Here is a 288,358-nt window from a genome sequence, read left to right on the forward strand (position 1 = left end):
CTGAATGGTTGGCCCACATTTGGTCATTGCCAGTCCAGTGGTTTTTGAAGGCTGTGTAACAGGCCACGAGGGCAGGGTCTTTGTTTGGCAGATGACCCAGTTTTCTTTGTCTGTTTTAGTCTGAACTTTGTCCCTTTTCTTCCAGTTCTCCTGTGTCATCCCATGTCAATGTCTGTCAACTTGCTGGCCAGCTTCTGCCACATGGCTCCAGCTTTGACTCTATCCCTGTCTCGGGGACCATCACCATCATCACCAGCAGCTGCTGCTGCTCCTCCTCCTCCTCCTTCTTCTTCCTCCTCCTCCTTCTTCCTCTTCTTCTTCTGCTTCTGTGTCTCCTTTCTCCTTCTCTTCTCTTCTCCTTCCTCTTCTCATCTTCCTCCTTCCTTCTTCCTCCTCCTCCCCTTCCTCCTCTTCTTCCTTCTTCTCTTGGCTCACCAAAAGCTCATAACACTTATGAGCTGTGGAGTCAGCAGACCTGGGAGCAAATGCCCTCTCTGTTGCTGAAGGGATGAGCGGTTTGCAGCAATTGTTAAACATCCTAGTCTGCTTTCCGAGCTGAAGAAAGGGTCCATGCTTCTGCCTTGCTTGTTTGTATGAAAAGTACCGGCCACCCTGCATGATCTATAGTAAATAATGCATTAGCGCAAAAAAGTCACATCCCTTTGTGGTCAACTTTTCCTAAGACAATACATAACTTGGGGCCTGACATGATGGCTCAGGGGGCAAATATGCTTACTGCCAACCCTAACAGCCTGCGTTTGATCACATGGTAGGAGAGAACCCATTCCTGAGAACTGTACTCTGACATCCACACACACGCCATCTCACAGGTAAACACATAAAATGTGATAAAAATAGAAGAAAATATATAATTTGGGGGCTGGGAGCTCATTGAGTAGAGCACTAGCCAGGCAAGCCTGATGGCCTGAGTTTGGATCCCCGTGATACTGGTGCCTGGGGTCTTGTCTAAGTGTTTCTGATTCTTGCCTTCTTATGCAAAGAACTGAAAATAAGGGCTGGAATTACATGGATTTGCAAAGAAGCAAGATAGCTTTTTTCAGAGTGAAGCAAGAGATAGATTAGAGAGGGATGTACTGTCAAGATTGACAGCAGGCCATCTGAGTGAGAGTACTCAAGCCCTGTTACTGTTTGGGGCTTCAAGAGGAGGGGCTGGTTACTAGGGGGGATAATTTGGGTGGTTCTCTATTTTGATTGACAGATTATGCCGCATATTCATTTTTCCCATTACGCAGTCCCTTCTCATAATGCATCTGACTTTAATGTTATGTACCCCCGATTTGCATAGGCAGGAGATGGTAAGTAGGGGCTGCTCCCTAAATGGTTGCTAGAGGACACATTTCTGCTTTACTGCGCATATAAACCAAACCAGTTCAGGCCGGATCATCCCTTCTGTTCTTCATACATTGGGAATACACTTGACTAGAAACTGTCTAAATTTGATTGTTATTGGGAGTGGGGAAATCTATACTGTTGTTCAGGGTTGTGAGTACCTGTAGCCTGATGCAGGGGGTGCGGGAGGGGGTTCTGTGGTTGCTGGGTGCATTATTTGGAGAGGGGTCTGTGTGTACAGTATATGCACGTGAACTAGGTTGACAAGTGTGTTATTACAAGGTTTTGTGTGTGTGTGTGTGTGTGTGTGTGTATGTGTGTGTATGTGTGTGTGTGTGTGTGTGTGTTCATATCCCCAAACCAAATGAGACTCCAAGCTAAACTCTGTCCTCTGCTTGTTTATGTCACCAGAATCCACGAAAATGCTGGAGGAAAATCACAAAGACACTCACGAGCCTGGAATTCCTGCGGAGCTGTGGGAAGATGGCAGGCAGGACAGGAGACTCTGGAAGCACGTGTGGCAGCTGGCACGGATTGTGCCGCAGTCAGTGAGAGACCCTTTCTCAAACAAGGGTCATTGGAGGATGATGTCACAGGGGCAGTCCTCTGGCCTCTGCCTGTGTTCTGTGACGTATGTGTGCCCAAATCCACACATCCACACACACATCAGATACAAACACATGTGCTTCTGCCCTGTGATATGTGTCCCCAAATCCACACATCCACACACACCTCAGATACAAACACATGTGCTTCTGCCCTGTGATATGTGTCCCCAAATCCACACATCCACACACACATCAGATACAAACACATGTGCTTCTGCCCTGTGATATGTGTCCCCAAATCCACACATCCACACACACATCAGATACAAACACATGTGCTTCTGCCCTGTGATATGTGTCCCCAAATCCACACGTATACACACACCTCATATGCAAACACAACACAACACTCACAAGGAAATATGTAATTTGGAAAAAGCCGCATTGAAAGCAAACGTTCTAAGGCCCCTTAGGAGTTGGGACGGGGGCAGAAGAGGTCTGCAGGAGACGTCAGGTACGCGCCCAGAGCCCATTCTGGCTGCCAGCGCTTCGTTCTTCGTCTGCTTGGTTCCAGGCAGCGGCCATTTCTGACCTGGCCCTGTCTAGGCCAGGCTCATTCATAACACTGTGGGAGATTCCCAGTCCCTTGCTGCGTTTCCACACCAAGATGTATTATCATCTTAAAGAACACGGAAGAGGAGCTGAGGACGTGGCTCAGTCGGTGGAGTACTTGCCAACATGTATCTAGTCCCTGGGTTCGATTCTAAAGCTGGGCATGGGACGGCATGCCTGCGGTTCCAGAAACTGACCAGCAGAGGTAGAAAGATCAGGAGCTCAAGGTCATTCTTTGTTACATATCAAGTTCGAGGCCAGCCTGGGCTCCAGGAACAAGCAAATACAAATCGAAGAAGAAGCTCATTCATGCAGAGGCTCTTTCTCATCCCTGTGTTTTGAAAGAAGACCCCTTGTCTCCCTGGAAGACCATTCAAGAAATGAGTACATATTTGATTTCTGACTTGAATTTGGGTATAAGCTAATTCCTACTTTCTTTAAAGCATCTTTTTGTTTTATTTATGCGTGTGTCTATTATAAATGTTCTTTTATTTAAAAAAAAAAACATTGGAAAGTCACACCCCAGGCAAATAGACCTCTTTCCAACAGGGGGCATTTCGCCCCTTTGCCTAGTGACCTGGACCTGTCTTCTCTTGGGGGTGAGTAAAGACCTGGTGTGTGGTGATGGTGGGGATGGTAGTGATGGTTTTGGGGGCAAAGGGGGGGCTGCACCCACACAAGCCTTGGTCTCTGCACTACCTGCAGTGTCCGACAGAGGGCGCCCGTGACACTATCAGACTTTCTTACTGATTGGCTGGCTGTAGACAAGAAGCCATTCAGCCCCTTCCTGATGGAAGCAGGGGTGGCCAGGAAGTTCTTCGTTTGCTCTGTTTCCTGTGGGCCTGCACAATGTCCCGCAAGGACAGGGGTAGGTGCTGGCAAGCTTACATCTAGTCTGACTGACAGACGGTGCTTCCTACCCATTTGAGATGACTAAGCCCTGTGGTCTGGGCATTTCTCAACTGCAAGGGTAATAGTGACACCAGAAATGGGTGTCAGCTCTTTGGCTGGTGACAAAGACAGCTGGTGCGTGGACACATCAGGGCTCACACACAGTGTGGCTAAATACAGAACCGAGGGCTGGGTAGGACTCAGTGAGGTGCTTGCTACGCTGGCATGAGGGATGCAAGTTAGATCTTCAGAGCTCATGTGAGGAAAACAAAACAGATTGACATAGAAGTGCACATGTGTAATCCCAACACTGGGCCGGCTCACCAGCCAGCCTGGCTGAATTGGTGAGCGCCAGGCCAACAGAGACTCTGTCACAAAAATGGTGTCTGAGGAATAATACTGAAGGTTGACCTGTGGAACACACACACACACACACACACACACACACACACACACACACACACACACACACACACGAGTCACAGAATTTTGTTCAGGCTTACCTCAAGCTCAGGGCAATCCTCCTGCTTCAGTGAGTGCGGGGGGATTATGAGCTTGCTGCACACCGGGCTTACCCTCTTTTGTCTCACTGATACCTGCTCTGTGTGGCTGAGATTGGCTCCTAGAAGCAGCTTTCAAGTGGGATTTCTCCGTGGAAAAACATGGGGAAGTGATCTGGGCAGCAAAGCTAAAAGACGGATTCTGGAATCTGGGTAGCATTTGAGTGTGTACCTCAAGATTCGGATGAGGTGGTACTGAAGTCATGGGGGGGAGTCAGGAGTAGTCAAGCCTGGCTCCCTGGCCCCCTCTCCTGCCGGATCCCTCTGCAGGTTCTGTTCTCTTCCCATTTCTGTTGTGACGTACCCAGAGGGTCTCTTTTTGGCTAGGACATCTGCGTAATTCTATTTCTTGAACCATGAACTAAATAAACACACTCACCAAGTACCCACCTCGAGCATTTTGTTATAGCAACGGAAAACACACCGAGACTGTACCCAACTGTGATGTCTAATCTTGACTGTTGTGGTGGTTTGAAAGAAAGTGGCCCCCAAAGGGAGTGGCACTATTAGGAGGTGTGGCCTTGTTGGATAGGTGTGGCCTTGTTGGAGGAAGTGTGTCACTGTGGAGCTGGACTTTGAGGTCTCATACATGCTCAAGCCACGCCCGGTGTTTCAGTTTACTTCCTGTTGCCTGTTCATCAAGGTTGAGGACTCTCAGCTCCAGCAGCATGTCTGCCTGCATGCTCCCATGTCCCACCATGATGATAATGGGCTAAACCTCTGAAACTGTGAACCACACCATTAAACATTTTCCTTTATAAGAGTTGCTATGGTCATGGTGTCTCTTCACAGTAATGGAAATCCTAACTAAAACAATCGTCAACTCAGTGGGAGTCTAGAATCACCATGGGAACAACCCTCTAGGCATGCCTGTGAGGGATGCTTTAAGGTTGAGATGAGACCACTCCAAATGCGAGTGCCATCATGGCCTGGGCTGGGATTCTGAACTGAATAAAAAGGAGAATGGGAGCTGAGCGCCAGCAAGAAACTGAGCGGAGTCTGCAGAGTGGCTCTGTGGTTTCCCAGCTGTAGGAACGGGCAGTTGCCGGGGCTGGAGTGATGGCTCAGCAGTTAAGAGCACTAGCCATTCTTCCAAAGGACCGGGGTTCGATTCCCAGCACCCACATGGCAGTTCACAACTGTCTGTAAACTCCAGCTCCTGGGGGAATCTGGAATCCTCATGCAGGCAAAACCCCAATGTACATAAAAAATAAAAAATTTAGAAAGGAAGGAAGGAAGGAAGGATGGGCAGTTACTCAGAGACAGACACAGTCCAGTACCAGGGCATAGAGTGTGAGGACACATCAGACTACATTTGCACACTGTCCTTGTTTTTGACACAGTGGCAGGACCACACTAGCCAGCGGGCCTCCTAACAAGCACAGAGACTTCTAGAGAAAAGCATAATGAAGTAAAGCCTCATCCATCCAGTTAACACAAACGACCTGGTCACCGGAGGTGAGGGGCCTTCACCACCGCTGAGTCTCATGCCCACACTCATACACATGAGCAGGGCACCCACAGGCTGGAGGGTGCCCACAGGCTAGAGGGCACCCACAGGCTGGAGGGCACCCACAGGCTGGAGGGCACAGCCCACCCCACCCCACTCCACAGTCTCATCAGTGAGCCACGGACAGACCATACACAGAAAATAGCTTTTTTTTTCTTCAATTTAATTGAAGTTACTTAGAAAAATAATCAGGCTTGAATGGCTTTTCCTGGAGGAAGGTTCGGGAACATTTCACGCGTCTGTTGGCAACATGGAATTCAGCTTCTTTAACAGTATAGTAGGATACAGGGAGAGAATTCTACAACAGGCCCTTGACTGCATACAAATATGTAAAAAACACACACTCCACAAAGATGTTAAGTTCTATGTCCATATGCCTCACTGAGCATGCTCAGAAGAGAATACGGATACCGCCCTTTGTACCTGATGAGAGCAGACCAAAATTTGCCTGCTGCTGTCCAAGGGTCCAGCTGGTTCTAGAAGGTCCTGTTGCCTATTCAGAGGATCTGTTTAGCTGTGGTGGGGGAAAAGCTGGGGGATGCTGGTGGGCAGAACCTGGGGGGGGGGTGACAGAGTCAGACCTGCTGACGAAGAGGTGGGCCAGGATGGGAGTTGGGTGCCAGGAGCGCACAGGCTGGGGCGATTTGTGTATGGGTGTGTGTGCATGTGTATGTGTGCGTATCTACTGTGCAGTGTATGTGTGCATACCTACTGTGCAGTGTATGTGTGCATATCTACTATGCATGTGTATGTGTGCATATCTACTGTGCATGTATGTATGTGCACATCCATGTGTGCATGTGTATGTGTGCATACCTACTGTGCATGTGTATGTGTGCATATCTACTGTGCATGTATGTATGTGCACATCTATGTGTGCGTGTGTGTGTGTGTGTGTGTGTGTGTGTGTGTGTGTGTGTGTACAGAGGAGGCCTGGGCAGAGGAAGCAAGTAAGCAACGTCCTTGTGGTTTTGTCAGTTGAAGCAGGAGAGTAATGCAATTGTTATCATATGAGCTAAGTGTCCTCGGGCTTTGCCCAATGCCCGGGAGCTTTCTCTGAGCCTGGACTAGACTTGTGGGCTCCGGAGGGCTGGCCAGAGGGAAGCTTTTGGTTCCCACAGTTCTCCTTCTGGCTGAACAAGCAGGAGAGAGAGGCTTGCCCTTGGGACCGGGTGGCCCCTCTGAGACCTGGACAATGGGCTGCCCTGCTTCCCAGACCAGCTGAGAAGGGTAGTGAGGCAGGGGAGGCTGTAGCGGCTGGAGGCAGGGACCCCTGTGGCTGATAGTCTAGACATTTCCAACAAAGGGGCAGGCTGAGCAGGCACGTCCTTCTCACTCTACTTGACTGTACCTGGTCCTAAAAACACAGCTGCACCTTCTTAGGACAGTGGCTCCGAGCCGGGACCCCGGCAGCTCCTCTTCCTAGCTAAGCATGAGAGGCATGCAAGAGAAAGTCTTTTCAACATTTTCCTCTAGAGAACACTTGGGTTTCCAAGCACACTTCACCAATGGATGTCTTTAGCCAGGGACACAGAATACTTTCTACATCCTACAGAACAGTCGAACCAATACAGATTTTTAAATTGTCACTAGAAAACAAAATATGAACACAAAACAGGAGAGAGAGCCCCTCATCCCAGAGGCATGGTGATGATCCATGGTCCCCTGAAGGACCTCACTTTAGAGAGAGGAACGAAGGAACTGCCATCTGCACACAGCACTGTACCACAGACGAAAGACAAACAAAAACGCAAAACGTGAAAATGAACATGAATTTCCGTTTCAAACCCCCAAAGCACATGGTTCCAAACTGTGGGTGGAAGTGAGAAGTGTTTGTCATGAGGCCATTGTCCCCACTGAGTGGCCTTTCAGGCCAGGAAGGGGGCGCTATTTCTTTGTCCTTATGCCATGTTCGCCCTCCACGGCACCCAAGACTACCCTCCCCTGTGTGTGGAGGGACGGGATGGCTGTCTGGGGTAGCATCCAGATGGAGCCATCCCTCTTAGGTAAAGCGTAATTCATTTCAAAGTTGCCAGACAGATGCTGTGGTGCTGTTTCAGCTTGCTTGTTTGTGGAGGGATCTGGGAGGCAGCTGTCAATCTTTGCAGACCTCAGACAGGCTAGATCACCCTCACCAAAGGCTACTGTGTGAAATACCAGCTAAGACATCTCTGCCATACAGGGCACCCAGGCCATGCAGCCCAGAAATGCTGCATTCTCCCGGATTCACAAGGCAGACCATGTATTCAAGGCCCTGAAAAGTCCTGCAGAGAGGAACCTGGCTTAATTTTGTTTCCTAAGGATATGTGACCACAAAACCCTCCAAACTGATGTCCTACAGAGCCTGGGCTCTGTGGAACATGCATCAGCAACACCACACAGACTGTTGTATCAGCAGAAGGCCAGTTTCTGAGGAGAGGGTCCCCTCTCTATTCCAGGGACAGCCAAAGTCTGTCACTGTTTCTTGGTCAAACACATGGCATAAACCTATCTATCAGAGGTGAGGGGAGAAATTGGGGAAGGTACCTGCGTTTTATAAATAGCTGCAGTCAGCTGCTCTGGCTCACATTTCCCTCACATTAAATAAAATAATTTCCTCAGTGAGACGGAGCAGCAGCTACTGTTGCTCCCAGGCTCTCTGTGAGCCTAACAATACCATTTCAATAGTTTCTGTGAATAAATTATTCATTTTTTTGTTTTTCAGAATATTCTCACCTCTTCACTCCACACTGCATCAAAACAAAAACCGAACAAACAAAACCAACTAAAACACAAAAAGAAAAATTCACACCCCACCCCCTTCCCTATCATTAGAACTATTATATACAGCATCTGCTACCCACCCGGATACTGGCTGTAACAGGAGTGTGGCTCAAATGTCAACTGAGAGGCCTCAGAAATGACTGGAAATAAGGACTAGGTCTGGGTGTTGATCAGCAAGGAACCAGAAACACCAAGTTTCCAGCATTCTGGAGGAGAGGGAGCATGGGTTAAGATCCCGGTGGCTGTCCTGGATGCTCTGTCAATGCAGGACATGGGAGGGTATGCATGTGCCTATGGGTACCAACAGTCCACCTTTAACCTTCAGGCCAGATCTTTGCACATCTCCAGACATATGCAGTGCACTTAAAATGGCCGGCAGGAGAAGATATGGACTGGCGATCACAGTAGGAGGCACTTGAGAAATGTTCCCCTTCCCTTACCAAGGCAGACATCACTAATCAATCACAGCACTCCTCCATTTGTGCCTGGAGAATACTGAGGCTTACAGGCGTCTAACTGCAGTAGGCGTACATGATCAAAAAGGTTTCCTCTGTCTCTTGCGTTGGGCAATAAACTTCAGTCGCTCAGCTAGTCACGTGAACTGATCCTAATGTGGAGTTTTCAAGTTTGAGCTGTAGGAAAATGCAAATTTGCTGGGGTCATGGACTCTCTGGGCCATTTGAGAATAGTCAGCACCCTGCACGAGGACCACAAGGATGGGGGCTGGCTCACTGTTGAGCTCTATGCCCTGTGTTCACATAAAGCTTGTTGAGGGCCAAGCTACTAGGTTCACTCAATATTCTACCTGCAGTCAAGCCTGGAAAACAGTAGGTGCTCAATAAATATTTATCAAATATAAAGTGACAGTCATTCTGCCTTCACTAGACCCGGCACATGCCGGTTATAAATTTCCACAAAAAGCCTATTCTGATAGACTGCTAATTTTGGTGAACAGAAAATCGCTACTATCCACTCTCTCCTTGGGTTAAAAAAATTTGCATTTCTTTACTGCAAGGGACTTTGGGGTTGCTAGCAATCAGTGTGAAACATTCCCACCCCTGTTTCTTAGTGCAAGGACAATTTATTTATTTCTAGCAGGGTTTCTTGAATGGTGGCAGCCACACATCCCAGCCGCTGTCACCACGCGATTCTATGAGAGGTTACTAGGGACAGTCACAGCCCCTTAACAATCTGTAGCCAGCAAAGCACAGACCGTTGCTTCTTCTAGAAAGACATGAGCAGTCTGCTGCCAAAAAAGAAACCTATACAGAGACTACGCTTAAATAACTATAAATAAGAATCATTAGACTTTACGGAATGCACAGTTTGTGGAATTCACCAGAACACAAAGACACCTTGGAGACGGTGTTGCAGTTTCCGCTTCTAAAAAACAGGGACGATCCACCCCGCTCCTCTGTGAAGACAGCTGTCCTTTCCCATGGAGGATTTAAATAATTCTGACCATGCCGCTCGCAGCATCCCCCACAAAGACATATTAACTTACAAAATAACCCAGTATCCATAGAATTCTTTTGACAAATAAAAATCTTAAATTAAAAAGCAGGATTCTCTCCCTCTCCCCAACCACCCCCTCACCCCTTTATTCCAACTTCAGGTAGTTTGGCACTGAGTAATTGAACATTAAAAAGTCCAGTTTATAGACTTCGTACAGCTGTGTCTGGTGCTCGGCGCTGATGTTCTGGAAGAACTCCGTGGTCATCTCGTCCGTAGTTCTGGTGGACTTTGCATAGGTTGGGAACTTCAGGTAGCCGCTCACGCCAGCCAGCTGCAGCACGTAGTTGGAGTCCTCCTCCAGCGTCTCGTACTTGCCCACGAGGTCGTAGTGGATGTGGCAAGGGTGGCAGAGGGAGTGGACGGTCTGCCAGTGCTCATTGAAGGGCTCCTCCCGCTGTGTGTGGGGGTCGATGAGGTAGGCCACGAACTCCTCGAACTTCACGTCGTCCCCCTTGCGCAGGGCCTCCTGCGTGGCGTTCTTCCGCTGGCGACGGATGATCTTGGTGCCGTAGCGCTTGTGGAAGGAGGTGTTGTACTTCTGCGTGAACTTATTGCGGTAGGCGGACACCAACCTCTCGAAGGGCTCCCGCACGAACAGGAACTTCATGTAGCTTTTCAAGCGGTGGTTGATCTCTGGGATGCTGTACTGGTTGAGGGTCTTCAGGTTGGCCGACACGTGGGCCTCGTTGGCTGGGATCTCCATGGGGTCGCTGTACTTGCCCCGGCCGCTCAGGACCATCATGAGCCTCTTCCAGTTGGTACACGCCACCTTGGGCACATAGCAGTAGATCAGTTCGTGGTCCTCATCCACCACCAGGTGCTTCAGGTCGTTGGGGGTCAGCACCCTGCGCTTTCGGCTCATGGCACTGTTGGCCCGGCAGGTGTCTGTCACTTGGTCCCGTCTCATCTGGTGCAGGATGGCAGTATTGGACAACTCCAGCTGCAGAGGAGACAGAAGAGGAAGGAGAAATCAGTGCTGGTCCAGAACGCTCCTATGTGGGCGCTGATCCATTTGTTCAAACAGTTGTCTAGATAGACCCTGCGAGGCTGACAGGGTGAGATGAGACTTAGCCTGGAGGCTCTGTGGAGGTCAGAGGGGAATGTCTCAGAAGATGTCTGTGTTCTCTGAGAGCAAAAGCCCCTCCCCAAAGTAGATGTGTTAGTTAGTTAGTTAGTTTTAACTGTCAGCTTGACACAACCTTGGATCATCTGGTGAGGGAGTCTACATGAGGAATTATCTAGTTTAGAAGGGCCTGTGGTCTTATTTGTGGGGGATTGTCTCTATTGTTAACTGATGTAGGGAAACCCATCCCATTATGGGTATCACTATACCCTAGGCTGGGCTCAGTACTATCTAAGAGTGAAAAACACTAGCAAGTGAGCAAGATGTGTTTATGTTGCCTCTGCTCCTGACTGAGTGTGACTGCCTTCATCACCCCCCCCCCACACACACACACCCATCCTCGGTGATGGGCTATAGTCTAGAACTGTAAGCCAAATATATCCCTTTCTCCCCACCAAGTTGCCTTTGGTCAGGATATTTTGTCATAGCAACAGAAATGGAGCTAGAATGGCTGACCATTCCCAGTCAGAAGCAGTTTTCTCAGGCCACCCAGATAGGAAAACCTACTCTGGCCTGGTCTGCTACCATCTTGGTTCCCAGCACCCTGAGGGTCAGAGATCACGTGGAGTGGTGACACCCTACTAGTTAGCTTGGTGCACTCTGCCGCTTACCTAGCTGGCTTATGCAACATGGCTCCCCCCCCCTTTTTTTTAATATAAAAGGAAACTGTTGTCATCTTGACTTGAGGTTCTGGGGCTATGTAACAGCTGTTCTGGGGGGGGGTCCTGTCTTCCTCTCACCCCAAGAACAACATCCCCATCCGGACACTTGTCTTTTGACATCCACAGTCCACTACCAACCTGCCTTTCCAGCTTCATGCCTACACCTCACCCATTCTGAACAGAGGAACACTCCTGAGAAACCAACTGTTCACCCTTCACTTTTGCCCCAGAATGCTGAGGCTGGGCCCTGTTGGACTCTCCACTCACTATCTCTGTTGACAAAAGAACACATTCCATCCCTGAATACCCTGGACTCTGGGTGTCCTTCATAGCATAACCCAAGTCTGTGTCACACTTCCCCTGTGGCCACAGGTCACTACTGACTGTCTTAGGTCACTGGCTCTTTAGGCCAGATTATAAGTGGCCTCAAGACCTGAGAATGCATGAGGATCAAGAGAATGTCTAAGTCGCTGGATATGCAAGTCAGTGGAGCCCAGGGCTCAGGTGGGACCTACGAAGCCAGCCCCGAACCTCCAGAATTGAGCCATAATTTGTATGATTCATCCCAAAATGTGCACAGGCCCAAAGGACCCTGATTTCAGCGAGTCTTGCCTGCCTTGTCTGTAGAAAGAAGGCACTTAAAACAGCCAAGTGTAGGGTCTTGGCCACAGTTGAGCACAGTTCCTGTTCAGTCTAGGGGCTCAATACTGCAGACTCAGCCCCCAGTGACCTCACTTGATGGGTATATACTTTCTTTCTCTGCTTATTTCTAACTAGCTCAAGGTGATAAAATGGGATGTCATAGTACCCCTGAGGCTATCAATGAGTACCAGCACCTGATGCCCATGGTAGGAATGGCGAGATCTAGGGTGGGGCATGTTACCCAGCAATGCTTAATGGTTTCAAAAGATCACCAATGTCCCTGGAGAGATGGCTCAGCAGTTATGAGCACTGAGGGCTCACCCGAGTTCAATTCTCAGGGCCTGCACGGTGACTCACAACTACCTGTAACTCCAGGTCCAGGGCATCCAACACATTTGGTGGGCCCCACGCCTGCGCAGAGTACACAGACATTGCAGATAAAACACCCCCACACATTAAATAACTCCAATCACCAAGACAAAAACACAAAAGGGATGAGATTCTTACACAGAGCTCTAGGCTCCAGGGATTCCATCCGGCCTCTTTGAAGCCTGCCTGAAGAGACCTGGGTTTGGGGGAGTTTCCAACAGGTTGGAGGAGAAGACGAGTTCTTTGTTTGAATGCCCAGACGGAAATGGAGAGACCTCGGAGGGCAGCCTGAATGCCCACTCAGGACAGCAACTTAAAAACCCATTCCTGTCACTTCCACATCCCCCATCGGGATGGCATTCTTGTCTCCAACCAGGGCTCAAGGGGCTGTAGCAATGGCCACAACTTACAAACAACACGCTCCGTGCACATTCCCTGCGGAATTCAGGAGCTGTCTGAGGGGCTTAGATACCCGAGGGACAGCTCTTTGGGGACAGTGGGAGACAAAGGGGTGAAGAAGACACAGGAGTGGCCAACAGTTTGCTCCTTCTCATGGGAAGGAGACCCTGCTGCTTGCCAGCCAAGCTGCGTCAGTTCTACGAGGCGGGCGTTTGCTGTCGGCTCTGTCGGTGAGCAGCGCTGGGAGATGAATCTCTTCCTCCCCTCCTTCCATCTCCCCCTTCTTCCTTTTTTCCCCCCTTTCAAATGGGTTTGAGGAGATCACAGCAGAGGATCTGTGTGCAACTTTGAGGATCTTATGTGGTTGTGAGCTTCTGAGCAACAGGGACACAGTGGGAAATGAGACAGAATTTCCTTGCTCTTGTTATCAAAGAGAAAAGCATTTCGATTGTTTAGGGGCAGAAACTGTGCCAGATCTAAGGGATTCGGGAAATCCAGTCAGGGAGGGAGGTTTTTGGATTCAGTGTGCTCAGGATGGGGTCTTCAAAGGGCTCGGTCTTCAGCTGACTAAATGCCAATGCTGGATTGCCTACAGAATGCAGGGATGTGTACAGTCCCCTATTCAAGGCAGGAGCCCATTGGGACTCACAGAGATCGCAGAATCCGTGAAAAGAACATCTGCCCTGTGGGGCAGCCCTCACCCCTAGCCCCGGCACTCTTTCCTGGGCTGGCTCCCCTCAGCACCAGTGACAGCTCATGCCAGAGCTTCTCAAATGTGGGCACGTGCGGAGGTCACATTGTTCCAGCTACTCTCTGGCTTCCGGCCAGAGCTGGAGACGTTGGCAGGGTGGAAGGTCTGCCAATGTTCCTCTGCTGAGATTGTGCAAGATGCCACAGAGCGAGGCTTAACCCCAGCAGTGCATTCCCTGACGGTAACGGAGACTGGATTCCAAGATCAAGTCCTCCAGGGTGGTGTCCCCGTGGGGCCTCATTCCTTGGCCCAGGATGGCCTCTCCTGCTGGCTCTTCACATTGTCTTTTCCACGGACAGGCACCCCTGAACCAGCATACCATCCAAGCAGCTTTAGTTTTCCTTGATGGCATCTTTAAAACCCTGTCTCCAATTCCAGTCATATCCTAGGGTCCTCCAGGCTAAAGGAAGGGCTTAACATGAACTGGAGTGGGAAAGATAATTCAACCAAATGCCAAGTATGGCTGCTGTGCTGGACCATGCTTTGAGAGCTGCAGATCCACGCTATGTGGAAATGGTGAATTCTAACATCTTGGATCAATTCACAGCCATCCTTAATGACAGAACACAGAACACAGTTCACTATCACATGCCCAGAGACTCCACCCTCGCCTTGCCACCGACTCCTTTCATCTCCCTGTGATGTCCCCAAAGTATAGGCCGAGGAGGGCGGGGCCTAGGATGTCCTGAACACAGCTCCTGGCTCTGGGCTGCATCCGGCATGCTTGATTTGATGTCTATTTTTAATCTGGACGTTTTGAAAGGCAACTGTAATTAGTGTGAGGACCAAGCTTAGGGGGTGTTTTAAAGAAGTCTTTAAAGTTTACTGTGTTTTATCTTAAAAGGAAAAGCCAGGCTGCCCTGAAAGGTCTGCAGTCTCCTGGGATGCAAGACCCACACTGAAGCAAGCAGCACCCCCTCGCTTCCTGTGGTTGGGGAGACCCAGGGAAATGGAAGGCCAGATAAAGAGGTAAATCCAGAAGCTTCCAATGACTCTCCACCTGTTGCAACTGTTGGCTTGGGTCCTGGCTCGATTTCCCAATTAAAACATCTGAAGGCAAGGCTGTGAGGATGGTTCCGCTGGTGACATGCTTGCCTGTGAGTGTGAGGACCTGAGCTCATTCCCTGTCTTGAGTTGTAGGCATGGAAAGAGCACCGGACGGATGGATTTGCTGAAGAAACCACAGCCCTAGCCAACACAAGCTGTACTCACTACATGCGAGTCACCACTGAGCCTCCCACTCTCTGAAGCAGGCACTGTCAGTATTCCCGACTCACAGATAAAGAAACTGAGTCCCGGGGAGAAGTAGCTTGCTCAAGGTCATGGAACTTGGAACTGGGGCTGGAGTTCGAGTGCTGGAAGACAGTGCTGAGTCACTGATGCCTGTGGCTCCCGGGGTCTGAAGACGCACCTGGGAGTCACCATCTCCAGGGTAGCCACTTGGGGACTCAACTCTGGTGGGGGGCTGCTAACAGCCCTCTTAGGCTGGGTTCTACTCCTACCCCTGAGGTCTGTTGCCAGGCACCCCAGGGTCCTGGTACTGCCAGGGTAGGAACCACAGCTTCGGAGGGCCCAGAGTCGGCAGCTGGACTAAGCTGGGACCTGAGTGTGAGCCTTGTCAAGTTTCACGGGATCTGCTGGGGCTGTTGTTGCCTGTGAGTAACCAGCTGGTGTCCTCCCTGGCATGTGATAGCAAGGCACGAGAGGAGGTGCGCTCTCAGAGCCCTGCTGCATCTGGGCTAGCGGCTCAGCTTAAGGACCCTGGGACAAAGAAAAGCTAGGTGGGCATCCTGAGAAGCTCACTCCATCGGTTTACTAAGAGGAGGTTCTGAGGCCCAGCCCTGGCCCGGCTGAAGCACTCACCTCCTCGCATGCTTGCCACAGTTCACTCATTCTGTCCTCAACCCCCCCTAGAATGCTAACTCCCGGGGTGCAGGTGTCTCCCCCTTTTTGGTCCTCTGCTGTATTACAAATCGCTGACATATAGTAGAAAGTCAAAGGTTTGTTGAATGAATGTGTGAACGCACTCATGCACTTCAGTCAGTGCACAGATGCATGAATGAATAAGTACATATATTCATGACTGAATGTGATACATGCATGCACGAATGAATGAATGATGCAGGTATGAGTGAGTGAAATGGGATGCAGAGATTGGATAGGTTCATGGTGACGGCAGAGGCCGCACACTCCCCTGGTGCCTACATCTGCTGTTCGAGCTCATCTTCCCGCGGAGGCTTTGGGCCAGAGGCTGAAGGTGCACAAATGCGCAAAAGCGTTAGCAGATGGGCTGCGGGTCTTGGGAGAAATCGGCTCTGACGGCAACAGCTCTGATGAGGGAAGAGCCCTGTGCCGTCTACCTGCTGAGTGAGGCCAGGAAACGGGAGCAGCAGTCACGCCACGCCGGAGGGCTTTGCACAGGGCACGTGCGTGCGTGCGTGCCTGTGTTGGGGCTTCTTTCCAGGAAGCCAGGTGCAGCTGGAGGGGCCTTATTTACATCTCAGACCCGCTGTTTGGGCTTCCGGCGTCCTGGGCCTGGTGAAGAGGGGTTCAGGCCTAGGAATGGGGCCACTGCCAAGCTGGATTGGCTTCCCATGAATGGTGGCCCAGAAAAGGGACAATGGTGAGGAAGGGACAGGGCTCTGACACTGAGTAGGAGGCTGGGCCCTGAGAAATCTGAAGTCAGAGGGGCGGGCAGGCCTTGCACCTGCTAGCTGACACTCTGGGGACCTCAGAAGTCACTGCTGGCAGGAGGAAGGGAGCAAGCTGGAAGCTGGCAGCTCTCCCCAAGGCCTGGGCTGCCCGTGATATTTTGGGGAGGTAGGTAGGTAGGGGTGGCTTGGCCCTGCAGGTTCTCCTGGCCGCTGACTAGACACTCGGCTGTGTGGTTTCGATCCTGCCTCTCTCCAGAGACTTTAGCAACATGTTCTCCTGGACGCTTTTGTCTGAGCATCTTGGCTCCCCCAGGCCTTGGTTCCCCACTCTGCAGCATGGGGATAATAACTTGCAGTTCTTCTGGCTGTCTGGAGGATTGAGGGCTCAGAGGAAAGCGCACAGCACCATGCATGAGTCTTAGGGAACACCACGGAAGTAGAAATTCTCTGTTTCAAATCATTGTGGAGCACTGTCTGGGAAGGGGCGGGCAGCAGCCAGACGACTGGAAAGCCTTTATTGAACTTGAATGTTCAGCCCAGGCGAGAATCCCTGTCACCTGGTGACTGTTGCCTCTTGATTCCATCTTAGGAACCTGATGGTAGGGTCAGTGTGGGTGGCCCAGGCACCTGCTCCCGACCGCTACCCTGGGGGTATTTCCATCATATCAACTCTGGCGGCTTTGTTTCACCTGGACAACTGTGAATTGAGCGTCCTTCTCCAGGAGTGGGCGCTGCAGTGAACGCCAAACACATCTGTCATCCATACACAACTTCTGGCTCAAGGAGATCTGGTATCTCACTGACAGAGAAGACGGACGGATGTAACTGGCCGCACCCTGGAAGCTGCTCATCAGAAGAGCAAATGTCCAGCCGTATAGAGATTAGCTATCAACGTGGATTGACACACTGTAAAGCAGGAGCAGATTTCAGTGTCAGAACCGTGTGTGTGCGCGTGCGTGCGTGCGTGCGTGCGTGCGTGCGTGCATGCGTGCGTGTGCGTGTGCGTGTGCGTGTGTGTGTGTGTGTACTTGCTGAGGTTAACCTTGGCTATCATTCCTTAGATGCTGCCCACCTCCCCCCACCTTTTAAAGACTCACTAGGCTTGCTGGGTAATGAGCCCGGAGACTCCCCAGAGCTGGGATTATAAGCAGCTGCCACCATGCCCAACTTTTCACATGGGTTCTAGGGATGGAGCCTGTTTTCCTGCTTGTGTGGCAAGCGCATTGCTGGTTGACCTATCTCTGAAGCTCCCTGACCTTTCTCTTAATAGAGGAGCAGGTTTCAACAGCGCCCCATCTTCCTCCCTTCCGAAAGTCTGAATGCGCCATTCCTGGTGAGGAGGAGGCTGGGACTGGTCCTGCAGATATTCCTCCCTCTCCCACAAGTCACCCACAAACCTGGGCCCTGAGGAGCCACCTCCCAGCAGCAGGCTCCCCTGTCTCTAGCAGTTACAGCCCCATGAACAGACACAGTCAGTACCTTTCCTGTCTCCAGGGCTGCTGGGACTGGTCCACGCACCTTTGTGTCCCAAGAGCACTGGCGCCTGATACTGGCAGGATTCGTAAAGGAAGATTCGCTTTGTGTCAACACATGAGCATCTCTCTAGTGCTAAGACTTTCCGTCCTATCTCCTGGAAGATGGCCTATTTGTGGTCCTCACGGCAGTGCACCAGGAAGGCCACAGGGAGGCGCTATTGGGATCAGCATCTCTGCATTCACCAGCTGAGGAATGTAAGCGCCTGAGTTTTTAGGTCACAACTGAGGACACACAGCTGTGCCCAACAGCCACACAGATGACTGGAGCCCTGAAATGAGTAAGACACCCAAACTTGGGACAACAGAGGTGTCAAGACCACGCATATAATGTGCAGATTTTTGAGCTATTGCATATGTGTGGGGTGGGGTGGGGTGGGGTGGGAGATGGGCTCAGAACTCAGGGCTGGGACATTCCTTTGCTACCATCTATTCCCAACTGCAGGGTTTTTCAGACTCTGGGTAGAATTGAGGCACAGCCCTGGATGCTTGGCCATCCATTCCTAGGATGCAGCAGGGAGAAGAATCTTCTCACTCTATCCAACCAGCAGCCTCCCTGGCAGTACAGGGATAGGACCCAGACCTGAGCAAGGGACGAGCCAGTCAGGGGCTTGCTGCCATGTACGTGGTTCTAGCCCACCTCTGTGCACGGAGGAAAAGACCCTCTACTTCCTCTATGTAAGTGGAAGCCCCTCCCTTGTATGAGTTTATTTGTGTGCAGGTGCACAGGCGTGGACACCAGAGGTCAACATCTGGTCATTCTCCAGGTGCTGTTTCCTCCCCCTTTTTTGAGACAGGGTCTCTCATTGGTCAGAACTCTCTAGGCTGGCTGGCTAACAAGCCTCAGGGAGCTGCCTGTCTGTCTCCCCAAGGCTGAAGCTATAAGCGAGCACCATCATCACCACACCCAACTTTTTTTTCGGGTTCCAGGGGCTGAACTCAGGTCCTCAAGCACTGACTGACTGAGCCATCCCCCAGTTCTCAGGAGACATCTCTGTGAAACCTGTGGAGTAGGGTTGGCTGCAAGTTCTGAGCAGGTGCCCTACTTTCTTAACCATAACAGGGAACGTGGGCTAGGCACTCCTGGGCTGGCCTGATTTGGGAACTCATTAAAATGAGTGAAGAACGGGCAGACTTTCTTTTAAAGGACAGTGCTTCTGCTTGGGCTAACAGAAGAGACTAAAGGAATCCATTTCTGGATATACTATTTAATAGGGAATGTGTGCCTCCCATGAAAAACACTGAGCAAACCCTGAGGGATTGCTGGGCAATGGCTGTCCAGCTGGGGTGACGCTGGGTTTGCAGGACAGAATGTGAACTCTGACAACAGCTATGTAACTTGGGTCAGTCCTTTCCACCTCCTAGACTCAGTTTCCTTGCCAATAAAGTGGGTGTTCATAGCACCACACACCTGATGTGTTTAAAATTCTTTTTTAAATTCATTTGGGCTGAGTGTGGTTGCACACACTTAGGAGGCAGAGGCAGGTGGATCTCTGCAGCCAGCCTGCGCTACACAGTGAAACTCTTATCTCCAAAGGAGGGGGAAAAATCTTATTTTGTATATTGTTGGGTTTTGGTGTGTATGTTTGTACGCTGTGTGTGTGTGTGTGTGTGTGTGTGTGTGTGTGCGCGCGCGTGTGTATGAGTGTGGGTGTATGTGTGCTGTGGTGTGCACGTGGAGGTCAGAGGACATCACTTGGGAGTCCGTTCTCTTTTCCCTCCACATGATTTAAAGCTCAGGCTTTCCGTTTTGTGTGGCAAGCACATTACTTGCTGAGTGCAGTTCGAGATGAGACACATTTCAGGGAGAGAGTACCCGTGGCAGGGGGCAGGCTGAGGGAACAGGGAGACCGCAATGTGCTGGGAGGAGGAGAGACCTAGCACCTGCTGGCCGCCAGACCAGACACCCTCCTGGGCCTCTGTGTGCTCATCTGTAAAATGGGCTGTTGAATCAGACGCCAGCAGGAAGTCCTGCATGCCTGTGTGTGAGTGTTCCAAGTGCCGGTGCCACCTGGCAGGGAAGACGTGAAGGGGGACAGGGAGCTTGAGTGCTCGGGTGAGGGCGCTGCTTCAGCTCAGGAAGAAGCCACCGATTTCCCCACACAGGAGTGTTCAATGAAGTCCTGGAAAGGTCAGAAGTAGGGGGCCAGAGAGGCCAACTAAGGGAGGTGGGGGACAGAGGGTTGTGACATACGATTAACCCAAATAGGAAAAAAAACAATAGAACTAAAAACCAACCAATATGTGAAAACTCATCGTTGGGATTAAACTCAGTAACGAAAGTAATTCTAATTAACTTAATACATGATAGCTAAGATCCAAACTGGGATTAGATACCCCAGCACAAAACTATAACAACCTGGATAACCACTGTTAGTTAACAATCATAAGGTGATTACTCTACATATAAAATCCACCTACTATAACATGTTAATCCAACACAGGGCTGTTGGGCAGGATCCTGGCTGATTCAATCTGTGGTACACCTACCTATGGCCATGCGTGTGTGTTCCCAGGGCCTCAGGAGTAGATCGACCCATCTAGGCTGGACCAGTCCAGGGGCGGGGAGGCCCCGTGGAGAGGAAGCTTCTCAGACATAATTACACTGGTCATGGCGGGCAGGGGGAAGCTGGGAACCTTTTTTTTGTACTCTAAGTGGCATTCTCTGTGTCAAAGCAAGGAAGAGTGAGGCTCAGGAAAGCATCCGGGGCCAGGGCCTGGGGACGGGTCCTGTGGGGATGGCTGTCACAAATGATCTAACTGCTGCCCCCAGCTCTGGGGAATCAGGGCACCTGGGGACGGCCCTGCAGCCTCCCAGGGGAGAAGCCAGTGTCTGTCTGCTCCCCCGGGGCTCAGCTTTTACTTCCCCTGCCCAGTAGGCATTATAGGCCAGGCTTCTGTCTCTAAGCGCGCGCGTGTGTGTGTGTGTGTGTGTGTGTGTGTGTGTGTGTGTGTGTGTGTTTTCCCTAAAGTACCATCTACCATGTTTTTTTTTTGTTGTTGTTGTTGAGACTAGGTCTCTCTCTCCTGGTGTGCAACTGTCTAATTAGGCTGTGCTGACTAAGCTGGTGGCCCCAGGGATCTGCCTGCCTCGACTTCCCCAGTTGGGATTATATGTATGCCTAGCTTTTCACCTGGATTCTGAATATCAAAACTCAGGACAGCATGCTTTCCATGGCAAGTACCTCACGATCTCCACAGATCTCTTTTCTAACGGAAACAAACAAACAATCCCCATAGTCTATCAGGGAGAGGCCAGAACACCCCCACTCTGTGTCCACTCTGCTGCCCTGAGGAAGGCACTGGGAAGGCAGCCAGCAGGAGGTCTGGAGAGAAAAGGAAGGATCTAGAATATTCTGGACCACGTGATCATTCATAAACATGCCTATGGCTCCAGAGTGTCTGGGCAAAAGAGGACTACATATTCACCTGTGGGCATCTGTGCCAGGTGTCCGGTCAAGTACCAGCCATTGCCCACCATGAGGTGTTATTGTCAGTTTACAGACCAGCAAACTGAAGTTCAGAGTCTAGCATGGTTGTTAGATCCCCAGGCTCACAGCATCAGAGTGACAATGCTCAGGTTTACCCCTGCTATCCTGTGCTGGGGTACCTGTCTTCAGCTAGAAGCGGGCTTCAAGACTTTGACTTCTATCTGATCTACCCATGAGAACAGGCTGCCGCTGTGGAGCTTTTCCTCTGAATTGAAAACATTCCCTCCAGGTGCAAAGCCAGGAAAGGAAGCTTGCAGGACTTAGGAAGTAAAGAAAACTCACAAGTCTCAGGAAGTCCCTGAAACAGAGCAGACTTACAAGGCAAGGAAGATATGAGTCATAATGATTGCTGGGGAGAGGGGACTCTCTGGTGAAGCTGCCTGCAAGTTGTGCATAGAGCTCTAGGGATGCAGTTTTGTGAGTTGCCATCCATGCTCAGGTAGACTTTTTGGTGATATGGCTGCCTCTGAGTTGTTTACACTCCTGTACATAACCTCGCATCCATACTTACATAACTAACTCCGATAAACACACCCATTCACTCAGCTAGATTGGGTGGAGTTGTTTCTTCGGCCCTATCTGCAGCTTGCATCTGCACAGGAAAAGTCACACAGCCCAATTTAATGAAACCTTGCAGGAGATACTGAATTCATATCCTTTCCCGAAGTCAGTATAGTTAGAACCTGCTCAGAGGGATGCATACTGGAGTCAGAGGGAGGCATAATGGAGTCAAAGGGATGTCCAGTTTTTTTTTCCTCTAAGCTGCTTGCAGTTCCACAGTGTGTGTGGCTCTGCCTTCTAGTCTTCCAAAGGCATAGTTGCTCCCATCAAGACACACCATGAGGACCTTCAGGCAGCAGAGGGATGTGTTTCCCTCTGGCTGCCACAGGCCAGGGCTTCAGGGTGTAGGTATACAGTTCCTAGTACAACTACGGGTCAGAGTAAGGCCCCTGTCTTTCAGAGACCCCCGGGTGGGGTCCTGAAGTGCCTCTCAGAGGGCTGCTCCACAAGTCCCTCATTCACAGGCAAACCACATACTTGTCCTCCTGGGCTCCCCAGATGCATTCAGTAAGGGACACATGCAGCTTCTTAAGAACTGGGCTGTAGTCCAGTCGGCCTGGGGCACTCTCCAAACTGGGCCAGAACCCAGAAGGGCAAGACATTGTTTCTGGACTTTAGAGTCGTCTAACCAGAGACATCTGGAAATCCATGGCTATTACTGGTTGTCAACCTGGCTATATCTGGAATGAGCTAAAACCCACGTGGCTGGGGTTCACCTGTGAAGGGTTTTTCCTCTTAATTAAATCGTCATCGAGGTGGAAAGATATAACTTTAATCCGGATCTTTGAGGTGGAAGATCCACTTTTAATCTGGGCCACACCTTCTGCTGGCAGCTTATATAATGGACACAGAAGGAGGCCTGCTCTCTTTGCCTGCTTGCCCTCACTCTCACTAGCAAGACCATTCATTCCTTCACTGCCATCGGAGCCTACTTCTTCAGAATTCTGGTGTACACTGAAGACCAGCTGAGACATCCAGCCTCGTGGACTGAACAACCGCTGGAGTCTTGGACCTTCCATTGGCAGACAGCCATTGTTGGATTAGCTGGACCACAGCCTATAAGCCACTCTAACAAATCCCTTATATATATATTTAGTCTCTAAATTTTGCTCCTCTAGAGAACCCTGACTAATACACTATGGGACTGAACTGGATGCCTCTGAGTGAGTCTGCAGCTCATCTAGGCCAGGGCTTGGTTATGTAAGCTTGTGAGTCAGTGGCCTGTTTCCAGCCTCCTCCCCATCACAGTGGTCTCCCATCCCTCCTTCCCTCTCTCTGACTGAACTTGCTACGCTTGTGTCATTTTCATGACCACTGAACCTCCCATTCCTTCTCTACGGAATGTTCTTTCTCCATACCCTGTCGGGTACAAGGAGGACCACTTTGTGGGGAGCACTAGGAAGGTAGGATTCACAAGTCAGGGGTGGAGTATATTCTCACCTTCTTCTTAGTGATTCAGCCTAGAACCCTCCACAGGGACCCAAAACTCCAACTGATTAAAAGCAAGGTCCCTGGTACATCTGTGTCCCACTGGGATGACACTGCTGTCCATACAGGTGGCTCTCCAGAGCCAGAGTGCGCCTGCGGTGGCCTTCTCCTCACCGTGACAACCCCAATGCAGACACATCACCTCTAGATGGGACAGCCACTGACAGACCAGACTGTCACCCTGATCACAGTGTGGACTCCAGCCCTCCTTACTTTACGTCCTCCATGGGAAGAGCAGGCACCTGGACCTGGTGACAGCTCTGGCCTGGTCTGACGCTGCCTGCCTCTTGCATCTCTGTCTCAGAACCCCACGGTGACCAGATGTGGGTGTTTTCTCACACCTAAGGGACTTGCATGGGGTGGAGTCCTCTGCCTCGGAGTGTTCCCTCTTGAATGCCACTCTCTTAATACTTCCTGTTTCAAGACCTTGCTTTCTCCCACACTTCCTCCAAAACAGCGCCTCTGATGGTTCCAACCCCAGGGTCACATCAGTCAGCTAGCTGCCTCTTCCTTCCATGTCTGCCAGGGGTCCGGGCTTCCTCTCTCCCTGCCATCCTTAGCATCAACGCGCAGCGATCAGCCCCAACGAGGGCAGGTGCTGGCAGAGTGCTATGTGCCTGGTGACGCCCTTCCCCGGCAGCTTCCCATCTCTTCCGCTCTATCCAGCCTAGATGGTCAGAGCTCCAGGTGTGCTGCGGCCACGTGGCTGCCGCTTCCAGGGCTGCACAATGGACTATGCTGATGTGGGAATCCAGAGGTATGACTTGGGGAGAGGCAGATTTCCATGCCCTGCTTTCGGGATCCAACCCACACTCTGCCTGGGAATCTGCACTCCCAAACACTTTCTCCATGAATGACATTCTCATGCAGGGACACACCTGTGGAGTAACGGACAGCAACTCTATGTGTGTGATGTCTATGTGACGAATGTGTGTATGTGGTATGTGTGATGTGTGTGCATGTATGTGTACTTATGTGATGTGTGCATGTGATGTTTGTCTATATGTATGTGGTATATCTGCATGTGTATGTGTGTGATGTGTGTGTGTATGAGGCATGTGTGTGTATGTGAAGTGTGTGTATATGTGTGGGTATATGTGGTATGTGCATGGTCCCTTGCTAATTGCCAGGACCTGAATGGAACATCACAGCTACACACGAGCTGGCCCAAACAGGACCCCACAAATCCTCAGATGAGGGATAGAAGGCCCAGGAGAGGCTTGCTCTTGCTGACAGGGAACATGAAGTAGACATAGATTATCCTATTCTGGAGTGGGTCTGTCTTGGCAAATTTCAGCTTTTTTCCCCCTTTCCCTGTTTCTTCTTTTTCTTGCCTACTATAACTATTAAAATGAGTCTAGAAACTAAAGATCACCGGAGGCAAACTGTGAGGGAAATAAAAGTCCCCAGTTTCTCATTAACCAGAGCCACTGAGCAGGCTCTGCTGTGGCTGCCCAGCTTCTTTCTTATGCTTCTGTCGGTGTCGGTGATCCACAGGCCGGGTTTGATCTGTGTGTGTGTGTGTGTGTGTGTGTGTGTGTGTGTGTGTGTATGTACACCTGATTGTGTGTAGACACGCATGTGAGAAGCGAGAGGTTGACCTCAGTATCTTTCTTACTTGCTCTCTACTTTATTTTTCAAGACAAAGTCTCCCACTGAACCTGGGGCTCCCCGATTCTGTCTGGCTAGTGAGCCACAGAGATTCTCTTGTTTCCACGTCCCTGGCAAAAGGATTGCAGACAGGTGTTATCACCCCTGTCTTTTCACATGGATGCAGGGCATCCAAACTCAAGTCTTCAGGCTCACAGGCCAAGCACTTAACCAACGGAGCCATCCTCCCCCAGCCCTCGTAGGCTGCCCCACCCCCACATTCAACAGCAAAGCAGAAACAAGGAGACGTACAGCCTCAGCGGACCCCCGAGGCTGAAGCAAGGTGCTGGTGGCTGCCCCCCCACACCCACTGCCTCCTCTCCCGTCCCTGCAGCCTGTGAGTTGGTGGGGTCTCGGTGGGTGGGCAGGACCAGCCTTCTCAGGCAAGCGGGGCCTTGTGACAGTCAAGGTACTGGGCAGGACTTCCAAGTCCTTGCTATCTCTTGAGGCAGAAATGAGCCGAGAGGTCACTTGAGCCATGAAAAGCAGAAGGCGCACTCAGTGCAGGGCCCTGCAGACTGCAAAGCACTGTGGGGCACGGTCTTTAAATCAGAGCTCAGGTGGCTTGAGGTTGAGCACTCTCCAGCTCTGTGCTTCTGAAAAAGCACAAACAGCGGATACGGAACAGTCCCAGTGCTGAAGGGGGTCTGACCACCCTAGGAGCCTCTGAACTGAGGACAGTGAGGCAGAGCTGATGCACTTCTTCCTGTTTGTCTAGAACCCACTGCAGAAGCTAGCCTGGCAGTCCGCTTCACCATGCACACAGCTTTGGGGAAGTTTTCAGGCCAGCCTGGAGAGACTTGCAAATCAGTTTCTGTGGAAGCACCTGAATAGACACTGACTATACTCTAATTACTGCTTCAAGAGCCATTTACTCAATTAAGGCTGCACCCAGAGAGGGAGAAGATGTGATGGACAGTGATGATATAGTCATCATATCATCATCACCATCATCATCATTATTACCGTCATCATCATCACCATCATCACTATCACCAATCATTACCACCATTATCACCATCATCCCATCATCACCATCATCCCCATAATCATCATCACCATCACCACCATCATCCCCATTATCATCATCATCACCATCATCTCCATAATCATCCTCATCATCACCACCATCACCACCATCATCGCCATCATTACCATCATCACCATCATCATCCCCATAATCATCACCACCATCACCACCATCATCACCATCACCACCATCATCGCCATCACCACCACCATCATCATCGCCATTATCATCATCATCGTCACCATCATCATCATCTTATTCCTATTATATTTAAGGGTTTTTTTTTTTGTATGTGTGTGGTGGGGGAGAACACATCTATGTGGGTGCATGTGAAGGCCAGGGGTTGACATTGGGAGCCTTCCTCGGTCATTCTCCACCTAAATTTCTTTTGAAGCAGGGTTTCTCACTGAACCAAGATCTCACCGACTCAGGAAGTGTGCCTGGCCAAGGAACCCCAGAGATCCTCCTGTCTCTGCCTCCCTGAGCTGGGGTTACCAATGCACACAACCGTGCCTGGCTTTATTCAAAGGTGCTATAAGATCCAAACGAAGTTTTCATCCTTTACCCACAGAACCACTGCCCCAGCCCCTATCAGCAGCATCACCGTTGTTAAGTTTTGAAAACCCATGCCTTGTGTAGAAGCTATCATCTCTTTCTGTCCCCCTCTCCAGCCAATTATCTCCGTGTGTTCGAGGTGTGTGCCTGGAGCTCCCTGGACTAGGGTCACAGTAGATGCCATTGAATGGCTGACAGGCTGGAGAATGGGCTGTCTTGAGGAGTAGATTCCTATTTAAATGCAACAATAAAAGGACTCACTACTCATTAAACAAACACTGAGGGGCGTTTGGTGTGAAGAGTGGTGAGTGTGTTGTCCCTAGTCACCCCCACTCCACTACTGTCTAAGACAACACAGCAAAAGTGAGGTGGCCCTTGCCCTCTGAGTGCGGCTCACCTGGGGCCCTCACCATTACTCCCTATGGCCCTCTGCTTCTTGGATTTGTATAACTCCAGCCGGCTGGGCAGATGAACAGCTTCTACAGCTTGCCTGTCTGCTCTCAACTAGGATACACATCTAATGTTCCCCTAAAGGGCAGTTGGGGGTGATCGAAGAGCTCTGAAGGGCTTTCGGGGTCTCAAATGTAGGACCTCAAGGTGTACGATACAAAACTTGAGCAACCCAGACCCTTCACATGTCCAGGGATTGGCAAAGGACAGGCACAATTAATTCTAGGAGGTTCTGATAATGTCATTTGTTATTGCTATGACTACACTATCAAGAGGGTAGCCAAATGAAAGCCTATTTCCTTTCAGATCCCAGAGACCTATCTGCTTATCATTGCACTGGGGACCTCAGGAGCACAAGACAAAACCATCAAGTGAGCAGAACTGCCCTTCCCAATGACAACCACGTGACATGTCCTGGGCTTGCCCCTAAACACCTCCCCTATCCCATCTGCTAAAACTTATCTGTCTCAGACCCTGATCTTCCATGGAACTTAATTCTGCTTATCAGTTCAGACATACCAGACCTTAGCCAATGGACTCAGCAGGGGACACATTTGAATCACACACACCACATCCATACCCAGGTATGACACTGGTGTCCCTAGCATCCTGGAGGACTGAAGCTCCTAGACTAGGTCCAGATCACATAGCCATTGATGTCCCTCACCCTTGGCACACTGCAGCCAGTCTATGGCACCAGCATGCCAGGCCAGTCCCTTACAGACAACCTCCTTCTGGAGCAGGCTCGATGCAGTCCATTCTTTCAGGGGAATGGAGAGCGAGAAGCACACACCTATTGATGTCTTCCAACTGCAATGGCCACCCCCACAGGATTCTCCTGCTTGGTTTGTGGAAAGGGTCTATTTTTAGTCTGAGAACCAGGTACCAATTTCAGACAGCTGCTTTACACCACAGCCTTTTAATTACAGGCCCTTAGTTCTCTGTTTCCACTCAGCTGCCTTGGTTTGCTCTGAACATGCTGAGGGGCTACATGTGGGGGGGGGCAGGTGGGGTGTATGATCCGGTCTTACCCTAAACCCAATTCCTGAGTGAAATGTCAGCCAATGAAAAGGACAAAAATTCCCTTTGAACTCTGAGGCTGGACCTAGAGCCGAGGGTGGAAGCGCCTTTGATGGTGGCTTTTGTGCCACTTAGAGGCCCTGAGAAGGGAGCAGCTGCCCTCTGATGCTCAGGAAGCCTCGGATGATGCATCTGCTGTTGGTCCTGCCTTCCGCTGACAGGGGTCTGGCTCTGAATGCCATCACCGCAGGCGCCGTATCTGCCAGTCCGACTTCTCTGCCTTTGGGGCTGGGCAGAGAAGGACAATGCCAAACCCAAACGACACAAGAGCTCACCCGTTGTCCAACTACACTTTGACCATTCAGGTGACGCCTGCCGAGACGGCAGCTGTCAAGATGGTGGACATCAAGATGCTGATGGAGGCCCAGGAGCAAGGAAGATGTTCCGGAGGACATTCCTTACTTTTTGTCTTTTTGACACAGGGTCTCATGTAACCCAGGCTGCCCTTGAACTTGCCGTATAGTTAGGGAAACTCCTGATCCACACCTCACGTATGTGGTGCCGAGGGCTGAATTCAGGCCTCTGTGAAAGTCAGGCAAGCCAAATGAACCACACCCCTGGCTCTAGTTACTTTGAAGCACACAGTTTGGAGGCATTAAGCTGTTAGGCAGCCTCCACCATCTCCAAAAAACACTCATTTTTCCATCTGGAATTCTACACATTAAACAATCCCCCAGCCTCGAGACTCTTATCTACAAAGCAACTCCACAGCCTGTTCCTCAGGCCTGCACACCCCCCCCCCATGTCACAACTCTGTCCTGAAGGCACAGTGAAAGTGGGCAGTGGTTGCCAGTGGCGGCAGCTGGCACACCTCTGTTAGCCTATGTCCTCAAGGTTTAACCATTTGGCTCACGTCATAATTTCATTCTTTAAGGCTTTAAGTTCACTTTATGTTTTCCTCGGAGGCCAAGAAATGCCCTAGAATAGACACGGACTCTGTTTTCTGGGCTCTGATGGGAAATCAGGACGCAGCCCATTTCCAGGGAGGGCTCTCTCGAGTCACAGTAACAAGCGCCTTCAGGATGGGATAGCCCTTTACATCAGAGTCTAATTTAGGCACCCTTCGGGCTAACCCAGTCCTTGCTGCCTCCTGGAGGTCTGTCCATCTTTATAAATAAGCCGAGGTAGATATGGGGCACTCCGAGGAGGCTTTATTATTGCCTTAAGAATAATACTAAACAGGAAGTGATTTGTTGGGGTGGGTATCAGGAAAATGAAGACCAAATTCTCAATCGACCGTGGGTCACAGATGAATAAGACTTAAGCATTAGTGAGTGGGTGGTATGCACAGAATCTGTGAGCAGATCCAGGGGTCCCACAGTGTAGGGGAGGATCTTGTCACACATATACCCCAGTCCTAGGCACGTAGCAGGTTCTCACAGGAAACAGAAGTTGAGGAAGGGGTGGGCACAGAGATGCTCAGAAGACAGAAGTCCTGAGTGAGTGTGTCAGGATGTCTGTGAATGGGATTTGTGGGGGACGGGATTTATCTAGTTCAAAACAAAGACAGGACTTGGGGACATAGGTTGATGACAGAGTGCTTGCTTAGCAAGTGTGAGGTCCTGGGTTCGATCTCCAGCATTGAAAAAAAAAAAGTATGGTTTTGCAGAAAGCTCAATGCTTAGCTGAGATAGCATTTCTTTGGATTTTTAAAGTAAAACCTGCCTCTAATGCAGCTGTGGACCGGCTATCTTGGGAACCAAAGGCCCCATCAGGTAGCAGACACAGAGGTCCCATGCAAAAGGGCAAGGTGCGAATTCTGGGATTTTACAAAAGGAAATCATCAAGGCTGGAAGGCGTAAAGGGAGCTAGGGAGAGGACTACAGGCACTGATATTCTGGCTTGCCGTGGCTGCCCTATGTGTGAGGCAGGCTGTGGTCCTCAAGGTCACACAGAAGGTCAGTGTCCCAGGGAAGCTAAAGGAACCATTCTGAGGTAGATGTGTGTGTGAGGGGTCAGGGTTCATGGAGAAGGACAGGTGATAGCAAAGAGCCAGGCCTACCCTTCAAGCTTGATGTCCGAAGGGGTTGGGACAAGGAGGACCTGGCCTCCACCCTAGCCCTACCGATGTGCCCGAGGCTAGCCCCTCACGCTTGTCTAGGCTTTGGCAGGACAAGCACTCGGAAGGAAGACACACAGGTGTGCGTGGTGACCCAGGCTCCCCACCCTGTCTGAGCCACTCTCGAGCTCTGTGGACCCCCAGCACTCTAAAGTTCCCAAACCCCGCCTGGTGAAGAGGAAGCAGGAGTCAGTTCCCTCGTACTGTCATTTTGAAAAGCACTCACAGCGGTTAACCTTTACCCACTTGTATGTGTGAAGTTGAGGTTTTTCCCCTTTTAAAAAACATTTTAACTAGTGCATGTGTGTGTGTGTGTGTGTGTGTGTGTGTGTGTGTGTGTACACACACGTGGAGTCAAAGGACAACTCTCAGAATCTATTCTTTCTTCCACCATGTGGGCCCTGGGGATCGAACTCAGGTTGTCAGGCTTGGCAGCAAGCACCTTTACCTACTGAGCCATCTCAGCAGCCCAGTGTGCGTGCACCCGTGCATATGTGCATGTGTGTGTGCATGCAATTTCTTCTCAAGGATCCTCTCTGATATTTCCCTTGTTCTGCTGAATAGCAGATCAGGAGGGAGGTTTGGGGAGCTGGTGGCTCTTCTCCCGCAGAGCCCGGCGCTCACAGTTGCTACACCTTGGCTCACCTTCCTTCGGCACTGCTGGCGACCGGAGACGACTCAGCTCAGTGGGTCTAGCTGGGTACTGGGAGGGCCCGGAAGACCTGCCTAGCCAGGGAATGCATGGATCCCATCCTCTTTGGTGGGCAGTGGGTAAGATGTGCCTATGGAAGGGCCTACAGCTCGGTCTAGCCAGTGCTGTTGCCCTATTTCAGGAAATATATTCACTTTCGGTTCCACGTTCTCAGAGCCTCACTGTGCTCAGGAGAAAGTGTCACCTGGCCGTCTCCAGATGCTCTGGCAATGTTTATGGTACAGAGAAGTCCACTTGGACAATTTACAAGTCTCCTCCACCCCAGCCTTAGACCCAAGGTGTGGAGGAGACCGAAGGCAGGAAAAGCCTGCTGGGAAGGATTTCTGGGTCCTATGTGTAACATGTCTCCCCATCAGGAGACACAAGCAGAAAGCTGTGCCCTGGGCTGTCCTGAGCTGCGGGGTAGGAAGGGGATTGGTCCCTGAGCTCCTGGTGCAGGCCTGTCACTTCCCCGAGGTGTGTGTGGGGATCAGGGTGGCCAGTCCTCTGCTCACCTGTGACTGTGCCGCCTTAAAGAACACTCCCTAGCTAGGGAGGCATATAAATCAGTTTATAAAACCCAGAAAGCGCAGCTAGGTGGCCAATAACTTGGCCTGAAGTAGCTACTGGTTAGAGCGGCACTTTGGGAACCAGAGGGGGCTATGAACAAGTGTTTGGGCAGAGTCTGCAGGCTGGCCCCATCTCAACACTGAAACAGTTTGAGTACTTGCCTGTGGGGGGGTGTGTGACTAGAACCAGCCAACCTCCGTCAACTCTCCGTTACTGACAGACAGCATGGCTGTGAGGTACAGACAGGGAGCCTGGAGGTCTCCTGGAGGCTGGCTACACTGTTATCCCTGGTTTCATTGTCCTAATCTCAGCCATGAGGACTAATGAGAAACTCTGGCCCCGCCTGGCTGTGTACCACAAGCAGCTTGAAGGCGCAGAGGCAGAGGGCCCAGGAGGGCAGTGAGGCTGGAGTCCAGGTCCCTGGGCCCAAGTCCCCATTCTGTCCCTGACAGGCTGTGGGAGCTCAGGCAAGTCACCAACACTCTCTGTGCCACCGTTTTATCATCTGTTAAGTAGGAGTGGCAACAGAATATGTCAGGGGGCCACCACGGGAAGGGAGCAGGCACCCCAGGTCTTGTAAAGGGCATTTCACGCAAGACGGGGCTCTGCGTGTTAGAAGGCTGCCCGGGTAATGCTGAACTGGGGGTCTGTGTGCCGTGAACAAGCCATGGCCATTCCTCTCTCGAGGCCTCATTTCCCGGCCCCTGCTCCCTGGAAGGTTCCTGAAGGACAGCTGGGAACAGCCCCAGGCAAGGAAGCCAAGTCACTTCCCCCAAAACGATTTGTGGCAGCGAGCTAGGCAGACACCCCAACCCCAGACACCGGATACATAGCGTTCCTTGGCTAGGGGCGAGAGAGGGAGCAGGTGGAGGAATCGTTGCTAACCACATGATCCTAAAGTACAGGGTGGCTCCGGATTAGCGGGTGAGGTCACTTGATCACAGAATCTTTCCTGCAGAGGGGGAGTTGGGGACACAGGGGTGAGCAGGGGGAAGACTCCAGCTGGCTGCCATCACCTCCAAGGACAAGAAAGCCATAAACCAAGGGACACAGGTGGTCGTGGATGCTCCAGGCCTGTGGTTGCAGCCACGTGGGACCCACGTCAGACTCCCGAGTTCTAGAGCCACAGGACACACAACAAGTCTGTGGTGATGTGTTGCAGCAGCAACAGAAACTGCAAGAGCCCACGGGATTTCCTTCACTTTCTCAAGTAACTTCTGAGCGGCTTCCTCTGCCCTGGCGTGGCTGGAGCGCGATCACACTCCCATCTTTGGCAGATACTTTCTAGAATGGTCTTTACATCAGTTCCACATCACTTTACATCAGTTCTTAGAGCCAATGGCGACGTGATCGGAACAGCAGTTTGGGGAGGGTGACAGCGCATGCCTCTAGTCTTCCCAAGGTAACTTGCATACTCACACGCACACATGAGGAAGGGGCCGTGGGCTCTCCCCCACTTTGCAGACGAGGAGACTGAGGCATACATTGAGGGGCAATGGGCCAAGGTCCCACAGCTGGGTGGGGGCGAACTGTGATTATTGCATCTGATGCTTTGGGGTAAGGAAGGCGTGGCCACAGCCTTCATCATTTCTCGCTGGCTGAAGCGTGCCAAGTCCCATTTAAGGCAGGCCCCTGTGGCAGTGGCTGTGGAGGCTGATGGGGGCAGGAGTGGATGTAATTGCTGTCCTCCTGCCCTCGGGGCCCTCTGGAAAGTAACCACCTCTGCCGGGGCTGAATAGAGTCCTCCAGCGGTCACCAAGCCTCTGCTGACTGTGCCGTCTTTCTCGGGAGCACAAGGCTAACATCTGCTTACCTTCCCCACATTGCGGAGTTTGTGGGGAAACTTACAGGGCTATGTCCTCTCAAGAGGAGCAGGACCAGTGATCCCCCAAACCCACACACTCCTGAGCAGTGCTCCCATGGGTGGCAGTGAGTTGGTCAGGCTTCCTGAGAGAGGAAAGGAGGGTGGTACATTGGGTTTGGGGAGGGGTGGCTGTATGTGGAGGCCCTGGTGTGGAGCATTCTGCGGCATCCACTGGCCCGGGTCTGCCATCCCTCTCTGTACCTCACTAGCTGGGCGATTTTAAGTCCCTGCAACTTCCCACTCCCTGAAGCCATCAGGGCACAAGCGGCCTCTGAGAGTGGCCAAAAAAAAAGGGGGTCAGGCAGCACCCACATTCCCTGGCCTCTTCTGCTGTTTCTCTCGGGTTCTCAGGCCATCTATGGAGCTCGTGTGGACTGGACATGGACATGGACAAGGAACTGGTCAGTGCTCCCTGCCATGAGAGCCAGGACCGTCTTTGTGGGACAGATAGGAGAAAGGCTCAGCATGCACCTGAGAGCTGTTCTTCCCCAAGGCGGGAAGGCCTAAAGCGCGAAGCCTGGTCAGCACAACCCTGTTCCTAAGATACTATCTGTGCCGGGCTGACTTCTGCTCAGGAGGGCACCACACCACACCCCACATAAACACACACATGCTTCCTGTCACCCTGCATCAGACCCCAAACACAGCAGGGGTGGCTGGGTCACATCTGGAACCCTAACCCTAGGATAGGGGACAGGCACACTCTTCTGTACCCAGGCTAGTTGAACAGGTGTGATTTTACCCTGTACTACTTGGGGGGTCCTCCATTGTCCCCTCCTAGGATGTTCTGGTATGGACACGTGTTTGTAGCCATGCACATGTGGGTTACAACCCAGTGTTGTTCATGTTACATTCATGTGTCCATGAATGTAAGTTTATGAGTGTGTATTCATGTGTACCTGTGTCTATATACCAATGTCTGTGTGTGCACATGTTTGAATACACAAGTATATATTTATGAGTGTCACTAGTGTTTGTGTGCATGTGTGGGTGTACATATGTGTGTATATGCATATGTGTGTGCACATACCGCATGAGTGTGCAAAAGTTACTCATTGGTGAGACACAGGAAACCGGGTCCCCTCTACAGTGGAGAGTTGTTCATTTTTCTCAGTTAATAGAAAACAATGCAATCTCTTCTCCAAGTTCTGCCTCTGCTCTCCAGAACATAAACTTTATGGTGGTGGTTCTCAACCTGTGGGGTGTGACCCCTTTGAGGTCAAATGTACCTTTCACAGGAGTCACCTACGACCCTCAGAAAACACAGATATTTACATTATGATTCATAAAGGTAGCGAAACTACAGTTATGAAACAGCAATGAAATAATTTATGTTTGGCATTTACCACAACATGAGGAGCTGTACTAAGGGGCTGCGGCATCAGGAAGGCTGAGAACCACTGCTTCATGGCTTTTGGTCTCCAGAATAAGAATGTCTCCTTTGAAGGTGGGGGCTTAGGAAACTTAGATTTCACTAACTGACTAGTCCACAGTGAAAAATGAATTGCACCACACTACAAATAATTCCTGAGCCCAGGTCATGTGCTCTGGTTTTCTTTTCAGTGTGAGAGTTGAACCCAGGGCCTCACACACGCAAGATCCCCAGCCACTCTGATATTTGAAAAGTTCACGTCTATCTTATTTTCAAATGTTGGTTACACATCATTTATCCAGTGTCATGGTCTGAAAGCAGGTGGGGTGATCCCACCCATCTCCACACACAGGGGCCTTTCTTTCCCACCACGCATCTAACAGGCAGCTGTGGCTGTCCCTTCCCCAGGGTGGGGCGCCTGCTCCGTGACACGGTTAGCTTGGGGTCCTGTCATTGAGGACTTCTCCATTTTGACTAAGCCCTTAGGCGCTGAGGCCGTGACTTCTGGTCTAACAGGAATTCCTTCTTCCTTCTTCACGATTCCACAGTCATTCCCACCGCACATCTCAGCAACCTCAGCAAACGAGCTTCCCATGTCCTTATTAAGTTGAGAACTTTCAACGTCTCACTCCAAGAAGTACTTTCCAGCCTCCTGCTCTATCTGAACCGACAGTACCACACCCTGAGCACTTTGGGGCTGACCTGAAGCTGAGTTACCCAATATGAGCACCATGATGTTACAACAGCAATCTGATAACCAAGGTCACGGTGAGTGACCAACGGGCGAGTGGCGGATCCATCATGGATACCCAGCACAAAAGGATGATTCATATCTCAGGAAAGACGGGGGTAGCGGTGCAAGATTTCATCACCAGTCTCAGAGCAGCCCAGAATTTAAGGCTTAGGACGTACTGCCGCAATTTTCTATTTAGTATTTTTGGAACACGCTCAAGTGTGGGTAACTCACACTGCCCAAAGTGCAGTGGGCTGAGGGGACGATAAGGAGAGGACAATGGGATTTTGTGTCTCCTGCTTCTCCAGGTTCTCGGGAGAGGGGTTACTAAAATGAGACATGTTCTGAAGCACCCTGGAGAATTTCACGGGGACAAAGGCCAGGAGGGGAATTCAGTGGGCTGGTCAGGGGCAGAGACACTTGATAAGGAGGCAGTACGGTGAGACAAAGAGGCACGTGCCCCCGGGGCGGGGTGGGGGTGGGGGCACATGACACAGGACTGGCCTGCGATGGTCGGCCAGGGGTGGGAGCAGATCTTGACCCGGCCTCTGCTCTCCTCAAAGCCCCCTTCTCTCCCCTTTCATCAACATCTCTCAGCTCTCCGAGTTCACATTTGGTACCGTTGCGATGGAGAACATTCATCCCCACTAGGAAATACATCTGGTCTGATTAATTCTGTTATTAAGGCCAACTCCCCGAAGACACGGCCCAGCCTGTGGAGGGTGATTGGGGCTGTCAATCATCAGAAACCAAAGGGCAGTGGCTGGGTGCACAGAGCTGAGAATGGCGTGCTGGACAGCCATGTCCAAAGATGGCCCAGCCTCACCGTGGTATAAACTGCACCCTTCCTGGTATCTCTTCCCTTGCCATCAGACCCTGCTCCCACGTGGTTGGCTACTCAATGGACCCTCCCTTCTAGACCACGTTACCTAAACAAACTTACTGCCTATTTACCTGTTGGTTTATTATCGGACAATAGGGTATTGTTTTCTTTCCTGCCTAACACAGAGCCGGTGCTCAATAAATGCTGCATGGGTCAGTGAGTGGCAGCTCCTGTAGACTGAGTACCCAGCATGCACTGAGCACGTTACAGGATTATTAATCCCTAGTCCTCCCAAGGTGGTTATGCCCATTTTAAAGATGAGAAACCAGAGGCTCAGAGGGGTGAGTTAATGATGCATCTGGAGCTAGAGACTGGCATTCAGTGACTCCAAACTACCCTGACCAGGAAGCTTCCACTCCAAACAGAGACATGACATAAGGCAGACAGCCCATGCTGGGCTCTTCCAGAACTGACCTGGGGTACCCCTCTGTTGTACCCAAAGAAGGGCAAAGGGGCGTCAGTCAGCAGACAGCTGGCATGGCAGCCTCTTCGAAGGAATGATTCAGGCTGAGCTATTTTTCAGAGACTTCCAAGTTTGCTCTTTCTTCACATCCCGAGGCACGTGGAACATAAGAGGGAGGAGTGTGTGCCTTACACACCCTCAGAGACACAATCTCCCTTGCTCCTCCTGAGTGCTAAGGGAGAGAGGCCTGGGGCCATAGAGGGTGCAGGATGGGACACCTTCCACTTCCCTCCTGTCTCGGGGGACAAATGCCTAGAGTCAAGTCAACCGGCATTTCAGGCCTTTCAGGCTGGGGTTCTGGGACCACAACAGGGTGACTTGGCCTGATGATAGAGACTGTTTTGAATTATGAATTAATCAAAACAGTGGATTCATGTGGGCTGCCTGGAAAGAGACCAAGAGATGTGGGTCACAGGCTTCATCCTCAGAGGCTTATGACTCAAGTCTCCGGGGGGTGGGGGGGAGAGAGAGAGAGAGAGAGAGAGAGAGAGAGAGAGAGAGAGAGAGAGAGAGAGAGAGAGAGAGAGAGAGAGAGAGAGAGAATCACCAGAATGCTGGACCTGAGGGCCCGGGGTGTGGGCAGGACGGCTTCTCCTCCTCCAGGGACGCTGTCCCCACCACCCCAGCCCACCTCCCTCACATTCCTCTCCAGGCTGCAGAACTCTTAGGTTCACACCAAGTCAGCCAGTACCGTCTTCCGGCTTCATCTCCTCGCCTCAGTTCCATACACATTCACGTTCCCGCCTGGAGCCAGGCACTGGGCCAGAGTCCCATTGAGCAAACACAATCTGCTCGGAATTGGCCCCCAAGGGACCCCTGTAAGTACACACAGCGGCTCACAGCTCCAGAGGGGCACTGCCCTGAACGCTTCTCACATGCCACTCCCTGGGTTCTCACAGCCAGGCCTTGTTGAGAAGGGACGTGAACCATGAACAGAGTCCTGAAAGGCTGAGGCAAGTCAGGGTGTTCTGGAATTTGTGTAGAGCACACAGTGAGCCTGGATTGGAGGCGAACGCCAGGGCTCACTCTGAGCTGGGTGGGACCCCTAGAAGGCACGAGTTAGGGAGAGACATGATCCAACTTCAGTGAGGGGTTTAGGTGAGAGAAAGATGAATTCTGGTGAATCCAGTCCAGACTGCATGTCAGAGAGACTGCGGCAGAGGTAGGGAAAAGCCATGATCAAGGCCAGGCTAGAGCCTCTGTGTATGGCTGAGGGTATGGCCTGCAAGGCAGGGTTCAAAGACGGCTCTGAGGGGCTGTGCTGGGACAGCCGGAGAGACCGGTTGTGTTTGGGAGGGTGGGAGACAGAGCGGGGCTGCCCTCAGGTTAAGACAAGTCACGTGTGCTGGTCAAGAAGGAGGCAGGAGGGCGAGGCTGGAGGCCAGGAGACCGCGTGGGGCTGCACACAAATGGCGGACAGCGGCAGGATTCATTCACCCAGCACATGCCGTGGGCCTGTGTGTTCTGCACTCATGTCCTCAACCATTGCTGGATCGAAAGGCATCTGTCCCGAACACAGGGGAACTTCTTTCTTAGTCCTTAGTCCCCTAAGCAGCACACAAAAACAACCGTTCATGGAAGATTTACAACACACTCTGTTACTGGTAATTTAGAGACTCTCAAATATATGGGATGATGTGTCCTGTGCAAAAACAACTAAATTTCATTCCGGATGAGTGCTTCTGCAGATTTTAGTATCTGAGGAGGGGGGGTCTCAGCAGCCCTCCACCTTCATCAATATCAAAGGAACAACAGCATTCCGAGTCTGGCTATCTTTATTTGAAGTGCAGAAGACACAGAATGAAACAAAGTTTTGGCCCCGGTGAGTACGCAGGGACCGTGGCCTAGGGGGGGCCAGACTTAGATAAGGAAGGGGCCAGGAGAGGAAAGGCTGAGCCCTGCTGCCCTCCCTATCATCCCTAAGGGGTGGAGGGAGCCAGGAGGTCAGCAGGAACAATCATCCTGTTGTCCCTCCGGCTACTTCAGAGCCAAGCCATTCCTGGAAGGCAGTACCCCGAAACTGTGGGTGCGAGAGGAGGCCTGGGACGCAGCGCGAGGAAGGCGCGGGTTCCCATCAGATCTGAATTGTGTCCAACTGCCTGGGATCCATTATCGATTCTTGTGACCTGCTGTCTGCCCTTGGAGGAACATTGAAATTGTACTGTCAGGGCGAGCCTCGCTAAGATGAATAGCAGGAGACGAGTTAATGTTTCCAGCATGCTCTAAGACATTGCGCAGGGCAGGGAGGAACTGGGCAAGGGGCCCAGGGAACAGGCGAGAGACATCTGCCCCAGTGCCTGGGAGCCCTTCGATCACTAGGGCAAAGAGCTGTCTGCTCCCTGGAGCTTCCCAGGGAGAGGAAGGATCCCCTGAGCCAGGCCTCCAGCAACCCAAACATCTGCATCTTCCTATTGAAGTCTGGAGCTGGGCCTGGGACAAACCCATACTCCAGTTTCCACACCTACAGATTAGGGCTATTGTATGCTCTCCTGACTTTGCTTAGAAGATTAAGTAGAAGAGCACAGCACACGGCTTTACTTATTAAGCTTCTAGAATGTGCTGGCCTCAACTCAAGTGTGTGATAAGAAGCTGCAATAGTGAATTCAACACACTCATCCGGGGCTGTCCATGCAGACACCCTCTCCACCACTAGTTTCTGAAAACAGGCTTCTGCATTTTCTGGGACCACAGGTCAAATGAATAAAAGATGGGTTTCTAGGGCCAGCCATTGTGGCACACACCTTTAATAACAGCAGAGGCAGGCAGATCTGAGTTCGAGGCCAGTCTGGTCTACTTAGTGAGTTCCAAGCCATCCAGGCCTATATAATAAAACCGTGGTTTTTGTTTTTGTTTTTAAAACTGGTCTTCTAGAATCCACGGTGACTTTGGTGGCCACGTGGTCAGGTGTTTGGAATGCATACATGGCCCTATGAGGTGTGCCATCCAGTGCCACTGGCTCTATGAACAAGAGCTTCTGAGTCCCACTCTGACTTAAGATAAAGGTGAACTGGGTTTGGAAAATATTGGAAACCTATGACTGGAGGGGGTGGATCTGCCGTGGTCACCTTGTCTTCTGTCAAGCGTCCCGTTCCGAGTATGTGGCTCCACAGCCCTGCCCAATCCCACGGGAACCAAACATACCGATGGTACAGGTCATGGCACCCACATGCCGAGGCTGGGCCTGGAGGGACCTCACTGGCTGCTCAGCGATACCTATTCCTGGACAGTCCGGTGTTAGCCTCTCCTGGACTCGTGTGTGAGAGACAGCTCTATACTCCTGCAGGGCCTGCCACTGCCCCAGCTCCCTCAGCCTTTGAAGAATGGGGACCCCCATCTCCACACCAGAGTCTCCATTCTGGGCTTTTGAGAAGCAGGGGCGTTTGGATTTTAACCTCCATACTTATTTTTTTATTTTTTTATTTTTTTTGGTTTTTTGAGACAGGGTTTCTCTATGTAGCTTTGGCACCTTTCCTGAAATTCATTCTGTAGACCAGGCTGTCCTTGAACTCACAGAGATCCACCTGCCTATGCCTCCTGCATGCTGGCATTAAAGGCGTGTGCCACCACTGCCTGGCTTAATCTCCATGCTTATTTTTTTTTTTTTTAACCAAGTCTTCAGTGCTGATGGAGCAAGACATGTGTTACTACAGGAGTAGTTTTTTGGGCACATCCAAAGACTGACCCTATCCCTTTCGTAGAGAGCTGTGCTAGAGAGAGCAAGGGCCTTCCAAGCAGGAAGATGCGGGTTTCCATTCAGCTTTATCATTTACTAGCAGGTTAGACTTGGACCAGTTACTCGGGATTTCTGAGTCTCAGTTTCTTCATTGGTGTCAAATGGAGTGGTCAGGAGAAGGAATGAGATCCTGGGGTGTTAGATGTGAGGGGACTGATCAGGGCAGGCACCGTGTGCGTACTGTTCATCTAGATCCGTGACTTCCTTTTCAAACCTCACAGCTGTTGCCATCTTGAGCCCTTTACTGTGTTATTTTCCATAAAAGCTGCTGTAAGACGCGGAAAGCATCCTCCTTCAGGCACTGGATGAACCTGGCTGGGGGCGGGGCAATCAACGCAGTAATAACACCCCAGGAGGTGCCAGGCACCGCAGTCTGCTTCGCGCGCGCACACACACACCTTATTCTCATGCAGCCCTCTCCATCGCCCTGTGAGCTAATCACTAGTACACTCAGGATAGTCCTCGTTTGTGCAAAATCCTGGCACCAAAGTGTTTCCCTTTCAGATTTTGGAATAGCTGCACATATAAAATGATAAATCTTGGAGGTGGGACCCAAGTCTAAACATGGAATTCACTTGTTTGACATATACCTTAAACACGTGGGCTGGAGGGAATTTTAGACACTACCTTTTAACAATTTCATTTTAATGTGGGATTCTGATGCCCTCATTTGGGGTTTTGGGGTGCTCCACTTGTATCCTCCCCATTTAGCAGACGAGAGTATTGAGGTTGGGAGATACCTAACAGCGGGTGTAGACATTCAAGTCAGGAATAGGTTTTGACTACCATTCTGCCCAGTAAACACAGTCATTTTCACAATAATTAAGCAAATACTTTATAGATAAGTGTCTTGTAAACAAAAGCAGGAGGTGGGTGTCTGTGTTCTTGGGGTCTCAGGATGGGTTTCTGTGATTTTCTTTCTGGTAGTTCTTATTCAGCCTATTATTATTATTATCATCATTATTGTGTGTGTGTGCGCGTGTGTGTGCGTGCGTGCGTGCGTGCGTGCGTGCGTGCGTGCGTGTGTGTGTGTGTGTGTGTGTGTGTGTGTGTGTGTGTAGAGGTCAGAGGACAACCTTGGATGAAGTTCCTCCTCAGGCTCTGTCAACCTCGTGTTTTTTGAGGCAGGGTCTCTCACTCGCTTGCCTGAGAGGTTGGGCTCTCTGGCCAGCAAGCCCTAGAGATCTACCTCCTTGAGTCCTGCAGTGTAAGCACACCCCCACCTCTGGCTCTCTTTCATGTAGGTTCTGGGGATCGAACCTGTAGCCTCCATTTGTGCGGTGAGAGCTTTCCTTGCTGAACCATCTCCTCCACCCTCTATCATTAATTTTAAACAAATGTTTCCTGTTGCACGCCCCGCCCCAATATATTATTATCTTACTGTACCTGCAGTATTAAAATTTAGCTGGAAGAGTGAACGCTGACTTCCACTCTATCTTAAAAACCAGTAGATGGATAAACCCAGCATTTTACATCCAAATCTGTTTAACCTGGCATTTCTAGGGTTGAGTCGCAAATTACAGGCAAAAAGTTGTGTAGTTCTATGGGGACATCTGTAAGCGAGATGGGAGGCCACAGGCCACAGCTTGTGATGGCACGCAGGGCTATTCCTAGATGAGAGAGCCCACAAGGGGATCTGGGAAGGACTGCCACAGAAGGTGAAATTACAGAGGACTCCTGGGGTCATCTGAGCTCATCGATCTGTAAGCTGGGACGGTATCGTTTCCTCATTCCACTGAGTGAGCCTCCGGGGTCATTGCTAACGTGAGGGGAAGACTGAGGCGCTCGGCCCCGCCCACTGAGTTCCAAATGGAAGCAATTGAAATGGTTCCTGTTGCCCAGCTTATGTCACAGAAGGAAACTGAGGCCCGAGGAAGTGAAACAGTTTGTGAAAGTCCCAAACTGGGAGCCACAAGTTCTTAATCATCCATTACCCCAAATTCCCCTGATGTCAAGTGTTCTCAGGGATTCCATGGCTGAGACGACACAGAGACAGACTGCAAGCCACACACACCGGAAGCTGTTCTAACAGCCACGGTAAAAAGTAAAACAAAACAAACATTGATATGAATCACTTATCAACTCAATGTAAAATTTAACAAACATGGATGAAGGACCTATTTTACCTCTTTGGGTATGGTATTTTGAGATCAGTGTGTATTTTAATACCAACAGCATAGCTCAACCTGGATTGGCTACATTTAGAGTCCCATGTGACTGGGAGGCCATTTTGGGCAGCACCGATCCAGATGGACAGTCCTTCACCTTATGATGTATGAGAACCACATGGGCAGTCTGTTCAACATACAGATTTGAGACGGAGTGGTGGTGGCGCACGCCTTTAATCCCAGCACTCAGGAGGTAGAGGCAGGTAGATCTCTGTGAGTTCAAGGCCAGCCTGGACTACAGAGGGAGTTCCAGGAAAGACACAAAACTACACAGAGAAACCCTGTCTCGAACCCCCCCCAAAAAAAACCAACCCCCAAAACAAACCAAAACAAAACAAATTTGCAGGCCTTGTCCAGAGTCTTCTACTCACTGGCTGGAGGTAAGGCTGGGAATCTGCTCCCCAACCAGCATTCCAGGGGCTTCTGAGGCAGCCATCTTGGATCTAGTAAGCTCAGAAAATGCAGCCTAGTTACTCACTGTGTTTAACAGAGATTCGTGGCTAGGCAGGAGGACACACCCGCAATTCACACCCGGCAGGAAAGCCAGCTCTTTGTTAGCAAAGTCTGAGTTAAAAACAGTATTTGATCAGTTTAGATGAATTACTTTCAGGTATGAAGAGTAAACACAGATGTCTTTCCGAACAGACAGGTCTTCCTTCAGAGACTAGACAAGACTTCCTGATTAAATGCAAGGAATATTCATCTACACACACAGAGTTCAACTCTCAACAGTCCAGTTTATTTTCCTAAAACGAAACCAACTTTCAATCACGCCTGCAATACCAATTAACACTCAACAGAGTCGGCGGGAACTCTGCCTTTGCTGAACGGGCTAAGTGTAGGAGACACTCTCAAAAGAGCTTTAATTAAACACCCTCTGTATGCCAGACACAGCCCTAGGCAGCTTCTAAGTCACAGAGGTGAGAACTGGAGAAAAATGTGCTTCACTGGTAAGGAAGAGAAGGGGCTGATGAAGCCGGACTCTCCCAGAGCCCGGAGGCTCACAGATATCCCATCCATAGCCAACACTCACCAAGTCTCACCTCATCTGGGCATCCCTTAGCCTGGTCAAGGAGTCACACGAAATTAACCACCACAATCCGTGCATTGTGGAGGCACAGGGAGACGCGAGTTCTTACCCACCATGTGTCTGTCTGCGGACCTCAGACACAGCCCGAAGCAGTGTTCACTTAAACAGCACTCACACTAGATTTGGAACCACACCGAGAAGATTAGCTTGGCCCCTGTGCAAGGATGACATGTGAATTCGTGAAGTGGTCCATATTTGAAAAAACAAAAAACCAAAAGTGACCTGAAGCAAATATAGAAAAAAAAAACAAAAAACATTTTATTTGCTAATTCAGGATGGTAGAAGTGTTTACTAGACCATTTCTCAAATCTACGAAAAATGTCCAGATTTTTTTATTTGGAGGGGAAAACAAAAAGATTAGATGGGGTGGGTGAGAACCTAATGGAAGTCTTGGGAAGCATTTTCCCAAGCCCACCATCTACCTCTGCCCAAAAGAGGAGCATGCAGGTAGTTCTACAATACCCCAGAGGCTCCCCTGGCCTCTGGTGTGGTACAGCATCACTCATGAGGACCACTCAATTTCTCTACAAAGACAAATAAATAATTCTTTCCTTGTCAGCCCTGAATCCCCACCAAAGCTGAGGAGGGCGTGTCCCACTTATTTAACATAAGTTTCTCTTTAGATCCACCTCCAAGGATGACACTCATCGGATTGGCTCCTACAGCATTACCGGGTGCATAACTTCGCGCAAAGCATCCTGCCAGGTTTACCGCCGCCGTACCAGGCCACAGCAGACACACTCGGGGAGCTGTGATAGGCGAGCTGGGGTGGCTCTTGGTAATGCGGTACTTCCCCCATGTCTGGCAAAGAGCTCTGTGGTCACAGAGAAAAGGCTACGAGTGATGGATGGGACTGTGTGAAAGAGAGGCAACGTCTCCTCAGCACCAGGTCTGAAGTCACATGACATCAGCCTGGAAGAGTCCCCTCATACCCAGGAACCATATCCTAGTCACTCATGTGTTTCTGGGGCTGTGCTCAGGGTAAGTATGTAGTGAATGCTTATTCAGTAACTAAACCATGAGGATGGGCGCTCTCTCTCTCTCTCTCTCTCTCAAGTTGTTCTCAAGATGACCTTCAGACACGTGTAAAATGAGAACCTGTGTGTGTAGGCGTTTTTGTCCCTCACTGGGACACAGTCATCTGATGGCTGCGGATTTTGAACTGGAACCAGATTTCACACAATTTCTTAGAACTGCTCTGCCCTGGGATGTCCACCACATAAGGTCTTAAGAGGCACTTAATGTGAAGCCTGCTGCACAGCCAACAGCTGGCACATGTACATTTACAAAATGGCAATTTTTATCATTGAGTCCCACGGCAAACCAGCTGGACAGGCAGCAGCAAGCCCATTTCACAGAACAGAAGACTGAGGTCCAGAAAAGTGCTGGTAATGTGTTCAAGGCCCACGCCTGGGATTGGGGGATGGTACCAGGCCCTGAAGGCTCTACATCCAGCATTCAAGGATTCCTAGTCCGCCAACTGCTGCCTGTTCCTAGGTGCTGACTCAAGGCTACCTTCAGCTCCTTCTCCAGCTGTTGTTTCTCACCCAGTGCGGGGTCTGACGATAACCCTCTCTGCTACCTGGAAGTTACTGACTTCATGGCTCAGAGGCCCAGGACGTGACTCAGGCCTGGAAAGTCAGACTTTCACGTCTAAGGCCAGGACTTAGCTCTGGTTAAGCACAGAGTGAGGGTGGAATGTTCTGGGGCAAAGCAAAGACTGGAAATTCCAAGGGGCTCCAAGAGCTCCCCACTGGAAGGGCTCTATAAACAGCTGGGCCTTTAACTGCCAGAACTCAAAGAAGCTCACTCTCTTCAGCCTGGAAAGTTCTCATGAAGCTCGCCCTCTGTCACCCTCCCATGTCACTGTACTGACCCGTCAGTCTAGCCCCACGTTATTTGTTAACTGACTGGCTCACTCCGTGGGCATGGTCTCATGTAGGATCCTGCTAGGCCATCCAGCCTGTCACCTAACTCCCTCCCTCCGAGACATCAGTGTCACACAGGGAGGGGGTAGAGGGTCTGACAGATGTGGGGAGGGCGTGAGGAGGCGGCAGCCAGCAAACAGGTTCTTGCTGGTCCGTAGAGCGGTCTCCAAGGCAGGCAGGAAGTGAAGAGCTCTGCCAGGCCCCACGGCAGGTCAGCGGCTGAGGTGGTTTCTGCTGGCCTTCTGAGCGACATATAACCACGACGCTGAAATGCCTCCTCCCCCACTGTTGGTACAACCCAAAGTTCCTGGTGGAACTTTCTGGTGGGTAGACACTCCTGTTAGAGGTCACATCTGTCACAACCCATACCATAGGCCAAATCCTACTAGTTGCCTATTTATTATTATTTTTTTTATTACTACAGTGTGTGCATGTGTGTGTATGCATGCGTGCAGGCGTGCTTATGTGTGGGGTATTTGGGCATGTGTGCGCGCTTGCATGGAAAGGCCAAAGAGCCACCCCAGCATCCCTCTTTAGACACTGCCCACCTTGGTGTTTGTTTGTTTGGAGACAGGGCCTGCCAATGGCCTGGAACTTGCTTAGAGACTCACCGGTCTCTGCCTTTCTAGTGCTGAAATCACAAGGGCATGCTCCCTTGCCGGGCCTCGTCTGTGGGTTCTGGGGAATCAAACTCAGGTCCTTGTACAGTAAATGCCTTACTCTCTGAGATATCTGCCCCGTCAGATTCGGTTTTTAATGGTCCTAGAGACAAGAAGACTTTTCAGATGCCTGAGTGGTTATGTTTTCATTACATAGTATTACTGTGTGTTTGCATGGGAGTGTGCATGGCCACGGGATTTGCACAGGGGTCAGAGGACAACTTTTGGGAGCTGGCTCAAGATCAGCCTGGACTGTCTCAAAACAAACACAAGAAAGAACAGCAAAAGCCCTCGCCGGTTTTTCTTACAGACTTGTGACATAACTCATTTAACTAAGCCCCTATTGTTGTACTGTGCAGTTTTTAGACAGTGTCTTATTAGAAATCACACAGCCCCTGGCTGAACGCCCAAGGGTTTTCAAGGCTTTCTTTCTGTATGAATACGAAGGTTGTTTTGAGAATATCTGAAAGATCTGTGTGTGTGTACCTGTGTGCGTACACTGGGGTGTGTGGTCCTGAGGCTGCATCTCCGTTATCCTGTACTGGCTTAGGGGCAGCAAGTTACTTAACTTCCTCCATCTTTGGTGTTTCTGTCAATCACATGGCTAGAACAGGGGCTGCTGTGGAGGGCTGTGAGGACTAAATCCATCAATACACCTGCAAACATTCGCAGCCACAGACCCCCTTGCTGAAGTCGGTCAGCATCTAGTTTGAACAGCAAGCTATTCCTTCAGAGCCCATCAGCCATGGCCGGTCTTCAGAAGGCTAGCAAACGGGAGAACAGGGCCAGAGGGTCTCAGCAAGCTCCCTCTGCCAAACAGACTGGGGTGCCGGAAGTACACAGAGGGATCCCAACTCACAAGCACACAAATAATTGAGACTCTCTGTTTTAGCAGTCTGAGAATTATAAGGGGCCCCCCGACACCATGCACAGAGGTGATAAGCAAAAACATGACCACACTGTTGCCAAACCCAAGCATAAACACTCACACGTCCACCAGGGGCAGGAGATGCAGGGCGGCAGCCCCACCCTCCAAGTGAAGCATTTGTGGAAAGGAGATCGTGGCCTATGCATGGAAGAATGCCGGGGCTACTGCTCAGGAACTGCTGTTGGTACTGCTAACATCTGAAGAAAACACGAGAGGAAATAGGTCTTTGGAACTCTCTGGAAAATGGCTATTGTGCACAGAAAGGGATCTAGAGCTGTACTGATCTTGAGTCCCACCTCAACTCGTCTCGGTCACATCTAAAGGTCGCCTGGGATCCTAGACGGTTTATTTAGTGCCTCTAATGTGCAAGTCACTTTCAAGAGGACAGCCAACGATTGTTGTGGCTTGATCGCCAGAGAGATAACAAGACAGACAGCACCCCACGTTCAAGACAAGGCTCTGAAACTCAAGTTGGTGTCAGGCAAGCGCCCTGTTGGTCCTTGAGTCCGAGGCCTTATCACAACTACTCTTAGTCCCTCGGAACCAGAGGCTGCTGCACTGGCTGCACGTCTGAGGCAACGAGACAGAAGGGCGCCTTGGAAGTAAGGACCCACCCATTTTTCATACCAGTCTTTGCAGAGAGAGTAAGAAACAAGACTCAACTTGCAAAACACCTAAACAAAACGACAGCATTCTAGTGTCTGACTCTGTTTGTTTTGGCTGGTGGATAAGTGCATAAAATACATTCCATATTGAAAGTGTAAAATGCAAGGTGATTCCCCAAAGATTTCACTCCAAATGCCTATTCTAACTGTAGAGAAGTTCATGGAGTTGGAATTTGGGTCTGATTAATTTTGGTGTGTGATTATTTTTTTTAACTTTTTTTTTTTTAAAGAATAGTTTATAAAATTAAAGACAAACAAAAAAAACCCCACCAATAAAACCCCAAAAGCTCCACTGAGAAGAGTCTTTCTTTTGAAACCACGGTATTCACGGTTGCAAGCCCTGACCGGAAGTTTTAAAGAGTCTGACAGGAAGTGACACATCCTGACTGAGCTTGTGTGGGCCCAGCCCCAGAGCCAAGTCTCCCTCTCTTTATCACAGCCATCATGAACCACCTACTTGGTCCTTGGCACCTTCTGTACCCGAGGGAGTAGATGACTGTCTCCCACAATACAACTGTCCTGTAGCCTGGCCTCTGGATCATGGCCAGGGAGATCTGACTTTTAGAAAAAGTCATGTCACTCCTGTGAATCATCGTGTGGAAATGCCGGCTCCTATTAGAACATGGGTAAGTTCCTGCTTGAGAAGTTCCCAAATGTCACAAGAGGAATTTCGGAAATACCCTCCCCCGTCTCAGTGAGTGTCCAAGCAGAGGGCACAGGACCAGCCCCAGCAGGGCCAGGGCTTCTGATTCTGACTCAGCTCGCTCCATAGGGAAGTCCGACACAACCTGGCTCTGCCACCACAGCCCTACCTGATAGGCTCCCGTGGTGCCACGCCATCCTCACAGTGGGCTTGGGAGCAGTGCACACCCACAGGATGGGGACGAAGCTGCACTAGGCTGAGAGCCACACTGAACCACACAGCTAATGAGTCTTCAAATCCCTGGTTAGCAACGCTAACACTAGGCCTAATGATTAATGTTTTAAAAAGTATAGAAAAGTGTGTGAAATTTATCATCAGCTAATAAATCACGGCTTATTTTTTTTTCTCCATAAAAAGCAGCTAAGTAACACAAGGCAAGCATATGTATTAAAAGTCATAAAATGAGTCTGAGTTTCTTATACCAAACAACCTAATTTGCTTATACATAAATATCAAGGGACAGAAAAGCAGGCTTTCAAGCCAAATTGAATGAAAAAGTGTGTAGTCACATCACACCCGGCCCTTGCAGGAGGCTATATATTAAGATTTTTTAGGCCTTACACCTCATGTTTCTGGAGCAATAAGACAAATGAGGTTTTGCACATTTATTTCAGCATAAATTAACACTAACCATCTGGATGGATAAGATAACCCAATAGCCATAAAATCTTGGCATCCCCCACTGGAAGAAATTGTTTGGGAGCTGAGAAGGGGGGAAAATCCACACAAGGTTTGCTAGAGGAATCACAACACGATCACGGGTCTCAGGAGGATTTCCACTCCACCTCAGACTTTGATTGTAATACACTGGCGTCAAGGCAAGCTCTGGGGGAAGAGGTGATGGAGACAGCGTGTCTTTAGGACTGTGCGGCTCTCCACTGTCCGAAAGTGTCTGGGGTTTAATCTGGGCATCCCCGTGACTTCCAGATTGAGGGAGGCTCGGTGTTTCATTTCCATTCCAAGAAGGCAGAACTGGGCTCAGAGAGAGTGAGCAGTGCTGCCATTCAAGGTCAATACTCTTTTCACTACCCCATCTGGATACCCACCAGAATCTACCCATCCACTGGTCCACACACTCATCCATCCACCCATCCACCCACCCATCCACCCACCCATCCATCCATCCACCCACCCATCCATCCATCCATCCATCCATCCATCCATCCATCCATCCATCCACCCACCCACCCACCCACCCACCCACCCACCCACCCATCCATCCACCCACCCACCCACCCACCCACCCACCCACCCACCCATCCATCCATCCATCCATCCATCCATCCATCCACCCACCCATCTACCCATCCATCCATCCATCCATCCATCCATCCATCCATCCATCCATCCATCCATCCACCCATCCATCCATCCAGGTATCTACCCATCCATCCACTCATTCACACATCCATCCATCCTCTCACCCACACACCCACCCACATACCTACTTACCTAACCATCTATCTATTAATCCACCAACCTGTCATCCAGATCCACTCCTCTACTCATTCACCTACCCATATTTCATACCAATTCTTTGTTTGGTTTTTCGAGACAGTTTCACTGTATAGCTTTGCATCTTTCCTGGAACTCACTCTGTAGCCCAGAATCTCACAGAGATCCGCCGGCCTCTGCCTCCTGAGTGCTGGGATTAAAGGTGTGCACCACCACTGCCTGGCTCATACCAATTCTTATTCATCCCTTCAACTCACACTCATTGATTCACTAGTATCTTCCTTCATCCAACAAATAGCTATTAGGTATTTATGAACTAAACAGCACCAGGCTGAAGGGATGAAACAATAAACAAAATGCAAACGTTTAATAAAACTGTAGTTTTTAGAAATTTGCCCTAGGAGATGGCAGTCTGATGCTGGCAACATGGGGATGGGCCCCAGAAAGTCGCAAGGGCTCAGGTGGGCAGCTGGCTGGGAACAGCAGATCTTACTACTTCCTGAGAAATAGTCATCGTTGGGCACTGTTCTGAATGGCTGGGTCTGAGTCCGCGACACCGCTCCCTGCCGTTACAGGAAAATTGCGCAGTGTAGCCACAGCTGGATTTCGACCTTCTGAGGTTCAACGTCCTAACAAAGCCACAGGGCCACGTCCAGATATGATTCAAAGTGGGAACAGAGTCATCCCAGCACCACTCACTTCCCACTCTTCCCACAATGATCGAGGACTTCCACATGGGGACACTCCCTCACGGGGGACATCACAGCCCCAGCCATGCTAAAGCTTAGGCTTCGGTTGTCTAGGTGCTGGCTCAGCCTTCAGTGAGCAGAAGGTTTGAGGCTGAGGTGTCAGCCCAGCTGTCTTCTCCCTCTCACAGCTGACATCCATCCTTCCTTCTGCTCGCTCTTCCCCTTCAGCCTTCCCCATGCTCTCCTTTCCCGCCAGAGGCCAGTCACCTTTTAAAGAGTACTGACTGATTTCTGACCTTGAACACAAAGTGAAGATGTCCATTTTGTCCTTGTGAGGTAATCCAGAGATGGGCCACAAAGCTTGTTAGGCATTCTCCCAGCAGAGTGGGGAACAGGTTGTAGCAATGACTGGTTGCTATGGTTACACAAGCTGGCTAGGCAGTGCCAGCAGCAACATTCAAATCCAGACCCTGAACTTGCGCTGTTCCCTGTTGGAGGAGGCTGCTGCTGGATGAAACGTATTAATAGATGGTGTGGGGCAGCTCAAACTCCCAAAGGAGGTGGCTTCCCGTGATAAACAGAGGCCATGATGGTTAAATCCCCGAACCATAGAGGGAACACCACCCTGTCTCTAGTCTGTCTGTCTCTCAGTTCCAGTGTAGCAAAAACAAAGAATATGCCCCATGGTGATGGACCATGCATGAAAACCAGTCCAGATACTATCGGCGGGACCCACACTGGAGCAATCCTGAGTCATCTGTACAGCGGTCCATTTCTATGTGTGGTCTGTCTCCGAGGGCAGAGCTGAAATACAGCCACAGGCTCTGCAGGTGCTCCTCAGATGGAGAGGCAGTGGCCCCCTCTAACGTGGGTGGGCTTTAATCCCAGCAGCTGAAGAACTAAACAGATCAAAAGGGCTGAGCCTCCCATGAGCAAGAGACAGCTCCTCTCGCCCAGCAGTGGGATTTCTCCTGCTTTCAGGACCTGAAACAAAAGCTCTTCCGAGTGGAAATGAGCCACTGTCCTGGGCTCACCGTGAGGGGATGCACAGCCCCATACTCACTTGTTGCACTTTACTACGCTAAGTGACTTCCTACACACACCTTGTCTTTATGGGAAGCCCCAAGGCGATCGGAGTCCGGAGGATCCCCTTGAGGTTTCCAGCCCAGCCTGCGTACTCCCTGAAGACGGACGGACGGCCACTGTGCCTGGGCCAGGTGCAGCATCTGCAGTGGAGGCTCTGTGAGCTCTCAGCATGGTGTATGAGTGGATGCTAATGAGGTCCAGCAGCCAGCCCTTCTGAGCTGGACTAGGGGCCAACTCTCCTCAAATCGAGGACTTTGCTGACTTCAAGTTTCAATCTTTTCTTCTAACGTCCCGTAAGGTAGGATCAGGTAGTGTGGAACGGGGCATCTTCTCAGATAACTGATGCCCTTTTGTGTTAGTAACAGCTGTGATGGTGAATACTGCGACCGTGACAGGTTCTGGAATCACCTAGGAGACAAGCTTCTGGGCGTGTCTGTGAGAGTCACCCATTTAAAATGTACAACATGATGGTATGGAGGAGGCACTGGGAGGCTGGGATGGAGCTGGGCCCAGGGCTACAGGAAGCACGTCCACGAGTAAGGAAAGAGGGAGCAGTCCTTGCATAAGGCCAGTTTGAGGGAACTGGCAGGAGCCATGGTGACTGAGGTATGGGGTGGGAGGGAATGAAACCAGGACAAACTTTGGGGCTCCTCATGAACAAAGCATCACCTTGGCCCACGCTACCAGTTTCCAACAGCCAACTTGGCGACTGGGTGGCCGAGGCGGCAGAGCCAGGCATGACCATGCTGAACTTCCTATGGGGCTTCCATGACTGTGCAAAGGGTGGGACTCCCCCTTACCCCCCAATCCTGCTCTCAGCCCCACCCCTCACATTCCAGTGGTCTCTCCCATCTCAATCAGAGTCCTGGGAAGATTTATCCCTAATTCCTCCTAGAAACATCACAGCTTTGCAAAAAGCTGATCACACAGGGTGGGCATTGAGGCGATCGGGACCATAAATATCCCGGGCCTCTTTTAATATACACATTGTGACAAAAGAACGCCTTGATCCACAGTGTTCACAAGAAAATGCCACTTGCTGAGCCGATGCCTGCTGCCCATACCCTCCTGCTTCACACCCATCATCCGCTCAGCTCAATAACTCTTTTGTTCCCCATGGAGCCCGGTTCTGACTAGCTGGGACCAGGTTTGTTTTTTTCTGCATTCCATAGGCCATTACTGGGGACCCCTTGACTGGTGAGCTGAAACTCTCGTTCCTTCCGACCATGCCAAGTCACTGGGCTGTTTGTTGTTACAGAGGCATTAAAACCATTGCGGAGCCGTCACAGGCTCCATTTTTTGGAGCCAATTAGGATCGTGCACTTTACACACTGGGTAATTTTCTGCTCTTCACAGCCAGGCAACTCCGTTATTATTAAAACCATCATTTTTTCAGATTAGAAATGACAGGAGGAAGTGAAGGACCATGAAAGAAAAAGAAAGGTAGATAGAGAAAGAAGAGGGCAGTGTGGCACTGGCTTACAGAGTTGAAAGGGATGGGCACTAGTCTGTCTCATTTCAAAGGCTGTTGTTGTGAAGGACCCATGGAAAGGAGCCGACGGCCAAAATCAAGGACAAGAGAAGGACCTGAGTGACAGACAGGGCAATGGTTCCCAACGGCAGTCACATCCTGGTACCTAGAACCTGTAATTAGTATGGCCAAAAGGGATTTGCTGCCATGACTGGCATGAAGTGGGAAGGAGTTGTTGGTCTCCCCGGTGTGCCCAGGGCCACCACAGCTCCCCTTACAGACGGCAAGCAGATCGAACCATGTTCACCTGCTGGGGAGGGCCAGGAGCAGGGTCTCACCAGACCCTCCAGAAAGAGCTTAGATGTGCTGCGACCTTGACTTTGGCCCCAGAAGACCCTCCTTGAACTCCAAATCCCCAGAACAGTGTCAGAACTCATCGGCGTGGCAAAAACCGGTTCCATCGTCACCGTCACAGGAAACCCACAAATGTGGATACAAGGGTGGTCTCCTGTCCCAAGGCACGAAGTGGCTCCAGGACAGAGATGATGGGCAAGGCCATGGCTGAGGACGCTGTTTCTGCACTGTGCCATCTCCAGACAAGCTGGGTATGGGTGCTCTCACCTCCCACGACACACACCCTGAGCAGGCCCCTCAGGCGTAGGGCTCGGGCTCGCACACACAAAACAGCACCAGAGAGGTTTACAGGGACCCAGCAGTAACACAGCAAGTGTTCTGAGCTGGCTGGATAGCGCTCCACAGGCTCTGTGCATGTTCGTAGTTCAGTCTCAGGATACCCCCGTGAGAAGTGTATTAGTGACTTTTCTGACCCGGTGACAAAGGACCTCCAAGAAAGGACGTGGGGCAGGGGAGGTCGAGTTTGGTCTAAGGGGACATAGTCTACCGTTTTGGGAAAGCATGGCTGTGAGGCTCCTGCTGCGAGTGAGGGGTCAGGGAGCAGAGAGGTGGGGCTAGAACATGGCCCAGCTACAACTCTTAAAGTCCACCCTCCGGTGACCCACTTCAAGACGGTTCTACAATCTTGCACAACATCACCACCATCCTGGAGTCAAGTGTTCAAACATGACGCCTTGCGTGACATTTCACACAGAAACCCTAACTACTGGTGGGAACCCATTCTACAGGAAGGGAAACTGAGGCACACGGAATTGAGTTGCTCAAGGACACAACTTAGGAGCAGGAGTCTAGTTCCAGAGCTAGTAGCTTTTTGGCCTTTACATTAGCATGGAGTTGCCCCTTCACTCCTAATAGCTGCTGCTCTGGTTAGTCACTCACTCACTGACTCTCTCATTCATTCATTCACTCATTAATTCACTTACTCATTTACTAACACTCATTAACTACTTCTCTCCCTCTCCCACTTATTCTCTCTTACTCACTTGCTCATTTATTCGTGTATTCAGTCGCTCATTGTCTCAGCATTCATTGATTCACTCATTCATTCACTCACTGTCTCAGCATTCACTGATTCACTGATTCATTGATTTACTCACTCACTCATTCACTCATTGATTCAGCATTCATTGATTCATTGACTCAATGACTCATTCACTAGCTCATCTATGTATTCATTCACTGAAGTCGCATTTAGTTTCATGGGTACTGAGGATAAAGACACCAAAAGCATCCCACTCACACCAGACAGCTAAACCATGCCTGCACAAGGCCAGACCACCTCACCCAGAGGGAGACGGGCAAAAGGTGGCCGTGCCAGGGATGGGCCACCGCGTATCCACAACTCCTACTAAGACAGGAGTGTGAGAGAAGCTGCAGCCATGTTTGTCTAGAAGAGTTTCTTCATTAATTCTATTTCCACGGAGGGGGGCGGGCTGTCCCGTTTCACAGACAATGGATGTCCACTAGCACATGTTTCTGGCTCAATTGTATACAAGTTTTCTTTGTGCAGTTCTCATTTTTCCAGACTATTTTAAACACATCACTGACTGGAGAGGTCAGTATCAAAACAGTTGTTAATGTAAAAACATCTGTATTAATCGGAGCTACAAGTGCAATAAAAATATGTTTTAAGAGTTCTTCAGCACCTTTCTTCGGAACATGGCCAAGTATTTTGTATTTCTCTTCTCAGGTTAATGTGTCCTCATGCCTGGTATGGACAGTGTGCTAAACCCCAGAAAACTAGGGGCAGAGGGCTAATGTGGCTTGCTCAAGCCACACAGCATCCTTGTACCATGCCCAGATACATTGTCCCAGAGCTGAGTTATGGGCTGCAAAGCCCGTGAGAGAAACATTTGCAGTTGTCTCTACTCAGGGTCCAAAGAAAACACTGGAAACTGCTAGGTGGACTGAAGGCGGCGCCTTCGTTGACTGGAAAAGTCACTTCATGTTTCGTTACTTCTGTGTTTCTAGAACTCTGGTCACCGGAGGCTGTGACAGATGCATAAAGAGGGGCGGACCCGGGAGGTGCCTCACAGCACAGCGAACGAGCTTTGCGTCTCTGCCACACTCCCGCACTATTATACTGCGGGAGGCTGAGGCCAGGCAGGTGGCCAGTGCTCTGAAGCACCTGCTAGCATCATCAATGGGCATGAGTCACAGAGGGAGGGGGTTTCCTTTCACGTCCCCAGACGCTGGTGTGTCCTGGCAGACTCTGCCAGGAAGCGGGACCAATGGCCTCTTTATTCTCCCTCCCTGCAGTTCCCACTCCTTCCTGCCCCGTTTGGCACAGATACCTGCAACGTGTCTGCGGGGCAGCGAGACCCTGCCCAGGCCCGACTGTCATTCTTGCCAGCAGTCACTCAGTGTCCTGCTGTCCCTGTGTCTTCTATGTGTACATACCTCTTTGGCTGACACTGTCCGGCATTTTCCTTCTGGGATGTGAACTCAGGCTACCTTAATTGTATTTATCAAGCATCCGAAGCCAAAGCAGAAATCCCAGGGTCCCCTCCCCATGGCCTATTACAACAGCATTTCCCGACACTAGGACACTGTGACTGAACACTCGGGAACAGGTTGGTGGTCACTGTGTCAAGGCTTCTAATCAATCATTGGCTCTTAACCCCCAGCCACCCTGCCCTGTCACAGAGAAGAAATGCCAAGTCATAACCAAGTTGGCTCGCATCAGTGTTCCACGGCCACGTGATTACCAAGGGATGCCAGGGACATCAGAATCCCACTGCTACATGCCTACCGAGGGACATGGGTATAATGACTATTCTTGGTTGTCAACCTGACTACACCTGGAATTAACTAAAACTCAAGCTACTCAGTACACCTGTGAGGGACTTTTCTTGGTTGGATCATTTGAGGAGGAAAGACACACCTGAGATACAGATCTTTTGAGGCAGCCTCCTGGAGTGAACAACTATTGGATTCTTGGACTTTTCCTCAGGAGACAGCTATTGTTGGAATAGTCAGATCACAGCCTGTATGCCAATCCTATAAATATGTACATGTATACACACACACACACACACACACACACACACACACACACACACACAGAGAGAGAGAGAGAGAGAGAGAGACAGAGAGAGAGACAGAGAGAGAGACAGAGAGAGACAGAGACAGAGAGAGAGATTCATTTTATCAGAACCCTGACTCTGACTAAGACACATAGGTTTCTATCTGGCTGCTGCATGGCCCTTCTCACTTTATGTAATATGACTAAAATGTCTGATCAACGTAAGTTGGAGGGACCTTTGCTCAAGGACAGAACAAGTGTCCCCACATAGTGCCCTTCCCCACACCCAGTCACTGAAAATGAGACTTACATGCTGTTGGACTGGACAATGGGCAAGACTTAGAGGGATTTAGTGTGGTGCTGCAAGGGTCTCTGTGATGCCAACAATGGCAGCACCAGTCCCAGCAAGGGAGAATCTCCTCTCACTGGGATTCTCAACAGCTCCGCCAGTGGGGTCATTCCCTCACTGGGATTCTCAACACACACACACACACACACACACACACACACACACACACACACACACACACCGTGGGGTCATTCCCTCACTGGGATTCTCAACACCCCCCCCCCCAGTGGGGTCATTCCCTCACTGGGATTCTCAACAACCCCCCCCCCAGTGGGGTCATTCCCTCACTGGGATTCTCAACAACCGCCCCCCACAAGTGGGGTCATTCCCTCACTGGGATTCTCAACAACCCCCCCCCACAAGTGGGGTCATTCCCTCACTGGGATTCTCAACACCCCCCCCCCCAGTGGGGTCATTCCCTCACTGGGATTCTCAACCCGCCCTCCCCCCCCCCCCCCCGGCTTAGAGAGAGGGGGATGGGAGTAGCTATGGAGAGGTGTGAGTGAAAAGTCCTCAGGCAGACATCGTGAGATCCAGAGGGACGGGAGGTAGTGTGCTGGTTTTGAGGGCAGGTGCTCCTGCAGCCTCTGTGGCATCCCAAGAAAGCTGTGGTGAGAGGACTCCCACGGACCACTCTGTCCAGAGCGCACATGGCCTGACACAGACTATACACATAGAAGACATAGACCTGGTCCCTCCTCTTTTGAGGGGAGTAAGATGAGGTCAGTAAGATATCCAGCAAAGCAATCCGTGATGCTCCTGCGCACACTGGCATGCTTCCACTGCTGGCCAGCTGTTGGCTCTGATCAGACTTTTTTTTTGTTGTTGTTGTTGTTTTGAGACAGGGTTTCTCCTTGTAGCTTTGGTGGCTGGCCTGGAACCCACAGAGATCGGCCTGCCTCTGCCTCCCGAGTGCTGGGATTAAAGGCGTGGGCCACCACTGCCTGGCTTCTGATCAGACGTTTTATAAAGTGTGCCCAGGATGGGGAAAGGAAACGCGATTTATCAAGAGCCTTTTCTGAACTAATAGTTGGTGAACTGAGCATTTTCTATGTACCAAATACCAGCTTTGAGGGAGCCACTGGTAACCCAACCTACAAGAAGTCAACAGGACAGCTAAGTGCAGGGCAAGAGGATGAATGTGGCGGGGCCGGGACCAGATCCTAGGCAGTCTGCTCTCTGGAGCTGATTAGCTTTTACAGCACCGGAGACCCTGGGAACTGGGTCTAGAGTCACACAGCAAGGTGTCGGAGCCAGCTGGACCTGAGGTCGCTCTGAAGTCACAGTCGAGTGTCAGGACCCCTACTGTGGGCTCAGTCAGCTGGGCTGTGTGCACAGAGTAAATGTTGGACTGGGGTGGGGTGGGGTGGAGGGTGCCTCATTCAAGATCCGGGCAGTTGGGACGAAGAATGCACACACCCAGCTACTGTACTAGGCCTGCCCCGTGAGCCCAGCCTGAGGCAGCGGAAGGACCGAGAAGCTTCCTTCTCAGAGACACAGCCTTCACTGGCAGTTTCTGAAAGCTGGAGGGGGCAAAGATTCAGAACAAGCACAGCTCTCCAAATAGTGATAAATACCTCAAATTAGCCAGCGGAGTTTAAAAGCCTGCAGGCTGCTCTTTTTCCCAGAGCGGGAACAGGCTCCTGATTGTGGCCTGTTAGAAAGGAACATTCAGACGAGTGTGGAGTCGGCAGGCAGGGGAGGCACCGGGGCGCCCCGGGACACTGGCCCAGCTGGCTGGCCCGGGGACACAGCGGGCGATTGTGGAGCATGTGCTTATAGAGGAGAGGCTGTGGCCAGGGAGAATCTGGGCCGGGGCCTTTCTCCTTTCCTGGGGCCATGCTCCTTTCGAAGGAAATGGGGACAGGGAAATGTCAGGGCTGAGAGGGCTGCTCCAGGACATCTTGATTTTGAAACCCGGCGACACTAGGAGCTGTTCTGTGTTCTGGCAGGAAAGGAACAGTGGCACACCAGGGCCGTGGTCTCCGGGACACAACTTCCTCCAAAGCACAGTACCGGGGCTCTCCCTCTTTCCTACAAACCACGGAGACTACTGCCATCAGACGAACTGTTCACCCCAGGAGATAATGAAGGACAGAGAGACAGGTGATGAGCCGGAAGCACCTTGGCGCCTCTTCCCTTCCAAGTTAGACAAGTGATCTCTAGCTGCAGGGACGGGAAGCCTCTGGTGAGGAATGGACTCACCCTTTCATCAGTGTGGTCCCCTGTGGCCCATGGCCAGGTGCCCCAGGTCCTTCCCTGACTCCGCTGAGAGTCCAGGGCCCAAGTTTCTGCGCTGTGTCATGGAAGTGCATTGAACTCTGAGGCCTTGGGGCAGCCACACATGTGCTCTGAGCACGGACACCGGACTGTGACACCATCTATTCCCTGTGGCTGCAGAGAGACCAGGGGACATGGGAAAGCTGTGGCTTTCTGGGTTACTGTGTCAGGGACTTACATGCCCTGAGTCCTCGATTCCCTTCTGGTTTGGCCTTATCAGGAGCTAAGAAACTTCTTACCGAGTTACCGGGGGATGCATGAGTCCAGATGTTGGAATTCTAATCCAACTCCCCAGACTCCAGCTTCTGTGATGTGGCCTGTACTGGCTAAGCTGCTTCCTGAAGACTCCGTGGATCCAGTCTGTTGGAGTCAGTCACCACAGTTCGGGCTGGCCACACTAGTCACCTCTGGGGCTTTTCAAAGCATAGTTCTCTGAGCCCCAGTGCAGACCCTGAAGCTCTGACCAATGGTGCCACAGCACCAAGACGTCTGGGTGACCTGCCTCATCACCCATATACCTCTGTGGACGGTCCATTATATTTCCAGCATGTAGAATGAATATTTTCATCTGTATTTAGGTACACATGAAAAAAATATCATTTTTTTTCCCCAAGAAAAACCTGTGGAACTCACATGGCCTTATCTTAATAAAATCTCACTTCTGCCCAGCAGGATTCGAGGCAGCGGCTGAAGCCTGCTGTACTTTCTAGTAACTGCTGGCTACCTGCACTACATTTTGGAAAACAAAATTCTTTTGTTTCTCTTTTAATTAATTAATTAATTTTCTGAGGAAGGATTTCTCTATTTAACAGTTCTAGCTGTGCTGGAACTCGCTCTGTAGACCAAGCTGGTTTCAAATTCACAGAGATCCACCTGCCTCTGCCTCCCGAGTGCTGGGATTAAAGGTGTGCGCCACCACATCCCGGCTTGATTTTTTTTCCCTTAAGACAGGGTTTCATATACCTCAGGCATGCAGGCCTCAGTTTTACTATGGAGCTGAGGAACCCTGGCCTGAACTCTGACTTGCTTGTCCCACCCCTCAACAGCTGGGACTATGTTCTTGTCTCCCTCAAACTTGGACTATTGGGGGTAAGTATGGAGAAGACGGCTCGTGTGCTTTTCAGCGAGGGGAATCTGTATTTCACAGTGTCAGCATGCTAATCCAGCAGAAGCTGTGGCCAGCAGCAATGTAAACACGCATCCCGGTCCCTTCCCATGCATGTTGGTCTAACTGTGAAGGGGACCTCAAAAACATGAGTATTTGTTCTGTCTTCAAAGAAAATTCCAGAAGAGGAATCAGCTCTACACAGCCATTCATCAATCCAGCTGCAGTTCACCTGGGCAGGGCGACCCCAGAATCTGCCCTTGTGATGTCTGCACCTACCAACGGCTACACAGACGACAGAGACGCTCTCAGGCCCACGGCACACTGCATTTAACAGTGGACGTTCTTTTGTTTATGTTTTTCCTCTCTCCTCTTAAAGTTCTATTTCCCCAAACCCTGAGACAAGTATTTTTATGCCTGCCTTTTACAGACGCAGAAAGAAGCCAGGGCCACACGGCTAATAACCAGAGTGACAGAGAGTCAGACCTCCGGTTAGGCCTTTCAATCTGTACTGCGTTTGGAAAACAAAATTCATTACTTTATTGAAAAGATATATTTTTTGAGACAGGGTCTTATTATCCCAGGTTAGCGGGGTTTGAATTCGCCATGTGGCCGATTGTGGCTCCTTTCCATTCATGTCTGTCATTCCTGGACAGAATGGGTGAAGAGGAAGCTGAGAGAGCTCGTGGGATATGAATTCGTTTCTGCTGCACGCCAGACGGAAGGTTCTAGGTGTCTGTGCAGAGCAGGGAGCTGCTGTCTGAAGAGCATAGGTGACTAGGTGACGGCCTCACCTGCTGTTATAACCAGCCTTCCACATCTGCCTCGGGGGCGACGCTATTAAACGGGACTCTGGTATTTTAAAGAAAGCACTCACCTTTTCACAAATATCATAAACGGGCCTACGTTGGTGACACCAGAATCTTTCCATGAAACTGTTTTTTTTGCAATTTCAATGACACTTTAGGGTGTCACTAAGGCCTGTTCGGTGGGTCTGTTTCCTCATAAATCTGTGACAGCCTTGGGAAGTGAGAATGGCGCCAGGAAAAGAAAGCTGCTGCCTCTTGCAAAAGGTGCAGCAAGCCCAGGAGTGGAGGGCACAGGCCACTCCCACGTGCATGCTTCCCTGCCAAGCTTTGCTGCCGTGGCCTGAGGAGCTTCCTCTGTCATTCCGATGTACATTCTACTGGTAAAAAATACATCCTCGCTTTCCACTTGAAGCTGTGGTCCTCTAGAACAAACCACGCGGGCAGGAACTACAGCCGAGGCTGAACAGAACAGCCTGGCTCTCTCTCCCTGACCTAAGCAGACTACCCGTAGAGTCACACCTTAAATAATACAGCTTGTCACTGTCACCATCAGGGTTGTGTTGAAAAATGACTTCCAGGAAAACGTCAGGCGCTTTACCCTCAGGGCAAAGGTTCAGTTCATCTCCTGGTCTCACTGTGTATCAGGCTACAGGGCAGGGATTTATAGACAAGAGGTGGTATCAAACTCCTACTCTTGAGGCATCTCCACTAGAAGGGAAGAGTGGTCTGCTGACTCAACAGCTGAGGCGATCAATGACAAATAAGACAGGATGGCTGCATATCCAGAGGAGTTGACAGAGCTGGCTAGATGATGGGGACCCTGGGGGGCCAGGGCTTACAGCACACATCACCACATCTTTAGCATAGACACGATGCCCAGCCCAGCACAGATGTTCAACACCAGTGATGGGTGGGTTAAGTGGCTGGGTGGACAGATGGATGGTGGTTTGGTGGTACACGGATAGGTAGATGAGTGGACAGATGGATGGGTACATGGATGAGTGGATGGATAGGTGGGTGGACGGCTGACTACATGACCGGCTCGGTGGATGGGTGGATACAGTGAGTGGATGGATGGACGGTCAGAGAGACAGACTGGCAGATGGGTAAAGGGTGGAGGATTGATACAAGAGTAGGTAGATGGAGAGATGGAGAGACGGCTGAAAAGACGGAAGTTAAGGAAGGAAAAAGAACAAAGGGGCTGGGAGCAATCCGTTACAAATGAGTTCTGAGCTGGTGAGGTGCCTCGGTGGATAAAGCTCTTGGCGAACAAGGCTGGGAGCCAGAGTTCAATCCTTGAAACACGGAGGAGAGAGGACCAACTCCCAAAGGTTGTCTTCAGATCTCCAAATGTGTGCCACGGCATGAATGCAACACTCCCCCCACCCCATCCGCCATTCATAAAAAAGAACAGTTCCTTATCTGGGATAAGGAGGAGAGGCAGGGTATCCACATTCGTCAGCAGCCTCGAGATGATGCTGAGAACAGCCCAGGCAGAGATGCTCACCGGCCGCCAGCTTCTCCACTTTGCTGGGGCAGAGCCTGTTTATTAGGATTGGCCGCATGGCCCCGGAGCACCTGCCCAGCAAAGGCAGAGTACCACAAAGAACACCGCAACAATGCTACCAGACACGTGAGTTCAACCCTTTAAATTACAAGATAGGTAACCAAGAAACCAGCCTGGAGGGGGACTCATTAAAACTGTTCATTCTGGTGAGTCTTCTGGGCATTGCAAATTATCTGACATATGCGTGTGTGTTTTAGTATTTTATGTAACATAGCTACATTCGTAAAATCTGATTAGTACAGTGCTGGGGACAGGACTTGGGACTCTGCACCCCAGAGTTGTGCTCTGCTCTTCCCTGTGCTCCCGGCCCCTCTTTCTGAAGCTCTACTGCATTTTGTTTTGTTGGGCTGCAGTGCTGGGCTCAAACCCATGACCCTGTGCACACCAGACAAGTGCTCCATCGAGCCGCACGCCTAGTCTGCAAGCATCTCTTTCCTTCTAGGAAAACATCTTCCTTTTTCTTTGTTTGAGAAAGTCCTGTTTCAGACTAGCACAAGTGGACCACTTCCCCAGCACTCATGGGAGTTCTGTACCTGGGTACCCGATAAAGACTGTGCATTGAAAACTTTGAGTGTCTACACAAAACACGCTGGGACTTTTATTTCACGGGCTCATCCTGTCACCAAGGCACCAGGACTATACATCACACTGATGCTGTGTATTACAGGGGACCCAGACAGACAGCTGCACACAAATTAGCATTAGTCATTTACATGTGGCTTTGAACACCCTTATTCTACATCCTTGGGAGGATGGGACCCTGGAACCCATCCCCTGCCCATATCAAGTGGCAACTGATACAGCAAAGTGACCAGTTCAGAATCTCTCAGCTAAACCACAGACTCAATAGAGAGTTGGGAGCAATGTCAGAGGGGCTCTGACCAAGATGAGGTGAGCATCAGTCTGTGGACTGATTGCAGATGCTGAGGCAGAGGGATGATGAGTTTGAGGCCAGCCTTGGCTACATATTGAGACAGTCTTAAAAACAGATACTTGGACAGTCTCTTCCCTACCACATGTACACACAGACCACAGTCTACTCTCACAGGCAAGAGCTTTGTCGCTGCCCAATCCAGGCCAGGTTGACCCCAAGCTTTGCTAGGCCCTCGCCAACGCCTTGGGCAGCCCCTGTGTGCTGAGCGAACACTGGGCATCTGTTTTCCCCGGCTGCAGAGAGGAACAGCCGGACAACTTAAATCACAGTAAATAAACCGGTGGCCCCTCGTGGGCTCCATGGCATAATCTTGACTCCATACAATGCCTCCAGTTTTGCTACTTCAGCTAAATCATTCCTCAGTCCCTTCTCGGGAGTCTGTAAATGTCGCCATCTGGGACTGTAAACATGAAAATAAGAAGCCGTAAAAAATATCAGTAAACCAATTAAAAGCTCAAGCAGCAGTACGCCTTCCTTGCATTGCTTCTGAAAAACAACAGCAGACCCCTCCCCTGAGCTCAGTCAGCATCCTGGATCGGTGGTTTCCAGAGATTTTCTTCTTCCTTCTCTCAAGAACTCATGAGCAGCCATCTGGAGCCCAGGCGAGCTGGAGATCATTCAGCACTCAGCCGTGGGGCAGAAAGGGTGAGAAATCCCTTTGTCTCTGATCCCAGAGAGCAAATGTCATCAATACTGACTGCAAGAGTAGAGTAATGACCTAGAAACTGGGCCATTCAGAAAAAAGAAAAGAAAAGCAAAACCGAATTTGAATCATAGCTGGGAACTGAAGAATATTTACTGAAATCAAACTTCAAAGATACAGACTGTTATCCACAATAACACAGGGGAATGCCTCTGACGACGAGGTTTTGCCACACACAAAGCTCTTGCACTGAGTTATTCCAGTTGCAAATCACCCTATGAAGTAAGTATAATCGGGATCACTTCCAACTTTTAAGATAAGAAATCTGAGGCCCAGAGACGTTAACTGGTGTTCATGAGGACACACAGCACACGAGAGACAGGGCCAACAAGTTGACCTCCAGTCTTGGAACCAAGTCCCTTTCTCTGCTCTATGACCTGCTTCAGGCATGATGCCAAGGCCAATGGACGAGCACACGTGGAGATACTGTGGGTGCCAGGTGCTCTGCTGGCGATGTGGATCCCGGCTTTAGCTAATCCAGCGATCATCTGAGTTTGTGTTTCTACGAAGATACTTCCTGCTTTCCTTCACCTCCACCCATATGGAGCTCACTGATTCATCCTAAATGGGAAGGAGACTCAGGATGTTTAATTAAAAGTAACATCTTCCTCTGCCAAGATTCCGTGTTCTAATCCTGACACAAATAGAAAGAACAGGTGGTTTCCGAGAAAGCCAGAAAATACAAATACTAGTCACCCCCAACTCTGAGAAGACTGATCCACGGTCCCTGTGCTCCCGGGGTACCATTCAACTGCGGTAAGAACCAACTTGCTGAAAGGCCTGGTGCCCATCTCCCACATCGTGGTGAGGGAGCTCACGCTGGACCAGGCAGGGAGTGCCGGATGGAGGGGCACAGCTCAGGCAGGCAAGAGGAGGGTCTGGTGCCCTGCTTCCTGGGCACAAGGAATCCGGCAGACAGAGCATCCTTCCAACCTGCATAGGGGAAACTGGAGCCCAGAGTTGTCACGATTAGGGGAGGCTGTGCTGGGGTATGGGGAACTGGGAATAACTGACTGACACCTGACATGTCCAGTTCTGGCGTTCTGGTCCACAGAAGAATGAGCAGCGAGGCCCAGGCTTGAACAGGAGGTAGTGGGGTGGTGTGCACTGTGGATGTGCACTCCTCGATGACGTCTCTTGAGTGCTGAGCCCTTCCAGCAGTGGAATGTCACGGAGGGGCAACAACACCACATGGAGATGATTAGACCAGAGGTCCATCCCTGCCCCACACCTCTACAGCATCCCTGGGCCGGAGTTCCTCACACGGTGTGTTCTACCAGCAGACTCAAACCTGGGGGAGGTCACGGTTACAAGTCAAACTAGACTCTGCTTCCGTGAGACCTCAAGTCAGAGGCATGTCAGACATGCATCCCCTGTCAGGAGTGAGAGTGGGCTTCTCTTCCGGCATGAAAACACGTGGGATGGATGGAATAGAGGGATAAAGTAAGTCTCTTTGTCTTCACCGGTGCTGTGTGTGGAGCCAAGCCCAACACGGACCTTGTGCTTACTGAACACGTCCTCCGGGCCTTTCTCTCCTACTGGGCATCGCTCTTTCACCAGCTTCCTATGGCCTACGAAACGACCGTCCATGTCTTCTGTCCAAACCTGGTATCTCTAACACGCTGGCAACAAAGAAACTTCTGGAGCCATGTTTTTTTCCTGGGCAGAAGAGTCGGGCTATCTCTAACCCCTAAAGGAGGCAACAGGTTACCCCTCACCCCCAGTCAGCCACCTCCTCCAGTCCACAGTGAGAGGCTGAATGCCACCAATACCCAGGGAGCTAGAGGCCCAGGCTGCTGAACCTTTAAGTCCTGGGGCCAAGCAGCAGCTTGGTGCCCAGCAGACCTCCAGGGTCTAAGAACAGACCAGTTGTTACCATCAGAACTGCACCACCAGCAATGTTCTGGTAGCTTCTACAGCAGTGGTTCTCAGCCTGTGGGTAGCAACCCCTCGTGTGTGTGTGTGTGTGTGTGTGTGTGTGTGTGTGTGTGTGGTTCTAATGACCCTTTCACAGGGGTTGCCTAACCATTGGAAAACACAGATATTTACATTACAATTCATAACACTTGCAAAATCAGAGTTAAGAAGTGGCAATTAAAATAATGTTATGGCTGGGGTCACCATACTATGAGGAACTGCATTAAAGAGTGCAGCATTAGGAAGATCGAGGACCACTGATCTGCAGGAACAACGCTGGGCTAAGGCTGGGACACAGCAGTGAGTGGGAAGAGCGGCCCCTCCAGCTCACCTTCTGTCATCCAGCTCACACGGTCCCGGTGGCGCAGAACGTAACCATGCATGCGACTTTAAACTTCTAACGGCCACACTTGAAAACAGCAGAGTTCTTTAGCAACAAAGTTTTCCCCAATACCCAGTCAATGCAAAATGCTAATGAGATCATTATTTGCACCAGTGTTTTCAGCCATGATATGCATGTAGTCCTGGTAACACTTCCCAATGCGGAGTAGCTGGGATGCAGTACTCAGAGCGGCTGGGGCCACCACACCGTGCCACAGATTGTGAGGGCAGAGGACAGGGACAGCAATGCTCCCAGCGGAAATGATGCCACGACCGTAGTAATGAAGTCATCAGTTGCTATGCCCAGCCTTTCTTGTCCTCCTTGGCGAACAGTCGTAAAACACGGACGCCCCCACCCAGGATGAGGAAAGCAAGGCTCCGAGAGGGTACATTGCTTCCTCAAAACCACACAGCTAGCTAACGATGGCCTACCGGTGACATGGAACTCAGATCCTGGGCCCTTAGGTACTGCGTGTTCCCGGTTCTTGAACTCAAAGCCAGTCAGGACACTTCCTCAGCCCTTCTGATGTACCCACTTTACAGTGGAGGTCAAAGGACAGTGTACCTGGAGGCCCTGTGAGCTGTGGAAGAACTCGTGGGAGATACTAAGTCTATTAAGAAAAAGGAAGTGGTTTATAATGTATCCCAAGGCAACCAGCCCAACTGGGTTCGGATCCTGGCTCCACTACTTCCTGGTGGTGTGACCCTCTGCCTCAGCTCCCTTGTATGTATGATGGGGCCAATGACAACCAGCCTCAGGTGCCACTACAAGACCTGCAGGAGCGAATAAGCTAAAATGCCTGGCGCTTGCTTGGCACCCATGAGTAGGTACGTCTACTGGGAACAGCTCTCACTCCAGGGTGTAAGCAGGACCCGGGTGCAGGGTGGAGCTCTGGAGTGTTCATTCAGGTCTCAGTCCTGCTCCCCATCTCCCGACAGACACAGCCTGCGAGGCACAATCTCAGAATAAGACTATTTGGAGACAGAACCTTGCAAGACCTCACTAAAGTTGCGCTCTCAGGATGGCCCCAATTCTCTAAGACCGGCAAGAGAAATGTACGCCAAGATGGCTGAGGAGGAGGATGGTAACATGGACGTGGACCAGCCAAGGAGGCAGGCTGGGAGCACTGCCTTCCCTCCCTGCCCTCAGAGCAGACGGATGGACGGACTCTACCTGTGTCCTCAGCTTGAATCTCCAGACTCAGAAAAGGGTCTGTTGTTCCGGCCCAGTCTGTGGCTCTTTGTTCCGTAGCCAGCAGACTCACCCCAGGCAGACACATCCCTGCTCATCTCCCCTGGGAGAGACTCGGGCAGGGACTCCACCAGTGCGCCTTCACAGCGCTTGTAAAACCTGCTCCAAGGCCAGAGCACGCCACCACCGGGCTGTCGCAGTGGAAAAGTACTAGGGAAGGTGGGCCGGTCCCCAAACACTGAGCACTCTGTTCCCCCGTTACCTTCAGAGAGCCCCTGTGTGAGCCTAAAGGGGAAGAAAGCCGGCCTTTATTCTAGACCGGCCTCTCTTGGACACCACGCTGTGGGCTGGGCCAAGTCAGACAAGCAGTCACTCACTGAGCCAGGTCTGTCCCGCCACTCTGGAGCCCCTGGACCCACAGAGGCATTTGCGGCCACTGGAGACCTGGGGACCGGGGTGAAGGCAGCTGAGCTGCTGGTGACCCGCCACTCAAGGACCTGTTTATTCAAACACGCGAGTCCCTGGAAATTAAAAGAGAGGAAACCTCTCCCAAACTCTAGCCGTTTGAGACAATGACTACTAACTTTCCAAGCTGTGCAGTTCAACGTGTGTTACTCACGTGCTGTTCACAGAGGGAGCGTGGGAGGTGAGCTGCCTGCCACAGATTCTGTGAGCTTTTGGGGGTTTTTGTTTTGTTTTTTTGTTGTTGGTTTTTTTATCTGTGGCAGAAGAAACAAGCGGGGTGGGTCACTCCCAGACCAACTCTCCATTCCAGAAAACTGTCACCTAAGAGGCAGGTCCTGAAGACCCCACTCTCTCCTTCAGGTAGCGTTTTGATTTCTAATCAACCATGCCAGTCAGCCAGGAAAATCAGCTAAACACAACACGCCCCGTGCTGGCTGGCTGTCCCCTTCAACCTCAGGCTGAGATGGAAAATTCTGCAAAGAACGAAGAAGCTTCCAAGTGACACCGTTCCGAGTAGTGTGAACTGACCCGGGCCATTCTGCCTAGGCTGCAGATCACCCCTCTGTGCCATCAGAGGTCTCCTCTACCCGAGGCCTAGCTACTCAGCATCTGCTACGGCAGCGGGGTCGGCTGTTTCCTATGCTCAAATGACCTGTTTGACTTACTAATGGCCCCGAGTGCAATCCCAGTCTAACTGCTCTGCCACACCACTGTTGTTGATGCCTCACTGTGCGGAATGTATGAGTTAAACTTCCTAAGAAACAGGACATACACATAGAGCGTGTGGTGGCAGCTTCAGATCCGGCCGGGAGTCTCAGACACACTGCCATGGATAAGAAGGATGGAAGATCACCGGCAACTCATGTGGCCACATGCTCTTGGCGACGGAGGACCCGAAACATTTATTTGTTTGTATTTCTCTCTTGAACAAGAGAGAGACCCGCACACAGAGAATTAAAGATGATTTGCACACCAGGGAAAGAACTCTGCCAGATTTATTGTTGATGGTGTTGGCTGTATTTTGGCTTAGTTATTTAGTACAGGATCATGCTACATAGCCCAGGTTAAAATCAAACTCATGATCCTCCTGCCTCGGCCTCCAGAAAGATGCAATTATAGGTATATACCGCCAGACCCAACTATGGAAACCATTAAATAACTAGAAACAAAATCGAGAAAATGAGCTAGTCCTCACAGCCTGAAACTCAGAGCTGACCTGGGCAACACTGCCAGACACTTTGTAGCTTTAAGTACTCAGGTACCCTGTGCTACACTTTCTTCATCAATTAAAAGTGATGTACTCACTCGTGGGTGGTGGTATTGCACACCTTTAATCCCAGCACTCGGGAGGCAGAGGCAGGTGGATCTCTGTGAGTTCAAGGCCAGCCTGGTGTACAGAGCGAGATCCAAGACAGCCAGAGCTCACAGAGAAACCCTGTCTCGGAAAAACAAAAACAAACACAAACAAAACAGACCAACAAACAAAAACAAATGAAAGTGGGGTACTGGATGAAGTGGTGGTGTCTGAGGGTCTTTTCCAGCACGCTGTCATGTGACAGAACTCTATAAGCAGCGACCTGAGCTGGGCGGACTGTGCATTCCAGATACCTAGAAGGGTCAGGAATGAACACTGAACATGAAAACTGGAAATAAGCAGCATCATGAAGCAAGGCCTTGCCTTCTCCCCTCCACAGCCTCTGCCTCTGGCCTGGCGGTTGCTCTGGGGCCATGCTGATGGTTATCACTGTGTGTGGCTCTTTATCTCCCCTGCTGGAGCAATATCCGAATGCCCCAGGACAGGGCTGGCAGTGCCAATGGTGCCTCAGAACACTCAGCAAAAGCCTGTGGGGAGGTGGTACCCCTCGAACCCCAGAGATGGCCTCAGGGGAGCTGACTGAGAAGACAGAGTATTACTTGACCCCGGAACTCTGGGTTAGGCCTGGATCAGAGGCACCACCTACAGTCCCTGGAGATAGACTGCGGAATCTCCATCCTAGGATAGACATACTTCAGTCCAGCATCCCTGCTGTTCCTCACCTGGGAAAAAAACCTGCTTTGATTGGGAGCAGACACTGATTTTCCAATCTTTCTGACAGGGGGCCAAGGACACGCTCTGTCCAGCAAAGTGTAAGCAGAGAGCCCATAGGCATTGCTGAGTCCTGCTTTCCAAACCAAGGTACCACCCTCTCCTCTTCTGCTCCCTGGAATTCAGGCATGGCGACTGGTAGTGCAGCACACAACTTAGACCTCTGGGGGAAAGCCAAAAAAACCAAAACCAGCAAAATAGACCTGAGACCCTAGCACTGCCATTTTAAAGTGTAGTGTAAGCATGTATCCTTAATCCCACGCTTCCAACAAGAGCGGGAAAACCTGTGAATTTACAGACGCTAGGGACATGGGGCGAAGGGCTCTCAATTTTATCAGGACGAGCTGGCTGTGGTTTCAGATGAGAGAATAGAGGCCCCATCACACCGCAGACATGAGTGTGCAACCTGCAACTCACGGGCCATGCACAGTCACCCGCGTCCACGATACCCGAGAATGTGTCCAGTATAAAATCAGAAACCTACCTTAAATGTTACGAGTTTTTCATGCATTACTTATCTATTACTCAGTTGTGCTCGTGAATTTTGTAGATGATGCCAACATTGTATGGTCATGTCAAAGGGTTTATTATCAGCATCCCAATGTACTCATTTGGTTCAAAATTATTGTATTTCCTATCTTTTTTTTTTTTTTTTAATGCTCCACTTCCTGTACCACTTTTTCTGTTAAACTGACTTTCCGGTATATTCTGTCTCAACAACAGAGAGCACAAATTAGAATATCTGGCCTTTGCTACTAGTGAACTCTGGCCTGGGAAGGCCTGCTCTGCTCAGATGAGTCAAAAGAGGGACAGACCCTCATCTCCAGCCTCAGGGGGCTCTGAGATGGGCCTGAGGGATGGGAAGGCACTGAAAACAGAGAGGCATCTGTCCCTAGGAACCCTGCCGAGTGAGGCTGACCTCCATCTCTTCCGTCCACCAGGAAACAACAAAAAGGAACACAAAGAATCAGAAAAGCAGAAAAGGCTGCCCAAGCTCTGGCACTAGGTCATGCAGATCTGCAGGGACAGGGAAACCTGGCGGAACTCCACCTGTCAGTCACCACCCAGACCCCTACAAAGTGCAGAGCTCCGACCTTCCTGGCGGTCCAGCCAAGCCCCCTCTCATGCCCCTTCCCTGGTTCCTGGGTACAGACAAACTTCTCCCACTTGCTGATCGTGTCTCGGAATTCCAGGCCCGGGTGACACAGACAAGCTCCAAGACCCACACTTAGATGGAAGAGGAGAGAGGGAGGGTAAGCAGGTTCCTGGGCTGCTGTCCTGGTTTGGCTCCTCCAGGACACCTCCCTGTGACTGTGGCCTTCACTCTGGAAGATGAGGAGCGTGATTCTAGGGCTCAGAGGGAAGTTGTTAGTGGACCTGAGCATGGATGGACTGGTGTGTGGCTCTCTGACGTCATCTGACAGGAGGGCTGGAGGCTGGCTTCCTTCTGGAGGTGACCTCTCATTATGAGCTTCAGCTACACGTTAGTTTCCACTCCCTGCCCCTGGGGAAGGGACAGGCCAGAGGGCATCAGGCTGGGGCAGGGGTAGAGCAGGAGGTATCCACCCCCACCCTCACCACAGGAGTGACAAAAGGCATTAATGGACCGGCAGCTCCTTCTCTCCCTGGCAGTCAGTTCTCAGGCCCCCACTCAGGAGCACCTCAGATCATCTCTCCTTTATGGTCCTCACACACACACTTCCCTGAATCCTTGGCCATTTCCTGCTCTGTCTAAGGGCACCCGTCTGTGGATCTCTCCACCATCCCACTTTAAAGAACCCAGTGGCTTGTAACTCTAGCCCTCTACCTTCTCAGGACTCCACGGAAAAGCTGCTGGCTAAGTCTTTGGGTTCACCAGGTGCCAGCAAGACCCAGATGATTCGGACACTGGAGTTGTTCCTTTATGACTCCAGCTAGTGCTAAGATACAGCAAAGTTGATGGAGTACATGCCTAGCATGCATGAAGCCCTGGGTTTGATCCCTGACATAAACCAGGCGTGGCAGGATCTGTCTGTAATCCCAGCACTTGGGCAGGAGGATCAGAAGCTGAAGGTCATTCCAGCTACATAGCAAGATTGAGCCAGTCTGGGATACATTAGACTCTGGCTCAGATCTGAGGTGCTCCTGAGCGGGGGTATTCTAGTGAGTGCAGGCAGCCGGGAACCCCCAGCCAAGCCTCCAAAAGGCTCTGCTCTCCAAAGGCAAGGCCTTGTCCTCGAGAGCATCTCTGCGTATTAGCACTTGTGTTGGGCAGCTTTCTGCCTCTGTGAGAAACACCCAAAAGAAAATAACTTAAAGGAGGAAATATGTAACTTGGCTCCTGGTTTCAGAGGTTCCACGGTTATTGGGCTCTGTTATTTCTGGACCACACAGCAGCACAGCACCATGGTGGATGGGATGTGCCAGAGCAAACCTGTTCACCTCACTACAGCCAGGAGAGAAAGCAAGGAGGAGGAGGAGGGGGTACACATCCCTCAAGGACACCTACCCTGCAGTATACTTTATCCAATAGGATGCATCTCCTAACAGCTCGTGAAGCTGTGAACTCATAGATGGATTACTGCACTGATAATCAATGATAACTGATTTTCACATTCGACCACTTGCCTTCGACACAAGCCTTTCGTAAACATGTCATGAAGCAGAGGCTGGCACTCAATGCCCGTGGAATGAATGCCACAAACCTGGAGCCCCACACCTTTCCATCCGAAAGCAGCAGAGGGCTGCATGGGGTGCCCAACCACTGGGTCTCCCCTGGCCTAACACAGTGCCCATCTCATTCTACATGCCTAGAATTCACTCAGCCCATGTACGGGTCAGGGCTGGAATGCGACCCCAGCTGCCTGGGGAGCTGCTTTTTTAAGGCTTTCTATTGTTGGGAATCTTTCTCTGTCCTGCCAGCCAGCTCGCAAATCATGACACGGAGACTTACTATTAATTATGAAGGCTTGGCCGATAGCTTAGGCTTGTTCCTAACCAGCTCTTATAACTTAAATTAATTCATATCCTTTAATCTATGTTCTTTTATTGGCTCAGTTACTTTCACTTTATAATGCCCATGCTGCTTGCTCTGCATGGTGTCTCCTCCCCCTTCTTCTTCCCAGCATCTTCGGTCCCTGGAAATCCCGCCTAGCTATTGGCTGTTCAGATTTTTATTAAACCAATCTGAGTGACACTTCTTCACAGTGTACAAAAGATTATTCCACAACACCCTATAAATGCCAAGGGCACCTCCACACAAACAGTATCTTTGAGGTTCCCCCAGGCTGACTACATGGCGGCTGCTTAGGAACTGAAGACCAGAGCCAGATGCCTGGGTTCAAGTCCCGTGTCTGCTCCTACCTCTTGTGTTTGTTCCCTTGTTTTTCCAGGGATGGGCATGGAACCAGGGCCTTGCGCATGTTCTACCACTAAACTACACTATTAACTCACATTATGTGTATTCTACCACAATTAAAATACAAAAGGGGCCTGGAAAAGTGGCGTGGTAGGTAAAGGCAACGCCTCCAAGTCCTATCTATGGCTTGAGTTCCTTCCCTGGGACTTCCGTGGTAGAAGGAGAGAATGACTCCTCCAAGTTGTGTATGTATGTGTACACACACACACACACACACACACACACACACACACACACACACGAGACAGAGACAGAGACAGAGACACACAGACACACAGATAAATATGAGAGGAGAGAAAGAGAGAGAAATATGTAAGATAAATTAAGGGAACTGCATCCTTAAAATACTGATGCTCACTAGGCACAGGGCACACAGTTGACTAAAGTGGAAACGCAGGCCGACTCCTCAGCTGGAGTGCCAGCCACTCTTCTCTATGTACCCTGTGGTCACCTTCCCCAGCTGGGCTTGCAGCTGGTGCCCTGGAGGCAAGGGTCTGACAGTTTCCTGCCACAGTCCAGCGAGTGAGCAACAGCCCTGAGCTGTTTTCTCAATGACAGTGGCAGTGACTCCGTGCACTCAGACAAAACACCGGCCATGACCCTGAGCTGCCTGCCTGGAAATATCCTAGCAAAGTCAAGCTCTTATTCTGGCTCCCTGCACTTAGCTGGCAACTTCCCGTAGTCTTGTGCCCAGCTGTGACTGGACACACCTTCTCTTCATGTAATCTTGTCAGTTACCTAGCTGTCCCCAGTCCCCAGCTCTGCCCTGGGACAGTTCAGTTAACTGGCTGGTTTTGGGGGGAGGAGTGGGTATTTGTTTGGGGTTTTTGAGACTGGGTCCAGAAGCAATAGAAAGAACAAGTGATTTTTTTTTTTAAAATAGAAGAGAAAGTAAATAAGAAAGAACTATCAGTACCAAGCTGAAGCCATGGATTCACTCCCCAGAACCTTCCAGCATGGCTTTGAGTCAGAGACATCTGCTCAGCTCTCTCCCAAGCATAAAGGAGTAGCCAGAGTCCAGGCAACAGGGCTGGGCCTCGGTGATGAAAGGGGCTGTGCCGTTGTCCCCGCTGTCCCCTGGGCTGGACCCCGTCTCTTACTGGTGCTCCCAGGCAATGTTCCACCTTCGGCGATAGTAACAGCACAGCAGAGTGGAGAGACTTTGTTGCACACGTCCGTAAGCCTTCCCTGCAAGATGAGAAGGCCGGCCCAGCCCACTCCTGGCCCTCAGGGAATCTGAGAAAAGAGCCCACAGATCGTTTCCATGTGAGTGGGCACCAAACTGCAAATCGGGTCTCGTGAATCTAGCATTCCAATTTTTAACGCAACTAAGCAATGATAACAAAGCTTCAGAAATGCATTCGACAGTGGGGTGCTGGGTGGTTCCCAACTAGGAGACGAACTGAGCTCTCGATCACCAAGTGGACTGAAAAAAAAAATCCACATATAAAAAAGGTCAGACTAGCTATTAGAAAATTGGTCTAAAAATGAAGAATACTCATGAATAATAAATATCTCTGTGCTCAGATAGGTATCCCTGACCCAAAATGCTTGGGATTTCATTCTTTGCTTTTCATCTGCTAAAAAGACTGTGTACACATGAGACAGCACAGAGGTCTGGAACCCAAATCTGAACGCAGGATTCATTCTGTTTTACATCTACACTATACACACAACCTGAAGCCACTTAATATTTCAAACTTAATTTTATATGTGTGCTTTGCATACACACACACACACACACACACACACACACACACACACACACACACACTTGCATGCAGTGCCCACGGAGGTCTGAAGAGGGTGTGGGATCCCCTGCATGGCACCCACATGGCAGCTGGGATTGCTGACAGTTGTGAGCTGCCATGTGGGTGCTTCCAAAGCAACCCGAGTCCTTTCAGCAAGAGCGGCACAAGAGCTCTGAACCACAGAGCCAGCTCTCCAGCCTGGCCTGTAGCCACTTAAAAAAAGTACTTTTAGCAGGTCACAATTTGGACTGTGACGTCACATGAGGCCAGATATGAAACTTGCCCCTTGTGACATCAGATTTTTGGAGCACTTCGGGTTTCTGATTTTTCTGGTAAAGTGAGACAATTATTATTTGAGTTTCTGTGGTCACAGGGTACAGGATGCAAATGTCAGGCATGGGACTCCTGTGCCCTACATCTTAACCACCCTAGAGCACCTAGGCTTTCTACAGTGCTAAATAACACCGACTGTGTGCAGGACCCTGGGTCAAAGCTCTTCTGGGGTCCTCATGTTTTAGAGTCACCCAATTCCAGTTCACATGGAATCACAGGGTACCTGGCCACCTCTTCTCTACCCCATAGTCTAGAAATATGGCACCATTCTCTTTCCTTCTGAGCCCCTTCCCTGGCCTGATTTTCCAAAGCCAATGAGCAGTGTGTTTGAGTGACCCTCGGGACGTGGACTTCAATCAGAAAGAGCGACTTGGCCAACACTTGTTGTAGCACTGACGGGGTATTTTAGTCATGGCACCTAGATTGGGGAGGAGGGAGAGAATTCTCTACCCACATAAGAAAGCACCCCCTGACCCACCAAGCCTGGCTAGCTCAAACGGGTGCCCTTGACCCTGGAGTGGCACCAGTGGCGTCCTCCGATCTGACCCTGGTCCTGAACTCTAGCCATGTGACCTCCCCAGTACAGGCCACGCCCACTCCTTCATTTCGGGAAGAACCCAAATGATGTGACCGCAAACAAACCAAAGAAGTTCCTGCGCTGTTTTTATCCAGTGTCCAGCGCTGAAGACAGAGCACGTGACTTTCATCATTACGGACGATGAGCAGAGCGGCCTTCTGTGGCAGCCCCTTGCTCTCCTTTGTCTCCCAAGCCCGGCGGACATCTTCCCTTTCTTCTAGAGACAGGCGCTGGACGGAGCACCTCTTGGGGCCTGGGGCTTCCAGGACAATGTTCAGGGGCAGCAGGTGCCTCCAGGGAAGACTCGCCATCGGCCTCAGTCTGCGCTGTCATTCACTGGGATGGTAAGGTTTACACACAGGGACTCCTGTGGTCCCCGGGCCCTGACCGCACAGGGTCTGGTCTCTGCTTCTTACAGTCTTGGACCTCAACCACAACGCCCAGGGTCGGCCAGATGCTGCACTTCAACTCGACAACAACTGTCCAGATGAACTGGCAGGTTAGAGGTCACCTCATCTTCCCTCTCTTTCTCTGTCCCCCCCTTTCCTTCTCCAGCCTCTGTTCCACTGTGGAGGAAGCCACACATTCACCATTCTGGCTTGGGCTCAGTTGTTTTGAGTTACCCGGACTGGAGTAGAAATCCCATTTCTGTTACTAATTTTTTTTTTTTTTTGCGACCTCAGGCAGGAGGCTGAGCCCTACACGTAATAACATGTGCCTAACAGATTGACTATAAAAATTAGAAATACTATGTGCAAAATGCCCTGTAATGTAATACATTGCCCTCTACATAGAAAATACTTAACACATGACAGCTAATTCTACTGTTGTAATGACTATTAATAATCACTCCCACCCCCACTGACAGCAAGGAGGACCGGCTACCCTGGCTGACACGGCCCTGTAGTTTACTGAGATTTTGAAAATGCTGTAAGGCCGAATGTGTTAGGATCTTCTGTCCGCTCTTCTGTCCCCCATTCTCTGTCCTCATCCACCTTGCCTTGTCCCCCAGGGTCTGATGGCATGGCCGGACAAACCCAGCTCCACACTGGCTGTGGGCTGATCCTGGTCAAACTCTAGTCAACACAAGGAACTGGTAGGAAATGAAGGCAGAGCAGAGCTGAGGACAGATTGGGGCTGGAACACACACACACCCTCCCTGAATGGTTCAGGCCTCAGGGTCCCAGTGGCTTATCTGTGGTTCCTGTCTTAGGGTGCTCCTGGGGAATCTGAGTCTCCGCTTGCCTCTCCCAGTGGACTTTCCGTGAGTCTCTCAAGCTGAAGCTTGCGTCTAGTCAGCCTCTCCTAACCTATAAGTCACGCTGAGAACTCCCTGCCTCTGCCTCCCGAGTGCTGGGATTAAAGGCGTGCGCCACCACCCTGGCATGACCCACATCGTAACCACCCTAGAGCGCCTAGGCTTTCTACAGTGTTAAATAACACCTATGTCTCTGTAAATAGGTTAAGTGAAGGGTGCCACGGAGACCTCTTTGGGCACGGCCCCCAATAGGCATATGGCTCCTAGGCTGTGGTGTGGCAATCCTACAGCAGAGCCACAGGCCGACCCAGCAATTCTTAATCAGAAAGTGTGGTGGGCTCCTCACTACAGCGAGACAGCGGAGGCAACAGAGATGCCTGCCCCGGGGGGACGGACTGAGACGCTTCCGTCGTGGAAGCTGGATGGTGTGGGGGTAATATCCCAGAGTGCTTCGTGTGGTTGCTCTTCCCCTTGTGGTACAGTCTCTTCCCACTCACGATAGGGCAGGCCCATGTCACAGACAGAATCCTGCCCGAATAACAGCATTTGTGACTGTGGAGTTTTGAACGAGAATGGCGCCCCAGAGGCTCATATTTGAATACCCCATCTCCAGTTGGTGGGACAGTTTAGCAAGGACTGGGAAGTGTGACCTTGTTGGAGGTTGTGTGTCACTGGAGATGAGTGTCGAGGTTTCAAAAGCCCACGCCATTCCCACTTAGCTGCCTGTCCCTCATCTTTGTGGGTGAGACGTGAACTCTAACCGTCGGCAATAGTGAGCCCCGAATTGAATGCTTTCTTTTATAAACTGCATTTATCACAAAAGAGACAATCGAGACAGAAACCGGAAACTGAGACAAGGCCTCAGAGGAGACCGGTCCCCCTGGTTCTCTCAAACCGCTCAATCTGGACAAAGCCAGTCACCATTTCAAGAGGACATTTGCGAGTCCAGCGGAAAGGCCCGGGAGGAGCGGGAGCATGACCACCATGTGAAGGTACAGCTGAGAGGCGGACTTGCAAACACCAGTCCAACCACATGCCCGTGTCCCCACACACGGAGCCCGGAGGTAACGTCGGGGGCCTGCTGTGGATATTGCTCTATATAAATAAAACACTGATGGCCAGTGACCAGGCAGGAAGTAGGTGGGACAAGGAGAGAGGAGAATTCTGGGAAGCGGAAGGCTGAGGGAGAGACATTGCAGCCACCGCCAGGAGAAGCAGCATGTAAAGACGCTGGTAAACCACCAGCCACGTGGCAAGGTATAGATTTATAGAAATGGGTTAATTTAAGATGTAAGAACAGTTAACAAGAAGCCTGCCACGGCCATACAGTTTATAAGTGATATAAGTGTCTGAGTGATTATTTTATAAGTGGATTGTGGGACTGCGGGGCTTGGGGAACCTGGAGAGAAGCCCTCCAGCAACAGGGGCCCTCTGGCAGTCACTCCATCGCCTCACCGATTCAGCTAGACTGGAAGCCTGCCAGTCCCCGGCTCTCTAGTGCTGGGGTTCAGGCCCACACCACTACACCCAGTTTTTTACAGAGATGCTGGGGATCCAAACTAAGGTCCTCAGACTTATGCAGCCATCAATCACCCTAACCACTGAGCCGCCCCCCCCCCCCAGCTCCCAGCAGTGGGGTCTTCCACAGCCAGGACCTTGTACATTCCAGGCAAACGCTCTACCACTGAGCTCTCTCTCCATCCCTTAGGCATGACTTGTTCTATTTATAGATAAGATCTAAACAGTAACAGCACACAGCAGATAAAACTCGTATTTTGGAGCAATATTTATCAAGGTAAAGAAATGTTCATAATCTATTAAGCACAGAGAAGTACATATAAGATATGATCTAATCTTTTGAAAAATTTTGTACTTTTGTGTACTCAAAAAAGACCATTAGAAGATAAATTTAAATGTTTACAATAATTGCCGTGGAGTGGAGGAATTAAAGTGCTTCTCATTTTTTTTTCAGTTTTTCTATATTTTTCCCCCAAAATGGTTACTTTACAGCCTGAAAAGACGTGTACTTAAAAACACAGCTTTCCAGTACATTCTTTAAGTGGGAATTCTAAGTTTTACTTTACACGAAGTGAAAACATTTGGCTCCAGTTTTCAAAAGGAGCCTGCTGACTTCCACGAGGCCAACGTGAAGAGGAAGCGCGCCCTGCGAGCCTCCCTGGGCTCACCTCGCTTGGCTGCCACACAGCAGCAGCCAGTGCAGAGCCCCCTCCACAGACCCCAGAGACCCGGGAAGGGACCGGACGGACTGCAGGAGGCTTCACCTGTCACAGCCACGGCTCTTCATTCGGTTTTACTGAATAATACCTGTCCCCTCCACTCCCAGTGACAGGGAGGACACCTGCCCCCGCATGTGTGGGGTAATCTGTCCATCCCTGACAACTGTCGCTGCTAGAAACACTTCTGCTCAGTCTGAATGAGCGCCACCCCCCTCCTGGTGCTCACCCCAGGAACGCAGGTGAGTGGCCCCACTGCAAACACCACCACTGCTCCCGACGGACGGACGACGGAGCAGCAGCTGGTACCCACCGGGCACTCAGGAGACAGGTGACTTAACAAGGGGTGCTTGCTGCCCTCACCAGGCCTTCTGGGAATTGATTCCGACCCACGGGGGCCTTGGTCCTCTCTGAGCTTCGTGTCAGGAGTATAAAAAGTTGTTTAGTCACCACTGTGATAAAGGCGCCGGCCAAGGAGCCGTGATTTCAGGAGAGGTCTTCAGGAGGAGATGAGGATTCGATGTGTCATCAGGGCGGGGCCCTAGGATGGCACTGGTGGCTCTTGAGAAAAGTCTTTAGTTGCTCTGTCAAGCTGTAAGAAGCAGCCCTGGGTGGAGGTGGCGCATGCCTATAATCCCAGCACTTGGGAGGCAGAAGTAGGTGGATCTCTGTGAGTTCGAGGCCAGCCTGGTCTACAGAGCAAGTTCCAAGACAGCCAGGGCGACACAGAGAAAACCTGTCTCAAAAAAACAGAAACAAAACAAAACAAAACAAAACAGCCCCTGTCAGAGGCCAACAGAAGCCAGCACCACGCTCCTGAATGTCACAGACTCTAGAATCACACACCAAATGTACTCCTCTCCTTTCTGTGGTACCCAGTCTCACTCATCCTGTCAACCCCACAGGAAATGCCGTAATGCGGAGGAAACAGTAACTGAAAACGTGACATTTAGGACAGGCAGGGGTTGGCCGAGCGGAGGGTGTGAAGGAAGAGGAGCAGGCAGCCGAGAGCAGCAGAGCTCACTTCGAGGGGCTGGGCAGAAAACACAGGTGCCAGGGGTAGAGTGGGGGGGGGCGTGAAAGAGGAGAGCGGAGTGGGACCAGGGTGACGGGGAGAGAAAACGCAGCTCCTGCCCCTGCAGGGGAAGAGGAGAAGAAGCATCACCAGCTGCGTTCTCCAGGAAGCAGCTGGCAGCATTCCGACCGTGACAGTCAGGAAAGGTCCCAGGGTGCCTTGGCTTGGGAAGAGCGATGGAAGGCACGCGCTGCTGGAACAAGCCAAGGCCCCTCCAAGAGGCCATCTGCTGTAGTGACCGAGCTGGCCAGTGTGGCCAGGGCCACTAGCAAGGCTGATGAGAGGAACTAGGAGGGAGGTCACATGCTGGACGCCTGGCCTGGGGTACAAGTAGCATGTCCCTTCAGGATGGAGAGACCTGGGCTGGGTGACCTCACTTGCTTTGGGGGGTGTTTTTCTCCCCCCCCACATTCATTTGGGGTTTGTTTATCCTTTCATTTCCTAGTTTAATTTCCTTTTAATAAAGCTCTAATCTTATCTTGGCTTACCTCATGGGAAAAGGGATTAGTCAGCGTGGCCAGCAGGAGGGGAAGGAAGGGCTGGGGCCCAAGGCCTAGGCCTAGCAGGGTGCAGAAGCACCAGCGAACTCACGAGGACAGACAGCAAACTCAGAAGGGGCATGGCGTCACACCACCTGTGGTCACCTCTTCCCCAGCCCAGGCCACACTTCCAACACAAGTAACTTCTCCCCAGATGAAACCTGAGTACGATCACTTCTGGCAACCTCAGTTTCCTCATTGGGATGACAGGGATGCCCTGGGGATTTTTGCAAGTTCCTGCCTGGAGTGCGAAAATGGAAGATAATGTGAACGCTATTGGCCCTTTAAAACAAGAAAGCCTTTCTTTGATGGGTGAGACCTCGGGCTCTTGTGAGGACACGCCCCTACTCCAGCACCAGGGGACAGTCCTTGAAAACACTCCTGCAAACTTGGTCTCCACACTGTGTCCTAGACACTGGCCTCCACCTGCTTCAGGGGATGGCTGAGTCAGGCTCCAGTCATTCACTGCCAGACAGGGTCACCTGCCATTCACTGCCAGACAGGGTCACCTGCCATTTACTGCCAGACAGGGTCACCTGCCATTCACTGCCAGACATGGTCACTTGCCATTCACTGCCAGACAGGGTCACCTGCCATTCACTGCCAGACATGGTCACCTGCCATTCACTGCAAGACAGGGTCACCTGCCATTCACTGCCAGACATGGTCACCTGCCATTCACTGCAAGACAGGGTCACCTGCAAGGACTCTGAGGCCAAGGCCAGGAGTGCCAGTTACTAAGGGCAGGCTCAGAGCCTCTCCCTGCTTCCTAGGGTGCTGGGAGGCCTTTAAAATTCGAAGCAGGATAGGTCCACTGAAAAGACAGCCTAGAGGCTTGGCAAGATGCCCGGGAAGAGAGAGTCCAGCTGCGGAAGCCCAGGTCTGTCGTTGCAGATGGCGGTGAAACTGTGCTGCCGTGGTAGGAAGAATGTTGGCTATATGGCAGACATTGCAGGTTGGACAGAGACTCACCTTGGTGAAAAATGGAGCCAAGGGGGAGCCACTTAAAGAATGACAAGAATCCCTCAACAAGGAGGTTGGTGCCTGTCGTAGGGAAGGAGATTCAAAGGCAATCTCGAAAAAAATGCAGTGATTTTTTTTTTTTTTTTTTTGGCAAGGTCTCTAGTCCAGGCAGACCGCAAATGCACTGTGTAGCCTGAGGCTGACCTTGAACTCCTGATCTTCTAGCCTCTACCCTCCCAAGCCCGGAGTTTATTCGTGCTGGGGATAAACCAGGTTTGTGCGGTGCTGGGGACTGAATGCAAGGCTTTGTGTATGCTAGGCAAACACGTGGCCAACTTCGTTATATCCCTAGCCCCCCAATGTAATTTCGCCCAGGTGTATTTAAAGTCTGTATCTGGAACTGTCTGGAAACGTCAATGGACAGATACTGAGGGGAGGCCCTCTGTCCGGGTGGTAGCTTCGGGATGCACTTCCCATCAGTGTCTAGACAGTCCCCGTACTCACAGTCCCGCCACAGCTCCATGCAGAAACCCTCAACCTAGCAGCTCTCATGGTCGTCAGGAGGAGGAGAACCAAGGGGCTCCCCTCTTGCAAATGAACCCCTACACGCCAATGGAAATAAGACACTGCTTGCTTCCTCTGGGCATCAGAAAACTAAAAGCGACAAGGGGCACGTGTAATAGTGAGAACCCCAACTTCCCAAAGCCCCTAAGCCGAGAGACCAGGAAGCGCACTCCACGCTGATATCTTCAGGCTTCTCACTCCCCAGCTGACATTTCTAGAAAAGACATCCTCAGCTTGGCTGCCAGGAGCAAAGCCGTGCGCACAGCTTTCTGGATCTGTGCCTGCCATTGGCGTTCAGGGTTTGTTCAGCTCAAAGCCATCCCTCTCTGTAGACTGCTGCTGCCTTCCCGGCTCTAGGAAGCATAGACACTGGGAACAAGTGTCAGCCAGTTCAAGGTGCTTCAGGGCTGGGACAGTAGATTATTTCACTGGTCCGGCCGTGTGACTGACAGCAGGGTGATGAGCCGCATGTGACCAGGCCAGAAGGTCACTGAAGGTCACTTATCCCACCCACAAGCTTGCACAGACCTTGCGCTGCCCGTGCTTCAGATTCCTCGACATGCTCCTTCTACCACGAGAGCTGAGTGCCTCTGATGAGATCTCCCATCCCGGGAGCAGCAGCCTTTCAGCCTGGGCAGATGGAGAGCCCGAGCCGACTCCTGCTGCCCAAGTCATCACACTACACACAGGCAGCTTTTTGAAACTCCAGCCTACAGTGACAATACCTTGTAGCGCAGGCCTCTGGACCACAGATTTTACATCTGCAGATGCAATCATTTGTAGATCGAAAGCATTTGGGCCAGAACTGCATCTGAACTCAAGACGGCTAGATTTCTTTTCCTGTGCTTATTCCCTGAACAATGTGGTGGGGGTTAACACTGCAGCCCCATTCACTAGGTGTCCTGACTCATCTAGACAAGGATTCCGCACACACAGAATGTGCACTGTTTATACACTTTCATGCAAGGGATTTGAGAATCTGTGGACGTCAGTGTCTGCGGGGGTCCTGTAGTCAGTCCTCACGGATACCCAGAGGTGAGAGTACACTGTACCTGCATGCTCACACGCACACAACAGGTACACATGCACACACGTGAACACACACACACACACATGTGCACACAGGCAAAAGGCTTTAAGAGACAATACTTTAACCTTTGCACGTGTGATATCTCTGGTGTTTCTCTTGGATGTGCATATGTATTTGTGGGTGCATGTTCATGTGTGTGGAGGTCTGAGGACAACCTTGAGTGCTATTCCTCAGGCACTGTCCTCCTTGCTTTCCGAGACAGTTCTCACTGGCCTGGAGTTCACCAATAGACGAACCTGGATGGCCAGGGAGCTCCAGGATCCCCGTATCTCTGCCTCCCCAGATCACACACATATGCCATCACACCTGGCTTTTTAAAACTGTGGGTCTAATCTCCTCTACTCCTCGAGGTCTCAGGGACCCCCATCTGGGAAATGGGGTGATCATGACTAGGAGCCCTAACCTGTGCCACTGCCTGGTAAATAATACACCCTCAGCAAGCATCAACTACTATACCAGCATTGTGAAACGGAACTGAAGCAGGCAGGCAGTTCATCTGCCAGGCATGGCAATCACCCGGTGGGAAGCATGGCTAAGGTTGGTGTTGAAGCTGATCTCGACACCGTCAGCTGTCCTCACAGAGGCCACCAAGACACGTCCTCGCAGGAGCTCCCCTTTCCCCCTCTTACATGAAACTGGAACTAAAATGAACCTTAGTGAGAGGGGAACGTGGGGAACCACAAGATACGGCTGAGAGCAATACTTGCTAATGTGGCCATACCCACGTCCTACAGAGACAACAGTCACACACCAGGATTTTCAGGCTTGGTTTACACAGCTTCGTCACTGGTCCTCTCTGCCTGGGTGCAGATCCTCCCGCTCTCTGGATGCCACGAGGACGGACCTTCACGACTCGTAAAGCCGATGTCAACCACACACACTACATCCGGCTGGCCCTGTGCCGTCCTAGGCCTGCAGCCCGTCAGTGACTGCTGCCTGCCACCTGCAGCCTGTAAGCCTCACCCCACCCCACCCCGCTAAGCCCTGTCCTCTCACCGTTCACTGGATGGAAGAGGCACAGATGAATACAGGCCACGCGAGCAGCTCTGAGATGAGTGAGGCCTCCCTCTCCGGGGTGGGCGATGCTCCGTGTGGCACAAGAGCGTGGGGGGGTGGTCTCAGGAGGGTGGACACTGGTGTAAAGAGAAACTGTGAGCCATGAAAGTCATGAGACAGATTTGGCCCAGGCTATCTGAGAACACGGTGTGTGTCCGGACAAGGAGGTCACGTGGGAAGAGGCGCTTGACGCCCTGGAAGCTGTAAAAACAAAGCCACACGGAAGCACAAGAGAGACCTGTGGAGAACACACAGCACAGGGCAGCCTGTGAGCCACCTGGGTCCCCAGAAGAGCTTGGAGCTCTCCTTAGAGTAGCTGGAGAATCGCAGCCGGGCTGCACTATGTCCCTTCCTTCCTCTCTTCTCTCTGCTGTCAGCCATCCATCTGGTTTGGCCACTGCCCAGGGCAACTCACAGTGCTCAAGAAGGAGTCAACCACATAGCGAGCCCAGAACCTCCAACACAGTGAACCCAGAACCTCCATGCAGCCATTGGTCACAGACAGCTTGCTGCCACTTACGTCTACGAGGCACCAGGGGTTCCAAGGGCTGTGTCATCAAGACAGACAAGTCTCCCGCAGGGACCACAGCCCAGTGTAGGAGGCGGCTTCTAACACCAGGACTGCTTCTGTATTCTGGAAAACCAGTGGGGGTATGCTTGTACCCCCATAACAAAGAAAGAAGGGTGGTGCCCCCTGTGGGACCCACCCTACCACCAGTCTGGTTCAGCCTGCAGCTGAGGGAGTGAGGGACAGGAACAAAACATCTGGGAAGAGGGATCAACAGGTTGTCTGAGCAAAAACGACGGGCAGGAGTCTGGGCTCCTGCAGGCGGGCGAAGCAGGGAACCAATCACATGGGGCAATTTGTGGAGGTTCCCCTGACCCTCACCCCCACCCCCAGCAGCGCACCAGTTTCTGAAATGTCGCACTTTGAATTCTCATGGATTCCCCAAACCCCACGGTAAGTTGCCAGCCTTGTACTCCAGCATCCAGCACTTCCCATCAGCTCAGTGTTCCCTCCCACAGTTCCCACCCTGGGCTGTGTGTGAGCATCTCCTGCGAACAGCACAGGGCAGGAACGTGGTCTTTTCATGTCCAAGTCTTTGGGGACGAACACGTAATTAGCACATGAAAAAGTGTCATCGCGACACCCTTTGCTCAAGCTCAGCTTCCGCTCAATCACCTCATTCGCTCAGCCATGATTTGGTGTAGCGGCCCTAGCCCGGAGCCAGGCGACTCCCTCTGAGTGCTGTGGGGACCCCAACACGTCTGCTGAAGAGCTACATCCTAGGAAGGTATCAGTGTTGTCTGTCTTAGAAGTCTTTTCTTCCCCTCAGTTCCTCTGTGGACTCCTGACATCAGCTCCCTGAAGCTGGGAGCAGGACTGGACCTCACATGCACGTGAGTGAATAAGAAAGAGCTGTCTGGAAAGTGGGGGGGGAGGGCAGGATGGGCAGGCTCGTCAGCCTGCAGCCTGCCCAGCAGCTCCTGGCCCGCAACTAACTGGAAGGTCTTCTTGGTTTTCTGTTCCACAGTTCCCATCTTGAAATTCTCAACCATGTCTATCAAGGGGCTTCAAGTTTTCATTCAGTGCTGGGCCTGGAAAATTATGTGGCAAGCCCTGAGAGGCTCCTGAGGAAGTGGAGGAACCCAAATGTATACAGCCCGGCTTCAGGGCGATCCCCAACATCATTCTACAAAGAGCTCTGGACACAGTGTTATTCCTCTGAATGCATTTGTCCTGGATCGGGAAACCAGGCTGAGGGCTAGCCTGGGACAGGCCGTTCGTTCCTCAGCTCTGTCCTTCCTGGATAGGTGTGCAGGCTGCAGTGGCGCCATGAGAGGTGAGGGACATATAGACCCTGGGGAACATGACCCAGCAAGTTTCAAAGGGATGCTAGGGAGTCTGGGCAGGGTGCCAGCGGCTTCTCCTCCTGCTGTCAATAAATGACTTGAGTTGAATTATTAGATACCATATATGAGCAGGAGAGAAGTGTGAATGACCTGGGGGCCTGGCTGGGCAGTCAGTGAAGACAGCTATACTGTCACCTCTCCCCTGCTGTCCCCACTCCGCTGGGGACCTACCGTGCTGAAGCTTCCTTGGTTTGTGAAGGGCACAGGACTCAGCCGCAGATTGAAACCTAGAGTTCTGCGGAGAGCTCCATTCTTCGACTGTGTTAAAAGATGAGCAGTTGTTGTCCCCGTAGGCCTCGGAGGAGATCCCCGGAACCCTCCCCAGGAGCGGGTGGCAAGTGAGATGCGGACATCCAGCTCGCTCCTCTATTTTCACCAGATAGTACTAGTTGTTGTTGTTGTTGTAAAGGACAGGGTCTGACATAACGGAGCACTCCACCAAAGGAGCACTCCACCAACGGAGCACTCCACCAATGGAGCACTCCACCAATGGAGCACTCCACCAACTGAGCACTCCACCAACTGAGCACTCCATCAAAGGAGCACTCCACCAACTGAGCACTCCACCAACGGAGCACTCCACCAACTGAGCACCCCACCAACTGAGCACTCCACCAATGGAGAACTCCCCAACTGAGCACTCCACCAATGGAGCACTCCCCAACTGAGCACTCCACCAATGGAGCATTCTACCAACTGAGCACTCCCCAACTGAGCACTCCACCAATGGAGCACTCCACCAACTGAGCACTCCATCAAAGGAGCACTCCACCAACTGAGCACTCCATCAACAGAGCACTCTACCAACTGAGCACTCCACCAATGAAGCCACATTTGCAGCCCCTCCCAATGGCCCTCTTGATGACAATTCCTGATAGAAGGCTTCTAATCCACCCACCAAGACGAGTCATTCTCTGCTTTGAGGTGTTTTAATGGCCAGAACTAAACAAGGACACATGCACCCACTTATCCATAGTGCTAGTGGGTAATCCCACACCACATTCCATTGGCTTTCTGCATTCCTGCCCTATGCAACTGACACTGGCAGTCTCTTCACAATACCCGGTGGACAAACTCCCAATGTTCTGAGGCCTCTTCCTTCCCCATATCTTCAGATTTCACTTCCCGGTTGGTGGACCCAGTTCCTGGATCCGGCACAGGAGCCACAGAATCTTATCGCCTGCACAGAATCACTCACATTGATTCTGTACTCAGCACCTGCCAGGAGCTGTTTTAAGTGTGTTTCATGAGTCAACTCACTTCATCCTCACAGCAAAACAGCAGGACACAGAGAGATTAAACAACTCTCCCTAAGCCACACAGCTAGGGGGGCAGGCACAATTCTAAGTGGAGTTCTCAGCAGACATGTTGGGGTCCCCACAGCACTCAGTGTTGGGAGAGGGAGTCGCCTGGCTCAGGGCTAGGGCCGCTACACCAAATCATGGCTGAGCACCCCAAGCTGCCAGCCTGTCCCCCAATTCTGCTCTAGTGGCTTTCATGTACCACATCAGGCATACGGGTGGGTGGTTTGACCTTAGCCTCCAGCTGGGAAGAGGGAACGAAACAGAGAGATGAAAGGAGATACTGGGCCTGAGACTGCGGGGATCCACTGAGGAGAAGTGAGGCTAGGTGGATAATGTGCAAAGGCCCCGGGGGTTGGGAGGGAAACAGGGACCCAGGATGAGGCCGAAGAGCGAGGGAGAGGCCTGCTCGACTATGACACTGCCGCTGGGAGAGCCGAGGAAGCGAGAGCCAAGGCTCTGTTACCCGGGACAGCAGAAACACGTTTTGTGGAGCATCCGTGGCCCTGAGTCAAAATCCCTGCCTTCTGAGAAGGAAGCTGGAAGCGCCTCACACTCAGCCTCCCTGATGGCTCATGTTGTGCCTGACAGCTGAGAATAGACATCTTTGCCCTTTTCTCTTCTGGATCATGGCAAACAGCCCTGTCTGGGTGTGAGGGATTGGTGGGGACTGTGGGGTGTCAGCATGAGGGAACGGGAGGTAAGCTCCCAGGGAGGCAGACAGAGAACTGCTGGGCGGAGGAGGACAATGGAAACCTCCTGTCTCCTGACTCTTCTCACCTTCTGGCTTAGTTTTGTTGACTTTTGCGTCATAAAAACCCTAACAAAAGGGTTTATTAGGCTCAGGATTCCAGGGTGTGGTCCATCACTGTGGGGAAGTTGAGGCAGCAGGAACTGGAAGCAGCAGGTCACAGCACACCCACAGTCAAGGGCAGGAAGCAGGGAGCACACATGCCCCTGCTCAGCTAGCTGGCTCTCTCTGCTCTAACACAATCCGGGATCTCCTTCCTGGGGAATGGCGCCTCCCAAAGTGGGTGCAGTTAACATAATCTGTATAGCCCCTCAGAGACAACATGCCCACAGGCACAGACCCACAGCTGGGGATCTGCCCTCACCTTCCACCTCCTGGACTAGAGGGAGTCAGAGATGCATTAAACACCCAGAGGCTAAGGGACACTCACCGACCATTTGGTCTCCCTCAGTATGCTGTGAGCCTGGGATTCAAGAGCCTGGTTGGTATCTGGGAGTCCTGATTCCCCAGATTCCATGATCAGTTAATAAGGCCATGCGGGTCTCCAAAGCAGGTACAATTTGATCAAAATTGATAAACAGGCCACACATGTATTATTATTTTAAATCGATACACTCCAAGCGTATGGCCCGGCAACCATGCTCCTTAGAACTTACAGGTTCACACAAAAACCTTAAGCTTTAGGCACAACTGCCGAAATGTAGCCACAACCGATGGCATGCCTGAAAGCGGAATATTATTCAGCCCCAAACAGTAACAAGCAACAAGCCATGGTAAAACTTAGAGGGAACCTAAAGGCATATCCCTAACCCTAACCCTAACCTTAACCCAACTGCAAAGACTGCATGCTGTGCGATCCAATAGAACATTCTAGAAAAGGCAGAGAGTGCAGAAAAATCCATGGTTGTTGGGAGTTGGTTCCTGGAAGGGGGAGCAGGCAGAACCTCTTTATGATACAAACACACAAACGCAGAGCAGAAGCCCCACTTACTCTAAGCCATGCATCTGCTTCCATCACCCCAGTGCTCTGGATACTGAGGCAGGGGGATTGTGAGTTCTAGCCCGGGCTACCTAGGAAAGCCCATCTCAATAAAACAACAAGAAAAAGAGGGAGCCCCGAAGATGTGCAGATGAACTCCGGGTGGGGTGTCATGTGGCTGGCTGTCAGTCAGGAGGTTGAGTGGGGTTGTCAAGGTAACGGGCATGCAGGGGAGGGGTGGGGCTCAGGAAACAGTGGAAGAGGAAGTAAAAAATGCAAGCACTGGAAGATGGGGAGGGGCACTGTGAAACGCTGGACATGGCATGGCTGCTCCGTCCATGCATAACAGCAGCTGTGTTCAAATTCTGAGCACAGAGTGAGGAGAAATCATTAGGCTCCACCCCTAACTGGGAAGCCATTGGCAGCGATGGCTTCCATGGATGAACCACTCTTTGAGGGTGTAGCCAACGGTAGGCTGCCCACTCCAGTGTTCGGCCCCATATCCGTGCACAAATGGGCAGCTAAATGAACTTGGAGAAAGAGGAATTAAGTTGGGAGGTAGACATGTCACGGGGGGGGGGGGGGGAGAGAACTGGGAAGTGGATGGAGGGAAGCGGGGAGGGGCACGATGACATTTCATTGTATACATGTATGAAATTCCCAGAGTAAAAAAGAAAATCTGGGTGTGGCCAAAATCTGCACTTGGGGGCAGAGGGCTGAGACGGGAGGGTCACGCGGCTGCTTGCTGGCCTCACTCCAGTTCCAGGTTTAGTGAGAGACCCCGTCTCATGGGGCCCAGGTGCAGAGTTGTAGAGGAGGGCGCCTGACATCCTCCGCTGGCCTCTACACACATGCGCATGCACACTTGTGCACACACCCGAGCACACACGCAGGCACACAAGCACGCAGGCACACACCCGCCCGAGTACACACATACACAGGCAGGCACACACACGTGCACAGTTTTCTCCTAAAAACCAAGTCCCACAGGGCAGCAGGTCACTGCCCGGGGATTCTCCCAAGATGACCAGCCTGTATCCACAGACATGCAGTTCAATGAGACAAGCGTGGACTCTGCTCCCCCAGCAATCAGGAGGACTCCTTCACGGCCCTGCTCGGCCTGACCTATAAAGTCTCAGTTTGCCTGGCGCTCAGAGGCCCCATGAATGCTTCTTTTAAGGGTCACATGAATAGACAAACGTCCTGCTCTTTAAAAAGGAAGTTTTTAGTGACATAATTGTAAGAGGGAATGCTGTTAGAAGGGATTGTACAGCAAGTTTTACGAGGCTTTGAGAAAGCTTTTCTTATTAAATCTCTATAAATCCTTTCCCAAAATAGCTCCAACTAACTTGGGAGAAAGCCAGTCATAATTAGTGGGAAACCTGAAATGCAGAATATTTCTAAAAAAAAAATGCATTTTTTTATACTTTAAGTGCACACAGTAGAAGGGACCCACTACTAAGAAAAAGGCCGTCTCTCACAAACAAACAGGCTTCGTGTGTTGGGCCAGTGTCCTTAAGGAGGGTCAACAGCCCTGCTGTCTGCTGCGTGTGTTTAGGGGAATCACAGGCCCTCACTGGGAAAAGGGTTAGTCAGCTCTGGGTGCCCCCAGCTCCACCGCATTCCCTGATTACGCTCCCATTAGCCATCTCGCATACCCAGCCCTCTGCAGCTGAACACGGAGGGAATGCTATATTCTGAACGCGCAGAGGCCAAGTTAATGAGATTTTCACTGTCTTCGGGGCAAGATTTGGAGACAAGAAAGAAGATGGAAAACTAAATGAGATCCCGTAGTGCTCCACTGGACACAGACTCGGGTTCCCATGGCATCCACCGAAGAGTTCTCTGGAAGATGGTTCAGGAACTGTGCTTTCTTTTTAGAATAAAAAACGAGCATGAGTGAGTTGCCTATTAGTCTGCCAGCGGAGGGCAGGATGACCTGGGGAGCCTGAGGGCATGGTCAGGGCAGTTTATATTTTGTTAGACATTCATCTTTTCTCCAGAACCCTGGGCCCCTCTGGCTTCTCATCTAAGGGAAGGTCATTTTCATGGATTCAGCAGGGTTCATACAGCTTAGGGATGCAGACGTCAAAAGCCAACTTTGATTTGCCTGGTGTTGGAGTTTAAGCAGCAGCCTCCCTTCCAGTGTGTTCAGAGGCAGGCTGTGTGTGTGTGTGTGTGTGTGTGTGTGTGTGTGTGTGTGTGTGTGTGTGTGTGTGTGTGTGTATGTGTGCGCGTGTGTGTGCGCGCGCACCAAGGTCAAAAGTCAATGTCAGATCTCTTCCTCAGCTGTTCTTTTTGAAATGGGGTCTCCCACTGAACCTAGAGCTCACGGACTTGACCAGAGGAGCTCACCAGTGAGCACAAGGGATCCTCCTGTCTCCAGCTCTCCCCAGGGCTGGGCTTACAGATGTGCCCCGCCATGCCTGGTTTTCACATGCTGCGGAAACTCTGGTCCTCCTTATACCGCAAGCACTTTTCGGAACGAGCCCTCCCAACAGCCCCAGAGGCAGGGCTTCTGATGATATAATCAGGATAGGAGAAGTCCCAAAGGCCAGGCCCTGATGGACTGTGCTACGTGAAGGGATACCGGAAGTGCTCCCTCCCTGGCAAGGCCATGAGGACAGGGCTGGAAGAAAGACTCATGGGACACCAGGCCTTGTGTTCAGTCTTTCAGCTTCCCCCGTGGAAGCCGCCCAGCCTGTCACATCTTGTCACGGCAGTCAAAGCTGAGCGACGCACCTGAAAATGTCACGGAAATTTCAGTTTGTGTGGATTTCGGTCTGCTGCCAGGCTCTGCCTGCCCAGTCCTCACACGCATCACACGAGAAGGCACAATTATTACCTACCTTAACTCATTCATTTATACCCTCCCTCCTTCATGCATCCATTTGGTAAAGAGGTGGCAAACATCAATCACTCATTCATTTAACAAATACATCCCCAGTATCACACAGCTTTCTCCAGAATCCCTGAGATCCCAAGAAAGCCAAATGCAACACCCAGGAGGCCCATGTGTGATTCAGAGACCACCCATGCTTGACCTCTTAGGGATCTGGGGAGGGTGCCTGGCTACTGGCTCTCAGCCTCCCTGGCAGTGACAGCCACTTAATACCTATTGTTTCAGGCCATCTCCTTCCTTTTCTCCTCCTGCCAACTACGCACTGACCCCTTTTCAAACCTCAAAATTGAGGTCTGAATGTAATTGCTCCAACAATTCCCTGGTAGCTGCGCTAGAGCCCGACACACGTTAATGAGATGCAGGATTGCTCTGTGCAGGGCTTTCTCTGCCCGGCAGCTCGTTTCCCACCCATCTTCCATAGAAGGGGCCCCAGCTTGCGATGACGACAGTGAGCACTATGTTCTGGGCTCTCCCAGGTCCTCATTCATCAGTCTTTCTGCTCGCTTGCCATTTTCAGAATGGAGACAGACTCGGATAAATGGGCTGCTGTGGATGGAGCCGCATCCCACGGCAGTGGAGGGGAGCTGAGAGAGGCCAATCTCTCCATCCCAGAATAAGATGAACACAACCAAAATCAAACAACCCTTCCTGACTTCATTTTGCAACCACGGGCGGCAGGGCGGACCAACTGGGGTCCAGGCTCTGACTATGACGGCAGGGAAAGACTGCTAACCCGATCGGGCACAGCACTCCACAGTGTGCCAACAGCCATCCACAGCTCACGACTTCTGGAGAGGACACTGTTAAGAGTCCCAGAAGCCTTTGGATTGTCTCAGCAAAGCCCTGCAGTGTGAGAAGAGCAGCTCTGGGCTGAGGGATTGATTCTAGCCACGCCCACGAATACTAAGGGGGCTGGAAGGGCTGCCTTCCTGCACTTCCCAGACTGACCCCTGAACTGGAAGCCTGGGACCTTGGCGGTGGCTGCTGGACAGTCACACGTCGTACATGGTGGGCACAGCTCAAGTCCTTTGCTGCATTCTTTCCGTTTAGTGATCACCATAAACCCACGAAGTAGCTACTGTTCTCCTTACACAGGGAGATGCGGAAACTGAGGCACACAGAGAGGTGAAGCGCCTTGCTCAGTGCCACACAGCTTGTAACTAGGAGGGCTATCCGCTCTGAACCGGCATGTTCTCTGCCCTCTCTGGTCTAGACAGTTAGGTTTAGCCTCACCTACTAGTTATTAAAAGCAAGGGCTGGCAAGATGGGTCCGTGGGTAAAGGTACTTGCCGAGCAGGCCTGGTTGACTGAGTTCAATCCCTAGGTGGGAAGGGAGACCCAGCTTTACAAAGTTATCCTCTGTTTTTCACACAGGTCCCATGGCACAGGTACACACACACACACACACACACACACACACACACACACACACACACACACACGATAAATTGATATGTATGTGTGTACTTGTGTGAGTGTTTGCACACAGAAGCCACAATGAGTCAGATCCCCTGGAACAGGAGTTACAGGTGGTTGTGAGCCATCTGATATGGGTGCTGGGAACTGAACCCGGGTCTTCTGCAAGAAGAGTTAGCTCTCTTAGCCACTGAACCAACTCTCTAGCCCCCAATAATTACTTTCCTTTTTAAAGCGTAGCTTTAGAGAATTATCCCATATCAAAATCCTCAAGTTTCCTTTGGTTGCATCTATAAAATGGGGAGATGATATACCCCCAAATGCTGTAACTAAAATACATCAGGCTGGGTACCTAAGGAAGAAAAGATGTTTCTCAAGCTCACAGTGGTGCAAGGAGAAAGCCCAAACCATATGGTACCCATTCTTGCAAACAGCACCATAAGGAGTGTGTGCAGAAGCAGGAGCTCACATGATTGACAGGGGAGAGCATGGGGAGGGGTCTCCAGGGAACCAACCGACATCCAAGAAGAGCTCCCTTAATCCCTGTCCCCTAGGACAGGGCCACCCACAAGTGCTCTAATCACTTCTATCAGCTTCTCTTAAAGGTCCCACCACCTCCATCATCATAGACCACACTTCTAACACATGACACATGGGGACACACCATAACCAAACCATCTCACGCACCTGCTGCCCGCACATAACTGTATCTCAGTGGCTTGGCCTTGGGAATACTCTGTGAAGCCTGGGAATGCTATAAAACTGTGATAAAAACAAGTCTTAACACATTTTACTTGGGATTTTTACCAAGCACAGCGGTGGCACCTCCCGTCTGCAGGACCGGTTCACAGAGGAGTAAGGACACATAAATTTCAGGTCTGTTCCTGAAGACACAGCAGGCACTTGAGCTCTATCGTCCCGGCTGATCCCTGGAGGTGTAGTGACAAGCCTGTGGTGGGGTCACCCGCAGGGCAAGGCCTAGGCTTGGCTTTGCTATGCCTGTTCACAGGACCTCCAGTGATCCTCACAGTCCTCTAATGGAGACAGGAGGATTCTCAGCGTGGTCAACAGGACAGACAGCCCCTGACTCACTGTTTCCACCCAGGGGTTTTCATCTTTGGGGTGGGCTTTGGGATGTGAACCCACAGCACACCCAAAGGCATTTGCATTCCCATTTTCTAGACTCAGTGGGGTGTGGGACTCTGCTCATCTGAGATCATAGGCCCTGCATCCCCCAGGCTTCCCTTGGACATTAAGATGCAGGAAAGGGTCCCTCAGCTCCAACTACAAAGGTATGTGGGCATGTTTGGTTTACTACTGATGACTGCAGCTGAGTACCCCAACTCAGTAGTTTAAGACAGGATGGTTGACTCTCACGGGGTTCTGGGATTCAAAGTCCTAAAGTCAAGAGGAACAATATAGGATCCTCTGTTAGGCACTCAGGGAAAAATCCATTCTGCTATTTCCTGCATTTACTTACTTACTTAATTTTGAGTCAGGGTCTCAGAGAGCCCTGTCTGGCCTCATGTTTTGTGTGTAGCTAAGGATGACCCTGAACTCCTGACGCTGCTACATCAACCTCCTGAATTCTGGTATTATAAGGCATGCTCTACCATGCCCCATTTCTATGATGCTAGGGAACAAACTCAGGATTTAGATTTAATGCATGCTAGCCATGCACTGTACTAAATGAGCTGCAACCCCAGCCTAGTCTGTCTGTCTGTCTGTCTGTGACGGCCTTGCCTCTATCATATGGCTTATGATACACAGTGAATCTCTCTAGAAAGTCCAGACAGTCTGACCTTAAAACTCTTCATCGAGGCTGCACGGTCCCCCTTGTCACATATGGCAGTATATTCCCATGATTTGGGGGAGCATTCTGCCTGCCAAAGCTTGGGAAGTCAGCAACTACAGGCCTGGGGTTCTAATGACCTGGGTCAAGGTCAAGGCAGCATCACAGAGGGGCGCCGCCTGCCTCCCAAGCCCCTAAGTGGCTTTGGCAGCCCAGGGTTCCTGAAGGCTGCCGTGGCTTTTACTCTCCACAAGATCCTTTGTCTGAGCCGCCATGAAGGTGTCTCCCACACAAGTGCCTGTGTCCTGAGGTTTTTGCCCAGGACCCCCCTGTGGAAAGCTTGAGATCAGGTGTCAAGGGGCTTTCCAAGGTTTGTGCTGGCTCGGGACAAGGATGTTAAAATGGAAGGAGGTCCTGATAGACGCAGGGCTTCCCCAGGTGTGGAAGACCACACCTGCACATTAATTGGATGACAAATGGCTGCAATTTGCCGGTGCTGCTTTTGGCAAGGCCTTATCTTAACAAGATGCTTATCCAGTCTTCCTCTCTGACTTAGTTATATCATCATATCCTGGAGAGAGTCTCATTGCTAGTTCCTCCTCTCTTCTAGTGCCTGCTCTTTACTCCAAGAGAACCCAAGCTTGAATTTCTGTAGTGTGTGTGTGTGTGTGTGTGTGTGTGTGTGTGTGTGTGTGTGTGTGTGTGTGTGTGTTTGGTTTATTTATTTTGAGGTAGGATCTCAAGTAACCTAGGCTGCCTCAAACAAACTACGTGGCCAAGGATGACCTTGAACTCATTCTTCAGCCACCACCTCGAAACTGCTGGGATTACAGGTTTGTGCCATAATATGACCCATTTTATGCAGTGTTGGGGACTAAACTCAAAGCTTGGTGCACGCTAGGCCTGCGCTCTATCAATTAAGCCGCAGCCCCTCCCCCTTACGATTAGCAAAAAGAAAATCACATTGATAAATGCTGCTCCCTCATAACTCAACTATTTCCTTGCTCAAGAAAAAAAAATGACACTTTATTATGGGTAGTAAAATAAATAAATGAATGAATGAGCAAGCAAGAAAATAAACAAGGGCTCTCTGTTTCTCTAGCTGGTCCTCATTAAGAAAACGGTGGGCAGTTCACTGTCGGCACAGGGCTCTGAGGCCAGCAACGCCCCAGCCCATTCCTTGGCGTGCTGAGGGTATGTGGGAAGGAGGGCCACTCACCGAGGAACAGGCCAGGAGCTTATCTGAGATCTCAGCGTCTCATTCAGTCTGCTTCCCCTGTGACCAGGAATAATTGGATGTCAGCTGCTTGTGAACTCCCCAGCTCCTTAAAGGAGTCACACTTCTCAGACACCAGCTCATTTATCCTGCCACATAAAAGAAAACTCACAGAGACGCAGCTGGCTTTCTGAACCGAGACGTACCATTCAGCGGATGTGAATCCCAAGTGTGGTGCGCAGGCGACTGAGGAGGTAGAGGGTACAGCTGTACGCCAGCCTGTGCCTTTGAAGGACGAGCCTCAAGACAGACTTCAAGCCTCCTCATTTTCCAACCATCATTCTAGCATGCAACTTCCCTACAAATCAGGATGCGATCTGCAAGCAAGCCCATGGGCGATGGAATATAGGTCCTCGGGAATGTCAATCACAGAACTGCTGAGCGGCCTGCTAGGTGCAAGACTGGGCTCACACAGCAGTAAGAGATGGAGTTTTCTCCAACTCACATCTGTCCCCACGCACTGGCTGCACAGTGTTCCTTCTTGCCAGTCTTTCTGGTTGAAAAAGAGAAACTAGAACGCTCCATTGGCAAAAACCGTGGGTCTGTGTTTTCCAGTTCTTCGTCCTGAGGAACAAATGGACTTTCTGTTTGGTTTACGTCTTTTGTGTGCATTTCATGCGCGTGTGGAGGTGTGTGCATGGATATTTGTGTGTGCATGTGGAGGCCCGTGGTTGCCACCAGGTACCTTCCTCTGGTGTTCTCTACCTTACTTATTTGTTTATTTACTTATTGATTTTGAAATAGGCTTCTCAATGAACCTGGAGCTTGCCGATCTCTACAATTACTGGCCAGTGAGTTCCAGGGACCCTCCTGTGCCCACCTCCCCAGTGGGGGGACTACAGTGCCGGACACCACATCACACACCAGCTTTTTTCCCGTAAACGTGCGTGCTGGGGATCTGAACTCCGCTCCCTCATGCTTGTGCAACGAACACTCACTGACCAAGCCACCTCCCCCAACCCTATTTGTTTTGTTTTTAATTAATTAATGTTTTTATGTGCATTGGTGTTTTGCCTGCGTGTGTATCTGTGTGAGGGTGTCTTTGGGACTGGAGTTACAGATGGTCTTGAGCTGCCGTGTGGGTGGTGGGAATTGAACCCAGGTCCTCTGGAAGAGCAGCCAGTGCTCTTAGCTGCTGAGCTGTCCCTCCAGCCCCACTGTTTGATTTTTGACCTAGGGTCTCATATAGCCTAGACTAGCCTCAGATTCGGTAAGAATAACTTTGAATTTCTGATTCATCTGCTTTCGCCTCCCAAGCGCTGGGATTCCAAGTCTGTGTCACCACGCTATTGTGGATGCAGTGCTGAGACTCAGACCCAGGGCCGCGTGCACTTCAAGGTGAGCTAACCCTGCCCTCTGTTCCCCCAGCTGGCATCTGTGCCGGGCTCTGCACACCGACAGAAGCCCAGCGTGCCCAGGACTAATTAGCGCCACTGATCCTCTCTGAACGGGCAGCTGGAGGCCCGCCCTGCCCAGGGCCTGCTTGTGCTTGCTCGGGCTGGCTGAGGCCTCCTGTTACCCGGGGGAGAGATCCAAAGACATCTCCACTCCTCTTAGAACACCAGGACTCGGTGGCGCTTCAGCAGGCAGATGAAAGATGGCTGCCAAACCATCTCCATTGAAATCTGAAGAACCAGTGGAGGGACAGAAATAGACCCCTGTGGGCAAGGAGCATGAGTCGGGAAGAAACTTACGCATGGTTACTATGTCTGGGCAGGGAATGCTCAAAAAAGGAACATCTAAAAACAGCTGCCTAACACTTTCATTCTTTTTTTTTTTTTTTAAGAAATAAAAATGAAGTTCCCAAGCCACAGGAGTCCTAGCTTCCTGTACCTTCCCTGACTCAGACATTGTCTCCAGGCTCAGCAAACACACTCTTGGCTTGGGAGTGTTCGGCCCGCTCACAACGTGCCTGTGAGTTTGTGGGAGCGGTGGCCAAGCCAGGAAGGAGACTAGTTACAGGCACAGGATGCCCTACTCCCATTTCCCCGAATCCACCCACTGGGACCAGAGGTATTCTGAGGACCTATGGGAAGATTTAAGAGTGGACATATTAAGGTTAAAACAAAACAAAACAAAACACCACTGGCTGCTATGCGTGGGTATATGTCATGCCATTGTTTGGGCAGTTCATATAAATCAGCCCATTACATTTTGTAACAACCCCAAAATCTAGAAACTGTCAGTATCCCCCACTTTACAGATTAAGAAACTGGGGCACAGGGAGATTAGGAGAATACCCTAAATTCCCTTACCAATAAGTATGGATTTGACCCTGGGAACCCTGGCTCTGAGAACCCCAAGTCTTAACTGCTGTGACACCATGTTGTTAGCTGAGGATGATAAGTCACTCCCAGTTTCCAGACAAGGGAATTGAAGCCCCCAAGATACTGAATTTCTTCCCTAAGGTGGCCCGCCAGTTAGGGAAAGAGGCAGAATTGAACTCATGAACTAGGGCTCCAAATTCTATCTCCTCCATTTAAACTGTGCTGTTGGAGAGCTCTTGCATGGAAGGGAGAGGTGGGGGTGGGTGGGATGGGCAGAGGGAGGGCTGATGTACGCCAAGTAGCAGCTCTTCTCTAGCATCAAGTTCTCCGGAAGTCTGTGTGGGAAAGCAGAGGCACCAGCCTGGCTCGAAGAGGGACTCTTCTTCCCTGAACCCCAGTGTGCTGACTGGTGTTGTTATGTCAACTGGACACAAGCTAGAGTCATCCCAGAGGAGGGAGCCTCAACTGAGGAAACACATCTCTGAGACTGGGCTGTAGGCAGGCCTGTAGGACGTTTTCTTAATTAGTGATAGATGGGGGAGGGTCCAGCCCATGGTGGGTGATGCCATCCCTGGCTGGTGGTCCTGGGTTCTATAAGAAGGCAGGCTGAACAAGCCATGAGGAGCAAGCCAGTAAGCAGCCCCCTCCATGGCCTCTGCATCAGCTCCTGCCTCCAGGTTCCTGCCAGCTTGAGTTCCTGTCCTGACTTCCTTTGGAGATGACCAGTGATGTGGAAGTATAAGGTGAATAAACCCTTCCCTCCCCATGTTACATTGATTATGGTGTCCCATCACAGCAATGGCTGCCCTCACTAAGGCACCCAGGAACCCTTCCAATGTGGTGTCTGGCTAGCTCCGGCTCTGGGGAGTGAGGCTTGCCCGTGTTGAGCTCACGGGGCCCAGGAGAAATGGTCGTGTTCACAGCCTCAACGCCTCACGTCAGGTTTTGAGTGTGAAATGCCCCCAGTAGACTCCTGTGTCCGAGCACTAGGTCCCCAGCTGGTGGCATCATTTGGGGAGGGGGGGTCTGTGGAAGTTTTAGGAAGTGGCGTCTAGCTGGGGGAAGTGAGTGGTTTGCTAGAAGGCAGGCCTTGAGGGGTACAGCCTGGTTTCCAGCCAGGCTCCTCCTACTTCCTGACACCCAGGGGTAACAAGCCACTGGCCACTCCGGCCACCATACCTTCCCTGCCATGATCGATTGTGTCCTAAATCATCAGTGAGAATAAGTGAGAAAGGTAACTAATACAATACCCACCTGGCCAGTCCCTCCCTGCCTGTGGCTGGCGAGGAAACCAGCCAGGTCCCCCAGCCTCACAAGACACAGTCCCTACTCTAGAGGGCGCCTCACCTAAGGAAGCCAGTACAAACGAGTCAGGGACACACCAATAAGCAGTGACTGTGATGAGAGTCATCTTAATGGCCACACTGTCCAATATGGTAGCCACAAGCCGGATAAAGCCAGACATGCTTTCAGGGTCAATCCCGTACTCGAGACAGTGTTTGGAAATGAGAACACAGGCTACCTTAGTGATTTTTTTTTTAAATTAATGACACGTAGAAATGATCATATTTTGAATGCATTGGGTTGGATAAAATACCTTATTAAAATCCATTTCACTTGTTCACTTTTTACCTGTCAGTGGCTACCACAAATTTCCCAGAGTAGGAAAAGCGGGAATTGCTTCCAGAGCAGGGTTCTTCTGAGTGAACAGCAATCAGCAGTAACAGCACAGCCTGACTTGTCTGTCACGTGCCTAGAATGCGATATAATGCTGAAAAGGTGAAAACCTTTTCATTTTGTGTTCCTGTTTTACAGGCAATGTCTCCAGTGTTGGAAAATGGCTAGCCATTTGCCTGAGATCTACAGTGACCAGCATGCGTATTGGGAGGACAAGACCCCTCCGCTCCTCTTCCAGAGCAGCACCCACAGGGCCTGACAGCAAGCCGGGTTCTGCACACACTCACCATCGGACAAGGTCAAATTCCAATTGGCCAAAGAGCTGCCCGAGCTGTGCAATTTGCAGAAAAATCAAATTATGAAGAGGCCTCTCCTAATTGAGGGTAATTCAGGAAATAACTTTCGGTAAATGGCGGCTTGTCCAGCTGTGTTACTGTTGGGCAATTGCTGAGGTCATTTTGTCACCCGGACGCTTCTTCTCCCACTGAAATATGTGGGATTCTGTTTGCACAGACTGCCCTAGAGAAAGCCCATTAGTTCCAAGCATTTATTCTCCACATTTCCATGTATCGAGCAAGAGAGGCATTCCTGACTCTTCCGTGACCGAAACAGAACAAAGTTAGCCATGAACTCAGAGGCACATCACCACCTCAAAGAGGGGCTCAGTTAGCTCCCCCATTCCCAAGGCGCTCACCAGAGTCAGGAAGGGGCTTTTGTGTCTGCTCACTGTCTAGGACCTGCGTGCAGTGGACACGTTTGAACATATACTGCACATGTACAGAGGCATCTATGGCCTTATACATGGTGTGTCTAGCTCGTGCAGAGCCTGAGATCTGACATAAATCAAAACGGACTGTGTTCTCAGTGAGGAGAGAGCTGGCCAGCTCTTGGTTTGACTCCTAACTCTGTCCTAACAATCGGCAATCGCTGACCAATGAAGTTTGACCTTGACCGTGCTGCCCTCAGGGCCAGCCAGCCGCAGAGGTCCCCCTGTCTGTGCACCCTGAGTTCTGGGGTTGCAGGTGCGTGCTGCTGTGCCCTACCTTCTATGTGAGTGCTGGGGGAGAAGAGACAGACAGACGCTCCTGCGTGCGCAAGCCCTTTACTGAATGAGCCATGTCTCCACTCAGCCTCGGGTATGTGGTGTCTTTGACTCTCACAAACCCGTGAGACAGGTACCTTCCTCCGATTCTCTTCAGGCGAAATGGCCCCAGGTCACACGTCTGTGATAGGCTCCCTCACGTCCTTCAAGTGTGCAATCCTGTCCTGTGACTTCAATTGCATCTCATTCCAGGTCTCTTACCTATCCCAGCCTGATTGGAAATCTGACCGGGTAGCTTTCTGCTAGAGTAGAATGGAGCTAGCTGCTGGCCATGGCCAACACAGGCAGCCCACTGTCCCTGGCCTCGCCGCCATCCTCACTGGCCTGATGTCACTTGCCATGAATAATGCAGCGCTCGAAAGAGCGCTATAAGGTAGGGGCGGTTAACGCCCTATTTCGTCTTTGCCAGCCGGCTGCCGTTCCGCATAGGAAACCGGACCTACAACTAAATCAGTCCCTCTTTGGCCGGTAGACAGCTGTTGGGTCAAAGCTAGACAATGAGACAGGCTTGTCGTTTACCAGGTGGCTGGTAACGAAGGGATTAATGCAGCAGGGCTCGGGCTGAGCAAGAGCTGCCCTTCTGGCCTTCCCTGGCAGGCACCACCCCCTCCATTCACCCCAAACAGCAACCGCCAAAGCAGCCAGCCTTCCTCCTTGGTTATCTGGAGGGTGGGTGCAACTGATCCTGGAAACCTCATCTGATGGCTGGCCTACAACTGTGGGTTCCTCTCTTCTTCTCGAAGGGGAGGCTCACGTGTCCCCTTCAGAGGGACCTTGTCCCAATCTGTTATCTGGAGCTCCACTTCCAGGGTGGCTACAGAGAGCAAGGACCCTGTTCTTTGGGAAAACACGGCCTTCATACAGAAAGAGACTTCAGACCTGAGTGACTCGCTAAAGCAGGATGGCTGGTGTTAGATTCAAAGAAAGGTGCCTGCAGCTGAAATCCTGAAGAGCTTCCAAACTCTGGAGCCCATAACAATCACCCCAGAAGCTTTGAGACACACTGACACACTGGCAAAATCCCAGACTAGATAAAATCAGCCATTAGGAGGAAAGGCCTAGGCTCTGTGTGGCCAAAGCTGAGAGGCACCGGTTAAACGCAATTTTCTCACTTGACAGACAGTCATGTTGAAACCAAAAGTTAGGGGGGGTTTCCTTCTCTGGAGAAACCCCACCAGTTAACAAGTGGTACCTGAGTCAGAGGTACAGCTGCTTTGTGAGCTGGGTGCTGCCAGGGGCCCTGCTGTCCAGCTACCTTACCTACCACTCTCTCGGGAACACGACCCAATCTACCTGGGACTACACGCTTCCGTCCCTTCCAGCCAGGCCCCGGCACCAGCCCGGCTCCATTCCCTTTCCCTAAATGTGAATGACTGCGGCCCCCACCCCGCTGTTTGTCCTTGTCTGCAATGCTGTCCGCTCCTAACATCTGACGTGTCTTCAAAGGTCTGGCTCAAAGGCTACCTCCTCTCTAGAGTCCACACTGTGCACAGGACTCGGGGGAGGGGCGCTGACACGCGACACCTCCCCTCATCCTCCGAGAGAGTTTTCTGCTGTGGTATTTTCCAGCTCTCTCTCTCTCTTCTGAGGCCTTTTCTCTCTGTTTATTCTTCTGCGGAACCAGCCAAATGTGCCGAGCGAGCACTGTAGAAGATGTCCCCCAGGTGGGGGCGGGGAACACTTCCTCAGCTCCCTGCCTCCGTGGACCACAGCAGCTTTGTCAACAGACTGGTTTCAACTGAATGGACTCCGGAGTGAAAAACACCAGTGTAGTGGGTGGTAGCCATTCCAACCTTGATCTGGAAGTTCCTACCCCCACTGAGGCTTCGGTAACTGTCACACCTACAAGGCGGGACCAAGAGAGGACCCTGAAGACCCGAGATCCGGATGCACCAGCTCTCTTGGTTCCTGGACCCTGGACGATGGAGGGAGACCGAGCAGAGTTCTCCAGAGAACACCACCAGAGAGTGCCACGCCTTTTCTAGACCCTGCAACCTACCTATCCCTTCACTTGTAAATTACACCACTAAATAAACCTCCCTTTTAACTACGTGGAGTGGCTGTAATAATTTCACCAATACACACCAGCCAATAGCAGAGTTCCTCTTGGAGGTGACTTCTGCTTATCCTGGCTCCAGCCAGGACACAAAGTCCTCTCTCTCCCTGCCTTGGCCAGACATCAGACTCTGGAAGAAAAGAAAACTGCAGGCCGCCACCCCTATAGGACACCTACTGTGCCTTCCACACTACTCCATGGCCTCGGCTCCGGCCACCGAGAGCTTTCTATCCGGGCCCATAGTGGGCCCATGCCTCCCCTTGACATATTAGGAGAGAGATCCTGCTGGAACCTTTTTTCTACCTGGAGGAGAGGGGACATGCTAGGGCCCCTCCTGCAGGCTACTCGGGTCAGATCTCGGCACGCTGTTCAATCTCAGTTACCTTCTGTAAAATGGGGTTATCAGAGACCTTAATCTGAGGGGGTTGTAAAGGTTCAGTGAGGGGCCGGGCTGTGGCTCAGTGGTAGAGAAAACGGCTGTTCAGTATGTGTAGAGCCTTGGGTTCGATCTACAGCAGTTGGACAACAGCAAGATCATGGTTGGGAAATGTCTAGAACAGTCACAGGTGTGTGTTACACACACGCTCAGTGATCACTGACTCTCTTTTCCTCCTTCTCTCTCCTCCCTTCCTCTCTTCACTCCATCCTTAACCCCGTGTTACCCCGGAGGAACAGAAAGTACATGTTAGCACACCAAGAGATGGTCCTGTCGCAGACGTGGCGGGATCTCAGAGTTTCAGCCACATTCAGCAACACGTGACCCCCTTTTCCCCCCACAACAGGTCACTAGAACACGACCAGTTCCCTGAGCACCAAGACCCAGGGACCCTAGGAAGCCAGGCGCCCATACAATCTGCCATGGCCTGTGCAGACTTCACTGTGCGGCTCCCAAGTCCATGGCCAGCAGTGAGCCATGGCCAGCAGTGAGCCACGCATCCTGCCCCCGAAGCACTAATGACAGGGCAGGCACACACACTAAAGAAAGAGGCAGTGGGCCAGGGCTGCACCACGTGAACGACGCTGCAAAGACTTCAGGGAACCCACAAGAAGCCAGGAGGTGGGGAGGATGGCGGACAAGCTGTCTCGCCCTTGCTGGCACGCAGGGACAATGACACCCTCCCTCTCACCCAGATGAGAGCAGTGCTCTGCCCTGTGGGTCTGCACTGAGCTGGGGCGGCCTGCAGATGGCTCAGCCCACGAGCATGTGGTTGGCAACTCCTGAACTTTCGGTGACTCGGTGCCAGCTGATCCGATCAGCAATTATGTTTTATTTTGGAGCCAGGGAGGCAGCAGCGAACCAGGAAAATTATAAGACACTACATTGCTATTTTGCTAAGAATATCAACTGCAAAGTTTGGGGTGTGTTTTTTTGTTGTTGTTGCTGTTGTTTTTTCTTAACCAGTTGTCCTTTGGATGGTTTGGGGTTTTCAATGCACTAAATTAAGAAAGTCCTGGACACAGAAGTCAGACTGGAGCCAACTGTCCCAGGGCTGGTTTGGGTCCTTACCCAGTGAAAACCTCGTTAGTTGTACAGCAGTTTGGGGGAGGGTGATGCCTGCTGAGAGCATTTTGATGGTGACAATAACTAGTAGCAGTCACTAGTAACTGTAAGCACACTGTAGCATGAATCCTAATCGGTCTTCTTAGTAAAAATAACGGGGACCCAGATATCGGGGTAAACGTTGAAAACTCAGAGGAAACAAACCACAGCCACTTCTCACCTCGCCCACTCCTCAGCCCATCCTGTCTCCAAGAATCCTCAGCCAAAAGGGGGCCGAACTCCTGTCTCCCCCTGCCTTATATGTCTTTCTCCACCCAGCCATATCACTTCCTGTCTCAACCTTCCTAGTGCTGGGATTAAAGGTGTGTGCCACCACTGCCTGGCTCTGTTTCTCTTTTAGACTGGATTAAATCTCGTATAGCCCAGGTGGCCTTGAACTCATAGAGATGTTTGCCTCTGCCTCCCCAGTGCTAAGATTAAAGGTGTGTACCACCACTGCCTGGCCTCTATGGCTAACCCTGTGGTTGGCTCTGCCCTCTGCCCTTCAGACGAGCTTTATTTGTTAGAACATATAGAGAATATCACCACAGTATACTCTACCCAGGTTGGCAGGAATTCCTTCTATGGTTGAATTCTCACGGCTTCCTACTGGCTATCTGGGTTTGAATAAATCACATCCAATTATTAGCTTCAGTTCCCTATCCATAAAAGGGGAAATACCATCTAGCTCAGAGCTCACATGCAGATCCAGTGAGATGAATCCAAGATTCAGAAAGCATCTCACCAAGGGTATATGTCTAGGTAACTAAGAAGGTGCCTTCTTGCCATAAGGCAAATTTCTCGTCATATTTTTAAAAAGTCTCCGTTTTTACCATCTTACATGAAGCCCAAATAGCCAATCAGTAGAAAAGATGCAAACAGCATTTCCGGGTGCAGTGCAGGTTAGAGCCATCAAAGGGTCTGTCCCTTGGTGACTACACCATTCCAGGCTCAGCTGCTTAGCGGGTAGGAAAATATTAGAAAGTGCAGGGAGCTCAATCCAGTGTTAGGATGACTCAGGACGGAGACGCTGTCTATGCTCATCAGAGCGTTCGGCTCCTCCTCTGAATTCCCCAGCCCACCACTAACCAGGGCTGCTCCTCCAGAAACAAAGCCCTGCTTAGGGACTTTGCACTGGAATGGGGCATAATTGCCACTTGTAAAGGAAGCTGGATCCAGAAAAAAACATCCCCAGACTACATCCACAGGAAATGGGGTGATCTTCCTGAAACAATGTTTGCCTGCAGGGGCTGGAGAAGCCAGACAACGTGCCCAGGACATCCTTGAAGGACAGTGACTCACCGACCAACGCCCTCCCCCTGTGGCAACCGGGGCCACCTCCCTGCCATCGCAAGGTTTAGGCCAGGGCTAAATGTACCTCTCACTCAAGCAGTATTCACTACCACTCTGGGGGGGGGGGGGGTTGACATCTCTCGATGAGATGGTCACCTCTCCTCTGAGTGGTCTGCCAAGACACCGTCCAGGGTCATGCACACCACCAGTCCTGGGACAGTGCAAGCAACCAACACAGCCACCTCACCACCCTGTACGCCCAGTGCCTCACAGGCCAGAGGGTCAAGGAATGAACAAGCCAGGAAGGCTGGGGGGCAGGAAGTCACCACACCACTCCCGAAACCAGGACGTGGTATTGGTCTTGGTGCATTATAAAAGAGGGGCAGCAGCCTCAGAGTGGTTATGTAGCTTGTCCAAAGTCACGCAGTGAGGAGATGATGACACCAAGTCTGACTCTGAAGTCAAGGACAGTGACAAATCCCAACCACTGAGCTGTCCTCCCAGCATTCCAGAGTGTGGTGGAATTGTGTTCCTCAAAATATTGTGCACTCTAATAAACTTATCTGGGGGCAGAGAAGAGAACAGCCACAATATTAAACATAGAGGTTAGGCAGTGGTAGCACACACACCTTTAATCCTAGCATTCCAGAGGCAGGAATCCTCTGGATCTCTGTGAGTTCAAGGCCACACTGGAAACAGCCAAGCATGGTGACTCACGCCTTTAATCCCAAGAAGTGAGTCTTTAATCCCAGGGAGTGATGGCAGAAAGCAGAAATATATATAAGGCATGAGGACCAGAAACTAGAAGCATTTGGCTGGTTAAGCTTTTAGGCTTTTGAGCAACAGTTCAGCTGAGATCCATTTGGATGAGGACACAGAGGCATCCAGTCTGAGGAAACAGGATCAGCTGAGGAATTGGCAAGGTGAGGTAGCTGTGGCTTGTTCTGCTTCTCTGATCTTCCAGCATTCACCCCAATACCTGGCCCCAGGTTTGATCTTATTAACAAGACTCTTTAAGATTCATGCTACACCAGAGGGGTGTTCAAGATGGGAAACTGACACCTGGAGAGGGCTCGTCACACCTTCCAACTTGCACAGCTAGAGGCATGGGAAGTAGGAACTTGAACTCGGACTTTACACTTTCAAAAGTCACAGATATTTGGGGACCCTGACATCAGCCAGGTCTAGTGTTAGGCACTGAAGATAAACAAGTGGGCAAGATGCAGTCCATGGACTTTCTACCCGAAGGGTCAGCTAAGGTGGAAATGACTCTGCCCATGCGTCCTGTGCTGCTTATCAACATAGGACATCCACAGAAAGAGAGGATGGATGGTTTGTGATGCAGTAGCCTGGGTGGCTTTCACTCCAGCATAGCAGAAATCCCATGTATGACCAAAGCCTGATTTGATCTCACAATGGCCAGGTCACTGGGGCACCAACAGAAACCCAAATACCAAATCCCTGTTGAGTCTCTATAAAGGGCAGCAGCGGAAGCCTCAGGAGACACCGAGTTTACAATCACCTCCTTGCTCTGGTCCCAGTCACACCAAGAGCCCCAATGCAGAGAAGTAAGAGGGAATCACTGGACCCCATGACACCACCAAGTGTGCCCAGACTCTAGTCCCTTTTCCCCCAGGTGGTAGGCTGGAGAGAAGATGGAACAAAGAAGTTCTCGGGTCCGTGTCTTTGCAATGACCGAGAATTTGCCATCCTCTCCCACCGGGCACCATGGACTATGGAAACACAAAACCGAGAATTCAGCACCGAATAAAGCCCCAAGATTATGAGCAGGCCATCACTCCCCCATGCACGCATTTCTCGGCAGTTACTTAAAGTCGGCTGGCACTGGTTTAGTTGCCCAACCACCAGCTCTTAGCGCCAGAAACAGCTGACATTCCCACAGGAGGACCAGCCCGGAGTCTCCACATCCAGACCTAAGTGACTTGTGGCTATTGCTGTGGTGACCAAGCCTCTGACTGCCTCTTGCTTCCCATGAAAAGCAAGTTCCCCCCAGTCCAGCTCTCTCTTCTCCTCAACATCACCGATACCATGCTTGCTGCCTTGTTAAACTAAGAAGCCAGAAAGACAGCGACAGTCACTTTACACCCATACCCCCAACCAGGGAGTCTTCAGGATAGAGTACAGCGCGTAAGCCATCACTGGGTCACAGTAATCCCATGTGGGGTGTGGGTGGCAAGTTTATCCATGATCATGCCTTTCTGTGGTTACCAGCAGGGGTTTTCACAAGCTTGGTGGCTCTTGAAGTTCAGAGTCCCATTGCTAGGACCTGGGACTATGTGACCTCAGAGGCTCAAACCCCAGGAAGGTCAAAAGCGCAGTCCCACACATCTTCCACACTTCTCCAAACTGCTTTTTCTACAACTTCTAACATGATCCTGGATTCCAGTTATCAAAATGCTTGAGACAAGAAATGGTTCAGATTTATGTGTCCCGCCCCCCAGGTTTTTGGAATATTTGCACATACACAGTGTACAAATATTCCAAATATTTGTACATACACCTTGGGCTAGGATCCAAGTCTAAACATGAGATTCATTTCTATTTCATATGTATCTTACACACAGAGCCTGGAGATAACTTCATACAGTATTTCCGTGCATCTGCATTCCCACTGTGACCGTTGTATAAGGTCAGACATGGAATCTTCGACTTGTGGAGGAGCCATGTTGCTGCTCAGAAAGTTTTAGGATTGGGAGTATTTTGGACATCAGATTAAGGCTGTTGAACATGAAGACAGTCACTGAAGGTACAATGTCAGGAAACGGAGGGCATTCAAACCCCCAGAACACACTGACAGCAGAGGTCCGGGGTCCTACCTGGATGGGGTTGTAGAGTTCCTGCAGCGGACTTCGAGATCCCTTCCGGCAGCAGATGTCCATACCGAAGGGATTCCGCCGGATGACTGAGGAGAGAAAGTGAAGATCATCAGAACACAGCTACAAAGTTCGCTGTCTGACAGAGGGAGAGGAGGAGGAGGAGGCGGAGGAGGAGGCGGAGCGCGAAGGAGGGAAGCCTGGCCTCCGGCACAGAAAGAGGCCGTCACCGTCCCCGGTTGCGAGAGCGTGGCCCTGCTCTGTCCCCAGCATTCAGGTGTCCACACCCCAACAACACAGCCCCTTACAGAAGGCACCATCAGAGTGCCCAAGGAAACCAGGGTGGCTCTCCTGGGTGTGGTGACAGTCTCCTATCACCCAGCAACTGGGCTGTGGTCTGAGGACTGCACCCTTAGGTGGCAGGGGTCACGCACACTGCGGAGGAGCAAGATAGTTATTCCCAGGGGGCCTCTGGTGAGGCTGCTGAGGCGGGACACGGAAGACTTCCACAGCAGGCATTCGTTCTGTTTGCTTTCTGTTGCTGTGATCAACGCCAGAACCTAAACCACCTGGACATAAAAGGGTCCATTTCACCTCACAGTTTACGGCTCATCGTGGAGGGAAAGACCCGGAGGCGGGAATGGATGTAGAGCCACGAAGAGACGCCGCTGACTGTCTTTGTTCTTTATGATCAGCCTCCTTTCTTACACCACCCAGGACCAGCTGCCCAGAGGTAGCACTACCCACAGCAAGCTGGGCCCTCCACCAGCCATTAGCAATCAAGGAAAATGTTCTGCAGACATTTTCAGGCTAATCTGAAGGAGGCAACTCCTCAACCGAGGTTCCCTCTTTCTGGGTATGTCAGGCTGACAACTGAGATCAGCCATCACGGCATCCTCGTAAGAAGAGATGCATTCTAAGGGAGCGGTGAAAACTGGGAAAAGTAAACACAGACCAGTAACACGGCTACCCACACTGTCTGCCGTCACATCCTGTACCTGAGGGGACACGCTGTGCCTTTACAGAACTGTGGTGCAGTGTGTGTGCTTATGACAGCGCCACCAGAGACCCTGGAGGACCTGGCTGCAGCAGCTCTGCGGTATTTCCACGGCAATGGCGTCACTATGTCAGAAACTTCCATCGTGATCTCACACATTCGATGCTGACTGTATTCCTACCACGCCGTGTGCAGCCAACGCCTCTTCCTCTGGGTACCTCCTGGGACCTGGGCTCTTGAGAATGGGGTGAACCATTTCCTAGGGGCCCCTCTACAGGAAGTTGAAAGTCCTGTCTTTCCCAAGTCTTCTACAATTTGCATTTTCATTAAAAGATCAACTTGAGGCAGAAAGGATGGAGGTCTGTGGTTCTGGAGGGAGCCAGCACTGATAACCGATAGGAACTCCTGTCCCCGTCAGCAATGAGGGGGCCGAGAATCCTTGCCAATAGAAATGAGCCCTTTGTTTCTTCATTTCTCCCAAACACCCTAAATCCATGCACCTTTAACATTAGCACCTAACTACGGACAGAGGGAGGGAGAGGAGAGAGGAAAAGAGAAAAGGAGGGAGAAAGGGAGGGAGGGAGGGAGGGAGGGAGGGAGGGAGGGAGAGAGGGAGGGAGGGAGGGAAGGGAAAAAGAAAAAGGGGGAGCAGGAGAGGCAAGTGGAGGAAGAACAGACGAACATGGGCTTTGTTCAAACATCAAACAGTTCGCAGCAGAGTATTGCTGTAATGAAGATGAATGGAACAAGACCAGCAGCGCCTCCCAGAAGTCAAGAGAGCACCCTGGTGTGTGGTGGTGGCCAAGCACACCCTCCCTCCCTCCCTGGGTTTGATTCAGGGCTCTAACCATAAACCGGTTGTGTGACATCAGGCAAACCATCTACGCTCTCAGTCTCTGTTTCCTCGCTGTGTAAGGGGTTGAAAGGGAACCTCTCTGCGCTGGTTGTGAAGGCTGAGTTACTACGCAGACTGCTTAAAATGTGCTTGGCAGAGAGACAAGTTAGAAGCTCCTGAAGCTGTTCTAGACAACACACCAGATCTGCACAAGGCAATCTATGATCAGTGTTGCTCGGCTCCTTGCAGGAAGTCGGGAACACCTCTCTTCCTGAGCTAGCACGTGGGCCAAGAATCAAGATAGAGTCAAAGACTAAGAGGGCTGGATGGGGGCGGGGGACGGGGGGGGGGGGGGGGGGGGAGGTGCTGTCCAGATGTCAACTTGAGGTCAGAAAGTGAAGGGTCTGAGGCTTGGGAGATGGTCCATTTGGCAAACTCATTACCATGGAAACACGCAGGCCTGAGTTTTGATCCCCAGAACCCACACTAAAAAACAGGTAGAGGGGTTTATGTCCAAAAGTGGCTGGCCCCAGCCCTGGAGAAATAGAGAGGAAAACCCTGGAGCTCATTGGCCAACTAACGCAGAGACCCTGCCTCAGAAAATAAAGTGTCACATGATAGACACTTGACAACAGTCTCTGGCCTCTGCAAGCGAGCATGTGTATGCGCGCACACACCCTCCACATACACACACATACACATAATGTGAAGAGTAATTTTCAAAAGCAACAGGTAACTTCTGGAAGGTTTCCAGAGGAGCTAACTCCCTCCCTTGACTTCTCCCTTTGAGCCCTTGGAGGCCCTGAGGAGAAAGGTCTTCTCCTTCCCCTTGCATTCCTAGGGGGAGACTGGCAAGTTTTTTCTGGAAAGGGCAAGAGGAAGAGGAAGGATGACTGGGCAGCAAGCTAGCAAGCTTCATTAGGAACAGGAATCGGACGCTCACCGAATCTTCCTGAGTTGGGAAATGCGCTTCTTTCGTTGTTTTGTTTTAATGGCTTTAACAAAAATAGGCAGTAGGCAGGGTTTGACCTTGAGGCTGGAGTTTGGCGATCCCTGCCCTGGAGCCCGATCCCTGCCCTGGAGCCCGATCCCTGCCCTGGAGCCCGATCCCTGCCCTGGAGCCCGATCCCTGCCCTGGAGCCCGATCCCTGCCCTGGAGCCCGATCCCTGCCCTGGAGCCCGATCCCTGCCCTGGAGCCCGATCCCTGCCCTGGAGCCCGGGGCTCCAATACAAGCTCTATACACACCCTGAAAGCCCAGCAGCCTTCCCATGGGAGGAGGGATCTTTGAGCAAAAGTCAACACATAAAAGCCATTAGAATTTGATTAGGCTGTCCGGAAAAACACTGGTTCTTTGTTCCTCCGTGGCTGCCCCAGGAAAGCGAGGGAGAAATTCTGCTTTGTGTTTTTCTTTAATTTATTACTTCATTTTTCATTTCCACCAAAAAGGAGGCCAACTGTTGAGGGCAGGCAGGTCCTCCGTCTGTACAGTGGTACGGCAGCACTTGGAGGGGAGAACACAGCCATAAAATGTGTGAACCATGCCCACGCCGCACAAGACTGAAGCCCCGCGAATGGTAGCAGACAAGCTCATCAGGACCCGCCACACTGAACACCCCTCTGTGGAACCCACTAAAAGCCTGCGTTGACTGGGGGCAGTATTATTTAATTGGTTTATTTTTCTAAAAAAGGTCTTTAAAAATCCTGGACGTGTGGGGCCTGCAACTCAGGTCCTTTGCCTGTGACTTCATGGAGCGCCGTGTGAACCGACTTTAGCACCCCAGGCCACAAAAGCCAGAGGGGCCCGTGCGCTGTTTATAAGTGTGACAAGCCTGCCTTGTGCAGAAGGCCTGTGTGTGTGTGGAGAACACACATCGTTCGGGGTTATCACAGTGCTCCAAACATGTCACAGTTTGGGATTTTCAGATTTCAGACTTTTTGAATTAAGAATGAGCAACTGGCCCAGCAAGATGGTTCCGTGGGTAAGGGAACCTGCAGCCTCGCCTGGTGGTCTGAGTGTGATCCCTGGCATCCGACACAGTGGAAGGAGAGAACAGACTCCTGCAATTTGTCCTCTGATGTCCACGTGCATACATGTGTGCACACACGTGAACACACAGTTAATTAATCAATCAGTTAGTTAGTTAGTTAGTTAGTTAATTATTTTTCAAGAGAAGGAAAGAATACCAGCTGATAGTCTAGGCAAATATCCAATGGAACCCACCGTCCAGGCAGTTCCCACAAATGTGAGTGGTAAACAGAGTCTACACATCCTCACAACCCCACATCCACGCCCAGACCATCAACAGTAGAACCATCCATCCCCAGAGACCAGTGTCTGTGAGCTTACATCTTACCTCAAAGAATCTTTGGTGCTTTGAATTCAGTTTGTTCAGAGTCTGGGGGGCTCTCAGACCTCGTCTGGCCTCTCTTGCTCATTCTCAAAGGATAACGTGGGCCAGTGGAGGGACAGAACGGCCCGTCACACAGGGGGCCTGCAGAGCTGGCGTAGGATGGCCTCGTCCATCCAGATCTCATCCCTGGTAGCCAGGTCCCACAGCAGAGGTCACTATCCCTCTGTGAATCCACTGGAGTCTCCTAGTACATATGTGTGACATGAGCAGAGATGGAACAAGGGGCCGGTCTGTCTGAGGACTTAACCAACGGCATCGATTCTACAGACGGGCGTGAGACCAGACCACTGACTAATAGCCGAGGAATGAGCAGAAAACTCAGTGAGGTTGCTAACGACCCCTCTCCACGGCGCAGTAGATGGTTACACTGGCCTTCTTGAGTTAGCGCAGTTAAGACAGAGTGAGGGAGGTAACCATGGGTGTAAGGACCCGAGTTAGGTCTCCAGAACCCACATAAAAATGCCAGGCTTGCTGGTGCACCCCTGTAATCAGCACTGGGGAGGGGAGGCAGGAGGACCCAGGGAGGGGGCTCACGGGCCAGATAATCTAATCTAATGAGTGACCTCCAGGCCAATGAGAGGCCTTGTCTCAAAGGACGTAGACAGGGTTCCTGAGGGTGGTACCTAAAGTTATCCTCTGAGTTCCATGCACACCTGCACAAGGGCATACGTTTGTACAAGTGTACACACACACACACACACACACACACACACACACACACACACACACACACACACACGGGGGAGACCTAAAACAAACAGGCAAAAATATCAAGAAAAGTTAATATGAGAAGATGCCCCCAGTACTGCGGTATAAGTCCAATGGACTCCATGACTACCTAGTAACCATGAACCCCATCACCTCCCCTCCTCAGGGTGCACAGATCTGGGAGAAACCCTACTCTTTATCCCAGTCAGTTCCCACATCTGTGTCCATTAGTATTTAAGGTCAAAAAGCAAGGACCACACTGAATAGAACTTTGGGCTGCTGAAGGTCGAGGATATAAATCTAAGAATTCAGCGAATGTTCCTGGCATCACGGGAAAGACGTGAAAAGCATTCATCTAAGAATCAGGAGGTTCACTGACCTGGAATCCTTCCCCAGGGGCTCCAACACCCAGCATGGAAGAACAGACTCGCTCATTCAAATACTCACGGCCAGATAAGAACAGCCACTGAATGGATTCATCAAAACCAACAGTTTCTGCAATCACCTCCCCCAGTCCCGGGGGTTCTGGTGCCTCAGCAGCAATATGAGCAAGCGAGGGGCTGTGGAAGACGACTTGTTAAAGCCTTAAATCGGGTTGGGGGCGGGGACAAGGAGAGCGTCCAGGAAAAGGCTGGTGAGGTGGCTTTCATGAAAGGCTGAGAGGAAGTCTTCAGAACTGGGTGTGATGGAGCCACACCGGCAAGGTGGGAGCACAATGGGAAGAATGTTTGTATCCCCCTCCGATTCTGAAAGCCGGGGACGAGGGTGGGGAGTGGGGGAGGGCGTTTATGATTCAGCCATGGGGACAGGACCTTTAGAGTAGGGATACTGTCTGAATAAAAAGTGACATTTTACCCCCAGAGGACACAGGGAACACACAACCATGAAGCCGGAAGCAGCCGTCCAGCAGACTTCAGCCTGCAGGAGATAAGTGTCTGTGGTTTAGATGGAACACAGTCCACAGTTGGTTGTTCCAGAAGCCAGGACGGGCTCAGACACACCGCTCAGAAAATGATCTGGCTGGTGGAGTGTGCCGCTCACTCACCGAGAGCACCGCAGAGGGGAGGGGGGAGGGAAAGAGTGGGAGACAGCAGACACTAAAGAGGGGTACCCAGGCACGGAGGAATGGAAGCCCAGGGGACACCGTCGATGAGCTGTGGCTAGAACTGGGGCCTCTCGAGTTCTAGTGGGGACCGTAGATGGCCACCTCAGAGCGGCTGTCCAGAGTAGACCTCAGAACAGGCTGGACTGTCAGCTCTCTCCTAAGCATCTTAGTGTCGTGATGGGCCAAGGATCAGAGCGGTGGGACTGGGCTTGGGTGGAAACGGGTGCGACTTGGGCAGCCAGTGACTCAAATTCTGTCGTCACCTGCAAGAGCCCCGCTCAGATGGAGTTTGGCCCTGAGAAAAAGAGGCCGCTGGGACTGTGACCCACAGACTGGCTCTAAAAGGTAACCAAAATGGCCGGGCGTTGGTGGCAGACGCCTTTAATCCCAGCACTCGGGAGGCAGAGCCAGGCGGATCTCTGTGAGTTCGAGGCCAGCCTGGGCTACCAAGTGAGCTCCAGGAAAGGTGCAAAGCTACACAGAGAAACCCTGTCTCAAAAAAAACCAAAAAAAAAAAAAAAAGGTAACCAAAATGGCCTAAAATGGCATTAAAAAAAAAAAAACCAAGGATGGTTTCAAATGATTAGAGATGATATATGTGCAAAAGAAGAAAATCTACAGCCACGGAAAGTAGATCTGTGCCCACTGAAGGCCAGGGCTAGGGACCAGGAATGACAGAGAGACACGGGCTTCTTTTTGGCATGATGGAAAACTCCGTAAATTGAGCTGTGGGGGAGTCTCCACAGCTCTGCCAATGTGGCCCGGCTCAGAGAACATTACACTTAAAACAAGTCAAATTTATGCATAAATTCAGAGCTCAATAAGACTACTTCCAAAAAGAATGTTTTCAGGATAACACTGTCAGTATTAATATTTTCAAGATTCTGACCTATCTGAGAAGATCCACCTAGCAATACCAACATGTAAGATTTAATCGAACAGTATTTTTGTCCCGGTACAAGTTAAAAAAATCTTTCTAAATTTGAACTATCAGGTTTATATTATTTAGATGCTAGCTTCTTCAGGGAAGTGAAGTATTCAAAAAGGATTTTAAAATTTAAACACAATTTAAATTATTAAAAGTCAGTTTAAAAGCTTCTTAAAGGCTAAATATTAATCAAAGGCCATTCTCAATGTTAACGGGTGGTTTATTGAGATTCTTAGAGGTAGGCTGTGGAACTGGGGACTTTCATTTCTTAGAAGCCTTTTCTGTACACAACAGTCAGTCTCTTGCTAACAGAAGTGACAGGGCTTGGCTACTTTAGACTGATCATAAAGTAGGGCGCATGACGGAGTGGGGTGACAGGCAGCAGCCCACATCCCAAACCTAACCGTCGTGGTCTCTGAAGCCCCACAGCAGTGGAATTTTATAGTTGAGAAACTCAAGACTCCACGGAAAAGTGGTTCAAAGGACCAGAGCTGGCAGCTGACCCAGAAAAGCCCCTATAAATTCACTTTACATCCCTTCTGGGGAGACAGAGCGGGCAGCATCATGACACATATCTTGCATTCACCCTACAGGCGTCATTCCGAGCCTTGAGCGGTTAAGTTTTCAGTTACTGCCTTGACTGCTGGAGAATTCACCCCCTGCCCTGCAGTTTCCTGGAACGCTTACGAATATATTTTGCAGACTGCAGATAACGTGCCAGCACACTTTCTTCCTGGTGTCTGGTGCTCCAAGTTTGACTTTCCAACTTGGACACGTTGGTGTCTGCCTCTGGGGTTCCCCCACGCTCACAGACAAGTGACGCAGCTCTTGGCGATAAGAAGCCATTTGAGTCGACTTTGCTGAAGCTCCTGAAGCTGGGCGCTGCTAGGTCCCAACCTGCTGCTCCCTGTATTCAGCCCTGTGCAGGGCAGCTGCACGTTAACGCAGGACAAGCTGCCTCTGCATGCTAGTCTCTGCTTGGGGCACCAGCCCCTCTTGCCACACAGGCACTGTGAACATCAAAGGGACGGTCACCCTTCTTTATCTCAAGACCACTTTGGAAGACCCTGAGTCCCCCAACCTTCTCCTTTGTCTCTATATATCCTAGAAGGCAGGAAACATGGTGCTGTGGGTGGAATTGTCCCCCAATTCGTATTACAAATGCAACTTCATCTGAAAATAGAGTTTTTGCTAATGTAATTATAGGTACATGGAGAGGGGGTCACACTGGATGAGGGCGGGCCCCAAGTCATATAACTGGTGTCATAACGAGAGGAGCAGAGGACAGACACACAAACACAGGAAAGAGGGTCATAAGATGATGGTCAAGGGCACTGGAAGGATGCAATGACGAGACAAGGCATGCCAATGGTTGCCAGGAGCTGCAGACGCAGCGGTGCAGGGTGGGGCAAGGATTCTCCCCTAGAGAAGCTGTCACGGGGAACACAACCAACTTAACCCTTGATTTTGCATGTCAAATTTCCAGAGCGTGGGAGAACAGATTTCTGTTGCTTCAAGCCACCCAGTCTGTGCTCCTTTCTTACAAAACCCTAGCGCACTAACATACGTAGTTTACAAGCTCACAACAAGACGTGTGTCTCCTCTCTTAAGGTTCCTGTGAGTCATAAATAAAGCACCCCTGTAAAGGCTAAGAGCAAGGCCCAGCCCCAGCTAAGCGCTGCATGAAAGATGAATGAGCATGATTCCTAGGGTGGTTTGGGGGGGGGAAAGGTCCCCAGAGGCACATAAAAGTGGCGCTATTAGAAGGTGTGGCCTTGTTGGAGTAGGTGTGGCTTTGTTGGAGTAGGTGTGGCTTTGCTGGAGGAAGTGTGTCACTAGAGGATGGGCTTGGCAGTCTCAGAAGGTCAAGCCTGGCCAGGGTGTCGATGTCATTTCCTGCTGCCTGCAGGTCCAGATGTAGAACTCTCAGCTCCTTCTCCAGCACCATGTCTGTCTGCATGTTTCCTGCCACGACAATGATGGACTAAACCTCTGAACCTGTGAGCCAGCCCCAAATAAATGTCTTCCTTTATAAGAATTGCTGTGGTCATGGTGTCTCTTCACAGCAGGAACGCCCTAATTAAGACACTCCCCGATGACTACTACCTTGTTTTTCTAATTATTCCCTAAGAGAGTGTCTCAAAAATCATCTCTCTTCCAGCTCAAGCCAAAATCTCCCTGCTGTGAACACAGCACACACCATCTGTGGGTGCTGAAAGATTTCATATCTGAGGGGAGCACCAAACTGTCACAGGGAGGGGACGCTGGGGATGCACAGTGGCCCAGCATTTGGCTTTGCTGGAAATGAAGGGGCAACCCCAGATGCTCAAAGGTCTGCTGGACAGTGGCTCTGCCTCTCCTCCAAAGCAAGAGACAGCTAGAGAGAAAATCGAGCCAGAAGGACAGACACTCAAGCCATAACGAGACAGAACCTCAAAAGGCAGCCATCTAGCAGCCCAACCTTACATCTCCCTTCCTGTGTGTCTAGGTGAGTTTAAGACAGGGAATTATCTTTTGAATCACTCACATGTCTCGCACAGAGGCCAAGAGAGAGAATACGGCTTGAAAAATATGGCCATATGTGCCACATCACTGAAGGCAGGAAGGTGTTTAAACCCTTCAAATCTACCAGCTTCCCTCTGGGAAAATGACATGAAGGCAATGCTGGAACAGAAAGGAAGTGTTGGGAGGGTGAAGATGCCCGCTGCTGCCAGAGACAGCTCAACTGGCAGAGTGCTCGCGGTACAAGAACGAGAGTTTGAACTGGTCCTCAGAACCCACATTAAAAAGCCAGGCTCAATGCATGTGCTTGCAATCCCGGCACAGGGAGAAGCAGAAACAGGAAGACTCCCAGGGTTAGCTGGCCAGCCAGGCCCGCCTATTCGGAAAACCCTGGACCAGTTAAGAGAATGAGGTTGGGTGGTCACGGTGGTTGCACGCCTTTAATCCCACCACTGGGGAGAGGTAGAGGCAGGCTGATTCTATGAGACCTTAGAGTCTACATAGAGTTCCAGGCCAGCCAAGCCTACATGATCAGATATTGCCGACAGACAGACAGATAGATGGATGGATGGATGGATGGATGGATGGATGGATGGATGGATGGATGGATGGACGGGCAGACAGATCCAGAGGAATACCTCTGAAGTTGAGCTCTGGTCTAAACACACACACACAAGCATGCATGCACATTCATTATTGTATTTTCTTTCTACCAGTTAAACACTGGAAACATACCAAGATGGCCAAAGTTAGAAGGATAATTTCATGAATTAAAGTCCACTTAAGTGCCAGGCAGTGGTGGCGCATACCTTTAATCCCAGCACTTAGGAGGTAGAGGCAGGTGGATCTCTGTGAGTTTGAGACCAGCCTGGTCTATAGAGCGAGATCCAGGACAACCAGGGCTGTAACACAGAGAAACTTGTTTCAAAAAATAAAAAAAGTCCACTTATGTATATTTTAGTAATTTGTGATATAGTACTAATGAGTTAAACATGCTACTATAGTAAAAAATTCTGATGTCAAACCATGGAAATGGAGTTGGGGCATCAGAATTCAAATAGGAGATGAGAATCTCACCGATACACACATGTGAGCTCACCGATACATGCATGTGAGCTTACTGATACAGACAGACATGTGAGCTCACCGATACACCCATGTGAGCTCACCAATACAGACGTGTGAGCTCACCGATGCACACATACATGTGAGCTCACCGATGCACACATACATGTGAGCCAGCCGAAAGAAAGGAAAGCGGTGCTGGAGAGGCTCTGACGCTCCTCCTTACGGTGACTTCAACACAACACCAGATCCAGTGCTGAGGATGCAATGGAAAGCCACGTTCTACACAAAGGGCTGGAATCTCCCCAGAGAAAACCAAAACATTATCTGCAGCCCCAAATGGGGATCCTCGGAGCCAGAGCTTTTCCTGCCTCCCTCCCACATCCCCTGCAGGGTCGGGGATGGAACCCTGGGGCTCACTTGCTCCTAACGCTGAGCCATGCCCACCTCCAGCCCCCAAGAGACTGCAAATGAGAACACAGGGTATGTCTCAGGATCCCAGGGTGTTAGAAGATAACCCCAGTTGCCACTACTGAAGAGTGTGGAAAGGGAGAAGGATATAAAAGTGGGTGCTAGGGAAGAGCTACAGATGGGTGGGGGGTGGGGCACGGACAGCTCTGCTGTGTGTCAAATCTTCTCCTTGAAGTGTGGCCAGCAGGGACAGGCCACTGCAGCTGCATCCTATTAAATATGCCCATGTTCCCAGCTGCTTCCCTCCCGGTGAATCCGCGATGCCACTGGACCTGGCTCTCCAGTCTCTCTGCAGCCCAGCAGCAGGGTGGGAGTTAGTGCAGGGAGGGGAGAGAGAGAAAAAAAGAAATAAAACAAAAAACCTTAGGTGACTGTCATGAGTTCCCCAAGGGGAATGTTCAGCATTTGAAGACTTTTACCCCCCCCCCAAGTATAAATGTAAAAGCTTCATGACAGAAAAATGCAGAAGAGAATCACATCTCTCTCCAGAAAATCTAAAGGCCATGCCCAAGCTCCTTGTTGCTGTGGCAGGCTTGAAGGTGTGGCCTCTTGCTGTGTAATAGGGACATTTAGGCTGTGTTTGGCCACTAAAAGTCCTTCGGAGTCAGCCAGGCAGGGCCTCTCTGTGTAGTCAAATTAAAAAGCCATCCCACAGGAAGATATTTGCAATCTGTTACAGCTATGGGAAGCCCCTGAAGCTGTATCTGTAAGAACGGCCAGTGTGTCAGAAAGTCTCTAGTTCTTAGCTGGTTGACACCTACTGTCTGGGTGATGGTGACGGAGGGTAGCACGTAATGCTGGGGAGGGGGAGGGGGGCACCCAGAGGAGGATCCCTGGAGCCTGCTGGCTAAGGAGTCCAGTCACATCAGTAAGCTCCAAATTCAGTGAGAGACCCTGTCTCAACCTGCTCTCCTCAAGTTGGAGAGCAACCTGAGGAAGACGTCCAGGGTCTACCTCTAGCCTCTGCACATAAACATGCACATGTACATGTGCACACATCCACAGGAATACATATATATCTGTACATGCATGGTACGGAACATTACAGTGACTGCCAGACGGTCCACCACCTGACTAGGCATAAACTATCCTCCAGCAGAAGCCAGAAGAGTCTGACACCCTTGGGAGTGGGACCCAACACCCTCAAGAAGCAGAGTGAAGGAAGTACCCAATGCAGGAGACTCCACTAAGAGAGGATGATGGGAGGACGTTCCTATACTCCTAAGGGTCCAGTTGGGGAGACCGGGACAGCACCAGGGTTCACAGAAAGCTAGGGAGGATCGGAAAGGAACCCAGATACCTATCTTTCATTTCTAATTTAATAAATGGCTTTTATTTAAAAAACAAAAAACTCGTCTTAATTTTCATAGTAAGCGTGGAAGACCCTTAAATAAAAATAATCTCATTTGTTCAAGTGAGGTTGGTGAAGAGGATTTTCCAGCTGAAGTGAGAAGCCTCAGAGGAATTAGGTACCCACCTCTAGGCAAAAATCCTCCTGGCCCAGCTATGTCCTGGAAACAAGTTTTAACAAGTGAAAGGCAAGCAAGCTTCTGTTCCTCAAACTTGCAGGAAGACACCTGACACTGAGCAGAAGGCAAGGCTCAGCTACAGACATACTAGAACTCTTGAATAGTCTCATAATTGCCCCTTCATTCACCCACAACACACATGTCTACACTGCTGGAGGGTCTAAAACTCCACCTGCCAGTAGGCCAGAGTCCCCAGGTGTTTGAAACACGTAACACAACATGGAGTCTAAGCGACGTACAGGCTCCTCTTTTTAGCAGCCCACACCCATTAAAATAGCTTATGCACACAATGAACAGTTCTGACTTCATTGTGGCTGAACAACACAGAACGTCCATCAAATCTAGAAGCGCATCTTGGGTTTCCGTTTGCTTTTTGAGTCTGGATTAAGCCTGGAATCTTCCCTTCTTCTTAACAGAGCCACTAAAGATCTTCTATCCCTCAAATCTATGAAGTAGAGACGTAGCCCCAAGGCTTTCTGGCCTCTGTCCCTAATGAGACAACCGACCGGGCTTGAAAGCAAAGAGCAACCGATCTTATTGGAAGATCAGGCCTTTTTCTTGCAACGTCTGCAAAATAAACGTGGCAGGTTACCTCCGGCTGATCTTTGTGATCCCTGTCTACGGTCTTCAATTATGAATTACAGTTCCATGTCCCCAGGATGATCAAAGCTAGCAAAAAGAGTGTGAATGGCCCAGAGGGAACAGAAGCAGAAGGTGAGGCCGGCACTGCTGGATATTCTTAAGCATCCAGCTTTTACCTCCAGTGGCTAGGAGTCTTTCAGATGACTTGGCATCTCTGCAGTTCAGACTGTCTGGCAGAGTCAGGGCTGGGGGGCTGGGGACACAGCCACGTGCCACGTCCATCCATGGGGACCTGAAGTCATTCATTCCCTTGAACCTTCTTGTGACCTAGCCCATTTCAGGTACAGGCTTGAGGCTAGCCCAATTCAGATACAGGCTTGAGCTAGCCCAATTCAGGTACAGGCTTGAACTAGCCCATGTCAGGTACAGGCTTGAGCTAGCCCGTTTCAGATACAGGCTTGAGAACACCAAACCCCAGGCTCACTGCCTGCCTGCCCCTCCCATCCCCACGGCCTCTCATTCTGTGGGGGATAAACTCAAGGCCAGGGAGGTTCGCGATGATGCATCAAGATCACAAGAGGAACATGTGTGTTCCCTTGAGTTAGAGAAAGATATGGAGGCTCAGTGACCTGAAGGAACTTGTCCCGAGACATGAGCGAGGTGAGCCAGAGGGCACAAATCTGGTCAGGTGTGAGCCTAGTCTTTTTTTTTGTTTTGTTTTGTTTTGTTTTTCGAGACAGGGTTTCTCTGTTTGCTTTGCGCCTTTCCTGGAGCTCACTTGGTAGCCCACGCTGGCCTCGAACTCACAGAGATCCGCCTGCCTCTGCCTCCCAAGTGCTGGGATTAAAGGTGTGCGCCACCACCACCCGGCGAGCCTAGTCTTAATTCTCTAGCTCTGGGCTGCCTCAGCCGGAGAGGATTTTTAAAGAGAGGTGCGGGGAGGAGAGAGTCACTAAAAGGTCAGTGTCCACCAACATCCACAGTGTACTGGGGACACAGGAAGGAAGGGGTGGGGGAGCAGTGGGGAGCTGGCCCTCCCCGGACGTAAAGCATAGGCCCTGCCTGAAGTTCTTCTAGGATTTGGCCCTCACTCTTCAAAGAGAAGAGCCAAGAGTATTTATTGCACTCCTTAGGAGGTACCCAGGGCTCCCCGTGGCCCTTCCCTCTCATAGACAGCCTCAGGCTACTTTTAGTGTCTTCTTTGAGTGAAGCCAGTCACAAAACGATCCCTCTGCAAACACCTTACGTTCAGGGATTTAACACACCCAAGCCTGTGGGTGAGACCAGCAGACATTGCAAGGGCCCAAGACTTCTCTGTTTCCACTTAGAAACGAAAGGGGTCTGACTTTGGGGTAGGAGTGGGCACACTGGGTGACAGAGCCAGCTTTCCAACGGCCTCCTAAGCACCGCCCTCTTCCTGCACTCACATCCGGTCACTCTCCTAGACAAAGGACAGTACATGTCAGAGCGGCACCCTGGGACTCTGAAGTAGGACATATAGAAAGCAGCCGACTCTGATCTCACTTTTTACCCCCTCTCTGGGTGTCAATGTCCTTCCAGAGAAGTAAGGAGGGCTGTGTGTTATCATCCCTGCTGAGGACACTGTTTCCGTGACTCAGTCTACTTGCTGACTTCATGTCCTCCTTTCATGGCAGGAACACAGAGGAACATTCCACTGGCGTGGTGCTCCACGGCGAACAGGCCGGCTTTTGTGGCTCCCCTCAGAACCTGAAAACCACAGACCCATGGCCACAGCCCCATGAAGTCAACAGAGCAAGATGTGTTGCAGGAGTGTCTACAGAGCTCTTGTTGACACATGGTTTAAGACACAGAAGTAACTCTTCTCACATGTACAAGGCCCATTTGTGTGGTTCTCAGCCAGGTTGGCCTTGCATCGTGACATCGCAGACTCCAGGCATCCTGGACACTGTGTACACAGTAGGGGTGCTAGGATGGTTTAGACATCCTCTACTCTGCCTAGGGAGATGGAAGCAGACAGGGGACGCTGCCTGTGGCTCTGACCAGACAATGAGCTCACCATCCTGTTTCACTCAAAAAGTAGAGATGGAGAATTAGACGCGGATTACAGCACCTCCTTCACCTGCCCCTGCCCGCAAGCTTCTCACCAGACACCCAGGAGGGACACACCAACTCAGAGCCCAACACAGGACCCTGTCACGGATGAGCCCACTCTTCCCACTGTCTCCGGAAAGCATTCAGTGTGTGTCTGTAGCTCTTCCGTTCTAAAATATTGCAGAGGAGCCCTCCAGATTGGTCTGAATGGCCAATGTCCTCAAGGCCCCAGAATTTGAGTGTTAGTCCGGATATTCTGTTTTGTGCAAAGCGGGGCATCTTCCTGGTGCTGCTGTTTGTGGTGTGCGCGTCAGGCTAGCTGGCCATCTTGCCGTAGGAACATTGGGCTTACAGACATACACTACTAATCTGGCACACTACCCACGGATCCATCTCGCCTTCCCAACCGTAAGCTTTAAGTCATGTATAGCTTACCACATTTTTTAAAATATGAAAAGTAGCATGGGACACATCCAACCTAACTGACACAGTTTGCCAATGAGATGGTGCCAGGTCCCCCAAGGGTCAGGGGCTGTTAGTAACTTCCACCATCTTTGGTTTGAGTATAACGTGTTGAACCTTAGCAGGAACCCACAAAACACCCTGCCCTCTAGGGTCTTACGGAGTCCAGACCAGTGCTCCCCAACATGGAAACCCTTTCAGGATGGCCAGGTGGCTCATGCAGATTTTACAGCGCCCTCCCCCCAATCAAAACCTGGTTCAATAAGCCTCCCCCATTAATTTATCCTGCCTTAAAAAAAAACTCTTTGGTCTGGGAACTGCAGACTAGAAAGAACGGATAAGCCACCCTTGAGCAGGCTTAGACATGACCAGCAGCGGCTCCCACTCCTGTACCTGCTTTCACACAGACTCCGGACAATTCTTGAACAAAGCAAGTGCTCTCTGGCTTTCCTTGGCTAGCGGGTGTCAGTCAGAATCAGACAGACCCACGGATGCCGGGTCCCACTCTCCTCCATCATACCTCTGTCCTCCCCACTGAAGACTGGTCAATAACGCCACCCTACTACCTTGGCGCAAAGTCTGCTGTGCCAGGGTTCCAGGCATGGGACCTGGAGCTATTTGTGGGTCACCTCGGTGGGCCTTAGTTTCCACATCTTCACAATGGGAGCTAAAACCGTACCCTGGGGATTCATCACACTGATGGAAGACAAGGGCCCGAGCCAGGTAGAAACACATACAGAGCGCTTAATAAATGCTGCTGTCGGGCTCAGAGGGAGGGGGGGCTCCTGCACCCCCAGGGTATGATGCATGCAAACTACAACTATTCTCACACTTGCATTATTAAGGAGCACACTGATGTCCACTTGCCATCCACTGTGTGGTTATAAACCATGGCCTGTTGACTTTGTGATGACAAGAATGGATTTTTTTTAAAAAAAACAGTGAGCTTTCCTGCTCCCTAAACAGCAGGCAGAGCGACACTATAGTCAGCAACTCCTGAGCCCCAAGGAGGAAGCGGGGCGCAGGGGGCACAATGAGAAAGGAACGGTCTCACCCCTAGCCTTTCCCGAAGACCTAGCTCTGCTGACCTCACAGGTGGAAGCCACACCCACCACACCCTCCTCAAACATGAGCCAGAACAAACTCGTTCTCCCTTAAGCTGCTTCTGGTTGGATACGTGGACATGGCAGGGATCAATGGGGGCTCCTCTGTCCTACTTACTGAAGGAACTGTGTTGGCACTTGGGAGGTACTTGATGATAAATCACAACGCCCATCCAGAATGAACACAAAACCTAGCCACCCTGGATTATCCAGGTTATACCTTCAGTCTATCTTTCATGGCTCCTCTCCTTCATTCAGCTAAGGGGCCAGATCTGACGGGAGACGCACCTCTGTCCTGATGAGGGAGAACTGATACAGCCCAGGGGTAAGGAGCTGCGGTGGTGTGAAAGAAAACAGTCCCCATAGGAAGTGGTACTATTAGGAGGTGTGGCCTTAATGCAATAGGTGTGGCCAAAAGGAAGTGTGTCACTGTGGGGGTGGGCTTTGAAGTCTCACATGCTCAAGCTATGCCCGGTGTCACAGTTCACTTCCTGTTGCCTGAGGATCAAGATGTAGAACTCTCAGCTCCTTCTCCAGCACCATGTCTGCCTGCATGCCACCATGTTTCCTGCCATGCTGAAAATGGACTAAACCACTGACACTGTAAACGAGCTTTAATTAAATGTTTTCCTTTATGAGAGTTGCATGGTCATGGTGTCTCTTCACAGCAATAGAAACCCTCACTAAGACAGGAGCTGAAACCTTCCAGAATCAGACCAGCTTTGCTATCAAGTTGATACTTCCCACTGTGCAGTCTCAGCAAATCACGTCCCTCTCGATCAAACCACCCTGCTGCAGACTAAAGGCCAGCACGCGAATAAGCACTGGACAGGGCACACACATTTTACTAAAGATAGTAACAAATGTCCTTTGGGAACGGACCAGCGGGCTCACTCCCGACTAGCTGCATGGCAGTGGTAGATTAATTCAGCCTCTGCATTCTTCTCGTCGCTAAGACGAGAGTCCCCAAGATCACAGGGTTGTCACGGGGACTGAAGGGCATCATCCGGGTGACACACAGTTGCTTGTGTGTCCTGTGTTGGTATCACCCAGGTCACACAGAGCTGCTTGTACATCCCTGTGTGCTCAACAAACATTGCCTATTGGGGCTGAAGGTGGGACTCCGGGATCTCAGTACACGGAGGATGGTTGGTTGCCACGCTCCCCACCCAGTTCCAGTCATCCTTACTACATGTTCTTGTCATCCCTCCCACACTGGTGAGCTTCCAAGGACCTGAACACCTCTTCTTCACTGCTGTATGCCTAACATGAAATGCCTGGCACGGTCTTTTCAGAGAGTGGAAAGAAGGGGGGTCTCTTAGAGATCATTCCATCTCACCACCATCCCCCTCCACCCCGTCCACGGAGTTCATGTCCCGACTTCAGTGAAGACTCGGTGGTGGGACATAGGGATGATGCGAAGCTCAGTACCGTGAGGTGAAAAGACAATGTGCCACAGTGTGAAGGGCTTGCAGATGGTAAAAGCCCAGCTGCTCACACACCTACCAGTGGGAGGGGGCGGCTTGCGAAATGCTCAGGATGAGTCAACTTTCTCTTCCACAACAGCAACAAGGAGGGCCATGATGAGGGAGCAGCAAACAGGCGTGGGTGAGGGGGAGCACACCCAAGCCCAGCACTGGGGAGATGAAGCTCTTGGTTATACACATCGGGGTAGCAGTCTGGCTTAATCCGGTTCAGAAGAACAGGCTGGATTAATCCCAGGCTCGCTCCAGAGTGCGTGCTTCAAACTTTTCTCACTTGACGCGACACCATGAGGACGCACGGGATGTGTCTGTGTCACGGCAGACAGCCGTGTTGAGAGTTGAGACCGTCATCTGCCTCAGTCTGTTTCACAGTTTAGCACAATGTGGTGCACATGACCGGGGGCCTCGGGACACTTTAAGGAACTGCCTTTTGCATCACATGTCTCTTCCAGCAGGAGCGATGCTGCTGGCTTAGGTGGTATTCTAGCAGGGAGAAAACACACTTCATTCTTTATATTCTTTAGACACAAGGCAAGTGTAACAAGCGTGTGAAGACAGAGAACCTCAGGGTTAGTCGTGTATAGAGGAGGAGCTTCAAACATTTAGGAAGTTCATATGAAGCCCACCCTACCCACACATCCCATGAGAACAATCTGAGCTTCTCTGCCAACCTAACAGTCGTGTGTGTGTGTGTGTGTGTGTGTGTGTGTGTGTGTGTGTTACCCATTTAACAACAACACCTGCTCTACACTAGACCTTAACCTTCCTAATGCTTTAATCTATTAATACAATTCCTCATATTGCAGTGACCCCCAACCATAAAATTATTTTTGCTGCTATTTCAGGACCGTAATTTTGCTACCGTTGTGAACCGTAGTGTGAATATTTTTGGAGACAGAGGTTTGCCAAAGGGGTCACGACCCACGGGTTGAGAACTATTACACTAGACACTTAATGCTCTGGGTCTCGATTTCTATAACTGTACAAGAATAAACTTCCTCAGGTTCAAACACTGGGATAAAAGGATTCAAAGGTTCCATTCTTATCTGACATGGAGAAAAGCACATAGATCCATTAGTAATGTCCGTTATGGTCACACTAAAAAGGGAAGGATATGTTTGTTGGTACCTGGACCACCTCAAAGGACCCTCTTGCTAATTCTAAGACTGTAAATCATAAGCTAAATCCCCCTAAAGGGTGATTTAGACCCTCTAGAGGCCTACGAGGTTTAAAGTTGTGAACACTGGGTTATAAAGAGTTCAAAGGATTCCCTTTGCTACAAATGGAAGAAACAGTGTGTGCTGAACAAATTCCCTGCACTCCACACTCAAAGCTCCCTGAAAGCCACAGGCCCACAGGCGGCCTTGGTGAAGTTTCTCCTCCGCCCTGAACCTGATGGGATGAGGAATGGCTTCCCAGCATGAAAAACCAAGCATTTCTATGCAGCTGTTGAGTCGCAGAAATAATGGCTGTGAGAGCCTAAAACTGTTTCCATTCTGAGAAGCTTTCATTTTAAGGACAAATCACCTCTGTGCAACTCCAAAAAATAAGAGAGAGGAGAGAAAGAGAGAGAGAGAGAGAGAGAGAGAGAGAGAGAGAGAGAGAGAGAGAGAGAGAGAGAGCACTTCACACAAGAGACATTAATGGCTGTTAAGGTGTTTGAGATAGGGATTAGGGGAGGGATGAAAGAAGTCGTTTACCAGGAGGAGGAAGCCTCACATTCTCGCCTGTTTAACTGCAGTGTGCTCAGCCCAGGGACTGACCTTACCGGCTCCAGGAAAGACCTCATGAGTCTGAGGAGAACAGAGTGACCACTGCATCATGGCTAACTGTGTGCCCTCTACGCCACAGCTACCACGCTTTCTGTTCCCATCCTTCTGTGAGCTCTTCTAACCCTGATGATGGAGGCCTGCTCCTAGGGCTTCCTGGGCCATTGGTGATTTCACAGGGTGCCAATCCGTAAGCCCCAGAACACACCCAGACCTCTAAGAACACTCCAGGACAGGAGTCAGAGGCACCTGCGGCGGTGGCGGGGGCGGGGGGGCAACTCCTACCACACTTAGCACCAGAGGCCCTAAGTCCCTGTCATCATCATGAGTCACCCCTCAAGTTAAAAGGCAAGCAGTTTATTGAGAGGAAAGAACATACTATCAAGATCCAATTCCCACCTCAGACAATGCCATCCTCATGAAGACTTGGGGAGAAAACAGGCTTCATTGAGGAGAGAACTCAGCTCCAAAGGCCCTGAGGATTCAGGGCCAACAGAGGCAATACCATAACAGGAGCAGGGAAATTAATCGAACCTCTGCTATACACTGGGTACTTGTTTACTGTTTCGGGGGCATTATCTCATTTCATCCTCCCAATAAAACCGCGGGGCGAGTATCTCTACCTTGTAATAAGCTGAGGAACAGAAAGGTTAACATTCATTTTCTAGCTCAACATCTACTTCCGTCTCCACTCTGATTCAACATGGAGAAAGGTGCAGAGATCCATTAGTGATGTCTGCTGTCTTCACACTGGATAAAAGAGAAGTGTGTGTTTGTTGGTACCTGGAACAGCTCAAAGGGGTCCCTCTTGATAGTTCTACGACTGTAGATTATAAGTTAATTCCCCCCAAAGAATTGGGGCAATTTAGAGTCTCTCAGGGCCCTTGGGTTGAAGGTTGTGAGCTGCCACACTGTTCCAGATCAAGAGTTATTGAGTGGCAGGGTGAGAAACCAGGTGTGTGGATTCTGGGGTCTGTGTGGGCTTTTGTAGCACTCCAGGCAGGCTGGTATCCACAGGGACGCGTGAATGTTTGACGAGCTGAGAGAGGGACAGAGAGACAGAGACAGAGACAGAGACAGAGACAGAGAGACAGAGAGAACCAGAGACGTCACTCCAGCCCACTCTGGGCTATGTTTTTTCATAGCGCTACAGAACATGGGAGGTACTGGGGGAGACAAGGTCCTTCTCAGCTCTTCAAAGACAAAGAAAGAATCAACCTTACTCTTCACAGCTCTCAGTCTCCATCCAACAGATCTCAAACAGCATGTTCCAGAATATTCTCTCACATAGAAGGTACCGGAAACAGATTGTGAAAACAAGTAATAACTCAGCATCTGGTAAGAAAAGCCCAACCCTGACACATTCCAGAGCCAGGGAAGACCACGGCATATCCTCTCAACCATGGCACCTGATACAATCCCCAGACACAGAGCTTTGGTCACTGGTGAAAACAAGCAAGAGCAACCCTTTCTAGAACCACCTCCACCAAACCCAGACCTGGAACAACACTCCCACCAGGCCGCGCTGGGACTTAGTTACGTTCTGTGGCTACCAGGAAGAGAGGGAAAGGCTAGCTGGATTACAGAAGGTCCCAGAGCAGAGCACTGAAGAGTCACAGCGAGCAGGAACGGTGTGAGGCCTTTGCTACGACCCCTGACTGACAGACACAGACAAACGGGAGAAGATGACAAGCCCAAGCTTTCTCAGGAGCAGAGTCCCAAGAGGGGGGATGAAGAGGGCCACAGCGGAGGACAAAATGACTAAATATTTGAGTGTGTGTTTCACGCTGCACTTGGGTTTTTTGTTGTTGTTGTTGTTGTTGTCTTTTTTACAATAAGAATGATTATCAAGTGTTGTTCAGGAAAAACAAGGGGTAATAACATAAACAAAAATGGAACTATGGTCAACAAGAACAACATCAAACAAGAAAGACACGCTAAATGTCCAGAAATGTTCAGATCATAAGTAAATGGCCAATTACCAAGATGACTCCAATAGCTAGCTGTCCTATCCTGAAGATTCTAACTCTAGTACTTAAAGCGTACTAGCCGCTAAGATACAAGATTGTAAGTAACTATCTAGTCTTCAACTCCATCAAAGACCTGAGGAGGAACATAATAACACCTGAGAAAACAGAAAATGCAAGCAAGCAATTTCCGAAATTCTTGTGAGAATAGACAGAGACAGCCCGCTGCCTGGACAGTCACCTAAAGTTTCCCAGCATCAATGGGGCATCCAATTTGGCTACAGGCCTAGAATATTTGACAGACCATCTTCAGAAGCAGGAATTCTGACAGACCATCTTACTCTGTCTTGGCAAGGTTCAGTAGTCACTTTTCCTTGTGTCCCACTTGTCCAGAAAGGGCAGCATTCATACTGTCAGCAGTTGAGGCAAGGGCAGTTCTTTGCCCAGCAGGCCATTTTGTGCCAAGAAGAAGACAAACATCCGATTGGAAATGTCTCAGAAGCCCGAGATTCTCTCGGGATCAGACCAGTGCTGCCAGGAGCGATCCTGTCTCCCTAAACTTGGTTTTAGTGCACACTGTACATCACCCACTCATTTCAAATACACAGCGACCCTCCACAGGTCATTCCGCAGAGAGGGAAACTGAATCAGGGATTAAGGCCTGCTCAGGGTTCTTCCTGTGCACAAACAAGGTGCCAACAGGCCACCACCAGTCGCCCGCTGTTGCCGGCCCGCAGTGTGGTAATTCACAAAGCCGCGTCCCAGCATGCTCAGATGGGCGCCAGTGACCAGGTTGCCTTCACAGTGGAGCTACACAGGAATGCCAGGGTCAAACTAAGGAATGCCAAAGCCCCTGGCTGGAAGGGCCAGGGCCAAACTAAGGAATGCCAAAGCCCCTGGCTGGAGGGCCAGGGCCAAACTAAGGAATGCCAAAGCCCCTGGCTGGAAGGGCCAGGGCCAAACTAAGGAATGCCAAAGCCCCTGACTGGGAAGGCCAGGGTCAAACTAAGGAATGCCAAAGCCCTTTGAACACAAACTTTGATTAAACAACAGTTTCCTTTGGGTTTTATGTTTTGTTTGTTTTGTTTTGTTGAGGTAGGGTTTCTCTGTGTAGTCCTGGCTGTCCTGGAACTCGCTCTGTAGACCAGGCTGGCCTTGAACTCAGAGATCCACCTGCCTCTGCCTCCCGAGTGCTGGGATTAAAGGCATGCGCCACCACCGCCCGAATGAATAACAGTTAGATATCATTGAGAAATATGTAAAACTGCCTCCAGTCTGAAAACACTACACCTGACCAATATGTAAAGCAATAAGGAAGTAATCTGGGGAGGCTGTAGACAAGCCCCAGGTAGGCTGTGAGAGGCTGTAACTTGGTAACCAGAGAAGCGGGAGAGAGAAGGGGTTTATTGTTAGGATTCTGTACATTAGCAGCTCGGGGTCCTGTGTCTTCCGTCTTCCATCATCAGTGGGCGGCACCCGCTGTGTGGTCACGCAATCCCTGCCTTAAAAAGCCAGACACAGACCCCCCCCACACCTCTCCCTCTCCCTCCCTCTCTCTCTCTCTACTCTGTGTTCTCTCTCTGTTCCCTGCTCTGCTCTGCTCCCCCCCCCCCCCCCCCGCCAGGCCTGGCTCCCCTCCTGTCCCCCATTTCTTTCTCATAAAGCTCTTTATAACTGGTAGACGTGGCCGGGGCCCACGACTTTTCCACTGGCAACCAGCTCCACCAACAAGTGCCGTTTTACTATCATTTATTTTCCTAATTTCTAAGGTGCTAGAGACAACCCGAGGGCAGCCGAGAGGCTAAAGGTATTTATAATTTCCTAATCACTCGCCTCGGCCGGAAGCAGTCCCCCAAGCCCGCCACCTGCTGTGGCCGCCTCTGCCGGCCTGGGCCACTCCATCCCAACACCCGTTTCTGCCAGACAATCCCATTCTGTCTCATTCAACAAGCCCACCACCCAGGTCATCAGCACCCGTCCCCACCTTCCTGGGCGGGAGGCCCCAGCCATGGAGGTGGCAGATGAGGGACCAGTTGCCTGTATAAGCACGTCAGAAATTAAGTGGGTGCTCTCGGGAGTTCAATTCCCAAGCTCAAATCCTCCCTCTGACTTCCTCCAAGCCTCCACGTCTCCATCTCACAAGCAACCGTACCATGGGGCCCAGCTCAGCAGACAGCTGCACTGATTAACTAGAAACTGCTCAGGCTGTGCCCTAAGGAGGGCGGCTGCCACTGAACAAGCGCTCAGTGATGATAACAATACAGAAAATGTGGGGAACTGTCTGCAGTTAGACTCCAGCAGAGCACAAACTGCAGGCTGCCAGACAACCCACAGCCGCTTCTATTTCAAGGCTCGGAACGGCTTTTATGTCGCTGTGCCCCGGGCCTGAGTTGGTGTTCCCAGCCCCTCAGAGCTCACCTTCCTTCACAGACTCATAGGTGAGCGGGACCTCTGAGATCTGGGTTAGGTTCCTCATGAGCCTGGTTTTTTGTTTGTTTGTTTGTTTCTAATCAAAGTCTCTGCTGGGACTTTGGGCTCACAAATTAAGCTAACTTGGCTGGCCTGTCTCTGCCTCCCCGGTGCTGGGATTACACGCACACATGCGACCACACTCAGCTTTTCACATGGGCTCTGGGCCCTCAAGATGGCACCATAAGTACTTTACTCACCAGGCTGCCTCCCAGTCCCCTCTTTATCTAGAATAAAAACTAGATTTCTTCACTTCCCCCGAGTGAGAAATAAGTCAAGTGACCCAGGTCTGGCTAGTTAGATATAAGCATAACCATTGTTGCTGTAGTAAAGGACTGTCCTAGACCACAAGGACAGAAACAGAGTGAGGTGGAGTGTCTGAGCCTCTGGCACCATGGAGCTATGATACAGGCCCTAGTGGGATTGTTTTGTGAGGGATGTCAGGGTTATTGGCATGAACCATGACATCTGGTCCTCACAAGCTCCAAGTGAGTTTGGCCAAATGATAGAGATACAGGAAAGTTCCATCGGAGGCTAACTGCCAATCAGTCCAAAGCCAGCCATCTCCAAGAGGCTGAACCAGGAGGACAGTGGCTCTATTTTCGGGCTCTTCTCCCTGGTTATGTGACACTTTTATCCCAGATTCTGTCCTCAAGGTGCACAGCAAATGAAATGAGCACCAGGACATGCTGCTAGATTCATGGAAAAGAACAGTGGAAAATAGAGGACCCTCATGCCCAAGAAACCAAGTCTATCTACGGGGACACCGCAGGCCATTGTGGTAGGCTACCACGTCTTCAGATTCCCCGTTGACAAGCAGAACATAGGCACCAGCTGAGCTTACAGAGGTGGCAAAGCCAACATCCTTCCGTAAGTGAGGAAATGGAGCCAGACTCTCCATGTTCAAATCTGGTAGTTGCTGCTACCCAGTTACAAAGTACGGTGTTCCCTGCTGAGGCATGGCCATGTCTTCCGGCTCATCTCCAGATGATGTTTGCTCTGTGCTGATCCATATTTCTAAGTGATGACAGCATCCATCAAATTCACCCCATCCACGACTGAATTCCTAGAAGGGGCCGTGAGTTCTGCTAACGGCTCCGTGGGAAGCGCCTGTTGAATTCCTCACTTGACTCTAATGCTATGTCTCCACAGACAAAACAGAAGGCCCGTGACAGCGAGAATCAAAGAGAACAGGATTCACCCAGATGCCCTGCCGTTCCCCTTCTCCTCCAAGTTCTTGGGGTGCATCTGAGTCAATACTGCTCTAGGTTACAGTCGATTAAATATTCTACTATTTGCAGTGGTCTGAATGAGAGAATGACCCCCATAGGCTCATCTGTTTCAAAACTTGATTCCCGGTTGGTGGAACTGTTTGGGAAGGATTAGGAGGTGTGGCTTCATTGGGGAGGTGGGGGTGGGCTCTGAGGTTTTAAAAGACTCGTGCCATTCCCAGTGTACCTCCTCTGCCTCCTGATCCTGGATGAAGATGTGAGCTCTCAGCTCTTGCGCCATCATCACGCCTTTGTCCCACCGTCTTGAACTCTAACCTTTTGGAACCATGAACCCAATTAAGCACTGTTTTAGAAGTTGCCCCAGTTGGTCGTGGGGCTTCATCACAGCAGTCGAAAGGAAAGTGAGACAGTACTGAGACCCTACAGGATCCACCCCTCACCTGCTCCTCCCACCGCAGTCTAACCCCGCTCTTCCCTCAGCATCCTGCACTTACTCCCCCTTCCGGACTCCGGGCTAGCCTGCCTTCATCTGCTTAGCCCCTGCTTACACACGGCCTCCTCCGAGAGGGCTTCCTCAGCCAGCCCTTCTGAGGCAGTCTTTCCTCGGTCACTAACCCTGGCAATGGCATTCTTCCCCACCAAAACTCAGGTTGCATACCGGGAATGTGCTGACGGACAGAAGCTGACTTCCCCATGAGGATGGAGGCTCTCTGGAACAGGGCTTCATCTGTTGATCACACTGTTGCCTCCTCGGAGCCTGAGGTGGACCTGGCAAGTTACAGGTGCTAAGTGTCCAAGAAACAAGCGGCAAAATTAATTTATGGGATATTTGCTGTGTGTCAATTATTGTGCCAGGTTCCGAGGACACAGATTAGTAATAATAAATAAAAAAATAAAAACAGAAATACAACAAAAAAGTTTATGTTCCTGTCCCTGAGCACACAGCTTGGAGAGTGAATACCACAGATGTTGGGAGCACGCAAAGAGAGGGTGCCCACAGCTCCACAGAGGCACAGCAGGCCACTTCCCAAGCCCACCTGCTCATCAACACTGAAGAACCACCAACTCCTGCCTCCTGCTGATGACACAGGACTCAGAACTCTGGTCTAGCCCCCAGAAACTGCCACCAGATCTGGTCCCGGCCCGGAGCCTGGATGAAGATGCTATGACAGGTTCGTGACTAACTATTCATTTAAAGAAGAGCCACCCACATAGAAGCCTTGAATCATCTGGTACCTGAGGACTAGAAATCAGGCATCTCCGTCTGAAGATCCCGAATAATAACCACACAATGGGGCTGGTTCTTTCCCTTTCCAGGGGAGAGGCATGAGAGCCTCACTTGAAGGAAATGACAGAGTGGCTTCTGTCAGAGAACTGGGGACAAGGAAGGGACTCCAGGAGCTCGGTCCTAAGAAGTCTCATTTATCTGAAGTCACAAGAGGTCCATATGCCTCGCCTGGCATGCCCACCATGGGAGCACATCTCTCCCACCCTTTATTCAGCAAGGATGCTGGAGAAGGTGAAGAGGCCCAGGGGCACTCTGAAAGCAGAGACTGAAAACCTGTCGAGCAATGCTCGCACAGATATCTACAAGAGCAGGGACTACCGCCACCAGAGAAGGTTCCCATGATGACCCATCAGAGCTGGCCCCATGGTGGCCTGGATGGAGTCACACTGCACGTCAGCCCTGGCCTCCACGTCAGCTGTCCCTGCCCTGAAATTCCCTCTCTGTTTTCCCTCCCTTTGACGGCCTTCCTCCATGTCTGACCAATATCTCCCATGAATCCTTCCCAGATCGATGCAGCCTGCACTCATCCAGAATCCCAGAAGCTGGACTCAGAGCTTCAAGAGAAATGGGTCAAATTAATTGCCTGGGAAGTGTCCGGATGAAGAACCCAGAGTCCCCAGATGGTGTGACCTGGGCCCCCCACCTCTCTTGCCCCATGGTCTCTGTTCCTTGTAAGGGTGAACAAAGCCCCCACACTTTGTGAGCTCTTTACTCCCTGCAGAGAAGACACCCCTCTTCCTTCCAGATAAAGCTTTCCCGACTCCACCACTGAATTCCTTTCAAGTCACCCACCTTGGCTGGCGGTGGCTGAATGCAGACCTTGCTTATCTCACTTCTAAACCTCCACATGACCCTCACAGTGGTCCCAGACTCTCTGTCCACACCCCACCCGCCCACATTCTATCGCTCACCATGCACTTTTGACCTACACACCACTGCTTCAGAACCCCATGTCACTCTTACTGTCGACTCCTGCTCCCCCACTTCCTGACCGCCTCTGGTCCCCTGAAACACCCCCCCCCTGCTTCTTCTGCATGCCCTCCTCCCCTCAAGATCTCATCCTCCTCTTTCTATTTTTATCAGTTGTCGTTATTGTGTGCCTGCATGTTCAGAGACAACTTTGTGGGGTCAATTCTCACCTCCACCTTTACGCAGGCCCATGGGCTGAACTCAGGCTGTCCTGCCCTGCTGGTGTGGCAGGTGCTTTTACCAGCTGAGCCATTGTGTTATGCTCTCTCTCTCTCTCTCTCTCTCTCTCTCTCTCTCTCTCTCTCTCTCTCTCTCTCTCTCTCTCTCCCCCCCCTCCCTCCCTCTCTCTCTTTCTCTCTCTCTCTCTCTCTCTCTCTCTCTCTCTCTCTCTCACACACACACACACACACACACACACACACACTTAAATCTAGATGCCGCATATGAGAGAAAATCTGCAGTATCTATCTTTCTGGGTCTGGCACATTTTGCTTCACGATAGGATCACCAGTTGCACCCATTTTCTTGTAAATGTCACAATTTCATTTCTCCTCACAGCAGAATAAAATGCATTGTGCATATGGATTACGTTCTCTTTCTTCATTCTTCTGTTGATGGACATCTAGGTTCATTCTATTTCTTAGCCATTGTGCATAATACAGCAATAAGCATGGATGTCTGAACAACTCTGGAGAACACTGACTTAGAATATTTCAGGTATATAACCAGGAGGTGGTCATTCCCACTCTTGTGGATTGAACTGTGTCCCTAAGAAGGCATCTTCATACACTTCCCAGTACCTATGTGTGTGGCTTTATCTGATAACAGGGTCACTATAAATGGAATCTAATTAAGATGTTATGCTGGGGAAGGGGAGGGGAGTGTTTAATGACTGGCATCTTTTTAGGCAAAGGGAGGTTGGGCACAGAGACGTCAATAGTGTGAGGACACAATGTTGCTAGAGCTCAAAGGCTGCTTTTTCTAAAGAGCACTGGCTCTTCCTTTGGTCCTGCAGATGCCCAGTGGGCAGCTCACCTCAGGATCAAAGCTTGGCATCTGATTCCATTACTATTGCAATCTTTAGGTCAGATTCCTGCTCAACTTTGCATGCAGGTGTATTAGCTACTGAAGATGTAGTCTGTAGCTGTGAGCTGGCAACCTTCCCTTTCGAGGCTGGAGACACCAAGACAAGAGATGCTGAGGGGCTTTGCTTTTTGTTGTTCCTTCTGAGTCTGTTGTTGTTTTGTTTGAGACAGAATGTCTAGCCCAGTGCACTATATAACCCTATGTATATAACACTATATTACCACTATATAACCCTATGTATATAACCCTATATTACCACTATGTAACCCTATGTATATAACACTATATTGCCACTATATAACCCTATGTACATAACATTATAGTACCACTATATAATCCAATGTATATAACACTATATTACCACTATGTAACCCTATGTATATAACACTATATTACCACTATGTAACCCTACGTATATCACACTATATTACCACTATGTAACCCTATGTATATCACACTATATTACCACTATGTAACCCTATGTATATCACACTATATTACCACTATGTAACCCTATGTATATCACACTATATTACCACTATGTAACCCTATGTATATAACACTATATTACCACTATGCAAACCTAAGCACTATGGAGCTGAGGATGACCTTGAACTCCTAATCCTCCTGCTCCACATCTAAAATGTTGCAATCATAGGCGTGTGCTACCATGTCTCCTTTATGTGGTGCTGGGAAATCAAACCCAGAGCCTTGTAAATACTAGGCAAATACTCTACCAACTTCACTACATCCATGGCTGAGACATTTTCAAGGTTTCCAGGGCCATCATCATTCAGATTGTCAACCACTAGTTTAACAACCACAAGGGCATACCCCGAAGCCTCCAGCCATTGCCCTGAGCCAACAGCCCCAACAGCCCCATTAGCCTCTCTGACTTGCCCTTTGCTTCACGTCACTCTCTCCTACAGTTCTCATGGATTCCAGAGACATCTGGCTCATGGATAAACATCTTGAGACAAGATTCAAAACCAGGTCCTGGGTGGCAGCCACTTGCAAGGCGTTTCCACCTGGCCAATGTGGCCAGCTGCGCAAGCCCCCACCCCTGGCTGTATAAGCCCTGACTATGGCTGGCCCCTCAGATGCAGCCTCGCAGCCATTAGAGCTGCCGCTCTGCTCCCTGGTGTGAACACAATGAGAATCAATGTCCTTCCTGGCCCCAACACCATCAGTTGATCTTTGGGGACGGCGAGGCCTGGCTCACCGCGGCAAGCCCAGTGAGGCTCTGGCCTAGCACATCAGTTACAGTACGCATCCGGCCATGTGACGGCAGAGGCAGAACTTGGAGGACGTCTACAAGCCAAGACATACCAATGACTGCCAGCATCCAGCAGGGGCTGGGAATGAGGCGTTCTCCCGCAGAGCCTAAGGACGAGCCAGCCTTTGGCTTTAACTGTCTGCCCTCCAGAACTGTGAGAGACATTTTCGGTGTGGGGCTCTGGGAAGTGGAGGCCCCCGCGGGCCCAGAGTCACGGAGAAGCCCCCTCTTTGCCTCCTCTCAGCAGGGTGCAGTGGGAAAGATGGTTCTGTAGACAAAGTCGGCTTCAGATCACAGCTCCGTCTCTGTCACCTGGGGTACTTCGGGTCCTCAGTAAAATGGGGTATCACACCACCCTGGTGCTATAAGCAACACATGCAACCAATTCATAAAGACCAGAGGGAAACAGGCACTGGCCATGGCTGTGAACAGTGGGAACTGCGAACAGTCTGGCTGGGGATGTGACTCAGTCGGTAGAGGGACTGCTTAGAGAGCAGAGGGAAGTCCTGGATTAATCCCTGGGACTTCATAATCCAGGCATGGCAGCACATGCCTGTAACCCTAGTGTTTGTGAGGTAAAAGCAGAGAAATCGGAAGCTCAAGGCTGGGGCTGGAGGCATGGCTCAGCGGTTCCTCTTCCAGAGGACCCAAGTTCAAATCCCATTACTCACATGGGATGGCTCACAATTGTCAACAACTCTAGCTCCAGGGGATCTGATGAGTTCTTCTGGCCTCTTTGGGCAGGTGAGTGAGTACACACACACACACACACACACACACACACACACACACACACACACACACACACACGCGTGCGCGCTACATGCCATCCTCAGCTACACGGCAGATCTGAAGCCAGCCTGGGTTACCTGAGACCCTGTCTTGGGCTCTGTCTCCCCTGAGCCCCTTCTTTCTGGAAGGTCTTTCCTGTCCTTGCAAAACCCATCTTGTGTCCGTCCCCCCACTTCCACCCCCAGCACCACTGAGACCCCAGTGAGTGTTCCATCAAGGGCTCTAGCTTCTGACTGTAGCAGAGCTTCACACCCCTCCCCCAGAATTCTCCTCCCTCAGCTCAGAGTAGGCACGCCCTTTCCTGCCCATCAGGACCCCCTACCCAGCCAGCAGCTGGGGAGCAGACTCCCCATGGGCTTTCTCTGTGGGACCGCCAGCGCTCCACCTGTAGCGCTGAAGGACAGGCTTCCTGCCAGCTCCATCTGCCTCGAGGGACAAGCTGTTCAGTGGAGAGAGAGTCGGCTCTGCGGAAGATGTGGAGTTTTAATACTATCTGTCACAGCCTGAGATGGAACCCAGCCTCTCCTGCAGGGGACTCGGGGTGGCTGAGTAACTCCTCCGAGAGCTCACTGGCTAGGAACAATTAGGCCAAGATTCAAACCAGCTGTTGCTCTGAGGCCTGCATCGTCGTCGTCATCTATTACGTCAAAAATACAGTTCAGAAATCAGATTTTCCCTTTGGTTTTTTTCAGCCCTCCATTCTTGTGGTTCCTATTCCATCCTACCCAGCATCTACTGATTTTCCATGCGTTTATTATATGTATGTATGTACACGTTCACATGTATCAGTCTGGGCATGCACAGGCCATGGCACACACGTGGAGGTCAGAAGACAGCTTTGGGAAGTCATTTCTCTCCTTCTACCACTTGGGTCCCAGGGATCAAATTCAGGTTGTTAGGTATAACAACACCAAGCACCTTGACCTGATGAGCCATCTTGTCAACCAGAATCTGCATTTTCTATTAGTCTAGTTACCCACCTCACCCCACCCCACCCAGCACTACCTCAAGTTCCCTTTCCCTCCGGCTCTGTATGAAACAGCTGATAGACTGGGAATGTGCACTGCTTTGATTTCTGTTACTATACAAAACATCTGAAGCTGACCACCTAAAGAAAGGGACTTATTTGGCTTACAGTCTTGGAGATAAACGTCCCAGACTGAGTGACTCCATCCCCTTGGCCCCTGGCAGGCGACATCCCACTGGCAAGAGTGGATGTAGAACCTGGCATGCTTCCTCCATCTCACTCACTATGTGATGTCTTCAGTTACCCTGCAGGATGGTCTTGGCCATCATCACATGCTGGCAACTGTGTGCTCTCAGATTCAGCCTCCAGAACCACGAACCACACACACTTCACTTCTTTATAAGTTGCCCAGCCTCAGGGATTTCATTATAGCAACAACCACCAATTGTTAATAAAATAAATAAATAAATAAATAAACAGCCAAACACCGAGAAAAGTAAAAAAACAAAACAGAACAATCGGGCATTGGGGAGTTACTTACTTTAAATCTGGAAGGAAAAGCCTTTCAGGAGCATTGACATTTCTGAGTATGAATGAAAAGAAGCTGATCAAAGGCCAGCAGAGGAAGATGTGGGACAAGGGACACTAAGGCCTAAGGCAAGAACATGCCCCTGTTTTCATCTTGGCACACCAAAGTGGCATGGAGTCTCAGGCCTTGTGACTCAGGTGTGGCAGCGGGGACCAGCAGCAGAAATGCTGAGGCTCCATCAACCCCAGACCCACCCGCCCCGCACCTCCCCACCCCGGTTAGCATACAGCCTGATGAGGCATTCCATGAGAAAATTAGACACACTCTCACCCCACACAAAAACGCTTGTTGAAGGAATGAATGAGTAAGCGAACAAATGCAGATTTCCAATTCAACTCCCTTTTAACAACCTGACATCCAGGGCCCCTGTGCCAGCCGGGGAAGGTGTCAGTTTGACACCTGTAAAGCAGCTGACTGACAGTTATCAGAAGGGGAAGAAGGTGGGCCTCCTTCGGGGTCAAATGGCCCCTCAGCTGTTCAGCACCCAAGAGCTCCCCGCCCTGAGCTGTTCCATCCCTCGCGCCTTCCCCGCAGCCTCCCATGAAACTTCAGATTCTATTACTAGTCCCTAAATGGCTATCAACCCCACACTGCTTGGTTAAAAATACTCTTCACACTTGTTAGGCCTCCCCACCATCAGATCACTTCGAGGAATCCGAGGCTGAGATTAGCAGAATATGTAAATCCTGCCTCTTCACAGAGCCTGCCTGCAGCAGGCTGGCACAGCACAGGCCACGGAGTAGGAGGACGCTAAGTTCGTTGCTTTTTGCAAGACACACAGTTGACTGAATCTGGGCATTCTAGCTACAGGAGCAGCATTTCTAGCTCCCGAAGCTGCACTACTCATACGGCATGCCCATTCCATGCTTCTGAAAGCAGGCGGTCACAGGATGCACGGGGAAGAGCAGCCCACCCTGCCGCGCTCCACTGTCTGGAATCGTGCTATCAGTGCTTAGAGACCTGACCTTGGCATGGAGTCTAAGACCAGTTATCCTGATCTCACACTTCCTCTGGGAAATCCCATTTGTAAAACTGGAAAGTGCTTTCTTTTTTGTATTAGAGTCGCGCACGTCTAGGAGGACAGGATAGAGAAGAGCTAGAGTAGGTGGTTAAGAGTCATGCCCAGCCCTGGAAAACAGGCTACAGAAGACCTAGAGTAGGTAGTTAAGAGCCATCCCCAGCCCTGGAAAACAGGCTACAGAAGGGCTAGAGTAGGTAGTTAAGAGCCATCCCCAGCCTTGAAAACCAGGCTACAGAAGGGCTAGAGTAGGTAGTTAAGAGTCATGCCCAGCCTTGAAAAACAGGCTACAGAAGGGCTAGAGTAGGTAGTTAAGAGCCATCCCCAGCCTTGAAAACCAGGCTACAGAAGGGCACCCACATACAGAGCTAGAGTAGGTAGCCTCTGAAATAAAATCGGAGCCTAAAAGCTCCTAAAAAGTAAATTAGTGTTTGTCTCAACTGGAGACCATGGACACTCACTTTCTCTTTTCTTTTTTTCCTCCAGACAGTAAGAAAGAAGAAATTAGGGAAGCAAGGCCCTAGTAAAGACTTAGGGGGAGCTAAACTTCAGCGAGATGCTACCATACAAGATGCCCGCTACAATAACAGAGAATGAAAGTGCAAGCCATCAGGTGTGTGCACACAACACACACACACACACACACACACACACACACACACACAAACACACACACACACACAGTGGTTCAAAGACCTTCTCTGTCTCCTTCACCCGTTGGCTAGCTCATTACCATGGGAGAAAGGTTATGCTGCCCCTCTAACTCCCAATTCTGATTTCAGTCAGAGAAATATCTCTTAGCAAAACAAGGTGTGGAATTTCGCAATGCACCGTGATCAATATTCCATCCCACCTATGACTGCTTGACACCAAAGGGAACAAACCATTGCCTGAGGTCCAGTCTTCGCTGCTGCCTGTTTCTGCAAACAGCACTACTGGACAGCAACCTTCTGTGTCTGCTTTCTGATGTACAGCTGCAGCTGAGACACCCTGGCAGGGACCCTGTAGCCTGCAAAACCTAAAATGTCCACAACCCAGTCCTCAAAGAAAAACTCATGTCCCATCTCCCTTCAGGTTGGGTGAACAAAGCAATATTCACAGAACTGTTAAGCACTTCCGGCTCTGTGTAAAGATCAAAATATCTGGCCAGACTGAAAACCTGGATCCTCCCGTACATGTAACACAAACACCCAGTCAGTCCATGTGGGAGATGGGCCTGGGAGGAAAGGCTAGAGACGTTCACAAGAACTGTCACCTCCAACCAGTGCTTCTCTGGGTGTCACTGCAGAATGGCTATGAGAATACCTTCAAACTGGGTGTGACAAACAGCTCTAGGGGACATGGAGGGATAGACTCTGGCTCCCAATGTCCAGGTTGCAGTGGCTAAGCAATGTGGCCTCTTAATCATGGCGCCTCTCGGCTGCAGTGTGGACTTGGGTCTTGAACACAGTGGACATCTTCTAGTTTAACTGCTCCCACCTCCAACTGGAGAAAGCTTGGAGCTGTGCATCACTAACCCCTAGGGCAGAGCATCTGTATTCTCTCTTCAGTTCTTCCTCTTCTGCATCGTCTTCCTTCATTGTGTTGCTGATGGTGCCCAACCCATCAATCATTTCTTTGATTTTTCAGGAAAGGACACTGAGTATAAAATCTACAAAATTCTGGATGATGCTAAGACTGGGATGGCCCTGAGGACAGGGTCGCCTTTTCCTCTCCCATGCTAGCCCCAGTTTCCACGTTTCCTTTGGGAAAGCCATGAGAACTGGCTGGGCTGTCTGTGAGCAAACCCAGGAACTCGTGCAGAGGGATGACCTTCAGGGAGGTGTTATGCAGGAGGCATCCCACTCTCTTATCCTCTGCTCCTTACTCTGGTCACAACCAGATCCCACCTAGAAGCCAGGTGGGATGGCACAGCCCAGGCCACACTTGGTGAATCTGCACAAGGAGCACCTGTGTTTGTGTTTCTGGATGCTTGCTGCAATCCTGTTCTGCCAAACTGCATGTGGTCCTGTCTTCCTGCCTCCTTCATGGCTGCAGCTGGGATCTGTTTGCATTAGAAAACAGGCCATTCTCAGGGGCCAGGTCTGTTTACCCTGTCTGCAGTGGTACCCACAGAAATGGAAGAAGGCAGGTAGAGATTTCATCATGTGGGTTAACAGCGGAACTTGTTAGCTCGGCTGGAAAGGCAATTTTGAGGTTGAAAAATAGCCCATGCTATTTGAAAAGTTGTGCCTTTTTAGACCGTTGGTTGCTCAAGCAACAACCCTCTTCTTGGCTAGCGGGTATCCGCCTGTGTTCAGGGACACAGGGGGTCCTAGCCTGAGCAACTGACATACTGATGGTCTAACCAAGTCATGGCACTGTCACTCCCCTTTTACAAACTTTCCTTGTAGCTAGAAAGTGTCAGGTGACCCACTTCTGGCCAATGGGATACTGGGAGGGACTTGGAACAGAATCCAAGCACTCAATAAACTCTGTTGTTGTTGCCGTTATCATTATTACTGTCCAATGGACTGATCCTCTCTTCCCTCCCATGTCTTCACCCCACCAAAAGTAAGCAGGACCTGGCTTGACCTAGCTCACAAGAACGACTGTGTGTACTGAATCCCAACGCCGCGGAGTATAATACGATCACATCGCTTGCTTGAAATCCGCCATGGTAGAAATAGTTACAGCATGAAAATTGTTACAAAGCAGAATCATTTTCCCCCCTGGAGAGCTAAATGTAACACATTTGCTACCACATCACCCCTACTTCCTGCTTCCCCTCTTTCCAACTACCCATAGTCCCCTCAAAAAAATCCCCAAGGCCCTACTGTGGGCTGAGCATCTGAAGGTCTGCAGGAGAGGTGGCGTGCTTCGATGAGCCTCCAGTGAGTTTACAGTCTCGCAGCTTAGCAGAAGCCGTTAGGACCCATGGGTTACAAGGAACAGATGCTCAACCATCAGTACTTCAGTTGGGAGAGTCTAGCCAGGCATGGTGGCACACTCCTGGAGTCCCAGCACCTGGGAGCCTTGAGCAGGAGGACTCCATTCAAGGGTAACCTGGACTACATGGTGAGTTCAGAGCCAACCTGGGCTACCTACTGAGACCTTCCTCCAAGGAGGAAATAAAATGTTTGGCCACCCAGCATCAGCAAGGGTCCCAACAGTCCCAGTCCCCTCTCACCGCCATTATTTGCATGTCAACTCTTTACCTCATGAATACAGGACTTCATCCTAAACGCAGAAGCAGGAGCAAAGGGCTTTTCTTTTCATCCGAGAAGAAAACATTTGAATCTTTATAATGACTGCATGAGACAAATACTACAACTACTCTCCTTTCATAGGTACGGAAATAAAATCCAGAGAAGACTAAATGATGTGCTTAAAGCTACCGAGCTTGAATAGCTGGAATACAGCCCAAGCATGTGAAAGCAGGCAGTGCTGGGGGGCTGGCTTGGGGATGCTTAGAGCCCCCCCCCCTCCGGGGACCTGTACCAACCTGTAGGAACCTCTGGTCTCTGTGCTCACCGTTCACGCTAAGACTCTTCGTAACTTCAAGAATAAGAGAGCCATTGGATCATTTGCCTCTACCTCCCGCCCACTCACACACAGCACAGGCACTGTCAGGTGCTGATATTTGCAAGTGTCAGGGGAAACACTCCCGGGAACCCATCTCAGCCCTCAGACTGTCCAACCCGAATGGAAAAAACAATCACAGTGCTCCTGGCGCCCGCAGGCCAGAGCCTGGCTCCTTCCTTCTCCAATGCTCCACTTGAAAACCTGAAGACCCGGGCTCCCGTCCACTTGGCACTCAGACCATCTGCTCGGCCCACCTGTCTGTAACTGCACACCTCCCTTTTGGAACGGCGTTTCTCTTTACGGCGTCCACTGCCGGGGGAGATCTTGCAGTCTGTACCTGCCTCAGCTGCTCCCCCATCAAAGAAAACCCCAAACTCGCTGGCATCCTGCTGCAAACCGGTATTGCCTCTAGATCCAGCCAGAGGAAAAAAAAGTATTGGTTTAAGTAGCCGAAGGACTTGAGCAACTTATTATTCGTGTTTTCTAATAGAAAAGTAAGTTCTCTAGCTCTCTACCTGATTACTTGTGCAAATAAATAAAGAAATTTTTAAAAACTAAAGCAATGTCTGGCCTAGAAGGCCAAGTCCCACTTGACGGACGCTTTGATGACTGAAGTTCCACAAGGCGCAGCTGGAGGCTTGATTTGCCCTGGCAAGTTGGGGCTCATGCTCGGAGCAAGCCCCAGCCATCCCGGGGAACACACACAGCGGGGCCCATCACCGCTCCACTTGGCTTTTGATTTTGGACTTTCATTTTGCTTTGTTTGGGCTCTGTCCAAGGCAGAGAAGAGGTGGATGGACCAAGGCAGCTGCAGGCACTTAGGGAGAAGCAGCCTGACTCAATGGAACTTCCCCTCGTCACCAGGTGCTCCACAGGTAGGAGACCACAAACCCTTTCAAGATGCCTTTCTCAGTCCCCCCACCCCTTTTAATACGTGTTCAAACAAAATCCAAAACTTCCCGAGGGCACTCTGAGCTGCTCAGAGCATCTTTATTATGTAAGCTAAGGACAGAGGAAGGAAAGTCCAACCCACTTATTAGCCCCAACCAATCCAAAATAATGAGAAACAGAACCGACCGCCTGGAGTTCCATGACCTTGAAGAGGCGCTTAACCATGTGCTTGGACTGTGTCTCCCCAAAGCCTTGGTTGGAATCCCCCGTGGAGTAGGAGGGTGAGGAGGTGCAGCCTCTAGGAGGTGATTAGGTTGTGATAGTGGAGTTGTCCAGAATAATTTCGGGTCATGGAAAACAGGCCTTGAAGCACGCTGGCGCGTATGAGAAGATGACTGTCTACAGCAGGAAGGAGGCCTCACCAAAACCCATCCAGGCCGGCTGCACCAGCTACCAGGCTTCCAGAGAGGCCTCACCAAAACCCACCCAGGCTGTCTGGCTGCACCAGCTACCAGGCTTCCAGAGAGGCCTCACCAAAACCCACCCAGGCTGGCTGCACCAGCTACCAGGCTTCCAGAGAGGCCTCACCAAAACCCACCCAGGCTGTCTGGCTGCACCAGCTACCAGGCTTCCAGAGAGGCCTCACCAAAACCCACCCAGGCTGTCTGGCTGCACCAGCTACCAGGCTTCCAGCCTCCAGAACTAGGACATAAGTTCCTACTGCAGCCTGAGCTGGCTTCCATATGGAAGTTCAGGGAGCAGGGAAGGGTAGCTACTTGACTCCTAGGGTTCTCTACTCAAGCCCAGGCTTTTATACACACCAAGTGTGTGCCCTGCTCAGAGAAAACCAGCCCAACAGCAATGGATTCCCGCTCCATCACAGCACGCACCTGGACAGGCTTCCCAAAGGAACATGGTAAAGACTGATCAAGACCAAGGGTCATGACACTAGTTCCCCCAGGAAACCTGGCCTGCAGGCAGCTGTGTAGATGCCCTGTGGCAGCTCACTGTGCCACAGGCAGGGCAAGGAGGGTGGCCTCCACCCACGAGAGACCCTCAAGAAACCTGTGAGCATGGAGAAATTTAAAGAAACTTTAAGAAGGCAAAAAACAAAAACAACACACACACACACACACACACACACACACACACACACACACACACACACAAAACACCTTGGTTGTTCAATTTGTAAGGACACTCACCTTGGGTTTTGTCTTTCTCCCTGTCACTCTGTGGGGGTAAGAACAAGGCATTCCTGGCTCTGGGGACATTCATTCTTGCTCCAGGGAGGACCATGACCACGACCACAGCAGTTCACCATGGACAGCTTAGAGAGCTGCATTTTACAGCAGCTAACCGCTGTCTCCTTCACCCTCCTCTCTCTCCATCAGTGAGCAGTACATTGTGTGAGTTTTATGGTTGTGTGGAATATCACCCCTCAAACACGCTCAACTGTGCTCGCTGTTTTCTGAGAAGGGAACTCTCAAGAAGCCAGTCGGCCAGGCCCTTCTCTAGGATTTCTTCAAAGTCTTCCATACTGTACCGGCTTGACTAGTGTTGCCGTGGCGAGTGTGTGTGTGTGTGTGTGTGTGTGTGTGTGTGTGTGTGTGTGTGTGTGCACAAGAATGCACATGCCACGGCATGCCTGCGGAGGTCTGAGTCCTCACCTCCGACCTGGTTTAGGACAGCGTCCTCCAGGCTAGATGGCCTCCCAGCTTCTGGCTGGTCTCCCTCTGCCTCCCGACTCCTGGTCAGGGTGACCTGAAGCTACAGAAATGTGCACCACTATGCCTGGATTTGTGGGCCCCAGGGATAGGAGCTCAGGTTGCCAGGCTTGCAAAGCCACTGATTTGCCCACCCAGCCATCTTTCCTGTTCCCATATCTTCATAAGTGGTGGCCAGAATGAGGTAATGAAGAAAATCAATGATCAGCCCCTCATGAGGGAAATCTGCTCAGTACAGAGGCAAGGAAAGGCACAGAGAGAGGAAGAGGTGAGAGGGGCACAAAGTGACTCTGGACCACCACATGTCACGATGCCACGGAGACACCAAGCCCCAAGCAGGAGCCAGCTCAACGTGGCAATCACCCTGGATTTATACTTCCAGCAGCTGTAAGACCCCGACCAGAAGAGTCCAGAATTCCGGGGGAATGCCATAGTCCTCAGCAGAAAGATCTGGACAGAATCAAAGGCTTGAAGACATGGCCATTCGTCTCCCTGAGTCAGAAGCAAGTGGAAACACACATGATATGGCATATTGCCAGAAATACCTGCCCAGGAAGTAGAAGAAAACAAGACCGTGAACTTCCTGCGACCATGCCTCGCATGTCGCTGTCTCCGGTTCAGCTGGCCACCCATGATCGACTCCGACCACAAAGAGGTTGGGAGACAGCATCAGCAGCACGCTCTTCAGGGGAACAACTCTTTCGTGGCTCCAAAAGGAATGTATGTTTGTATCGATAAATATTACTTATTTTGTATTTCCATCTTCACAGCCATCAGCTGTAACAGGCTTTATTTTGTAATAATGAAGCTCCCTGGTACAAATACAACAGTCTTCTCTCTGGTTCCCTCGCCCAGCCTAGGAACCACAGTCTTCACAAATACTTCTAGAATACAGATGCTGCGCAGGAACATGGCGGTGGGGGCAGCCTGGGCCGATTTACTTGAGCACATACCAGTGCCCAAAGCGCCCTTCTCAAAATGATCTGTTGTTTGTTTATTGTTTTCTGAAACAGCGTTTCTCTGTGTAGCCCCGGCTGTCCTGGAACTCGCTCTGTAGACCAAGCTGGACCCGAAGTAACAGAGCTCCGCCTCCAGACTGCCGGGATTAAAGGCGTGCACCACCACACCAGGCTTCGGGTCTGGGTTTATAATAGCACGTAGGTGCATGTATTGGTGTCTGTAGACTTTTTGAGGAAATCAAGCCCTCCTTCCACTACACAGATCTTGAAGAACAAACTCAGGTTGTCTGGCTTCGGGGTACCTTTACCGACTGAGCCATCTTGGTGACCTCACGGCCTTCATTTTTAAGTGTACATTTGGGTAGCATTACATGTAATTACCCTGCTGTACTATCATTTGCTTTTGGCCAAATGAAGCCCCATTCCCATGAAACAGTAACCACCCACCTCCCCTTTTTCAAAGCATTCTACTTTCGGTGCTTGTGAATCTGGCTGCGCCAGAATCGCCAAATACATGAATCATGCAGCCTTTTCTCCACCGTCTGGCTTATTTCACTTAGCACGACATCCTCGCAGTTTACCATGTCGCAGAATGCGTCAGACATTCTTTTTGGTTTCGTCTGTTTCTGAGACAAGGTTTTGTGTATCCCAGCCTGGCCTTTAATGTTCTATATAGCCAAAAGACGACTCTGAACTGATCCTCTGGCCTCCACCTTCTGAATCCTGGGGTTGCAGGTATGCCCCACCATGCCAGTTTTATGGGGTGCTGGAGATGGAACACAGAGCTTGAGCATGTGAATAATGCTGCTTTAAAATGGGTGTATGTTAGCCGGGCGGTGGTGGCACATGCCTTTAATCCCAGCACTTGGGAGGCAGAGCCAGGCGGATCTCTGTGAGTTCGAGGCCAGCCTGGGCTACAGAGTGAGTTCCAGGAAAGGTGCAAAGCTACACAGAGAAACCCTGACTCAGAAAACCAAAAATAAATAAATAAATAAAATGGGTGTATGTAAGTTACTTCCAGTTCAAACTGTTGGGTCAGACACTCACCTTTTTTATAGATAAGCCAGAGAAGTGGGTACCAGCCCTTGTGATAATTTTGTGCTTAATTTTTGAGGAATAAAATACTGTTCCAACAGTCATATGTGGTTTTTTATTGTTGTTGTTTTTATTTTTACTTTATGTGTATGGGTGTTTTGCCTACATGTATGTCTATGCACCACATGTGTGCCTGGTACCTTTGGAGGTCAGAAGAGGGCATTGGATCCCCTGAAACTTGTGTTACAGACGGTTGTGAGCTGCCATGTGAGTGCCGGGAATCAAAGCTTCTGGAAGAGCAGCCAGTGCTTGTGACCAGAATCCACTCTCCAGCCAATGGTCACATGCTTTTTTAATGCTTGCACTTTCCACAATGGGCAGCATTGGTATTTAATAGCACAGCACACTTTTCTCAAGGAAAGATGAAGTTAGCTGTTAATCTCAACTTGGTCCTAGAAACCCAAGATGCTGAAAACAAAAAATGGACCTGAAAGTTGGTGGACAGTAAATGAGTGTCACCCAGTGATCTCTCGGGTCCTGCCAGCAGGCATCGGGCCCTCTGCACTCCCAGGGCACACTTCGCCTCCCCTCAGACCAGCTGCCCAGAAGTAACATGGTACTCAGTGGCCTTCTCTCCACTGTATCCCCAGTTCCCCTGGCTCTAGAATTCAGACAAATGCATTCTGGGTAAATACCCTACCCAGGACCTACATGATTCGAGCAAGAGGTGATAGCTAAAATTCCATTTGAATTTTTAAAAATTAGAGAGCATTGTATATACATCAGATAAGGAAGGCAGCAAACTGTAGCGAGAATACCATTGCTACAAAGAAAACCACACAGATCGTAGGACAAGCCGAACACAATCCAGATTTTTCTGGTCGATGGTGGGTTTGTTTTTTTTTCTTCTGGTACTGAGGATGGAACCCGGGCTCTGTATGTTCCATGCAAGTACCTTACCACTGAACCAAACACCCAGCCCCATAGCAACTTCAGGAGAGAGTCTTGCAGCTTCTTAGAAGCACAGACACACACACACACACACACACACACACACACACACACACACACACACACTGATGTCAAGCCACATTGTCATTTATCATGCTAACTTCACAGATACATGATGTTGACAGTTCCATGCAGGTCACCTCAAGGATCTCCCTATCTCCAGGGCAAAGCCAAAGACATTTATCAGAAGAGAAGAGTGCATCAGCAGGGCCAACACAAACTTAAAAAATCTGTGCACAAGCAGGCGCCCAGAATCTGCATGTGTTTTTAGAGGGCTCTGGACCCTGTCTCTGGGCCTACAGACTTGACTTACTTTGAAAACATTCTCTGGAATAAAAGCCTAAGTGTCACGTGCATTTAGATATTTCAGGAGATCTGGACTGAAAGTGAGCTCAAGTTCTGCCCTTTTGCTTTTTGTGATTTAAACGCTGCAGGGTTGATGGAAAAAGAGCATTTTTCTGACCTGACTTCAGTCTTAACTCAGGAACTCACATCTTAGACAAAAAGCTCATTTTCCAGTAGACTCCTTCACTGGAGCACACACAAGAACACACATGGGAGTGAGTACACACACACACACACACACAATGTTCCCAGGAGAAGACATGTGAGGACAACATTGGGGTGAATTACAACTCCCCGGCTCACCAAGCCATCTGAAGCCCTGGCCTCCATCTCTCATTAGCTTTGTAATTAGAGCGACTGGAGCCGGGCCATTCCGGATCCACTAACACTATGGTTTTTACCCACCGGCAATTGTCCGCCATAGTCTTTGACACATGGTCAATTGATTTGATTTTGCTGAGGCGTAAATGTGAATGAAGCTCACCCAGGTGAGGACTAACAAGGACAGGAAAGAGGCCACAGGCCACAATCTGCCCTGAGATCCGAAGCCTAGGTCCCCAAAACTCACACATGCACACCCTCATAGTCTCTCTTTGCAAGAGAATAACACAGCTCGTGCACACTGCTCCCCCCTGCGCACACTGCTCCCCCCCTCACACTGCTCCCCCCCCCCCCCCGCACACTGCTCCCCCCTCACACACTGCTCCCTCCCCCCCCCCCCCCGGGCGCACACTGCTCCTGTGTACAATGTTCATGTCTCTGCTCTCTTTGTCAGGGTGGTGCTGGTTCAGGGCTGCTGCGTGGGCTGCACGAGTGAGCACATACTTCAGGCTTTTTTTTTTTTTTTTTTTTTTTTTTTTGCAGTCATCCCTACTTGAACTTCTGAGGCTCCAGTCACTCAAGGCTCTGGAAGCAGACCTAGCAAGTGTTCCCCGGGACAGATGCTATCATGTGAGCTAGGGCAGGCACTGGGAACTGGGGGGAGTAGATCCCCAAGGTCAAGAAATTTGGCCAGTTAACCCACACTGCTTACAGAAACAAGCTCAGGCTGTGCCCACAAAGGGAGTATGGTGGTGGACAGAAACACAGCACGGTCCAGTCGGACTTGGGGTACAGAAAGTTCTGGACAAAGGCAAGGCACAGTTAAGAAACAGTCCTGAACATAGCTCTTAGCCGTGTTTATTTACAGCGACTTCCTCCTGGAGTGTGTGGGACAGAGAGAGGGGAAGGAGCCACCGCCTTATTGGAAAGGAAAGCCTGATGGGCACCATTCAGGCAAAAGACCGAGGTCAGGATCCACTGACCACTCAGTAGCCAGCACAACTCAGGGGCATCTCAGTAGTCAACTCAGGGGCATCTCAGTAGTCAACTCAGGGGCATCTCAGTAGTCAACTCAGGGGCATCTCAGTAGTCAACACAACTCAGGGGCATCTCAGTAGTCAACACAGGGGCATCTCAGTAGTCAACTCAGGGGCATCTCAGTAGTCAACACAACTCAGGGGCATCTCAGTAGTCAACTCAGGGGCATCTCAGTAGTCAACTCAGGGGCATCTCAGTAGTCAACTCAGGGGCATCTCAGTAGTCAACACAGGGGCATCTCAGTAGTCAACTCAGGGGCATCTCAGTAGTCAACACAACTCAGGGGCATCTCAGTAGTCAACTCAGGGGCATCTCAGTAGTCAACTCAGGGGCATCTCAGTAGTCAACACAACTCAGGGGCATCTCAGTAGTCAACTCAGGGGCATCTCAGTAGTCAACTCAGGGGCATCTCAGTAGTCAACACAACTCAGGGGCATCTCAGTAGTCAACTCAGGGGCATCTCAGTAGTCAACACAGGGGCATCTCAGTAGTCAACACAGGGGCATCTCAGTAGTCAACTCAGGGGCATCTCAGTAGTCAACTCAGGGGCATCTCAGTAGTCAACTCAGGGGCATCTCAGTAGTCAACACAGGGGCATCTTAGTAGCCAGCACTTGCCCAGCGGGCACTAAGCCCTTGACTCTACCCTCAGCAGCGCAAAAGCCAAGAAAAACAGTGATAGCCCACATGGGGCAAGAAGGCACCCTCTACATCAGGGGTTCTCAACCTTCCCAATACTGCGACCCTTTAGTACAGTTCCTCATGTTGTGTTGACCCCCAACCATAAAATCATTTCATTGCTATTTCATAACTGTAATTTTGCTACTGTTATGAATCATAATGTAAATATCTGATATATGGGATATCTGATACCCCCAAAGGGGTCACAACCTACAGGTTGAGAATGGCTGCTCAACATAATATGACAAGAATGTCCTTGTCCCTCCCAATCTCCCTCTTCAGACCCCCAAACGACAACAATTCATGAGAAAAGCAGGAGACAAATCCCAGTCGAGGAATCCAAAACACCTTACAGACGTCAAGATGAGCAAAAGCAAAGAACATCAGAAACTGCAGCAGGCACACCCCCCAGGAGCCATGACAACCCACGGCAATGTGGTACCTGGAACAGGAACGGAAGCCTGCGCTTCATGGCAACACACTGACATTGGCACACCACAGTAACGTGAGGTCCACGGAGGGGAGCTGGGACTGGGTTTGTGGGAACTCTGTGCTGACTTCACAGCTTTCCCCTAAACCCAAACCTTCCTAAAACTCAGACTGCTTTAACAAAAGCCTCTGGGCCAGGGAGATGGCTCAGTACACAAAGGTCCTTGCCACCATGCCTGATGACCTGAGTTCAAGCCCCAGGACCCACACAGTGGAAGGAGAGAACGGACTCCCCCAAGTTGTCCTCTGACCTCCACACATGCAGTAAACTCACGCCCCCCAAATAACAAACATTAATAAATTTAAAAAATTCTAACACAAAACCTCAGGGACTCAGTGGGGTTTAAATCCATCTATATTCTCTAATGAAGTCACATAATGTGCTAGAAGGTGGCGCGGGGCTTCCACAAACCTAAGTCACGGGACCTGAGAGCTCACCCGGTGAGTACTCCCCAGGGGGTGGACAGACACGCTTAGGCATCTCAGGAGCAGATCCGCCTGGTGCTGGAAAGCCTCCTGGTTGGGTGTACCAGGGACAAATCCCACTGCATCGGACCTGGGACCTGTTTCACCACTTCTGTGACTTAGGCCTTTATCCTTGTCCCAGAGGATGTCTTCCCAAGTTGATGGACAAGTGAGGCCTGTTATCCGGGCTCTTTTCCCACTTCATCCCAAAGTGACATGAGGCTAGAAACCACTAGCCTGCGTGTGCTTAGCAAGCACCCTTTGCTCCCCACACACATGTGTGCAACGGGATGTGTAAGTGAAATGGTAGTGGGCTTGCATGGATCTGGCACTGAAGGGATCTGTAGGCTTCTGGAACTCTGTCCCATGAAGCTGAGATTTTTAGGACTTCTGCCTCTGATTCAAGCTGAGCTATTGCCACAAAGCTCTCCCATCAGCTGGCACACAGAGAGGGGGTGTGGAGGAACACAGGAGGGAACCAGACAGGAGGCCTTACAGAGGACCGTCAGTCAGCAGGGAGGGAGAAGATAAACATCACCATAACAACCATCATCACGCACTGGCTGGCTGGCTGGCTCTAGAAAGAGGATTTTTATAATCTTAGAACCCCGAGGAGGCTGCTGTTGGTATCTGCACTTTGCAGAGGAGGGGGCCTGGGAAGCAGCGCTAAGACGGGTGCCGGCCTGTCACGATCTGAAGAGCGTGAGCCATGACCACAGGCGGCAGTGGAGGAATGAATGAGAGGAATCGCCGTGTGAGTGCTCTCCAATGGGCGCGGGAGTCTGGGGTTCGGACTTACATATCACGGCGGTGGGGCTGCTGGGCCTGGTCCCGTGGGCCACACGATGGGCCAAAAGCCTTTCTAGAGTGACCACCGTGGGGAGAAGCTGGCTTCCAGGGTTTGAGCACCCAACGCTTGACTGACACTAAACTTTCTCCCGAAGGCATCAGCAGACCTCATGGGCGCCAGAGCATCACCACCCAGTCTAATCGTGTTGCTTAACCTCTATCCATTTATTTTGAGTGTGTCACACACACACACACACACACACACACACACACACACACACACACAGATGTAAGTGTGCGCCACCATGCACCTGTGGAGGTCAGGGGACAACTTGAAGGAGTCGGTTCTCTCCTTCTACCACATAGGTGCTATGATGTTGAACTCAGGTTGGCAGCAAGTGCCTCTGTCCACTGAGCCGTCCCATCCAACGCTCAGCCTTTAGGAACCCTTGTCATGGAGTCATTTCTCCAGCCCATCTTTGACATGTCTCGGCCAGGCAGGAAGATGTCCAGCTTTGCTGACTTCATTTTGTATAGGAAAAAAAATAATAAATTGACTTGATAAGCTTTATCACATTACAGCCTCTCTTCCACTTCTCAGGCTCATTTCCTCCATAATGTAGCTGCCCCACTGCCTGGGAGCCGACCTAACAAATGTCATAAAGGAAAGTTAATGTAATATAATAAAAAGGATTGTCCTTTGCAATCCATCTGTATACATGGCTCCAGAATGAATCTGCTTATTATTAACCTTGAACCCAAAGCTATGGTCTCCTCCATATGCTTCGGCATAAACATATGTATACATTGAATTCTGTATAGTACCATCAATGAATGCAGGACACTGTTTGGGAAATAATGGACTGGCTTGTAACTCTGAGGTTACCTCTGGTTCACAGAATGTCATCACAAACACAGAAAGCACTGTGCTTTGTGACCCCGCCAGCCCCTCCATCTGCCTGACGCACCCATCTAGAGTTAATTTCCCTAGACATCTAGGAACCTTGGCCATGGAGAGGAGAAGGTTTTTTTGTTTTTTTTAAACACTAACAGTCCAAATGGAAGGTTTATGTTCCTGAGGCTCACATCTTTCCACAATGCTTCTGGAATGCAGCTTGCTCAGAGGGAGTCAGTCTGAGATGTAGCCCAGAGGTCTAAAGACCTGGACCCCATTGGACATGCAGATTACAATTCCCAGGGGACACAGTGCACAGTGGTCCAGGAAGCTAGCCCCAGACTCATCATATTTTTAGTCTGGCAGAGAGGAAATGGGTGACTTAAAGGCCATGCATCATTCAGACTGGAAAGTACATGGGGCCAACCTGAGACTACATGGACCTCATCCCTTTCTTCCTAGGGGAAAACACAGAGGGGATCGTGATTGTCCCACACACTCAGCAGAGTCACTGATACCTAACAGAAATACACGTACACGTACACACACGCATGTGCACACACACACCTGCCCTACAAGCTTCAGCTAGATGCTCCTCTTGGACAGCTTTGGGTTGAAAAGTCACTCAACAGAACCACTCTGTAGGAGCTGTGGACAGCAAAGGGCCGGGACGCACGGAGAATGAGTCTTACAAACGTGTTCTCGCCTTTTCCTGTTCCGAGGGAAGTCAGGCTGAGTATGAGCATTGTGAGGGAACAAAAGTCTGTCTCAAGGTCAGTATCTTCTTTAGGGTTCACACAATGTCACCAAATGACACCAACTTAGGAGGAAGAGCCCTTGATACACCTCCTCCCACTCTCCTTCATAAAAGCAACATCATCAGTCAAGAAACCGACTTCCGGACAGAACTGTTAGCTTGCCAAGTAAGTGCAATCTACCTTACAACTCTGTCACTATTTTATTAATATTACAGTTGCTTCTGAATGAAACCAGACTGTAGCCAGAGAAAAATCACACACTTCCGTGTTTTTGTTTTGTTTTTCCTATTTCTGCTCAAAATTCACCTCTTAAGCCAGGCTTTCCTTGCACACGGACAATTTCATCCTTTTGAAGGGATTTGGAAGCCAAGAGAATGTATGCTTTCATTCTGAATAAATGCCTGCTACCCACAGGCCTGAGGACTGGTGCAAGGAAGACTTCCCTAAGTATCTCCTGAGACTCCATTGATGGAGAAGATGCCTCCGAGTCCCTTCCTTCTTCTTATCGCCGAGGAGCGCTGGGGATGGGACTCGGTGTTCCATTTTCCCAATAAACAATAGCAACCCACGGGATAGCATGCCCTAGAGATTAGGGTAGTGTGAGCTGAAAAAAGATGCATCTAGAAAGACCCTGGTCTTTACAATAGTACCCCACAATATACCAGGAGCTTTTGTCCACCACTTATCCATTTTCAGTTGTCAAGTCCAAACAGAGGTATTGCCATGATCCACTGGTGACATCAGAATCAGAGCAAACGGAATGTGAGCATCCTTCCCCTCACCCTTCACAACATCCCCACACTGTATACTTGATCCCAGCAGAGCCTGGAGATGGGAATGGGGGAGGGTGACCTCACGTGAATCTACAGCCCAAGGAAACCTGATCATACCCAGGCACCGTTATAGATTTTCAATTCTTCAAAGCGTGGGGTTCTCGGCTTCCTCAGTTCTTGTCCATATTCCAAAGGAAGGGTGGGGTGATGGTCAAGTCTACAACTTACCGTGGCAGGACATGGTACGATGAGGCAACGTGGCTCAAGGACAATGGAAGCTTGTAAGAGAGAACTTAAATCTGGGGGAAGTTCAGGCTTCCAGGGACTGGGGCCATCAAGGAAGAGTACTATAGTACCCAAACCAGCTCCATCTAACAGCCCTGAGACAGGGCTGTGGAAGGGATGTCCCCACAGAGCCACAGTCCAAAGGCATGTGGTAGATACAGGCACCCTCCAGTGGAAGGGGAGGGCCGTGCCAGGGTGAGGAGACAGGCAGGGCACTGTGACTCTGCGGCATGACACTGCTCTATAAGCTAATATTCAATAAGCCATGGGTTATTCCATCTTATCAACGGCCCACCGGTGAGGAGTGCAGTTCACAGTGTATGCAAAGGCAGCATGGCCACAAATCCACTTTCCTAAAATAACCAGCTGTACTGGGGCTGCAAGAGGGCTCCACAGTTAAGATCACTCATGGCTCCCCCAATTCCCTGCTCTTGCAGAGGACTCAGACGCAGTACCCAGCCACCATACAGCAGCTCACAACCGTCTCTAACTCCAGCTCTGAGGTATCTGACACATTCTTCTGACCCCCACAGGCCCCAGGTACCCATGTGGTGCTCATACACAGAAGATCATTTCTTAAAATTAAAATAAAATAATAATAATAATCAGACACATCAACGCTTGGGTTGTGCCTGTAGGTTTTTGAGGTCCATTAAGTCTAGCCAGATGCCAGTAAATAAATGACCCATGGAGTGCTATACAGTGGCTGGCTCACCTCATCTGCATGTATGAGGGGGAGGGGGTCTCCCCAGAGGGAGCTGTGAACTAGACAGCCCACCCACTCTGCCAGGCCAAAAGAGACAGCAAGCACTCCTCTGAGAGGGAATGATGGGTGAGGGCTCAGATGCCCTGACAAGGCCCCTTCCAGTCAAACTACTGAAGACTCTGACAGGAAGTCCGCCTCCTGGACTGGAAGCCAGAGAATCAGACCGTGTGAAATACACATCTGCTGATTTATCTACTAAACCGTAATGGTCCTGGGAGGATCTGAAGAACAAGACTGCTGAGACCATGGTTCCCCAGAACTGGGGAAAGGGGAGGTGTGGCACCCGAGTGTTAGTCAGAGCAGGAGGTTACCCCAGGGGTCGACTTCAACAGTTCTGAAAACTTGTCAAATGACCCTGGAGGCCAGAGCAGAGCATGAACATTATGGGTCAACGATGGGCAAGACCACACCTTCACAGAACTTAGTCATCCATAACTCTTACCCCCCATTTACACATGACCCTCACGTCAGGACTCACAGATGGAGTTGGGTCACTGGACCTATTTATTGGGTCCTCTTCCCAATGTAGCCACATGGAATAAATCTTTCTCCACTCTTTACTAATGTTTTTGTGTTTAATTATTCTATTGTCCTGGATAGCTTTATGTCAACTTGACACAAGCTAGAGTCATCGTCTAAAAGGAGGGAATCTTAATTGAGAAAATACCTCCATAAGCTCCAGCTGAAGGGCATTTTCTGAATTAGTGATTGATGGAGGAGGGCCCAGCCCATGTGGGTGGTGCCATCCCTGGGCTGGTGGTCCTGGGTTCTATAAGAAAACTGTGAAAGCCATGTGAGCAAGCCAGTAAGCAGCTTTCCTCCATGGCCTCTGCACCAGCTCCTGCCTCCAGGTTCCTGCCCTGTTGGAGTTCCTGTCCTAACATCCTTTGATGAATTGTGATGTGGAAATATAAGCCCTTTCCCTCCATGCTTTGGTCATGGTGTTTCATCACAGCAACAGTAACCCAAATAAGACACCTATTAAGGACGGGTGGCTGAATCTGGTTTGTTAGAGTGGCCTGGCCCCAGGTCTGACCCTATAAACTCTGGTACCATGGTGAGCTAAAGTTTATTTGGTATCTAGACCACTGTCAGAACATAGTAGCTAGCTGTGAGTGGAGGCTCCAACAATCAGAAATCTGAGGCAGGAGGATTGCTGTGAGTTAGCAGCTACCACGGACTACATTGTGAATACTAGGCTAGTCAAGGAGAGGTACAAAGAGAGATAGATATATACAAACACACACACACACACATACACACACACACACACACACCACACACACACACACACACACACAGAGTTCTGAAATAAACAAAAAACCATAAACACGCACATGCTAGCTAACAGTGTGAGTTCTGTAACTGTCATCATTATTTTCTCTAGGGACAAACCCGTGTGGTGCCAACAATACCCCAGGGAGAATCGAGACTTAGCCTCTCTGATGGGGACGTCCTAGAGACAAGAAGAGCAGAGACGAAGCCTTAGCCGGTTCAAGGAGTCATTAGACTGTGATTCACATCCGTGGGACACAACCGGTGCCAGGACTGACATCAAGCAAAGCCCTGGCTTTAAGCTCGCCGAAGAATCCAGAGCAGAAGCACTTGTCTGGGAAGGGGACAAGGGAGAGAGCTGGACCATGGTTCCGTGGGCCCGACAGAGCAGCAGGTCCTAGAACCTGGCTTTAAAGCATCCGCTGTTTGTCTGCAAGCAGGAAGACCTCTGCCCAGCGTTGGAAGCAGACAGCAGCTAGAGACACAAAGGGCCTGCTGTGACATCCTACAGAGAGAGAACTCTATCCCATGGACACAGCACCACCACGTTTGTCCCACTGCCATATCAGAGGCCACACAGACTGGATGGTTTCAACAATAAAGTGGTTTTCTCCAAGGCCTGCCACTGAAGGATAAGGTATCATCAGGGCTGGCTTCTCCCAAGGCCACTCTTAGGCGTCTGTGTGTCCTCACGTGGCCTTCCTGCATGCAAGGGCAGTCAGTCCGTATCACCCTCTCCCCTATTAGCAGGACACCACACAGGGTAAGGCTGACCTAAGGACCTCATGAGCCCAGCCCACCCACCCCTGCACCTACTGGGTGCTAGAGATGGAACCCAGGACCTTGCACTACTGCTAGGCAAGCATTTTACCACTGAGCTACATCCCCAGTCCTAACACCATCCGAGCTCAATCACAGTCTGTCACAGAGCCCTGTCTTTTCAAAGACGGCACCATCTGTGGCTGGGGCCCAGGCTGCATGGGAATCTGCGAGGCACCATCAGCCCGAGAAGACTCCACGGAAGGCCTGTAGAGGGGAGGAACAGACTCTCCTTTTTAGGAAGAGCAAGTGGTGGTGTGGAGATTGGAATGCCAGGCCGCTGGGGACCCAAAGCAGGAAGGTGGAGACTTTGAGACCCCGGGGAGAAGACAAAACAGAGTGTGTTTACTGGACAGTGGCCATTTTTGCTTAAGACCAAGCCGTGGTTTATGCGCTGCACGGACCCCGCTGTGCTCTGCTGGGTGGAGTCTGCCCTTCTGGCGCATTCTCTGGCTGGGCCTGCCTGATCCAGAGCTGCCTGGGCCCTGGGAACACCCGGGAGGAAAACAGGCATTGTTGTCTCAGGAGTCCAGATCCAAACAATACAGCAGAGGGAGGAGGCCTGAGGACCAGCCCTGCAGAGCATCGCTTAGAGGCCCCCAAGGGCCCATCAAGGCTCTCTAACAAGCACCCCTCAAATAAGCCTGAGCAGGAGGCCCATTAACACTTCACAGGGGCAGACCTCAGGCCCTGCAGGAGGAACTTCAAAAGCACCCTGGCAGTTCAAAATGTCAGCTGGCCATCAGTCAGGCCTACTATCCCAGGAAGTAGCTGGCTGAAGTTAAGGAACGAGCTGGGCCCATAAATTAACTATCCCTCGGCCCCCATATGGGGTTTTATTTATTACCATTGAAGCCAACTGGGCTCCTTAAATTTAAAAAGGACCATGGCCTCTATAAACAGTGTATAGAAATGCCTTCCAGAAAAAACACCAAGAGAAAGTACCCCTCCCCCTCTTAAGACAAAAAAAAAAAAAAAAAAAAAAAAAAGATGTATTCTTGAAAATAATTCCCACTTCACTGAACCCTTTCCCTAAAGCACTATATAAAAATCCAACTCACGGTCAGCCTTTTATATTTAAAAAAATAAAATAATAATAATGTCAGACATAATTACCAGTTTGCCCTTTGTTGAAATTAATTTTAGATGTGGATTTCCCCAAGTCAGTGGCCTGCCTAAAAGACAAGCTGACTCACGCCAGCCAGAAACCTGACGGCCTTGACACTCTCTCCTCCCCCAGACTGACGCCTGCAGACAGACAGACATTCCTCCAGACTGCAGCACACCTGCTGAATGCCCATCAGCCCCAGCGAGCACACAGATCAGGGCTGTCTGAGAGGCACTGGCATCTCTCAGGAGATGATTAGCGGTGTAATGTCAGAGGCATCATACATGCTATTTCCATTAACACTGCTAGCTGCCAGGACAGGTTGACCAGCCCTGATCTCAAATGCTTCCAACCGGAAGCGTTTGGTTTTTCTTCTTCTTCTTCTTCAAATGTTGGAGTACCTGCCTATTCATAATCAGTTATATCTTGGGGTGGGCCCCAAGTACAAACATGAAACTTATATTATACACATAGCCGGAATGTAGTTTTGTACATTTTAGGGCTCCCATGTTTTGTTTTGCATAACATTTTATTTATTTATTTTGTACGTGTGCATGCGCGTGGATGCACATGTGGGGAAGGAAAGGAGAATTTGCCGTCGTCCGTTCTCTCCTCCTACTGTGGGTCCCTGTGCTCGAACTCAGGCTTGGCAGCAGTCACCTTTACCACCTCGTTGGCCCTCGCCTGTTCTGACTTCAACTTGTCACATGAGGCCAGAGGTGGAATTTTCTTTTTGTCTGTGCTAAAGAGTTCAAATTGTGGAGCATTCTGCATTCTAAATTTTGGGGTCAGGGATCCTCTCCAGTGTGCTTCATTTTCCTGTTTTGTTAGCCATCCAATCTCTTTGTCCCTCAGAAACAGAAACACACTGCTCTAGCCTTCACAGTGGGCTGACTGCATTCCAGGTCTGTGTTTTCACATCTCGGAGCAGGCGCATGCCATCCTTGCAATGATTCTCTCAGGTAAATGGTGCCCTCACCCTCATCTTACAAGGAGAGAAAATGAAGCTTGGGAAGGATAAGCAACTTGCCCAAGACTGAACGGGTGAAAAATGGAAAAACGGAGACCAAACCCCAAATCTGTGGAACACACCACTTATAACTGTTCATTTATGTGACCTGTCCGTGGACAACTACAGACATGAGACTGTTTCCCAACCGGCCCCATCATGTTTGGAAGGTTTCTGATGTTTAACAAAATTCAAAGAATGACTCTGAATATGATGTGCTCTGAAGTCAAAAAATATCTTTTGACAATTCCAAAGATTTTGAGACATTTATAGGATTTGATGCTGCTCCCCAAATTGTCCTTCCTTCCATCTTTTTCCCCTGTTAACAAAATAAGCATTTACACTATGCAAAGAGTTATTTATGCAAAACATGAAACCCAACTCTAGAATTTGGGCTTATGAAAACAAATGAAATGTCCTCATGGGTTAGGTGTCTTGCTTTCTCAAATTCAAAAGAGAGACCAAAACAAAATAAAAATAAGCTGTGTCAAGTAAAAATTTGATTTAAATGTTAGGAAAACATCCTTCACCCCAGACTGTAGGCTTCTTGAGGACAGAGGATCTGTCCATTTTCTCCCAAGAGCTAGCACAGAACTGATACACAATGGGTACTTACAAGCCATTGGTTAATATGACAGACATAGATGGGGGGAGATGGCTAGATGGAGCAACAGATGAAATGGAGAGATGAAAGGCTCTTTTCCCAATGGTTAAACACTGGGGTAATCTATAAAGGACCCATCCTCTCTATAGTCTGCAGATAGGAGTGGATGGATGGATGATCAACGTGTGAGGCTGACAGACGAGAGGGTGTTTATCCGGGTTGGGTTAAATATTGAGAGTACCTATACGGAACACATTCCCTACGCATCCCTACATCTGAGTCTGCTCTCTGGCCAGATACTTAGTTTTAAACATTCTATCCTAGGCTCAGATAAAAGCATGAATCAGCTGTAGTTCCTGCTGGCTCTGGGACTTAGAGGGTCACCTGGGGGCTGAACTATGACCTTCCCCAAAGACAGGTCAACAGATTCTGCCACCCGATGTGTAAAAACACACACAATGAATGCAGATAATCTGTGGAGGGCAGCCCCCTGTGCTGGTACCAAAACACACTTACAGTGCCCACCCCATTGCCAAGCAACATCTATGTTCAGGAAAGACACCTGGTTGGTAAGTGTTTGCTGCAGTACCATATGACTTCGATTGGGGAGCAAAGAAAAGAACGCAGGTGCTCTGGCTTTGGTGAACACCACAGCAGCATAGGTGCCTGCCCTTCCTCTCACAAGCCAGGCCCAGAGGACTTCCAAAGATGCCCAAGGCGTAGAACAAGGGGGCAGCCACTACTTCAAAACGCCTGGGCACTGCCTGGCCTCCAGAGGATTAAGAAGCAAAAACCTAATGTAATCATCAATAATTTTCCTTTTCAAACCTACTGATAGCAGGTAAACACCCAGTAAGAGGGCAGAGGAGAAGCAGACAGCAGGAAGGGAACTCTGTCTCTGGTTTTACAAAACAACCACAAGCAAAATACTTCATATGAAAACACTAGGGAAATAACATAACACCCGGCCCGGCAGACAAGGGAACCAGAGCTCACCGTGAGGTTCAACAACACAGTGGAGCTCGCAGAAGCAGGAAGTGGAAATGGGCATGCTTCCGGGATTGGGGTCTTCTGCCTCCTGCTGTGATGTATTTGTCTTCGTTCCAGACACTTCTTACCAGGAGAGCCAGCCTGCACCCAGGAAGTTTCTAAACTGGGGTCAGAATCTATTTTCATGAAGTCTCCAGGTTTTAAAAGGCTGAAGCTGGAATTTAAGTCAGCCCTCCTGACTCAAGTAGGTGGGTCTTTTAGATGGTAAGAGCTCGCCCGTTAAGAGCCAGAGGAAAAGAGAGTGAGAGAGAGGCAGGAAACAAACTTTCTTTTCTTTCTGGTTTTTAAGACGTGGTTTCTCTGTGTAACAGTCCTGGCTGAACTGAAACTCGATCTGTAAACCAGGCTAGCCTCGAACTCAGAGATCCACCTGCCTCTGCCTCTGGAGTTTTGGGATCAAAGGCATGTGCCATCTCTACTCGGCCAAATTTCCCATTTCTAATGAGTCAAACATCACAGATTTTCTTGTTAGACATGGTGCTGTGGATATCACTCTATATAAATAAAACACTGATGGCCAGTGACCAGGCAGGAAGTATAGACGGGACAAGGAGAGAGGAGAATTGAGGGAACAGGAAGAAGGAGGGGAAGACACTGCCAGCCACTGCCAGGACAAGCAGCATGTAAAGACGCTGATAAGCCACAAGTGACGTGGCAAGGTATAGATTTATAGAAATGGGTTAATTTAAGATATAAGAACAGTTAGCAAGAAGCCTGCCACGGCCATACAGTTTATAAGTAATATAAGCGTCTGGGTGATTATTTTATACATGGATTGTGGGACTGCGGGGCTTGGTGGAACCTGGAGAGAAGCCCTCCAGCAACAACAGGTTATTTGTTTTGTTTTGTTTTATAAGGCTAGTGTTTCAAATAGCCCAGACTTGCCTTGGACTCTCTATGCAGTTAAGGATGACCTTGAAAGTATGCACCACTATGTCTGCTGTATGAGGTGCTGGACATTGAACTCCACAGTAAACAAGCATTCCTCTAAGTGAGCTACATCTCCAACCTCAAAATGCATGTGAATGTGTGTGGACTTTACATACATGCATATGCTGATACACATGTATGTATGGGAGGGGTCCACACACATGTATTTGCAAAGGCATGTGTGCGCATGTGTGTGTGTGTGCGTGTGCGTGTGCGTGCGTGTGCGTGTGGTATGTGTGTGTGCGTGTGTGTGTGTGTGCATGTGTGTGTGCGCATGTGTGTGTGCACGTGCATGTGGGGTGGGGGTGTCCAGAAGCTGATGCTGGTGTCTTCCTTTATCCCCCCACACACACTCTGTTGCTAAGGGAGGCTCTTGGCTAACCAGCTCATCATGAGGATACCAGCTCCACCTCCCGAGCACTGGGATTACAAGCAGGCCATGTACTTGCGGGGCTTCTCCTTGGCCCCCAAAACAATAACTTTCTTAATTATCTCCTTCCTGCCTACCCTACCCCACTTGTCCCAACAAACGGAGATAACGTGTTGAGAAATAGCCCACACCTCCTGAAAACGGCCGCCATGTTTAAAACCCCCACGTCATTCTACAACACTGTTTAGATGCTATTGAAGATGATGAGGGGGAAGAACAAAACAAAAACAAAACCCTACACTATAAAAGCTCCCAGATGTGACTGGGAGTCACACAGCACTGAGGAGCCACCTCTAGAGCATGAGGCGGTGTCTAGGGGTCCAAGTTGGGGCGCTGCTGGTATTTCTCAGCACCACAGATCATCTGGATAACCAGCCTGCCTGGGAACTCTAGCCTTGCATGTACATGAGTCACTGGGGCAAAGGCCGAAAACTTCTGCCTCCACGTGGACACCCACCGTACGCCATTCAGTCTTCTGCAACCCTTACATCGTCAAGGCTGGCCCACACAGACCCACTTGCAGATGAGAAGAACCAGGTTCAGCGAGCGATGCTGGTTTGCGGGAGATCACCAACTGCACAGGGCTGAATTCTCAGATCTGCACAGAGAAATCCCCTCCCGAGGGGGAGGAGCCAAAACAGACACTACAATACGGGGATGAACGTGTTTGAGAAGCTGCCACCACCGCCGCCGCCAGGACAAGGGGTGCCTTCATTTAATTTCACATTGTTGACAACTATAACTGGGGTGGAAACACCGTGGAAACAGATGCCCGATATCCTGAACTCCAGAAGAGACATGTTTTCCGGGCACAGGCAACCTCCTGCTTGAGATCTCAGCACCAGGCAGGAATGAGGCCGACAAGTTCATTAGCCTGCAGCTCCGCCTGCCACTTGCCTGGCACCATGTTCAGCAGTGAGCAAAGAGGACAGAGGCCGGAAATGCCCACTGGCAGGAAAAGAAGATCCAACTCCCCTCCAAGGGCTCCCTTTCAGACAGTGGAGCGAACCCAGATCCATTTTCCCCAATGGCCAAAGAACTCGGAACGCCCCCAGAGGGTGGAGGGGCGTTCTGGCTTCCCCACACAGGACCTCCCCATCCAACCCCTCTTCTGAGAGCAAAAAGACAGCAGTTCTTCCCAAGACACCTTGCAGCAGAGGCTGGAGTCGTGGTCTTGGAATTAGGCTAGATGTGGGAGTCGGAAAGTTTGGGTGCCCAGCTGCCTTGCCCCGTCCATCCTTAATGCAATGTATCTTGGAAAATGACCTCCTGGTGGCCCTGGATACCCACAGTGGAGCTCAGAATGCCCAGCCCTCCCGCTCAGAGTCAATGGAATGCTGAACTGGAGACAGTGGCCATGACAAAGCGACAAAGTCTCAGGGGGCTTTTATCCCCAAATACTGAACACAGGGAGGATAAGTCCCACCTGCCAGGACCTTCCTGCGGTGAAAGGAGCTACAGAAATGCACACGGCCCATGGGAGAGTGGGTGTATGGGAAAAGAAGAGGAGGAGAGCCAGAAGAAAGCCTAAAATGTCCTGCTGGGGTCAGCGGCATCTAGTGCTGTGTCTTCCACAGAGGCCTTCGGGTCATTCATCTGCTCGTTGAATATGTATTAAGCAGCTGTCTGGGGAAGAGTCGGGGACTCTGAGGTCAACTATTATCCCATCATTACTATTATTTGGCTAAAGCAGCTGGAGGAACAAAGATACGTCCAATTAAGTGACACTGGGATTCCCCCAAGAGGTGAAAAAAGGCCGTGAGCAAGATTATAACGTGTTCAGTTCTTTCTGCTTTCAACTTACACAGCTCAACGGAGTGTCAGTGAACCTCAAAACAAAAGGACACAATCTTCAAGGCCAGAGAGCAGAAGGGGTGGATGTACACACATGCATGCATGTACACACAGAGAGCAGAGAACAGAAGGGGTGGATGTACACGCATGCACGCACGCATGCACACACGCACATATGCACACAGGCCAGAGAACAGAAGGGGTAAACACACACACACACACACACATACACACACACACACACACACACACACACACACGCATGCACGCACACACACACATATGCACACAGGCCGGAGAACAGAAGGGGTGGATGTACACACATGCATGCATGCACACACACAGAGCAGAGAACAGAAGGGGTGGATGTACTCGCACGCGCGCACACGCACACACACACGCACTCAGGCCGGAGAGCAGAAGGGGTGGATGTACATGCATGCATGCATGCACATAAGCATGCACATATGCACGCAGGCCAGAGAACAGAAGAGGTAAACACACACACACACACACACACACACACACACACACACACACACGTGCATGCACATATGCATGCAGGCCATGCACACACCACCTGCCAGTCTCAGACTGTCTGACCTCCTGAACAGATCAGAGTGAAACCAAGGCAAATGACTCTTCAGGGAAGTTCCAGGCTCCCTCTTCCCACACTGTCTGATGGGGGGGACAGGGACAGACTCAGCTCCACTCACAGAGCGCATCAGTACATAGGCTCCACTTACAGGTGTATGCTGTACTCAACCAGGGTCGTGTCTCAGGAGAAAGACCCCATTGCTGAACAAAACCCAGCATGTTCTAAGAGCCCCTTCAACTTAAGCCAAGCAAACCCAAGAGGCTCTGGTGTAAAATTCTGATGTGAAATCAAACCTCGGAACCATTTGTCACCCTTCAAGCCTGGGCCATAATAACGGGCTCCTTGAGGTTATTTACCTGAGGGACTGGGAGGGAGGTGGTTAATGAGACCCACACCAACAGCTGCGAGAGAAAGGCATTCTGTTTGATTTTTCCATGGTGTCCTCACCCAGCCCCCCCCCCCGCAAGTCACACCTCCTCGGAAGGTCAAAAGCCACGGTGCTGCAGCCCTGAGTGACAGATGTCAGGCTCCACAGTGCTGGGCAGGATGCTTTGCAGGGCACTGTGCCCGTCTCATCTCTGAAATGACAATATGCCGAAAGGTGCTTCCCTTCTAAACTTCTGCGCTTACACGAGAAAAACATTAAGTTTGTGCCTTTACATGAAGCAGGTATCCTGGAAATCCCCTGATAGTTCTGCTACCACACAGCCAGGAACTCCAGTTCACAAGAAGTTCTGGGCCTCCACCTATGGCCAGTTCTTCCCAAGAAGACACCTGGGTTCAGAAAAGTGTGACCATGAGGGTGCCAACCACATTGTGACATTTCCTCCAGCACTGCCACTTGAGAGGAAAGAAAAGAGATTAAAAATAAGGGAAGGGCCTTTCCTGTTAAAATGTACAACACTGCCTTTCAAAATGTATAAGGACTTAGAAGAAACACCCTGGACCTTAGAATTTGAAGTGTATTTTTTTTTCTTTTCAGGCAAATTAATATCAGATCACAGATTTAAAACAAAAGGCGCTCAGACACACACACACACACACACACACACACACACACACACACACACACACACACACACACACACACACACACACCATCCCTGGCAACTGCCTTCACAATGCAGCCCGCAGACTCCTTGACCCGTGCAGAAAGGGCCCTGTTGGCTATAACCACCCATCCACCCCTACTGCCTGGTTTTAGATCAACTTGACACAAGCTGGAGCCCTTTCGGAAGAGGACTCTCAGCTGGCCAGTGGTGCATGCCTTTAACCCCAGCACTCGGGAGGCAGAGGAAGATCTCTGTGAGTCTGAGGCCAGCCTGGGCTACAGAGTACAGCTAAGGGCTACACAGAAAAAAACCTGTCTTTAAAAAAAAAAATAAAAATAAAAAATAAAAAGAAGAGGAGGAGGAGGAGGAGGAGGGACTCTCAATTAAAAAAAAAAAAAAAAGTTCCCCTTTCCTCCCCAAGTCGCTATTGGTCATACCCCATCCTCAAATCCTGCCTCATTAGCTGAAGTGTGTTTCCTACGAGACACACTAATGGCTCTCTCTCGTCCGCGATGTAGCAAGGGGAAAGCCAGGACATTTAACTCCGATGGCACCTGCCTAGAACCTTCTAAGGAAGGTGACACATACCTAGTGTGCATCCCTGAACGTCACACCCTTCCCAGGGCCTTCCCGAGGATCCAGCAGGATCTGTCACAGAGGCAACTGACAGCTAACAGCAATATCCTTCCAAGAAAACAACTCCTTCAGAAGCCACGCAGCCGAGGAGGAAAATACACAAACTACGACAACAGTGTGGTCACACACAGTTCTGAGGACACTTTATACCACAAAGTGACCTAGTGAGAGAAGGTGAGGGATGCCACGGCAGCGGAGTCCACCAAGGGATCAGTAACACAATGGCTGGCGGTGGTGGTGGCGGTGGTGGCGGCGGCGGCAGCGGCGGCGGCAGCGGCGGCGGGCAGGGGTGGGGGTGTGGGGGAAGAGTTGTGGAATGCTGGCTCCGTCTTCCAGGCACAGCACGGCTGTGAACACTCTTAAACTCTCTCACTACCTGGATAAGATACTCACAAGATTGGGCCCATCGACGCTCTGTTACGGAGGGAGGGGGGGAGCCCATGATGCTGGTTACCCACTGATAGGTTGTCTATGCTCGGGGGAAATGACCCCTTACCTATCCTCCTGTACACAGCCCTAATTAAGCCCACTAGTCACCAAAACAAAACCAAGACGTGGAAGCAGAGGAGGACCAGAGTCAGGAGTGGAACAAAAGAGGCTAATGAGGGGGTGAATATGACCAAAACACTTTACATGTGTATACGAAATGTCGCAGTAAAAGGGGGGGGGGGAGTCTGGCTTCAGTGAACCAAAATCACCAACAGTCAGCTTAAGTGACATCATCATATCTTTGTCATTCACTCAGTTCTACCACATGGACTCCCGGCTCCCCACAAAGATGGAATTCCTCCTGCAACCTGATCTCTACCTGGCCCAAGGCAAAATTCCTTCTCCAAGATCAGGTTTGGTGTCCGCCCCTGGTAGACACTGGCAAGCCTTGGTTCTTCAGGTCCCTTACCCACAGCCTGCCTCCGCAGGTGTTATGTCTCCGATCTTCAGAAGGAAGAGGGCCCTGGTAGCAGAAAGACTATGGAAAACTCCTCCTACAAAGGTTGCCAAGCCCTGGTGCTCCATTTTTTAGAGACTGGCTTCCTGCGGCTCAGCCCCACACCCCAAATAAAGACAATGAAAAGCCCGGGGGTCAGGACACCCTACCCTAGAGCACAGAGTCATACAGTACAGTCTTCATTTCACCGGAGAATCCTTGAGTTCCTTTTATGCTACTTCCAAGATGTTTCCAGAGAAAAGGCTTTGCGGATCAAATTCTACCCTCCCCAAAGTACTCGCGGCTGAGCCTGGGAAGGTTCCGATAGTGCATTAAGTGGGGACAAGATAGTGACAACTGCCTGAAGAGACGAGGTAAAGCAGAGTGCACAGAGCATAGTGCCCAGGAATCTCTGTCGTGGCTCCTTAAGCTGCAGGAGGAGACGCCATGGCAACAGGGAGCTCACGGCCAGCACATGCACAGAACGCTGGGGTGGGGGGTGCATGAGGGACTCCAAAGCACAGTGATGTCCTGCCCGCTCTTCCCACATGAGCAGACCTGGGGATGAAATGCCATGCTGCCTAGTGTCCACAGTGCTCCTCTCTAACCAATGTCTCCCTTTGTTCAATACAGCCCGGGGTGACAGGGGTATTCTGGGGGCTCCTCCGGGCAAGGAAGCCCATTTTAAGTGGATGACATATTCAAATGGAGCCCCAGAGGGACAATATAAAATGCCTTACCATGTTAACCCACACACTCAGCTTCTGGGGGACCAGAAGGGCCAGAAGCTAGGGACTTGGATACTTCGGTGCAGGTCTGAAACCACGCTAAGCACAGCCAAAGTGGAAGAAACGGTGTTTGTGGGTTAATAAGGCAACTGTCACGTGGCGGCCACGCACAGATGATTGTTTAGAGAAACATGCGATGCAAAGCCCTGGGCCAGTCATGGAAATAATTGCTCACCAAGACAGAAGCAGACGAGTGCGGGAAAACAAGAGCCTTGGCCTGTGATCTCCCAGGGCACAGCAGCAGCTGGACTTCCCTGCTTGGCACCCTTAATCTCGGCACCCCCACAAGTACGACTGCCAGGCCCAGGGAAGCTGGGGCACTTGCCTCAAGTCACAGTCTTTGGAAGCAACTGCTCTGAGCAGTGGGTCTCGGTGGAGGTGATCTCGCTTCTAGGGAACATGTGACGCTGTTCTGAGACTTCACGGAATGCTACAGGACATTCCACTGCTGAGGACATCCCCAGCATGGCCTAGTGCCAAAGCAAGCCTCTGTTCTTATCGGCCTCCAACCTCACCCTTATCACCTATCACACAGACAGCTTCCCTTCTGGTTTACAAACGGCCCAAAGGATCGCAGCTTTTTAAACAAGAGCATGAGTCAGACTACCACAACTCTGTAGCCATACGCCAGGCACACTTCGCTCCCCTTGGCCTTGCACACTTCTCTGCTTGGGCCCCGAACACTTCGCTCCCCTTGGCCTTGCACACTTCTCTGCTTGGGCCCTGAACACTTCGCTCCCCTTGGCCCTGCACACTTCAGTGCCCTTGGCCCTGCACTCTGTGTTCTCCTTGGCCTTGCACACTTCGCTCCCCCTGGCCTTGCACACTTTGCTCCCCTTGGCTCTGCACACTTCAATGTCCTTGGCCCTGCACTCTGTGTTCTCCTTGACCTTGCACACTTCAATGCCCTTGGCCCTGCACTCTGTGTTCTCCTTGGCCTTGCACACTTTGCTTCCCCTGGCCTTGCACACTTTGCTCTCCTTGTCCCTACACTAGTGTTTCTGTCCCAGGGCTTCAGAATCTTTTGTTTATCCTGCCTGAGAACCCCCCTGCTATTAGATCAAGATCCCGAAGGCTCAGCGCTGCGCCCCCCCCCCCCCTTCACACCAAGCATCACTTCTTCCTCCTCAAGCCTGCCCTGATTGCCACCCGACCCTTCCTGGCCCTCCCTTCCTCCCTCTTTAGTAGCATTCTTAAGATCTGGCATGACAGGATGGTGTTATTGTTTTTCTCTATACGCTGTCTCATCCTCAGCGACGATGGAATTATCACCTGTGCTATTCATTGCTCTTTCTTTTCCATGTGGGACTCTGCAGGAACTCAATAAATATTTGGGAAAAAAAATTGTGAATGAATGCAGATTCTTTACCTTCCCTCAGAAATCTGAAAGCTTTTACACTCCCAAAGCTTAGTGCCATGAGAGACCAAGTATCTGGACAGAACTGGGCTCCTCTTGGTACAGTAACCACTGCTCTAGAATGGATGTAGTACACATTTTCCAGAAGAGCCAGGGAACGATTTCGAGCTTTGAGGTCATTTAGCCTCTGAAGTGACCGCTCAGTTCTGCCATGATGGCACCAACGTGCTAGCAAAACATGCAAACGATAAGCGTAGCTGAGTTCCAGGGAGACTCTGTTTAGGGACACGGGCATCTGAGTTTCATAGAATTTTCATATGTTGGGAAATATCCTTTTGATTTTCTTCCAGCTACTTTAAGATAAACACAGTTCTCAGCTCTTGAGCATTACAAGCCCAGGCTAGTCTTGGTCCTTACATCACAGTTTGTCCGGTTCTGGGCTAGGTCTTCATGAATTTCATGATTTATTCAATCAGTTAAACTAATTACATTCAGTAAGGGATGGCTCCGAGTCCTTTTCTGGCCATCAAGGTCACAGAGTCCTAGACTCTGACTCCATGAACTGTGTCACGCTCTTAACAGACAAGTCACAAAACCTGGTGCCATAGCTTGAGAGGGCTTAATGAGCCTATCACAGACCTTAGAATGTCAGGAGGGAGGAGCCTATCGAACCAGGAGGGAGGAGCCCAGTGAACCAGGAGGGAGGAGCCCAGAGAAGCAGGAGGGAGAAGCCTAGTGAACCAGGAGGGAGGAGCCTAGAGAACCAGGAGGGAGGAGCCTAGAGAACCAGGAGGGAGGAGCCCAGTGAACCAGGAGGGAGGAGCCCAGCGAAGCAGGAGGGAGGAGCCTAGTGAACCTAGAGGGAGGAGCCCAGTGAACCAGGAGGGAGGAGCCCAGTGAACCAGGAGGGAGGAGCCTAGTGAAACTAGAGGGAGGAGCCCAGTTAACCAGGAGGGAGGAGCCCAGTGAACCAGGAGGGAGGAGCCCAGTGAAGCAGGAGGGAGGAGCCTAGTGAACCTAGATGGAGGAGCCCAGTGAACCAGGAGGGAGGAGCCCAGCGAAGCAGGAGGGAGGAGCCTAGTGAAACTAGAGGGAGGAGCCCAGTGAACCAGGAGGGAGGAGCCCAGTGAACCTGGAGGGAGGAGCCCAGTGAACCAGGAGGGAGGAGCCTAGTGAAACTAGAGGGAGGAGCCCAGTTAACCAGGAGGGAGGAGCCCAGTGAACCAGGAGGGAGGAGCCTAGTGAACCAGGAGGGAGGAGCCCAGTGAACCAGGAGGGAGGAGCCCAGCGAAGCAGGAGGGAGGAGCCTAGTGAACCTAGAGGGAGGAGCCCAGTGAACCAGGAGGGAGGAGCCCAGTGAACCTGGAGGGAGGAGCCCAGTGAACCTGGAGGGAGGAGCCTAGTGAACCTGGAGGGAGGAGCCTAGAGAACCTGGAGGGAGGAGCCCAGCGGGTAGAAACGCCAGCTCAACAACAGCCCCTGTCCAGGAACAGAAATGACAAAGCAACAGTACTACTGAGGACCATCCACCTCATGGGACACAGTCGTTCAGCTGGTCTCGGAAGAGGAAAAAAATGTAGATTCCAGCGTCTTCTTGCCCTCTGGCCTTACAGGAAAAAAAAAAGTTAATGGCATAGAAAATTGTTTGTGCTGCCCCAGACTTCAAGGAAAGTCCTGATAATAAATACACAAAATAAAAAAGCCAAGACAACTTTTTTCCCACCTAAATCCCCTCCACATTCCCCAAATGGTCACTAAGACACTCTAGGGCAATATAAACACACTCAGAGGAGGGAGGGGAAGTTTCACACACCAAATCTGATAATTACTTAGCAATAATCACTGAACATAGAAGGTAGTACTTATAATACTACCCAAATCAATTACAAGCAGTGTAGTGGGAGATATGTGTCTGGGACATATGACACACGCACGCACACACACCCCACACACACACACAGAAATCGAAGTCTTCAGGTTTCAAATACCAAGTCAAGAACTGGTTAACCAGCCATGCCCACCTCAACACAGGAACCAGTCGAGAGGAACTGTGAACTTCACCCCAGACCCCAAACACCTAAATTAAGAAACGGCCATAAAAATCAATGGCCTACCTCAGCATCTGGCATGCATGTCGTGGGTCTGTCCCTCTCTTCTTACACCTCACACCCTTCCACTAAGGAATTTTCAAGACAAAAGCCAGAGTCTTAATGGAAATATCTCAAGGGAGGCTGGGCTCTTCATGTTCTGGAACTTCAGCCGGTGCCTCTCTCCACAACACTGGAAATGTTTCGCCTCGCCTATTCCTAAAATTCTTCCCCTCCGCCTCCTACTCTCTGGTGGTATGGCTAACCACCAAGCCTGGATCCAACCTCTTGAGCAATAGCTTTGACTGGCTCCTTCCTGTCCAGAAAATTCAATTAAAGCCTATATTGGTAACAGAGCATTGATTTCCCAACCCAGAATACTTTCAAAACCAGTAACAAAGAGGGGAGGGGATGACCATCACCAATGATGCCGAGACAACAGCAGACGTCAGGAAACTACCCCAACTATCCAACTTTGCAAAGAGAACGCTCTTGGCTTGCTAGGTTAAGCCTCTCATCTTTTTAAGGAAACTGTGTCTGGCATAGGTCCTGAGACACCGAGGTCCTCAGTCACTGGCGTGGAATCGTGTCTGCAAACCAAGGATCTCAGACAGGATCATGGGTACCAGGTATAACCAATCTGTCTCCAAGAGATCTTGAAGAATACAAACAAATCACACCACAGCATCATCGTTCCTGACAATTCTGTTTCATTTTATTTCTACCCTGGACATTTCTTGTTTTTTTCATGTCAGGGTCTCACTATGTAGCTCTGGCTGCCCTGGAACTCACTATGTAGACCAGGTTGGCCTCTGCCTCCCCTGAGTGCTAGGATTAAAGGCTACTCCACTGTGTCGGGCTTTACCCTGAACATTTTTAAAATCTCTCCCGAATGGTGATTTTTTTAAAAAAAAATCTTAATAAATAATAATAATACTATTATTATTACTTTCCATTCACTACATGCTGCACATTGTGCGGCATCATCAAGGAGCCTTAGGTATGTCTCCAACAGTCCTACTCTGGAAAGCGTTGGGATCCCATTCTCTAAGTAAAGAAATTGAGGCTCCACAAGGATAAACATTTCCCTTACAGTCGAAGACTCTGCCCAAAGTCATTCTCTTCCATAACTAGAAAACCTACCAGCCAGAACACTTTGGTTCCAAAGCATTACTTTTTTAAACCATTTCATGACTGAGACAAGCTGGCATAACATTCAGCAAAGACTAAAAGGCCTTGAAATTGGCCATGCGTGGACTGGCTGTAGCACCGGCTGTCAGCTCCAATTACTACTACCTTATGTGGATTCAAACCGAAGGAACACGAGAAGACGCGGGAGAAAGCCGGCAGGGGCCTGGGATAACACTCCACACGCCCCTCCTTCGAAGGCAGAAACTGGCATCTTTTAAGAAAAGATTTGCTTTCATTACTTAATTATGTGTGTATGTGGGGGTGGGGTATGGGCATGTGAGTGAAAGGGCCTGAGTCCCCCCCTGAAGCTGGACTCACATGCAGTTGTGAGCAGTACATGGATGTGAGTGCTGGGATCCCAACTCAGTCCTCTTACCTGAGCAGTAAGCGCTGTAACTCTGTAACTGCTGAACCACTGCCCCAGCCCCAGATGTCAGCATCTCGGTTTAAGCTCCAGGTAAGTTTTGCTAAGCAACACCCACACACACACACAAGACACGTTTTCTAGATAGGCGAAGAGGAGGGTACAGGAGGGGAGGAAGAGGAGATGCTATTATTAAAGACAACTGACGAAAGCTTGCATTTCAAGAAGGTACGGAATCCAGGCTACAAAACTTCCTGAGAGTGGACCAGATTCAAACAGGAGTTGTCCCAACCTCCCAGGCATGATACTCAACTTCCTTTGTTCTGGGACGTTCTTCATGGAAGGTGTTAGAAAATCCATCTGCCCTGATGTTTTGACACATGGTCTTTTCAAACAAAGAGCTTCAAAAACAAAAACCAACAAACAAATGGAGATATATGCGTTTAAAGGCCTACCTCAAACCTACCCATTTGAAAGCATATTTCCTTAAATCTGTAAAATTATGACTCTCATGAGTAGATAGTTCAAATTACAAGCAACCAAAACACTTTACAATCACACAATAGACTGTTGACTCTCTTTTAAAAAGAGAAGGAAAGAAATCCAAGAACTTTACAAACACTCAGAGGGAATCATTAACCAGCTTCCCGTGGCCAGCGGAGGGGATCTCAGCCTGACAGGGAAGGCTTTGTCTGGGAGAAGAGGCTCTCTGCTGTCTCCCTCACATTGATTTGGAAGACGGGCTGCACAAACATTTCCCCACGAGGAGAAAGGCACACAGTTTTCCTGTGGCCATTGAATTCTACAGTTACCAACTCTGCAGATTCAGTTCTGTTCCTGAAAGTACATCTGCCCATCACTGATCTCAGAAGCCTTACAACAGGCAAGACAGGGCCCTGTGCTCCCTGCAACCGGCATCCAGGTATGCCATCGACCCAAGTGACCTAAAACTTAGTTCTAAGAACCGCAAAGAGCAACATGCTTATCTTCATCATGCATAAACTGTGCCCTGTTGCTTTCTGTTCCTGATAAAAGACTCTGGCCCACACAAAGGATTCATTTAAGCTTACAGGTGATGGTCCATCATGGAGGAAAGCCAGGGCAGGAGTAAGGAACCTGGAGTCTGGAACTATGGAGGAACAGTGAATGCTTATGGCTTGTTCCCCCTGACTCGTTCAGCTCTTTCTTAAATAGCCTAGGCCCACCTGCCTAGGAATGGCACCGCCCACAGTGGGCTCAGCCCTCCTGCATCAATCAGCAATTGAGAAAGGGCCTCACAGACAGACCCCCACACCGGCCAATCTGACTGAGACAATTCTTTAATGGAGGTTCTCTCTTCCTAGGTCACTCTAGGCTTCTGTCAAGTTGGCAGGTGACGCTAACGATGACAAGCTGTAAAATGGCAGCTCCCAAGCTGTAAGCCTTCCTACTTTCTGATTCAGAGACCGCCACGGGATCACATGGCTGAAGACTAGGACCCAACGTTGTATGAAGTAGGTCTGGGAATTCGTTAAGATTGGCTTAGCAGTGGGAAACCAAACAGAGGTGGACAAGGCAGAGCTGTTCTCTCCTGCATAAAGACTATGGCATGCAGTGTGATAACACAGAACAGAAGCGGGGAGAAGACTGCATTCCTCACCCCACTAGGGTCGATCTCTGGAGAGCAGAAGTCACAGAGAGCTTTTCTAAGCCCAACTTACTAAGTCCAAGGTCCCCATGCCAGTCTGCCTGGGTGCTGGGATTAAAAACAAAACAAAACAACTACTCTGGGTTGATCTTGAAAGCCTTATGTTGGAAGATGGCAGACCCAGAAGACGGAACGAGCCTGGGTTCCTGAGGCAGCAGGTGGAGGAGAGCTGCTGTGTTAATTCGCTTTCTCTGTGACTGTAACAAATGCACGAGGAGATCAACGTGTGTGTGTGTGTGTGTGTGTGTGTGTGTGTGTGTGTGTGTGTGTGTATGTGTGTGTGTGTGTGTGCGTGTGCGTGCGTGCGTGCGTGTGTGTGTGTGTGTGTGTGTGTGTGTGTGTGTGTGTGTGTGGCGGGGGGTTGCTTCATGGCTTTAGAGGTTCCAGTCCATGCTTAGTTGGTCCTGGTGCCTTGGGTAAGGCAGCGCATCAGAGGGAGAGCATCTGGCAGAGTAAAAGGCTCTCCTGGGGAGAATCAAATGAGCCTGGAAGCCGCTGTCCTCTGGAGGACACACCTCCAGTGACCTGAAGACTTCCCAGGCGACTCTTCAGGGTCCCACTACCTCCCAGCAACACCTCCTCAGACAGCGGGCTTCACCACACGGTCCTTTAGGGGACACTTAGGATCCAAACTACAGCAGCTGCCCGACTAGAAATACCTCCTCTAGACTCTGACATAAGTGAGAAAGGAACTTCTCCTGTTTCATTGCCGAAATTTGGAAGTCTGAGTTGCAGAAGCTGGTGTTGCCTTAAATAACACACACAGTGTGGAGCATTCATTCATGAGTTGGGGCCCTCACGGATCTGGGCTTGCTGACTGCACGTGTCTGTAGCCGGCCCGTCCACAAACACTGCCCTTCAGGAGCAGCGTGAGGGAACACATGGAGGCAGGCGATAGGAACAAGAATAGTACCCAGGCTTGTTGGTGAGGACGATCACAGAAAAAAAATGGCCTAGCAGGGACCTCGAGGATGAGCACAGTTATTTCAGCGGCAGCAACACGCATGACCAGCAGAACATCTGGACTTGACAGAAAATTGTACTCACACAAAGATTCAGGGTCAGCTATGGGAAAGACTGGCTGGCCATGCGCACACAATCCTTGGAGCTGCATCCCTTCAGGCCCTCCACATCTCCCCATGCGATTTCACATCCAGAGGAGGTGACCGCATCACCGCAAAGACTGGGATGGAGCTGTCTGTGGACCGTGAGGGCTATGGAGAACGGCCACAATTACATTCATTCAGGGGACCAGAATGAGGCCGCACGACCCTGTTACTTCTGGCCTTTCTCAGCGTAACGAGGTTGCTTTGCTTGTTTTTATTCCTAACTGTGGGGTGTGCTGCACACACTTGCTTCAGCAGCAGGGCAACGTGTGAATACCCCCACAGATGCCAGCCTTAAGTGAGCTTCCCACTGGGTGCAGACACCCATAACTGTTGTCCTCTCTCTCCTCAGTCAACCCACACAGCGCCCCAGGAGGGAGGGAGGGAGGGAGGGAGGGAGGGAGGGAGGGAGGGAGGGAGGGAGGGAGGGAGGGAGGGAGCGTCTAGCACTTGGGAGGAGGTTGCAAATGGGCTCAGTTCCTCACCCCTCCCTGATGCACTCCTCAGACAGGTGTTCTGCCTAGCACCTTGCTGTTAGGCTTGGCCACCGCCTTGCTGTGCCAATGGGGCACAAGCAAGCACTGGCCAAAGAGAAGAGATGGAGGCATCTCCATGAACCTTTGACATGTCTATTAATGACCTTCAGACATGTGATCGTTGCCCATCAAGGTCAGTGCTGCTTTGCAACCACCAAAATGGGTGAACAATAAACACTACTGTGTGTCACCGACGTTCAGTGGCTGCTTGCTAGGCAGCATCACTGAGGCATCGACGCATGCTGTCTCCATCACCCTCTAATAAATGAGAAACTGAGGCACAGAGCGACGCCATGGTCAGGGTCTCGCAGCTGGCAGAAGCTCTCAGCTTGAAAGCAAGCAGAGAACTACTTTTGTCCTTACCCATGTCGTGGTCTTAACTTCTCTCAATACATTGCCAAGAGCTAACCCTGTCTCAGCTGGAGGCAAAAACCTATAGATTAGGCTCTCAGGTGGGGGTCAAGGCTGGAGCAGAGACCCGTACCTGTCCTGACTGGTGGCATCCGTCTTTTTCCAGTTGCTGATTGCAGCCACCTGTTTACAGCTCTCTCCCAAGAACTCTAATCACACAGGGAGCCTGGCACACCTGAGTTCCCCGCCCCCTCCCACACCCCGTCCCTGCACAGCACTGTCATGGCTTGGGCACTCTTCTCTAAAATGCCTCCTGGGGCCACATCTGGAACCAGCAGGGCTTCATCCGTGGCTGCCCCCTCCTGCTCTCCAAGTCTTTCCCACCAGCAGCCTTCCGCCTGTGCATAGAAAGACTGCAGTGGCCTCTGCATAGAAAGAGCAGCCTTCAGTACGACACTGGAGAGCAACTGTCCTCCCAGCCATGCCCAGCAAGTCTCTGCCCAACACTGAGGTCCCACAGGTGACCACAGGTGACCACTTTAAACTCGGCACCAGGACTAGGTTTCTTCAAGTAGCTCAAGAGAACCAGCGTCCCCTGGGTGCTGGTTTGACACAGAGCTTCCCAGGGTCCCCTCTGGTCCCAGTGAATCAGACTAGCTGAGGAGGTCTCTGAAGTGCGACTGGGAAGAGGTCTCCCGAGGAATCTTCTGCACCGGGGTCTGATCTCAGCCCTCCCGATGGGTGAGACCCCAGAGCCCTGGTGTACAGCGTGGAACCACTGGTCACAAGCAAACTCACAGCCCAGGCAGGACAGATCAGAAAGAACATCATCAGATTACAACACGCTACTCAATATGAGTAAGCAATTTAAGCTCCGTGCATCAGCTCGGGAATTCTTTGTGCACTGAAATAACTTCCCAACCACACTTGATTTCACGTAACTGACGCCATGGAAAGCAAAACCAGTGAGGAAAACTACTAGACTGCACACTCCACTCTTAGAGCTGGGGATGCCAGGGCCTTGCGTTCCTTTTTTATTTCTATTTTTTTGGAAGCAGTGGGTATTGAGCCTAAGGCTTCCTGCCTGTGCAGTAAGCACTCTACCAGGGAGCCCCAGCCCCAGCCTGAAACTGTGGCTCTGGGATATATTAATTCCAAGGTCACCGAGCTAACAGGTCACGATGATGGGCTTTACATAAAAATCCACCCCAGGCTCTGAAACGCGTGTCATGGCTGCCTGAGTCTGCCGTGGAGAGACACGCGGGTGCTAATCACGTTAACGAGGCAGCAATGGCGGTGCCCGTGAGACTGGAGCCTCAAATAAAGACGTCGGTAAGAAACGGGACAGTTTCTCGGATGCAAAACCATGCACGATACTAAAAGCATCCTGGAGGAGCCAGTCCTGCCTGGGTACCAACTGTCAGGTAGCAAGATGCTAATTACACAGACCCTTCCCGGGTGGGGATGGACGTGCCCTCAGGAGAGATGGCCAGAGCTCTGAAATCACCGTCTTGACCACAGCTGACTCAGTCAGATGGTCTCCGCAGCCAGGACGAAAAGCCAACGTTTACAGGCTACGACCAATATTATATGAGTATCTTGAGTTCCAAAGCACAAGGCTGAGCCCAAAAGCATGTCACCATTTTTAATTCAAGAGTCTGTCTGCCCAATGATTTTTTCCCCCTTTTCCTCATAAAATGTTATTTTTCTCCAAGGAAGTCTTTTATTCACTTATCCACAGTCCTGTGGTTTTCTGGTCAGTTCTTGAAGCAAACTCTGGCCCTAGCAAAAGGGGATGGGTCTCGTGTCCCAAGCTAAGATTGTGGTAGCCAGAATCCACAGAAAGGATCAGGGCAACACCATCATAAACTAGCGCCGTGGAGGAGGGCCCCAGGCTGGACAGCCTTTGGGGACGCCAGGCCAAGTGCAGGTCCTTAAACAGGGACTTTGGCTCTAAACTAGAGTGGCTCCAGGCACTGTCGTGGGGTGGTCTTTGCTCCCAAACACGCACTTCTGAGAGTGGGTTTTAGCTGTCACCCCGATTTGCAGATGGGAAATGTAGGGCTAAGGAAGTTAACTGCTTGCCAGAGATCTCACCATTAAGAAGTGGCCAATCTGTGCTTTGAACACAAGCCATGCAATCAGTATTACTTGTCGCCCTGAGAATGTCTATGGGCACATCTGTGTCATTCACCAAGAGTTCCTTCTCATGATGCGGAACAGATTTAACCAGCACTTGCCTGGGAACTTTCCCCTGGGCCTGGGGAGTAGGGTGTATTTTTTTCTTTAAATGAGACAGGGTCTCACACAGCCTAGACTGGCTTCACATTCTCTATGTAGCTGAGGAGGACCCTGGACTCCTGGTCCTTCCTCCACCTCCCAAGTTCTGAGGTGATAGACATGCACCACACCGCCCGGTTTGTGTGATGCTGGTGTTCAAACCTGGGGCTTCGGGCATGCTGAGCGAGCATTCCGCACTGCGTCCCTTTGTGACATTTGTGTCCTCCCTGGAGATACAGTCGCTCCCACGCTCCTCTTTCTTTGGTGAGCACATTCTTCCTGACTCTCCACCCTTATCTTCCCCAACCCATGTGCACCTGATGGCCTGCACTGCACAATGAACACCTCCAAAGGTGTGCTCGCCACCCAGGGATGTCTCCCAGCAGGCCTTGCTTCTCAGCCCCCCAGTCAGCTCACATGTTTGCTGTTCCACACGTGCAGGGGGAGGGGTGGAAACGTTAAAAGACTAATTGCAGAAAGGACTGATAAATTATCACTCACAGATCAAATTACCTCCATCTAATTACATCACTTTCAGTCTCGGGAGATGATGACTGGCTTGGGGTCTTTACCAAGGTTTTACTGGTTTTTTTTTTTTTTGGGGGGGGGGGTGAGGTGGGTTTCTTCAACACCACTCTAACCCAGCAGGTGGAAGTCATCTGGCCAGCTGTTATGAAAACCAAGAGCTAAGGAGGGATGAGGAGGGACACCTGAGGTCACTGACTGTCACTACGAGGCCAGGTCCTAGCCCCAAAGTCAGGGAAAAAGAAGGGGGTGTCTACCCACAGCAGAGCTTTCTCTGACATCGACCCAGACTGACTGCCAAAGTCCCTAGCGCCTGGCAGTCAGCAGCCACCTTCTGAAGCGGCCGCCTGCTGGCCTCTTGTACTCCTCCATCTAGCAGCTGGTCACTGGGCAGGAGTCTGAAGGAACAGGAGGTTGCAGAGTGCAACTCTCAGGTTCATCCTCTGGGGCCTGACTCAGGAGCAGGCTCTTGGCTGTCACCCCACCCGCACGCTCTGACTGAGTCATGAAGGCACCACGTCTCTGTGTCAACCTGAACCCATCCATACTCAGCTGAACGTCTGTTTCGGTGACATGCCCAAGGTCGAAGGATCAGGATCTGAACATAGGATCTGTCTCACAATCACACGTCGATTACATGTGGGGGTGTGGGGAATGGGGGGGACACCTGGGAACCAGACTCCTTTTCCTGGTACCTCAACAAGAGTACTGGCAAGTTCCAGGTATCTACCTTCAGGGTGCTGGATCCCAGGGCCCTACTGTGTGTCCACCTGAACATACTCTGGAACCTGCTTCCCCCACCCACCCCTGGGGCAGCTGGGCTTTATAGCCAGAAATGAGGGACAGAACTGGGCTCCCTGCCCAGCTGCAGACATGTGGGAACATGGGTTCTCCCCCAGTCTAGTCTGAGAAGATTTTCCATTCTCATGTCTGAATACAAGGCTGAAAGACTTAGAGGCCTTCTCTGGTCCCCACTGACTCTGAGGGTGCACCTTGTATCCTTAAGGGAGTGTCTTAGTCAGGGTTTCTGTTGCTGTGAAGAGACACCATGACCACCGCAGCTCTTACAAAGAAGACATTGTGGTGGCCCCCTTACAGTCCAGAGGTTCTGTCCATTACCATCATGGTGGGACATGGCAGGGTGCAGGCAGACATGGGGCTGGAGAGGTAGCTACTGCATGTTCATGTGCAGGCAACGGGAAGTAGACTGAGACACTGGGTATGGCTTGAGCATATCTCAGATCCCACCGCCACAGTGACACACTTCCTCCAACAAGGCCACACCTTCTAACCAGCCTCCACTCCCTTTGGGGGCCATTTTCTTTCAAGCCAGCACAGGGTTTGGGGTCAGAAGTGAGGAAAGAGCCTAAAGGTCACCGGGGTGTGGGGTCAGAGTGAGGACAGTCTAAAGGTCACCGGGGTGTGGGGTCAGAAGCACCCAGACAAACAGGGTAAGGCTAGATGGCTTTTGTTTAGCACCACGGGACCATGTTTTCTTGCCCACTGAGCCCTGGGCTGGCTGTCTCAGGTGTGGGGGGGGGAGGCTCAGAAAAGGTCCCTCAGGGCAGAGGAGCCCAAGGAGGATGCTGGGGGAGGGCTAAGTTAGAGAAGCACTACTGAGGGCCCAGAGGGATGACAGAGGCAGCTCAGCATTCTCTCTGGCTCACTTGCTCACTCGCTCAAACTCAGCCTTCGATGTGGTTCCTCAAGTGCCTCCCATCTTTTCGAGGCGTGACCGCTCACTGGCCTGGAGCTTGCTGGGTGGGCTACACTGACTGGCCAACCAGTCACAGAGTCTTCCGTCCAGCACTGAAATTACAAGTGCCTGAGCCCATGTCCGGCTCTTTTCTATACATTTTAGCAGTCAGACTCCGGTCCTCCTTTCCCAGCTGAGCCACCATCCAGCCCCGGCCCTGGTTTGGATTGGCTCCCTTCCTACCTTCTTTCCATTTATTTCCAGAACTCCTCCAGCTCTGAGCTGTCCTGCTGTGTGACAAGCATCCACGTGACTTACAGCATTATGACTTCTCACTCCTGAAGCTCTTGTGACCCACCAGAGTGGCTCTGTATGCGACCACCGGGGTGCATCTTTTCCTTCCCAGGCCTCCTCCTAATGCTTTCCCACTGAAGTCAAGGTTAAAGAACCCAGGCTGGCCCAGAATCTCACAGTGGATGCTCTGATACTCAATGGCTGCTCCAGGGACCAGGCTAATCGAGACCAGAAGGAGGCGACCGACAGGTCTGCCCCAGCCTTTAGGGTTCCAGTGGTCATCCTGCCTGACTCTGCCCAAAGCCCATGCACCCCCCCCCCCCCCGTCTGCTTCTGCTGACGCCACAGCCGCCTTCCTGAGACGCTTATTAATAAAGGATGGAGAACCAGCGCCTGCATTTCCTCTAAAACCAAGGAGAGCTTGCTGCGTCCTCACTGCCCTCTGCAATCTGTAAAAACTGAAACACAAGAACTATCGCCCTACCCACGAAGGGATTATATCCCACACGGGGACCTGAATTAAACTAGATCTGGGGGAAAGGGAGGAGAGACCGGTAATAGTGAGCACCAAAGGTTGCGGAGCGGGAGAGCAATGGCCACGGTGAGACGGGACTAACGCAGTCCAGGAACGGGAGCTGAGGATATGGCTCGGTCTATGAAGTGCCCGCCATGCAAGCGTGAAAAACCAAACTGGTATCCCTAGCACCCACGGGAAAGCCACCCATGGCGGCACACACCTGTAACCCCAGTGCTTGGAGGAAGGGAGTGTCCCTGAAGCTTGCTGGTCAGTCAGTCTAGCCAACTGATGAGTTGTGGGTTCAGTAAAAGACTGTCTCAAAAAAATAAAATAAAATAGCAGACAACACCGGACATCAACCTCTGGCCTCCACTCCACGAATGCATGTGCCCACGTTCCATACAAGTGAGATACACACAGCGGGGGTAGGGGGAAGAGGGAGAGAGAGGGAGAAGGAGGGAGGGAGAGAGAATCATAAGAAATTCAAAATAAAGCTGCCTGTCTCTTACCACCATTTGAAAAGAACATGAAAGGAACGGTGTAACCCCTACAGGGAACGGCGGCAGTCCAGCAGCAGCTAGCTCAAGTGGCCAAGCTCTCTGCACTCACCCCCCACATCTGCTCGAGTGGGCTCTCAGAGATTGTTGAGGCTCGCACAAACAGCCAGGCTGCCTTCCTGACAAGTCAGATCACCCAGACGAGCCGTCAGGGGCGCTTCCAACAAAAGCATCTTTGAAGACCCGGCCTGCACGTGACCTCCAGTGGAGACGATGCCAGTTGTGAGGCCCCAGCGTTTCCACATACACGCCTTTGTTCTTCCGGCTTTGTGCCGGTGGAGCCAGTGAAGAGAAGCCCACCCTGGCGGCTCAGGAGCTGCTCACTTCCCATCCTTCCCGCCTGTTCCAGTAATGGTTGGCAACGACGCTTTCAAAGCAGAATAAACACACGTGCTCCGGGAAGTGGAGAGTCTGATGCACACGGTGGGGGAGGGGTCGTTCCAGCCAGGGCCTTGTGTGTCTACCTCTAAGCCACATCTCCAGGCTGAGAGTCTCACCTCACAGATCATGAAGGGGAAGATCGCCAGAAGGGGCAATTGTCACAGAGATGGAAGGTGGAGCCAAAGAGCTGCCATTGTAGATAGCAGGACAGAGGGACAGGCGATCAGTGTCGGCAGGATGCTCCCTGGCGGCCTGGGTGGGGCAGAGCGGGGTCAAGCAGGTGCCCACATGGGTGTATCTGTAAGTGGTTCATAAGGGGGCAGCTGACGTATCCCCTTTTGATCATGTGACCTCCTGTCTGCTCCATCTGCATATACTTGTTAATTAGGGAGGGGTCTGCTATGGAAAAACATCTGGTAACATCTGGAATGAGGGGCTTACCCTGGCTCACGGTCTGAGGGTACAGTCCCTCATGTCACAGATGGCAGAACAGGAAGAGAGGACAGATGGTCTTGCTGCACCTGCAGTCAGGAAGCAGGGAGCCATGGGCGCCAACACTCGGCTCATTTTCTCCTTTTTATTCATTCTGAGCCCCCAGCCCATGCGATGGTACTACCCACGTTCGCGTAGACCTTCCTCAGTTACACCTTTCTGGAAACACGCTCACAGACACAAGCAGAGGTGTTGTTTCCATGGTGATCCTACATCTCCATGAAGCTAACAATCATTAACCAACATCACACACACACACACACACACACACACACACACACACACACGTACACACACACATGCTCACACACACTGTTTTTGCCTTTAAATGCCAGCAAGATGGCTTGGCAGGTGATCCCAAGCTCACCATCCTGGGCTGGATCCCCAGACCCACCTGGTAGGAAAAGAGAAGCAACTCCACAAAAGTTGACCTTTGCCCTCCACATGTGCGCCCACACACATACTAATAAATAAACGTAAAAACAAAAAACGTGCTCGTGACAGTCTGTCCTTTGAGTGGCGATTTCTGAAGTGACTAGCAGTTGCTGGGTACCCATGAGGCCCTGTGAAGGAAGAATTCTCATCCTCAAGCTGTCAGTAAGGGTGCCATGTGTCCCTGTTACACGGGGATTAATTTACACACAACCAGAAACACAGAGGCAAGTCAGAGCCCAGCAGGGACCCAGCAACCCTGTCCCCATGAGCCCTGGAAGGCTCTTTCAAGATGGAAAAGTTCTTGCCAAATCCCCCATTCCCCCATCATCAGAATGCACCGTAAAACATCCTACAAGCACCGCGACTCTGTAACAGGAAGCAACACAGAGTGTTTTCCTTGTCTTGCTCAAAAAGAAACACACATATGCTTTGAGGATTAGTCTATGAGTGTGGTTCCTAAAAGAGACGTTGGTTTATAGCAGGAAAATAAAAACGTTAACAGAACCTATCTGAGGGCGGGGATGCCCTGTAGACTCAGTCCTGTTAGCTAGAACAGCCCTGTGCTGCTATTGACTGATAGCGTTAGCAGATGTGAGGGTGGAATTGGTCCCCTGACCTGAAATCCTGGAACCTGGAGCATTTGTTAACAGTGCAGGAACCCCACACAAACGTCAGAAGCGGCGCGGGGAATTGCAGCCGACCAAGGTCTCTGCAGAACCCAGGAGGGAAACTGAACTGCAATTAGACCTCCGTAAAGACCAGAGTGTACTGTGATAAAGATCAACAAAAACACAATTCTTTCACAATAACTTTGGATACGAGATACAGGGTGTCTCTTCAGAAAATCTGGAGCACTAAAAAGACCCCTCTAACGTAACAGCATTAATTCAACACTTTCCCTGCACACACACACACACACACACACACACACACACAAACACACACACACAGAGTAAAGCCCAAATCTTGGTTGAACAACTGTTGAGAAAAATGTTCAAAATTAAAGACAGTCATGACGGCACCGGAAGTAGAGGCAGGCGGATCTTGGTTCAAAGTCACCCACAGCTATATAGTGAGTCTGAAGCCAGCCTGGGCTACGCTGAGACTCTAACTCAAAAAAAAAAAGTTTTTAAGTTCAAAATTATGTCTCTCTCCTCACATTTCCATCACATCCTCAGCAGTTAGGGGGACTCAAAAAAAAAAAAAAAGTGCAGCTTCCTTTATAGGTGAAGGTCCGAGGAGCCTGGGCCACTTACAGGGGGTCTGTTCCCGGGCCGCTATGTGAGGCTTCCGTGATGACTGATGAACAGGAGCCTCACTGGAAACTGTCACCTCCCCAGCCCACCCAGGCCACTCAGGAAGGGTCCCTCACCTACCTATGACACCTCTCCTGAGGAGAGATAAGTTCAGGGTGTGAACTGGAGACAGGGAATCAGCTCAGGGAAGGAGGCAGAGAAACTCCCCAGGAGTCCAGGGGTTCAAACACAGACTACACACGACCCAGGGTAAGTCACTTAACGTTTCTAAGCACCACCTTTCCCAGCTGAACGCTGGGGTACAAGTGGAATCTCCCTCGTGGAGCTGTGCAGAGATGACTCAGATCATGCAAGGGGCTGAGAACGCTCCCTAAGCACTCAATAAACAGTGGCTATTAGTTTCACTGACTCTAATTTATATCTTGATTACAACACAAAGCAGAAACTAATAAAACCGTATTGTTTAGCCATGGATATCCTCTCGCACCCACTGGGACACGATCAAAAAGAAATGAGAAAATAATCAGTGGTAGGAATGTGAAATGGTACAGTCATTACAGGAAACAGCATGGTGGGTCCTCGGGAAATTAAAAATAGAACTGTCATAGCAATCCGGCCACATTAGTTCTTGGTACATAGCTAAGAAAACAGGCGGGCTTTCAAGGAGACATGCATGGGCAGGGCGATTGCTTGCATGCTTGCCTAGCAAACAAGCAGTCCTGGGTTTGATCCCCAGCAATACACCAGCCATCTCAGCACGTGGAGGACACAGGCAGGAGGATCAGAAATACAAGGTCGTCTTCAACTACAAAGCAAGTCTCAGGGCAGCCTTGGCTACAGGAGACCCCCTCTCAAAAGAACAGAGATCTGTGCACAGCCATGTTCAGGGCAACATGATAGCTAAGCTGTAGAACTGACCCAAGTGCCCACAACTGTTGTTGGTCGTTTTTTACATTTTACTCTTTGGGGGCCTGACACCCAGCTCCCAAATAAATACACACGGAGACTTATTATTACTTATAAATGCCAGGCCTTAGCGTGGCTTGTTTCTAGTCAGCTTTTCTTAAATTATCCCACTTATCTTTTGCCTCTGGGCTATTGTTTTTCTCTATTCTATGTACCTTTCTTTAATTCTTACTCACTGGCTGGCTGTGTAGCTGGGTGGCTGACCCCTGGAGTCTTCCTCTCCTCCTTTTTCTCCTCAAGCTTTTTCTCCTTCTATTTATCCTCTCTGCCTGCCAGCCCTGCCTATCATTTCTCCTACCTCGCTATTGGCCATTCAGGTCCTTATTAGACCATCAGGTGTTTTAGACAGGCACAGTAAGACAGCTTCACAGAGTTAAACAAATGCAACATAAAGAATACAACACATCTTTGCATCATTAAACAAATATTCCACAGCACAAATGAATGTAGCACATCTTAAAATAATATTCCACAACTAATGGGCAAATCAAAGGTTATATAGACACACAGGATTATTCAGCCTTCAAAAGGGAATCCTGGCCAGGTGTGGTGGCACACACCTTGAATGCCAGCACTCAGGAGGCAGAGGCACATGGATCTCTGTGAGTCTGAGGCCGGCCTGATCTACAAAGAAAGTTCCAGGCCAGCCAGGGTAACATAGTGGGATCTTGTGAAAGAAAGAGAGGGAGGGAGGGAGGGAGGGAGGAAGGGAGGGAGGGAGGGAGGAAGGGAAGGAGGGAGGGAGGGAGGGACAAAGAGAGAGAGAGAGAGCCTGCCACACACTACAATATGAATGAACACCAAGAGGACACTAGGTTAAGCAAAATAAGACAGACACCAGAAGAGAACAAGTGTGTGATTCCACAGGTGACAGGTCTCATGCAAGCAAATCCACGGGAACAGAAAGGAGATTTCGGAGCCAGAGACTCCAAGGAGGGGATAGGATGAGAATTATTACCACATGGCTAACAGTCTCCACTTTGTAGATAAGAAAGTCCCTCAGGTCTGTCCGTGTGGCTCCGCTTAACCCTACCACACCCTATGCTCAAATATTTAAAACAGTAACCTTCGGGTTGCTTGTCTTCCTTACAAGAATTTTAATTGGAAGGGGGGTGTGAGACAGGCTTCATATCACCCAGGCTAGGCACAAGCTCTCTATTTAGCTCAGGATGACCCTGAGCTAAGATCCTTCTGCCGTCACCTCCCCTGTGCCAGGCTTGCATGGACATGAGCCACCATTGCCAGATCAGAATTTTAGTTACTCTTTAAAACGTACCCCAAATTGTACAAATCTTTTTTTAAAAAAATGAACCTTAGCGCCCTCTGCGTGGACTGTCAGCCCTTCCCCTCCGCAGTCATTTACTGGGAAGGGCAGTGAGGTCTCACAGGAGACAGTTGTGGGGAGCAGCAGGCCTCTCCTCGGGTGCCAGCTCCCAGCAGAGGATCAGGATGGGGAGGAGGACTGGGGAGCTGCCTTTAAAAGGAGATTCTGACTTACAATGGATTCTATTTCAGCGCCCTGTGACAAAAAAACCTTCCCCAGGGGAAACTGCCTCCAACTCTCTGTCACATCCTCAGAAGTGGAGGCCCTGCCTGTCATTCTGAGATGTCATCACTGAGCCTTTCCAAGAAAAGAAACTCTGACAGGGAACGTGTTGGCTTCAGGGAAGCGGCTGGCCAGAGGGAGCAGCCCGCAAGCTACTAAGGCCACGCTCGGCCCTCTGAAGGACCTCCCGCCTCTTCCCTCCACGGCCTCTCTTCAGAGGTGACCCCCAGAGACTTGGGGGAATCGGTCATGGTCTGCCACCCAGGCATCAGAATCCTCATGACCATGGGCAACCCCGGTTGTGAGCCCTTGCTGTACATGTGATGCCTTGGGGGGAGGCACCCCAACTTACGCAAAGCTTCAGACAAGATTTATTGGGAGTTCAGTGTGTCATCCCAAAAGAAGCATCATCTCACACACAACAGTGTTGGTAGGCGTGGCTTCCCGGGTGGGTGGGTGGGGTGTCAACACGGCTCCACCTCCCAAGTGGACTGACACAGAAATACGAGGCTCGAAGCTAGAGTTCATACATACCAGTCTCAGCCCACACCTGCAAGGCACGCACGCCTCAACCGCTGCCCTCCAGCCAGACACAGCAAGGAGGCCTCGTCTAGCGTGCAGGCTGCTGCAGCCTCCCTGGACACCAGAACCAGAACAGATAACTTAGCTCGTGACAAATGACCCAGCCGAGGGTGGTAGCACAAAACAGACCAAGACACAGGCCCGTCTTTCACAGACCCGCAGTGGGGCTGTACAGACAAGACTCTTGTCCCCCTGTCCTTCCGGGAGGGATGGCTCTGAACCTTGGCCTAAGCCGCAGCAGAGGAAGGGGAGAAACAGGAGAGAGGTCGGAGTGGCTGAGTGGAAGGAGGAGAGGACATGTCCACATCCTCAAGCCTTCATTTCGAAGGCTGCCGCCCTCCCAACACACCTCCCACATAATTACATAACACCTCCGTTATCACCTCGCACTTCTCAGCCTCTTGACTCCATCAAGCGCTATCATGTCTAAAGCATCTGGCATTGCCCGTGTTATCTCCACTCACGCCCTGCGTGTTCAAAGCCACCTCAAGTCAACACAGCTGTGCGGCTCACATCTGTGCCCGCAGCACCACACACTCAGTGCCTCTCTGGGGATGAAGTGACGGGGCACACTGACAGCACCCACGTCTCTCAGGCCTCGTGGCACAAGCCTGTCTCCCCAGCACACGAGGGGCAAAAGCAGGAGAAAGATCGTGAGTCCAAGGCCAGCCTGGAATCCATAGCCTGCTCCTGTCTGAAAAGCAAAAATCAAAAGAATGTGCGTGTCTCACTAAGGGCTGATTATACAGCTCAAGTTCACGGCTCCAGACAAAACATTCTCCTCTATATCCAAGCGATAAGGACCTGTCATGTCGCTAGACAGAGGCTCCTCACTAACTGCATAGGTCTGAGGTTGCTGGTCTCCGAGACAGGCTGAGAGCTTCCTGCTGCTCACTAACCGCTTTGCCTTTGGAGGAATGGAGGATCAGAATATCTGGACATGGCTGAGAACAAGAAACACAGGTAAATGTATGTGTGACTGCAGCCCAGAATCGTCCTGTGACATTCAGGATCTCGTCTCAGTCAGCTCTGTGGAGTCTCGGTTATCCCTGGCCCCAGAGCACAGATCAGAAGCCAAAGCATAATTTTAAAAGGGAATTCCAACGTCCCAGCATGGTGACACACTCCTACAAACTCCAGAACTCAGGGAGCTGAGGCAGGAGGTTCCAAAGCTCAAGGCTAGCCTGGACTACACAGAGAACTTGTCTCAAAAAAAAAAAAAAAAAAAAAAAAAAAAAAAAAAAGGAAGTGAGCATGGTGATGCACACCTTTAAACGCAGCACTCGGGAGGCAGAGGCAAGAGCATCCGACTCTCGAGCAGGCAATGGGCTAAGTTCCAGAAATAATGGGAGGGAGGAGGAGAGCCAAATGCTGAAACCCAGGCTCTGGCCTCCGGCAGCTTCCACTCTAAAAGAAACGAAGCATAGTTACAGACAAGTATATAGCTACAAGGAAAGAGTTGGAAGGGTGGGTGGGGGGATCCCCCAGCATGATCACCCCTGAGAACAAAATCACAGGGTGACTAGATAATCAGAGGTGTCTCTGAGGAAGAAACATGAATGAGTTGTGCGTGGTGAAATACCAGGAGCCTTTGGGAGGAAAAGCATTCCAGGTACAGGTCGGAGCATGTGCAAAGGTCCTGAGGCAGCTCTAGAGATAGACATATTGCAGATGATATGAGTTTATCAGCAGACTGGGCCACAAGTGGTAGGGACTGTGACTAAGGGGAGCTGGGTGGCCTTCCTCCTAAGTGCCAGAGAAACACTAAGCAGGGATGTCCAGCTCGCACCAGGAGGGCTGCAAGAGCAATGATGTCATCTGCAAAGTTCACCCCACAATCTCATTATACACAAGAAGAAATCTACGTTGGGCCACATTCACGGCTGTCCTGGGCCATATGTGGCCAATGGGCCATAGCCTGGAATCCTTTTAAAGAATCTGAAGGAGGAGACTCGATTAAATCTTTTGTTTCTTAAAAATCTCACAGCCTAAGGGTACAGCCCAGCAATAGAGCACTTCTATCCCAGGTGTCTTAGGGTTTCTAGTGCTGTGAAGAGACACTATGACCATGACAACTCTTAGAAAGCAAAATACTTAATGGGGCTGGCTCACAGTTCAGAGGTTCAGTCCATTATCATCATGGTGGGACATGGCGGTGTGCAAGCAGACATGGCGTTGGAGAGGTAGCTGGGAGTCCTACATTTTGCAGGCAACGGGAAGTGGTCTGAGACACTGGGCAGTATCTTGAGCATGTATGAGAACTCAAAGCCCGCCCCCACAGTGACACACTTCCTCCAACAAGGCCACACCTCCCAATAGTGCCACTCCCTTTGGGGGCCATTTTCTCTCAAACCAGCACACCAGGCAGGTCACAGAAAATGAGATCAAATGGGCTGGGGGCCGTGCCCCAGGCCCAAGGCTCTCCAACCTGGTCAAAGTGTGTGTGGGAGACTCAGCGGGGTGTTCATCCAACAAGTGAGGGCACGCTGAGGAGATCTTCCACCTCGTCTGGATGCTCCAAGGCCCCAGAGATATTGCCTAAATAATTGGGCAAATGATTAACTGCACTAATTCCCCAGGGCTCCAGGCTAAAACAGAAAGAAAGAAAAAAAATCACATGGGAGACCTTCCAGCCCACACCTGGAGCTGGATGAACACAGAGGCCGGAGAAGCTGGAGGAACCAATGAAATGGCACAAAGTGACAAGTGTGTCCAAAGAGCAACGCGTGCTGTTCTCTTTGAACGACAGCCAACTTTTTATTGCTTCTCAGCCTCACTCTGGAGTTTTGGAAATGGTTCACGAGTACATGCTGATCTATATACTGTCTCTCCAAACCCATCAGGCGCCCTACACGATGCCACACTGATTTTTTATAAATGTCAGTTCTCGGGAGAAATCCATCTTCCTCAAAGGGTGAGAGCAGCTCACTTTCTCCTTCTGAAGTTCAAGTCTCAACACGGAATAAAAATGCAGCCGCCGCTCCACTTAATGCTGCACAACTGTTTTTTCCTCCTTGAACTTTCTTTCTTGTGTGTGTGTGTGTGTGTGTGTGTGTGTGTGGTTTTTTTGTTTGTTTGTTTTTGTTTTTTTTGTTTTTTGTTTTGGTTTGGGTTTTGTTGTTGTTTTGTTTTGATTTATCTTTTGAGACAGGGTTTCTTTACCTGTCCTGGAACACTCTGTAGACCGGCTGGCCTCACACTCACAGAGATCCCCCCGCCTCTGCCTGGGTCCCTACTGCCCAGCTCTTTAATTTTTCAAGAAATCTAATCACCACCGGTGCGCTTTGATCTGGAAGCAGTGTCGGCGTCAGAGAAAGTACTGGTGAACCCATACTGTCTGCAGTTTATTTTGCCCGAGGACTGGAATTCACACTGGGAATGCACCTTTAAAGCGGCCCAGGGGCGTCGTTCTTTGAGGGTCGGTGTCACTTTGGAGGCCAGGATGGCCCTGATGGGGATCCTCCTTCTCAGCCTCCCACACCCTGGCACGGTCGGCCTGGGTCACTGCACTCAGGGAGGCCATCTTGTCATGCATGCCTCACAGTGTCCCTTACCTGAGCTGGCACGGTACAGAACAGTCATCCAACATGGCCTCCGGGGGGTCAAGAGACGCTACAGATAAATGGTTAAGGGATGCCAATAGAACAAGACGGGCCATTTGACAATAAATGAGTTTTAGCTGAGTGTAGGCTCATGCGTCTGTAGTTCTAGCACTTGAGAGACTGGGGCCTGAGCTATATAGCGAATTCCAGGTCAGCCTGGGCTACAGTGTGAGACCCTGTCTCAAAGAGAAAAGCAGAAACGCCAACTTGTTTCCTAGTATGTAGGAGTACACACTATAATAGTAATAAAAAAAACTGAAGCAGAATGAACATAAAACCAGGACCAGTGAGATGGCCCAGAAGGTCCAGGGGCTTGCCACCAAGTCTGACAATCTGAGTTCAGTCCCTGGAGACCCACGGTGGAAGGAGAGAACCAACTCCTGCAAGTTGTTTACACACACACACACACACACACACACACACACACACACACACACGTGCACACACGCACAGGCACAAATAAAATAATAAAATATTAAAAATTTAAAAGGAAGAATCTGAGTCACATAGTGAAGAAAAGACTATTTCTAAGCAGACAGACACCAACCATGCAGGGTCCTAGTCTTCATTTACACAGACTCTGGCATCAATCAAAGGATTTCTGGGCGTGGTGGCACAGGCCTGCATCCTAGCTACTGGGGAAGATCCTAGATGAAGTGATGGATTGCAAATTCAATGCCAGCCTGAGCTACATAGTGAGTTCAAGTCAAGAGTAGCCCTGGACAACTTTTCAAGAACCTATCTCAAAATAATAATAACAACAACAACAACAGCAGCAGGAACAGCAACAATGGCTGATAATGTGGCTCTGTGGTCAAGCACTTACCTAGCAGGCAGAAGGCCCTGGATTCTCTCCCTGGTACTTCAACCAAAGGAGTTACCAAAATCCAAGATGGGACTTCCAACTGTCCCCCCCCAAGAACCACATCTCGTCTTGTATCCAGCCTCCCTAGTCACCTAGCGTCGCTTGTCACACACGTCTACTCCAGCAGACTGCCAAGCTGCTGCTGCTTGTAGGCAGAAGGAAGGAAACCCAGTGGCGCCACCTCGCCCTGTGACTTCAGCACAGTCCTCCACAGAAATCACTTCGGGCTGCTGGCAGGGAGTAAGAGCCCTACACTGAATCCTCCCTCCTGCAGGGAAGTCCGTCCCCATCATCACCAGCCTGCTCACAGCTCTTTCCAGCTCGGAGATTCCATGACTCCATAGCTCGATTCGTCCCAGGGAGCAGCCTGGCAATGGGGCCTTTCATGTGTGGTCATTAAACACTCACCATGGTGAGGCATGACTGCAAAGTTCCAGGGACACACCCTCCATGCAGGCTCTCGGGCCAAACTTACCAGGAACAGCCCAGAACCTTCCAAGTCCCTCCTGCAGGCCTGGGTTGTGAAGTCTCAGATCAAGTCCATGAGCCCCCAGGCCTTCCATGTGGCAGAAATCCAGGACACCCCCACACACACACACACAACAAAAAAGCTAAAGTTTCTCATCATTTCCAAAAGTTAGAAGCACCCGTGTCCACCCCCCAGATTCCCGTTTACATAGCCATGAGGTACAGTGTGGTCCTCTCGTTGAAGATTCCTTTCTCCCTTGCTTAAAAATAAACATCACATTGACTCTGAAACCTTTCCCCCGTCCCCCTGGATGTAAGTGAGGTGGGGAGACTGCCTGAGCCTGGCACACATCTGTTCTAGAATCCAGACTAATGATCAGAGTTTCCCTAAAGAGAGAATCTTAAAGGTTAAGCAGGCATGACTAGCAGCCTGGTGGGCTGGAAGGAACCCAGCAGAGCAAAAGCCAGTGTGGGAAGCCCTGGGGCTGAGCAGAGGAGGCCTCTGGAGGAAGGGAGAGAGACAGTGACCGACAGAGACAGACAGGGAGAGGTATGAAGCGCTGTGATGGTGGACCTGTTCCAGCCAGGCGCACCCCAGAAGAGGAAGGGGGGAACCACAGAAGTCAGGCTCTGGTCTGTTTACTCACACTCGCCACATTTATCATAAATGCACTGTGGCTGCCCAACATGCTTTGCCCAGACAAGGGCCAGACCATGAAGATGAGGAGTCTGCAGAGAAAAGTCTCGGTGTACCAGTGCACTGCAGGCACTCCAGCTCAGCAAGTGTACCCCCAAGACTGCGCTGTGGGTAGAGAGTGGACCCCTCCCAGCTCCCACACAACTGGACTGAAACACTCCAAACCCAGATACAAACGCCCAGAGGCCCCAGCCACCCCACCTCCGGGGCAGTCACGTGCTGGTGGAGGAGGAACAGCTGTCAGACACTCGGGTGAACTTGGCATTTCACTGATGGATTTCTCACAACGAGATCTGTGAGCGGTGACCCCTGCAGCAGACCACCAGACCCCAGTTCCAACCCGCTGTCTACCTCCTGCTATCTGTGGGGAAGACACTCATAAACCAGGGGAGGTTGGAGACCTCTGTCCTGAGGCTTAAAAGAAATACCGACCTATTTCTGGACTCCCCAACCTACTCAAGACTGCCTTTGGCCCCTAATTGTAAAAGACAATCAACAGAATTAAATGCCTCAGAAAGAACCCACAACTGTGAAGTGCTGGCAAGCATCTGCAATGCCCAAAGGAAGCGGCTGTTGTCCCTTTCCCAGGCTTTTCCCAAACCCCACGCAGTCACCATGTTTCAGCTCCGTGACCGGCGCCCAGCAGCCGGGACATTTCCTCCCTCCCCATTCGGCCTGACTCTGTCCTTTGGAGTGCAGCATTGTTGCCAAATGTGTGCCCCTGTGTGACTGTTCACCACCTGATCCCCACCCCCCAACCCTGGGCTGGTCATCACACAGGTGTGTAGCCATGACAACTCACAACACGTCTGGACTGCTCCGCAAACCTATCACCTGCATTACCCCATCAAACTTAGCCCTCATGCTAATGCTGCAAAGGATGGGGAGAGACTAATGTGATGCCCGTCTTACAGATGAAAACGCCATAGCTTCCACGTCTCTCTCGGTCCTATTCAAGTTCTGTGGTTGTGTATGTCGGAGAAATGCTTGACTGATCATGGTTCACTCTTTGACTGCAGGGCTTCTCAGAGCATATACTATGTTAATATGATAACTAATCAGTTATCAGCATCGTGATGAGGCGGTCCCCTTTGTCATCTCAAGCCAAGGGCTATGAATGTAAAGAGGCACCCGTAAACCGCTCTTCCATAGGGTCCTCTCATCCCTGGCAGTGACCACATGAAAACTGACTTGTCCCGAAATCTTTCTCTAAGTGGTACCCAGACAGGGAGCCATCGGGAAATGGGTCACTCTGACCTTGATCCCAACTAACGTCATCCTACCTGATCCCAGTTCCCAAGAGTAACTGGTCAAAAAAAGGGAGGGAGGGAGGAAGGGAGGCAGGGAAGGAGGGAGGAACACAGGGACGTGGGGAGGGAGGTGGGGAAAACCGCCTACCTTGGCAGCCAGGGCTAGGAAAAAACAGGGCTGCAAAATCAGGCAGACCCAGGTTAAACCCCTCCAGGGTCTGAGCTGTGAGCATGAACCTGCAGGAGCAGCTGAAGGCCTCCCTCTCGGCCTTGGCCTCTGCCTCCTTCACCAGATCAGCCTCAATGTCAGGCAAGGAGAGCCCAGGGCTTCCTCCACCCAGACCTCCCCGTTGGTCCATCCACTTTTCACCCTTCCAGCCATTCTGCTTTACGGACCTAGGAAGAAGTAGCCATGGAGCTGGAGACAGGAAACAAACCCAGACACCCCTCTGGAGTAGTCACTTTTCTGTTGCTGTGATGAAACATCACAACCACGGCGACTGAGAGAAGAAAGTTTACTTGAACTTACAGTTCCCCCAGGTTGGGGCTGGTGATACAGCGAAGGCACGGAGGCAGGAGCAGGAAGCCGAGGACTCGCATCTCGAACCTTACACGTGAATCAGAGAAAGCAAACTAGAAATCATTCAGTCTTCTAACACTGAAAGCCCGCCCCGAGTGACATGCTGCCTCCAATCAGGCCACACCTCCTAAGCCTCATCAAACAGTGGCGCCAACTAGGGACCAAGATTTCAAAAACATTAGACTACGGGGGCCATTTTCCACTGGAGCCACCCCTCCCCTACCACCCAAGGGGTCCACTCCTAGTGTCTTCCTTATTATCCCAACCCCAAAAGTGATGGAGAGGTTATCGAGGGCTCACCACGTGGACAGACAGGAACGGCAGTGGACAAACACGGCATGGTAAGGAACTATAACCAAGGGACCCGACACCAAAGCAGAGGGGACATCTGGGGAGGGGCACAGACCTGAAGGGCGGGCGCATCCTCAATCAGAGGGAACAGAAAACACAAGGTTCCTAGCATGATAAGAGCCTGGTTCCCCTAAGGAACTGAAAGGTGGTAGGCCTGGAGTCCAAGGCAGAAGAAGATGACCTCAGGGTCACGCTAAGGACTCGGCTTTCAGTTTTAGGATTAATGGAAGGCCATCGAGAGTGCAGGTTTGAATGTTCCTCAGCAGCACACGCAGGCCAAGGTTTGGCCAGTGGTTGGGAGTGGAGATTAGGCAAAGCTGGAGACCGGGTTCTGGTTGTATAAAACCCCAAGCCAAGGGTGATGTTGGCTCAACCAGGCTGGCACACTGTAGGGGAGGCCAGAGGTACGTCACCAGAGATACTGTGGGGTCCACGACACACAGAAGCGTGGCCATGCTGCTCTGGGCTTAGCTGGGGTTGGAGACAGGCCCGCTGCCTCCCCCACGATTTGTTAAGAAACGAACCATGAGGCTGGGGGGTGGCTGTCAGTAAAGCCCTGGCCAAGCTAGCATAAGGACCAGAGTTCGATTCCCCCAAAACCCGTGTTTTGAAACGTACACACTACACAACTGGGTATAGCACAGCATGCCCATCACCCCAGCATAGAGAAGGATCTGTGCGGCTCGCTGCTCAGCCCGTCTAGAGGATCAGTGAGCTCCGGGTTCAGTGTGGAAACCTGTCTCAAATACAATGTGGACTGACTAAGGCCCCCGGTATCAACCCCTGGCCTCCACATGAACACACACACACACACACACACACACACACACACACACACACACACACACGTACATACACGTGCCCCACACACAAAAGAACTAAATTATAAGCCTTTAGTCCCAGCACTCAGAAAGCAGAAACAGGTGGATGACCACCAGTTTGAGGCCAGCTAGACTGGGGTGAGTGTGAGGTCCTGTTTCAAAGTAAATAAATAAATAAATAAGAATCAAACCATGCATTAACACACACACACACACACACACACACACACACACAAGCGGCTACAGCCTCCTGAAGCTTTGTGAACTGGATGCCACTGCTGCTGGCCACAGGTAGCATCACCCTTATTTAGCAAGGGGCCGAACCCCACTGGCCTTCCTCAGGGTGGTCCTGAGGTCTCTGATAATTGCTGTCAGAGGAGGCTCCCCGGGAGGGGGGGGGGCCTACCATGCTGAACTGCAAGCAGAGCCCAGTGTCGGGGCCAGACCTGAAGATAAGTTAATTGACCACATCCTATCCAACAGGAAACCCAATAGCTGACTCTTTTAGACCCGTTCTCACTTCCTCTCGCCTTCCACAGCTGGTGGGCAGTCAGGCCCACAGCACTGACGGTACAGATGGATGGAGCGACTGCTCAGAACTAGGGCATTCAAGGCCTAGAGGAGCAGATCTGGAAGACCTATGGGGCCCTGAAAGGGCATCTGTGTGCCCTGGCAGAAAGACAGGTTGCCTTGTGGTGAGGCCACAGAGTGGCTTGCAGGAAATGTCACTCCAACATCCCAGAGTGACATCCTCTCACTATTTCAAAGCAGCAGCCAGAAAGTCAAATGTATCAAAACGTTTATCCTAGCTGTTTTAAAAGATTGTTGTTTTTTTTTTTTTTACTGTTCAAGAAACTGATTAGATTCAAGTCCACCCAGGCCTTGCCTTGTAGGCACAGCTACAGAGCCCACACGGGGAAGCCCTCTCCCATAGGCTGTGTGAGTAGTTGTGTGTATGAATAAGGGGGGCAGGGGAGGGGACGGGAGAGATGAGGGACAGAGAGAGACGGAGGGGGTTTGGGGGTTTGTTTAGTTGTTTTTCTCTCCTCTCCTACCTCCCACTTCCTGTTTAGAGGAGGTCTGTTCCCCAAACTGACATCATCATCATCCACACACAGCTTCCTGGAAAGGTTCCACGGTCAGGGCACTGATAACCATCATCTTTCTAAGAGCCACACGAGCCTTGCAGAGGCGGCTGGACCCTCATCAGAAGCACTCCCCACACTCAGGCTCCTTCCTCCAACAGCCCAGCACACCACAGGCACATCACCACCTCAGCTGAAACGACATCGCACCCGCCAACCGCCTGCCAACGGAAGGAGTCTCATTCAGGAGGCTGCTGACAAAATGCCTTGCCTTGGGTGTCTTATAAAAAACTGGCATTTACTGCTCAGCTCTGGAGGCAGGAAGATGTGGCATGCAGTGAAGGCACCCGGGTTCTCACTATGTCCTCCCCTGAGGCAACGGTCGGTCACAGGGCTCCCCTGTACTAAGGCACTAATCCCACTCAGGAGAGCAGAGTTCTCGGGGCGTACTTCCCAAGGGCCCACCTCCTAATGCTGCCCATGTGGGGCCAGGCTTCAGGTACGAATTCTGGGAAAACAAGCACTGCTTTGCACGTCTCCTCCCTGTTACAGGAAGTGCTCCTCACTGACACTAGCCCCACACAGAACAAGGGTCTCCGCAGGGTACAGGTACCTGTAGCCACATGGTATTGAGACACACGGTTCCATCTCTCCTGAGCTGGTAAGCAAGCCCAGTCAACCTCAGCCCTAAGGACAACCTACAACTACAGAAGTGGTCACATGACAAGCCACCTGTCACCAGCACGTGAGCGTTCCTTTCCTGCAAAGCCTGCAGGGAAAGTACTTTCTGGTGACAACAGAGTTCTCTCTTCTCAGCTGTCTGAATAAACCCTTGCCCTTCTAAATTCAGCCATCTAAACAGGCAGAGCACACAGTCAACAAAAACTTACTACAAGCACCTGAGGAGGCAGTCTCCTGAAACCCGCCATCTTGTATAGACCAAAATTGAAACAGAAGTTATCTACACTGAGGTCTTATCAGCAGCCTGGAAGAGTAGCCAGGTCATCCTGGCTAGGACACGTTCACACACTCTGGTGGGAACACAAATGCACACAACATTCTAGAAACCAACCTGGATACGCCAACCAGGAGCCTTCGGGTATTTACAGTGCATCAGAATCCCTCTTTTGAACGCATCTTTGAAAGAAGCCCTTAGCAACCCAGATGGGCCCTGGATGGGACCTGGAGGAGGAAGACTTCCTAGAGTGCATAAGGCCCAAAGCTCCATCCTCAGCACCATGGGAGGGAAGGAGGGAGGGGAAGGGAGGGAGGGAGGGAGGGAGGGAGGGAGGGAGGGAGGGAGGGAGGGAGGGAGAAAGGGAGGGAGGGAGGGAGAAAGGGAGGGAGGGAGAAGGAAGGAGGGGGTTGGTATCATGGCACTTTTAAAAAGAGAAAAACCTCAGGCTTGAGAGATGGTTCAGCAGTTCAGACCGCTGGCTGCTCTTCCAAAGGCTCAGAGTTCGATTCCCAACACCCACATGGCGGCTCACAATACCTGTAACTCCAGCTCTAGAGGAGCTGATGCCCTCTTCTGGCGCCAAGCATACATACTGTGCACATAAACATGCTGGAAAACCACCCATAGACATAAAATAAAAATTTTAAAGAGACAGAAAAAAAGCTTTTTCAGAGGCGCAAAGCTACACAGAGAAACCCTGTCTCGAAAAAACCAAAAAAAAAAAAAAAAAAAAAAAGGAGAGAGAGAGAGAGAGAGAGAGAGAGAGAGAGAGAGAGAGAGAAGGGGCTGGAGAAATGGCTCGGGGGTTAATAGCATCGACTGCTCTTCCAGAGGACCCAGGTTCAATTCCCAGCACCCACATGGCATCTAAAAATTGTCTTTAACTCCAAGATCCAACACCCTCACACAGACATACAGACAGGCAAAACACCAATGCACATAAAATAAAAATAAATTATTTAAAAAAGAAAAAAAAAAAAAGCTTTTTCAGAGCTGTTCAATAAGAAAGCAGGATTAAATTAAAATGCATCCACGTGACAAGATAGTATGATGTTTTCCGAGAAACCTGTGTTCAGCGCTAAGTGGTAAAAGCAAGACACACCATAATACAGGTGTGTCATCATCAATCCAGAAGGTGGCCAGATCCTTCTGGGTGACATGGATCAAGAATGACGTTTTTTAGAAGTGAATCTTTGTGCAAGGTTCTCTTTTATATGTCTGAATTCATTTCATCATCAGTAATATTCACACAACACACCCCAAACGCTTTAATGAGGCGCCATCGAGTAGTCAAGAGGGCTGATGGTCAAGAAGGAATCTACCAACGGTGGCGCTGCCAATCCACCAGATACATTTTACAGCAAGCCGGTGGGCTCCACTGAGACAGAGGTCTTCTGTGTGCTGTTCCCTGATGTTTGCCTGGCATTCAGGAGGTCCCTGGTGTGGATGTGAAACATTCAGTAAAGTTCTGTTAGCAGAAGGACAGAGTCCAGCTCAGACCTTCCTCCCCCATGGTGTCCTCTGACCTCCCTTTTCTTCCCATCACCCTTAGCCATGATCACAAAGGACCGATGCCACCAATTACAGGTCCATAGTCACTCGCTAATGCAAGCTGTCTGCGTGCTGGGACCAACTCTCAGTTGGATTGGTCTCCTAGGCTAGATCAATACTTGCATGCGGGATGGAGGGGTGGGCTGATGTTAGCCCCTCGGTAGACATGAATGGCAAGCATTCGCTTTATGAATAGCTCTCCTAGAAGTGTGGAGGACTGCTAACAGACTGAGATCTGGGCGGGAAGAGGAAGGAAGAGTCTAAGCCGTTGAGTGTGATGAAGTGTTGCTTTTAGTCTCCTATGCTTTCTTTTGGAAAAACAAAAATTTCTTTACAACTCCAAAACAAAAAAAAACAAAAACAAAAACAAAAAAAAATCCACAGTGATGAGATGAGGGCTCCAGGAGCCTCCCTTCTCCTCCAAGGCTTCTTCCGGCCTTCAGCAATGAGATTTGAGGTCATTTAAAGATGCTGTGTTGAGTCTCCCTGCTAACAACAGTGGGGGAATCCGCCCAGAAGAAAGCAACAGCCGGGCTGTTCCCAGAGGACGCCCTATCTACTGCCCTCTCTGCTCAGCTGCTCCCCTTCCTGCTGTTTTACAGCAGATCAAACCCTCTGTGATGTGGACAAATTCCTCATCCATTCCCTAGGAAAGCTGAGGAGGAATTGTCACCCTCCTGTGAGTGACAGCATCTCTCTGTGAAGAAAGACCCTTATGAGAATTCTTCCAAAGGACGGCAGGGGAGGCCTGCGTTACCACTGAGTGACGTGGACAGAGAGCATCCCTCTAAAGCACAGGCCCTTGCTGTCCCTGGCTGACTTTTTTATGGAGCTGAGGATCAAAGCCTTGTGCATGCTGGGAAAACATTCTACCCTGGAGCTACCTCCCTGGCCCTTGCAGCTAGTATTTTAAGCCCACAGCTGTCTTTAGGAGGGTGCCTCACAACTCACCCAACAAAAGCTGTTTTGCTACAAGTGACTACAAGATTATCTGCTCGGTTTCTGGTTTCAGATGTGTACTTCCGATTCCCAACAACAAAATCATTCACAGAGCCCTTCACACAATAGAATCTCAGCTCTTAAAAAGCGTCATTATCTATTTCTTACATTCGTAAAGTTAACTCCCAGACCCATACTCTCAAGTGTAAGCACTCCCTTAATGAGATCTTCCCATCTCTAAACACGAAATCCCAACAAGTTCAAGTCTAAACTCAAACCCGTCTTCTGTCTGTCTGTCCACACACATGCCCCCTTCAAAACTTGGTGCCCACCAGTCATGACATTGTATTACTTTTTAAAATTTAAATCTTTGGGGATCTGGGAAGATGGCTCAGTTGGTTAAGAACTTTCCAAGCAAACCTGAAGACCTGCGTTTGATCCCTAGGGTCCACAAAAAAAAAAGGATGGATGTGGTGTGCATGTAATCCCGGCACTGGGGAGGCAGAGACTGGTGGACCCCCAGGGCTCATTGCCTAGCCTACTTGGTGAGCTCCAGGTTCATAAGAGACCTTCTCTTCAAAATACAGGTGGGTGGCACCTGAGGAACAACCCCACAGCTACCTGCTGGTCTCCACGTGAGTGTGCACACACATGTACACACAGATATATGTGAACACGCATACAGACACACAGAGAAAAGTATGCCTTGGGGATGCTTCTTCCCGTGGTAATGAGGTGGCTAAGGAAGACACAGGAAGCACTCTGGGGCAGGAAGATCAGACTCCACCAGCCTCAGGGCCTCAGGAGAGAGGAGGCCTTGGCCCAGTTCTGTACCATGCCTACCCAGGGCAGCTGCAACCCGAGCCTTGCTATACTGTGAGCTGGGCACAGTGTGCGTTCTCCGGGGAGGAGGCACGCTCTCCCTCCCTTCCTCCGGCCTCTCCACCCGAGGCCCTCTGGGAGTGAACCTGGGGCACCATTAGCAACTGAGAGGCTGAAACTTAACCTCTGAGGCCTATAATTTTTGCAAACAGTGGAGTTTTGAATCCAGCCAGTGAGGGCTTTTAAACTCCTTCTTACTTGGTACTTTTGTGAATAGCCTTCCCTCCCACCAAAAGATAACAGGACCTATTCCAAAAATGGCCCCACATTCACTTCGAGAAAGTAGGCCTTTAAATTCTGGCTTTGTGCTAAAACAAGAGAGTTTAAATTCAGCTTAAATTTCATCTTCTGGAAAACAAAACCCTAAACCTTCTATAGCTTGCTAGTCTCAAGAATAAAAATTTAAACTTGAGAACACCAAGAGATCATGGGAGCCCCCCGCCCCGCCAGCCCCGCCAGCCCAACTCTCTACCCTCGGGTCTCCAGTCACTACTTCTCTCTCAGGCTGGCTCTGCACCTGCAAACCACTTCCTCCCCTCGAGACAATGCAAATCAACCACCCTATGCTCTCTCTTTCAGTACTGGTAACCCCAATCATGTCTTCCCCGCCCCCAGTCCCCCCCCCCCAAAACCAGTTCACCCTGCCTATTTCTGTCCATCCCCATACAATGAGTGTTATTGGGGCCAGGCTTTGTGCTCAGGCAATTATAAAGGAAATGTAAGCCTCTCCCTGAGGGCTCTGGCCCCTGCCTCTTCTGGAGATGGGCTGAAACAGCAGTTTGTTAGGGTCCGGTACAAGGCAAGCCTCGGAGTTCACGATGAACCATCTCGTACCTTCCAGGCTGGAGCGGCTTAGGCCCACACACAATTCTACAGCTTGCATCTCTTACTCAGTAAGTCCCCAAGGGCAGAGCTCAAAGCCAGGAGAGAACATGTCACTCACAGAGTGTGTTTGTGTGGGGTGGGGGCGACAAGGAAAGTTCCTCCCATCCTTTGCAGCTACTCTATCCTGGCCCAGCAGCCACTACTCACACGAGGTGACTGAGTACTGGAAAGGGGCTACACTGAACAGGGACGTGCCAAGTACACACTGTAGTTCTGAAGACAGTGACCAAAAAAAAAAATCAAAAAAGATTACCTTTTTTTTTTCCTTTTGAAACAGGATATCATGTAGCCCAGGCTGACCTCAAATTCGTTACCTAGCCAAGTGGCTTAGTTAACTTTTCTATTACCATGACCAAGGAAGCTTATTTTAAAAAAAAAAAAAGCATTTAATTTGGGGCTCATGGTTCCAGAGGGTTGGAGTCCATGACCGTCAAGGTGGAGAGCAGGGCATCAGGCAGGCAAGCACAGTGCTCAAACAGTAGCTGGGAGCTCACATCTGATCCACAAGCAGGAGGCAGAGAGAAAGCCAACTGGGAACGCCTGGGCTTTAGAAGCCTCCAAGCCCACCCCCAGAGACACATCTTCTCCAACAAAACCACGCCTCCTAATCCTTCCCAAACAGTTTCACTAACCAAGGACCCAGTATTCAAAAAATGAGCTCATGGGGGCCATTGCCATTCCAACTACCACCCAAGAATGATCTTGATCTCCTAATCCTCCTGTCTCCATTTCTCAGGTGCTGGGATTATAGATGTGCACCACCACACCCCACTACAGTAACCGAAGCTGTTCCAGGACGCACTAAGCAGCCCAAGCTGCCCGGAGTTCATAGCAGTTGGACTGCCTCGGCCTCCTGAGTGCTGGGCTCTCGGGTGTGAGCTGCCACACACAGCGAAGGCTCTGTTCTAAACCTGGGGACACTGCAGGAAACATGGCACTGGCTTCCTGGAGCCAGTCCACAGCATTTTTACATCACGGGCATGCACCCAGAAGAAGGCCACCTGCTGTGTCCCAACCAAGAGCAGGCAGATGAGGTTTCACCCCAGGAATAACATGTGAACTGGATTTTGACCTCACAATACATCTCGGTTGAAGACAGACGGGGGACATCTGAACACAGCCGACAGCGCCGGTCCCCAGAGGGCTGGGTTCACCAGGGATAAAGTGTAGAGTAAGGGGAGAAGGGCGATCACTGACGGGCCCATCCACTTGGCCACAGCTGAGCTCAGGGCTCTTGTGAAATAATTAGCTCTTGACCTAATTAGCTGAAATCAAGACCAAGAAGATGGGGTCTGGGGGTGGGCTAAGAAGTATGGCTATGGTGGCGGTCAGTCTGGGGTGGGGTAAGAAGTATGGCTATGGTGGTGATCGGTCTGGGGTGGGGTAAGAAGTATGGCTATGCTGGTGATCGGTCTGGGGTGGGGTAAGAAGTATGGCTATGGTGGTGCTCAGTCTGGGGTGGGGTAAGAAGTATGGCTATGGTGGTGCTCAGTCTGGGGTGGGGTAAGAAGTATGGCTATGCTGGTGATCGGTCTGGGGTGGGGTAAGAAGTATGGCTATGGTGGTGCTCAGTCTGGGGTGGGGTAAGAAGTATGGCTATGGTGGTGCTCAGTCTGGGGTGGGGTAAGAAGTATGGCTATGGTGGTGCTCAGTCTGGGGTGGGGTAAGAAGTATGGCTATGGTGGTGATCGGTCTGGGGTGGGGTAAGAAGTATGGCTATGGTGGTGCTCAGTCTGGGGTGGGGTAAGAAGTATGGCTATGGTGGTGATAGGTCTAGGGTGGGGTAGGAAGTATGGCTATGGTGGCGGTCGGTCTTAAGCCCAGATCCGGGAAGAGCTTTCCAGGCAGGCAAGTCCCTGAACCACAAATCGCCCACCTCTCCATCTGCATATTGGGATTGTCAGTTGCCTACTTAATAAGACTGCAGGAGTGACCTAAGGACGGAGCCGACACGCTGGCTGTCACACTCAGTAAATCACCACTTTTCCTAGCGTTCTTAAGCATCAGAAAAAATACTGTGTGTGCACGCGAAATCCAGAGGTTAGTATCAGGTGTCTTTGCCAGCATTTCCCATCTTACTTAGTGTTCCACTTTATTACTATTGTGTGCACAGTCTTATTATTGTGTGTGTATGTGTGCCACAGCACAGGTTTGGGGGGTCAGAGCCCAATTTTGTGGAACTGGTTCCCTCCTTTCCCTTTTTCACGGGTCCTGGGGATTGAACCGGGGTCTCCAGGCTTGTGCAGCAAGCCCCCTTCCCCAGCTAGCCAGCTCAACTGTCCTCCGCCTTATTTGCTAAGATCAAAGCTGGAGCTCACCAATTTGGTCTGCCTTGCTGGCCAATGAGCTCCAGGAATTCTCCTGCCTCCGCCTCCCTAGTGCACTGGGATTATAGCCACACCTGCCTTCTTAGGTGGGTGCTGGAGATCCAGATTTGGGTCCTCACACTTGGGCGGCAAGCCCTTCCTCACCGGGCCTCTCCCCATCCACCACAGCTGCTGCTATTCTGAACCAGACTGCTCTTTGTTGCGGGGGCCACCTGTGTGTGATGGGGTGCTTAGCGGCCCACAATCCCTCTGTACTGAGATGATCCAAATCCCCCTGGGTGCTTCTCCTGGGGAGAGAAGAGAAGGCAAAGTAGGCCCCGGGTAAACAACAACAACATTCTAAATCAATATTGAGAAGGATCTGGGCTGGCACACTGGGCCCTCATGCCTGAGAGGACAGAGACCTTGTCTGGCCTGGAAGAAAATGTGAGTGCTGACAAACTCCCCAGCCACCATGAAGACCCTAACGCCCCGTGGTGTGGGGGGGACAGACGTGCCCTTGCCGTCCGGGTGCAGAACACAGGGCCTGCTCAAATCACCATTGTGGAATCTTAGTCTGGTGGCAGTGGCAGCATGGGCCCCAGCCTCGGCCATAATCGCCATTCACAGAGCAAGCTCCGTGGCCCCGAAGTGAACTAAGAGGTGACTGGTCTTAAGTCCCCCTAAGCACACAGCAGCACCGGGTGAAGCCAACAGCCAGCCTGCTCTGTCCTCACCACGAGCCACAAGGACAGCCATGACACATACGGCTGTTTTCACCGGCCTTGGACCAACTTTAGAATGGTGCAGGGACCAGGGCCCCACGCAGGTTACTCCTCGTGTCATTTTTTTATAGCTGATGGCAACCTGCACAGTAGTTACGTGCATAATGGAGCTTTTCGTGCATTCGGCATGAAACCACAGAGTTGACTCTTTTTTTTTTTTCTACCAGGTATACATGCTTTTGCAAAATGTTCCATGGGGACAAAGCTAAGACTAGGCACTGGCAGGGAGGTGAGCCAGTCAGCATCCAGAAGGAGCTTCCTCGGAATCTAGACATCCACAGCTCCCGGAGAATCTTACAGTGCATGTGCGCTCTGGGTGAGAGCTGGCTCGGGTTCCGGGATGAAATGTCAGCGCTGCCGCAGACACAAAGATGAAAAACAGAGGAGGAACGTTCTACAATTATCACAATGTACCGTTCATAATAAATGCATCATTTATAACAACCGTCTTAACGTGCTTTCCCATGCAATGCCCCCCACACCACCCAGGGGACAAACAGATGAGGTGGCCGTATCTCAGTGGGTCAACCTCATCCAGTCACACATGTCCTTGGTTACCACACCCTACAACTGGCCGCCACTTGCCCAAATCATGGGGACGGCAGGTACCAAGCCAGAGGCTGTTTATGCAGAACCATTTAGCGGGATCAGGGCAGAAAGGTCCTCACCCCTAAGTTCCAGTCATTCTTGACAGTCCTGGGAGTAAGCACGGGGAGGAACACACCTCCCTCTGCGGTGAGGAGCCCCAGGTAGCTGTTCAGAGCAACAGCCACGAGGCCAGCTTTAACTCCATCAGCGTCTGTACTTGAGGAAGTGAGATTCTGTAAGCCTGCCTCCGCTCCCGGAAAGCTGCGAAAATAATAGTGTGTGCCTCCAGAGTCCTGTGAGGATTAATATATAGGAAACGCCTGGGCCAAGCTGGCCTCTGTGAATAAATATCTTCACTATTTCATCGGCTCATCAGCTCCATAAACTCGTCCCCTTCAATCTTCAAGCCACCTTATCTGAGAGGCCTGCCCTCCCTATTTCACACTGCCAGGCACCCCCCAGGGCTGCCGTCTCAAAGCCCCTTCCTCATTTCACTGTTTTCTCCGTAACATTTGTCACCGGCACACATACCCAGGAAACACACATCTGTTATGCTCCCCTGTCTAGACGCGTCATCCACGAGGACACGGTTGTTTTTCTGTTCTGTCTCCAGCACACAGAACTGAGGCTAACTCTTAATAGTCACTCAACAAAATATCTTGAAAAATATGGAATGGGCACAGTGGACAGCCAAGGCCCACATGCTGCTGCTCTCTGGGTTCCAAATTCTATACGTGTGCACTATGGTGTCCATAACCAAGGAGCTAAAGCTGAGGCGTGTGGCCAGTGAGAACTGTGATCCCTCTCCTGGGGGCCCCTGAAATGAACAGCTTTGAACTGAAATCCAACCACTGGTCCTTTCCACCTGAGGCGTCTTTGTGGGGCGCACACGCGCGCACGCACACACACACACACACACACACACACACACACACACACTCCAAAGCTCTTCCGTTAACTATTCAATAGAGCGAGGAAGGGCCCTATGCTGACAGGACCTGTTTCTCTGAGACACAGGAACCAGTGATGCTGGAACAGCAGCCCTTGCCACATGCTTAGTTAAGGTCAAGCTGACCCCCCACAATGCTGGGGTCACACTGGACTGTTACCCAAGGGGCAGGCACTTCTTACTGATATACTAAAGACAAGTCCAGATGACACTGAACCCCAAAAGGGTCTGGGAAGGGACCGCTCGACCTTCCATTTATTATTTAATATAAAAATGAAGCTGGGGCTGAGGAGATGGTTAAGTAGGTAAAGTGCCTCTTGTGCAGGCACAAGGACCTGAGTTCAGATCCCCGGCACCCATGTAAAAAGCCAGGCACAAACAGCACACATCTGTAACCCCGGCACTGACGGGCAGAGCCGGAGGATCCTCAGACTTTATCAACGAGCCCCAAGTTCAGGAAGAGAGCCTATCTCAAAGGACAGTCAGAGAGCCAGCAAGCAAAACACCGGCCACCAACCTCTGGCTGCCACAAGCACACTCGTGCATGTGCGCTCACACACACCACTACCACCACCACCACCACCACCACCAAGAAAATGAAAATGCATCCTAGCCTGATCATGGATGCCTACAATCTCAGCACTTGAGGAAAAGCAGGAAGATCAGAAGTTCAAGGTCAGGGTGGCCTACAAAGGTGTCTCAAAACCAAAAGGACATAACCTGGCGTAAGCAACACAAATTATCAGAAACTGACACTCCCCACCCCCTTCTAACCTGTCACCTGAGGTTACACACCATTTGTGACATTTTGGACAAGTATTTTGAGGGTTGGACAGACAGGCAACCAGAAAATAGGAACCACAGTGGCCACGTCAGGATTTCCCCTGCTCTGGGCGTATTTCACTAACTGGACACACACTAGAGAAACTCAAGCAGGTTTGCAAACGCCGTGGTCAGTTTGAACAAACCTACCATAATGGAGAGAAGGCAGGCCAAAGGTCACAGTGCAACCCAGGGTCCCAAGAGAATGCCATCCTTTCTGGGGACCACCAGACCTTCATGGGCCACATTACAGTGGAAAAAAGAACCACAGAATCACAGTAGGAAGAGTCAATCAATGGAATTACCCAGAACGCAATGAAAAGGTGAGTATGTAGTCACTGTGACCCTATCCTAGATATTCATATGATAATATAGTAATGTGCGTAAATTATTTATAAACAGAACTTGTCGGGCATGGCTGCTCAGATCTGTAAGTCCTGTGGCTATGTGTTCCTCACTCATTCTACCGTTCTTCTAGACCGTTCCACACCACACCAGAATCCGATCCTGACTTATCCAACCTGGCTGGTCGCCCTTGGTCTGAGGTGCGTGGCTGGCCAGGAAGGGTTGGAAGAGAAGGCTTTGGGACTCAGCTATCTACTCTCTGAATGTCTCCTAAGCCCCTCGGGCTGTCAGGATGCCCGTGACCAGACCCTTGCCCTGACAAGTCAAAAGAGGAAGCGTAACAAGTCAAGTCCTAACTGCGGCACATTTCTGAACGGGCTGGAGGAATGGCCCAGGGCGGCAGGGTTTGTGGACATACTCCTCCCAGGAAATCTGCCTGTCCCTACTGAAGTTCAAGTCCAAGCCCCATGTTAATTAACTTACGCCCCTTCCCTTCCCCTTCTGACTCTTAACCAACGTCATCACTAATAATAATAATTTCAAAAAGACCCCAGGGCTAGGGAGAGTCAGTGAGGTGCTCGCCTTGCCAGCATGACAACCTGAGTTCAATCCTTACACTGACCTTAGAGCCCACATTGAAAACTCAACAACAAAACTGGCGGTGGTTATGTCTGAAACCCCAGTCCTGGAGAGCAGAGGCCGGTTCAGCGGCCGGCCGGCCTACTTAGAAAGTTCCAGGCCAGAGAAGGACCCTACTCCCTGGCCCCAAATAAAAGATGGGCTGTGCCAGAAGGAAGACACTGACCCCAGGGGTTTACCTCTGATGCACATATGCGCTCACACACATGTGAACCTGCACACATGTGTACCTGTACACGTGAACACACAAACAGAGAGACAGAGACGAGCATCAAGTCAGGGTCTCTGTACACAGGGTAACAAACACAGAAGGCCGGGCAGGCAGCAAGCTGGGCAGGCTTGAAGAAGCCAGTGGTCAAACTAACCCCACACTTCCGCACCCCAGCCAGAGCTGGACCTTCCACAAGTGCCTTTGTTCACCGCCTGACTGAGGCCACAGAGCACGCTGTGGTTCACAAACAGTCCCTTCAGGATTTATAAGGCCTCGGAGGGTAAAGGCTGTGGAGGCGCACTGCCATTTTATGTCCTACTAAGGAGGGAAAAGGTTGCTCATGAAGGGCAGCACAATGGTAAGATGCCATCTACTGCAGCCCAGTCAAATGCCATCTGCACTAAAATGTATAAAAAACCAAGTGTCATAAAGCATAGCTATTCACAGGGCAGGGACTGGGGTTCCCCGCCTCAGACGCAGGTCTTCCACTCCCAGATCACCGGTTCATTCGGCCTGTTTTTATCAGATGCCAACACAAACCCACAAGCTTGTGTGGATGGTTTTTTTTTTTTTTCTATAGATTGTTACTTCTTCAAAAACTGAAAAATGGAGATGATCGTGTGTGTGTGTGTGTGTGTGTGTGTGTGTGTGTGTGTGTGTGTGTGTGTGTGTGTAGGGGGGGTGGCATGATGAGCACTCCAATGAAGGGCACTGACACTGTCTCAAGACAAACCAAGAATGTCAGCAAGAGGCCTTACCATCAGCTCGGCTTCACTTTGGCCACCATGCCTGCCCCAGGGTCCTGCTCAAACCCCTCGGCGCTCCCCTCCCTCCCACAGTCAAGGCCAAGCCCTGCACACCCCATGGTCTTCAGCTGCTTCCCTCCCCCTGCGCTGGGCACCCTGAGCACCCTGCCTGGCATGTTCCCACTGGGAACAAGACGCAGCCTTGGTCTGCTCTCTAACGGAACACTGTGTGGGCTGGATACACAGCAAGGACCCTTCGCTTCCCGCATCTCCCTGTTGTCTGGCATCACTGCGTCAACGGCATCCCCTGATTACCTTCCTAACAAACTGCAGCTCTTGCCCTTCGAATCCTGTCCTCCAGGGTCTGTTCCTCTTCTTTCCCTCTGACAAACTGCACACAGTATTTACATCTCCACTACAGGTTCTGTGCGGGCTCGTATGTTCTGAGCACAGAACCATGCCTGGCAGAGAGAGATAGCACACTCTAATTCCACTTGTAAGTGTCACTGAATCACATTTGACCCAAAAAGTATAAATTGTAAATTCCAGGAGATTCTAATTGATAGATCAGAGGGGGTCCCAAGATGTTAAGAAAAGACAAAAATAAAAATAAGTAAGTCAGCAGAGGGACTTCTGTCATCTTCTCCGAATCTACCCTCAGCAGAGGCTTGCTGGCCAGGACTTTGGGGACAGCATGTGTCCCCTGACCCCCGGAGTAAGAGGAGGACTGTCTCTCCGGGAGTTTAAGAAGGGAAAGGGTGGTACCAGCGCTGGGAGCCTTTGATTTCCTGTTTTTAAATAAGTGGGTTGCCTGAGCCCATCATTAAGCAGCATGATTTTCAGTCAGACAAATACAAACACTTCCCGCCCGGGTGGAGGGAGGGCGCCCTCTCCCACCACCCCTACCCTCAGAAAGTCCCTGGCCAGCCTTTCTGTGGCGCTCAGTCACCCCTTACTGCAGAGGGCAAGAAAGTGAAGACCCTGGCCGGACTCCTCCGAGCTCTCACCCGGGAGGGAAATCCTGTGGAGGCACAGACGCTAACTGCCCGGGGGAAGATCCCAGACTCAGAGTGTCTCATCTGCCAGTTACCCAACACTGTTTCCGGCTTCCTAACGGCCCCTGTGTTGAGACCACCCTGGTACCTTTTCAAAGGACGTTTCCGTAGGTAAGAGAAAAGCAGCCCTAAGTGTTGGAATGATCCGAAACTTATTCCATACATAAGCAAAATGATTCCCTGATGTAAAATTTACCATGTGTAACAACATAAAGATACTGAACCAATGCTCTGCACGGGCTCAGGGAAGGGCAGACACACACTGAGTTCTGTAAACTTTAAGGGCTGTGGTTAAACTCTTGTCTCAAGTTTTAATAATGACTCACCAGAGTGGTGTATTTTACTGATACAAAATGCATTATGGGATCTCAACCATATTACATATATTAATATATATAATAAATATGTATATGATACATTTCTCTTATCTAAAATGATTGGGACCAGAAGCTTTTTGTATTCTGGACAGGTTTTGAATTCTGGGAGCTCTACACATGTATAATGAGGTCTCTTGGGGACTGGACCCAAGGCTAAGCATGAAACTCATTTGTGTACCACCGTCCCCTTAAATGCAGCCTGAGGTGACCCTATATATCTTGATTCACCTGTGTTTTGACTACGGCCTATCACGTAAAGCCAGCTGTGGAATTTTCCACTCCTGTGACCGTGGTGGCTCTCAAAAATCTTTCCAATGTTAGAGCCTCTTGGGTTTCATAATCTCTGGTAAGGGATATTCAACCCATGTATACATTCTACACTATGGAGGGGGAAAAAATTCAGTTGCTTCTGAGTGGTGAATAGTGGGGGATTGTTTCTCTTCCCTAGATCTCAAATTTACAGATAGAATTAGAGATTAAAATCATGCTTTCATATGTATTCTATGTTTGGCCTGATCCAATACATCTTTAAATAAAAGCTGTAATCTTCCCATACATCCAACCCAGGCGCAGAATTCCCAGCGACGGTGGAAGTGAACAGACTGCAGAAGAAGAGAAGAATGGCGGACGAGAGGCTCTCCTTGGCAGGCTTCTCCAGGAACAGTAGCTTTTAAACAAAAACCACAATCCTGGTGAGAAGCACAAAAGGAAGGTGGGAGACGCACCCCCTCCCGACACAGGGCAGCCTGCGGCCTCCGGCTCCATCAAAGGACGGTCCTGCTGTCTTGGGCAAGCGTGTGAGACATTTTAAAGAGAGAGGATGAACTTCCCCTGCTGCATTCATGGAGGGACTCACAGGGGTGAAGAACCTGTGGAGGTGTGCGTCGTCGTCGTCGTGAGCACGGATTGAAGTCAGTTAGCTGGCGGAGGCCACCCTTCTCCGACATCCAGGACACGGAGAAGTATCTGCTGATGCCTGGTGCCTCGGGGGCAGTGCAGCCCATGGTGAAGGCTCTGGTCTTAAAGGGTTTAAACTGGGGCTGGTCACCAGAGAACTGGGAGTCTGGGAATACACGGGCATGCCCCTGCAGCAGAGCTGGAGGTTGAAGGCAGGCGCTCTTGACCAGCCCCAAAGCCACTACCTTCCTGGAGCTGGAGATGAGGGTCTACTTCATACATTCAGCTAGCAAATATTTGTGGACAGCCTTCTATGTGTCCGGCCCTGTACAAAGCGTCTGGACTAATAGGAAACCTAAAATCTTGTCCCTGACCCCACCCACCCCCAAAAAGCACTTCATGGAGACTATTAACTCAGAAGGTCAAGGATTTCTAAAGAAAACTGCCTAACTGTCAGGGGCCCACTCCTAAATCTTCAGCTGCGTAACCAATGGCCAATTATCTGATGGCCAATTACTCAAGTTCACAATTGCCCAATCTTATGAACTAGAAAAATACAAAAGACAGAGAGAGGGCTTCCGACGGAACGGGAGAGGCATTTGCCAGCCTGAGAGCTGGGCAGTGTTTTGGCTTTTTGGTTTTGGTTTTTGGTTTTTCCCCCCTCCTCACACCCTCCAACCAGCAAGAAAACTTAAAGGAGTTCATTTCTTTCACATACTGCTTTTCTGTCTCACAGACAGGTATCCAGAGAACTCCTGCTAGAGAGCTTGAAATCCAGGGGCACACAGTCTGGGCTGTGTTGTGGTCCTTCTGTCTCTGCCAGGCTGATCCTGAGAGACTTCCCGGGCTGTACCACGAGACTTCCAGGACTCAAGGCCGCACCCCTTTCAAATTCAAAGCAGCAAGGGCTGGAGAGATGGCTGGTCCAGTGAAAAGTCCTTGCTGCTCTTGCAGAGGACCAAGACTTGGTTCCCAGCACCCACATCAGGTGCTCTCAACCACCTGTAACTCCAGCTCCAGGGGATTCAAACCCGCTTCTGGACTCAGCAGGCACCTGCACACATATACCACACACACACACACACACACACACACACACACACACACACACACACACACGGCAGGGAGGAAGTCATTAAAAATAAAATAAATCTTCTCTTCAAATCTTTTTTTAAAAATTCGAACTAAAAAAAAAATGATTTGGCCTCAGTTATCAACAGTAGATGTTAACAAAATAAAAGACAAGAAATAAAAAAAGTAGTACTATCTCCAAAGCATATTTTTATGCCCCCCATATAGTATTAATGACAGGGGCTCTGCGACACTATGTATAATTTCGAGTAAGAACTTTCAACTAGATATCTGCAGGTTCATATCCAATTCAACGTTCTGAAAGTAGCATCTACCCTGCACTAAAAGGCGGGTCAGGAAAAGCAGGCTCCTCGTGATATGTATGAGTTATAAACAAATGCCATTTCAGGGAGGGGAAAGGGGTCTAAAAGGGACCGCCAGAGCAGGATCAAAGAGCAGTGTTCAGTTCAGCACAAACTTAGACATGGCTGTGGTTCCGGAAAGTTACACTGCAAAAACCCTAAAGCCACTTCCAAGCCAATTAATAAATTAATAAATCCTGATGAGAGCTAGCAGTGTAAGGCACCAGTTACAGGTTACAAGTCTCTTCCCCGGTGTCTCAGCTAAGGACTGTTTCCTACTTGACCCACAGGATCCAGGCACATGGGATTTTGATGACAATTCACAGGTACAGGGTGTTCAGGTACATTCCGGCTGTACACTCCTAAGCATTTCAGCTGAGAATTACCGGGCATGCAGCATCCCAGCAAAACTTGAATAGGCCTGAACAGAGCTCTGAAGTCTAGACCAAATCATTGGGCCCTTTGTTTAAACAGCAGGAGCCTCATTATATCTGCATACCAACCTGTCTTGTAGCCCTCTGGGGAGAGAATCTGGCTTGGTCCCGGGTGGCCCCAGGAGCTTGGCACTCTTGAGATGCCCGTCTGTCTGGTCCCACCCTCTTGCAACCCGGAATGCCAGCAAAGTCCATTTTTAAATTCCCTCAGAAGTTCCACAACCACAGGTTTGGGTGAGGAGACAAACACCGCTTTACTTCGCTGACATGAAACTAAAAATACGAGCTGGTAACAAAAGCCATCTTTTACCAGGACCGGCTGGGGCGTCCTGGGGTTCCACATGGTATAGCACAAGACCATATTCTTGGCAGCCAGGCCGCCTCAACAACTGTTCCACAAGGAAGAGGGGCCAGTCTGTCCCTGTCAAGGAACCCCACAGCCGGCAGCCCTGCTTGGCTAATGCAAAGAACAGCTTGATGGCTCTGCCATTCACCAAGAGGCAGGCTCGTTGATTTCGGGGCCACCTCTACTGAAAATGTTAAGACACACACACTTCAAGAAGGCGGGAGGCAAAACCAACCTCATTTCCCTGGAAGGAAATGTGTTTCCCTCTCCCTCCTCCCTGCAGTTAGAAAAGTAAATGATTACTGTGGCAACTCAGAGGCGTCAAAAAAATGGACCTGGATGCTAACGTGGCCCAGCACAGGTCTGTGGATCGGGGATAAAAGAGGTTTACTCTAAGACTGGGTGGCAACACAGAACCTTCTCAGAAAGTCCTACCTGTTGGACTTCTGAGCTGTGCGGCACAGCCGGGCCCTGCACCCCCTTCTCTAGTCTAAAACTTTCCTTCTGGAACGCCCCCCCCCCCGAAGAAGGGAGCCTGGGCTCTCCCTATTCTGATAGCAGACGTAGAATGTAGTCCAAGCCAGCGAGTATGTGAGGAAGGATTCGTTCTTGTGCTGCGGAGCCTCCAAATGCTCAGAACCCGAGAGAGAGGGGATGAGCCTAGAAACTGTACAAAGTATGTCCAAGAGCTATGGTGGCCAAACTGTGACCCCAAAAGCTCTGGAGTCCCTAGCTCGGGGTCCGGGGCCGGAAGGGGTGGGTGGGCCAGGCCCTGGAGCACTAGTTGCAAGGTCACTGCGGAGCTAGACCCCGGGGTGTTTTGCAAAAGATAGCAGCGGGTGGAGGGAAGCGCCGGGAACCAACCCACCCACCCTCTCCCCACACCTGCTCTGTGCAGCCGAGCCTGGAACACGTGGTAGCTCAGCTTAGCGCTTCTCGGGCGTCTGCAGGGACCCATTACCTCGCCCGGGCGTGCACCACTCGCCCCGGGGTCCCCAACCAGGAAGAGGCAGCGCTCCCTGGCGCAGAGCAGCCGGCCCCGGAGCCCGTTTCATCCCAACCCTCAACAGCAACCCGGACCGAGTTTTCTTGTCCTTCCACCAACCCTCGACCCCGGCAGCTTCCAACAACCCCTACCTTTCTCTGCCACCTAACCAACAGATAAGACACAAAGAGAAAAAAGAAAGGAAAGACGGGGGCCACACACGCCGTCTCTTCTTACGGTCTCAACCTACAGCCTGGAGCTGGGAGAGGAAGAGGAAGCGCACCTTCCGTCTTCCCATCCCAACTCTGTGACCCGCGGATCCCGGCAGCAAGGAGCCCCGAAGAGGCCGAAGGAAAGAGGTGAGGTTGGAAGAAGCAGAAAGCAGAGCGAGAGAGAAGAAAATATCCAACAAAACCACGCTAACGCGCCCCCTACCTGGGTGCAACATACTTTGGAAATAGAAGATGACCAAGATAAAGGATCCCAAGCAAGTGGCCAGCACCATCCGGCAAATTCTGTTCATCCTCATCACTTCCAGCAGCGCCGGCTTCATGGCTTTGTCCTGGCCGCGGGGACCCGGCTGTCCGGGAGACGCGTCCGGAGCGCAGAAGCGGGGACCCCGCCGCGGGGAACCAGCGCCCGGGAGGCTCAAAACGGAGCTGGCCGAGCTCCCGAGCTGGATCCCTCTAGCTTCACCGAGGTTCTCCGAGCCCCCAGCCCGGGTCTCGGGGGTGCAAGGCGCGGGAGTTGGTGTGCAAGTGTGGAGATGCGTGGCCCCGGCCGCGCGCTCCTGCCAGTCCGCCTAGCCTCTGCTCGATGCTCCGCCGCCTCCTCTGCCGGCGCCTGCGGCCGCCGCTGCCTCCTCGCGGGCCGGGCGACCGGGATGCCAGAAGGAAGGTGCCACCGCCGCCGTGCACTGGCCTCTGTGACTGTCCAGGCCCCCCTCCCTCCCTCCCTCGCCAAAAGCTACTTCATTGCGCTCCAGTGATCTATATATTCCAGGGTTGGGTTTTACCAAACGCAACTCGCAGCCCCCGGCGAGGGGAGGGCGCCGGCGAGCTGGGAGGGCGGGGCCGCGCCGGGGCGGAGCGTCGCCTCCCCCCGCCCCTACCCGAGACGTGGTCGCGTCCAGCTGTTTCCCCGGGAGTCCGGAGAGCGCAGCGCGCTCCCGCAGGGTCCCAAAAGCCCTCAGTCCCTGGGCGGAGCTGGGCCGCTGTCTCGAGGTTGTGTGAACGTTTCCATGACAAAACCCGGAGGGGGAAAAATACGAATAAGATCGCCACCACTCCTGCCACCCATTCTCCCGTGGGGAAAGAAGAGTGGCGAGAAGCAGGTTGGGTGTCTTTGGCGAATGGGGGCTCTGTGGCGCCCGACCGTTTAAAAATCCCTGGGCGATTTAGGAGGGGAAGTTGCCCCCAAGCTCTCCTGAGAATGAGTGCCCTTTTCACGACGATCGAAACTAGGCCTTTTCTTTTTTCTTTTTCTTTTCCTTTTTTTTTCAAAGGACAGCTCATCTTGAGGGCTGCTTTTGCAAAGAGGTTAGAGAACGGACCTAAAGTCAAGGTTAGGGAAAGTACAGGGCATTCCAGGATCTGACGACAGCAGCGCCTTTCGAACACGCGCCCTCACCCGCACCCCTCACGGCAAAAGGGGTTTGTGGATTTTAAAACTGGTTCACCCAAAGGGTAGAGCTTTCTGTTAATATGTCCGAAGTGCATGAGAATCCGTCGGGCGGATGTGAAAAGACGCCCCTAAAAGTCCAACAAAGTGTTCGGGGCAAATAAAAACAAGCCAGCTTAGCCTAGGCAGGTAGAGAGAAAGATGGCGCTGCTTTCCTGCATTGTGTATATAATGTTTTTAAAAATATTTAAATGTTCAGCTCCATGCAGTTTGCTGGCTGTGGGTCGATGGGATGCACGCGGGTCAATGGTAAGATCACTTTTATGCCAGGAAAACAATGTTATTGTAAAGCCTGACTTTTGTGGCATATCCTTAAATGAATTTACAGTACTAACTCGATTCATAATAAAATAAGACACTACCTTCCAATGCATCTCTTCACAGAGGCATTGATAAATTCTTGTTGAATCTGAACGTAATGGGCCTTATCCTCCCCTTAAATTTGACAGACACGGCTTGCTTTCTGATACAAGCATCCAGAAACGCCTGGGCAGCCTCCCTTCCCTTTCCCCTGAAGTCTTCCCCCCAGCAGGGAAAGTCAGCAACCTCCCTATGAGGACAAAAGACAGTCAATTGCGGCGAGATATTTATGCAGCCAGTTAGTACTGTATTCATCTGTCTTTGTTTATGAACGAGTTGCTTGCTGAAGGTGGCCACGTAAGCATGCTCCCATACCAGCCACTCTCCAGGGAGTCCCCCCATATGATGTGAGGCATAGGCACTGTACCCCTCTCCACCAAGTGGGGCGGGAGGAAAATGGGCTCCTTGTAGTCCCTCAGACGGACTGATGCCAAGGTCTTCTTTAACACCCGTGTTTTTACAAAGCGCAGTAAAGAAAGGATTTGTGTGCGTTTCATCCCACTGTCCTTCCTGGGCAGAAAAACCCCACCGTCAAGCCTGGACATTCACAATAAGCCAGTTTGGGAAGTCACATGTCCAAGGAAGAAGTGCAAAATGATTCCTTTGGGGTTTTGGATCATGTGCTGGAGCAGGATGGTGAGCTTTGCCAGGCAACTGTGTTTTTATACCACGTACAGGATGGGAATAGGCTCTGACCATTCCCTGCCACCTCTCCCAGGAAGTGTCCTCTAACTTCTCACAGGAATTCTCTCTTCCCTGTGAGCTCTAGATCCAACCCCATCTCCAGCCACTGTAGACAGAGCTGTCTCCTGAAGGACCAAATTGTCTTCCTCTCCCTCCACCCGACTCTGGTGTCTCGTACAGTGACTGGAACACGGTGCACAGAAGTCACAGATGGAGAGGTATTGTTCTCTTGGAGTATTAAGACAGAGCCCTCTCAAGTGTATGGTGGTGGCCAATGGCAATGGTCTGTGACCCCGTTGTCCTATCCCCACATCAAGCCGTAAGTTCACCAACTACAAATAAGGCCACCACTTTGTTTCTGTCCCTAGCCACACAGAACCTTATTGCCCCTTTTCTTACACTACCTTATAGACACTGACAAGACAAAGGACAGTCAACTGATAAGATGTGGGGAAAGAAAAAGACTGTATCTTTTCAATGCTGATCCAAAGTAGGAAGACTTGCCTCTAAAGTCAGGCTTTGGGAGCTGGGATGTGGCTCAGTGGTAGAGCACATGCCTACCATGCATGAGGTCCTGGGTTCAAGCTCAGCAAAATAAAGCATTAGCTTCATGTTCCCAGTGTACCTGCTAAGACAGGCAAAGTTGTGTGGGCAATGACGGAGACTCCTTGCTTTCAGTGGCTCAAAGCAGCTGAGCTACACATCCATCTGCTATTTATCTGCTATGGATGGGCAGAGGGGTTGCATCTGGGGTATATTTCATGGTGAAGCAAACCAGCACCTTCTAGATCAGTGCCTCTCAACCTTCCTAACGCTGCGGCCCTTTAATAGTTCCTCATGTTGCGGTGACCCCTAACCATAAAGTTATTTTGTTGGTACTTCATAACTATTATTTTGATACTGTTATGAATCGTAATATAAATAGCTGTGTTTTCTGATGGCCTGAGGTGACCCCTGTGAAAGGGTCATTGATCCCCAAAAGGGTTGAGACCCACAGGTTGAGAACCACTGTACTAGAATGATGCTGTTTGCAAAGCCTGAGAAGTGGGGGGCTTTTGGAAAGTCTCACCGAATAATTAAGTCATCTAGCCCTCAAGGAGTGCATGTGGTTTCTGAGTTTCATTTATTGGCCAAGACCTGTCACAAGGCCGCCCAACATCGTGCCTGGGTCAGGAAGTGTGGTCCTATGAACCACAAGTGGAACATGGGTGGGAAGCAGCCTTTCTGGCTCTGCCTCTGCTCGCTCTTCAAGGCTCATCCCCATCATTTCTCTCGACTCCCTTTTGTCCACGGGCTTCTGGAAGATGGTACTGAACTCATTACCGTGGTAGGACCTTCCTTGATCACTTTCCAAAGACAGAAAGCCTAGCATGGCTCTGGAGGAAAGGGGAAAATAAATAAATAAAAATAAAATTAAAAAAAAAACTGGTGGAACAGAAAGTCTTACTTATACCATCGATCCTGTAAAATTGATAAGAAAGAAAGAAATAGATGCAAAGGTCCCCAGCTCCAGCTAACGCCTTTTGTGAGCAGCGGACAGACAGATGTGTACCCAGCCCTCCAGAACCCACAGGCTGAGCTCAGCCCCATGCCTGCAGATTCTGCCCACAATGTACTGTCCTGTTTAGATCTTCCAAAACTGGCAAAACGCCCCTTTCTGCACTTGGTTGGATCGAGAAATGGACCCAGAGCACACGGAAGACAGAGAGCCCTTCAGCATCTTCCAGGAAGACGGTGAATGTGTCTCATACCAACACGGGCTGGGGCTCCCCACTGGCTCCTCCAAGGACTGGGTTTTCCCATTTGCATCTCTCCGACACCTTGAGCACAAAGTATGCTCAGTTAGCCTGAACACAGCCAATATTTGTGGAGCTGAATTAAAAACCATTTGCCTGCGGCACCGGGAGATTTGGGGTATAAATTTTCTACAGGTAGGTAAACCGCAAATACACAAGTGGGTCACTCACAACAGGGCTCTGAGAGCAAGCTCCTCCTCGACTTGCCAGCTTTCAAGAACCGGACTGGAAAGGAAGAAGGGAAGAGAGGACAGAGGACGGGTGAGAGGAAAGAGAGACATCTGGAGGGAGAAAGGAATGGAGAGTGGCGAGAGAGGGGAGGGGCATGCAGAGAAAAGAGAGATGTGGGGGAGTAAGGACAGACAGAAACAGTGAGCCGGGGATGGAGGAAGACATGCCCACCTACTCTGTCACTTCAGACCCTACCTTCATTTCACCCCCAGCTTAGGCCCCAGGCCTAAGGCCCCAGGGACCTCCCAGGGTTCTGGACACTCCGGCTCTAACCCCTCTAAAGCTGTTTCCTCTCTCGAACAGCCCAGAAATCCCTTCCCTTACCTGTACTCACTCCCCACAAATAAGTCTTGCCCAGCTTCCATGCTGGCTCCTAACTCTATCTTAGGACCGTGGAAACCCTCCAGCTCCCGTCCATCAAAGTTTGTAAGCCCCTGCCTACACCCTGATGCCCTTGTGTCCCGTCCTCTCTCAGCTGGAGCTTCTACTCTCGAGACCCAGCCACATCCCAAGAGCTTGTATGCATTTCCCTTCTCCATCCTCACCCTCCTTTTACAGAAGGGGAAACTGAGGCAGAGAAAGGTAACGCCTTACAGGGGCACAGAGCTGGTACAGGCAGGTCCGAGATCACAGAGCTAGAAGCCTGATGGCACCGGAACTCCAGGGTCACCCTCTGCTTCCTGAGCTGCCTGGGAGGCGGGAGCCAGGGGACATCACCTCTCTGAGCCTGACTTTCTCCAGCTGGTGACTGCTGGGCTCCCTCACTGTCTTGTCAACCCTGCCAGCCCCTCCACGCGGCCCACTGATTCCCCTACCAGAGCAGTCCTCTAGGACCCCACCTATCCTCTCCCTGTAAAGTTCCAGCTTTTCCGGGGCTCACTTTGGCATTCATTTATTTATTGGTAACTTATTGGAATAATCATCTGTGATTGTTCCCTCCAAAGACTCCCCCCTTTTTTTAAAACCTCTCCACTCCTCTGCTCCATTCCAAGCAGGTTTTGAGCTGCCTTGGCCTGCACTAGGGATTCCATACAAGTTTTCGGTGACAAAACCTTGAACCCCAGAAGCTATGGTTCCAGGGAGAGAAAACGGGCTTTGGGTGGGATTTGAGAAGGGAGACTTGAGTGTCCTCCCCACTCTCTGCTTTGAGAAGCAGCTTTCCTTGGTGCCAGGGGCCTGGCAGAGTGGCACTGTTATCACCGGGGGTTACAGTGCCCTACGCTTGTTTCAGAAGCTGCTGACCCCTGGCCTGAGGGAGCTCCAAAGACTGAGCAGCCAAGCAGATGGGGTTGGGTGAACATGGCGACCAGGGCATGACCAAGGGGACTCTGTGACATGGTGCTGGGGCCAAATTAAGATACAGAGAAGGCCGTTGTGGTGGTACATGCTTGGAACCCCAGCACTCAAGAGGCTGAGGCAGAGGATTGCTTTGAGTTGGAGGCTAGCCTGTGCTACACAGTGAGACTGTGTAGAAGGGCGTGTAGGGGAGAATCATGGGAAACCTTCACACAGTCCAGAAACGTCCCACTTTACCTTCAGCAGTTGACTCCAACCTGGACCCTAGAGTGTAGGCGGCCACCAATCATCATGCCTCGGGGTGTAGGTGGCAGCCAATCATCATGCCTCGGGATATAGGCGGCCACCAGTCATCTGCTTTCATACTGTACAGAGCCCGCCATGTTGATTTTTCTACTTGGTGACATTTAAAAAAAGAAATATTTTGAAGTGTGTGTGTGTGTGTGTGTGTGTGTGTGTGTGTGTGTGTGTGTGTGTGTGTGTGTGTAAGAGGTCAACCTTGGGTTTCATTCCTCCTGCACCATCCACCCTGTCAAGACAGGGTCCCTTTTGAACCTGGAGCTGCGTGAGTAGCCTCGGCTGGCCAGCAAGCCCCAAGGATGCTGGTGTCTCCACCTCCCCAGCACTGAGATCACAAGAACATGCCGCCAAGCCCAGCTTTTGATGTGAGTTCCAGGGATGAAACTCGGGGCCTCACGCTTTCCAGGCAAGCCATTAGCAACAGAGCATCTCCCCAACCCCTGGACATTCATCTTGCCACACATGTTAATGTTTAATTCCTTTCCAGTACTTCATGGCACATTTTACATGTGCAGAGGTGTTACACCCCACACCATTGATCCTTATGGCAAGCACACATGAGTACACACGTGTCTCTCATACACAAGACAAATTGAGCCTTGCAAATATCCCAGGATTTGAACCAAGGGTATGCAGCACCACACTTTAGAGTGGATCTGTCAGGCCGGGCAGTGGTGGCGCACGCCTTTAATCCCAGCACTTGGGAGGCAGAGGCAGGCGGATCTCTGTGAGTTCGAGGCCAGCCTGGGCTACCAAGTGAGTTCCAGGAAAGGCGCAAAGCTACACAGAGAAACCCTGTCTCGAGAAACAAAACAAAACAAAAAAAAATAGAGTGGATCTGTCGTGTGTCTGTGTCTCCTCGTCAGCACAGTGAGATCAGCCCTCACGGCTGCAAGGGGCAGAGGTTCTAGACAATAGGAGAGGAGCGAGACAGACATCAAGGAGTTCAACGGGCTTCTCCAGTCATCCAGTGCTCACCTTTGCTCGGCAGTCTTGCTCATCCTCAGACTTCCCCATGGTGCATCCAGTCTCCAGGGTGAAGGCCCGCAGCCTGCCCCTCCTCCCTCCCTGAACAGTTGTTTAAATAGGACAGTGGGGGATACGTGGAAGCCAACTGGGTACACAGTTCTACCCTTTGTCTTTCTCGTGCTCTGGGTGGGGCAAACAAGCATGCCTTCCTGAGTGGTTTGTGACCCTCTCTCTAGATGAAAAGCTTTCCCTATAAACCCACAGACCCCCCCCAAAAAAAAAAACATTGTGAAGTGATGGGGTCCAAAAATAGGAATTACCCAAATGCTCAGTGTAGAGATTTCTCCCAACAACCTTGTGTGTCATGTGGTGTGGGCAGCCTGAAAAATAGCTGTTCAGTATTTACCCCTAAAATGCGAAACTCCTAGATATCAAAGGAAAATGAGCAATGTGAAATGAATGAAATGATGGTTAAAAACTTATTTGCAAAGTGAAAAGAAGAAGCTTTAACTTCTTCCTAAGAGTCGATACAGGCAGCGAAGATGACCTCACCAAGTTCAGTGACGTGAACAAAAAATATGGGGAGATTTCTCTCTCACCCAAAAAGAAATAGTTTGATAATGGAATCTGAACAGACATTTAAGTTCAATGGTTACCAAGGCAAAGCCAAGATTTGAGACACCATTTCAGCCTGCCAGAGTAGCAAGGGTTTCTGTAATGCTTCCCATTACAATGTAATGTAATCCATCCCCTGATGGAGGGATTGGAATAAGGGGACACCCGTGTGTTGCTGGTAGCAGGGTCCCTTTCCATTCTCTTGGGACATTCTTTCTCTCAGCAATGGGGCTGAGGCATCATGTTGAGAGACAAAATTTATTTGTTTTTAGAGAATCAGCTAGTGCCATTATTAAGGCTCTGTTTCCTCACCTGTTGAGTGGGAACATCCTCTCCCAAACTCCCTTTCTGCCTGCATCACAGTTCCTGCTGCTTGTAGCCCAAATCCCAGGCTGTCAGACATCACAGGTCTAGATGGAGTGGTCCACACAACATCAGGGACACAAGTGTCCAAGGGGACTTGGCCCATTTCTCCCATTTGTGGCCGCTTTCTCCCGGGCAGCACACTAAAACAAAGGATTCCAAAGGCCGGTCAAGGTCCAGTGCGCCCTATTATTTAATGTTTTCCTTTTTCCCCATGCGTTGTGATCAAAATGTCTGTGAAAGTTAAGTTTCATTTTATTTTGATTTGTTTGTCTGGTCGGGTTTTGTTCTTTTGTGTTGTTTTAATTGTCAATTTGACACAGTCTAGAATCATTTTGGAAAGGGGTCCCGATGAGGGACTGTCTAGGTTGACTTGTGGGCATGTCTGGGGAGGATTGTGGCGGTTAAGGGGAAGACCTGCCCACTGTTGTTGTGGGGTATTCACCAGTGAAGACTGCTAGGACGTGGATTCAAGCCAATAGAAAGTCTTCGTTAGCAGGCAGGCGGCCACGCGATGTTCAGGATCCCAGTGTAGCCCCTAGCCTCCCTCAGTGTGAGCTTTTCAGCACAAAAATCATGTTCTGGGTTGACATAGCTCAGTTAACAAGAACAGTTAGCCAGAAGCAGAACTACAGAAGCCAAAAAGCAAGTTAGTACATTTTGAGACTTTCCCAGAACTATGGACTTTGATGGATTAGGACTTCGTTTTAGTTTTGACAGGTGGTGTTGTCTACCTGCTGAGTTTTTTAGCCTGAATGGTTAAATCATGGAGTCAGTTATGCTAAGGTCTGGGGGCCTGTTACACCGTGGGTGGCAACATTCCCTGGGGGGGGGATCTTGGACTATATAAGGGTAGAAAAGGCCAGCTGTGCCGCTAGCATGCATGCATTAATTCCTGGATCTTGACTGTGGGTGTGATGTGATGAGTTCTCCTACCTTCCTGCCTCAGTGGCTTCCTTGCTATGAGAGACTGTAACCTAAGATTGTGAACTAAATAGGCCCTTTCTTCTTTACATCACTTTTATCAGAGTATTTTATCACAGCAATAGAGAAAGATCTAAGATGATGTTCAAATCCGACCCGGGTTGAGCTTAGAGATGAAGTAGGAGGCGGTCCAGACTTGGATCTCCGCACACCTGGAACTGGCTGCGGTTGTGTGGACTGAGCTGTGTCCCGCCCAGTTTGAATACTGATGTCCTGATTATCAGTGTGAATGTGTTTGGAGACAGAAACCTGTGATGGTTAATGTTTACTGTTGTCTTGACTGGGTTAAAATCACAGTGAGAACATAAGTTTGGGTGTGTCTAAAAGGTTTTAATGGATGGGACGCCCATCCTCAATGTGAGTGGCACCATCCCATGGACTAGGGTACCACACGGAACAAAAAGGAGGAACTGAGCCAAACACCACCATGCACCACCCTCTTCCTTTCTGACTGCATCGTGAACAGCTCCTCATGTTCTTGCGGCCATGCCTTCCCGACCCTGATGGACCGTACCCTCAAACTGTGAGCGGAAATAAACCCTTTGTCGGGTATTTCATCACAGCTGGAGAAAAGTAACTAATAAAGGCCTTTAAGGTAGAAATCAGAGCTAAACAAGGCCATGAAGGTGGGCCCTAATCCAATGGGACTGGAGTCATAAGAAAGACAACGAGGGATTTCTGCGCATGCGTGGAGGGAATGCCATCTGAGGACGCAGCGAGGGAAAAGCTGACTGCAAGTCTCGTCAGAAGCCAATCTTGCTGGCTACTCAACCATGCACTTCAGTTTTCAGAGCCATGAAAATGTGAGTACATGTTGTTTAAGTTGATGATGTTTTGTTACGGTGGCCCGGGGGACTCACAGTGACTTGGGTTCATCACTGCACAGAGGATATCAGTCATGTTCAGGGGTTCCCAGCATATCCTATCATCCTTCTAAGGCAGGAGAGCCAGCCTTGGTCTCCCAGAACCCTGCATGCTTGGTTACTCAGGCATGGAGGCAGAAGTCGGGCTTGGAGAGGCTGTGAAGCCTGTCAGCCAATCCCAGGGTCCTCTAGGTGAGCCATGGAGTCAAGCCAAGTAGCAGTGTAACAAATCATCATGAACTTGGTGATCTGAAACAACAGAAGTGGAGTTTCACACAGTCTTGGGAGCCACAAGTCCAGAGTCAAGGTACTAACAGAGAGGTTTGCTCCTTCCAGACGCTCTATGAGAGGGTCCTCATTGCACTCTTCCAGCTATTGATGACTCCAGAAATTCCCTAGTGTATGGGCACACAACTCCAACCCCTGTGTGCTTCATGTGGCTTTCTTTGTGTCTGGGTTGCCTCATTTTTTTGACTCTTTTGTTTTGTTTTGTTTTAGGGTCCCTCTGTGTAGCCCTGACTGTCCTGGAACTCGCTTTGTAGACCGGGCTGGCCTTGAACTCACAGTGATTTACCTGCTTCTGCTGGGATTAAATTTTCTTACTCTGAAAGAGACACCTTTTATTGGATTTAGGGTCCACTCAGGTAGTCCAGGGTAACCAAGATCTATAGATATAGCTATGGAAACGTAGTTATAACATCTGCTGGAACATTTTCCCCAAATTAAACCACATTTACAGGTTCCAGGCTTATGATGTGGACATACCTTTTCAGTGGCCACTATTCATTTCACTACAGACAGGAAATCAAAATTATCTTTCCTAGAATAACCCCACAGGCTCTTATTTCCAGATGAGTAGGTGCATGCCTGCTTTTCAGGCCTTCCTGGACTTTCATGTGGGCTCCTGGGAACCCTTAAAAACACTCATAGTGTTTATTTTTTAAAAACTAAGACAGTAAAGCCATTTCTGGCTTTGAACTTGCTATGTAGCCAAGGATATCCTTGAATTCTTGATCCTCCTTGCCTCTTATCTTGGTGAGAGTGTACCAAGATGGTTCTTGATGTCTTCTACCACATCTGGCTGTAACCATCTTAAGTTGTAACTCTTGAGCCAAGACTGATACACATTTGATTTTCCAAGTCTTGTCTTTCCAACTGGAAAGTGCAACGATTGGACAAGGTAGGCTCTGGCATCTGGTGGTGATCTGATTGCTTTGGTTCCGGTTTGGTTTTGGTTTTGTTTTGTTTTGTTTTTTGAGACAGGGTTTCTCTGTGTAGCCCTGGCTGTCCTGGAATTCACTCTGTAGACCAAGCTGGTCTGGAACTCAGAGATCTGACTGCCTCTGCCTCCTGCCTCAGTGTTGGGATTAAAGGCCTGCAGCACATGCCGGGCTAAGCTCGGTTATTGTAAATGTGAGCCACGTGTGCCATTATGACGTCAAGGAGCCTTCTTAATATGGCCTCTATGGGGGTTGGTGAGGGGATGTCTCTGACCCCTCAAAGTGATATTTTCTGGGGTCGGGGTGGACCGGGGCGGGGGGTGAGTTGAATGACAGGTACCTGGATAAAAATCTTATTCTGTGAGTTTAGATGGAGAATATTCAAGATGTTAAGTAATCTCTTTATGATAATGACCAATCTAGGCTCTGAAAATAAAATTAAGGATGCTGATCAGCCACAGGAGAGAAGCGAATACTAATTAGGAACAGCAGGATGTGAGTTTCCAGAGCCACAGATCCAGCTGGGAGTGATCCCTCTCATAGAGAGCGATTCTGCTTGTGGGAGCTTACCTTGCATGCCTCAGAGTACATAGTAGTAGGCTCAGAGTTCTGTCCTGCCTGTCACCAGCCAGGTGCCTTGAAGCAAATCATTCCCCTTCCCAGGGTCAGTAGCTGCATGGGATGAACCCTAAGAAAGCAGCATGATGATAGGCATGGGTTGCCTAGGTCTATGTTAGGACCTGATGTGGTGATTCTCGGCAGGAACTTTATAGAGAAGAAAGGACTCACCCTTCCTGCCTAGGTTTAATTGCTAAGCCAATGGTATAGAGACAAGAATTACAACTAGTTTATGTTCAGAGTGTTGAATTTTAACCAAGCCAGTCATGAAATCATCCCGCATGACAGACTCCTAACTGTGCAGTTGAATTAGCCAAGACCACCAGATTCATCCACCCCCTCCAGCTGTCTGGAACCGAGACATGCTCTCCTGTGATTGGGACCCTCAGAGGCAAGGCTGGCTCAGGTCCCGAGCTGTGGGTTAGAGCCGGTGACTCTTTCCAGCCCTCTACTCTGCTGCCCGTATATTTTCTTCATTGTGAGGTACTGCCTCCAAACCCCAGTCTTCCCTTCTTCCACTGGGCATTCATCCACCTTACTTCCTAACAACCCAGAAAGGCTTCTCCTGCATTCTGATTGGCCCAGCCATGGTCACCTGTCCACCCAGCACCGACCAATGTGACCAGAGACTATGGCATCCTCTTTGCTCACTCCTGGCACAGCAGTTGGTCTTGACTGACAACCAGATGAGGTCTGGGATCAACTAAAGGACTCTCCTCTGAGTGGGTCTGTGAGGGCATTTCTAGATGTAGAGGTCCCCCAAAAAGGATATGTTGCTGGCTTGTCTGCCTTTACTTCCAGTGTGGACTAAATTCGTCAGGAGTTTTCCAGGGTGTCAGTACTAGACTAGGACTGAGCAGTCACTGGTCCTTAGCCCCTCAGGAGTACAGATGACCATTTGGGGTCACCCAGCATGCATCATGTAAGCCAAGCTAATAAATCTCCTTTGTAGTATCTTTCATTCTATCGGTCCTGTTCCTTTAAGGAACCCTACCTAATATACCTAGATGGCATGCCCTATGCTGAATCCACACGTGGGGACAGCCCATCCCCATCATGAAAGGTGGGATGATGCTGAGAAGCCCAAGTGAGAGAAGACCCTGGCATCTCATGCTGGGGTCCACCCTGAGAGACCAAGATATGTTCTATTACAAGAAGACATGCTAGAGTATTCATTTTCTATGGATGCTCTAACAAATCCCCACAAAGTGGAGGTTTAAAGACACAAATGGATCATCTTACAGTTCTAAAAGTCAGCGATCCAAAGTCAATCTCCTAAGGCTAACATCAAAATGTCAGCAGTCTGGGTCCCTTCTGGAGGCCAAGAGAAATATCTGTTTCCTTGCCTCTTGTATTTACTGAGGGCCATCTGCTTGCCTTGGCTCACGGCCCTTCTATCCTGAAAGGCAAAGCATAGCGTCTTCCAATAAATACCTATTTCTCTCTACTCCTCCCCTTTTCTTGTTTCTTCTTATAAAAACCCTTAGACCAATGGGCAGTGGTGGTGCTCGCCTTTAATCCCAGCACTCAAGAGGCAGAGGCAGACAGATCTCTGTGAGTTTGAAGCCAGCCTGGTCTACAGAGCTAATTTCAGGACAGCCAGGGCTACACAGAGGAAACCCTGTCTCAAAAGCCCAACGAACAACCACTTTATACCAACATCCCCATTGAGTCCTGGATAGGGGCCTTTTCACACTGTGTGAATATCCTTCATCACACTGCAATGTTTCTGGTGCCCTCACAGTAATCTAGCCACAGGGTCCACTGATGAGGACATGAACATCTTTGGGGACCATTCTTCAGCCTGCCATGGAGAATAGTGAAAACACATTCTTCACAACATCCACATCGGCCTTCAATGCCAAGTTTAATAAACACCTGTTAGAGCAAGAAACGCCATACAGGGGCCGGGCGGTGGTGGCACACGCCTTTAATCCCAGCACTCGGGAGGCAGAGCCAGGCGGATCTCTGTGAGTTTGAGGCCAGCCTGGGCTACCAAGTGAGCTCCAGGAAAGGCACAAAGCTATGCAGAGAAACCCTGTGTCGAAAAACCAAAAAAAGAAAAAAAAAGAAAGAAAAAAAAAGAAACGCCATACAGGAAGCCATCTACCGACCTCGAGTCTGAAGACCCCAAGCTCAATTCCAAGTTTGCCATCAGTCTGTTTCCTCTCTGAGCCTTGTCATGGTGTTCATGAGGCATGTTTACAGCACGTTTTAAGACTTTGCACAAACATAAATCTCGAAAAAAATTAGCAAGGACCGGCAGCCATGATGCTGAAGTGGAGTTGAAATCTAAGGCTAAGAGAGAAAGCGTTTGCTGTGAGGGATGCTGAAACAGTGGTTGGTTGGTTGGTTGGTTTTTATTTTTTCCAGTCAGTCTCACTGTGTAGCCCAGTCTGGGCTTTGAAATCACTGACGACTGTCTCCCCAATCCTGAACTTGCAGGCACGCCCAGCTTAACTGTGCTCTCTATTACAGACAGCCACAGAAGAGCTGGGATGTTTGTTACCGGAATAAGGATGGGCCAGAGCCCAGGGCGAGAGCAGGTGGGCAGCAGTGTCTCTAACAAAGTCCTATGGGGTTGAGTTCCTCTCTGCTGCTTGAGCCCTGGTCCCAACTTTGCTCATTAAAGTGCAAGGCTGGCCTTTTCTAGGGTCCCTGGGATGCCTTTTCCCTGCTCTGGTCTCCTTAGCTCCTGACTAGGAGATGGAGGGTGCATGGGGGAATGGGGGAGGGGGAGGTGCAGGGGGGATGGGGGAGGGGTGGGAGGAGGTGCAGGGAGGGTACTCTGCTCACCCTTTCTGAGGCAGCTCCTTCCCACCACCCAGCCTCAATCACAGACCCTGGCTGTATTTTTCCTTGTCGCCCTCTGAACTGACCTGTCATCTATATTTCTGCATGTCTCCGACTTATTCGTTGTCTTGTTTCAAGTGATGCCTCCACACAAATCCAGCACAGATAGTCAATACATATTTGTTAAAGAAATGAACCTAGCATGTGTTAAACAAATGAGCCTAGCAATTCATCTCCTCATCGGTAAACTTGAACTTGGATTTCTCGGTTTCCGTTGACCATCGGTATTCTCCCAGCCTCCCACACCAGGAGCCGCCGCCTCTTAGTGGTTGTTTTTTGCTGCGAGATAAGGAAATCATTCATTTTCCCTGAGGCCCCATCAGGATAGCCAGAGAACAGAATTTGGACTTCAAAGGAAGCTGGATTTGGCTCTCTCTCTTCTGGAACCAGGAGCTGGCCGGAAACAGCAGGTGAAGGGGAGCAGAGCCAGGGCCTTGCAGCTTGCACAAACACCGTTTGGGAGGTTCTGACCCCAGTCTATCGGGGTGACAGCTCAGGCGGAGTGGTTTGAACCGGTCACAATCAGTCTAGCCGTGCCGCTGACCCTGTGGGTCTGTTGCCGTCGGCGAGTTCCCTGTGCCCTCGGTGCCTCATTTCCTCACCTGTAAATTGACCATAATGGCCACCTTTCCCTTCCCAGGTACAGCGCTGATTAAATCTGGTAAAGTAGGAAAAGTGCCTTCCAAGCTGATTATGGGGAGCAGCCAACAGAGCTGTTACTGGGCCCCCCGACACTTCCCTGTATCTTCTGTGGAGCCTCTAAATACCCTGCAAGGGCAGTTCACACTCTTCCTGCTCAACTTCGAAGGAGGCAGAGGCCCTGCCGAGGCCAGTGTGTTCGCTCAGATGGTGGTGCCTGGCATCCTTATCCCTCATATGGGTTATGTGCCCAAGTGACCCCCAAAGCTAGCGGGGGGGTCAAGGCAAGGGCTAAATCCTCGGCATGCTAATTGTGCAGCTGCTTGCCATCGGTCTGACTTCTTGGGTCACGCACACACCAGAATACAACAGCACACGCAACGGAAGTCTTAGTCAGTCTCTCTCTGTCTCTCTCTCTCATCTCTGTCTCTGTCTCTCTCTGTCTCTGTCTCTACCTGCCACAATGTGGGTCCTGGGGATTGAATTCAGGTCAGGCTTGGTGACAAGCACCCTTACCCACTGATCCACTTGTCAACCCCAAATAAAGACATTATTCTAAATGCTGTACAGTCGACTGACGGACCGCCAGGCGGCAAGGACCGTGACACCCCGTGGATGCATCTTGCGCAATGGCAAGTTAAGTAAGAAGCCAGCCACAAAGTCACATGGTGTGTGACTCAAGTCACACAAGTCTGAGTGCCACCATAGTGTTCAAGATCGGATAGCAACTACCTCAGGGGAAGGTGATGGAGTTAGAGGTGACGGTCCCAAAGGGACTCCTGAAGACCTGGGAAAGCCACACTTCTACCTGGGGACTGAGGACTCGTGTCCAGTCATTCGTGATGACTCAGTGAGCCAACAAACCTGTGCTCTGTGCATTTCCCATAAATAAAAGTTATTTAAAGTCTTATATTTTAAGTCGACACTCATTCATTTATTCATTCTGGTTTTGATTTTGGCTTTTTGAGATACAACTTTGCTATATTGCCTTGGATGGTCTGGGACTCACTGTATAGCCCAGGCTGGCCTTGAACCTGAAGCAATTTTCTTGCTTCTGCCTCTACCTCCCAAGTGCTAAGATCACAGGTATGAGCCACCACACCCAACTGCATAATTTTATTTTAAATGTTTGTTTCAGTATCAATATTCCAGAACATTCCTATTACCACCCAAATTAAAATGACATGAGCTGATGTCACCAAAGCCTTTGGCCTAGAAGAGACTCGGTAAATACTTAATATTACTATGATCATGTCAGTTCAACTTTCCAATGGGCATGGGAGAATTTTTTTAAAGGATACCAGGGCTCATGCACCAATAATTTGCCTTAAAAGGGCAGGGGCGAGGGTGGGGTACATGAACAAGGCGAACCCCCACTGCAACCCAGACCTGCCTATTGCCAATGCAAAAGCCAATCCCCCACAGCCATGTTCCATGAGGGAGCCCGGAGCCCGGAGCCAGCCAAGCTCCTGCCCAGCCTCCCTGCCCCTGACTCCACATGCTTTTTCTTTGTGCCTTTTCCGATCCACACACAGGACACCCTTTTATAACTGGAGGCTCCTGGATGCAGACCAGATATGTGGGTTTTTAGGGAGAGCAGGTCACCTGCCCAGGGGAGCAGGCCACATGCACCAGAACACACAGCCGCAAAGATCACCTTGTCCCACAATAAAGCCTCTGTCACTCAGTGGAACTCCCCTGTCCTTCACTTCCTCTCAGGACAACCCCATCTCTTTCAGACCACCTAGCCTGTGTGCTGCCAAGGGTCTAGTCGCTGACCCGTACCGCCACCTGCCACGGTACCACAGGCCCGTGTTCACACAGACGAGTCACACACTCCTCAGCAGGCTCGCCCTCTCACGGCTGCTCACCAGGAGCAGCGTAGGACATGGGACTCTGTCCCCCATCATCCAGGATAGCCTTGAGAATCCCAGAGTTTCTAAATTTGGCCTCGTGTGGCTCTGTGTCACCGTCATCAGTCCCGAGTCCCGTGATGCTCTGCACCCTCGTGGAAAGCCCTAGGCCAGTGTCTTCAACCTTCCTGAGGCTGTGATCTTTTAGCACAGTTCCCCATGTGGTGGTGACTCCAACCATAATGTTATTTTCGTTGCTACTTCATAACTGTAATTTTGCTACTGTTAGGAATCACGATGTAAAATATCTGTGTTTTCTGATGGTCTGAGGTGACCCATGAGAAAAGGTAATTTGACCCCCCTCAAAGGGGTCGAGACCCACAGGTTGGGAACCACTGCCATAGACCCTGTCATAAACCCAGGATCTGGGAACTGAGTTTCACTACATCATGGGGGTCTTTTTTCACAACAACCCTGAGAACTAGGAACCTTTCCAGAGAAAAAGCAAAAAGAGGTGACAGGTGAAACGCTCCAGAGCTGACCAGATGTTACAGGGACGTGAGACCGCACGCCGACACCTCTCACCACAGATGCACGAGGCACAGAGGAAGTTGGGGACAGGTTGTGGGGCCAGGCATGAGATCAGAGAGTGAGAGTTCCCTCTCCCTCAGTAAAGGGAAGGATCCACGACCAAAGGTCACAAGAGCGATGTCACACTCGAACAGGTAACTTTGATTGTCCCGGAAACTTCTGAAGGGCTGATCCTAGATGGCTCCAATGTCGGCTGTGATAAACCATCCCATAATGTAGTGACTGAGATGACAGGTCCCGGATCACCTCTCACCATGCAAGGGTCAGAGGTCAGCACTGGCTCACTCTGTAGCTCCTCCTTGAAGTGTCTCGTGACCTCAATAGGCAGGACGTGGGGTCTGGGACATTCACGATGGCAACACACTGGTTTCTAATGGGATAGTGGGAGCTGGGAGTCTGGGCCTCTCTCCGTGGGGACTGTCCCCATAGCTAGCTGGGAGTGCTCCACGGTAGCTGGACCACAAGAGCGAGCGTTTCATAGAAGAGAAGTCCTTCCTCAATCCATACGCAAAAGAATGTACACCACCTTATGTTCAACTCCGGAAGTGCTCCAATGCAGAGCGCAAATCAGTGGCTGCCTGGTGTGGTGGTGGGAAAGCCAATGAGCCTGGGCAACATTTTGGAAGAAATGAGTGGATTCATCATCCAGGGTGCGGTGACAACTTCACAGACGTACAAAAAAATATCAACATTCATCCAACGTGCAGTTTATTGCTTATCAATAATTCCTCGGTAAAACATTGATAAAAATGAAACATGACACAGGAAAAATAGATATATTGACTTTTGTTTACCTGAAGCAGCTTTTTGTAGCACAAAAGCATCTTCTACCTTCTGCCTCCACCTCTGCTGCGCTGGGACTGTATGAATCACCACACTGGTGCTGGAAAACTCAGAACCTCGTGCATTCCAGACAAGCCCTCTACCAACTGAGTCAGACTGTGGGACTGCGGGGACCGTGGGAGCCGGGTGGGACCAGGAAAACTTCAGCCACACACCCCCAACCCTAAAAAGTTTTTTTTTATCATTTACAAATCTTACAGATGCTACACCAAGGATTGGTGAAATCTACCAGTACACCAGCACCATTTTCTGAGTTCATTGCACAAGCTTCCTTATCATCACGTGACTGTCACCCACATACAGACCTAGTGCGTTCTTTGAGAATGAAATCTTTTATAGCGCCTCATAGCAAGTCGCATCTTGACATTCACTCACGACAATTTTGTAGGACATTATAGGCTTCTCTCCACTTGTGTGACCTTTCTTTTTCCAAGCATTGTTCTGGGTTCTGCTGCTAGATAACAGACTTCCTATGACCTTTTTAACAGAAGCATTGCCTGTTTTGAGACTCTAGAGATTTAGAAGAAACTCTCCTTTGCACGTGCCCAGGACCTTCAGTTCACTGTTCTTTTCAGGGACAAACGGGGCCATATGCTGGGACCACATGCATCATGGGACTGCACAGAGCTCATAGCTACAGAAAGCACTTCTCTCTGTCTAGGAGATTGCTGTTTACTTCAGCTACTATGGTGAGCATGCCATGAGCCGGGGGCTGGGGAGATAGCTCAGCGGGAAATGTGTTTACTGTGCACACACAGAGATCTGAGTTTGGATCCCCAGCACTCACATAAAAAGCCAGGTGTGGAAGCATGTCCCTGTCCCCCCAGTGCTGATGGATGGAGATAGGCCGATCTCTGAAACACTGAACCTCAGGGTTAGTGAGAGACCTATCTTGAGAAAAGAAGGAGGAGAAGGAGGAAAGGTGGTGGTGGAGTATGACAGAGGAGGGCACCCTCATGTCAACCTTTGGCCTGTGCCCTCAAATGCATACCCGTACACACACACACACACACACACACACACACACACACACACACACACACGCACACACACACACCATCCCCACAAACACATACATACAGAACAAAACCAGAGGTTGGTTGTCTGAACGGCTTAAACAGTCCCACCCAGCCAACAGTTTTGTCGTGAACTTGCTGTGTAGCCAAGGATGACTTTGAACTTGTGACCTTCCTGCCCCTACCTCCCAGGGGATCACAGGTGCGCACACCATGCCGTGTTGATGTGACACCAGGGATCAAACCCAGGTTTCTGTGTGTTAGGCAAGCATGCTATCAGTTGAGGGACATCCCCAGCCTCAGCGCTTACTCCTCATGAAACCGAAGACCAAAAGCCCAGGACCGGGGCACCAGCAGGGTGGGTCTGGGGAGGCCGCTGCTCTGAGTTTAGGAATGACCTCCTTCTTCCTGTGTCTTTCTAGAAAGACATTGATCCCACTCACAAGGGCTCCACCTTCCATCCGATTTCCTCTCAAAGGCTCTACCTACGAGACCATCACACCAGGGATGAGGCTTTGAGCCCCTTTCAGGGTGAGGTCCAGGTGCTCAGTCCCTGTTTGTTTGGGGCCCTGGGGGTGAGGTTTACCACCAGTCCTTCGGAATGGCCTGCCCGCTTAGATCGAGACTCCCTTCAAGGCCAGACTCTTCTTCTTCGGGCCGCCAAGATGACTCAGTGGGAAAAGGCACTCACCACCAAACCTGAAGGGTTCAATCTTCAGAACCCACATGATGGAAGAAAGACCAACTCTCCCAAGCTGCCCTCTGTCCTCTGCCATGGTGCCTCTGTGTGTGTGTGTGTGTGTGTGTGTGTGTGTGTGTGTGTGTGTGTGCGCGCATATGTGCCTGTGTATGGGTGTGGGTGTCTGTCTGTGTGTCTGAGTGTGTTCATTTGTGTGTATGTGCATGTGTGTCTGTGTGTATCTGTGTTTATTTGTGTCTGTGTATATGTCTCTGTGTGTGTGTCTGTGTCTCTGTGTGCCCCTAAATAAATAAATGTAATGAGACTCTTCTCTTCACACCTCATCTTCTCTCTCACCCCATGGCCCTCAAAGAGTTTGTGAGACACAAGTGTTAACGGAATATGAGACCGAAGGGCCCGAGTAAGTCACAGGAAAGCGAAACAAACCTACACCCTCTGTTTTGCTGTGTTTGTAGTAACTGGAGAGAAGACAGGTGGGGCAGCTGAGTCACAGTGGGTAAAACTCCTTTTCCAGCCCACCACACCCCCTCCAGACACAGAGCGCTCAGTGGATTCATCCGAGAAGAGAACCCTCTGAGTAAGTGTGGATGTCGCTCCCACGGTCACCTGTTCAAAGCCTTGTTTAAATAACCCAGGGGCCGCCTTCTCTCTCAGACCCAGGATGTTTGGTGGCTCTATTCACCCTCTCACGACACTGCTAAAATTCCTTTCCTGGGAGAGATGTGACAACATCTACCCCTTTTCCTAAGGTCCCAATGACAAACCAAGGTCCAGGCATGAGTCCACCAACGTTCACTTGGGAGGAGCAATGAGGTCGTTAGCCTTACAACGCGTAAGGGATTATGGGTAAGAGCTTAGATGTCCTCACAGCAGCCACACTGGAGGGTCTGCACCCAGCATGGATTGTTATAGCCAGGCTGTTCTCACCCAAAACAAGGAGACCAGGGCGAGAGCTCTTGATGAGTTTGAAGTTTTTATGGAGTCAGCTGCAGGCACATGCTCTTGGGACTGACAAGTCTAGAGGTGGCCCTGAGCTGAGTGAGCAGGAGGGTTATAAAGGTAAGAAACCACAGGTTTGGGACGTCCCATTGATGTAACTGTGATGGCTGGTAGCTAGCATGACAGGATATGAACCTCAAAAAGAACAGGGCACGGCTGTGTCACCATGGTGCTTCTGTTTGATGGAGGGGAAGCAGAAAGCCTGTGGTGACAGAGATGAACAACTCCGGTTAGCAGAAGTTCCGGTGAGTACCCTACGTGCCTGAGGGTCAGGCTGAGCTCAGTTTTAGCTTGAGTTTGGGTCAGGAGCCAGCAAATATGTTTTCCTCACTTCAGGACAATGGCTTTCCCATGGCTGTGTAGATGGAATTCCCTCCTGGCATCCTTCCCCACCTCTGTCTTCCAACACCTCCCTAAGATCAAATGCAGAGTTAGGGCAGAATTCCATACAACTGGCTGAGGGATGCACTCAGGGAGCGTCTTAGGACTCTCCCTGCCCCTTCCTCTGGGAGGAAAGGTAAAAGTCAACAGGCATAGTTGTGATGACCCTCTGTGAGCAGACTCAGCCGAACTGATGGTGATGATGGTTGTCTGCTTGGATGGATAGTTCCACAACACATGGTTAGTTCTCTCCCGACCCATGCCACGAGGGTAGTTTCAAATAAACAAGTTCCAGGCCAACATAGTTCTAGGGACTTGTGTCCCCCCACCTTCAAAGTTGATCTCCAAGGAGCTGTTCATACATTCATCTAGGAAATCCACATCTCGTTTCCCTGTGGGAAAAACATAGCTAATGATCCTTGTTTTAATCCAACCTCATTGTGAATCTAACATGATTCCTGAGAAAGAAATGTGAAGTCGGAAAGAGAGGTGGGCCACCACCATCTTTGAAATTATCTTAATAATTACTATTATTACTGTGCTAAAACCACCTCTTATGCCCCTCCTGCTGCAGCCCCTAATATGAAAATTCCTCTTTCTCCATAAACGAAAGAGGTGTTAGGTCAACAGCAATTGTGCCAAATGGTGCAGGGCTGACAGAACATTCTGGACTCTTTCAGACCTGGCTGTCGTCCCACAGCAGGATCTTTGAAGAAGACACTGCATTCTATTTAAATCAGGTTTCCTGGTTTGTCAGCTGCAGACAATTCAACGACACTGAATTAAGAAAGCAAGGGGGAAATGCCTGAGTCTGGAAAGCACTTGCCACGCAAGTGTGGGGACCAGAGTGTGCAGTCTCGGTCCCCACACAGAGTTGGGCGTGATAGTGCATGCCTATCATCTCTCAGCGCCCAGGAGGTGGAGACAGGAGGATCCCCGGATCTCATTGATTGTCTTGTGGAGTCATCCAGCTCCAGGCTTGTGAGAGACCCTGACCCAACATAAACAATGAGGTGGCAAGTGATTAAGGAAAAAAAACCATCATTTACCCCTGGTCTCTACACATACATGCACATACACAATATATTCACGTACTTGGGCATGGTGACACAGGCCTTTAATTACAGCACTCTGGAGGCAGAGGCAGGGGGATCTCTGAGTTCAATTTCCAGGCCAGCCTGTTCTACAGAATGAGTTCCAGGACAGTCAGGGCTACACAGAGAAACCCTGTTTCGGAAGAAAAACAAAAACAAAAACAAACCAAAGATATTCACATATATAGACATATCACATACAATAAGAAAGAAAGATGGATGGAGGAACGAGCTTGTCAAGACACACTGGCTGGGGTTATCTGAATGAAAACTTACTCTTCAATGGAAGACACTGTTAAGGAGGTTTAGGAAGTGTGGCCTTGTTGGAGGTAACGGAGCTCTAGCAGACCTGAGCGTGGCAAACATGGCTCTGGCAGGCCCTGCCCTTCCGGCTCCCCTCTCCCCCGCTAAACTGTTCGATGACATCCCTAACGCTAGCCTCCAAGGTCTGTTCCCTTGTTTGGCCACTTCCTCCTCCTGAGGCTACCACCAAAGTCCAGCTCTCAAAGTATTGATGTCCAGCAACCAAAGCCCCCTTTGGCTCACCTAATTTACATGTCCGATCAAAACAAACCCACTCATCCTAACACTGGGTTTCCCCCTTTATAAACCGCCATTTGCCTATGGTGTCTGTCTCCTCTCCATCTGGAGACAGTCCTTTGTCCCTCTGGCAAATATCACTCCCTCCTCTCTCTTTCCCTTTTTTCTTCTCTCTCTCCCTGGTCTCCTGTCCCTGCGCTATCCCTCTGGGGCAAAGGAATCTCCTTTGTGCTGAGAACTTGGTCTTGGTGTGCCCTGTGCAGACCCCAGTCCTTTGAGGAGGAAGTGTCTCTGGGGGCAGGCTTTGAGAGTTTAAAGACGAGCACCATTCTGCGTTTGTTCTGTATTGTGCTTGCCATTTACAACGTGAGCGCTCAGCTTCCTGCACCTGGTGCCAGCCCTTCACTCTGCCCTCATGGATTCTGACCCTCTGGAACCATAAACCCCCAAAGACTCTTTCTTCTACAAGCTGTCTTGCCCGTGGTGTTTGGTCACAGCAACAGATAAGTAACTAAAATGGTGACATACGGCTGCGGCCCCAGCACCTGGGAGGCTGACGCAGGAGGAACTTGCGTCATAAACAGAAAGCTCATAGCCGATGCTGACCAGCACATCCCGTGACACTGGACATGTCGGCCGATGAGGGGAGATGGAGCCCAAGAGACAGATTAGAAGCAAAGATTCAAAACTCCCATCTTTTACCTAGAAACCCAACAGTCAACAGATTTTGACACCTTAGAAACTTGGGTCTCTTGATAAAAGTTTAGCTATAAAAATCAGCAGCATCTCTCTGCACCAGCAGTAAATCAATAAAGTAAACACCTGGAAGGCACATGTTTTTCTCACATTTTTGTGTTTTTAAAATTTGGGGTTTCTCACGTTGATGGCATTCAAGATCTGAATAAGTACATGGTAGACAAAAGAAAAAACTACTGCCCACAACAGTCAGATGCTCTAGACTGTCTTAGACATGATGACGAGTAGACAGACCACCAGGGAGGAAAGCTGGCAACAGGAATGAAAACAGAAGACGAGACTCCAATGGGTGAAGTGCCCGACTCCAATGGGTGAAGTGCCCGTCTGTCTCAAAGTAACAATGCGCATGAATGGTAACAACATGCAAGTGAATGGTAACAACACACGGGAATGGTAACAACGCAAGCCCGGGAATGGTAACAACACGCAAGTGGATGGTAACAACACACGGGAATGGTAACAATGCATGGGAATGGGCAGATGAAAATGAATGGCCACACGAAACACCTGCTGCATGGAGTCTTTTGTTTGGTTACATTTGAGACAGGGACTCCCTGTATAGCACAGTCTGCCCTCAAAACTCATGATTGTCCTGCTTCAGCCTCCCCAGTGCTTGGATTACAGATGTGGATTACAGATGTGCACCTCTTTGCCTAATAGACGGTCATGTTTTGATTACGGCTTTGAGGTCAGTTTGCTTACCATCAAGAGGCGTGAGGGAGGAGCTCATCACAACACCTTAGAACTGAAGTTTCAACTAAAGTCACGCTGTGCTGGTATGGTTTTGATCAGGGGTGTCTTAGTCAGGGTTTCTATTGCTGTGCAGAGACACCATGACCACTGCAACTTATAAAAGAAAACGGTTAATGGGGGAGGGGGACTTGCTTACAGTTTCAGAGGGTCAGTCCATTATCATCAAGACAGGGAACAAGGCAGCATGCAGGCAGATATGGTGCTGGAGAAGTAGCTGAGAGTCCTACATCTTGCAGGGAACAGGAAGTCGACTGAAACAGGGCAGTGCCCTGAGCATAGAAAACCTCAAAGCCCATCCCCACAGTGACACACTTTCTCCAACAAGGCCACACCCATGTGGTGATAGATTGTGTACCCTAATAAAATTTACCTGAAGATTAGAGGACAGAACAAGCCACTAGATTAAACACAGAGGCCAGGCATGGTGGCACACACACCTTTAATCCTAGCACTCGGGAGGCAGAGGTCCATCTGGATCTTTGTCAGTTTAAAGCCACCCTGGACTACATGAGATTGACTCAGTCTAGGAGAGGAAACAGAGCCAGGCAGTGGTGGCACACACCTTTAATCCCAATACTGGGAAGCACACACACCTTTAATCCCAGGAAGTGATGGCTGGGCGGAGAAAGGTATGTAAGGTGGGAGGAGACAGGAACTAGAGGCTTTGGGGGCTGAATCCCTTTCGGCTGGAGCTCTTTCAGGCTGAGGAGTTGGTGAGGTGAGAGATGGTGGCTGTGGCTTACTCTGCTTCTTTGATTTTTCAGCTTTCACTCCAATATCAGGCTCCAGGTTTTTTATTAATAAGACCTGTCAACATTCAAGCTACATACCCACTCCAACAAAGCCACACCTCCTCATAGCGCTACTCCCTATGAGATCATGGGGGCCAATTACATTCAAACTGCCACAAGCGGTATTGGATGAGGAGACCCACCTTATGGGGATGGGTTCCCGGTCTCTTCTCTAGCCCGCCTCCAAAGGCATCTCTTTCTAGAGCTTCCGTGGCCCTGTCTTTCCCAGTTTCAGTGTCCTGCTTACAGCATCCCAGCCCTTGACAGTTCTATGACTGTCATGGGACCATGAAACAAATGGCCACAAACCGCCTGACTTAAAGCAACCCGTCTCGTGTAGCTCCCAGGGCTGGATGTCCAAAGCCAAGGCTGTTGGCAGGACTGGTCCCTTCTGGATGCCCCAAAGGGGAATCTGGCCTCTGCTCTTCTCCAAGATACTGAACTCCTGGCAATCCTGAGCTTCCTTGCCCCAGAGCTGCATCCTTCCATCTACTTCCACGGTCACGTGGCCTTCTTCCTGTTGATCGCTATGTCCTCACCAGCAGCCTCGAATACATAACACTCAGTGGACACCATTGACCCCAGCTGACCTCACGGTAACTAAGAATATGGACAAAGACCATTTTCAATTAAGATCACACTCTGTGGTTCCAGGTTGGGCATGCATTTGAAGAAGGGACATTATAATCTATGATGTCACCGGAGTTGGTTGGTTCAGAGCCTGGCCCTGGCAGCCCTGACAAGCCAGGTTCAGCACACACACACACACACACACACACACACACACACACACACACACACACACACACATACACACACAGTGAAAAGGCAGAGAAAGGAGACTTACTCAATGTGGCCTCATTTGGAAGAGGAGCAGAGGTCCGGTGACTCTTGCCACAATTCTATCTTCTGGGTCCTAACGTAAGGTTCAGGTTTAAATGGAGGGCAAAGGCACAAATTACTAAGCAGATGAAAGGTTACACTGGGGCTGGAGAGGGGACTCAGTGATGAAGAGCACTGGCTGCTCTTCCAGAGGACCTGGGTTCAATCCCCAGCACCCACATGGCAGCTCACAGCTGTCTGTAACTCCAGTTCCAGGGGAGCCAACACCCATGGCAAAAGATAAAAATAATAAATTTAAAAGGAAAAAAAAACAACGATGTGGTCACACACATCACCGTCTGGGCTCCAGTCTCCTGAAAAGTAGTCCAGTGACTCAGGACTGAGTGGTCCCGTTTTGGAAGACAAGTTCTCCCTCTGGCTGGCACAGCTCCCTGCCTTTTCCTTTCCCAGAATGAGTTTCTGGGGAAATGCTACTTCCTTGAGGTCCACTGCTTCAACACTCTGATAGCCAAAGGGGGAGGCACACATGTCTCTTTCAAGTATCTCCATTCCTGTAGTCGTGGTTGCGGAGACAGTGAGCGGTCTGCCGTCACGGCCCTGAGAGGATGACCAGCCTGATACAGGGTCAGGCGAGAGTGTAGCAAGCCCTCAAGTGAAGCCAGAGACGTCCCCAGCTAGTCCCACACACAGCAGGCAGCAAACCCCTGTGTGCTCTGTGGGAAGAAATGGGGAAGGGCAGTAGCTTGATTTGAGGTCCCTTCCGGCCCTGAGGCTGTCAGGTGCCTCCCCAGGTCCATCTGAGATCATGAAACTTTCTCCGGCTTCCTTGAGCCCCCAACCATGGACATGAGAATTTAGCAAGGAATAATTCTCTTGGCCTGGAAATCCCAATCCCGGCTTCCTGCACTGAAGCACTTCTTCATAGAAAGAATAGCTACAGCAAGTGTCTACTCTGTGTCAGGTACAGGGAGCGGGGAGGGTAGAAAACACGTGATGAGCACCAGCTGTATACCAGCATGCCTGTACGATCTCATTTAAACCTTAAAAATGTATGGCATGTGAGATGCTAGCCCTCAGAGAGGCTCACATCCAGCTTCCTGGGACCTGTGGCTAGCACACGCTATTTATGAAGCTGTTGTAGGAATTATTTCCCATGCGAAATTGACCATGGGAATTAGAGTTGCAGGGGACATGCGACATGGCTCAGTGGGTACAAGTACTTGTCAGACAACCAAGACAACCTGAATCCAATCCATGGAACCTGTGTGTGGTGGTTTGAATGAGAACGGCCGCCCTAGGCTCGGATATTTGAATGCTGAGTCACCAGGGAGTGGAACTGTTAGAAAAGATTAGAAGGATTAGGAGGCGTGGCCTTGTTGGAGGAAGTGTGTGTGTGTGTGTGTGTGTGTGTGTGTGTGTGTGTGTGTAGGGGTGGCTTGGAGGTTTCAAAAGCCCGGCCAAGCCCAGTCTTGCCTCCCTCTCTCTGCCTATGGATCAGGATGCAGCTCTCAGCTACTTCTCCAGCACCATGCCTGCCATGCCTGCCGCCATCCTCTCCATCATAATGATAATGGACTACGCCTCTGAAACTGTAACCAAGCCCGCAATTAAATGCTTTCTCTTGTAAAAGTTGCCTTGGTCAGGGTGTCTCTTCACAGCAACAGAACAGTGACTAAGACATCTTTTTTTTTTTAAGATGCAGGATTCAGAGCCGCATTTCTATAACCCCAGCACTTACATTGCTAGAGGCAGAGACAGGAGAACGGGCCAGAGCCTTGCATACACAGCATAGTATCAGAAATAATAAGAGAAACCATGCCTCAACAAGCAGTAGAGAGAACCCGTCTCACAAGCTGTCCTCTGAGAGAGAGAGAGAGAGAGAGAGATCTTAACTGTTCTGGGAGAAGAAATCTGCAGTTCACATTTCCGACAGAATAGTACAAGAATGCACAATGGACCCGTACATCCCTATATACAGATTTCCTACTTGTATTTTCATTGATCTATTTGCCATCTTAAAATTTTAAAACTAGGCTCCTGATTCTAACCTGCCCAGTGGCTCTCGCCGTCTCCATCAGTTTATAGCGAGGACAGGAAAAAGGTTTCCGTGTCACGCTCGAATCTGCTTGTTCTGCCACATGTGAGCCATCAAGCAAGCCTCCCCGTCCTCCAGATACACCAACCAGTTCTCACCGTCTCCACAGCGCCTGCTCTGATCAGGTCTATCTCCGCCTCTCCCTGAGAGCACTGCAGTCAACCCTTCGGTCTTCTGCAACGTCTGCCTCACCCCTCAGCAATCAAATCCCAACGCAGCAGCCAAAACGATCCCTTCAAGGCACAGCAGATTCTGTTTCTCCTCCATAAAAAGAAAAGCAAACTCCTACACATTCACAACTTTCTCAAATGAAAACCCTGCTCCTGACGCTGGTCTTGGGTTCCGGACAATCGTACTCTCTACTAACTGCTCTTTGCCCTGCGCCAACCACATGGGCCTTGCTGTCCTGAACAGTCTGGTCATGATCCAAGCCAGGGCCTTTGCACTCACTGTCCCTTTTGCCGGAAGGTTCTTCCCTCAGTATCTGCATGCCCCTCTCCCTTCTACCCTTCAGGTCTTTGTCCAAAGGACCCCTGTTCAGGGACTCTTTCCTGGCCATTCAAATATCACAGTATCATCCATCTCCCTACATGACTGTTTCTCGCCCCATTTCCAACTTTATTGCTCTCTGTAGAACTTAGTTATCATTTGGAACGTATTCATCTGCATATAGAATCCTGATGCTCCATTTCAGACACGTACTTATCTTCAGGAAGCCATCCGTGATCACCTAGTCCAGGTTACATGTCAACACATCCTCAGTTCACACTCCTGTTTCCTTTCACCCCTGCTTGTGATTGCTACTTATGTTCCAACAAAGGAACAGACTCTGCTCCATCCCTGGTTATTCCCTGAAGCTAGAATTTCTCAATCCCTTGGGATGCACAGCACCACAAGGAACCAGGAGGCAGCACCTTCCTCATGGAGCCCAGCCCTGAACTCTCTCCAGGGCCGCCTCAGGGAAACCCTGCCCTCTCTTGCTAAAGCTGGACTCGTTACCACAAAATAAGAACTGTCCTTGTCAGCCAAACAAAAAAGAAGTCAAGTCAGCAGACCCTGTGTCCGGGGTCATTTGGGGAAAGCTCTGATCTCCCATGACCCCGGTCCAGGCTAACTGTCCACATACCCATTGGACACTTGACCTCGACACTCTGCCCAACTTTCCCTGAAGCCTTTGATAGTGAGTGAGTCTTTTGCCTTCCCCTAAATCTGTTCCATTGTTTGTTTGGTTGATTTTTTGTTTTTTGTTTTTTGTTTTTGTTTTTTTTCCCTGTAGCACAGGTGGCGATAGAGACGATTTTAGATCTCAAGAAGTGTTTTAGACACTGAACTGCCATTGTAACCCACCCATCTAACTTAATACAGCACAACATCTTGGTTTTCTAGAACATTCTATGTGGGCAACAGTTAGCGACTCTTTGGCTACTCTATTGCCTGTCATTGAGAGTAACGGTTCTCCCAGACTGCACAGACTTATTTATTGACAAGCACACCATTAATAAGCAGTTCACAACATATAATTACAAGTCCCTCAAGGCTTCGGTTCTCTGAACTTTTAGGTGATCTGCTCACACGGTAGAAGGAACATTTTCTTAAATGTTAGACAACGACATTCAAAGATGCCTTTGTTTTGCATAGGGTGGGTGTTGGAAAACAAGATTCTGCCTGATGCCCTGGCTGGACGCGTGACAGAGATGAACAAAGTCCCAGGTACCAGTTCTGTAGGGAAGGGGCAGGCTTTATTGAGTTCTTGGTCCCTAGTCATTGAAGCATGCAGTGTCTCAAAAGGTTCAGCCAGGGCTGGAGACATGGCTCAGCAGTTAAGAGCACTACTTGCTCTCCAGAGAAGTTTGCTTCCCTGAATCCATGTCAGGCAGCTCCAGGGGACCCAACACCCTCTTCTGGGTGCACAAATACAATACACTTAATGTTTTTATTAATTTAAAAATGTCAGCCAACTCACTTTGGGTATCATTAATTTCACGAGCAAGAGCCGATTTCTAATAACTAGGTATTATCCCCATGTGTCACTAATAAACTCATTGCTGTATTCTCTGGCCTAACTGATCAAGGGCACAGCAAACAGAACTTTCAGCCAGCACCTCCCCGGGTGACCCAACCCATCTGGTTGATGGTTCATCATCCACCCCTGGATTCTTCCCTGGCTTAGCCAGCTGCAGCAGCTGTAACAGCAACCGTAGTCTGTACAGCTCAAAGAACAAACACTTACCTGTTGAGGCTGGAGGCTGGGCAGTTGAAGATCCAGGAGCTGGCAGATTCGGGTTCTAGTGAATACCTCATTGATGGCTTGCACATGGGAGTCTTCTGTTCCCACATGACAAATAAATACCTCTTCTACCATCCAAGTACTAACCAGGAGTAGCCCTACTTAGCTTCCAAGACTAGGAACATTCAGGATGATGTGCCCATAGATAAGGACTTTTTCCCAAAGGCACTAGCCTTGCCCACCAGGCCCCTGCCCACCAAAAGACCTCATTCCCAATACCCTTGTGGGGCAGGCTTCAACATTTGAATTTCAGGTAGACACTTCTCCTGGTCTACATCATTAACACACATTTATTTCACATCACTTATAACCGAATGTCCTAAGAGCAGAATACAGACCTTGTAACACCAAGACCTTTTTTTAGCCCTCAAGTTCACAGCCCCTCTTTACCCCCCAGGAGTCCATGCATAGAATTCAGAGTTTGAAGCTGGCCATGGTGGCACACGCCTTTAATCCCAGCACTAGAGAGGCAGAGGCAAGAAGATTTCTGTGAGTTGGAGGCGAGCCTGTTGTACAGAGTGAGTTCCAGGACAGCTAGGGCTACACAGAGAAATCCTGTCTCAAAAAAACAAAATGAAACAAAATTCAGGGGTCTGTGATTTGAAGTGGAGAAAAATCTTTGTTCATTGACTTTCTCATCTGCAACACCTCTGACTTCCTCCTCGACAGAAGCCATGTGCTCTGCATTGTACTGCAGCTGTTGTGTGTCCTGAAGCAACATCAGCACTCTTCGCCGCTGGAGTCTGAAACCCCCAGCCCGTCATCGTCCCTCACTAACTGTACCACTGTGCCTCTACCGTATGCCAGTGCCATCACTGTCTTTACAGTAGCGTGACAGCTGGGCTTCACCAGCTCGGGCTGTCTCTGCGATCGTGTGTGTGTGTGTGTGTGTGTGTGTGTGTGTGTGTGTGTGTGTGTGTGTGATGATGATGATGATGATGATGATGATGATGATTGATTCTGGGCATCTATAAGCACTTATTGCCAAAGGAGTCCATAGCCTCCGAAAGGTTCACCAACAGACCTGAGAATCCTCATGACCCATGGCTCAGCCTCCAGTGCTTTGCTCTCTTTCCAAGCTTCTGGGTTGAGAATTTTCAGCACAGTGTTTAAAATTCTGGCCCACCAGCAATACCTGATAGTCTCATGGCTTAAAGTCCTTCTACCAAGATTGAATTGGGTGATGCAGATTCAAAGATGGAGATCTCATGCAGGAAGTTTATAGAGAACCTGTCCTGTGAAGAGACAGGTTCTCTATAAACTTATAGAGATCCAGGGCAGGAAGTGGGATTGGAGGGGAGAATCTGAACTTGGTCTGTGGTCCTGATCTGTTGCATGGGGCAGCCCCCAGGGAAGAAGGAATCCAGGATAAAGAGGGGTCTGCAGTATCAGACTCCAATCAACCCACTACTGGTCAAAGGTGGTGATCCTAGAGCACCCTGATGCCGACCCCTGTCTGTCCTGTGAATGGCTCTGTCACCTTCCTTAGCGCTCTGCCATGCCTGGCTGTTCACTCTCCACCTAGGCTCGTCACCCAGCAACATAATGAATCTGAAGTTGGGAGCAACCAGAGACGGTAACAGCCAAGCCCCTGGAATGTGCCAGCCAGGGCAGCTGAGGTCTGGGTCTCTCTCTTCCCTCCCGATCACCTGTGTGTTGCCGTCAGTAACCAGGCTGACGCCTCCCTCACACCTCAGGCTGCAGGTCAAAAGCTCCTTCTGTGCTCCAGACCAGATTCGCTGAAGCAAGGCCTTTCTCTATTCTCACCCCTCCCCCCCTCAGAATCTACTCCTCAGTTTCATTTCCTGTTTCTGCTTTGAGCATTTCCCTTTGTGAAGCATCACCAATACCCACCCAGTCCCTGCCACCCACTGTCCCTGTCACCCACCCAGTCCCTGCCACACAGCCCCATCTCCCAGCATCCTCCTCACAGTTCTTACGTCTGTTCCCTTCAGGTCCTCTTCCCTGGCTACATGTACTTCACACTCTGGCTACTGTGACCCATCCCCTGCCTTCTCCCTCGCCCTCTCACAGTCCCCACTGGCCAGATAGACACACTGTCACCTGCCGGATTAAATACCAGTCTCTCCCCAGCAGCTCCCTGGGTGGCAAACCAAGCTTCCACGCTGTCTCCCGCCTCCTACACGCACACTAGCCCCATGATTTCACTTAGCCATGAGTTCACTTCCTGTACTTTCAGTTTCCTGAGCTCAGCAGTGGTTTGCAAACGTTACATGGAAAATTCCAGAACTAAGTAGTTCTTAGACTTTCAGTCGACTGCCGCTCTGAGCCACATGGCGGAGTCTTATGAAGTCTTGAATCACGCCTCGCGGGATGGAATCATCCCACATCGGGGTACCCCTACCCTATCTGCCACTTGTCCGTCGCTCAGCTGCCGTCTCGCTCATCAGACCGACTGTCACAGGGTTTCATACCCTGTTGTAGTAGCCGAACACAGTGTCACACACGGTACTGACGTCATCTAATAACGGGGGTAAAGTGGTGTGTGTGTGTGTGTGTGTGTGTGTGTGTGTGTGTGTGTGTGTGTGTGTGTGAATGATGGGGAAGCACATGCCACAGCACACATGTAGGGGTCAGAGGACAACTTTGTGGAGTGGGTCCCCTCCTTCCATCTCCCCAGGATCTAGTTCAGGTCATCTGGCTTGTGAAGCAAGTCCTTTACCTGCCATCCCTTTACCTGATGGTCCGTCGGACTAGCCCGTGTTTGTTTTCAAATAGTATTTATTACCGTGTGTGTAGGCAGGACGCACGCGTGGGCACACACGCCGCAGTGGGAAGGCAGAGGTCACAGGACCACTTGCCGAGAGTCAGTTCTCTCCTCCCACCCTCGCGTGACACCTGGGGACTGAACGCAGGCTTGAGGGCAGGTGCCTTGGCTTGTTGCCATCTCCCGGGCTCTTGCGTTAGAGACAAGGTGCCATGTGCCCAGACTGGCCTTGAACTCACTAAGGAGCTGAGGTGGACTTTGAACTTTAGGTCCTCCAGCTTTCATCCCCTGAGAGCTGGGATTCCAGACTCACCTGGTGTGAGCAGCACTGAGGTTTGAACCCAGGGCCTCGCGCATGCCCTCCTGACTGAACTGTATCGCCAACCCTAGTCACATAACTTTTTCCGACTGTACATTGCTGCTGCCCTACTTTCTCAGTAGTTACGATTCACTTCCGCTCTGCCAGCTCGGTGAGGTCTTGGACATGGTCCTCACAGTTAGGGACCGCTGCTGCTCTCTGCTCAACTCCCTTTGTTCCCCCATTTTTGCTCCTGGTCATTCTTCACTCCCCTCTGTCTCTGCACAAAGACAGACAGACAGACAGACAGACAGACAGACACACACACACACACACACACAAAAAAAAAAAAAAAAAAAAAAAAAACGGACTCACTCATATATATACACTCACATCCACGTCCCAACACACACAGGTCACCCCCTCCAATCACAGCAGGAATAGTTGCCGAGCACCCACGCCAGGGAAGCGGCCGAAGGGCCGAGTCCTGCCCTTCCCCGAGACCACACAAGGATACATCCGCCTGAGGCATCGTGAGGACCGTGGGGAACAGGTTGGTGCCGTTTGGCAGAGCCTCCTGCCCTGAGTGGAAACAGGTTGCAGATGTGCACATCTGGAGTCCTGGACAGCTTCTTGCCCCATCCCTCACCTCACTGGGTCAGGAGGCCAAGGGTATCCTCTGCTTCCTCCACAATGGGGTAAGGGCTTGAGGGACATGGACACCAGGGACATGCTCTGTGAAACGGTGGATGTCGGGGCTGGCTTGGCGTTTGACATTGACTGAGATGGCAGGGGAGCTCCCTGACAGGAGGGAGAGCCAGACTAGGGAGGACTCTGCAGCTGTGGAGCCCACCAGTTGCGAAGGCCTGAGCAGGCCGGAGCTTCAGGAATGGCGGAAACAGCGAAGGAAGCTGGGCAGAAAGGTCAGGGAGGGCTGGGATCCGAGGCAGGGCTTCACCCACCCAGCCCGCCTCCTCTCACCCGAGAGCTCCCCTCCCTCCAAACCTGTGGAATGAGAATGTGCAGACTAATACGGTGGCGTTTATTATTTTCTTAAATATCTGTGAAAGGATAACAACACATAATGTTCAATGTGTCAGCCTGACTGTATTCGAGTGCCCGCCCGTTTGGCCCAACATGACTCGGGATGCTTGTGAGACAGTTTTGTTGTTGTTGATGATGACATTAACGTTCCAACGGACGCACTCCAAACCTCGGGTGGACTTAAAGGCCTGAGGAGAACAGAAACCCTGAGCAAGAAGGAACTCTGTCATTGAACTTCTGCCTGTCATTCTTCCCTGGGTCTCTGTTAGGTTTGTGCCTTTCCAGGCTGCCACAATCCTGTGAGCCAAATGCCTATCCTGCCGCTCCCAGCCACACACATACACACACACACACACACACACACACACACACACACACACACACACACACACACACAAGCCCTACGTACACCTCATTATTTCTGTTTCTCTTAGACCCTTGTGCAATATAGTTCCTGCCTCCTTTTATCTACTCCAGGGGGACATTGGCCAGCATGGAGCCTGAGGCCTGCTTAAGCCCTGGATTGCCCCTAACCCGGGAGGCTTACATCAGGCAAACTCATTCCTTCCTGAGGTTGGATCCCTGCTCTCTAACACAGGATGGGAGCATCCAAGCTTGGTCCGTGCTGGAAGCTCCCAGCAAGCTAGCAGTCCCACTGAGCTGCCAGCTGCTTCCGGAGGTAAAGCGTCACTGTGAATTTCTCTACACGAGAAGTCTGTGTAGAGGGAATAAACCACAGACAGACAGACAGACGGCAGAACCCTCCAGAGAACAGAGACAGTGCCGAAGGTGCAGAGACCCCCTGCTCCATTGGCAGACTAAAGCACCTGAGATGTGAGCAAGCTCCTAGCTCACTGTTAGTGGAGAGCCAGGGGTTAGAGACTTGGCTTTGACAGTCGGGGGCCCTGCCCTCTGGGGTTGCCTCTCTGCCTCTGGGGTTTTGTTGTTGTTGTTTGGTTTGGTTTGGTTTGGTTTGGTTTGGTTTGGTTTGGTTTGGTTTGGTTTGGTTTGGTTTGGTTTGGTTTTTTGAGACATACTCTTACTATGTAGACTGAGCTAGCCTCATACTCACCAAGATGCCCCTGCCTCTGCCTCTTGAGTAATTAAAAGCATGCCTCGCCAGACCTGGCTGCCTTTGTTCTTCCTTCGGGTACTGAACACCCACTACCACATGAGATGAGATGTTCACTGCAAGCCACATGGCTCTACCATTCCAGCCAGTGCTCCCGGACCATCCTGAGAAGGCAGCCCGACCTTTGTACGGGTCCCGGCTTGGGGAAACCTCCAGCCGTGTCCTCAGGTCTCACTAGGGTGACTCATGTGGAACAGGAAAGTCAGCTGGAGGCGGCGGCACACACTCGGGAGATGGAGGCGGGGTGATTCTGAACTTGAGGCTGGCCTGAGGTCCATAGCAAGATGCTGTCTGAGAAAATAAACCAGGGCAGAGAGCTGCAGTTAGGAAAGGCGTTTGTTTGCCGCCAAGCCTGACTCAACCTGAACTCAACACTTGGGAACCCACATGGTGAGAGGTGACGACCAACCACCTCCCTCAAATTGTCCTCTGACCTCCACACTCACCTATGGCACTCATTAGAGCATACACACACACACACACACACACACACACACACACACACACACACACACACACGATAAATGTTTGAAAATGAAAACCAGGAAATACATACCAGGAGATTCTGTTGTACCCTGTCCTTCTTGAATGGAAGAACCATTCTGATATTCCCCTCCCCACCTCCAGGACTAAATCAGAGAGAGATCCAGGGCTTCTGCAGGGTGCCAAAATGAAATTCATAGATAATTTCACTTCCACACACATACAATTTCAAACAAATCAATAAAATGTCCTCACTGTAATGTGAAGGAAGAATAAAAGTAATTTGGAATGAAAATAACAGTAATTTAGAATAAAATAATACCCGTGCATTCAGTCATCCCACAAATGTTTATTATGAGCATCTCCAGCCAGGCATCGTGGGTAGGTGTCTGGTAACAAACAAAGCCAACAGAAAGGGGGTACTCACACACTCCGAGGGCAGGGGGACAGTGCAGGCCAGGCCTGTCTGGACGTCCGAATGAAATAATCAGTGTTGGTTGAGTTGATGAATCCCATAAACACTTGCTAATGTTGGCGGGCCAGGCTCAGGTCTCAGGACAGGATTCAGGAGTGAACAAAGTCCTTCCCTGTGGAACTGTCCTGGGCAAGACAGCAGGGAGCATCCGAGGAAGGAGGTTTTCAGGGACTGTCTGGGCAGCTGAAGGAGCTGGCGGTATGTGGAGACCTGAGAATAAAAATGAGGATTGTCAGCCGGGCAGTGGTGGGCGGCACACGCCTTTAATCCCAGCACTCAGGAGGCAAAGGCAGGCGAATCTCTGTGAGTTCGAGGCCAGCCTGGTCTACAGAGCGAGATCCAGGAAAGGCACCAAAACTACACAGAGAAACCTGACTCGAAAAACAAAAAAAAACAAAACAAAACAAAAAAAGGATTGTCCCATGCCTTCAAGAAATGGAAGAAGAAAGGGCAAGCGAGGTGTTGGCCAGGGCAGGCCTGCTTCCCGAGCTGTCTCCCAAGATGCCCTGACACTCCCAGATCTCAGGGCCCCCTGGAGCAGAGACTAAAAGCCATTCCCAGGCTTCTTATCACCTCCCACTTCATCCACTTTAGGCGGGCCTCCCTCCCCTCCCCCTCCCTCTCCCCATCCCCCTCCCCCTCCCTCTCCCCCTTCCCTGCTCTCTCTCACGTTCTTTCCCCAGGCATTTTCGTGGATGTTCCCCTCATTTCACATTTGTGCTGATGACACTCCTCAGAAGGCAGCCCTGTCCACTGTCCCAACGCTCCTTCCCATCCTGCTTCACCCTGCCCTCCGTACCCCTTGATGGCACCTCTGCTTCTCTGAGCGCAATTGGGCAGGACTTCTGTCTGCATCTGGGGCGCCACCTGAGACATAGGAGGCCCTCAGTAAATGTGGTTTTATTGTTGTGGTGGTGCTGTAGGTTTGTTTGTTGAGATAGAGTTTCCCATAGCTCAAGCTAGCCTCAAACCCTCTATGTAGCCCAGGCTAGACTTGAACTCCGAATCCCTTGGTCTCCACCTCCCAGGTGCTGGATTACACATGTTGAAGATGACATTTTTTTTTTTTTTTTTAATCTACAGCATCCCAGGACCAGCTCATGCAGTCAGTGGCACACGTCTGAGCCCAGGTACTTGTTCCACAGTGCTGTGCTGGGATCTTAAAGTCTATCACAGCAGAAGTGGGAGGCACATCATGGAAACTGACCTACTCAGTTAAGAAAGATCCCCCCCCCCCCCCCCCCCCCCCCCCCCGGGAAATGAGCAGTCGAGCATTTCCTAGTGCCTGCTTGGACATAATGAGCAGGCCGTGTCTGGGAAAGGGAGGCCCTGCTTCTCTACTGTGGTCCTAGCGGGCGGCGGAGCAGCAAACGGCACGGCACGTCAAGCACCTCCTAGTTACTCTCCTTGCGGTACATTTTGATACAAATGTGCAAATGTGTTACTAATGACACCAGAGCCACCTCAGCTAAGGGGTAGCATTTTTTTTCAGTCCTAGTAATTAAAAAATGGCAACTGCTAGTCATTAAAATAGGGAAGCAGATAAATAGCCATGGTAATCATCCCATTTTTCTCTTCAGAGAAAACAGCAATACTGGGCCCAGTCGTTTTCGATAAATATAGAAAATAACTAATTATTGCCACAGCTACTCATTAGGAATCTCTATTCCCATTCTCACGTCTGCAAACACCATCCATTGTTTAAAATAATCGCTAGGAAGGGCTCGGGAAACGTCTCATTACCCACTGACGGGCAGGCGCCACTTGCAAGGCGAGATGAAGATGCCAGTGAAGACCCCGGGGCTTCTGGGAAGCTGGGCACCTCAGCGGCGCTTGTGACAAGTCACAGAAGACGGTCTCGTCCAGTGAGGAGAAAAATGAAAAGGACAAGGTGAGTGTGTTTCGGTGTGCCAGCCACGGACAGCTGTGGGTTCGGAGAGCTAATTAAGAACCTGGTAAAAGCAGTGGGTGGACGGACTCCATCCCCTCGGCCACAGTGCTTTTTTTCATGTCTAACCTTGGCTGAACCACGCTTCCCAGGAAGGCTGCCCCTAATGGAAAATAAATTCCTCTGGATTCCAGTAGAGCCACTTATGGCTCCCTCCTCAGCCCCTGCAGCATTTCCATGCTTTAAAGCACACATACTCACTCCTCTCCATTCTATTAGGAAGCCAAGCCAGGCCTGGCCTGGGAGCGCTGATCTCTGCCCAGACTCCTAGGACCACGCTGAGCTGCCCTCCTCCCTAGCCAGGACTGAGCTCCTGGGGAGAAGGGCTGCATGGGGACCAGGAATAAGAAATGGGCACTTACAAGGGCCAGCGGGGAGCCCTTAACACCATCCAGGTGCTACAAGGATAGTCAGCACACATATCCTTGATCTCTCTGTCGTCCTGGTTTCTGATCTGAAAAAGACACACTGCAGACCAACGATCGCCCATCTAAAATGCTTGGGACCAGAGGAGTTTCTGGCTTTGAACACGTTCAGATCTTGAAGCATCTGCAGGTACATAATGAGACATCTTGGGGATGAGAGTCGAGAACAAACATGAAAGTCATGCATATTCTATACACACTATACACATAGCCAGAAGGTGATTTTATACAATATTTTTTTAATAATTTGGACCATGAAATAAAGTGTTGTGGTGCAGAACTTTTTATTTGCTTCGTGATGTTGACATTTAAGAAGCCTTGGATTTGGAGTCAGGAATGCTTAACTTGTATCCACCATTGGGGAAAAAACTATCAAGTAACTGCCTCAAGATCCATGTTCAAATCCGGGCTCTGGCTCTGGAATTCGGGCTAGTCCCCCTCGCTTTCTAGATCATAGCTTTTCATTGTGTGAGATGGGTTCACAGTGGGGTACTGGTCTGTGGTGGTGTGTGACGGTCGCAAGCACACCTTTGAGGTTCACAATGGCTAGAGATGCTGGCATTTCCAGACCCTGGCAGGGGCATGATTGTCTTACAATGCCTGTGTCCACCTTCCATGTGACCCAAACATCTCACTGCCTGTACTTGTGCCCATGTGACCCTCCAAAGTCACTGTCCTTTAAACTCTGCTCATTTTGGGCTGAGAAGTATTTCTCTCAGGTCATGAACTGGTTTGGATATGGAAGGAATCTATGCAAAAGATTAAAATAAAAATGTTGCAGGTATGGTGGCACATACCTTCAATCCCAGCACTCTGTGAGTTCAAAGCCAACCTAGTATACAAAGCAAGTTCCAGGCCAACCAGGGCTGTGCAATGAGGCCCTGTCTCAAACACACACACACACACACACACACACACACACACACACACACACACACGTTCTTGATTATGCACCACATACCAGGTTGTAGGCTAGCTTTAGGGGCACAGAACAGAACCAGACAGCATGGGACTCATGGCACTGTGCATTGAAAATTGTGTTTCTAGAACATACAGACATTAATATCACACCACCTTGAAGTTCAAAACCTGCCTTCAGGGGCTGGAGAGATGGCTCAGCGGTTAAGGGTATCGGCTGCTCTTTCAGAGGACCTGGATTTAATTCCCAGCACTCACATGGTAGCTCACCACCATCTGCAACACAAGTCCTAGGGGATCTGATACCCTCTTCTGACCTCTGTGGGCACTGCACACATGAACCCCACTGGGTACCGGCCACTAACCCACCAGTCTGGACTCAGACAAGAGTATCCCATCCTCACAGAGCTCAGGGGTAGCAGGTGTTAAGACAGCACACAGGCGGGGAGTCTTGATCACACAAGTTTGCCTCCAGCTGCCACCACCACACCGTGGGCTAGCCTGGGGATGGAGCTGTACAGAGGATGTCATGGGTCACCATTTCTACCTAAGACTACTCTACGGGAACCTTTTCTGTTGCGGCTCCCATTTGTTTTTACAGACAGATTCTCCCATAGGTAAGCCGAGGCTGGCTTCAAACTCACCATCCTCCTGCCTCTGTCGGGGTTACCGGTGTGCAGCAACATGTCTGCTACTTGACGTCTTCTTTTAGCCTATTTGCATTCATCAGGCCAGTCTTTGTCCTAAATAATCTCTAAAACCATCAGAGTGGGAGGTGGTTTGTGGGTTTTAACACCGCTGCTATTTCAAAACTTCATCTGTTGAAATCCTAGCTCCCACAATTGTTGAAATCCTAACTTCTACTAGGTCCCATTAAACGACAATAGGTCTATGGCTTTGGGAGGAAATCGGGCCGTGAGTGTCTCAGGAATGAGACTGGTGCCTGTATTTGCTTCTTTTCTGGTTCTGGAGACTTAGTACCCAGCAAATGCAGCATACAGGAGAGAGACATACTGATTCACAGTTTCTGATTGTGCCATCCACAATGGTGGGGATGGCGGGGGCAGCTGAGTCTGTGGCACCTGGAGGCACGGCTTGCTTACAGCTCCGTGGCTCCAGAGTTCAGAAGAGATGCTGGTTAAAACCTACCCTAGCGGACCACCAGCCATGCCTCCCACCCAAAGGCTCCATAATCTCCCAAAACAGCTCCCCAGCTGGGGGCCAAAGTGTTCAGACACAGGAGCCTGTAGAAGGGAATTTCACATCCAAACTTTTAACAAAAACCTCATAAGAGAAGCCCAAGAACTCTCTAGCCAGGTCCCCAGTATGTGAGGGCACCAGAAGAGGGCAGGGCACATATCAAGAGTGTCCTGCTGTTCTCTTCCGGGCTAACACCTGACCTCACACTTCCGGCTCCCAGACCAAGGAGAAAGAAAATGTGCTTCTACTTAATGCACTCCATCTTGATTTCAGTTCATAAGAATAGAGCAAATACATACCAAGTCAAACTGTCTGGACCCCACCTAGGCCATCTTGTGTATCAGATGTTTGGGAAATGTAGGTATGGAGATGGAGAATGCCAGCTACCACCAAACAACAGGGTCAAAGTTTACTTTCCTGTTTGTCTTAAGTTTACATGTTTGGGGGAGCATGTCATAGAAGACGTCAGAGGACAACTTGCAAAAGTCAGCTCTCTTCCTCCACTGTGGGGTCTGGAGATTGAGTGCAGGGCCTCGGACTTGGCAGCAAGCTCCTTTACCTGCCCAGCCCTCTTGGCAGCCCCAGGTTTCTGCCTTGGCTGAGCCACACCTACTGTAGGTTTTGAGGGAGCAAGGTTCTCCATTAAAGCCACTCTAGGACCCAGACCCTTCATTCTGAGGCTTCCTGTCACCCTGGAGCCTTTGAATCTGGTGGCTCAGCTATCAGAACACCATCCAAGAATGGAGTCGTGGGAGAAGACTTTGGAATACTTGTGAGAGGAATTCCAAGAAACCAAGACAAGAGCTTGTGACCTCAGTTTCTTCAAAAACAGGGAATTGTTCTTGGAATGTGCTTCTATGCCCAGGTGTAACAGATAGGAATAAGTTTGCTTCATTCAGATTATTCATTACAACTGGCTATTATAATTTGTTCATATGCCTCTGCGGAAAAACATGTCTTTACCACACACAGCTTGTGTGTGGCCTGTCCACCATGCACGACTTGTGTGTGGCTTGTCCACCATGTGCAGCTTACCCTTGTGATTGTGAACTTTACTCATGTGATCCCTCTTAGCCCTCACTGACTGATGATCTGAATAAAGTTGGCTGTAGCATGAGACTTTAGTCCATGTCTTAGTCGATGTTCTTTTGCTGTGAAGAGACATCATCACTGCAGCAACTCTTATAAAGGAAAACATTTAATTGGGGCCAACTTACACTTCCAGAAGTGTGGTCCACTATTGTCATGGAAGGAAGCCTGATGGCAAGCAAGCAGACATGGTGCTAGAGAGGTGGCTGTGAGGTCTACATCCAGATCAGCAGGCAGCAGGAAGAGAGAGACGCTGGGCCTGGCTTGAGCATCTGAAACCCGAAAGCCCGCCCCCAGTGACACACTTCCTCCAACAAGGCCACGCCTCCTAATAGCATCACTCCCTGAGTACTAAGTGTTCAAATACAGGAGCCTATAGGGGTTATTGTTCTTTAAAGCACCAGAGTCCCCCTCATTTATCAGCTCCATTCTCTCAGGTCCCACCCACCAACTAGAGCTGTAAACAGGTGGCACCTGAGCAGGGACCTGAAGTTGGCTGTGAGATAAGAGAGTTGGGACCCTCACAGGAGGAGGTGAGCGAGAATAATGGGGCAGAAACCAGGGAGGGCTTTGCCTTAGGTTGAGCTGAGCATCATTTTTAAAGGAGGAACACAGGTATCAAAATTACAATTGATAGATTGCTTGCCAGTTGTTTGCGATTATAATCCCTGGTTTTAGAAGAAGGAACTTTAGGTGAAGAAGTCTGAAAGACTATTGAAAGGGCATAGAAACAAGGGGAAGAGAGCCCCACTCAATTTTGGATCGCTTAGGCATTAATTCGGACTGTTATCAAAATACTCAAGGAAGATAAGGAGGATATTCATCATGAGAGATGGCTAATTCTGTGAATGAATATAAACTAGATAATCAAACCTTAAAATTGGTAAAAGAGGCAAAGAATTCTATTTTCCTCATTCAGACAAAATTGAAAGCAGAAAACAGTGACAATGATTACTATGCTGGTGATATTTCTGTCAGCTTCCTTACTAGGGCCTCCTTCATAGCCTCCATTGCCTGAAAACGGCCCTGAAACATGGGGTGAGGAATTTGATAAGCAAACTAATCTTAAATTCCTTCCATTTCCTGATGAGGACTTAGGAGAACTGTGAAAATGCTGTTTACAACCTAGGCAAGCGAGGCACTGGCAGGGAAAAGGACTCCATTTCCCAAGTCCTCCCTGGCCTCATGAGCTGTGCTTGACATTTCCAATGCACTGACCAATCTATCTAAAACTCTGGAAGGAAAGATAGTTCTGAAAAGTCCTCACATATTATCTCAAGAGGCAAGAAAAAGAAATATTTGAATCCAGACTAAAAGAAGCATATGTGTGGCCGGGTGGTAGTGGCGCATGCCTTTAATCCCAGCACTCAGGAGGCAAAGCCAGGCAGAGCTCTGTGAGTTTGAGGCCAGCCTGGTCTATAGAGCAAGATTCAGGATAGGCATCAAAGCTACACAGAGAAACCCTGTCAGAAGAAGAAGAAGAAGAAGAAGAAGAAGAAGAAGAAGAAGAAGAAGAAGAAGAAGAAGAAGAAGAAGAAGAAGAAGAAGAAGAGTAGCATGTGGATTCTTCACAGCCTTTAAACTTACTTATTTTTCTCACTAAACTGTCCCCTACGAGTATTATAGCATAAGAGAATATACCTTTGGCATGGATTTACTTACACCATAAGGGCCATAAAATACTAACTGCTCACCTTACTCTTTTTGCTTAATTAGTAAATTAAGGGAAGACCCAATGTCAACAATTACATGGATTTGATCCTTACTGTATTATACTACTCTTAATGAACAATCAGCTTTTTAAGAACATTACAGAACTCTATGGGTTTTCAAATTTCATTTGCAGATTACTATGAAAGGATGGGAAATCATTTTCCAGCTGAGATTTTCTCATAGGAACTGAATTTGTGATAACAAAAATTGTCCAACCTTCTCCCATCCTCAGGCAGATGCTTATTTTATTGATGGTTCATCTAAGGGTTAAGGAGGGATTCACAGTCCAGATATTCATCCATCTATTAATAACTTCTTTTTCCTCAGGCCAACAGGTGGAACTGGCTGTTTTGATTCATCTGTTAGTTCATACACCCTTAAATATTGTTTCAGATTCTCCTTATGTTGTGGGACGATTTCCAACAATAGACTCCTGCCCATTCACACTCCGCCCCCCCCCCTGGTGTGACTGCAGAAGGAAACAGGCAAGCTGATGCATTGACCTGCCCCGCTTTCACTTTTCCAGCATTAAAGAGGGAAGGGGTATGCATCTGTCATTGCAGAAGGACCCACTGAAACATGCGCATTCCTCCTCGGCTCCTCCAGCCCCAGACCATCAAAGACAACGCAGCTGGTGAGAAGGCAGTGGAATTCACCGAAAGATAGCAAGCCTGCAGCTAAAAGGCAAAAGAGTCAAGTCTGACCACCTGGGGCCACGTTACCGCCCTGTGCACCAAGGTGGGAGTTCCTCTATAAAACACACAGAGATCTTGTCACCTGAGAATCTCTTTCTGGTGATGCTAGCTGCTTTGACCTGGGCATCAGAGTGCCTCTGAGCATGTGTACTGGTCTTACATTCCTCATCCCCCTTTGACCCAGGCATCTGCAGCGAGTGCCTCTGAACACATCTATTGGTCTTCTGTTCCTCATCCTTCCCCTCTGACCTGTGGATCTGCAGTGAGTGCCTCTGAGCACATCTATTGGTCTTCTGTTCCTCATCCCCCTTTGACCCGGGCATCTGCAGTGAGTGCCTCTGAGCATGTGTATCGATCTTAGGTTTTTCACCCTCTTTTGCTTCAATTTGTAGTTTGGATGGATCCAGCTCCTGTTCTCTTTATTAATGACTTGTTTATGACTGGACCTTGGGACCATAATAGACTCATTCATCCATCTGGAGAATTTTCATTCATCTGCATTTAATTAATCCTTGGGATTTGAATCACTTCCTATTTGCATAGGACATCATAACATTTGTTTTCTATTATAAGGATAATATGGACTTACGTTCTACAAGGTACCAGAACTACTAATCATATGGGCCTCTTTTCAAGCTAGTCTCTAGATTTTTCTGATCAATATAATAATATAACCATTAGTACTGGATATCATTTGGATACGTGCTCTTGGTGGTGGAGTATTACACACAATGCTTTCTCTGTTCTAAAACTATTCATTATATTTATAATTTGCTTGTTTATAGGATACTCATGCATCAAATGACAATTAGATTTTTCAATGACCTCTCAAATCAAAACCACTCTGGATATTCTGCACCCAAAAAATAAAAAAGGGGGAGATGTCAGAACATGGTCCATGAATGGAGTCATGTGAGAATTCTGAGTGCTTGTGAGAAAAACTCCAAGAAACCAAGACAAGAGCTTGTGACCTCAGTTTCTTCAAAAACAGGGAATTGTTCTTGGAATGTGTTTGCATGCCCCTCCCAGGTGTAGCAGATAAGAGTGAGTTTGCTTCATTCAGATTATTCATTACAACTGGCTATTGTAATTTGTTCATATGCCTCTGCGGAAAAACATGTCTTTACCACACACAGCTTGTGTGTGGCCTGTCCACCATGTGCGGCTTGTGTGTGGCCTGTCCACCAAGTTCAGCTTGTGTGTGGCCTGTCCACCAAGTTGAGCTTGTGTGTGGCCTGTCCACCAAGTTCAGCTTGTGTGTGTATTGTCCACCATGTACAGCTTGCCCTTGTGATTGTGAACTTTACTCAGATGACCCCTCTTAACCCTCAGAGTATAAATTGGCTGAATAAAGTTGGCTATTGCTTAAGACTTTATTCTGCCCCATTTATCGGCTCCCATCTCCCAGGTCCCACTGCCTTTAGAGCAATAAACGGTCTACTTTACTTTCCTGTCGCTGTGATAACACAACAAAAGAAACTCCGGGAGGAAAGAGTTTGTTTCATCTTACGGCTTACAGCCCATCGCCAAGAGAGGCTACAGCAGAGCTGTACACAGGAAGCGCACAGGAATGCTTGAAGCGTGGTCCCCAGGATCACATTCATCCTTTTTTGATATGGTCCAGGCCAGCTGGTACCACCCACAATGGCTGGGCCACTTTCACTAATTAGCAGTCAAGAAAATGTCCCACAGGCCAATCTGGTGGAGGCAATTCCTCATCCGAGGTTCTCTTTATTGACAAGCAAGATTAGCCATCACACTGCTCCCCACCCCCCAACCCCCACCCCGGACTCTCTGCATCAGCTGACAGGTGAGAGACAAAACAGCTCACACATCCCATTGTTCAGAATCCAGTCACCTGACGCTATCTGGGGGGAGGGGCAGTTGCTGGGACGTGAGGTTTGTCACTGGTCTGGAGAAGGAAAGCAAGAAGCTGCGTGCTCCGTCACACCACAGGAGTTACTACTGGGTGTCAGTGTCCCGCCCCAGGAGACACAGAAGTTACTAGGCAGAGCTGAGATCCAAACTCAGTCAGACCAGTATGGCAGCCGCACATTCACCTGGTCTGCAAGGGTTCCCACACCTTTAGAAGTTCACCAGGGCTTCCCTCAGACACGCTAACTGAACACATGCTAACTGAGCATGCCTCAAGTCCAGTTCATCATTTCCCACATCCCCATGCCACCCCCTCCTGCATGTCCTGTGGTATACAATGAGTCCATTGATCACGCCAGGAAACTGGACCGTCTCATAGGTTCTGGCTGCAAGTAACAGAAAATCCAACTCAAAATATGACTGGAACCACTGGAAAGTGACTCTTCGCCTAGAAAAATAAGTCTATAACATCAGTTCTAAAACCAGAAATGGTGCTTGTGCAACTTCGCGTAAGGAACCTAAGTCTCTCTGCCGCTCTCTGTCTGGATTCCACCTGTATTAGCTGCTTTTCTCCTCACTGTGACAACGTCCCTGGCAGAAGCATCTTAAGGAAGGAAGGGCATTTGGGGCTCAAAGGTCAGGGGTATATATAGTCTTTCATGGTAGGGAAGACATAACAGCAGGACTCTGAGGCACCTGGTCGTGTTGTACCTGAAGTCAGGAAGCAGACAGAATGCTGGGGCTCAGATCATCTCCTCCCTTGTGTTCAGTCCAGGACACCCACATTCTGGGCGGGCCTTCCCATCTCAATTCTAACCCATCATCACAGACATTCCCAGGAGTTTGTCTCCTACGTGAGTCTAGATCCTAACAAGTTGACAGTATTAACCATCGCCACACACTCATGGTCCCGAGATGGCTGCCCTACCTCCGGGTATCACATGCAGACAGCCATGTTCAAAAGCAGAAAATAAAAGTGTCTGTCCAACGGTCTCTCTGAAGAAGAAAGCTTTCCTGGAGGTGCCCCAGTGACGATCCCTTTCATGTCTCCTGGCTGCAACTGCATCGAATGTTGTTGCTAAACCAGTCATGGGCAAGGACTTCCCGTGGACTCCTCAGAGCTGCCAGGTGAAGTCTGTTTCCTCTGGGGGTGGGTGGAGACCTCCTGCCTGTGCTCTTGGAATTGGCAACCGGATTCCAGAACCCAACGCAAAATGGTGCCATCTCGGGATGGAAGCTGGGGTGGGCGATGGGCACTGCGTGTCAGCAGCCTCCCGCTGGTCCTGCCTTCTTCCTCCTTGGCCATGGCTTGCAGATCTTCCCTCTATTTCCACACCTGACTTCTGAGCTCCATGTAGGCCCTTTGGCTACTTCAAAACCTCAGCAAGTTAGAGGGAACTTCCTAACAAATTGGTCCTTCCCGGATGCTGAAATGTAACATTCTTCCTCTCCAATGGTTACACTGTCAAATCCATCCCCACGTCTTCCCCTCCTAGATACACAACAACCAGTGTTGCCCCAGGCTTGGTGCAAACTACTTTTTTTTTTTTTCATGAGATGTTGGAATTTTGTCTTATTGGTGCTGTCTCTGATGCTCTTGGTTTCTAGAAATAATTATACTCAAATTATTACGGAATCTGATTTTTGAAGCTGCCTTAATTAACTTTGGTTTAAAGTGCTTCGTGGGAGATAGAGATCAGGGGTGTCAGGAGCTAATTGCCACTTGAAAAATGCAAGAAAGACGTAGCCACAAGACAGAAGCACATGCGTCTTGCACACACAGTAAACCAATTGGCAGTGCCCCCCTCTCCCACCCGCACCCCATCACCTGCCCTCATCCACTGTGGTAAGTGGTAATTTCATTCTTCCGGTTGCCCAGACCAAAAACCCTTGTGTATTAATTGTGAACCGCTGCATAACAAATCACCCATAATTGGACATCTTGAAAATGTATGTGCCAACTCCTGAATCCTTGAAGGAAGAATCTGAACCTGGCCTAGCTGATTCCTCTTCTTTAGGACCCTCTCAGGCTGCAATCCCATACTTAGCAGGCGCCAAAAACTCATCTCAAGGCTCACCAGGGGCAGAGCTTCGGCCATCTCGCCAGTGTTGACAATGATTCTGTTCTTCCTATCATTGAACTGACAGCCTCGGTCCTCCCTGGCTCTTGGCCAGGGGCTGCCCACCCCAGTTCCCTGCCCACCCCAGTCCCCTGCCACACAGACCACCCGAAGGCAGCTTGCTCCATGGGAAAGTGCAAGTGTGGCTAGAGAGAGAGCTCAGCGGTGAGGAACACTTGCTGTTCTTCAGGGAAGACAAGTTCAGTTCCCAGCACCCACGCCGGGTGGCTCACAGTTACCTGTAATTCCAGCTCCAGGGGATCTGACACCCTCTTCCACCTCTTCAGGCACTTGAACACAAGTGGCCACACTCACGCACACATACACGAGTAAAAATAAATCTGAGGTGGGGGAGGGGCTAGCCAGGAAAGTAAGTGAACCGCCAGGAAGGTAGGCACCGTGTTTGTCGTGGAAGTGAGAACCCACCCACTTACGTCATCCACAAGTCACTGAGTCCATCACCAGCTCTGCAGGCAGAGAAGCACACAGGAGTGTGGCAGCTGGGCAGCAGGGGCCATCCAGAGCCACAGCACCCATGGGCTGCCATGCTTGGGTGGCCTTACCGTCTCTCCTCTGGCAGACTAGACACACCTGTGGGACCTTCAAACGCAGCCCAGCTGTTTGCTTCCCTGTTCCCGTCATTACCATTGGACCTCCCTACTCAGGGTCACATCCGCCCTACTCAAGGTCACATCCGTGCCCTACTGGAGGTCACATTCACCCTACTCAAGGTCACATCCGTGCCCTACTCAAGGTCATATCCACCCTATTCAAGGTCACATCCACCCTACTCAAGGTCACATATGCCCCCCCCCACCAAGGCTATGCCTCGTCTCTTAGCACTTCCCACCATCCGTCCCAGACTACACAGTTTGTCTTTTAAGTGCCCTGACTTCTTATCTTAGTGTGTAAGGGTTTTTTTTTTTTGTTTTGCTTTTATTTTATTTTATTTTTATTTTTTGGTTTTTTGAGATAGTTTTTCTGTGTAGCCCTGGTTGTCCTGGAACTTACTCTGTAGACCAGACTAGCTGGCCTTGAACTCAGAGACCTGCCTGTCTCTGCCTCGGGAGTGCTGGGATTAAAGGTGTGAGTCACTACTGTCCATCTGGCTTTGTGTAAATTCTTAAGGACACAGATGTTACTGCAGTACCCCACACTTGAGAGAAGGCTGTCAGTGGGAGGTCAGTACAATACATGGAATGTAGTCTCTCTAATACAATGAAAACCCTATTCGAGATTTGTGAAGACTCCATAAGCATGGACTCTGCTGGCCCCACAGGACTCCACGATGAGTCCATCTAAGCACTCATCCCAACTCCAAAGCCAGAAATTCACCCTCCGGATTGAGGGTGGTCTCTGACCTAACCATGGAAACCGCACTACCTGGGCTTCCTTGGCTAACACGGCGGGGAACACAGTCTGCCAAGGTGCGTGCGGCTCTGAAGACACAGTCCAATAGACGGACGCTGGTAAGGACGGACAGCCACAGACAGCAGCCCAGAGCAGAAGGAATTGGGTGTGGTTTTCTGCTTGCTGACCAATGGCCGAGAGAATCAAGGGCCTCTTTGTGAAAGGAGCTAGTCAAATTTTTCCGTAGCCGCAGCCCCAGAGCAGACGAGAATGACCGCTCAATTCTGAGGGCTTGACTTGCCGTGGCTGAGGCTGGCCAGGAAGCCAAAAATGTGCCCACGAGCCTACATTTTATTTTAAAACTCCTTGGTAACATAGTTGCATTTGGTTTAGTACAAAAACAGTGTTTTGTTTGTTTGTTTTGAAATAGCCTACTATGTGGCCCCGGTTATCTTTAATTTTTTTTTACATTTATTTATTTGTGTGTGTGTGTGTGTGTGTGTGTGTGTGTGTGTGTGTGTGTGTGTGTGTGAAGAGTGGGTGCATTCATGCCACCAGAAGACCACTGTCGTGAATCAGTTCTTTCATATCTGGGGCTCCAACTCAGGTCTCCAGGCTGGGTAGCAAGCACCTTTACCAAGGCCCCCAGGTGGGCTTTAAACATTTGATCCTTCTGCCTCTACCTCCTCGGGACTGGGATTACAGGCATGCGCCACCATGCCCAGGCCCCAAATGTTTGAAATTCTTTACACAAACTTCCTGAAGGTTTCTGTCTCCCCCTCCTCCTCACCTTCATCCCCCTTCTCCTCTTCCTCCTCTTCATCCCCCCTCATCATCATCTTCATCCCCCTTTCTCTCCCTCCTCCTCTCCCTCTCCTTCCCTTCCTCCTCCCCCTCCTCCTCATTTTCATCCCCCTCTTCATCTTCATCCCCCTCCTCCTCCCCCTCTCCCTCCTCTTCTTCAGTCAATAATTACAAGGCTGAGGTACCAAGAACTTCCAGGGAATTTGGGTGAGGTTGGTGAGAGTGTGTTCTGTGTCCTGGAGTCAGGACCCAGGTCTCCTTTATCCCTTCGAGCATTCATTTCCTGAAAGTCCTCCTTTAGACTTGCCTAGGTATATCACGTGTTGTTTGGGGGGTACAGCTAACAAGAGAAGTATGGTGGAAATAAACTGTCCATGTGATCTCCAACTCCTCTCAGTGATTTTCAACTCAGTGCGGTTGGTGTTGTATTTTTCCATGCGGTCACTCCCTTGCCGTCCATGGCATCGAGGAGCAGGCTTTCTACCCACATGTGCTCTCTGGCGTTGCTGGGGCTCACTTTAAAATGTTGTAACTGAACCCCATGTGGTGGTGCACGCCATTAATCCCAGCACTCGGGAGGCAGAGGCAGGCGGATCTCTGTGAGTTCAAGGCCAGCCAGATCTACATAGACAGACCTTGTCTCAAAAAACTAAGAGGAAAACTGTACCTGGAGTGAGTTTTCTGGAGCTTGCCAGGAAGTATTGAGCAGTGACAACCATGTTTTGACCTTGTATCGTTGACTGTAAGTCAAAGATTGTGAGACACTTTGAAAACAGAGCTGCTGAAAACGTGGCATGTGTGTATGTGTGTTGTGTATACCTTAGAATCATGAGATTCTATAAATATAAATAAATATAGCAACCCAAGTTACCAAATTCTCAGGGCCCAGGACTGCATCTAACTGCAAGACCCTTTAGAACTGGGAGAAATTGCCCAGCAGTCACGAGCACCGGCTGCTCTTCCAGAGGACCTGGGTTTGAATCCCAGCACCTACGTGGCATTCACAACCGTCTGTAACTCTGGTTTCAGGGGACCTGCTACTGTCTTCCAGTCACTGCACACACATGGTACACAGATGCACACACAGGGAAAACACTCTACACATAATAAAAATGAAGAAATCTTTTAAAAACAACAGCAAACTCAACCAGTTGTCCAAATTCAACTTGCCATTCACTGGGGCACAGCGCAGGCTGGTTGGTTTACTTTTGGCTGAAATTAGGTTCATGGATGCTTCCATCAAGGCTGGGATGTGTGGGCCACCATCCAAGAAGTTCTGGAGAGAAGTCCAGTTGTTTTTCCCAAGTTTGTTTGATGGAGCATTTGAAGGAGGAGGAAGCAAGTGTTGGTTGGTTCTCTTGGGTCAGCTTCTGCCTGATCCTCAGGCTGTTCCTGCTGGTGATTCCAGGCCCTCACCCCATGGGTTGTTGCACCCCATGGCCCCCTGGCTGGTTGTGATATCCTCACCAGGTGACTTAGTGAAAAGGCTGAACCAAAGATCCTGGGAGACTGGAGTAAACCCTGGTTTGGCTCTGGAAACGATACCTGGGGATGTGTGGGGCTTATCTGTTTGGGGACAGGGTCTCACTGTGAAGTCCTGGAACTCCATATATAGATCGGGCTGGCCTTGAACTCATGTAGATCCATCTGCCTTTGCCTCCTGAATTCTGAGATTAAAGGTACATGCTACCATGTCCAGCTAGGAATGTGTTTGTAAGAACTGGCCCTTTCCGGTGGTGCCGACAACCAGAGTTTGAAGGGGGGGTCCATGGATGAAACGTGGACTGTGGACGGGGTGTGTGCAGAAGGAGGGCTGTTTCTGAGGAGCAGAACAATGGCTCCTTCAAAGGAGTTGTTGGTTTTGTAAAGCTATTAAGATGCCATGAGAAGGGCTGGGATGTAGCTCAGTTAGTGGGGTGCTGGGTGCTGTCCCCAGCGCTGTATAAAACAGGTGTGGTGGTATATGCCTGTACTTCCAACACTTGGGAGGTGGAGGCCAGAGGATCAGATCAAGGTTGTCCTTGGCTATAGAGGAAGTTCAAGGCCAGCCTGGACTACATGAAACCCTGGCTTTACACACACACACACACACACACACACACACACACACACACACACGTTCTAAGAGATATGAAAGAGGATGCTGTGTGTAGAGCTTGGGACACAATGTTTGATCCAAAGTCATTGGAAGATAGAAGAAGCAACTTGGAAGGGTGATGTCTCACCAGAGAGAAACCCAGGGAGCCATCCAGTAGTCTGCTCAAACATGAGGCACCTTTGGCTCCTTCCACCTGTCCCCACATGCAACATCACCTTCATCTGAAGGCTGTGGCCCTCAAGGGTGACGGCAGCTGTTGGGGACATCAGAACAGCATCTGTGGTGGTCAGAATGAAACGCCCTCCCTAGGCCAATAAGGAGTGGCACTCTTAGGAGGTGAGGCTTTGTTGGGTAGGTGTGGTCTTATTGGAGGAAGTGTGTCATTGAGGGGTGGGCTTTGAGGTCTCAGAAGCTCAAACCAGGCCTGTGGATCATAGTTTCTTCTGTTGCCTGTGGATCCGGATGTAGAACTCTCAGCTCCTTCTCCAGTGCCATACCTGGCTGTGTGTTGCCATGCTCCCTGCCATGACAATAATGGACTAAACCTCTGAAACTGAAAGCAGCCCCAGTTAAATGTCTTCCTTTATAAGAGCTGCCATGGTCGTGGTGTCTCTTCCCAGCAACCCTGACTAAGACAGTATCCTTCCAGGCAGACCTTGAGAAATGGCAGCAGCCCCCTGGGTCAGTGTTCAGAAAGTACAGTGTTCTTCAGAAGACATGGAACAGAGTCCACTGTGGAATAACCTCAAGGATGTTTTAACTGCTCAGAATCCAGGTGGCCTTACAAAGTGACCTTTTCACTTACTAGTTATGATCTTCTAAATGTAATTTTTAAAAACCTGCGTAATGTTCACACAGCCATCATCACAGAGTGCAGTCTTATGAGTGCTTCCCCCCCTTAGTGCTATTCTGTAAACCGTTCTTCACATTTCACGATATGAGTGCTTCCCCCCCTTAGTGCTATTCTGTAAACCGTTCTTCACATTTCACCATTGCTGTCATTGTAAACGACGGTGGGACTTCGCGTTTTATGGGCACACCACAGCCTCTGTAACAGAACTCTACAGTTTCTTCCAGTCCTTCACTGTCCTGGCTTGAGGACAGTCTTTCTCCTGGCATTTTTAGACACCGACTGCTAAAACTCATCTTCCTTTGCTTTCTGGTGCTGTGGAAGAGAGACTTTTTCTTTGAGTCACCTCTGAGTTGGTTTTAGAGACAGAGTCATCTGTTTATTATTGAACCTACAGGAGATCAGGATAAGAAGTACCCTGACACCAATCAGCCCTGCCCCAGAGCTGCCCAGAACAGTGTCTGTCCGTCAGCGGCGACTCCATCCATGGGCGAAGAAATGAATGACTGGCAGCGCACCCAGCACCGGTGAGCGAGCATGTCAGAGCGTCCTGGAATCCTGGTGTCTGAGTCTGTGGCACACCCATGGTTGCAATGACTACTTAAAGTATGGCGGAGAAGCTGGCCTCTTCGGGAAGCTGCTGAACTATTTCAGCTATGTAGAAATGTATTTTTAACATCACATTATGGGCTCTCTCTTCGACTTCCCAGCTTCTTTTACTCACCCCAGAAAGAATTCCAGTTAGTCATGGTCCATTACAGATGCAGAGGTGAAAGGGGATGAAAGCCCTGATCGTCTCTGGGGAAGGAAAACCACCAATGTGTAAAAGACCTTCTGGATTCCTTACTGGCTTCATTAATTAACAACACGTCACCGCGATTATTAGCTTTTGCCTTTATCAGATGGGATCACATTGGTTTGATCACTGCTTGCACACTGGACCTTATGATCCTCCCACCTCCTCCTCCTGATGGTGGCAGTGGTGGCAGGGATGACGATGAGGAGGATGGTGACATGGTCGTCATGATGGAGGCGGTGTTGATGGTGATGCTGGGGGGGGCAGTAGTGACAAGATAGTGTTGTGAGGATGAGGGTGGTGAGGAGGGTGATGAGGAGGGTGGTGAGGAGGATGATGAGGAGGGTGATGATGAGGATGATGAGGAGGGTGGTGAGGAGGGTGATGAGGAGGGTGATGATGAGGATGATGAGGGTGATGATGAGGATGATGAGGGCGATGAGGAGGGTGATGATGAGGATGATGAGGGTGATGATGAGGAGGATGGTGAGGAGGGTGGTGATGAGGATGATGAGGAGGGTGATGATGAGGATGAGGAGGAGGGTGGTGAGGAGGGTGATGAGGGTGATGATGAGGATGATGAGGGTGATGAGGAGGAGGGTGGTGATGAGGATGATGAGGAGGGTGACGATGAGGATGATGAGGAGGGTGGTGAGGAGGGTGATGAGGAGGTTGATGAGGAGGGTGAGGAAGGTGATGAGGAGGGTGATGATGAGGAGGGTGATGATGAGGATGATGAGGGTGATGATGATGAGGGTGATGATGAGGATGATGATGGTGATGAGGAGGAGGGTGGTGATGAGGAGGGTGGTGAGGAGGGTGAGGATGAAGAGGGTGGTGAGGATGATGAAGGTGATGATGAGGGTCATGAGGAAGATGGTGAGGAGGATGATGAGGAGGGTGAGGAGGAGGGTAGCATATACATATGGAAACATACTGTCATTCTATGCCCCAAGTCCTTCAAATTGACCCACAACTCCCACAGTCTGGTCAAGCAGGCACTGCTGCTGTGAATTTCCAGAGAGGAATCTGAGGTTGGAGTGGTTACACAGTTTGGGGCATTGGGAGAGACATTGAAACAGAGAGAATTATTGGCTCACCTTACACACAGGGACTATGGGCTAGGACTCACTGGCTCGTCCCTTAAGCCACTTGTCTTGGTTAGGGTAGGATGGGACACCCACAGGAACAAGCTTCACCCAACGTCCCCACGTTCCTTTCCTGTTTCTATGACCAGATGCCTTCAGTTGGCAATCGGGGCAGCTGCCCTCCCTCCATGCGATGACTCTCAATCCAGGCTGCCCGTGAGAAGCTTTCCACATTGTCCCTGTCCACTGTCACTGTCCAGAACCAGTCACCACTCGAGTGTCTCACCAAAAGAGGAGGGAAGAAATGGGAACTGCGGAGCCCCAGACACGTCTACCCCACTAAACCCACGCGCTTATTCCTCCAATCCGCACATTCTAGGCTCAGAGTCAGCGTGCTTTTGACCCCTCAGCTCACTTGGGCTGTTGCCTTACATAACATGGGCGAAGTGGCTGACACACAGCAGAAATAGGTTCCTCCACATCAGCAAACTGGAAGCCCTAAATCAAAATGCAGGCAGATTGGGGGTCTGGCACTTTTCTGGTTCCTAGGCAGTGTCTCTGGCAGTGTCGTGAGAGTGGAGGAGGGGAGGACCTCTTTGAGCCACTTCTTGAGGGCACGAGTCGCACTGTCTTCTTGCTGTGACAAAATGCCCCAGCAGCTTAAGAAAGGAAGGATGTCTCTGGGGCCACAGTTTAAGAAGGTGCCCATCACTCTGGGGAAGGCAGGGCGGAGCTCACGGCAGCAGGAGCGTGCATCTGGGACTGTTCACATCTCAGTGGATCGGGAGGCGGGTGGGGAGTGGAGGGAATGCTGGTCCACCGCTGGCTGTCTCCTTTTTTCATCCAGTCTGGGATTCCAGTCCATCGGATGGCACCACCCACACTGAGCAGGGGGAGGGGCTGAGTCTTCCCTCCTCCGTAATATCTGTCCGGAAACATCTTCCGGTGCACAACCAAATGCCTGCCCCACTCAGGAGCTGATAATCGGAATTAAGTGTCACACCATTGGTGGTAGTTCTCTGTGACCTTGGTTAAGCTTAGTTATCTCCCCCCAAGCCACACTGCCTACCATAATCTTGGGGATCAAGATGTCAACATCTGAATTAGAGGAAAAGGAGGGCACAGACATTCAGCTAACAGAGACCTAAAGACAACGGTGCGCTGTGCCCTTTTTCCAACTCTCCTCCTTTTAGAACACATATCTGGCTAGGCGCAGTGCTGCAGGCCCGGAATCCCAATACTCAGACATTGGAAACCAGAGGATGATGAGTCTCAGGCCGGCCTGGGCTGCACAGTGAGACTTCATCTCAAAACAAGCAAATCCAAAATAAACCAACCAAACCCAAAGCAGTCTGAGCTGCCTCTTAACTTATCAAAGTGGACTCTGGCCCCCGGTCTCTCCCAGCATCCCATGTACCTGTTACAGAGTCCTGACTCTCAGTACTTCACGGCCCTATCCTCCACCTCTCCAGCCCCTGAGCTTCCCTTCCCTTCCCCGGCTCCTCTTCCCCACATGACTCAGTCTTTTTGGCTGCGCGCTCTCTTGGCTCTGCTCCTGGACCTCCCTTTGTCCCTTTGCCCTCTCTCCTCGCTCTCTCTTCTCTCCCTTTCTCACCCTCCCCTCCCCCTCTCCTCTCATGGTCCGATCTATTCTGTCGGCCATGGCCGTCTGGACCCTTCCAGATGCTTCTGGCTGTTTTCTCCCTTGCATCTACAGTAAAAACCTTCTCCTCCACCATCCCCTAGGAGTGGTCATGTCCTCATTGACATTCAAAGGCCAGCTAAGGCCCCCAGAGATGGGCACTTTGCAGCCTGAAGCTTGAATATGTTACCTTACACGGTAAAAGGTGATGTGCAGTCATTGCCAACCCAAGGATACAGAGATGCACAATCACCCTGGATTTCCCAGATGCGCCCAAGTTAATAATGAGGCTCCTTAACACATGAACTATGAACCAAAGGCTGAGGGGCCCCCAGCTGGATCAGGCCCTCTGAATAGGTGAGACAGTTGATTGGCTTGATCAGTTTGGGAGGCAACTAGGCAGTGGGACCAAGTCCTGTGCTCATTGCATGAGTTGGCTTTTTGAAACCTGGAGCTTATGCAGGGACACTTGGCTCAATCTGGGAGGAAGGTACTGGACCTGCCTGGACTGAGTCTACCAGGTTGATCGCAGTCCTCAGGGGAGGACTTGTCCTGGAGGAGGTGGGAATGGAGGGTGGGCTGGGGGTAAGGGGAGGGCGTGGGAGGGGGGAGAATAGGGGAACCCATGGGCTGATATGTAGAACTGAATGGTATTGTAAAATAATATATATATATATATATATATATATATATATATATATATATATATATAAAGTACACACACACACACACACACACACACACACACACACACACACAAATGAGGCTCCTTAAAGGGAGGAAGAGGACCCGGGTGGCAGTGAGATAGGACAACAGAGCAAGAGGTTGGAGTGATGCACAAGAGGGGTCGCCTAGTGAGAGAAGCAAGGGCCTCTTTGGGGAGGTGGATCCCAAAGGAAAGCAGCCCTGCCTACATGAGGTGTAAGAAAGTAAACCCTGATACTTTAAGCTGTTAAGTTGGTAGTGACGTGTCATGGCAGCCATAGAAAGCACACTTCTACTTACTGCCCAGGACACATGCCAGCTGCTTAGAGGCTGCCAGAGGGGTGGGGCTGGAGAGATGGCTCAGAGATTAAGAGGGCTGGTTGCTCTTCCAGAGGTCCTGAGTTCAATTCCCAGCACCCACATGATGGCTCTTACTGTCTATATTGTCTATAACTCTTGTTACAGGGGATCCAGCACCCTCACACAGACATACATGCAAGCAAAGCACCGATGCACATAAAATACAAATAAATGTTTTTTTTCAAGACAGGGTTTTTCTGTGTAGCTTTTGGAGCCTGTCCTGGAACTCACTTTGTAGACCAGGCTGGCCTCGAACTCACAGAGATTCACCTGTCTCTGCCTCCCAAGTGCTGGGATTAAAGGCGTGCATCACCACTGTCTGGCACAAATAAATAATTAAAAGAAGAAGAGGAGGAGGGGGTGGAAGAAGAAGAAAAAGAAAAAGAAAAAGAAGAGGAGGAGGAGGCGGAATAAGAAGAAAAAGAAAAAGAAGAGGAGGAGGAGGAAGCTGCTGAGAAACACTGGTTCCTCACTTGGACCCATGCAAAGTGGGATGACAGCCTGACCCCGTGACTGTATTCTGTGTGGGTCTCATGTGCTTTAACAGCATAAGACATATGCATACGGCTACTGCAAAAACACTTGGGCGTGACTCTCCTGAGAAGCCCGCACTCATGCCTGAATGTCTTATGCTGTCTCCTTGAGTGCCTCTTTCTAGTAACCCTGTGCGCAAGTCTCTCCCTAATAAAGTCAAAGTCCACGTTGGTTCCCTGGGGATCTGCAGCCCCTGGACTCTGCTCCATCTGCCCCTCTGCCCTCCGGCTGCTGACTAGGTTTCTCTGCCTTCACCACCACGCCTTTCTTTAACTGGTGGATCAGGACAGGTGACTGAGCCCGGCCTGCTGGGGAGGCTGGAGCCTGGGCTTTTGTGTGAAAACGTGGTGGGCTGCACTGTGGACAATGAACAGGAGTGGCGATAACGCCAAGCGTCCTCCGAGTGCCTAGCTGCGCTCCTGCTTGCCCGGACAAGAACCCCACGACCCCACTGAGGAGCTAGTCTTATCTTCATCTTAGAGGTGGATAGTGCCCCCTGCTGGCAGGGCAGTGAATAGCCCAAGTGGGCGTTTAACCCAAGCCAGTATCTGGCAAAGATTCCAAGTGCACGTGGCAGAAACTGACTGGGGAAATTGAGGCAGTCAGCTGGAGCCCCAATTGAGTTTTCTTTCTACAGCCAAGTTTCTTATAACTAAACTTCTTGCTTCTCTCTCTCCCACGTCAGGCACTTTCATATCGAGGGATTAAATACTAGTAATGTCTCTTGGAAATGGTTTACCTTTTAGCTGTTTTTTAAAAAAGATTATTTATTATTTTTATTTTATATGTACGAGTGTTTTGCCTGCACGAATGTACATGAATGCATGCTTGATGCCCGCAGAGGCCAGGAAGACGGTAATCCTCGGAAACTGGAGTTGTGAGCTGCCACGCGGGTGCTGGGAACTGAACACAGGCCCTCTGTGAGAGCGGCCAGGGCTCTCCGTCTCCATCTTCCAGCTGTTTTTAAGGACAAGGACACGATGTTTTTACTCTTGACCTGTTTTGCTATTCTCTTCCCTCCCTGTTACAGAGTTGGGGGTGGGCAGCCAATCTTTAGCTAGACGGGGCCCTGGAGGACACTTTGAGACAAACATGCTTGCGTCTGAAGAGGCGGCAGAGGCGCAATTCCACTGTCAAAGCTGGCTACCCAGGGAGCTCACACAGCACAGGACAGTTTCCCAACGCAAGACATGTCATAGGCTGCTACTGCCACCGGACCTGAGAGGCTCAGTGTGGGGACTCTGGGCTGGACAGTGTTCTTCCATGCTGCTGACTTCTTTCAGGGACTCCAGCCAGCACCGTCTCTCCAGGGTCCCCCCTCTATCTGCAGAAATCAAGTGCAACCTAAGAGCTCGGGGGGTTCTTACAAATTCCACTTTTAAAGTGCATCTCACCCAAGGAACAAATTCCCCACAGACCCTTTCAGCTGAACAGAACGGCTCTGAACTGCCCGTGGCAAGTGTATGTCCTGAGCGCCACCTAGTGGTCAGGTCAGTACCAGAGTCCCGGTTTTTTGATGGAAACCCGGCCTGGACAAAGTCACTAATCGCACCTGGCCCCAGGACGCGTCCAAGACCTCCAGTGCTTGTCATGTCTGTGAAATGCCCCAAGTTTCTGCCTGCATGCCCAGGGAGGTGTCCTGGTTGAAGGATCGGACTTAGCCCATCTGTGGAGCATCCCCTGAGAGGGTGGCCAGGCTCTGGGGAGTCAGCATTCGCTTTGATGGGAGGAATAAAGAAGTAACATTTAGAACACTCTCTGAGAACATATGCTTGATGGGTAACTTAGAATACACTAAAATCCTGAAAAATACAATTCATCCTGTATTGAACTGTGAATATAGCCACAACTGTTAAGGAAACTGAATTTATAATTTAAAGACTCACAGAAACGAAGTCTCCAATTCCAGATGGTTCCACTGGAGAATTTACCAAATGTTGAAAGAGGAGTTGGCCCAATCTCTACACACTCTCTTTCTGAAAGCAGAAGAGGAGGGGAAGCCTCCCATTCATTTTATAAACCCAGCACGGCTCTGATAGCAAAGCCAGAGAGAGTACAAGGACCCACAGCTAGAGACCCCTGAGCCTGGCCTCCCCTGACTTGGAAAACTAATAGGATGGGGCCAGGTTAGTGCTTGGGTGGAGAGAACCATAGGTCAGTATCCCTGTTGAATATGGACACAAGCATCCTTAATAAAATATGACTAAGTAAAATTTAGTAATATGAAGAAAAGTTACACATCATCGCCAGGGGGGTTTGTTCCATGGATGCCGGGTGTGGTAGTTTTAATAGGAATGCCCCCATGGGCTCATATAGGTGTGGCCTTGTTGAAGCAGGTTATGGCCTTGTTGGAGGAAGTGTGTCATTGAGGGGGTGGGTTTGGAGGTTTCAGAAGTCCACGGCAGGCCCAGCTTCTCTCTCTGCCTGTAGACCAGGATGAAACTCTCAGCTACTGCTCCAGCGCCATGCCCCTGCTACGATGACAAGAGGCTGACCCTCTGAAACTGCAAGCAAGCTCCCAGGCACATGCTTTCTTTTATAAGGGTCTCCTTGGTCATGATGTCTCTTCACAGCAGCAGAACACAGACTGATACGCCTGGATGGTAGACAACTTTAAAATCAGTTCACAAGTTGAAAAGGAGAAATCACACGATCTTACAAACGAGCGTAATCATGAAGCAATGGCGTTGGGGGAAATGCAATGCCCGTTCAGGATTTTTAAAAGAATTCTCACTGGGAGGCAGAGGCAGGTGGATCTCTGTGAGTTTGAGGTCAGCCTGGTCTACATAGTAAGTTCCAAGCCAGCCAAGACTATGTATTCAAACCCTCTCTCAATAAGTAAAATAAAATAAAATAACTTCCCAAAAAATTAGGATAGAGGAGCATTTTCCCAATTTAATAAAGAAATATATAGAAGAAAATGCTTCAGTAACATACTTAATGGAGAAAGGCTTCCCCACGGATGGTGACCGAGGGAAAGGACGCACTCTCCCCCCCACTACACGGTGCAGTATTTGGGTGGAATAACGCATGAGAAGTACAATGGAAGGTACAGAGAGCAGAAGGAACAGTGTGCTTGCAGGCGGCAGATCGTCAGCGCATTCTCCAAGACCACCAAAGCAAAAGACACCTTTAAACCAACGAGTTTAAGGACACAGTAGCCAGGTGTGGTGGCGCACACCTTTAACCCCAGCACTCGGGAGGCAGAGGCAGGCGGATCTCTATGAGTTCGAGGCCAGCTTGGTCTACAGAGCGAGATCCAGGACAGCCAGGGCTACACAGAGAAACCGTCTCAAAAAGAAAGAAAGAAAGAAAGAAAGAAAGAAAGAAAGAAAGAAAGAAGGAAGGAAGGAAGGAAGGAAGGAAGGAAGGAAGGAAGGAAGGAAGGAAGGAAGGAAAGAAAGAAAGAAAGAAAGAAAGAAAGAAAGAAAGAAAGAAAGAAAGAAAGAAAGAAAGAAGGAAAGCAAAAGATACAGTATGTAAGAATGCACAACAAGCAATTTTGTATCCAAGCAATGAGCACGCATGAATGCCAAATTATAAATTACAATATTCTTGTAATTATGCACCAAAATTAAATACTAGTTATCAACCTGTCAATATACAGTTTGTGGGTTTTTTATGCTCAGGATGGCCTCAGATCTTTCATGTAACTGAAGAAGATCTTGAACATCTGGTCCTCCAGCCTCCATCTCATGAGCTCTGAGACCACAGGGTGTAGGGGATCAAACCCAGGGGTCTGTGTAAGCCAGGCAAGCAGCCGAGTTCCATCTCTAGCCCATATACACAGATCTTCTGCTGACAACTATAAAATATTTATGAAAGGAATTCAAGAAGCTATAAATACATAAAAAGACACCCCGTACTCATGATTGGCAGGTTCATCATAGTAAAGAATTTAGTTCTGTGTTAAGCTGCCAGCAAGACTGTTTAGCTATGAATAAGATTATTCTAAACTTTATATGGACAGGAAAAAGAACCAGAATAACTCAGACAACTTTGAAAAGAAGAAGAAAGCTTGGGAGAAATCTGTCTCGCCATTTCAAGAGTCATTACAAAGTCAAAGTGATCCAAAGTGTGTGGGCAAAGGAAGAGACTTGGAGATCAATGGGATGGGACAGCAAACCCAGCAGGGCCCGAGAACAAGCTCAACAGGCATTTGTTCCTGTTTCCTTGTTTGTTTGTTTGAGACAGGGTCTTACTATGTAGTCCTGGCTAGCCAGGAATCCACCATGTAGACTAGGCTGGCCCCCAACTCACAGAGATCCGCCTGCCCATCTCCCACACTCTGGGACTAAAGGTGTGTGCTACCTTGCTCTCATCTAATTTTTGAGAGGCAGAAAAGTAATCCAAGAGAGGAAAGAATATCTTTATAATAGATGGCCCCCAACTCACAGAGATCCGCCTGCCCATCTCCCACACTCTGGGACTAAAGGTGTGTGCTACCTTGCTCTCATCTAATTTTTGAGAGGCAGAAAAGTAATCCAAGAGAGGAAAGAATATCTTTATAATAGATTGCTCTGGCACAGCCGGGCATCCACAGGTACCAAATACACAACAACAAAACCAAATGCCCCAGCCTCTCAACCCCAAACCACACCTCATCCAAAATTAACACAGCTGTGGACAGGACTCCAAAGTGTAAAACTTCCGGCAACAAAAGGAGAATCCTTGAGATCTAGGGTTGCAGAGTTCTTAGACATCACCCTCAAAGTACAATCTATGAAGAGAAAAGCTGATAAACTGGACAGACCAAAACGAAGCGCTAGTTTTGCGAAAGATCCTGTTAAGAGATCATAAATATCTGTAAGCCACATGCCCAACCAAAGCCAGCGCCTACATTCCATAAAGAAAAGATTGTTCATCATCCGTGGTGACTGGGAAGAAAACAAGAGACGGGAGGATAATGAAATGCCACTGGATGGCTGTCACATGAGCAGTAGGTCTCAAACTCAGTTAGGTACCGGCTCTGGCCTCCAGCTTCTCCCAGCATGGCGACTACCCACCTGGAGTCCTGGCTCCTCTGGGCACTTCTCATCCACACCCCCTACCCTAGGCCCCTCCAGCCCCTAAACTGGGCTTCCCTTCCCCCAGCTTCGGAGTCCTCTATAACAGCCATTTTGGCTTCCAGCTTTCTTGGTTCCCTTCTCTTTGCTCTCTTGGTCTTTTTTTTTTTTTCCTCCCTCTCTCTTCTCTTCCTCTTCTCTCTCTCATCTCAGGGCCTGGTCTATTCCGCTGGCCATATTCAGTTCGCACCCTTCCAGATGCCTCTGGCTGTGTTCTCTCTCGGATCTGCAGGAAACCTTTTCCTCAGCCTTACCTGGGGGATATACCCACACAGGCGAGGCAAGGCTTCCCACCCATCCTTTTACCCTTGCCTGTCAGGCACTGGGTTAACAAGCCGTTGTATTTTGCCAGGGCATGGGGGGGGGGGGGCAGCGGGGAGCAGGCGTCTTGGAATCTGGGACTTGCTGTGCTAAATGCAGGAAAGTCCCTGGCAAATCAGACATAGTTCACTCTACCGGAGGCTCCCAGCTCTGCGTCATCACGGCTTCCTCTCCCGTTTCCCTGTGAGACAGCAGCAGCCTGAAGGGCACAACTGTGTTTTGCTCTACAGTCTTGATTGTTGGATGCTCAGTAAGTACGTGGAGATAGAAGGGACGAAGGGAGACAGAAGGAAGAAAGTCTAGTGGCCGTGACCCCCCTTCAGGATTTCCTAACTCCGGTTTCATCCTGTGTTTCAGGAGGACCCGGCAGGGGCTGCTTGCACTGGCTGCCTGCAGATAATGCGCACATCCTGTGACGGCTTCTGAATGGACTCTGCCCTCGCTTTGATTTGTAGGGTTTCTCCCAGCACACCATGAGCTGGCGCTGAACATGACTGTCCTGTACATCATACATAATCAAAGGCGTCGGAACCCAGATGTGAACAGGATGGGTTCTGAGTGCAGTCGGCCTGGGTTCAAATCCCAACTCTCTGGGTTCCTGGCTGTGTGACCTTGGACAAGCTGTTTTGATTTTTCTACCTCAGTTTCTTCACCTAACATGGATTTAGGTCTAACCCCCGTCAGAGGGGCTGAAAGGCGCCCACAGTGGCCTGAATCTGCAGCAGGACTGCACATTCTGGAGGGAAAGCAGACAGCAGCTTCCAGCATCTCTGAAGCTCAGGAGGGGGTATTCTGGGGACACAGAAGGTGCAGGACACCACCGTCTGTCCCTTACAAATGTTCCCTCTCACAAGTCTCCACCCATTGCCACAGAAACCAGACAGGCCAGGCCCCTGAGGTCCTCTGGGCCCCTGCCTACAACTACGATTCTGCATGCCTTGTTATTGAGGGGGCCAGGGGCCCTTGTGGGGATCCTGTTCAATGCTGAGTCCTTGAGGAAGCACCCTAATAATGATGTAAACACCTATTGTGATGAGTCCAAGTGTCCCTTGGTCCCTGTTGTCTATCGGTGCCCAGACCTGCCTCATGTCCTCATCTCCAGACCTCACAGCTACCTTCTTCCTGTGGTTGGGGTCATACACCAGGAAGCAGAATGTCCCTATACAAAATGGCTCCCCTTCAAGCTCCTCCCCTGTACTCTAGCCTGAGAGACGGCAGGGGAAACAGAGCATGCTGGATTCAAATCCAGTGCCGAACTCATCCTCATCACCACCCTTTGTTTTTTTAAATGGTTTATTTTTATTTTATATGCATGAATTATTGTTTTGCCTGCATGTATGTCTTTGTACGGGTGTCAGATCACTTGGAGCAGTTGTGAGCTGTCCTGTGGGTGCTGGGAATTGGACCCAAAACTTCTGGAAGAGCAGTCAGTGCTCGTAACTGCTGAGCCATCTCTCCAGCCCCATCACCATCCTTTCTAGA

The 288,358-nt window shown here is 50.4% G+C and overlaps 1 protein-coding gene and 1 non-coding gene across 9 annotated transcripts; one reads left to right on the forward strand and one right to left on the reverse strand.

Annotated features, from left to right (window-relative positions):
- Nucleotides 1-5,616: 5,616 nt before the first annotated feature.
- Chst11 (carbohydrate sulfotransferase 11) lies at nucleotides 5,617-223,055 on the reverse strand. 8 transcript variants are annotated; one of them, XR_013045805.1, is made up of 4 exons: nucleotides 222,542-223,054; nucleotides 110,564-110,649; nucleotides 6,288-10,689; nucleotides 5,617-6,153 (listed from the first exon to the last, which is right to left on the reverse strand). XR_013045805.1 is itself a non-coding variant. In XM_006979877.4 (3 exons), exons 1-3 carry the CDS (start codon nucleotides 222,657-222,659, stop codon nucleotides 9,835-9,837), a joined length of 1,044 nt encoding a protein of 347 aa, XP_006979939.1. In that variant the 5' UTR covers nucleotides 222,660-223,055; the 3' UTR covers nucleotides 5,617-9,834. The 8 variants fall into 8 exon arrangements, 5 of the variants coding, with proteins under 5 accessions (XP_006979939.1, XP_006979938.1, XP_076410660.1 ...); XR_013045804.1 differs by having other exon boundaries at nucleotides 5,617-6,179; XR_013045803.1 differs by having other exon boundaries at nucleotides 5,617-6,232.
- LOC121823840 (U6 spliceosomal RNA) lies at nucleotides 43,905-44,011 on the forward strand. Its single transcript, XR_006065483.1, has one exon. It is a non-coding gene; the product is annotated as a U6 spliceosomal RNA (small nuclear RNA).
- Nucleotides 223,056-288,358: the final 65,303 nt, after the last annotated feature.

The sequence above is a fragment of the Peromyscus maniculatus genome, chromosome 18, assembly GCF_049852395.1.
Source record: "Peromyscus maniculatus bairdii isolate BWxNUB_F1_BW_parent chromosome 18, HU_Pman_BW_mat_3.1, whole genome shotgun sequence".
Lineage (NCBI taxonomy): Eukaryota > Metazoa > Chordata > Mammalia > Rodentia > Cricetidae > Peromyscus > Peromyscus maniculatus.

Coding starts and splice junctions, on each gene's coding strand:
- Chst11 (XM_006979876.4), bottom strand. CDS start 222,659: ATGAAGCCGGCGCTGCTGGAAGTGATGAGGATGAACAGAATTTGCCGG. Junction 110,650..222,541: donor CCAAAGTATGTTGCACCCAG/GTAGGGGGCGCG, acceptor TTCTCTCCTCAG/TCATCCGGCGGAATCCCTTC. Junction 10,690..110,563: donor AACTCTACAACCCCATCCAG/GTAGGACCCCGG, acceptor TCTCCTCTGCAG/CTGGAGTTGTCCAATACTGC.